Raw genomic sequence first — 288,358 nt, forward strand, 5'->3', positions numbered from 1 at the left:
GAATTTAAAGGAATATTTCGGATTCAATACAAAGTTGATGACCACAATAATTAACATGTGTCAAGGAAGTGAATAGTGCCAATCCATAAAAGTTAAAATACTCACTATTTCAGAAGTAAAGTCAAAGACATAAACATTTTGCATGTTAACATTATTTTAGTGTGATACAATTGCTCACACTTACCACTTCTGTGTAGTTATATCTCATTTTATAACTTTGTTGTCATGACAACTTAGTCCCATCAACTTCTAAACTCTAAAAGGACTATTTAAACAACATTTCTTAATGTAGTTCTAGAAAATGTTTTTTTTTTGGACATTTTCACTTGGGGTGTACTCAATTTTGTTGCCAGCAGTTTAGACATTCATGGCTGTGTGTTGAGTTATTTTGAGGGGACAGCAAATTTACACTGTTATACAAGCAGCACACACTACTTTACATTGTAGCAAAGTATCATTTCTTCAGTGTTGTCACATGAAAAGATATAATAAAATATTTACAAAAATGTGAAGGGTGTACTCACTTTTGTAAGATACTATATATATACACAGAGAGAGAGAGAGAGAGAGAGAGAGAGAGAGAGAGAGAGAGAGAGAGAGAGAGAGAGAGAGAGAGAGAGAGAGAGAGCATGCGGTTGAGGGATTTTATGGATTTGTTTGCTGTAAAATCCTGGATGGTGAAGCAAATCACACAGCGAAATCGCCATCTGTTTCGTACTATGCATCAAATGTGCTCAAGATAGAGGCAGCAGAATCATTATTTATCCTGCTCTGGTGACACCAGCCGGATCTGATCCCCTCAGTGCGTAAATGTAAAAAGAGAAAGCCAAAGCCCGGAAATGAGAAAGGAAAGGACTGGTATGGCATATGGGAACTGCAATGAAAGACGATGCATCCAGACCTGCTTTAATTGATCGGATCGCTTCTTTTGGACGATGGTGAATGTAAAGCCTTCAGGCTGACAGTATTCTTCAGGACTGAAATCATCCTGCTTCAGTTCAAGCTCTGCGTCTCTCGATTATGCTGCACTGAATGGGGAATGTAAGTGATCGTTTGTCATTAAACGCGTCCACTACATATGAATGGGATGATCTTGTATTCAAAACAGTAATGTCCATGGATTTATTGCTTTACCAGTAAAATAGTCTTAGGACGACGCATTGTGCTCATGTTTTGGACATGCAGCGCAACTTTACGAAAGAGTGATTTCAATGAACAGCAGATTTGATGATTTCAATGTTTATGGGTCAATAACAAATAAGGATTTTCGAGATTGTAAAATCTGAAATCTTTTAAACACCTAGTTTAAAACACACGTGACTTGTTCGAAGAAATTTAGCCTATATAATTTAGATATTTTAATTTTATATATATATATATATATATATATATATATATATATATATATATATATATATATATATATATATATATATATATGTATATATATATTATTAATATATTTAAAATTTTTACTACTCATAATTATTTTTATTGAATTAAAAAAAAAGTAATAATAATAATAATACTAATTTAATGACTTAAAAATTATTTCAAAAAGTGGTGTAACCTTCAAGATATTGAAATAGCCCACCCTCCTTCACGTGATACACCTGAGAGTAGCCTACACAACTTAATCATTCATTTAAATTAACCATTAAAAAAATAATAATAATTATCATGAATTTTTGAGTCACAAATATCAAGTAGTGTTCTGAGGGTTATCTTTCCTTTTCATAAAAATGTATTTATTTATTTTTTGTTCACATGACAACAGAATGGCTATTGGTCACTCCATCTGACTTTGATTTGATGGACAAAAGTGTTTATAAATGGTTTCACTGAGGGGGCCTGGGTAGCTCAGCCAGCATTGACACTGACTACCACCCTTGGAGTCACGAGTTAAAATCCAAATTGACTTGGTTGCTGGGGAGGGTAACCTCCTCATGGTCATGATTAGTGGTTCTTTTTCTCAATGGGCACGTGGTAAGTTGTGCGTGGATTGCGGAGAGTAGCATGAGTCTCCACATGCTGTGAGTCTCCGCGGTGTCATGCAGAACAAGCCACGTGATGACTGTCTCAGAAGCGGAGGCAACTGAAACTTGTCCTCCACCACCAGGATTGAGGTGAGTAATCGCGAGGACCCACTACATAGTGGGAATTGGGCATTCCAAACTGGGGAGAAAAGGGGATTAAAAAAATCTGTTTCACTGATTATTTTTTAAACAAATAATAATAAAATATTATACCAAAAACTTACACCAATAATATTTTTCAGGACTTTTATTTGTTTATCTTTTACTGTCTCTGGACTGTTACACAACTTTTTTTACTTGTTCTATAAAATAATAATAAAAATGACAATAAATAAATTACCATGATCTCAAAAAATGAAAATATTTTCAGCATAATAGGTGTATTCGAGTAATTATTTTTCGTGAATTGCATTTTTAATGTATTTTTTTTTTTTTGTTTGTTTAATTCAAAAGGTACACCACCCTTCGTACTCTGGAAGTGACTGCTAACCACTAACAGTGCGGACTGTTCCAGCTGCATCACGCGACCAGCAGCATCAGGACCTGATTAGAGAAAACAAAAACAAAACGCGTTTTCCCCGTACGCCAGCCGTAGTAAATTTGTCCCTGGCGGGCCGCCGTTGACATGGGAGAAAACATGTCGAAGAGACTGAAGTTGGCCACAGGCGGAGAGTCAGAGATGGAGGAGCGCAGTTTTATCAACCCTTTCTCAGATTGGGATCAGGGATTACTTGTGTCGTCAAATTCAGAAGCTGACAGTAACAGCAACGACACCTTTGATGCGAATGGAAAGGTCTGTGATCGATTTATTTGCATGTTTGGTGCATATGGGTCTGTGTTTACAAACTGTGCTGTCTACTTGGGGTTTGACACACAGCATTCGTCACTAATAGATGATCACGTAATGATGTGCAAAAATAATTAATTTGTGTTATTCTGATATTTAAGGTCTTTAATATTCTGGTTGTGCAAGTCCAAATATAGTAGGCTGATTCAAATAACAGAGATGTGCTGTATTTTTGAAGCTTATAATATCCTTTATATTGTTTTTGCAGGGTCCTGTTTGTGTACGTATTGGCTGGATTGTTAGATATCTGTTAGACTTCTACTGTCTACTATTCTGTTATGTAAATGAAGTGCAGCATATTCTGTGTCTATATGAGAAACCAGATAGGAAAAGTTCCTGGCCCGGATCTGTCTGCATTCTGACTGCAAGTTTGGCCCACATACCGCATTGAATTACAGTCCAAAATTGACCCAAAAGCCATTTACTGAATTTAAGCCATATCCTCCCCAGAAAGAGGCCAAACTCAGCCACACTTACCCTGCTCCCCCAGCATGCTGCCATAATTGTAACATCAGCCAGAAAACAGCCAAACAATTTACCGCTCCCGCACCAGAACTCGGCCACAACTTATCCTGTACGTCCCCTGAAATCAGCTGTAATTAAACCACAGTTATGCCAAAATTTTAACATTACCATTTACTATGTAATGTAATATTTTCATATTTTGCCAACATAATTACCACCCTCATGGACAAAAAAATATAAAAAAAATACACATACTCAAATCTTTACATAAGTGTGAAACTATGTAAAGGATAATAAAGCTGCAGAAAGACAAAAGCAAGAAATAAATGTAAAAATTGTTCAACAACAAAAAAAAATTATATCTAAAGAAAATAGTAAAATATAAAAATGTAAACTATGTAATGGATACATTAATGTTACAAAAGCTAGCAATAAACATACAAATGATGAACAATCAAATAAGCTGCAAAAGACATAGAACTGAGACAATACAATAATTATAAGAATTATAAATAAAACAAGTTTGTAAAAAAGAAATGTTAAACTGAACTGTTTAAAATAAAATTAACCATAAAAATATGAAACGAGTTCGTAAGCTATCAATCAAAATTACTGTTTTGATATTAGAGTTTTCCCATATATGCTCACATGCTGTTTATTGTAGAGTACTTGTCTTCGGTCTCCTTGTTTACATTTACATTTTGTTTAGCAGACACTTTAATCCAAAGTGACATACAAATGAAGAATACAGCAAAAGCAATTCATCATAATGAGGCAATAACATGAGAAGTGCTGCAATGCAAAGTTTCAAATTGCACAGAGAAGTACAAGTAGGGAGGAAGGAGAAAGACTGTTTTTTTTAGGGAGAAGCAAGACAGTTAATGCATTAGTAGGATTGGGTCAATTGCTCACAAAAGAGATGCATGTTCAGATTAGTGCTGGACGATTAATCATATCGCAATCGCAATGTCAGCCTGTGCGATTATATGACGGCAAATTCTGCGATTGTATTAAATAAACAAGTGCATGTGTGGACGTGACAGCCCATTGTCTCTGAGAGCTGCTTGCCCATTTTCTACACCGCTAATAAAAACATGACCAGTCAGTCTCAGTTTAGGGAGTGGCATGTGGGGTCATGTCAGTTTCTGGTGTGCAGTGTGGAAATCAGGTGAAGATGGATGCCGAGCAGACCAACACTGAACTAGTGGTCAGAAAAAATAACACAGAGACACAGATCACAGCTTGGCGATATATCTTTATTTCATCAATAATTAAAGTTAATTTAATACGGGAGCATGACATGTAAATACTTTCAAACTCCAAAACTGTCATTCTCTGTGCGGTCAGAGCTGCGTCAACCAGTCGCCAAAGAGACCCAATCTGAGTGGGAGTCGAGACGGGAGAGATTTAAAGTTCTGCCACTGATGCGCACTCTAACACGGAGACGCTCGTCTCACACCCCCGCTGTCTGCAGCTCGCAACATGTTGCATCATTGATGAGATCATCATAATATCAATCTTATGTGAAAAATAACATTAAAATTACAACAACAATAAAATGTGTGTGTATGTATATATATATATATATATATATATATATATATATATACACACAACAACAACAACAGTTTAGTGGTTTGATTGAGTGAACCACACTTTTATATCCAGTTTCCTTTTTAAAAGAGTTTGTACAAAGTACGTTACATCCTGCTTAAATGTCTCTGTTTGTTTGCACAATCTTAGTTTCATGAAAATTTGTATGTTCTTATTTATTGTTCTATTTTATTTAGGTGTTAGGGTTAGGGTTAATTTGAAAACACTGCATTTATAGTTGTTGTTGTTGCTAGTTTGTATGTCTGAGTTGAAAAATACACATTTCAGCATGTATTCTATTTGTAGTCGTTATCGCATATCGCAATATTAGCCTCAATAATCGCAATATGACATTTTCCACAAATCGTGCAGTCCTAGTTCAGATGTTCCTTTAAAGTAGCTTGAGAATCAGCTACCTCGAGTGGAGTTCAGAACGTCTTTCCACCAGCGTGGAACAGTGGAAGACAAAGTCCGAAACGTGATTAGCCTAGGAGAAGAGCTTACAAAATCAGTGAAAATACAGAAACATTTAATTGTACAGCAGATGAAATCTAACTCTGAATAAAGAAGGTCTTTAGCACATTCCAAGGACTGGTCATCCATCATAACAAAATACTAGAACTTTCTATTTGAACAAGCTCATATCAAGAAGGTTCTTGATTTAAGTTTAAGAGCTCAACGGTAAGGACTGGAGCTCAACATTTTCTTTGGTGCCACAAAAAATAAATAAAATAAAAATAAAATAACCCACAAAAATTTTCTATATGTAAAAAGGCCAATAGTTTGGAATAATGTACAGATTTTGCTCTTATGGAAAGAAATTGGTACTTTTATTCACCAAAGTGGCATTAAACTGATCACAATGTATAATCAGAACATTAATAATGTGAAAAATTCCAATTCCAATTTGAGAAAAAAAATTCTGAACTTCTTAAAATACTATAAATAGTTCTCATCAAAAAAATCCTCCACATGCAGCAATGACAACTTTGCAGATTCTTGATATTCTAGCTGTCAGTTTGTCCAGATACTCCAGTGACATTTCACCCCACACCTCCTGTAGCACTTGCCATAGATGTGGCTGTCTTGTTGGGCACTTCTCACACACCTTACAGTCTAGCTGATCCCACAAAAATTCAATGGGGTTAAGATCCATAACACCCTTTTCCAATTATCTGTTGTCCAATGTCTGTTTCTTTCCCCACTCTAATCTTTTCTTTTTGTTTTTCTGTTTCAAAAGTGTCTTTTCTTTACAATTCTTCCTGTAAGACAAGCACACATGAGTCTTCTCTTTGCTGTTGTACATGAAACTGGTGTTGAGCGGGTAGAATTCAATGAAGCTGTCAGCTGAGGACATGTGATTTTTCTCAAACTAGAGACTCTGATGTACTTATCTTCTTGTTTATTTGTACATTTGGCCTTCCACATCTCTTCCTGCAAACTAGCAACAACAACAACTATAAATGCAGTGTTGTCCTTGTTAGAGCCAGTTGTCCTTTGTCTTTGAAGACTGTAGTTTACACCTTTGTATGAAATACTTCAGTTTTTTGGCAATTTCAAACATTGTACAGCCTCGATGCCTCAAAACAATGATTGACTGATGAGTTTCTAGAAAAAGCTGTTTCTTTTTTACTATTTCTGACCTAATATTGACCTTAAGACATGCCAGTCTATTGCATACTGTGACAACTGAAAAACAAACACAAAGACAATGTTAAGCTTCATTTAATGAACCAAATAGCTTTCAACTGTGATATATAGCTGATATAATAGCAAGTGATTGTCTAGTACCAAATTAGCAATTTAGCATGATTACTCAAGGATAAGGTGTTGAAGTGATGGCTGATGGAAATGGGGTCTGTCTAGATTTGATCAAAAATGAATTTTTTCAAATAGTGATGATGCTGTTTTTTACATCAGTAAATGACCTGACTATACTTTGTGATCAGTTGAATGCCACTTTGCTAATTAAAGTACCAATTTCCTTCTGAAACAGCAAAACCTGTACATTATTCCAAACTTTTGGTTGCCAGTGTATGTGTGTGTCCCAGGAATAATATTAATATTCTACATTAAATATTACGTTTTGTTTACAAAATACTAGCTTTGCTGGAAAGTGATGGCATACAGTGCAAAATATTACGCCTGATTTGTAATTTTTAACCCATTCTTACTGATTCCATTTTCTTATACTGCCACCTATTTGGACAAAAACTGATAGGCCTATGTGTTTTTCAGTTTAAATCAGCAGAATTCACCTCACACTACTGTATAAAAACATTTTTGTTACATTTAGCAACTATGCATTGCTGCCCTGACAGGGCAAGTGGCATTTCCATCAACTGTCCCGAAACACACTTATAGCCATCTTTTTTAAGCTCTTAACTGTGCACAATTAGAAACAAGACCCATGCTACAATGCTTTCAATGGCTGTTTTGTTAACCTTTATATCCTTTGTCATGATCAGGGATAAGTTGCTGTCTAAAGGTCATTGTACACCAGAGGTGATGCCATAATTTGAAACGAATCACCAACGAATGGCCCTTTCTGATTAAAAGCTAATTATCACATTCACGACTTTACAATAGGTGTTACTAATTGACAAGCAATTTTACCCCTGTATGGTAGGTGGCGCAAAGAAACTTTTATTTGGACTGCCCTTAGCCCATCATGGATGAGAATAAGAACTAGGCCTACTTGACATGTTCAGTAGTTAACAACTATGGAATCACCACAGTACGAAAGATATTGGAGTTCTCAAGCGAGCCTCTAGATAAAATAAAATGCATCTCTCTACAAGCTGCAGCATTGATGACAAGTGTGTTATTGATTTGCTCAAGGAGGAAAAAACATTCGAGACACTTTCGCAAACTATTGCAACTTACAGTAGAGACAGTCTGAGGTGTGATTAGAAATAATACATTTTAACGTTAACAGTTAAAACATGTTATCAATTGGAACAATATCTAGTTGTATTTTACATTTGCTCAAAACCCTGCCAGTTTACGAATTTAACGTTATAACATCTATACTAAAAGTCTAAATAATCCACATAATAAAACACAAATCGCAACCAACATCACAAACTTTTTGGTATACAAAGGCAATTTGATACAAATACTGTAGACTGATGAGCCAAACATTATGACCACCAGCCTAATATGCTGTTGGTCCTCCGTTTGCCGCCAAAACAGCACCGACCCGCCAAGGCATGGACTCTACAAGACCCCTGAAGGTGTTCTGTGGTATCTGACAAAAAGACGTTAGCAGCAGATCCTTCAAGTCCTGTAAGATGCGAGGTGGAGCCACCGTGGATTGGACTTGTTGGTCGCAAGCTTGTTTGTGCTTATTTCTTTTCTGTAAACGCAGTGCTTAATCTGCTTAAAACACTCATTCCTGGAGCAGGCTGCTGGGTGTTGTTTCAGGCTAATGAACAAACAGGAAGGAGGTTGTTTTACTGATTTTAGAGCACAGCAGGGACTAGAACTTGTTTATCTGCATTGTTTAAGTCCAAATGTGTCTGGCAGTGCTTAGCACAGGGGAGAGTATACAAGAGATAAAATTGTGTATTTGGATTGCCAAAAAAAGCTTGCTTTCTTTACATTTTGTTTCACTAAACGTCTAATTACTATTGCTTATTCTTAGGGTTAGGGATTTAAGTATACTCCTTTAACTATTAAACTTAGGTACTCATCATCACACATGGTTTATGCTACAGAATGATAAATCTTGCTGCTTGTAGAGGAGATTACTTGCAATTACTTATCTAAGGGATCAGACTTAACATTTTTGCCTGGGCGATTAAAAAATCCCTTGCATTGAAGGAGGGACGGGAGCCAAATTTAGGAACGTATCTACATCTACAATACTTTTAAATTCACTTTTAAATAAAAAATTCCATTAGTACTACCATGTTTTTTTGTGAGTTTTTGTTTTGTTTTTGTTTATTTGGACATGCCATTGTAATACCATGTAATTTTTTATGTGTACCATTGCAATTCCATGTTTTTTTTGGTACCTTGGTATTCTTTGAAGTATATTGGTACCATAAGTACCATGTACATACCATGGAGCAGGAATATGTCAATCAGTCCTATGTAAAAAAAAAAAAAAAAGTACTTTACATGCAGTTCCCTATCTGTCAATCACTTGACGTTGTATCGATGAAGTGACACTAGGGGTTACCCTTGGTAGCCGAGACAGTTTCTGATCTTTGATAAAAGGCCAATGGAAAATGGCGAGTTGTATTTGCATCACTCCTCCGCACATACGGGTATGAAGGAGCTAGCGTGTGAACTGCTCATTCAGATTTTCTCTTCGGAGCCGAGCGGTCGCTATTTCATTGAGAAATAAGTGAGCTGAATTCCCACGGCTTCCATTCAACTCTGCTGGATTCTGATGGTGCATTACAGTGGCTTCTCCCCCTCTCTGCACTGGTTAACTGCAGAGATCACCCCCTGGGCACGGACCTGCTTTCCTGGGCAGCTGCGAGAGTCGGGCTAGAGCCCGAGTCGGGGTCCCGGACTAGAGAAGCCTCCACTATCCCCTGAACACTCGCAGCTTGATGATTAGTTCCTGGGTCCGTGGCACCGCTCTCAGCAGCTCCCCGCCCCAGTTCCTTTCTTCCCAGAAGTGCATGAGGAGCTGACAAGACCGCAGACGGCACCTTTTACTGCCCGGTACCACTTTCGCCACCTCTTCAGCCCAGGGATGCTCAGTTGGATCAATACTTCCTGCAGGAGAGGTTGGAGGGATGACTGTCCTCCTCCACCTTGAAGGTGTATGTAGCCGCTATAGCAGCACACCATGACACAGTGGACGGTAAGTCCTTAGGGAAGCATGACCTGATCATCAGGTTCCTGAGAGGCGCCAGGAGGTTGAATCCCTCCAGACCATGCCTTGTTCCCTCGTGGGACCTCTCTGTAGTTCTTCGGGGTCTACGGGGAGCCCCCTTTGAGCCCTTAGAGTCAGCTGAGTTTAAGGCACTCTCTTTAAAGATGTGCCTGGTACCGTTCCCTGTTAGTAAACTGCATCTTCCTTGGGCAGAGGGCCTTCTGCCCCAGTCACCATGTTTGTAGAAACTCCTCCCCCGTTGGGTAGTACCTACCATTGGACTTCTCCACATGACTCACTTCCGACGAAAAAGAGTCGGCAAGACCATGTGACATACTTCCACTCAAAATACACACAAAATACAAAACAAAAAAAGCACGACTGGGCTAGCCTGCCCCTATTCTTTCAATTGGGCAGTCGACTTGTCCCCGGAGGGTCGTTCAATGCTCATAACAGCATCGGGGGAGGTTACATGTCGGCCTGGTGTGCTGGCTATGAGGCACACAGTAGTCTGCCCGTCTCGCACTGCCAGTTCACGTAACACAGTCCAGCTAATGGTGCTAATGGTGGTGTTTTTGTAGGGGACCCCTGTTGTCACTTCATCGACACAATGTTGAGTGATAGGGAACGTCCTTACTTCTGTAACCTCCGTTCCCTGATGGAGAAAACAAAATGTTGTGTGCCTCCTGCCACGATGGACTACCCGTTGAAATGGCCGGGACCTTCTCTCTCGGCTCGTCAGCACAAAATCTGAATGAGTGGTTTGCATGCCAGCTCCTTTATACTCATATGTGCAGGGGAGTGGCATGCAAATACCACTCGCCAATTCCCATTGGCCTTTTATCAAAGATCAGAAGGTGTCTCGGGCTCCTGATCATCAGGTTGATCTCCCAAGAGTGACCCCTAGTGTCACTTCTTTGACCGAACGTCTCGTTCCCTCCATCAGGGAACGGAAGTTACGGAAGTAACCAGGATGTTTCTAGGTCCTACCAATTTTATATTGGCCTACGTATATTAAGATAGGCTATGTCAGTGTTCTACTGAGATGCTGGTTATAAGTAAGTGTCCTGCATGAGTGGTGAGGTTTGGTCCTCATTAAGATTTGTCTCACAGTCACATTGCTGCAGTTGAAAGAAAAGGCTCTGGATTCGATCCACCAACCACCAACCTCTTCTGTGCTCAAGGTTACTAAACTATTGAACCCAGACCTTCAGAGGTGATATCAGTTGTGGGGGAAAATCAAATGACAATACACATTATGAACAGAAAACAAAAGGATTTGGGTGACCACCAAGATCCTGAGGTTAAATATATTCCTTTGTACCATTGTCAACAAATCACAGATGACAGTTATAATGGAGTACAATTAGCAATTCCTTTTAAGTCTCTATTTGGTACTGTTTGTGACTTTATTGTTAATCGTTTGCATGCTTTTGGGAAATTACTTTGTGTCCTATCAACTTTTACTGTGAGTAGTGCTCTAAGGCAGAGCTACATGTGCTTTGAAGGGTCAAGAGGCCTCTGAAGTACATTTTAAAAATGTTAAAAATGTGTCTTTGACATATAGATCACACCATATTAAGACTTTGATTAGTGGATTCTCATTTGAATTATGGTGGGGCTTCTACAAGGCAATAACTTTTAAAAAAAAAAACTGTTGGTTAATGTATTGCATACTTCATTGTCAGTATTTCTTTGTGTGAACTCATAATTGTTATTAAACAACTGTTTTCCGAACTAAGCTGTCAGCATTGCTAACTCTGCAATGCAAATGAAAAAAATATATGAACACAAACACTTCTAGCGGACAGGTTTTCAAGCGTTGTTGAATTCCGAAATGTGACACAATTCACAATACAATGTAATGATGTGTTGCATTCTCAATGGGCGCTCTTGCAGGCATTAGCCTATACGTCTGTGATAATTTTTCTATTTCTAAAACTTGCTGAACATGTTGGTTAAACTGTTGAGATATTTTAGCTCACTAACTGAATTATAACACATTTGGTTTAATGCCACAGACATTTGAAAGGAGCTACATTTGAAGGTTTGTTAAAACCACAGGAATGCAGGTTAATTGTGTACATTATGGGATCACACACTTGAAATGCGGTGGCTAAGCCTTCAATTATGTTTGCATACTAGCGTAGAGAACGTCTCTGGATTAAGACCACAATCATTTATTTCTAATGGTTGGAAAACATATTTTTCTTCTCTGAAAATAGATCAGTGATGCCTTTCAGAAGAAAGTGCAGAATAAGATTAAAGATCTTCTACAGCAAATGGAGGAGGGTTTGAAGACTGCAGATCCACATGATTTTTCCACCTATACAGGCTGGACAGGTGAATTCCAAACATAATCAGCATGCTTAAACAATGAATATGAAAGGATTATCTGAAATATATTTGTAAATTAGTTTTGATGTAATGAGGTCTTTTATATGTTATTCATTTATATAATTATGGTAGTGGAACACTTTGTAAATGCTGGAGTCCCAATGTTTTGAAAGGTGATTGTCGTCTCCAGGCATAGCCCTTCTCTACCTGCAGCTTTATCGGGTCACCCAGGAGGCCTCACATCTGCAGCGCGCTCTGGATTATGTCAAACGTACACTGCGGAACCTGAACGGCCGGCGTGTTACCTTCTTGTGCGGAGATGCGGGGCCTCTTGCTGTAGGTGCCGTTGTCCACCACCACTTAAAAAACCAGACTGAGTCCCAGGAGTGCCTCACTAAGTAAGCACCATTTTAGACTTTACCTTTTGCCTTTTGCCTCTTCCTTTGCTTTGTCTGGTTTTTCCACCTGTTGTCATGGACACCTAAGCAGAGCTGAGGCGCAGCACTTGGCTCATGCGCTCTTGACATTTTTGCACTTTGGTGCACATGTGGGGGATGCAGGTTGGAATCCAGTCTGTGACATATCTCAATAAAATCCCCCCTCTCTGTTGTCAGTAATATCCTTTCTCTCGCTGAAAATGTTAAAGAAACGTTAAAAAGAAATATAGGCTGATTATATTTACGATTCTTCAAAGTAGTGAACCTTTAACTTGATTACAGCTCTGCTAGGTGCAATACACAATAACTAGAGAGAACATTGGATTGGACATTATTTAACAAAAATACAGGCATTGTAGAGCTGGAGGAAGAGATTACTTTTTCTTCTATGAGGCATTTTAGAAGCACAATCTTTTGCTGTATTGAAACACTCTCTGTCTCGCTCATGCATTAAGTGTGGAGCGTGTTTCTACATTGGCATGGTTTTCAGCAGGACTGCATGCACTGTACTCGTTCCTCTGATGGATGGTCTGCTAGACTGCAGCTCTCAGCATGAGTCTGATTATATATCCTGTAAACCCTGATCTAACGCTGCCCTTATTGTGCTCTCAATTAATTGTGCTTTTGGCACACGGTTTCAGTTAAAAGTGGAAAAACAGATGGTTGTAGAATAAAAAGTATAATAAATACTATACAAAGATACGAGAGATTTAAACTTTTAACTTTTCCCATACCTCTTCCTTTCCTTAATACTTTTCCCTTTTTACAATTATAAAGTTTAAGAGCCATTTTACAAAAACAGATTTTGCATATTCAACTTTATCTTTTACTTCTCTTTCTCCTCTCATTTCAGATTGCTTCAGCTCCAGCGTTCAGTCCTCAGTCTTGACTCTGACATTCCTGACGAGCTTCTGTATGGGCGGGCCGGTTACCTCTTTGCCCTACTGTACGTGAATAAAGAAATCGGGCCTGATACTGTGGACGAGACTACCATTGCCGAGGTGATCGTTTTATTTGTTATTGCACTGTAAATCAGGACTGTGTGACTAATATTTTTTTTGATCCCCTTTTCTCCCAATTTGGCGTGCCCAATACCCACTACTTACTAGGTCCTTGTGGATGCGTGGTTACTCTTCTCAATCCGTGTGGCAGAGGACAAGTCTCAGTCCCTCCGCTTCTGAGACTGTCAATCCGCACATCTTATCACATGGCTCGTTGTGCATGACACTGCGGAAACTTACAGCATGTGGAGGCTCATGCTACTCTCTGCGCACAACTTAACATGCACCCCATTGAGAATGAGAACCACTCATCGCTATTTGGTCCCCTAGCATTGTCTGACTGGCAGACGGCTACTTACAAATGCTCACACACTCTTTTGAATGTGTGTCCTAATAACTCCTTTTACACAAAAATGGACAATTAATCAAATTAAAATTGTTATACAGTGGGTACGGAAAGTATTCAGACCCCCTTAAATTTTTCACTCTTTGTTATATTGCAGCCATTTGCTAAAATCATTTAAGTTCATTTTTTTCCTCATTATTGTACACACAGCACCCCATATTGACAGAAAAACACAGAATTGTTGACATTTTTGCACATTTATTAAAAAAGAAAAACTGAAATATCACATGGTCCTAAGTATTCAGACCCTTTGCTGTGACACTCATATATTTAACTCAGGTGCTGTCCATTTCTTCTGATCATCCTTGAGATGGTTCTACACCTTCAATTGAGTCCAGCTGTGTTTGATTATACTGATTGGACTTGATTAGGAAAGCCACACACTTGTCTATATAAGACCTTACAGCTCACAGTGCATGTCAGAGCAAATGAGAATCATGAGGTCAAAGGAACTGCCTGAAGAGCTCAGAGACAGAATTGTGGCAAGGCACAGATCTGGCCAAGGTTACAAAAAAATTTCTGCTGCCCTTAAGGTTCATAAGAGCACAGTGGCCTCCATAATCCTTAAATGGAAGACATTTGGGATGACCAGAACCCTTCCTTGAGCTGGCCGTCCGGCCAAACTGAGCTATCGGGGGAGAAGAGCCTTGGTGAGAGAGGTAAAGAAGAACCCAAAGATCACTGTGGCTGAGCTCCAGAGATGCAGTCGGGAGATGGGAGAAAGTTGTAGTAAGTCAACCATCACTGCAGCCATCCACCAGTCGGGGCTTTATGGCAGAGTGGCCCGACGGAAGCCACTCCTCAGTGCAAGACACATGAAAGCCTGCATGGAGTTTGCTTAAAAAACACCTGAAGGACTCCAAGATGGTGATAAATAAGATTCTCTGGTCTGATGAGACCAAGATAGAACTTTTTGGCCTTAATTCTAAGCGGTATGTGTGGAGAAAACCAGGCACTGCTCATCACCTGTCCAATACAGTCTCAACAGTGACGCATGGTGGTGGCAGCATCATGCTGTGGGGGTGTTTTTTCAGCTGCAGGGACAGGATGACTGGTTGCAATCGAGGAAAAGATGAATGCGGCCAAGTACAGGGATATCCTGGACGAAAACCTTCTCCAGAGTGCTCTGGACCTCAGACTGGGCCGAAGGTTCACCTTCCAACAAGACAATGACCCTAAAATAACGAAGGAGTGGCTTCACAACAACTCCGTGACTGTTCTTGAATGGCCCAGCCAGAGCCCTGACTTAAACCCAATTGAGCATCTCTGGAGAGACCTGAAAATGGCTGTCCACCAACGTTTACCATCCAACCTGACAGAACTGGAGAGGATCTGCAAGGAGGAATGGCAGAGGATACCCAAATCCAGATGTGAAAAACTTGTTGCATCTTTCCCAAAAAGACTCATGGCTGTATTAGATCAAAAGGGTGCTTCTACTAAATACTGAACAAAGGGTCTGAATACTTAGGACCATGTGATATTTCAGTTTTTCTTTTTTAATAAATGTGCAAAAATGTCAACAATTCTGTGTTTTTCTGTCAATATGGGGTGCTGTGTGTACAATAATGAGGAAAAAAAATGAACTTAAATGATTTTAGCAAATGGCTGCAATATAACAAAGAGTGAAAAATGTAAGGGGGTCTGAATACTTTCCGTACCCACTGTATGTCCTAGTGTGCCTAATAAACTGCAAATGGATGTGATTTAATTAAATAAATATACAGTCTGTATGTGCTTGGTGTTGCAAAGTGAATGTGTGAAGCTGCTCATGCTAAAAACACAGACTGATCAAAACACCACATTTTATGTCATTGTGCACTGTGCTTATTGTAGTAGATGACAGAAGAGAGCGCTCATTTAATGTGAAGCGCGCAGCACCTGGAGACTATATATAATTATAATTAAATAGCAGCATTTTGCACTTCAATAATCACACTTATGAGTTTTATAACTAACGTCTAATCCAGAAGTGTGACACAAAACACAGAATCAGAATTGCCTTCACATCAAAATAAATGTCTGATTCAAAATAAAAGCTTGACGAGTGAAATTTAAGATATCGCGACAGATATATATTACTATTGTTTAGTAAAATGCCATTTATTATTAACATTATTATTTGTATTATGTTGAAACTATAGCTCACAAGCCAGAGTGTTGTTGTATTGAATAGACATTTTCATCAGTGTTTTCATTTTAAAGTGATGCTCTGTTGTGCAGCATTTTATTTGACAAATTTAGACCAATGTTGTGTTTTATATTATGACGTGATAATCTTTATTAAAGCACTTTTTTTTTAAATTGTTTTGTTGAAAAGTAACAATTTTGGATTCATTTTATTAGACAAAATTTTGAAGATGAAATTGAATTAACATGGACTTAAACATGGAATTCTGAATAAAAAGAAATGGGAAAACATGGAGTTTGGGAAGTAAATTAATAGAAATAGTAAAGAAATGCTTACACAAGGTCCTACTTAAAGTGCATTTAGTAATTTTTTCCCTCATTCAAAAGTTGAACTCTTAAAGACATGAATTTAAATTTTGCTATATATGTAGGAAATCATGAGCACTCACATTAAAATAAAGACACCAGTCAGATCAGTAACCTTATGAAAGCTGTTTTATTCTACATGGAGATGATCCACACATGGTGGCTGCCATGTTAGAATCACATGACCAGACGAATACTACTCATTTAATCTCAGTTACCATCCTGTTGTTTGACAATTTCACTCATCGAGACTTTCACTCATTGAGTGTGTTCAATAGCATATTACCAATTTTTTCTGTGGTATCAAAATTGGTATTGAGAATCATGAAATGTTACTGGTATTTTACAACACTAATTCTTACAAGTCGACTAATCGGCAGGCCAATGTTTACTTTTTGCGATGACTCACAAAACACTGTGAAGTATCAGCAGTATTGACTTCTATGTGGTCACTTTAAATTAATTCGAACCATTTCAGATGTCCACAGTGCCAGTGTGGTTTGCTTACAGTGTTTTTTTGTTGACAGAAAGCAATCTGCGGCCAATGTATTTTCACTTTCACGTAAATTAAATAAAAAGTGATTTATCGCAATCGGTTTTGTTATTAAGTGCCATCTGGGGCAGTTTTATCTGAGGTATACCAAAATTGATATATTAACAGATCTAATCGACTACTGTTAATATATTACCATTCTAAGCACAAAATGTGGTCATATATGTACATAGTATTTGCAGGCAGGTATCCTCATTGATAAATATACTGTGCATTGCATTGCAAAACATGCTTTCATAAAAATCTTCTGCATATTCTTTTTTTCCTCGATCTCCAGAGGGTATTTGTGAGTGTTTGTGTGTCTATTCCTCCCAGACACTGCATCAGATGCATTAAACCCACTGACCTGCACTGTAAATGTTTAGCCTCTCGTGGGCCACTTAACTGTGTGTGTCATACATTATAGTCTTTGTGCGTTGGCCACCATCCAGTTTTACAGAGTATGTGGGCGGGACAAATGGGGACACAGCCAGAAAAGAGAAGAGAATAAGAAGATATTTTATTTTTGCCATGTTTGGGACAAAAGAGCAGTAATTATCCAACATTAGTGCTGCTGTTGACTTTAATCAAGCATACAATGAATTGAAGGCTATTAAAACTGTGGGGGAAAAAAGAATCTGTGAAAAAAGAATGTGTGGTTCAGTAGTTCAGACTGAAGGCAGCAAGACAAGTAAACAGCTTTTTTTCCACTCTGCTGCACTGCACCCCTCACAGGCGGAAATAATCAGGCAGTGGACACCTTGTGAGTGCGTCTGTGTGTTGTTTTTTAAAAGGGGAGGAGGTAGAGAATTTGGAAGTGTTGGTAAAGTGTAAAATCTGTGCTCTGCAGTCACTTGAAATGTATACAGTAACACACACACACACACACACACACACACACACACACACACACACACACACACACACACACACACACACACACACACACACACTTACTTCTGCCTTACCTTCATCTCTGGCTATTCTTAGTGCAGGTCTCAGGGCTAACCAGGCAAACAGAATGCTAGCAGCCAAGCAGAACCCATTATAGCATAAAGAAATGACTGAAAACAGGGTTCTCTGTCTTGAAACCTTTTGGGGGGCATCATATCAATAGATATCTTAAGTACTTTTGTTGCAATGTGTATTTTGTAGGGTTTGTGGACTTTTAAATAAGGACAAGCACCTTACTAAAACAGTGAAAAGGCTGTTGTATGTTCTGTGAAATGAATAACCTCTCTCCTCATTTGTTCTACTACATTCTTTCTTGAAAATGTTTGAATGATGTCAGTTGTATTTATATCTTTATAGATTTATTATATTTTTTCTATATCTATTATTTATAGAATGTATTGTATTATACAGTAGTAATGTACTATAGTAGTATATTATATAGTAACATCTAGTTGAAAAGTCTGTACCCATATCTATAGAGCAGGGTGGCCATGGCCATTATAAATCCAAAATGTATGTAATACAATTAAATCAAATGAGATATGCAAAATTGCTGAAATAAAATTAACCTTCAACCAACAATAAATTAAAATGTGCATTTTCCATTGACAGGGTTGTAAGGAGATTTTGAGACTGACCCAATTGGTATCAGTCAGTCACCAATTGGAATAGCAAAAAATAATAATCACTGTTTTCAAACAGGTTCTACGAAACTCCCCTCATTTTCCATTGGTTGTGCAAATAATTAGTCCTGCCACAAACTCTTACCATTGGTTGAGCCAATGTTGCTGTGTCGGTCTGGATGGGCCACTCAAATAAACAGAGGAATGTTTGGATAGCGCCAAAGACAGTGTTCTCACACTTTTAGGTGAAATCGACTTACTTATAGTTGGCTCTGCATATTAAGGCCGATTTACAATTCTTTGTCGAAATTACGCTTTAGGCAATGTGCAGCTATGGCGGTTATGGCCAAAGACTATTTAGCAGAGACGGGCAACTGTAATAAAATAAAGGGGAGAAATTGAAATGCCCAACGGTCAACAGATGTAGAAAATAAGTCCCACCTTACAGGTAAAAGAGCCAATCACCGTTTAGACAGACGTCGCCTGTCAATCAACTCAAGAAAACTCATTAGCTATACAAGCACATGGTGGATTCGTTTTTTAGTGTAATCGGAGATAAAGAAACACAATTTATGATACCAGTCTTATCAGATTTTACTGCTGATTTGAATTTTTTTCTTTGATCAAGATCTTGTCCAACCATTTTGGAGATTTCGGTCTTTCCCTATTTAAGAAGATAGGAGCTGCACTTGTATGCCGCTTGTTTACATAGAAAATAGCTGCTCGGGAGCATTTCAAAAATGGTGCAGAGTGGACTGACTCGTTAAAAAGACTTTGTTATGGCATAGCCTATGCTGTAGCCTGATGTTCACCTAATAAAAAATGTAACAATGCATTGCGTCAATGCAGACCACAATAGCTGTGATTGGTCTGCTTTGTAACCAGAGACCGTCCCTCAGGATGACAAAAAATATACTGTCGGTTAGTTAGTTAGTTAGTAGGGGTAAATTATATTTTGGTTGCATTAGAGGGCAAAAAAAAAAAAAAGGTAATTGATTGAGTGAAACAGGCACATAAAATAGTAATATCTTTAGCAGGCCCCTGAATCGAGTCATATTGGCAAATATCGGATCGCTGGCCAAGAGAATCGATTCAAGATCGTATCGTGATGAAACATTCATTTACACCCCTATTAGTTAGTTAGTTAGTTATTGATTTGAAGTCATGCAAGCTTCCGTGGCTATTTTCATGCTGAAAAACAAGTAAGAATATGTTAAAAGGTAAAGTAATTAAAAACCTATATAAAATAAAACCAGCACAATCCAATAAAATACGCTTCAAAGATAGTGGATTCTGACATGCTGTGCATAATGGTGGATCTTCATCTGATATTAAAAACTTGTGTGAGTCTAGAATGTCCTATTCGTCAACTGGTGTAAATGATCTGATCCCAGCGACTACTGAAATAAAGATACGTCTTTTGCCCACTACAGGGTACATGCGATTTGTTGTTAATGCATTGATCCCATTATGTTTGCAGATGATGTAATAGATTATGGTTGGTTTCAGATAAGAAGGTGGTATGGAGCATTTTTTTAAGATCTGTAGAAAGTGCTTCTTTAGCAGCAGAGTCTGCTTATTAATTTCCTCAGGTTCCACAATGGCCAGGTACCATCAAAAGTAAATATTGAAATTCTGTGCCTCCAGAGCTGACAATTTGGTTAAAATCGTTACAAGGGCTGGGTGGTCATTTCTGAGTGATGCAAGTGCTTGAAGACATGATTTTGAATTTGCTATTATTAAGAAATGTATCTGTTGTGTGGTCTTTATGTTATCCAGTGCTGGAATAATAGCATTGACCTCTGCTGTAAAAATGTAACTCTGATTGGGGATCATTATTCAGCTTTTTTGATCACATGCTGACACATGATCTCCAGACTTTGATCCATGTGATGGAAACATCTCTTTGATATCCAGGAGTTTTTGAAGGTATTCATTCAGATGGGTTTCATATTTTTTGTTTCTTGTTAAGTCCATGAGTATTTTAGATTTTTGAGATTCCAGAGTGGGATATTGCAGAAGTATGTCTGTTCCTATATGCTCATAAGTCAACATTAATGATTTCTAGATGGATTTAATCTGTAGGTTGGATAAGCCTTATTTTTCCCTCATACAGATATGAATATTGGGGTGAGAAGATTGCATCATATGCTGGATTTTCTTTGATGGTCTTCATTTTCCTCTTCATATAGACTTTGATTTGGTGATGAAGGCCCCCAGTGCCAGATATATGCCTTGATGGTGAACTGTGTCCAAAAGTAGGATATATGATTTCCTGTTTGAGCCATACACTATGCTTCCATAGTCTAAACTTGATCTGATCAGTGTTCTGTAAAGGTTTAGAAGAACTGAACTTTCTGCTCCCCACTTAGTCTTTGCTTAAACCTTTAAAATGTCCATTGCTTTAAAGCATTTATCTTTTAAATCTTTATGTGAGGGATAAAAGACAATTTAGTGTCTAAGGTTATTCCAAGGAATTTTGTCTCCTTAACAACTTTAATGGGATCGCCATTTATAAATAGCTCTGGGTCATGATGGAGAGAGGGTAATTGGCAAAAATTCATACAGACTGTTTTACTCTTTGAGAACTTAAACCTGTTGGACACAGACCAGGCCTGGACCCTATTAATTGTTAGCAGGATTTTCCTTTCAGTACTGTGCATGAATTTGCCTCTGTAGCAAATAATAATGTTGTCTACATAAAGACTGCAATGAGTGTTTGATCCGATGACTTTTGCAACAATGTTTTGCGAAACAGGGTCACTAATAAGATACTTCCTTGAGGTACTCCAAACTCTTGTCTATGTGGGTCCGATAGAGTATTACCTACCCTGACTTTAAAATGTCTATTTGATAAAAAGTTGGCAATAAAATGGGTAGATGTTCTCTAAAACCCAGCTGATGTAAATCCTTTAAAACACCGTAAGCTTTCTCCAAGTCAAAGAAGACAGCTACATCATGTTCTTTTCTGATAAAAAGCATCACATACATAACTTTCAAGGCTGATGAGGTGATCTATAGTGCTTCTTCCTTTTCTAAATCCACCATGTGCATTTCTTATAAGATGTTGAGACTCTAACATCCATAGTCATTCATTAATCATTCTCTCCATGGTTTTACATAAACAATTCTTCAGGGCTATAGGTCGTAATCGGAAGGTTTGTTATGATCCTTTCCAGCCTTTGGAATAGGAATAATTTCCTCTTCTTTCCAAGAATATGGAACATCCCCTGACATCCATATAGAGTTAAACATTTTTAAATGTAAGGAAAGGATAGTGTGAGGCAAATTTAAAAAAATATTATAGCGAATATTGTCAGGTCCAGTTGCAGTGTCCTGTGATCTGCTTATGGCCCACAATAGATCTTCCATAGTGAAAGGTTGGTTGTAAAGGTCCATATAATTGGATGAACAGTTTACATCTTTCTTTTCTTCCTGTGCCTGAAATGGCTGAAAGGCAGGGAGGCAGTTCTCAATATAGCACTTTTCAAAGATTTCTGCTAGGACATTTGCAATTTATTGATGTCTTGATGTTTAATACGTTGAATTTGAGGTCCACTGTTCTTGCTCTTCATTCTTTGAATCAGATTCCACACCTTTTTTGTTGGAGTTTTTGATGTAGATTTAGATGCAAAATATCTCCAACTTTCTTTTTCACCTCATTTATTATTCTACACACTTCTGCTCTATTTATTTTTACTTTGAGGTTTTCTGTTGTTGGACTTCTTAAGAATCTTCTTTCAGCTTTCTTCCGCTCTTTTATAGCCTTTTTGCAAGTTTTTGAAATGGTATCATTTGCTATGAATATTAAAATTGTGGTAACATTTTAACAGGCTCTGGATCATCCTCAGAAACTGCATTGAATCTTTCATAACATAAGGTTTGAAAATTGTACCAGTTGGCTTTTTTAAGTTGCCATCTCTGTACATCTTTTGAAGGTCAAGATTACTGGAAAATGGTCACTCCTACAGAGGCCACACTTTCATGATGATCTAGTAGTAGCTCAGGCTGGCAGATGGTTAGGCCAATTGCTGAATAAGTACCATGTCCAGGGTGTAAATAGGTTTGAGACCCATCATTTAAAAGTCACAAGGCATGGTTGATTGTGAAGTCCTCAGTGTTCTTGCCTTTTGAATTACACCGATTGCTACCCCACAAGGTATTATGGCTGTTAAAATCCCCCATAAGTATGAAGGGGATTTTTTTAGAATTCTTGTTAATTATTATTATTATTTTTTTGTAAGTTCTGTTTGGTCTGGCTATGGGTTGACGTAGTTTTGTTCTGATTTCCAGCATTCTTTGATCTAGGATGAGGTATGTCTTTACTGTTGTTGATAGTTTGTGGTTTATCCTTTTGTAGCCAGGTTAGATCTGTCTGGCAATCCACTGAACAAAAGTTTTTTTGAACTTAGAGGTGAAAGTTTTATTTACAATGAAAGAGGGAACCACATAGACCAATTTGCATGCTTCATTGTCTTTGTACACCTTATTTTTCTGGATTTCATTCTCTTTCATCCACATCAAGCATTGTTTTGATGTAGCCATATATTCTACTGCACAATTGCATCATTTGTGTGTCTTCTGGCAGTTTTCTTTGTCATGATCCTCCTCTCCATAATTACTGCAGATATGCTTATTATTACAGCTGTTTGAACCATGTCCATACTTCTGACAGTTAAAGTATCTCAGTCGATTTGGTCTAAATAAGTCCACTGGATCATTCATATACCTGATTGTGATTCTTTCTGGAGGATGAGGTTTATTGAAGATCTGAACTCAAGTGGATGTTTGTTATTAGACTTCTGTGCTAGTCATGGATTATCTATAACAAACACCATGTTCGAACATAAGGATGCTCATAAGTGTACGTGTTACCAGAGCACCCTAGGCCGAAGGACGATGATCGATTTTGTAAACTTGTCGTCTGATCTGAGGCCATATGTTTTGGACACCCGGGTGAAGAGAGGGGCAGAGCTGTCAACCGATCACCATCTGGTGGTGAGTTGGGTCAGGGGGTGGGGAAAGACTCTGGACAGACCTGGGAAGCCCAAGCGAGTAGTGCGGGTGAACTGGGAACGTTTGGAGGAGGTCCCTGTCCGCGAGACCTTCAACTCACACCTCCAGCTGAGCTTTTCAGGCATCCCTGCGGAGGTTGGGGACATTGAACCGGAGTGGGCAATGTTCAAAGCTTCCATTGCCGAAACCGCGGTGGAGAGCTGCGGCCTCAAGGTTTTAGGTGCCGCAAGGGGTGGTAACCCTCGAATACCGTGGTGGACACTGGTGGTCAGGGAAGCCATCCGACTGAAGAAGGAGGCCTTCCGGGATTACACATGTGGATCTGGAGAAAGCGTATGACCGGGTCCCCCGGGAGAAACTGTGTGAGGTGCTGCGGGAGTACGGGGTGGGGGGGTCCCTTCTTAGGGCGATCCAATCCCTGTACGTCCAAAGCGAGAGCTGTGTCCGGGTCCTCGGCACGAAGTCGAGTTTATTCCATGTGGGGGTTGGTCTCCGCCAAGGCTGCTCTTTGTCACCAATCCTGTTTGTGATATTCATGGAGAGGATATCGAGGCGTAGTCGGGGTGGGGAAGGTGTGCTGTTCGATGGGCTGGGGATCTCATCGCTGCCTTTTGCAGATGATGTTGTCTTCATGTCATCATCGATCCTTGACCTTCAGCTCTCACTGGATCGCTTGGCAGTCGAGTGTGAAGCAGCTGGGATGAGGATTAGCACCTCTAAATCTGAGGCCATGGTTCTCAGCAGGAAACCGATGGAGTGCGTACTCCAAGTAGGGAAGGAGGTATTGCCCCAAGTGAAGGAGTTCAGGTATCTCTGGGTCTTGTTCACGAGTGAGGGGACAATGGAGCGGGAGGTTGGCCGGAGAATCGGGGCAGCGGGGGCGGTATTGCACTCGCTGTATCACACCGTTGTCACGAAAAGAGAGCTGAGCCGAAAGGCAAAGCTCTCGATCTACCGGTCAATTTTTGTTCCTACCCTCACCTATGGTCATGAAGGCTGGGTCATGACTGAAAGAACTAGGTCACGAGTACAAGCGGCCGAAATGGGCTTCCTCAGAAGGGTGGCGGGCTTCTCCCTTAGAGATAGGGTGAGGAGCTCAGTCATCCATGAAGAGCTCGGAGTAGAGCCACTGCTCCTTTGCGTCGAAAAGAGTCAGTTGAGGTGGTTTGGGCATCTGGTAAGGATGATCACCTGGCCGCCTCCCTAGGGAGGTGTTTCAGGCGCGTCCAGCTGGGAGGAGGCCTCGGGGAAGACCCAGGATTAGGTGGAGAGATTACATCTCCACACTGGCCTGGGAATGCCTCAGGGTCCCCCAGTCAGAGCTGGTTAATGTGGCTCGGGATAGGGAAGTTTGGGGCCCCTGCTGGAGCAGCTGCCCCCATGACCCGACTTCGGATAAGCGGTTGAAGATAGATGGATTTTAAGTTAAATTTGTTACGTTTTAGACACTTTTTTGGTCAGCATCATCTCATTATTGTCTGTACAGTGAGGTAAAAGCAGACTCTACAACACAGTAATAGTCTGTTTATCCTCTGTAGTGCATTTTGCAGTTTATAGTGACTTAAAATAGACATTTTCTACACTTTAAACAATGTGTTTTGATGGAAGATTCAAAATTTCTCTAGTGACAACTTTGGCATCCAAAAACTCTCTGTAGGCTAAATCCTGAATTTCATAGCTTTCTTTTGCTTGTTATGTGTCTTCAGTTTGATGTTTTTGACAGCCTTGATCTCAGTGATCTGAGGGAAACATTCCTCATCGAAAATATTGAAATTGGTGTATTTAGCATTTTCTTTCCAAATTATGCAATGACTATTTTTGTTTTTATTTTTGCCATACAGTACTTAAGGCCAAATGTTTACTATATGATTTTTAAAGGGCAGTTTTAAAGCTGAAGGAAGGATTACTCACATACAATATATTTCTCCTGAAATCGTATTGGGGGCTTGGCAACATAGCTACAGTATAACGGTGCTATAAAATGAAAATAATATTAGCTATACAGTGGCTCCAAAAAGTATTTGGACAATTAAGCCACACTTAAAAATGTGAATGAAAAATTGTCAGGTTTCAAATGAAAAATAAGACAAAGTATTTGGAAATTTTCCAAATACTATATAAGCCTTTTGATGATATTCAGTACAGATTTAGTTTTGAATGTATTTGCTCTGTGTTGAATTATATTCATTGCTCAAACAAGCTCTATTTGAGTTCTGTAGAATGCCAGAGCTTTATGGGCACAGATGGTGACGGTGTGGTTTTGTGATGCCACCCTTCATGGTTGTACATCAAGCCTGTTGGTCGGTGTGTGTGGGTATGTTGTATTATTTATGATGACTCTGTCTTGATTCTGTTGTTTAGGAAGTGGGAGTACAGTAGTGAGATGACAAATGCAGAGAGGTTTACAGTAATTAAACCAGTTTACAGTTTACAGTAATTATCAGTTTACAGCTGATAATGCAACTGGTGGTGAATTGGGTCAGAATACAGCTCTAATGATGGCAAAGTTCTGAATCAGTGACTTTGACTTGCTGTTATGTATACCCTGTCTTGTTCCACTGTTGCCCTTTTGTTTACCATTTTTGTCACTTTTGTACTCCCTTTTGTAGCTCCACAGTCTTGTTTTCCCTCGTGTTCACTGTTCATTGTTTTCACCTGCCCTTGTTAATTTGCCTTTGGTTTCTGTTAATCACCTTGTCATCTAGTTTGTGTTCTGTTTGTTCATTGGCCCCTTTGTCCCAGATTCTTGTATTTAAACCCTGTCTGTTTGTTCAGTCTCTGTCAGTCGTTGTTTTATTGTTTGAATGTTTGTATGTGGTTGGATGTTCCTCCCAAGCCTGTGTTCCCGTGTTTCTAGTTCCTGTTTTTTCTAGTTTTATGTTTGTTTCCCCATCGTGGGTGTTCCTTTGTGTTTGTTTAATAAATAAAGATAACTGCATTTGGATCCTCAACCTTCGTCTGCCTTCTCCTACTTCCACAACCGTTACACTTGCTATATTGAAAGCACACTGTCTGTTCTCTTGGGATTTTCTCAAGCTCTATGCTGCAGTTGTCATTTTGTGATTGACAACTTCAGAGAAAGAGAAAGCGAGATCACTTCTGTGCTGACCAGAGGTCATCTTTATTGCCCAAGGCAAATATATGGCGCATACTGTATGCGCATTATATTGATTCTTGAGAAATTAGACTAAACATTTGGAAAATAGTAACACCTCCACTTCTAATTAAATCAGATATAATAACTACGATTTCCTTAACACAAAAATGTACAATTTCATTGAAAAAATGTTTTTTCTAAAATTATAACATTAACCCCAAAACTACCGGTCCTCAGACCATAAATCATACTTCATTTAGATTAAATTATATATTTAACTTAAGAAAAACAATACTGTATATACATACAGAGTTAATTAAAATGATTTCTAGATTTGTCAATATTTAGGATAAACAATCGACCAGTCATATTTGTATTTAAAAGTGTTGTCCTTTATTGAGTGACTCAAGTACTTAAAAATCAACGATTGCCCATCACTCCAGTCCATTGTCTGAAGTAGCCTCAGCGAGATACTTTGAGACATTAACATTTAAATACAATTGCTCAAAATTAGCCTCTTAGTGCTTTTTAATCAGTCACTCTTAACATTAACTGGTCCCATTACTTCTCATTAAAATCTGTCGTCTATCTATCATTTTCTAGTTTATCTCTGCTTTATGTCATTTATTTTTCATCTGTCCATTTTCTTGCCTCTGCAGTACTCCCCAGATGACAAAGCTCTTTTACTGGTAAATCTTTGAGTGCTGCCCTGCGTCTCATTGACACCATCTAGACTCTCAGGAGACACGTCTATTTTGGCAACGTGTCATGTCTAATCCCATCAGTCATGCAAACAGTACTGGGCAATGCATGGGCTCTATCTTTTTGAAATCGACTTAGAGAATAAGACTCTCATAAATCTGTGTGTTGTTTCATTTCACTCTTAATTCTAAGAAAGGTGTGCCAGACACAATCAAAAAGCTAAATCAATATTTGGTGGGACCATCTTTGCCTTTAAAACAGCCCCAATTCCTAGGTACACCTGGACATAGTTTTTCTTGGTTGTTGGCAGATAGGATGTTCCAAGCTTTTTGGAGAATTTGCCACAGTTCTTTTATCTATATAGTCTCAATTGCTTCTTTCTCTTTATGTAATCTCAGACTGACAAGATGTTCAGTGGGGGCTTTGTGGGTGCCATGACATCTGTTGTTCTTCTATTCTAATCTTTTCTATTTGCAAACTTAATGTTTGGAATTTTAACATTTAAATTTCCTATCGACACATAGGATATGTGATATAAATACATAAGATATAAATAACCATCTTAAGACAAATGCTTTTGTGAAACATCTTATGTACCTAAGACTTTTGCACATTATTGGATATTAGATATTTAAGGTTTAGAGACCCATGGGCAACGGTCCAATTGGCCCTGTGGTTAATCCATGCCTTGCTGCTTGAGACATATAAAGAACAAATCACTGTTTGTTTGGTTGTTAATTGCCATCGTGTTACTACAGTAATAGTTACTACAATACATTCTATTATATACCATCTGAAAATATGCAAATATCTCCTTTACACAAATGTTTTTCACAAACCTCATAAAACAGCACAAATTCAGCATTTTATTCCTTTGAAACACTCTTATATTTTCCTCTGAAGCATGTATTATATCAGCCTGGATCAAAACTGTTGCTCTGACCCATGAGTGTTGCATGATGGTCACTTTATGTCACTGCAAGCAGATGATCCGGGCCGAGTAAACTGAGAGCTGTCAGGAGATTGCTGTTTTCGCTGGATCCGTACTATATCAATAGAGCAACTTTATAGTAAAAGCGCTTCACGTACGCTGTAAGTTAATGTCATAGTCACTGTGCACTGCATGCACAATTAGTCTTTAGTGAGAAAATGTGATTGCTAATGGGCACATGGCATCTGTGGTTCCTAGACTACCATGCTCTCTGTTCTTCCTTCTTTCTAATGCATTAACTATTTTTCTATGCATATAAATGACAAAAATTAGATGACAAAACAGAAACCAGAATTTTGATTTATATATATATATATATATATATATATATATATATATATATATATATATATATATATATAATAGTGGTAAATAAAAGCTAATAAATTATTATTATTATTTTCCAGAAATATAATTTCATCATCAAAATGGTGTCTAATCAATTCATTCTTAAAAATTTTTTTTTTACTTTTTAACATGTCATTGCATTTTTTGGCCAAATTTGTACTCAACGGCAGTCTTGCTTATACGTTGCATAATAATAATAATAATTATTATTATTATTATTGTTATTATTTTTATTTTTATTATTATTATTATTACAGAGAATATTACATTTAACTATACAGTTGTAATTTTCGATATTTCAGTCAAAATATTTTACATTTCAGTGCTCTAGCTTTTTTTGTATAAAATTGTATATATTTTTGAAATGTGCTTTTAAATCAATTTCAATTCAGTGAGCTTTATTGACATAACTGTAGTATATACAATATTGGCAAAGCTGTTTATTTTTACAACAGTGAATCAAACTTTCCAATGTGAAATAAAAGTCAGTATCAATAGAACAATATTAATTAAGACAATATTAATTGAACTGGTAATAATAAAAATAATAAAGATATTGTTAAGTAGGAAATATATATTTTTTATTGAAGTAACAAAATGGTCATGTGGAACAGGGGGTTTATTGGTTGTTCCTCATGTTGTGGAAAGTCTGACATATTTGGCTATCACCCTGCAGCATTCCTCATTCCCTCCCAGAAGTGGGGGCAGTTTATCTATATTGCTGTAATTCTGGAAATCATTGAAGGTTTTAGTAATTTTTGAAAGGTAGTGTTGCTGAATGATTTGATAGTTTGTGCACTGGGTTTGTAAATGCTGCTCTGTTTCAACTGCTTCTTTACCACAGTCTTTCAGCTCTAGGGAGCCACATTTGCCTGTGTCGACCCTCATCTGTGGCCAGCTTGTGCTCACTCAGTCTGTACTTTGTCAGAGTTTTCCTTTTGGTTGGTCACTATGATTAGGTAATTTGCCACCGAATATGTTCTTTTTAGGGCCAGATAAATTTCAAGTTTGCTTTGGGATTAATAAATAATCCTTAATATAATATAATACAATATAAAATATTTTTAATTATCTTTGTTTTTATTATGATGTGTTTTTATTTATTTTTTTTGCCTGAAGCTTCACTTTCCGGATAAACAGTTTGCGACACGGAGACTTTTAAGTCACATCTGAAATCTCATCTCTATACACTGGCCTTTGATTCTGACAAATGAAATGTAGGACACAGTTTTGGAGTGTTTGGATTTTAGATTTGTTTGTGTATGTGATAATTTAAATGTTATGTTTTAAATTGAATTACTGTGAAGTACTTTGGTCAACTCTGTTGTTTTAAATGCTCTATAAATAAAGCTGAGTTGAGATTAAAGCACAGATTCTGTGATTTAATTATATATTATATAGTTTACATGTGCTGAGTGGTTCACAGTAGATTAGTGCTCTGCTCTGTCATATCATACAACATGTCGTGAATGACTCTCAGTATGCATGAGCGATTGGATTTATACATTTAAAGTACGCAGCTCTTACACAATAAGATTGCAGCCTTTAGTGGTTTAATGAATCACACTAGGACCTGCCACTATTTTAATTTGATTAATTGTCCATTTCAGTGTAAGGAGTAACAGAGCTTATGCTCAAAATGAGCCGTGTGTCAGTCATGCTGCACGCTGGTACCAGATTGGTGCTCGTTAATACTGGTACCGCAGAAACACTGGTATCTTTACATCTTTTTTAATTTTGTATTATCTTGGTATCGAATACTGGTACTTTTGACAACACTGTTAGTGGCCTGCCGGCCACCCTGCTCTTTGGATTTTGGCGTTATTGATCTACCCATTATACATTTATTCTGCAACTGAAAGTGTCCAGTAATTGGCAGTTTACCAAGAGTAGTATTTTGAGTGGTCATTTTATTTATTTTTTTGGTCTGAATTTGCTGTTAGTTCCTCATTCCTTTGAAGCAATGTCTTTAATTAATATCTCTGTTGAACATTTTACAGTGGCATTACTGCAGTGCATTCATTTGGTTCCTCAGCATTTGCTGACAAAGTGTTTTCATCTGCTCTTTAACTTTTGCTGAACCACTGTGAATAAACCTGCTGATCACTGTAAAATTACCAATAAATTGATTTATCAAAGACTATTAGCTAATCCCAGTGGACTCTCTGTTGTTTCTAGGTGGTGAATGTTATTTTGGAGTCGGGGAAAAACTTGTCTAAAGAGGAAAAGAAAACGGAGCGATGCCCACTGCTCTACGAGTGGCATAAGAAACAGTATGTAGGTGCAGCCCATGGTCTGGCAGGCATCTACTACATACTCATGCAGGTAAGAAAGACATTGTATGCATAAAGGATGTCTTTAAATTGTGTTTATAGGCCTACTGTATCTTGCAGTGCCATAATATAAGAGTTTTATATTTTGCCAGTTGGTTATTGGTGGCCTGAATTTCCAGATAGTATCAAGTCTTTATGTCTGGGTATGTTGGTTTTTAAATTATAATTTTTTTAAATATAAGTTCTTGAAATAATTTGCTTTAATTCTATTCACCTTATGCGCCAGCGAATCTAGCATGCAGCCATCTTGAAAATTTTGTCTTTGAACATCCGGTCTAACATTATCTATATAGATAACTATGGCATTGATGTAAAAGTGTAATTAGCTAGCAGAGTGGATTTACGGGTTATGGAGATGTCAAAAGTCATCATGGGTATTTTAATGTGTTCAGGGGATGTCATAACAACTGGAAACAGAGCGGGAGATTTTAAAGCATTCATAAATCCATAAGATCCTACCTTCACACTGTGGACAGACTGATATGCCTCATTGCTCATGAAACTCCACGAGACAACACACAGTCATTAAAAATATCTCTGTTTGACACCTCTGACAGAAGTGGAAGTTTTATTTTATATTGTGTTTACAACTATTTTAATCCCATTTATTTTATATTTTAATTTTTTTAATTAAGAATCCCACGTATAACAATTAAACGCTTGTATCATGAAAAAGTGCAGTGTGGGATAGATGTCTGGTAGCTGAATGTGAACTGCCAAAGTTACTGTGAACACCTCACTAGCGTTTTCATGTAGTAAAGGGGTGGTGCAGACTCTTGGTGAAAAATACTTTCTGTGCTCCCACACGTAATCCATTTTGATCAACTCTTCACAGTAACTTCAATACAAACAGGAAGTTAGATGACAAAATTCGGAAGAGCGGAACACTAAAAAGGGGCGGGGAATTTCAGAAGCTAGGCAATTCAACTTTATTAACCAGAACTTATTTACAAAATGACAAGAACATTAAAAGGATGTCTAACACGATTGAAATAAAGAGGTGAATGTAGCCATTGCTCAGTGAGGGATTCAAAGTAAGCTTACATAAGTTACATACGTTTTATTTATTTTTATTTTTATTAACATTTTTTATATCATACTTATTTCCGTAATTTGATCAAACAGGATATTTAAGGTGAGACAAACCAACTTAAAATTATGTCACTTTCTGGATGATGGTGTCATAAAGACTTGGCTTTTTTTAGTGAATGGGATATTACTAAAGACTACTGGATGGAAAGTGATATTAAGGTCACCAAAAAAACAGATTCAAAATGTGGTACTCTAAGGATTCAAACCATGCAAGATTCTGTTGATGGTGCAGAACTTTCTAGATGACTTCGGACCATCCCAGAAAGACATGCTGATACTATTCTTTTCTCTGAACACTGCTCTATTAAATTTTTCTTCCATAAAGTACAGCTGATTGTGCAGCAGTAGGAGATTAGTATGAGCATGCAATTTCTTCCAAGCCACCTCACTTTTCCATCAGGGAGTGTTTTCTGGCATCTACTACAAAATTTAAATGAAATATTATGGACAAAATGTTGAGCCAACTATCCTAGTGCAACCGAATGCATGAAGCACTGGAAAACAGTGAAATAAACTGTAGTGTTGTGATATTTTTCTTCTTACTTTATTCCTTTAAAAATAGCTGCCTAGTCTGGCACTCTTTCCTCAATATTAGTGAATCAGAACAGAAGTCAACTGGAAGATTGATTGGAGTTCCTTAGAGGTGATGAATAATTTATCTTGAACTTTAAAATGTTGAGCTGTAAACACAATTTGTGATGACGAGGGCCTACTTTGACTTACTGCCTTGGACGATGGCCCAGACAGACTTATGGTCCACATTAAGATCAGATTTGAGGGCCACACAAATGCACCAGTTAACTAATTTTGGGTAGCTGACTTTAGTGCAGAGTACACACTTCTACCCTCTGTTTAGTTTTGTTGTTGAACTCCTTCAGCAAAGTCTTAATAACAGCATTTAAAGATGTAATCCATAATGAAATAGTGACCCTTAGCGAAGTTGGAAAACCTTTCAGCAGTTATGGGTATAGTTTCAAAGATATTATGATCTTTTCTTTCTTGATGGCCTGTCCGTAGTAATTCAATGATATTGATATGCTCCAGTTAGTCAATACCAACGACACTGACGAAAAATTGTTATTGATCATTTGTATTCAATTTTGCACATTGAATATTTACAATAAATATGTGATGTTGGTGATCATGAATTTTCTTGTGATCCCTAATGCACCTTTTGATGATTTTAATTTTCTAAAGTAGTGTCTGTAGACTATTTTATTTTTGTTTAGTTAAGTTGATCTGAATCTTATTTAGAGTTTGATTAATTTCCGCAAATCCATGTATCAGTGTGTTATTTCAAAACACCAACTGAGCAATTTGTTTAACTAAATTTCTTATACTATATTTTAGGTCTTGCATTTAATATTTACATATACTTTGCAGCTCTGGCTTTTTGGCCCCGAATATGGTTCCTATGGGGAAAATAACACTTAGAACAATTTCAGAGAAAGTACATTAATGTATTCAGATATGTATGTATATTGACTGTCCTCAAATGACCGAAAAATATTGAAATATCACCCAGGCAGAATACAGACTATGGAGGTGTAGCGGTTATGGCTCAGAGCTGATAATTGAAAGTTTGCTGGTTCAATCTCAGCATTGTTGTAAGTAACAGAAACAAATTTAAAGACCCTGGTTGTGTGGTGATACATATTATAAATGGAAAGTTATGACTATACATTCTGCTTGAATGAGCCCAGTTTGAATATATATATATGGCACATCTGTGATCGTGCATCTTTGTGTACAATGTATGTGTATCACATGGTGTATGAGCCTCATTGGAAGCTATTGTAAAATGGCTATAAATGCACATCTTTGACTTTACATTCTATATTAAAGGTGGAGTATGTAACTTTATCTTTGTTAAACTGCTTTCATCTTAAAGGAATATTCCGGGTTCAATACAAGTTCAGCTCAATCGACAGCATTTTTGGCATAGTGTTGACTGCCAAAAAATATTTTGACTCATTCCTCCTTTTCTTTAAAAAGGCAAAAATCAGTTACAGTGAGGCACTTACAATGGAAATGAATGGGGACAATTTTTGGAGGGTTCAAAGGCAGAAAGTGAAGTGTGTAATTTTATAAAAGCACTTACATTAATTCTTCTGTTAAAACTTATGTATTATTTGAGCTGTAAATTTGTTTAAGTCATCGTTACAGTAATTTTAGGATTTTAGGTTTTGTTGGCATTACATCATATATAGTATAATTGGCTATAACTTTGCACAGAAAAGCTAAGCAATTTTATCACTGTAAAATCATGTTAATACATGTATTGTTTATGTCTTGTGGCTATACGTTTGAAAAAGTGAGTATTTTAACGTTTACATATTGGGCCCATTCACATCCATGTGCCTCACTGTAACTCAGAAAAGGAGGGGTAAGTGAAAATTCATTTTTGTGGTAATCAACATTATGCCACAAATGCGGATTGATCTTAACTTGTATTGAACCCAGAATATTCCTTTAATATGCAGACACAGCTGTAAGTAAGCCATTTGTTGGTTTTCTTAGCCTGTAAACACTGTGTCTCTGTGGCACTATAAAAATTCCTCTTTGTTCTAAGTGACCCATCCATACCGAAACAATAACATTGACTCAACCAATAACATGAGTTGGAGGAGGGACTATCTGTTTGTTCGATCAACAGATGGGGGGCATATTTAGAAAGCTGTTTGAAAATAAGCAATTTGCAATTCCGTTCAGTGGCACTAGTGGCTGAGAAATTACACACTTCAGCAAATAGGGACCAAGTTGTCAAGCGTAATATATTATTGAACTTGGTGAAGAATTGTTTAGTCAATTATTAAAATTAAAATCACATTATACAGAAGGCATTTTATAATAACTTCATAATAAATGTTTAATAATAATTTTGGAAAAAATATATTATTGTATTATTAATTCATTTTTAATTATTATATAATTTATAATTATATATACTTCAGCATAAATACAGGGATTTTACCATGGTTAAGGGTGGGGGTTTTAGTAAAGGCCAGAGTACTGTTTTTCCATGTTCCGATGGATTTCGTCATCAGCACAGTACACGTGGACTGTGTGCGTGCAGTATTTCTAGAAACTTGCCTGTGAGCACCATGTGCACATGTGCCTTGAATTGACTGTATTAAAGATTACTACAAAGCAGTGTCCATATGGGCTCATAGTCAAAAAGTATATGTTAAAAGGCAGTAGCAATCGACTAGGCAAGATATGTAATGGCACATAGAAACAAACTAAGTACAGTATATCCTAGCCTTAACACCCCTTACCCATGGTAAACTCCTTGTAGCGCACAGTCTCTTGTTGCTTGTATTATTCTGTTCTGTTCTGTTCTATTCTGTGGAATGGAACTTATATAACTTGTATTGTGTCTCTCAGCATAAATCCTTGTATTGGCCGATAATCCCTACGCTATTGCCGCCCACTCTAATGGGTTTTCTTGGAGCCTTCTAAGAACACATATGCAGTCTGCTCCTATTTGAGCTGCATCTTTATGTTTTACTCAGAGAAGTAGAGGTGAAAAGAACTAAAATGGCTCATCTTTTATCCCATGCAATAAAGGCAGCATTTTCAGCCTCTGCATAAGTGCTTGTAGTAAATTATCTACTCCACTCTATGACAGCAGCTCTAACAGAGACATAACACGGTGGGTTCTGGATTGCGGCTGGCTGTTCAGAATCTAACCCTGGGGGCCTGTGATGTAATTTGAGGTACAGTAATAGAGCTTCACGGAGCTGCCAGGGTGAAATGAGCGGCCGATTTGGCTCAGTGCTTCATTAAACATAACTATATACAGTAAATATGAATAATGACACACTTTGTGGAAAGAGAGTTTGTATAATTTTATGTTAATGCTACATTGTAGATTTCTTTTACGGGACAGATGGATATGACTTCCGAAATATATCCATTTGACCTTATCTTATAATGCATCTTATTATATAATATTTCAATTGATGTATGTTTAAACAATTTTTTTAAATTATACCTACAAACTGACAATATATATTTGTTTATTGTCCTTTCCATCCCTGTATAATACTTACACATCGATACAAGTTGAACAAAGCTGTAAGTTAAAGGCAGCTGGCATATACTGGCGATGTCCGAAACCAAAGGTAGTTGTCTTGTTGCTTCACTGACTTATCAGTCAGTGACACAACAGACAGCATTTGCATATGAAGGCAACTCCTGAAACTGGTTTTGGACCAGCAACTCATTAACACCATCTGGTACCCACTAAAGGTAATGCATCTGCTTCATTCAGTTCAACCGATCCAAAATGATCTAATAATCTAGAACAAAATCAAAAGAGTTTTGGCGATAACCAAGTGTATATTTCATAACTACAATACTAATTTCTCACTAGAAATTAAATCAAAATTTGGAAAAAACTTGCATTATACACAAATTGGCTATCAACTGCCTCTTCAGCCGCAATTTCTTTCTTCAGCTCAACTGCTGTGGATCCGCATGCACAGGATTGTGGGATTTCATAGGCAGAAAAGGATACATCTATGCCTTCAAAAATCAATCAGATGAATGTATCTCATTAGACAAGATGTGATGGAAACATTGGATTCAGATGTGACTTGATCCCTTCCTATCTCCGTATACAGCCGGCAGAGGCAGCATTTTCCTGGTTTCAGACACCGCCACTGTAGGTAGATCAGGCCAGCAGAGACATTCAGGCTGCAAGACGATTTGGTGTGGTTTGCCTGCGGTTGTCAAGGCAACAGGAATGTTCGTCATTGTGAAGCAAGAGGACAAGGTCTTGTGGCCGGTGTTATATTGAACCAGTGCTGTTGCTCACAAACAACAGTTTATGTTAATATTTGTGTAGGCATGTGTTGCTTTGATGATGTTTTATTCATTTGGTTTATTTATCTTGATAAAACTAAAAAGGCAACCTGCGGATTGCAAGCAATCCATTCACATTTGTAGTTCAGGTGCAAAGGGGAAAAAGAGCCGGCGTTCTCATCAGAGTAAGACGTCACGCAAATCGACCCCCGCTACCCAGTATACTACTGGCAAATATTCAGTCTCTGGACAAAAAGCTCTGAGAGCGTGGATCTCTTTCGAACGAGAAACGAGGGATTGCAGCGTTATCTGCCTTACAGAAACCTGGTTGTCTGCGGAGATTCCTGACTCGGTCATCGAACCCGCGGGGTTCTCCGAGTGGACAGAGCAAAAGTCCTCTCAGGTAAAAGCAGAGGTGGTGGTGTATGTTTTATGATCAACAAATCGTGGTGTGATCAGAGGAACAGGGGAAGTCTTTCTGCTCTCCTGATCTGGAATATCTCATGCTTCTGTGTCGACCATTCTGGCTATCTAGGGAATTCACAGCGGTCATTATCACAGCTGTGTACACCCCCCCCCCATAAGCTGACACAGACCGGGTACTCAAGGAACTGTATGAGAACATAAGTGAGCAGGAAACCGCGCACCCTGAGGCCACGTTCATTGTTACCGGGGACTTTAACAAAGCCAATTTTAAAACAATCGCACCAAAATACCACCAACACATCAGCTTCAACACACGAGGGGACCGGGTTTTGGACTTTCCGGGATGGCTACAAATACCTCCCCTGCCCACCATTTGGCAACTCAGACCACTCTTCCGTTCTGCTTCTGCCCACTTACAGGCAGAAACTGAAACGGGAAGCACCCACCCTCAGAACGATCCAGTGATGGTCGGACCAATCAGACTCTATGCTACAAGACTGTTTTGATCACGCAGACTGGGAGATCACGCATGACTGACGTCCTGTTGCTCTGACCCCCATCATCAGCAAATGCTTTGATAGGTTAATCAGAGATCACATTTGCATTTGGACCCATTGCAGTTTGCCTACCGCAAAAACCGTTCCACTGATGATGCCATTGCATCTACAATACACACTGCTCTCTCCCACCTGGAATGTGAGAATGCTGTTTGTAGACTACAGCTCTGCATTCAACACCATAGTGCCCTCCAAGCTAGATGAGATACTCCGGGCTCTGGGCTTAAACAGCTCGCTGTGCAGCTGGATTTTGGACTTCCTGTCAGGCAGACGTCAGGTGGTTAGAATGGGGAGCAACATCTCCTCATCACTGACCCTCAACACTGGAGCCCCGCAGGGCTGTGTTCTCAGCCCACTGCTGCATTCCCTGTACACACATGACTGTGTGGCAACACATAGCTCCAATGCCATCATTAAGTTTGCTGATGATACGACGGTGGTAGTTCTGATCACTGACAATGGTGAAACAGCCTACAGAGAGGAGGTGCACACTCTGACACGCTGGTGTCAGGAGCACAACCTCTCCCTCAATGGCAGTAATACCAAGGAGCTTGTAGTGGACTTCAGGAGGAAAGACCGAGAACACAGCCCCATCACCATTAATGGAGCACTGGTGGAGAGAGTCAGCAGTTTCAAGTTCCTCTGTGTCCACATTACTGAGGAACTCACATGGTCCGTCCACACTGAGACCGTTGTGAAGAAGGCTCACCAGCGCCTCTTCTTCCTGAGACGGCTGAGGAAGTTTGGAATGAACCACCACATCCTCACACGGTTCTACACCAGCACTGTAGAGAGCATCCTGACTGGCTGCATCACCGCCTGGTACGGCAATACCACAACTGCAAAGCCCTGCAAAGGGTGGTGCGAACTGCCAGACACATCATCAGAGGTGAGCTTCCCTCCCACCAGGACATATATAACAGGCGGTGTGTGGAAAAAAATCTTGGAGGATCATCAGAGACTCCAGACACCCAAGCCATGGGCTGCTCTCACTGCTACCATCAGGCAGGCGGTATCGCAGCATCAGGACCCGCACCAGCCGATTACATGACAGCTTCTTCCCCCAATCAATATCAATTGATCAATATATCAGCACTGCACTTTATTAATCTATTATCTCACTCTGGACTGTCATAATTATATTGTTATATACTGTATATGTATTTTTTATATACTCTTTCTTTTTTTTAATTTATTGTATGTGTATTCTATATTGTGTGTATTGTTTAATGTACATTATTATTATTTTGTTGTGTATGTGTACATTTGATATGTAAATTGTGTTGCGTTAATATGTTGTTTATTGTAAATGGTAAACGGTCTACACTTATATAGCGCCCTTTTAACCTTAACGGTATTCAAAGCGCTTTACACTGTGACTCATTCACCCATTCACACATTCATTCATACACCAATGACGGCAGAGCTGCTATGCAAGGTACTAGCCTGCCATTGGGAGCAACTTGGGGTTCAATGTCTTGCCCAAGGACACTTCGGCATGTGGAGTCATGGTAGTGTGACAATAAAGTGATTTTATTTTATTTTATTTGACATTTGCAGATTTTATTTATTGTTTTGCTGTTCAGTCGCAAAAGTAAAAAAAAACCTCTGGACAAATGTATCACTTGCAGTGTACATCAAGTGTTACACTGTCTACACTGCAAGCAACGTCGAGCGAATAGCTGTGACGGGTTACAATTATCAGCAATTGCAAATACATATATATGTACTGTAAATAGAAATGTTAATGCAATAGGAGTAGAGCTAGTGGAATTCTATAATTGGCACTTTTCTAATTATAGTTAATTGCAGCAGATATAATCGTAATCTCCATTATTTTTACGTAATTGTGGTGCCCTAAAAGTCAATTTAAAATTGTACCATATAACAAGCACATAACTAGCAGAAAAGCTTCATATTTCTTCGTATTAACATAAATTTGTAACACCAGTATTGGTAGTGGAAGTAGCACATTTGTGAAGTGTGAAGAGTCCACTGGTTTTCCAGCTGATCTGGTACATCACAGCTACTCTGCCTGCTAAGATGTCGTCCTCTCTTTAATTTGCTCTAACAGCAGTAGCTCTTGTAGCTCTGTGGGAGCCTTCAGTGGTTTATCAAGCCTAACATCTTTAAATTCATTTTGACACATCGCTCCACTCTTTAAATGCTGTAAGTGGTCACTATGAATGAGAATTTGCATGGTAGGTATTATAAATATTTATGTGTCTGGGTCTTAACAGAAATGGACTGCATTTAAATGTATCTATAGCTGCAGGTTTGATGATGTTCCTCTAAAAGTTATTAAATAAATCCGTGCTTTTTGTCGTAAATTTGATTACTAGAACGTTACATTGCTTACCTGTAAGGAAACTTAGAGCTGAAGTGTGTAATTTCTGCACCACTAGCACCACCAAACAGTAGGCAAAAATGAACATTGTTTTGTTATTGCTTTCTGAACACACCCTTAGTCTGACATTGTCCCGCCCACACACTCTCGCCATTGGTTGAGCCAATGTTGTGTCTGGCTGGCTGGGCCACTCAAACAATAAGAGAATTATTAAAAAAAAGCCTTTTAAAAAGTTTTACTGATTCATCATCCATTAGTTGCTTTTTGGAAATATCGGTAATCTGCTTAAACCTATGCTGATAGCTGCTGATAGTTTTTTGGTTTTACTTAGGTTTCCCTGTTCCTCTGTAGCCAGCACTAGAGGAGTCAGTGGTTAGAATGGCTTGGTTCTATAGTATAACAGCTGCTTCTAGAAGTGAAATAAGTGAAAAACAGTCACTGACACTGGGGATTTGTCACTGGGGATTTGGTGTGTCTACATAGATCTGTCATCATTGACAATTTTCATCCATATTTTGATCCTCACTTCAATGCATATTTTGTTATTTTGATTAGATAAATCAAGTGCTCTAAATTGAAGTAAGGGACAAAGAAAATTGCGACAATAATGAAAAGTAAACCATCGGCACATTGTATCTCAAACTCATATCTCGTAATAATAATAAACCTTTATCCTTATTAAACCTCATCTGAAAACAAAAATGTATTTGGTTATACATGTGTATTTGGTTATAAATACCTAATATAGAGCATTGTAAAGAGGCCAAGTCTCCATAATTTCAAATAAGATTCCCCGGTGTGTTTTGGGCTTTGAATCTTTATTACATCTAGTTGTAATAAAGATTCAACTTTATTGTCATTGTGCAGTGTACATGTACAGAGCCAATGAAATGCAGATGTTTTTCGCATATCACAACTAGCTGGGGTCAGAGCGCAGGGTCAGCCATGAAACAGCGCCCCTGGAGCAGATAGGGTCAAGGGCCTTGCTCTTATTTTAAGATAATAAAAATAAAATCCCACACAACTTTAATTTCACTTTCTCTCTATTTCTTTACTTTGCAGCCAAGTGCTAAAGTAAATCAAGATGTTTTGAATGAGCTGGTTCGGCCCAGTGTAGATTACGTGCGACACAAGAAGTTCCGCTCTGGCAATTACCCATCATCCCTGAGCAACGAGACCGACAGACTGGTACACTGGTGTCATGGAGCACCTGGGGTGGTGCATATGCTCATCATGGCTCATACAGTGAGTGACAAACACACAAGCTGCAATGTCACCACAAACCATCTGGAGAAATAAACACACACACACCACTGCTTAGACACACACATGGAAAAATATAAAAATATTCACATTTTACATTTACACAATGCATCTTGATAATATACAGTATATGTATTATGTACAGTATATTGTATAGATATGCATAGAATATATTGTGAGAGATAAATGTATGTATGCACTGTATTTCAGATTCTGTTCTCATTCATGTTTGTAAATGTTCCATACATGTCCATTGTTGGGATGTAACAAACTACATACTGAACACTGGTCAGTAGCTCTGCTTTTTTCATAAAAGTGGAGCTTTTCTAGTAATTAGCTACATTTTCCAATGAGTAGTGGTCACAGAATGCTACATTTGTCATTAACATTTAGTCATTTTACAGATGCTTTTATCCAAAGCGACAAATGTGGAACATAGCAAGCAATTTGTCATACAAAGTGAATCAACATCTACAGTGTTGTACTGCTAAGCTCTTAAGGTGGCTGGAGAAGTATAGGTACTAACGCAGAAGAAAGAGACAGAAGTTTGTGTGTGTGTGTGTGTGTGTGTGTACAGTAAGTGCAAGTCAAGTTCAATAGTAAGTACAGTTAGTGTGGATAGGTTAAGTGCTCATGGAGCAATTTGTTTTACGCTGGTTCTTGAATGTTGAGAATGGTATCAGCAAATCGTGTGAATGTTGGAAGCTCATTCCACCACAGTGAAAGATCTTGAAATAAACTTTGAGCCTCTTTGTGATGGGACCACCAGACGCTGCTCGTTCATAGACAGCAGAGAGCAAGTTGGAGCATAGACCTGGAGAAGTGAATTTAAGTAAGAGGGTGCTGTTCCATTGGTCAGAGTCAAAGCCTTGAATCTGATGTGGGCAGCTACAGGTAGCCAGTGAAGTGATTATATATATATATATATATATATACACCGTTGAAGTCAGACTTTTACATATATAATTCCTGACATTTAATCATAGATAACATTTCCTGTCTTAGGTCAGTAAGGATCTCTATTTTAAGAATGTGAATTGTCAGAATAATAGTAGAGAGCATTATTTATTTCAGCTTTTATTTCTTTCATCACATTCCCAGTGGGTCAGAAGTTAACATACACTTTGTTAGTATTTGTTAGCATTGCCTTTAAATTGTTTAACTTGGGTCAAACATTTGGGTAGCCTTTCACAAGCTTCTCACAATAAATTGCTGGACTTTTGGCCCATTTCTCCAGACAAAACTGATGTAACTGAGTCCGGTTTGAAGGACACACTTTTTCAGTTCTGCCCACAAATTGGATTGAGGTCAGGGCTTTGTGTTAGCCACTCCAATACCTTGACTTTGTTGTCCTTAAGCCGTTTTGCCACAACTTTGGAGGTATGCATGGGGTCATTGTCCATTTGGAAGACCCATTTGAGACCAAGCTTTAACTTCCTGGCTGATGTCTTGAGATGTTGCTTCAATATATCCACATAATTTATCTTCCTCATGATGCCATCTATTTTGTGATGTGCACCAGTCCAGCCTGCAGCAAAGCACCTCCACAACATGATGCTGCCACCCCCATGCTTCATTGTTGGGATGGTTTTCTTTGGCTTGCAAGCCTCACCCTTTTTCTTCTAAACATAGTGATAGTCATTATGGCCAAACTGTTACATTTTTGTTTCATCAGACCAGAGGACATTTCTCCATAAAGTAAGATCTTTGATCCCCATGGGCACTTGCAAACTGTATATGCGGGTTTGGATCACTGGCTTTTTCCTCGCTGAGCAGCCTTTCAGGTTATGTCGATATAGGACTCGTTTTTCTGTGACACATTCATTATCCAGAAGCGTGTTATTATCACAAGAACAAAAATATGTGCAAGGCAGTTCATTAATCACTAATTGCAAATTACAGACTTAGTGTACAAACACGTCTCTTTAGGGGTTACATTAAGATTTCTTTAGAAATATAAAATTTATTTGGGACACTTCCTTTTTGTTTTTAAGGCACATTTCCTTCTAAAGCTGCTTTGTAAATATGCCCCTTTTTTTGAAAAAATACATTTGACACAAATATAATTTAATAATGCTTGAATTGGTGTGATGGTATGAGCTAATTGTGATGGATAAGCAGATGAAATCAGCTCTTTATTTCTTAGAAGCAATAAATCTGCCATTTTGATATGGCATTCAGTGAAAGCTCACTTTTACAAGATCACTATTTCACTTAGAGCAACCACTAAATAGCAAAGGATCATTCTTTCCTCTTTTTCTCAATATCATTCTGTCTGTCTTCTGTGCAGTCATTCTTACGGTCACATTCCTGTTAGCTCTTTTTCTGTCTCTCCTTCAGCAAAAATCCCGCAGTGACATCTAGCGGAGAGTTCCGATACTTCCTTTGAAACATAATGCACTCATTTTATCAGTCAGATCATAGTGATGTTTAAAAAGGATAAACAAATACCATATTTATTAAAAGTAAGTGTTACTTGTTTATTGTGGCATAATTCAGTGAGTAAAATAGTAAAAAAAATAAAAATAAAGATGTTTATTATGTAAAAGAGTCATTAACAGTTCTGATGGGTTTATTTTTCTCTGCCCCCATCTCTGTAGCATGGTCTGGTGGGCCATTTCTTTCTCTCTCTCTCTACCTCTCTTTCTCTCTCTTTATCTCTGTCTGAATGGGTAGCCTCTGGGCTGGAAGGGAAAATTGAGCATACGTTATATTTGGAAAATTAATTTTTCTTCCAGCGCGTTTAGCACTGCAGCTTTGACAAATGACACCAGCTGTCAGGACCGGCGTGTTGAGTGGAACTCTGCATAAAACACTGAAATGTGTGAAACAACGTGAGGTTATTTTAGTTGTATGTATGTGTAAACAGAACAGTTATACAGTATGCCTACATCTAGTTGTAATGTAATGATGGTTAGACCGAGGGCTGCTGAGTATATCATGTTATAACACACTGTACAGATACATACATTCTAATTATTTAATTTGACTGTAAATATAAACTATGGTTTGTCATTTACAATCATTGAGTCTGTAGCAACACCAACAGGAAGTAGTAAATCTACTTGACTTGACTTGGAAGACTTGAATTGTTTGTATAATTAGTGTGTTTGTGTTTTTGCTTTTTAGGTCTTCAAGGATGACAAGTACCTGAAAGACGCTGTTGAATGTGGAGAGGTGATCTGGCAGAGAGGTTTACTAAGGAAAGGGTACGGCATCTGCCACGGCACTGCTGGGAACGGATATGCCTTTCTCTCCCTCTACCACATCACACGCGATAAGAAATATCTCTATCGTGCCTGCAAGGTAGTGTGTGTAACAATGATTTGTGATTGCTGCTATAAGACTTTTAACCTGTTTCCAAATGTTTTAGCTTGTTAAAGAAATAGATCACCCCAAAATTCTTTCTTCTGTTGATCGCAATAGAAATACATTTTAAAAAGTCTTCAAAGGATTTATTTGGGGTTTATCCAGTCTGATAACTCCAAAACGCCAAAAGGCCCAACATAAAACCACAGTGAAAGAAATCAGTGACTTATGTACTATATATTTCAAGTTTTCTGAAGTCAATTGATAGCTTTTAAAGGGGTCATGGCATGCCTTTTTTTATCATTTCAATATGCTCCTTGAAGTTCACTTATAATATTAGTAAAGTTTTTTGGTACAAAAAAAAGTCTCTTTTTGCAATGAGAACTTTTGAGTTCTGAAACTTACAGTATGTTTGTATTGTACAATTTCCTCATATGTATCAAAATATTAAGGAAAATTTGATTTCTCTTGTCATGACCCCTTTAAGTATACATTTAAGTAAATATTCACTCTGAAATTGCAGCGTTGTTGTTGGGTTTTTTTGTGTACTTTTTGTGGCAAACTATACATTTTTGGCTGAACAATTCCTTTAAGAATAACAAAAATGCTAAATTTAATATACATTGGGATCCCACTAGTAGGTGCTTTTGCATGTGTACACATTAAGTTCATTTACAACGTGCTCTGTCTTTGTACACCACAGCCACCACCTGGTGTTTAGACCCAATGAGCCATATTAGTAAATATGACATCATGGAAACAGCACTTCAGTAGATAAAGTCACATGACTGCTTGTCTGTATGAGCCTTTCTAGGTATACCACACACTTGACCTCAGATTGAGGGCTTATCTTGTATTTTGGCTGTATTTGAATGGTGTTTTGTCCTTAGGTTGCTAATATCATATAGCTGTTATTATTTGTATTTTATTTAATTTTTTTACAGTGTGGTCCAAAAGTCTGAGGCCACATTAAAAAGCTAGGATTCAAAATCCAATTTTAACCTGGAAAAATCAGTTTATGGATTTTGAACAATTAAAACAGAAATGTTGTGACTTAACATTAATACGAACAAGAAGATTCTCCACTATTCCTAAATGGGGTTGCATACCAGACACGTCAAGCGGACAACATGGCGCATTCTAAAATTCGAAACCGTTGTTTTCTATGAATGTACGCAGACTGCCGCCACCTCTGTGTCCGTCGGTGGCGCCCACCTACAACTCCAGAGGCTGCTTAATTTTCTGCCACGCCATGGAGCGCAACTTGAATATTTTCCATAAAATTGTACCCAAATCTTTATCAATGGACATATATTATTTACTGTAACCTTGTTCATTCTTTAAGAAGGGACCTTGCTAACTGTTGTGTGTACTGTCTACAACATATACCTCATCTACGTGCCCTATTTTTGATTCCTGTCAAAAAATGACACGTCGTGGCGCTTCTTGTCCGGTGTGCGACCGTCCTACGTACCTAATCAAGTGTGGCCAGGGTAGCTCAATGAGTACTGATGCTGACTACCACCCCTGGAGTCGCAAGTCCGAATCCAGGGTGTGCTGAGTGACTCCAGTCAGGTCTCCTAAACAACCAAATTGGCCCGGTTGCTAGGGAGGGTAGAGTCACATGGGGTAACGTCCTCGTGGTTGCGATTAGTGGTTCTCGCTCTCAATGGGGTGTTTGGTAAGTTGTGCGTGGATCGCAGAGAGTAGCATGAGCCTTCAAATGCGGAGTCTCCGCGGTGTCATAGTAAGTAGTGGGAATTGGGCATTCCAAATTGGGAGAAAAGGCGATTAAAAAATAGTCCCTAATCAAATAAAGGAATGTGTGATGTTGACCACATTAACTACTTTGTACAAAAGGTCAGATTTCCTTAAAATTTCTCAAATCATCCTGGGATAACATGGATAATCAGGTTTTGCATGTTACTTTTACAAATTTAACCCTGCACTCTAATTGTTATGCTAATACTGTAATTTGAAATACAAATTTTAAAAAGCATTTTTAAAGAATTTTTATTTGTGACCTCAGACTGTATTTTTATGTAGTTTTTCAATTTTACATTATTTTAATAACCATTTGTACATTTTCTGATTTATAGCCATTGAAATATGACCAAACAATGTTTGACTCGTTTTCTAGAACTGAACTACAGTACCAACTTCAAACTGGTACTCTTGGGTCATCTATCCCATCTCACTTCTAATTTTAGCCATTATTAACTTATTTCCAATCAAAATCTTATTTCCAATCACCGATCAGCATACAGCATCCTTAGCCGATTTGTCTAAAAGACTGATGGTCTGTATCACCCCGTTTCCCGGCAACTTGCCGATAATTGCCAGCGCCTGGAAAACCAGCAAAAGTAATGAAAACATAATTGGCTTTGCTGTCCACAGCAGTAGTCATTTTCCAGCCTAAATTAACCAATGCCACCAGACACAATCTCTCATTTTATCCTGTTTGACTAAAGTGGCCTCTCTATCGCCAGCGTGGAACAGTGAATAACTCTGGCTTGTGAAAGGTTTCTGTTGCTGTTATGAAAAGGTGTAGCAGAAATTGATTCACTGCCATCGCACATGTTTTTATTTTCCCATGAGATGATGAGAAACTGTGGAGTTTAGGGATTTGCATAGACATCAGGACACAAATGTGTTTCACAGTTCAGGGGAAATAAAATGTCTTTCTCATAAATAAACAGCTTCATCTAAATTAGCATGTTAAAGACTAATATAAAAATTTTTCCTCTTTATGATGTTATTGTCATGACAATTAAAGGAATATTCCAGGTTCAGTACAAGCTAAGCTCAATCGGGAGCATTTGTGGCATAATGTTGATTACCACAAAAAAACTATTCAGACTCGTCCCTCCTTTTCATAAAAAGGCAAAAATCAGTTACAGTGAGTATTTTAACGATTTCAGATTAGCCCCCATTCACTTCCTTTATAAGTGCTCCACTGGAACCAAGATTTGACTAATGGTATCATCTATGCATACTGTATGTATCTTTTTTAGTTTGCTGAATGGTGTTTGGACTATGGAACCCATGGCTGCCGTATTCCTGATCGGCCCTACTCTCTTTTTGAAGGTAAAACCAGTTGTCATGTCTCGCTGATAAAATACCCTCAAATAGCTTGTGAATTATCTTCACATTTCCACTTCAGACACAATATTTAAATCAATGAAATAAACATCTCTGCTGTAACTGAGGTCTAATAAAGCTAGATGTTTGTCCTCCGTTCTGATAAGGTTTTTCTACTCGATCAAAGGGCAGTTACATGAAGGTTCCTGGTCTGTTTTCAACTTTGAAGTACCGTCTCTTATTTCTTCATTAGACATAATCAATGTCTGCCATCATCTGTGGTGAAATAAAAGACACAGAGATTGCTCGAATCCCTCTGTTGTGTAGTTGCCGTTTAATGTGTACACTACCCAGTATCCAGCAACAACCTTGCTAATGTAATGAATGCCTGAGGCACAGAGAGATATATGAAGAGCCACAATAAATTACGATATGATTTACATCAATTTCTCCTGAATAATGTAGAAATGTATATGCATCATATATTTAGTCTTCCAAATTTTTTATTTAAAATATATTTTAAAGCATTTTTACAGCATTGATAATTCAGTTAAAGCCAGAATATGTTGAAATATTAATATGAGATGCTCATGTGGGTAATGAGAGGTCGAATTCTGCTTGCAACATTTCTCAGTCCTGGTTTAGCATTCTCTCTCCCAATAATTTCCTATCCTCTCTCTACTGTAATAAAAAGTGAATGGCAAAATTATCCAAAAAGTGACCAGACATAAAATAAAAAATCCATTTATCCACATGATTCAATGTATTTTAGCAAGTAAGGCTTTAGCTTCATTGTTTGCCCTATAATGAACTGAATCTCTGACGCTTTCCAAAAAAATTCAACTATCCACAGACACTGTGGTCACTGGGCCAGCCTGAGCCCATATTCACTGCCAACTCCCAAGCTGGCATCTATAGTGATTTATCTGCTGCTTTACCTTATTGTTGTCATGGTAACCCACTTCCTGCACTCCAAGTCTTATTAAAAGCCACATTCTGATTGGTCGGTTGATGTGTCCCGCCGCTTTCTTTGTACAGTAGCTGGCATTTGGATATGAACCTACTACTAACTCCCATGCGTAACATCCCCACAACACTGTAGTCAACATTATATCACTGTATCAGTAACAGAAATTCAGATTGCTGGGTAGTTTATAAATCACAAGTAATCTGCAATGCATATGTGGGCTTCCAATTTTTTGCTGTATTTTTCACACAAAGTGGCCTTTTCATCTGAAATTGTGCAATGTACCTATGATCATGTCAACCAAGTGTTTTTGCATTTATTTTGCTTTTTATATATATATATATATATAATTAATAGTGATTTTCTGTTAATAACCCTAGTTTACAAATGTGGCTCAAAATGTATTTTTAAAATCTTATTATTTATCATAAGTTCCTTCTGTTATTTATATCTGTAAGTACATATAGGACATGTTAAATATATTGTCCATGTTCATATTTATGATTAGCAAAAACAAGCTGTCATTTAGCATATGCTTGCTTTCATAGCAATGTACAGTATACTGGTTACAGTGTAGTCACCCTGGAGCAACCTGATTTTAACGGGATATTTCACCCAAAAATTAACATTCTCTCATGATTTATTCACCCTCATGCCATCCCAGATGTGTGTGACTTTCTTTCTTCTGCAGAACACAAATTAAGATTTTTATAAGAATATCTCAGCTCTGTAGGTCCAAACAATGCAAGTAAATGGTGGCCAGAACTTTGAAGGTCCAAAAGGACATTAAGGCAGCATAAACGTAATCCATACGACTCCAGTTGTTACATCCATGTCTTCAGAAGCGATATGATAGGTGTGGGTGAGAAACAGAGCAATATTTAAGTCCTATTTTAATGTAAATTCCCTGCCCAGTAGGTGGCGATATGCACAAAGAATGTGAATCCCCAAAAACAAAAGAAGATGAAAGTGAAAGTGGAGATTTAAAGTTAAGCAGTTAAAGCCATCAGTCTGCTTTATTTTAAAAATCTTATTTTATAGCGTAATATAGGGTAATTACACTAACAATGATCCTGCTGAGAAAGAACAACACTGCAAAAAAAGCTTTGTGTATATCTCAATATTTTGCAATACACTTTAGATATATTGTTTCTATAGTTAAAATCAACCACTTTAAATCAATAGTTTTATATTTTTGCCAATGTTTTTGCAATGCTTCAAGGATAGTAGTTGTCAATGTCTTGGACCTTTTGCCTTTTTGTCCAATTTCCGAATACATTTTGCTTCAAATCAAAGTTTGTAATGTTGTGATTTACCTCTGAGCTGGATGTTTTGGTTCATGGCTTACAATCCAGGCTCCTTTATGGAGGATTTTATAAAAGCCTATGCGGAAAATGAATAGGAAAAATACTTCCGGAACAAGATGGCTGAAAAGTGGACAACTACTTTTGTACTCTATAGCTTAGTACTTAGCTTAAGTTGTAACACTAATTACGGTCTTCTTCATGAAGTAATAATCTCTCTGGCAGCAAAACCAAATCTAACATAATGATTTTTAACTCTTGGTTGTAGGTATGGCCGGAGCCATCCATTATCTCTCAGATCTCGCTCAACCTGAGGCTTCCTGCTTCCCTGCATTTGAACTTTGACCTGTGCATTTGGAAGCATAGACTCTTACTCCTTTTTCTGGAGTTTTACATGCTTTCAGTGCACATTTGATGAGATGATTACGTCACCCTGGAAGGACCCTTTAAAATTAAGAAGACAAAATAATTTCTTCCTCATCACAACAGACGCAAAAAAATCCAACCTTCAGCCTATAAATTCAAACGCCGCAACCTTGTTCTGTCTTTGTAGCTTATTGTCTTGATCCATATGGTGGTGTTGTATTTTTATTTTGACAGTATTTTATGCAAAGATTTCATTTTTTTATTTTCTCATCTTTTCAACATGTCCTAACAAGGAGCAACGTGACAAATCCAGTGACAAGCAATTTGTCTGTCCACACTGAACGCGTGAAACCACCATGATGCCGCAGAAAAAGAAACCAAGTTATCAACAAAATGTCTTGGCGCTTGTATAGTTAGGACACAATTTTAGGGTTTAACGTTTTGCTAAAAACCTTGCATCTGCATGCTTGTGTTCCTTCCTGGATAATAGCAGTGCCTCAATTTGATTGATTCTGTCACACACTGGGATCTTTGTTCCCGTGTAAAAGCTGTTCACTTGTCCAGGAACTGTCTATGTTGTCTTTGTCTTTGCATGAGGATGGTAACAGATGTACTCATGTCGGAATGTGAATGTGCCGTTGTATGTGTGCCTTTTAGGTAAAATATCTACAGTATCCAACATGGTGTGGTTCTTTAGAATGTTCTTTGTGTACTATGTTCAAGTGTTTCGTTCCAGTTGCCATTTGTAAATGTCTCAATGAAAGAAAAAACCCATTGTACCTGAAAGAATGAGCTGTTCTGGTAAATTTTGTTTCCTCAGGCAAACTCTGTTATGAATGTTGCAATAAATTGGGCTTTTTTCGAACCGGTAAAAAATTACCATGTCTGAATCTATCTATATACACAACAAAATATTTGTATGTACTGTAAGTTATCACAATAATTTTCCTTTTAGAGGTTTAAGGGACGAAATCATTAAATGGTTTGCAATCCAGTTTAACCAGGAGCTTCTTGCACTGGTGTAGTGTGGTCATTATTGATTTTTCAGTGTTCTCTTCTTTTCAGGATAGCAGGCATAATTCATCAAATGATAAGAAAAAAGTATTTTAACCAGACCTATATATAGACGCATGGTGCAGTCAAGTGCACTTTCGGCATTTCAAAGAATCGAGTCAGGTGCCGTTACCCGGTTTCCATAATTATTTTACTAAATTTACAAAATAAAACAATGCAAATAGCATGTGAAACTAATCAATGCTACCAGAAGGTGCAATTCATTCTTAGTCAATTGAAATCAATCACAACAATAGAAGTTAGTTAGCTTCAGTATTTCAAAATCATATGCTAGTGTGTTGGTGCCCTGAATATTACATCCAACACTTTGGGCAGCTAAGTAGACTGTTATTATCTGCTTGAAGAAACAACTCACCCTTATTCTCACTGATATATGTCTCCATTAATGTAATACTGGGGCACAGGTTATGTGTTTTACATAAAATCCAGTTGTTCCCACCTTCCACTGCAGTGTTAAAACTGCCAGTACCTTGAGTGGGCGTTGAGATTGACTGCCCTGAGCTGAGTTCAAGCTTTATTGCGTCAACGATGACTAGTTATTCCGAGAAATTGTTTGAAGTAGTTGGGAAGGTTTAGTGACTATTCAGACCCAATGTTCAGGTGAGCACAGAGACATTCATGAGGTACTAGTTGTCCCTATAATAAGTGTACTTTTCTGTGTAACTAAAAAACTGTATGGACTAGAATCATGGTTATTTTTCCTGTGAGTACTTAAAGATGAAGTATGTAATTTCTGTGGCACTAGCGCCACCAAAAATAACTGGAAAATTATTATTATTATATTTTTAAACAGCTTTCTGAATATGCCCCTTTCTGCTGTTGATTGACAATCAGACAGTCCCACCACCAACACACAACATTGGGCAAGTCAATATTATTGTCTCTCTTAAGATGGGTCGCTGAAAACAAACAGATGAATTTTCATAGCGCCACAGAGACACCATTAAATAATTAAATCGCAAATATGAGCCAATTAAAGTTTTCAATCTGGCCCATACTGGCTAATTGGCCTGTATCTTCTGAAAGCAATGTCTAAACTTAATCAAATTTGGAAAGCATATACACCAGGACAATCTGAGGATATGCACCAAATATTTTAAAATTCTGTTGAAAGGGGGTGCTATTGCTATAACTAAACTGTGCAATTTATGTGATCATGTGAATTAAGGTGTGCCACCTTTGGATAACAAATGTATCTCAACAATTCTGACCATTTTTTCAATTGTAGCCATTTTCTATATGCCTGGACCCAGATAATTGCCATTGTAGCTATACAAGTATATTGTGATTACATTTCTATACAAGATCATTGTAAAGCTTATTTTTTAAAATGCCACAAGATGAATCCACTATGGCAAAACTCATCAAACAATTATTTCAGCTTTGACTGAAGTTATTAACCTTTGTAATCTGAAAAATGGGCCAAGCAGATGGCTCTAATTAGCCTAATGGGTATGTAGTTGAATTCATTTGCCATCATTGGCTGTTGAGTTAATTTAGATAGTTGGCTATAAAATTCTACAGCACAACCAGACAAGTAAGCTTATTTTGCTGTGGAAATACTATGCCCCATAATACAACTAACCTACAATTAGCAATAACTGTCCAATATGCAAATCTGTAATACAATAATATACAGTAATGCAGTTAACAATATCTGTTATAGGTAAACCAATACATCTCAAACAGAGGTGTGCTTTATTACTGTAGTTCATGAACAACTGACTATCTTTTGACATTAAAAGATTTTCACTATGACATGGTTGTTGATGTGTCAATGACAGTGTAGGTAACAGTGCAATTACTTAACAAAATTGTCAGATCTTCCCACATTTTTACATGCCCAACATCACAGCTCACACATCTTTCTAGTGCTGCATAATTGTTGATTTGTCACTCAAGGCTTGAGATGCAGAACATTTCACAGCTGTCTTTGACACCGTATAATGTGTCGTGTTAAAATCTACCTTGTCATTTAAACATCTTCCCAACCATGCCTCAAAAAAGGATTTCATGAGATTAAAAGAAACACTAACCTATCTTAACAATTAAATTCTAACATTTAGCAAACAGACACCATTTCTCCTTTGCATAGTTAAACGTCAAGCTAATGAAATAAATGAAACCATTAACAATGTAACCACAACTATGAAAAGCAACACATTTAACATGTTTTTATACAAAGTACTTTAAATATACCAGGACCTATTTATGGACAACTAACCTTTTCAGTAGATATTAGGTGTTCAATGGGGCGTTCTTTGTAAAACTGGTAAATTATGCTTTTTATGCTTTACTTATAAACCTTGCCCGATTGGGCTAAAAGACCAGTCTGCTAATTCTCAACAACAGTGTAGTGGTGCAATGTGATCTAATGAGAATTTGTATGTATTCTTATGTAAAGTTTGGTTTTAGCAAACGTACATTCTCTTACGTTTGCACAGACACCGAAACGTACAATATTGACGTATTGATAGCATCTAAACATATTCATTTTACGTACTAGAAACGTACAAATGTTTATGTGTACTGTTCGAATTGATTAATATGGAATAATTCATAGATTTAATCAATTACATTTAATTTATAATCAATGAGATTAGTTAAATGCCATCACATTTATTTAATGCAGTTGACATCATTTGAATGGTTTCTTTCAGTTCTGTGTGATTTCTGCTGTCCTATACAACATTTTAAAGGATTATATCACTTTAACCTAGACTAAACTTTAAAATGTTAAAATGAATAAAAACTGTGTAATCGTTTAATCATTTAATTTTATTTTTGTTTGCCATGGGACACAAAAGAGTTTTCAGAATATGTCAAGAAACAAAATAAACCACAAAAAGCACCATAAACAACAATAAAATTAATCCATACATTTGATAGCTGTAATCCCAATCTTCACACTGCTTTCTGTGAAGAACAGGCCCAAATTCAAGCTTTTTATTCAACGATATCAGCCTCCATCTGCCGTCGCACCTGCTGTAACCATCAACATGCATTGGTTTCACTTTCAAAATTAAAAAATTGCCGCCTCAAGCATTACGACAAGCGTTTTATGGCAGAGATGTTGAATGCTCATTGGCTCTCAAGTGTCTCGTGACCGTTTGTGACATGCCGTATTCTGCGATGTGTATATTTGAATGAGATATGACAGCACTTATGCAGTGCATTAAAATTATGAACAGTGATTCATAATTTTAATTCTACTCTCTCCCACACACAATGCTATTGTATGACATCAGGGAGCACATCGGATGCAGTGCATCGCCCTTTGGACTACTTTTGTACTGAATTTTGCCATTTGTCTGAATAAATTATTGTGATTAAATTGATCTGCCTTTTACGTGTTTTATATGCTTAATAAATGGCTATGGTTAGGTTTAGGAGTAGGTGTGGGATTAGCGGCTGTGAAATATATATATATATAAATTAATATATTGTAACAACATTTTTTGCTACTGTACATTAATCTACTTGTTACATATTTTTTTATTGTTGAAATGTGGTTATGTTTAGAGGTTGGGATAGGGTTAAGGGATCTAAAATATCTATAAAACAGTAAAAATGTACAACCATATTTATGATCGATTTGTATATTCAAACATAGTTTTTTGAATATTTAGGATTTGTCAATATTTTACGTTTCTAAAGCTGTAAATATGTAAAAATATTTACATTTTAGATGCTTTCAAACGCTCTTATTGTAAGTTTTAGTGTCTATCCAATCATACCAACATGTATGCTTAAATGTTACAAATAGTAACGTACAAATAGCTATGTATATGAACGAAATCAGGCTGTGTGGTGATATTTGTGGGAAAAAAAATCCTGATGCCTTTCTGCTCCCAAAGGTATATTCTGCTCAAGGTCACCACAACAAGTTACAGTCAGAATAATGAACCAGATATATTAATAGTAAGAATCCAGTATGCAAAATAACATGCAACTTTGCAGTCAGTCTTGTCTCACTTTGTCTTACTTTTGTTCAATATGACAATGGCAGTAATTTTGAGGCAAAATGACACTTTATTACACGTTTGGCAACAGTTTCCCATGGAAATGTCCAGCGGGGGGGCGCCAAAAGCAAATTCAATTATGTTGTAATCAGATGAGGTTTTAAGATGAATATTTTATGTATGTTTTAATGTTTTATAATGTATGTTAAATATAACTCTGCAACCTAAAACTTGAACCTAAACCTAACCAAAAGTGTTAAAAAAAATGATATGAGAGGTAAACAAAACAGACATCCTTACCCTAAACCAACACCTAAACCAAACCGATAATGTTTTCAAAGCAAATCTGACATTAAAAGAACATTTATTGAAGCAACCATGCAATTTCCTGTCACTTCTATGGCACTTTTTCTTACTTTTCACTTTCGTTTCGCTAGGCTCGAGCCTCTGTCTTTGAGTCCAAAGTCCAACACTCCAACAATCAGAAGAGCTACAGCGCAAGCTAATCACATTGGAATAAACATGTAAATGTAGGTGGGTCTGTAATACAAGCATTAAATGTATAATTTTTCAAATGATGCATTAGAGTAAAAGTGTTTTGATATAATAACATGGCAGGTTGAGAATAATAGAGCAAAAAATAAGAGTTTATGAAGTTATTAACAGCCATAGTACCCGTAATTTGTGTGAAAGTGAAAGAAACGCACGGTTGTTGTAGCGCTTCTAGTGTTAATTTCACCAGGAAACTGTAGCAAAACATAGAAATCATGTAGAATGCTAATGCTAGAGTGCAAATCCAAAACAAAATCTCTTATTATTCCTAATTAAAGATGGCTAAAACTAATTAGAGTGAGCCTGGCCAAAGTTGCTTTCAAGCATTTGTTGCACTAAATGCATCACTCCCTCCATTTAACAACATAAAACGCAGTTAGAATTCTTACTGGGATAAATCCTTGTCGTTCAACTGCACACAATTCAATGATAATTGTATCCCCGATAATCAATTTGTACAAATAAATTCCACCAAATCACAAGATACTCACAAAGGGCCATGAACGGGTTTGAGCTCAAAACAAGCCCTGAAAAAAAAAATGCTTTTTTTTTTGTAATTTTCTAGCCCATCCACAACAGCAGGGCTCTATGAGTGTAATGAACTGGAAAGATGTGAATACATTTTCTTTCTCTTGCTGTGACAGAAATGGTTATCATGGCTTCAATAGACTCCCTCCTTGTGAGTTCATCATCTATTTCAAATTTTTCTGGGTAAAAGAGAACACATATAAGAAACCAATTAGTTCCAAACCATTTACCCATAGCAGAGTGTCTTGACCCATTAAACCATTTACATTTGAACAAAGCAACAGCCAATGTCCTGTTTTGAAGGCTAGGTGGCATGAATGTACTGTTCCATGACCTGACATTATCATGATTGCATGATATTCACTGGCTTAGATAAATGCAAGACTGAGTTGGGATCAGTATCCGGGTCAATGTCTACAGTATGTCAACTCCCTGCTTCATGGGTCCATGACTTTACAAGGTGAACGAATTGATGTCATGCATTAATCTGCTCAATGATTTCCATGGCATCTCATCTGCCACCGAGTGAGCACCTGTTTTCTGAAGGACAACGGATTGCTTTCACCTGGGTTCTCAGCGTGAGTGTTTTTGTAACTATCTTCCAAGGTTCGCTTTAGAGCGTCTCACACACTGTAGATGAGAATATACATTTTTCAAAGAAAGAGAGTTGAAACGCTCCCATTTCTTTGAGGTTCTTCAAACCTCTGTCAGGTAGAGAAGTCCATTTCTTCTTTTGGCTTTTGAAATCCAACTTTCAAGGATGCATTTCCTTTATTACCCCACCATAGTGCACCTATCAAGGGATAAATGACAAAATGGGAGCGTGCAAAAAATAGATGTCCTTACAACAAGCAAATAAAAAAGAAAACAGTCATGTGGACTGTTCTCGTGGCTTCTTTCATTGCGATGATTCATTGTGGTTTTTCTTCTCGGCTGTCTTGAAGACCTGGTCGTATGAGGGTGGTGGTTGATTGCAGTAGGAGGGGGGGGGCGGGTACATGCTCAACATATGGGCTGGGGTGGGCTGACCAGGGTAGGCAGGGGCTAAGGCCGTTGTCATGGTGTCGCAGGGGTCAACGTATCCTTGCAAGCCTGGTTGCTGGGAGACTGTTGGAGAAAGATGGAATGAGTTTATATCTAGTTTTACTATCAGTATAAAATATCATAACACGCTTGTTATTGGAATACTAGGCTATTATATTGTTACTTTTGAATATGGGTACTTGGCGTACATGTTCATAATTTTTTTCCCCCTATCTGTCACTCACTCGATGCTGTATCGATGTAGTGACAATAGGGTCACTCTTGAGAGCCTGGAAACACCTCTGATCTTTGATAAAAGGCCAATGGGAATTGGTGAGTGGTATTTGCCTGCCCCTCCCCCAGACATACAGGTATAAAAGGAGGGGACGTGCATACCGCTCATAAGATTTTCTCTTCAAAGCCGAATGGTCGATGGTTCAAGCTGAGCAAGCGATTTTCATCCCTCACCTCTGCTGGATCCTTATGGCGCATTACAGCAGCTTTCTCCCCTCTCTGCATGGGTGCACTGCAGATCTAAGAGTATATACTGAAAGTATGAGGCCAGCACAGCGAGCACTGCCATCCAGCCTAGAGGCTACTCGGCGATGCCCCCATTGGATAAGGCGCTCGCGGTGCACCTGTGCCTGTGTAGCGCCGCCACCTGGTGCGGGCACCCGAAGCTCCCATCCAAGGCCTGTAGGCTCACGTCATCCCTGATGGCTAGAGCCTATGCTGCCGCCCTGAACGCCATGGCTCTCCTGCAGGTCCACCAAGCCAAGGCGCTGAAAGAACTGCACAAGGGTAGTTCCGCCATGAGATTGATGCAGGACCTGTGCTCGGCGACCGACCTTGCCATCCGGGCAATGAAGGTTACGTCGTGGCCTATAGGGCGGACAATGTCCACGCTATTTGTCCAGGAGTGCCACCTGTGGCTGAACCTGGTCGAGATGCGTGAGGCCGACAAGACACGTTTCCTGAACGCCCGCATCTCCCAGGCCGGCCTATTCGGTGACACCATCGAGAAATTCACCCAGCAGTTCTCAGCAGTGAAGCAGCAGACGGAGGCCATCCAACATATCCTGCTCCGGCGAGCTGGTAAGCAGACCACTCCGTCCCCTGGTGGAGGGCCGAGAGGAAAATCTTTTGTTCCCTTTTCCTTTTATTTTGCCGCATGCTCCAGTAGCTGAGGTACTTTTCAACAAAAGAGTAGCTTCCTCAGTCCCTGTGTCACATAACCGGTGTGTTCGGCCTTCACCCTGACCACCAGCCTTTTTCCCTCTCTGGCAGATTCTTTCCAGGGCCGCTGCGAGCATTGGGCTAGAGCGAAACCCTCCGCTCTCCCCTGAACCCTCATGACTGGCTGATTGGTATCTGGGCTCAAGGAGCCACTCACAGCCACACCCTGCCCCGCCCCAGTGCCCTTTTCAGGCTGTGGCACGGTACTCAAACCTGGACAGCTTTAAAGGACCACGGGGACGAAGCAACTCCTTATCTGCCCGATCCGCCGGTGAGCACCAGGAGTCAGGTAAGTGCTTTGATGTCTCTCGACTCAGCACCGCCACAGGGCTCAAACTCCATCAGTGTGTCCGATGATATCATTCCCCTGGTCCCCCTCGCCCGGAGTCTGGACGCATGGCTCAGGCTTTCCAACCCATCACGATGGCTGACCTGTTCCGTCCGACTCGGCTACGCGATTCAATTTGCCAGGCGTCCATTTCACCATGGTGAACGCAGAGAACACCGCCACCTTGTGCGTGGAAATTGCCACCCTTCTACGAAAGCACGATATAGAGCATGTCCCTCCAGCCGAAATGAAGAGCGGGTTCTACAGCTCCTACTTCATTGTACCGAAAAAAGGTGGTGGGTTGTGGACAATCTTGGACTTGCGAGTTCTGAATGGGGCCTAACACAGACTCCTCGTCTTGATTCTACCTTTCTGTGGTTTGCATTCAAGGGTCAGGCGTACCATTACAAAGTCCTCCCTTTCGGCCTGTCCTTGTCCCATCAGCGTCTTCACGAAGGTCGCATAGGCTGCCCTTGCCCCGTTAAGGGAAGTGGGCTTCCGCAATCTCAACTACCTCGACAACTGTCTAATCCTAGCTCACTCTCGGGACATGTTGTGTGCACACAGGGACCTGGTGCTGATGCACCTCAGCCAGCTAGAGCTTCAGGTCAACTGGGAAAAGAGCAAGCTCCTCCCGGTTCAGAGCATCTCTTTTCTCGGTTTGGAGTTGGACTTAGTCTCTATGAAGGCTCACGAACAAGCGTGCCCAGTCGGTGCTGGCCTGTCTGAAGGCATTCAGACAGAAGACAGCGGTTCCACTGAAACTATTTCAGAGGCTCCTGGGGCATATGGCATCTTCGGCGGTGGCCACACCGCTCGGGTTGATGCATATGAGACCGCTTCAGCACTGGCTCCGCACTCTGGAGATAAGCATGGCGCCACGGCACACATTGTGTGACCATCACACCGATCTGTCACCGTCTCATCAGCCCTTGGAACGACCTTGCATTTCTATGGGCAGGGATTCCCCAAGAGCAGGTCTCCAGGCGCATCATGGTTACAACCGACACCTCCAAGACAGGCTGGGGCGCCACATGCAATGGACACGCGGCTGCCGGCCCCTGTACAGACCCATGGCTATGTTGGCACATCAACTGCCTCGAGTTGCTGGCAATACTGCTCATCCAGAGGTGGTTTCGGCCATTGATCCAGGGCAAGCATGTGTTGGTTCGAAAAGACAACAGCCCATCGTCTGCGCTGCGAGCCACTCACATCCCAGGCAACCTCAACACCATGGCGGACACGCGGTTGTGTCATTTCACCCGCAAGGGAGAGTGGAGACTCCACCCTCAGTTGTGGCGTTTTTGTAGGGGTCACTACATCAACTTAACGTAGAGTGAGTGACAGATAGGGAACATCCTGGTTTCTTTCATAACCTCCGTTCCCTTATTCTCGGCTCCTCAGCACAAAACCTAATGAGCTGTATGCATGTCCCCTCCTTTTATACCCATACGTCTGGGGGAGGGGCATGCAAATACCACTCGCCAATTCCCACTGGCCTTTTATCAAAGATCAGAGGTGTTTCCGGGCTCTCAAGAGTGACTCCTAGTGTCACTAAATCTACACAATGGCTCATTCCCTCCATCAGGGAACGGAGGTTACGAATTACAAAGTAACCAGGATGATAATAGGTTAATGTTTAATTACTGTATATGTTTAAGGGAAAGTGCATTTCCTATGTTAAATATTTTTTATGTAACTTTTTTATCCCATTTAGCCTATTTTGTAGGGATGTCCCAAAACCAATACTGGTATCGGAATCGGGTTTGATACCACACTCGTGTCCTCATATTCATGCTCGTAAAAATGCTATGATACCAAAAACCGATACCATCTGACGAACTAATGTCGAACTAAAAGCAATCAGTGCACAAATTCTAATCACATTATGTCCTAGTGAGATTATTTAACTGCAAAAACAGAAATTTGATGAGATAAATATAAAGTTTATTCTGCATGAGCACTTGTGAATGTGCGGAGACAGTGTTGTGCAAACTTCGACTGCACCGCACATACCTTTTAAGGGTCATGAAACACTACAACACATTTTGTTTGATGTTAACAGGTATATATGTCTTGCCCAAAAGGGAAGAGGATTTCAACATTTGTTATTTTTTATTTCAAGAGGAAAAGGGTTCATTTAGGTTTTTTTGTGTGATATTTTCATCTTCCAGGTTTTAAAAGAACATCGAGTCAACTTCACAGGACGTGATAACAAGGTTTAGATTTCTATTGAATTTCAGAGCCTCTATGTCACGGGTGTTCTCTATATTGTTCATGAGAATTGGCCTTTACCCTTTGACAAGTGAACACTGCAGGTTTGTCAGTGTATGTTTGCCATGCACATGACCAGCGCTTCAAACTCTCAAGCACCTCAGTTAAGAGAGTTTATTGTACTGTGATGCGATTCACCTCCGCACTGCTGACAGAGGGAAGGACTTTCATTCAAAGGCAACACCATTTAAATGTTCATGCAGCAAGCATTTTCTAACATGAGTGTTTTGAGATATGCAGTGAGGTTGTCTATCTCTGACTGGGATTCGTTTGAGACGCAGTTCACATTGATTGTCCCAGACACAAACACTATTGACTGATCCATCCATCCTTAAAGTGTGTTAACTTATATTTGTAAGTCTCAAAACGTATTAAAGTGTAAATTACAGATATAAATGGCCAGTGTCATAGTGTGTACTGTATTGTGAGCTTACAAAACAGTGTATGACTTATTTGTGCATTTTGTTTTGAGTAATTGTGAATATTTGATGCGGTTATTATCAGTGAATTAGTGAAATAATAATGAGTGACTAATTCAGACAATTAGTTCTCTCAACAGCAGCGTACAACATATTTAGTTGGACTTTTTACTTTGCCAGCTATACATATCTTACAATCATACTTTATCCTGATATTTAGTGAGTGCTGCATGGGCAACTGATTGCTTGCTCCCCTCTTTCTCCCCATCCCTGCCTGACCCCACCCACTAAGTGCCCTTGTTATCACAGCTGTCCACGCCCAGTTGAGTTGCATTTTTCAAAATGGTTGTGAGGCAGTCTTGAGCTGAAAGAGGAGTGTTTCAGGACCCTTTAAGCTCCTTCAAGGCACAAAGAGGAAAAAGAACAATAGTATCGAGCGCTCTCTTTGTTGCAGATGACAGCGAACAGAGCGCAGATTCACTTTGTAGCGCGAGGCACATACAGAGTACATACTTATTTAATTAAATAGCAGGCTTTTGCAGTTTAATAATAACTTTGAGTCATGTAACACCTGGCTGTTTCAGACTGAAACACTGTCATCACAAAGAAACACTTCAAAATAAAAGCTCAATTTAATTAAAAAAAGTATGACAGAAATATATCACTATTGTAAAGTTATGTAATATTCACTGTTACTACTACTACTACTACTAATAATAGATGGTAATTGTATTGTATTTAAGCAATATCTCACATTTTGGATTGTGCTGTGATGTTCTGTATAAACAGTTAAGACATTTATTTGATAAAAAATAATCCAATATTATCTTGAAATTTAATTGTATTTTTCATTTAATTAAAGTCTTAATTAATTCATTTATTTAAACACCATTTTGATGATAAAACTGAAACAATCTGTTGATATGGAGTTCATATCAGACTTGCTAGTTTCAGAGAGAAAGTATTGGTACTCGTACTCGTTCTCAAAAACATTGTATTGGGACATCCCTACTATTTTGTTAATAAGAGGTTGTGATGTAAAAAACATTTTTTTTTTATAGAATATATTGCTTAATTATTATATTTATTTTATAGATCATAAATTATAGATCAATTATGGCAAGTCACAACACCGGACATTGTTAAAACTGCTTGACATTTTATGAACTAAGTCCTGTATTACAGTATCTTTTGCATTTTTACAGCCCAATTGTTTCTTCGTAAAGTCTACAGTTTATACTCGTAAGTTTGAAAGACATTAGTAAAGAGCTTGAGGCAAATCTGTGCCACATCTGATATTAATGAGTTAAGGAAATGTGATCAGCCACAGGGTGCCGCATTGGAGGAGAAACAGTAGATACTGTACAATGTAATATACATGCAATTTGCAATATATTTGCAAATGCAGTACATTATTTAGATTTAAACTTCAGTTTACTAGACTGAAGTTCTGTGGATTTTGACTCAGTCTCCTACTGATGCTAGTTTTTGTATAAAATTGGAACACAACTGAACCAATTTATTTTGTTTTTCAATTCAACTATGTACTGTAAGATAAATGAGCAAGAGTTTTTCCTTTTTCATGTTAATTTATCCTCTGAACAAAACCTCTTTGGAAATAAAACCCAAGGAATTGCCATCTTATTAAAATTTCCAGTTCAATTTTCCACTCGAGTAGCACATATAATGACTCCGCTCTGTTCATTTCCACTTGGTACCGATATAAAGTTTCAGAAGTCATAGAAAAGTGACCTATATGTTCCCCCAAAACATAAGTAGAACACACCAAAAATATTGTGAGGGAAATCTTATTGCAAATTACACAGCAATGTTTTTAATTTAAAAAACATGCTGTATAATAAGTATTCTGTGGAGGGCAGGTTAAGATTTCAATAATGCACCAAACAAGTGAAAAAATAGCTAATAGCTAACAATAATGCAGCAACTTACAAAATTGGTTATCCAGAAATATTTTTAATTAATCTATTCAGAACAGCAGGACACTGTTGACCATATGTTGGCAACATATCTGCTCACACACAAGAATGGCTCATTTGAAAATTTGTACTTGTTTGGCACAGAGAGATAGGGAAATAAATAAAGTCTGTGGTGAGCTGCCAGCGTTGGCTTTTAGTAAGAGCACACTAACAATAACTGCCTGTTAAAGACCACGATAGTTAAGAAGATTCAGGAAGTGCATTTCAACCTCATCTGGCTGCGTAAAAAAAGACCAAATTGTGAAATGTTTGGCATCTTTTGTAGCCGCAGCATGGATATAATAAATGTATCTGCTGGCTAGACAGAATAGTGAACATGTTCAACACTATGTTCCAAACCTTAGAGAGCTTCCTCAATTTCTAATTCCTACATAGACAGCTGCTTTGTAAGGCAGAAAAATAGAGCCTGTACTGGTTTGAAACTGTATCCATATGTGCAGCAATTCCAGAAATGGTCAGTCAGAAGTGCCACACAAACATTTTGGGTTGTTTCTCACCACAACTTACCATATGCCTTCAGAATACTTATGTCATATTAAAATATGACTCAGGAGTCACATGGACTACTTTTATGACATGATTGAGTCCTTTTGAATCTTTAAAGCCATTTTACAGAAGTCTATTCTGATTGCAGAATTCAATAATATCTCCTGATAGTTATATATTTAATTAGGGTGACATTCCTTTATGAATATCAACCAAGGCTTTACTATAGTAACCATAGTTTAACCATGGCTTTTATAGTAAAACTGTAGGAACCACAAAATTAACCGTGGATACAACAATCATGGTTACTTCAAACTATATTACTATAGTAAAATCATTGGTTACTATATGGATACTACAGTATTACTTGAGTAAAACCATGGTAAACTATATAAAAACCAGCCAAATAAATAAACAACATGGTTACTACAGTCACGGTTATTACAACATTACCACAGTAAAACTATGGTTAAATTTAGTAAGGGTTAAACAAAAAGATGACAACTTTAAATTGAACATAAATACTAATAAACTAGAAAAAAGACTGTGACTTTTTTCCTTTAAGACTGAGTAAATCAGTGAATAATTTATGTGAACTAGTTAATTTACATGAACCATCCAAAAGAACCGAGTCACTAAAATGAATCATAGTTCCCAATGCTAAATATAATGGAAGCGTTTATTTTAACCGGTTCATTTACATGAACTGTCAGTCTGAAAGAACTTATTCACTTAAATGATTTGGTTTTCACAGCGCTACATGAGAGGGAGCGGACGGTTTAGGTGAGTGTGTTTCATTACTCCCTCGGTTCAATTGCAATGTTCACAATACAATGTGACAAATGTAGCTTTTTGTGACACTACAGCGCTTCTCGTTGGAAAAATGTAGATTGTTACTGGAAAAGCTACACTATTATAAAAATAGTTGAAATACTGTCACACTACTGAATAATTTAGTTAAGTAAGTAGCGTCACTACTTTTAGTTAAAGTTCACCCCAAAATTGTAATTCTCTAATAATTTACTCACCCTCATCTCATCCCTGATGTGGATGATTTTATTTTTTCTGCAGAACACAAATTAAGATTTTAGAAGAATGTCTCAGCTCTGTTGGTCCATACAATGCAAGTGAATGGTGGCCAAAATTTTTAAGCTCACATAAAAGTGAAAGACACATAATGTCTCAGTGCTGGTCACATGCATGACAACGACTCGCTTGTCAAAGGGTAAATGCCACACTTTTCATGAATAATATCAAGAAAACCCATGACGTAGTTTTGCTGAAATTCAATGGAAAGCCTAAACCATGTATGAAATGACCTGTGACGTTGACTTGATGTTCATTTCAAACCTGTAAGATGAAAATAGCCCTAAATAAAAAATTTAAAACAACAGATTTGTACATTGTCTTCCCTCGTGTGCAAGACTTATGCACCTGTTTAAATCTCTAAAAATTGTTGAAGTGTTTCATGACCCTTTAACCAGTCTTATGGATCACTTTTATGCCTACTTTATGAGCTTTTTGGAGCTTAAAAATGTTGGTATCCATTTACAAAAACAGTCATACACATCTGGGATGGCTTGAGGGTGAGTAAACAATGAGATAATTAAAAATTTTGGTTGAACTATCCCTTTAACTAATCCCCAACACTGATAGTTTAATTCGTTCAAGAGAGTATGAAGACGTGAGAATTAAATGGCAGTGATAAACTTACCAGGCGTGCTGACAGGCTGTCTGGTGAAGGACACGTTAAAAGAGGGCTCCTCGCTGAGCGGAGAGGGATACATCCGTCTGCGAAGGAAAAAGCCTGCACCACAGCAAAAGAGCACACCCATCATCAGCAACAGCCTATGGGAAAGAAGGAAGATCTATCAAAACAGGGAATCTTTTAGAATTAGTTATTCAAATGTGATAGCATTGTTTATTTGCACACTATGTTGTTTTGGCACACAATTCACTAAAGAAATTGTCCAAAGTAGGTCATTTACAAAGGTGCAAACTACAACAAGTATAATTTACATAGACAGGAATCATGTTAGTACTGAAAATAATGAGAATGAATTCATTTCAATACACATGCCACACCATCAAAATCATTTCCTCACGTTTATGTCATCCCACATGTGTATGAACACAAACAAAGATTTTTAGAAGAATGCTTTACAATGCATGTGAATGGTGACCAAAACTTTGAAGCTCCAAAAAGCACATAAAGGCAGCAGAAGAAAGAATGTCATACACATCTGTTATGAGGGTGAGTAAATGATGAGAGAATTGTAATTTGTGTGTGAACTAACACTTTAAACTGGTTTGCAGGTGGTTTGTGAATAAGAAGATTTTTGCAGTGTAATTCAGAGTGCAAAAGTGGCACAACTGTTTTTTTTCTTCTTTGAGCGCAAATCAGGATCATGCATGAGCACTAATACCGATTGCAGTATATACCACATATTTCCTCTTTTATGTGTCTTAGCCTTCATTAACTAAACTCACTGCCTTAAATCAGACACTTTAAAGACATGAAAGGTGTGACCGTAGGAAAGCAATTCGTTTAAAGTGGCATCACTTGAATGGACACAGGGCATTGATTCAGAAGGGCAAACCGATGACCCTTGCTCTAAAGCGAGAGTTTGGTCTGAATAGTAATGCTGGAAGAGTGCTGATGTGAATATAAGCTTACGGGGAAAGATGAAATGACACAATTAAGTTGATGCTATTTGAAATCTGTGTTGACACCCGAAGCCCATAAAAAGACCCAATATTCCTTTTGTTAGTGTCATTGGCAAAGTCATTGTGCCATAAAGCAGCAGATTCTTGTTGAATGTGAAAAGTGAAAAAGTGAAAGCAGCTCTGTTTTCTTTCTGAAAGAAATAGATCCTACATGGTCTCTAACATCACTACACCTACATTTTTGCAAAAGTGCAACATTTTACGCCACTCGTTTTATGTATTTTGTGCCTTTCATACAAATCACAAAATCAGCTAATTATTAGCAGAGATGGGCTACTTCTACTTAAATGAATGAAAGAAATTGGAATGGTGCCAACAGTCAACGGATATAGAAAGAAAGTCCCACCTTACGGGTAAAAGATCCAATCACCTGTCAATCAACTTGACAATGCGCAGTAGCTATACAAGATGCAAATTATTATTTTTTTCGTTATCTGAGTTAAAGAAGCACAATTAATGATTCCAGTGTTGTCAGATTTTACTGCTGATTTTAAATAAGTCATAATCTTGACCAACCATTTACGAGATTTCTGTCTTTTCCATTTCAAGTAGATAGGAGCTGCACTGGCATGACTGGAATCCTCCCAAGAGCGTTCCAACAATGGCCGACAGTGGACTCACTTGCTAGAAAGACTCTGGGTCTCATTCATAAAAATTACATAAATACATGAAAGAATTGAGATTCATTTCTACTTAAAATGGAGCTTCCTAAAAAAATATCCTCCGGATTCACAAACACTTCGTATTCCCATGATTTGTTAGTACATCTTGTGCATGTTAGTGAATTCCAAACACTCGTAAATAGAGCGCGAGTGCACGTTAATTATCAATGACCATAATCCACACCCATGAAACAGCATATAAGGAAGGCTTGTATAGTAAATGAGAATAGGGTGTATACGCGAACAGTAATACATTTTTTGTTTCTTTAATGGAGTGCATTCACATCATAAAATATTGATTTAGTAAACATTTGCACCTAAATAGAAAGTGAGGAACTTACAGTCCTCTTTGCTGTCATCAGAGGTTCTTTTATGAATTCCAAGAGGTCAATAAAAATGGTTTGACATAAAAAATGTTCAGTTCATGTTGACAAGAGGATGTCCACCACCTTCTCTGGTTCAGTTGAGTGCATCGACTGCATCATTGGAGAAACTTCTTGAGTAAATCCGAGACTGTACAGTGATATACTTCAAATCTTTCAAGAAATTGACAAAATGGTGTAAGAAGATCTTTGACCTAAACGCTGTAAGATTTTACAGATATTAAAAGCTATGCGACAGTGTGTGGGCTTTTTCTTTTACTTCTATCAAAATGTAGTCATGTCAGTTTGTCTGAAAGAACACAACACGTTCGGATGTCTTACGCACGATTTACACGTGGTCGGGAGAAGGTGTAAATTTTGTTTGTACCAACTAACGTTTTGAAAATACAAAAACTTTCATGAATCTGAAAATTTAAGTCAGACCGTCTTCACAAACGATTTACGTACACAAAAATGAATTCTACTTGTGTTTCATGAATGAGGCCCATTGTTATTAGTTCATAAACACTTACTTTTTGCTCTGTTTATTACACAATGTTATCTTAACATCAAAACACTTTTTCTATAGCACATGACTCATAAATTATTTGCATTTCATAACCAACTACATTAACAAAATTGTTCAAGCCCAACCAAATTGCACGGTAGCTCGACTGATAGAACGCTGCACTTGTGATGCAAAGGACGGGGTAGGAATCCTGAAGAACACAGTTCTGGGAGGATATGAACTGAGTGGTGAATAAAAGATGACAGAACTACTAGGGTATTTTTGAATGAACTATTTTGGGTGATTTAATGAACTCATTAGCTCTGCAAACAGTATGTGTGTCTTGTCAATGCACAACATACAGTATTTGTGACCTATTGTCTTGGAAAATAATGGGAGCTGGGATAAGCTACAGTATTTAGGAAGGAAAGTGCTGTTGATTGAACTACATCCTAACAAGCATCACCCTCTGGAAACTGTGCCAATTGTTCCCCATTTGTGTCCCATACTCATAAAATAAAAGGGAATTGAAATGAGTCAAATCTTTTTTCTTTGTAATGCAAGAGTTTTATGTTCAAATGTTTCATCTGAATATCAGACAATTTGCATGCCCCTATTCATAATCATTACATTTCAATGGGATGTGTGGAATTGTAAAAAAAAAACTAAATTTAGCTTTCCTATTTTTATGTTTTTTTGCATTTTCTGTGAAAACACAGAATTTGTCTGTCACCCCATTATGCTAGGACATTTTCCCTTTTCTTTTTTAACCATGTTTAATTTTTCTGGCATCTTATTTTATGAAGTGGCCAAATAATGTTTTCTCTCTTTTTTGACCACATGGTTCAAACAGAGTCTTTTTATGAGCCAGTTGTACAGTCTTTATCAATAGTTTATGATGTTTACACACGTATCAGCCCTGCCAAGGTCAACAGTTATCTGTTATTGGAAGAAAAACATAGAAATCAATTATTTATAGAATTTGTTTTGGAAGAATATTGGTTGAAAATACAGTTATGCACAGTAGTGTGGTGTGATCATATTTGCTAGCTAAGGCTGTCCTTAGGCATTTTTGCATTGATCTTAAACCCCAAACTGTCAATGTCACAGGTTTGACACAAAACATGTTTTGAAAAGGAAATGTTATTTTAGTTTTGATTATAATGTTTGAATTTTCCAGGTTCAGAACAAGTTAAGCTCAATCGACAGCATTTGTGGCATAATGTTGATAACCACAAAACAAAAATAAAAAAATATTTAGACCCTCTTTTTCTTTAATCCTTTAAGCTCTGAAGGTTTTTTTTTTTTTTTTTTGAAAGATTTCCTGTTTCAGTGCATACCCAAAAATAAAGGCTTAAAAAAAAAATCAAGTTTCAAGTGTTTGGTATTATTGTAAAGAAATATTTTCATTTTTTTTAATGATATAGATTATGATACATTCTGAACTCTCAGCCAAAGGAACTGCTGAAAATTCCATATATTATATATGGCTGTGTGTTAATATGGTGGCTCCAAAAACTGCTTTGGTTTTGTTACCAATCATGTCACCTGTATCTGAGAAAAATGTTGTGTTGCTACGACAAAGCAATTTGCATTTGTCATGGTGTCCAAAAACATCTCCATGTATCCAAAGCAAATAAAAAATAATAATAGTATATAATAACTAATTACACATGCAAATGCAACAATGACTAAAGGTATGCATAGCATGCAGACATGTTTTTAGCAATGAGAGTCAATGAATTTGCATCACTGTGTCTGTGTTATATATATGGCCATCTTCATGGTGGCCATATGTAAAACTGTGCTTTGTGTGGATTATCTATGCATCCAATTACCTTGTGTGTGAGCTCATTTGAAAGATAATATTTTAAGTATTTTGCCATTGAAAAACCCTATTTGTTGACCACAAATCTGAATATTGTGGGAAATGCATTAAATAAACAATAATAAAATATTCATTTACCTGACATTTTCAGACACAAATGGCACCATTTCCTGTGAATGATCCACAAGTGTACTGCTTTGCAAAAGAGGAAAAAAGTAAAAGAAAACCATAGTTCTTACCAGAAATACCACAGCCTCTGGATGGATAGGGCTCGGACACAGCAACGTGTCCCACAACAGTCCTCGTACGAGCGACATCTGTGGAAAATTAAAATGACAGGTCAAAGCTAAGAGATTGAAAGATGTTTGTATCTATTTTGAACAAAACTTTTGCAAGGATCCTGGGCCCTTCACAGAGAGCCAATATGATCTTGCATATGGAAAATAGGAGCAATGATTTGACAGATGAGGCAGCATGGATTTAATATGAAAATAAATCCACTGAACTGCTGATCCACTGAATACTAATACAATACGAAATGGAAGATAAACGAAAAACATATCTCTTTTGCTGAAATGTCCTTGTAGGACTTAAACTTATGATGAAGTCATTAGAAGAACAATTCTCTTTCCGCTAAGGCTCATCTTATTTCACAACGATTACAGCATGTGCATGGGACATATTTTGTGCAATCTACTATTAAGCACTAAAATGTAGCTAAACAGACTATGCAAACTGACTCCTAAAAGCATGTAGTGTCTTGTGTGGGTGTACAGCATATTCCGTTTCTATCCCTAGCCATTTTCCAGAGCTATTCTTACTGAGTGCCAGAAAATTTCACGAGACATTCGAAAGTATGCCATTATTAACCATTATTCTATTTCTGCAGTCAGGTCAATAAAGTGAAATGGATTTTTCTATTTACGATTGTTCCAACTAGAGTAGACGTATTCTCTGTCTGTCTTCACTTTGACTAGTATTGGCCTCTTAAAAAAATGTGTTGAGGGTCCAAAGGCAAATCCCATTGCTCAAGCCATCTGATATCTCACTGGGCCCTAGGAATCGTTTTATTTACTCACTATCAAATAATACATGTTTTAAAGAAACCATCTGTGCAGAGCTTATGATGTTCCTTGTGTACCAGTGCAATTTTTCTACAAGGATATACTGCTGTTGCATGCTGATATTACCTGGTTTAAAAGAACGGATTAAATATGCCAAGAAGCATTAATTATTCAGCTTTTCTCAATTAAGCTATCCACAAATTGCCTTGTGCATCTGATCAGGAGAAATAACAAGCCTAGCATTGGTGCTGCTTGTAGCAATAAAAATACTGCATCACACATTGAGGTCGCAGTGGCTTATCTAGATCTCTAATAAGAATTTTCTATGTCTCTGAGGTCTTGCAAATGGGATCAGAGAGCATGCTAATGTCCCTCATGGAGTAAAATGGACACAATGCTTTCATGCCATTAAAGGACAGGGCATCCAATTTACAGTTTCCAGGACAACAGAGTTAACCTATTATATTTACATAGTGAGGGCTAGAGGTCGACCGATATATTGGTTTTAGCTGATTTCTGGATCGTTATCGTCAATAATCCACACCGATAGTTTTCCCCATTGCATCCGGTGCTGGAGCAGCTGGGAAGGGTCCGCTGTCATTATAGAACATGAGAGCATTCTCTAGAGGCGAAATAAAATCACTTCTCTGATGCCTTGTGGTGTTTGTTTTGATACGTGAGACTACATTCTGCATGGAGTTAAAACATCAACAACGAAAATGTATGTATACAGTACACTACAATACATGTTGTCATATCATTATAAAGTAATTAATTTGTGGACAAGATGCTGCATTAGTAGAGAACAGCAGTATGTTTGCAGACAAGGCTGAGAGGATGCTAACATTAAAGCTAACCTCAAGCGGCTAAAACAATGTGACAAAAAAATACACACAAGTCCTACCCAAATGTTTAAATGTCACCATTGTTACCATCTATTACCATCTATTTGCATTAGTTTATATCCAGCTGGTCACATTTATGTATTTGTTAGCCAGCTAAGTTGCATATTTAAAACTACTGACATGAGAAAGCAAATTAATATCTTCACTCAGCCGAGAAAAATATATAAACAAATCAGAAACGCATATGATTTCAATAAAACTTTTTTATCATCACTGTAAATCAATGACATCAGATTGATCATATTCGTTAAAAATGTTAAAGCATAATGAGACACCTGCTTTCTGTTAAACTGTATTTGTTGCACTGTGTCTCAGTATGCTTTTAAAGTTCTTTATAATTAGACACAGCATCTAAAAAACAGCACTCCTGCAAGAGACACTGAATAAACAAAAACAAAGGGAAACAAAGATGTTCGTCTAGCATGCGTTTACATAGAAAAACAAATGGATGGTTGCAAAAGTGTTTGGTGTGACTGTGAACAGCCCCTTACAGTTGGTAGGGTATAAGCGTTTTTCTCAGATTAAGCTATGCTTTGTTTAAATGCTTTGTCAGGAAAGATGTTCATCTTGTAATTGTGTGTCTGTCTCGAGATTCTCGTGTTCGGTTCCAGTCTGTTTTGTTCCGTCTGTTTGAACAGCCCCTGGTCTGGGCTCATATTTTGAGCCACTTTACCACCGAGTTCAGCTGAATAAACTGCTATCTGTGAATATTGCTACTCTACATAATGTACTGAATAAAAATCAATGTGGTGTTTCGCTGTTATTATGAGGCTTGAGTCTGGAGTAGTAGGAATCAGTTCAAGTGTAACACCATGTGATCTGTCTATTGAAGCTGAAAATTATATGCTTTTTTGTAACAGCCAGACGTGTTATTTGCAGTAATTTAATGGTGCTGAATATTTTATGTATTTATTGTGCTGTCTTGTGGACTAAGGAAACAACGTCAATTTAAAAATCAACTGACTTTAAAACTATATATTATATACTATATATGACTTTTAAAACTTACATATTTATTTCATTTAAAAAAGTACAATACATTTTCATGGTTCAATCAGTACTGTTTATTTTTGTAAAAAAGTTCAGCACTATTTTACTTTAAATGCTATTTTTTCATTCAGTATCAATTTTAAAAACTATCGGTTGATTCATCGTTTGTCGGCAGGTACTACCCAACTTAGTTATCATATCGGTAAAATCCACTATCGGTCGCCCTCTATTGAGGGCTACTGGCTCTTAGACAAACAGCAAAAATTATAATGGTTTCCAAATCCTTCCCCCCATACTGTCCATATAGGCATCTGCTTAGTTCGGCTAGCTTCCAAGTGACTTTGCGAAGTGAGTTCGAATGGACTGATAACCTTTGATTTCGACCTAAAAAGATTAGGAAGCATAATCCTCTCTTTTAAAAGATAACAAGCCTATTTACTTTGCTATCCTAACTAATTATATGGTTAGTTGCATTTTATTATTTTTGCATTATGCATTGTTTTTTTGCCCTGCTGTCCATGACCCTACAAGAACAGACAATTGACCCATTTTTGAGTCCCAAACAACCAGCTGAGAACCACAAATTTACTGTTTATTATATACTTTTTATACTACTTTTTCCAGTAGACTCTTGAGACTTGAAGTCTTGAAACTGATTACAGAGAGATGGCGCACTAAAGAACACTTTAAAGTGTGCCTTATAATGATTATTCCAAGCTCTGGTTTATTTGTGGAACCTGCATAGTGCTCCCATTTAATAGATTCCTGCTGGGAACCGTATGTTTGATTTGACGTTTTGCTGCAATCATAGAGTTGTAACTGATTTATCAGTTCCTCATTCTGAGATGATGTCACACTCCCACCCCCATTCAATCTAAATGAGATCAGTTATAGATAACAATGATATCATAAAGAACAAAGCATTCCGTCTCATTGCACACACTTCCATAATATTTCTGCAAATCTAAGGCCAGAGACATACTCTAAACAAGAACACAAACACCATTGATTGTACTAATCGTTTTGAATATGAACATTTATTAGTGTTAACTACAAAAACAAACAAACAAAAAATATAATTTGCAACATATACACGTTTCAAAATGTAGAGCAATAAATATTTGCACTAATATCTTTTTGAAGGATTCTATGTAACAAAAGCTATGTCCCAAATGACGCTTTGCGCTTAAACTATGCACTATACAGATTTACTGTATGAATTTTCATTGTCTCAAATGGTTCACTAACGTTATTTCTTTATTTTTCCTACACAGAAGCATTCACCATTTCTCAGCTGACTTAAGTGACGTTTCAAACACATTCGATTTGTTGCTGCACGCATTAGCACGTTAGCCAATCTCAGTCCAAGATTTACATCTCAAATATCGTACATATTCACACAGTATGGGGTGATGGTAAAGAGTTCAACTTACATTTTCAAGGTGCTGTTTTGACAGAAATTTCACTAGTTGCCACATTCACCATTAATTACAATTGTTTTGTCAGTATCGCGGCCAGATAACCCCAATCCTTCCACTACATAGGGCAAGGCTGAGTGCATGAAGTGTCCAACATTCCACACTCTGTTATTTTGGTTGAAGAAGTAAATCATCCGGGTACTTGTAGTACTCTTCTTTTTGCAATTTGCAGTGTGAAACTACTTACACTACAAAGTGGCGTAGTATTGTGTAGAAGTACTCGATTTGGGACATAACTAAATATTTTTGCTGCTAGTCTTGGTTAGTCGTATTTTAATTCCTATTTCTGCAGTCTTTAGAAATCACATTGAACAGAATGAAACAGTTATAATGTCAAATTAGGTAAATGTCCTGATTGTGTAAAATAAATGTTATGCCATTAAATATATTTCATTAATCAGTTTAATTAACTTTGTCTACTCTATAAATGTATCAAGAGTGCAAGGGGAGCACTATACTCTGATTAGCATTAGAGCTTGCTTGCTGAGGTATGGTTGCTGACTTGCACAACCAATTGGGATTTAAGTGTGGCTAAGAGGTTGTCCTTAAAAGTCCCGGGGCCTGACCCAGTCAGATCTTACTGTCATGAATGCAAGTGAAAGATCAGCTGGCCAGTGGTCCAAAACTGCTGCAGGCAGTCACACAGAGGACAGTTTTCACAGTTTTGACAAGTTATGGGGCACATGCCAGCTATTCATGAGTCTACATTCTGCTTTTTAACCATAATTCATGACGTACCACACAATATCTGTTAAAATTGTGACTTTACTACTATTTTATTATGTATTACTTAGCAAATATAGAATTAACTATGTATTTATCGTTTTACTCCAATAGATAAGTAAAAAGTGGTTTTAAGAAATGTGCACTCAGATGAGACACACTAATACCAGTGGTTGATTGGAAAAAGCCATGTTCTTCAACTACAATAATGTGGGTTGCCCTCTCGTGGTGGCTGACATGTTGGGATCACATGACATGCCAAATGCTACTCACTTATGCTGCTTTCATGTGATGTCGGAATTATCCTACTTCCCACTTCTAAAATGGTAATTACAAGTATGTCACATTTAAGTGCTTTGTTGTTTGAAAAAAACCTACATTCATATATATTTCTTGAGGGTCTTTTATTTTGACACCATAAAAAATATTTCTCAGCTTGCTGACGTGAATGGAATTTTATTCAAATACAAAACGGTGTAAATATGTACAACATGCATCAAATGGTTCCTGATATACATAAATGAATATGACCAAAACGGCAAGCGCTAACAATTAGCTGTATTTAAAAAAAATTATAAAACCAATCATTCACTACAGAAACCACACTCTCCTCAGCCATGTTGAAAGTTAAGACTACCATCTCGGAAACTCTGTATCAAAATTATTTCACAGTTTCACAGCCGTAATTACGACTTGAGGGGTTTATTCATGTACTTCCGAGTAGGCAACTCATATTTACGATAGCATGTGAAGGCAGCATAAATTCTGATAACATTCTATCATCAGACACTTTCAGTTAGGTTATAAATTAAAGGAATAATGTGGCATAATGTGGATTTCCACAAAAAAAAAAAAAAGGATCTTTCTTTTGACAATTTCTTTTAAAAAGCAAAAACTGTGTTTACAGTGGAAGTGAATGGGTCCTATTTTGGGAGGGTTTAAAGGCAGAAATGTTAAGCTTATAATTTTATAAAAGCACTTACATTATTTAGTTTATACTTGTGTATTATTTAAGGGTTTTAGGGTTTAAAGCATTACATCATCATGGCAACGAAGTTGTCAAATTAAATATAACCTTACAAAGAAAAGATTAGTAAGCACTTTTATCACACTAAAATCATGTTAACATGCATATTATGTTTTGTGGCTATACTGATACTAAACAGCAAGTATTTTTAGGTTTATGGATTGGCCCCATTTACTTCCACTGTAAGTGCCTCGCTGTAACCCAGATCTTTATTTTTTTTAAGAAAAGGAGAGACGTCAATTATTATTATTTTTTTTGTGTAGTAAATATTATGCCAAAAATGCTGTCAATTTAGCTAATATTGTATTGAACCCGGTATATTTCTTCAATATTGGGTTGCAGATGTGGCTGCATAAAGGGAATTTCTACAATGGTAGAGGTTTATAGTAACAAAGACTACTTAATAGAAACTAAAAAATAGACTACTTCGTTATGAACTTAAGTACAGTTTTTAAATATTTGTACTTTACTCGAGTTTAAATATTTCTGTTGACTTTCACTTTTACTTCACTATATTTAATGCCAGAAAAAAAAGAACAAATTTTACTCTGACACATTCCTCCAAACAGTTTCATTACTAAAATGCTAAAAATAACACAGCTGCAAATGTAAATTCCATGTGGATTAGTGATAACAAGTCGCAAAATAATCATTTGAGTCGATTCTCTTGATCTATTTGCTTCATGCTGTTGCATGCCGATACTTGTCAGCACTCCAAGACCACTGTTGTTCTAGCAAGAGAAACATAAGCAAACACACTTTAATCTTGAACTTTAATTTTAAGTCTTTTGGACCTAACATTTTCTTTTGAGAAGAATAAAAGCAACTGGCTTTTCTAAATAATATTAGATCCACATTCTTTCATAATAGGGAATAATTTCAAAGCATTCTAAAACCCAATGAAAGACATATATCACATCAACAACCTCCACAGCCTCAGAAGTATACTGATTTCATATTTAATGAATGTTTCTTCATTGGGTATTCTACCCTGTGAAATGCAGGTAAGTAGAGAGCATGCTCAAGGATAAAACGGGGATTAGCAGCAGAAGTCATCTCCCTCCTGGGTGAGCTCTTCAGCATAACAAAATGACAATGTGGCTGCATCAAAGGACATATTTCCTGGGAGCATTACTTCAACAGCAGCTTGCTAATGACTAAGACTCAGTAATCAAAGAGGTACATATAATGGGAAAGAAATAAAGCTCACTTTTTGAGGAAGGAACATCACAATGCCTAAACACTCAGTATTTTTAAGGTTCTGAGATGTAGAAGAGCAATTCAACATCAAAATAAATACTTTATATTTACATAATTGTAAATTTTTTTTACATGAAAAAGCTTCTTCTTTTAGGGGGACTTTAGTGTCTCATAACCAGACCTTTAATATAATGGTCTGGTTCACAATGCAGCTTATTCTGGCAAAGAACTGCAAACTTAGAAAGGAACAGACCATCTGATGTAAAAGAAAAGAGCCAGTTCTTTTGAATCTACAGCAAGAAACGTACAGCGTGACCGGTGTAGTTCAACTCCAAAACAACTCTCTTATGAGCTGGTTCTTTTTAATCTACAGCACGAAACATTCAGTGTCATCAGTGTAGTCCAACTCCTGAATGACTCACTCTTATGAGCTGGTTCTATTGAATCTACAGCGTGATACAGCGTGAACAGTATAGTCCAACTCCCAAATGACTCACTCTTATGAATTGGTTCTTTTGAATCTAGAGCACGAAACTTACAGCGTGACCAGTATAGTCCAATTCCCAAACGACTCACTCTTAAAAGCCGGTTCTTTTGAATCTACAGCACGAAGCATACAGCGTGACCAGTGTAGTCCAACTCCCTAATGACTCACTCTTATGAGCTGGTTATTTTGAATCTACAGCACAAAATATACAGCGTGACCGTTGTAGTCCAAAACGACTCACTCTTATGAGCTGGTTCTTTTAAGTGAATCAAAAACACTTACTGAATTATTCTCACTGAGAAAAATGGGCTTGTGTTGGCAGAAATGACATTATGTTTAATGTTATACTGTGAATATTTTGAAATATACAGAAAGGTCGAAGGAAAATAAATGATCTCCATTAGAATTACTTTGATATATTATCACACTTAATGGGCCATTTATGAGAGAAGCAGAGGGTTGGGTGCAAATGATTATTTCCATTAGAGGAACAAATAGCATCTATTTTAACACTGTCAAAGCAACACAACCCAAAATAGACTGACTATGAAAAATCAAAATGACACATCAATGCACTTTTCAACTTAAAGACAGCAACCTGTAAACAAGACACAAATGTAAGTCAACCTGGAGTTAGCAAGCTCAAGATGGCGCCGAGTATGGCTGCTGGGTTGCGAGCTTCGACACAACACTGCAGTTTATTGTTTGTTTTGTTTTTTTGTCTTGGATGTTGTCTGCCTTATTGTATACGACAGACAAAAAATTGGTATATGTCTCGTCACTGTCATGACTGCTATGTTGCTCGGAACTGCACACAAGACTTTCACCTACTGTTGCACTTGTGTACTTGGTAGTGTGACAATAAAGTGATTTGATTTGATTTGATTTGGAGTTGTAATCTGTTCATTGATTTAAGGATGATTTTTTTAAATTGTTTATGTTAAAACACTTTGGAATTATGAATCTTGCTTTTTGTTGTTGTTGCTTAAATCAAGCTAAAAACCTAAATTTTCAAGTTGGTCCAGCTAATGTGCATGCCCGTTCAAGAATAAAGACTGTTGTAAAGACTAGGCAATGCCTTTGCCAAAAAGCGATTGGGTCTTTTTACTGAAAAGTGGAGACCTCCTTTTCTAGAGCTGTCATGTTGATCATTCCTCTGTATTCCTCTTCCTTATCCTGTCTTTGCATTGACACTTCATATAATATGAAAATCAAGGTAGACTCTATATGCCTAAAATGGAGTGCAATAACGTTTCTCAGCTGTGCCAAATCAGTAATTGCCTTATTCATAACTAATTCATATGAAGATAAACAAAGAATCTGCACCCGCAGAACTAGAATGCCCATCATAGACAAAGTTCTACAATTCCTCACTTCTTATATCCCCATTAATGACAATTTTGGCTATTCTGATAATGCTTTCAGCAACCAATAGGAGTTGTAAACAATCTATGTTTAAATCCATCCCTCCGAAATCACCACAAAAAATGCAACCACAAGTCAACTTATTTGTCTAGGTCTATTAATATGTTATGATATTATCAGCATCAGGAACCAATTCAGAATTCAAAGCATGCCGTATTTGGGCCAGTCTCCTCTCTCAAGTGGAATGGACAGACGGACAACTGCTTGAGTCCAGAAGCACTCAAACCAGTTTTGATTTCCACACAGCAGGACAGATAACGCAAATAGAATCCACTCAAGCAGAATTAAGCTGTTTAAGAGCATGTAGACGTGCCAAACACTCATTTCACTGTCCAAGTTTTCTGTGTCTACAATTGTCAGCTGCCAATTCTAAGACATGCTAAAATTGGAGTGGAGACTTAATTAAAATTGTAAACATTAAAACTTGCAAACCACCCCACATTTACTATATAAACAGTCTGTTTTGCAATACTTAAAAGGTAGGGTCTGAGTTTTTCTTTTTAATGAATTGTAGCTATTAAATCAAAGTACTTTGACACTCCACCCTAAATTACAGTCTTGTTTGTTTAATTTCAGATATTGGTACTCTTTAAATTAAATGATCTTAGTTCATGTTTTTGCATCTGTTCTTTTTGTATTTATTGTTAATGAAATGTAGATGCAGAAATAAGGATTTTTGTTTTGTAGTGCAAGCTGTGTAACAACAGATTAAATGAAAACGCAGATAAAGTCATAGCCTCTGCAAGTTTCCCAGTAAAAGCATTAATTTAATATAAATCAAACTATTGACAATGAATTTTATCAGTGCCTAATAATTATAGCACCATAATGGAGACACTTTTCCACACATTTCCACAACGACAATATTGGAAAACATGCCAAAAAGTGAAAATGGGAAAACTCTGTTCTTCTGTTGTGACAATAATCTTTACCTGGATGTAATGGTAGTAGACAAGCAAGTCAGATTATTGTTGGTTTTTAATAGCTTGAAGCAAAAGTACAAATGATTTTGACACAAGGTGATTTTAGCAGTGGGATGGGAGTGAGTTTACTCCTAAGGCGTTTCATATCTGAGAGAAAAAGTGTCAAGATGTCAGTATATGAAATGCTGTGAGGGCTAACCGTTGGAAGAATACACTCACTGGCCTCTAAAAATAAACCAATGTAATCATATTAGTCCCACAAATTTATAGAGATATTTCCCACGAGAATGAAAATTCTCTCATTTACTCACACTCATGCCATCCAAGATGTGTATTTTTTTCTTTGCTAAACACAAAAGATTTTAAGAAGAATATTTAATTTCTGTAGCTCCATTCAATGTAAGTGAAAGGTGGCCAGAACTTTGAAGTTCCAAAAGGACATAAAGGCAGCATAAAAATAATCCACATGAATCCAGAAGACTCTAGTGGTTTAACCCATGTCTTCAGAAGTGATATAAGAAGTTTGGGTGAGAAACAGCTACATTTTTAAGTCCTTTTTCACTATCAATCTCAACTTTCACTTTCATGTGTTTCTTACCCACACCCATCATATCGCTTCTGAAGATATAGATTAAACTGCTTGAGTTTTATGGATTACTTTTATGCTGCCTTTATATGCATTTTGGAGCTTCAAAATTTTGCTCACCTTTCACTTGCATTTTATGGACCAACAGAGCTGAAACATTCTTATAAATATCTTTGTGTTCAGCAGAAGAAAGAAAGTCATACACACCCATTATTACAGGTTTATACTGGGGTTCATTCATTCACCAGTATGTAATTTACAAATGCATTATAAATCATTTATATCCTGTTAAAACAACATGAATAAAAATAAGTATTTTCATGTAATATTTGCCAAATAGTGAGCCTTTTAACTGACATTTTATAAATGATTTTCATACTTGTATTAATAAAAACATAAAATGCCCTAATTCATGATTTATGTCAATGCAGCAAAAATACATGAATATAGTGAGATTAAAAGGAGGCATTTTGTCACATTGCTACAGTCCGCTTTGTATTTATATTAGTTACTGGAATGTCTTGACTCACTTGTGTACCGGTACTCTGAGTGATGTCCCAACTTACTGAATCCTAGTTACCTAGGATACTTTGTAGTTTTTATGCTCATTCCCAGCATATATCATATAATAATGTCTACTGGCCTTACCAAACCTGATGTATATCAAATTCTAATGTAGGCAACGCCTTTATAAATTCTTCATATGTGTTCACATGTGATACATTATCATAGGTTATTAATGTTGAATGTGTTCTTAAGCATTTATCCATGCTTAATATGCTAAAATAAGAAGTATTTTTAAAATCTAGTTAAGAACACTTGTGTCAAGTTCTAAGATATGTAATTATTGTGTCCAATTTTGTTTCATAGATTTCTAAAATATCATTATAGCATTTTTTACAAAAATATTGAAAACGTTCAAATTGTCACGTGGTGTAACCATCAAGTAAAAAGTATTATAATATGTTCTTTGCACCTTGAATACATGAGATTATAAACAACTTAATCATTAATTTCCAAAAAGTTTTAAAATACATTTTTCAAGGTATATAAATATAATGAAATGTTGTGTCAAAAATATAAAATTTTCTCAGCATTTCACCACATGACTTAAACAAAATGTGCCTTTTCATACAAATGTCAAAATAAATATCAGTTTTTTTAAACTTCACGCTCAATCTTAAAGGTCTAAATGTGTCCGCTCTGTTTTATAGTTTTTATGGTCAACATAAACAACAAAATGGCTACCTATAAGTTGGTTACACCAAATGACAATGATTTTTAAATATGAATCATATTTTAGAACACAATTGTTTCACTGCTTATTTTTTAAAGAAATAATAATAAAAGATTATTCTGCACTAGTCATGCCAACATTTATTTATTTATTTATTTTTCAGGAATTTCAGCTTTTAATGAGACTGTGTCTCTGGACACCACATGATATTTTTCACTTTTAAGCCCCAGCAAATACACTCACCTAAAGGATTATTAGGAACACCTGTTCAATTTCTCATTAATGCAATTAATCTAATTGTTATGACCCTCCTATGACTTGTACCCGTCTAGGGCTTTTAGGAGGGGAACACATATAACCATCTCAGACACGTCACACTATAACACTGAATGAGGTGAGAAAACACGAGAGAACACTGAGTAAAGTGGATAAGTTTTAATAAATATATAATGAATGAAAATATACCCTAACAGAACCAACCACAAAGGAAAAAGGGGAAAATGAATTGTGCCAAAGAAATGAAAGTAACATAAACATAAAGGTTATCTAACACATTAAACAGCTAATTCTATAATATAAAGAAAACCCAAAAGAAAAGTCTTCAACGTCCAAGACGTCATAACTAAAACTACACTAACTAAAAACCATAAATACAGCGGGTGGCACAATTCCCTAACTAGTGTTTTTATACAGACGGGTTTCATTATGTGTGTACAATGTATGTCACGTGACAAACTTACTTATCCCCTTCTTCTTTGTAGACCGCCACATTCACAAAGGAGAGGGTTTTGGACGCAGCCAAAACAAGGAACAATGAACATACATGTGAACCACGATAAAACACATAACAGTTTCTCCATAAGAAATGTCTCAAGCAAAACCTCTCAATCTCCAGCCTCTCTTAAGATAAAGGTTCTCTAAAACTCTAAACGGCTTTCAATCACAAAACAAATCTATGGCATAGTTCGTATTGCCAATGTTCTCTCAATAAAAGGTTCTCTCCCAGCTTGCAGCAGCATGGTCTTTAAGTACCCATTTCGACAGGTGTCACTCATCACGCTAATGCAGATCCCGCCTTCCAAGGCGTGGCCACTCATCGTCTTAACTGACAAGCAGGATAGCCAATCCGCAACAACCTAAGAAACTGAGAGTGAGAGAAACAGATAGAGCAGAAAAACATAATCCCCCACACACACACACAACTATAAACGTTCTTACGGACGTAACACTAATCAACCTGTCACGATCCCCTGTTGTCTGCCCTGTGTTTCACCCGTCACCTGTCATAAACTACATTTCCCAGAGTTCCCTACCCTCATCACTGCCAGCAGTCATTCATTGTTCTCACCTGTTTGTCGTTTGATCATCACTCTCCCTGTGTATTTAAACCCTGTTTGTTCTCCAGTCCTTGTCGATCGTTACTTGTTTGTAGATGCCTGGATGCCCATGTCTTGCCCTGCTCACTCATTTCGTGTACCCTTGTATGTTATCATGTTTTGGTTTCATTTTCCCATTGTGGACGTTTCCTTTGTTCCTGTCTTGTTTGTTTTCACTGTTGTTTAATAAATCCCGCGTTTAGATCCTCCCTCCTCGTCTGCCTCCTCCTGCAACCATTACACAACCAATCACATGGCAGTTGCTTCAATGCATTTAGGGGTGTGGTCCTGGTCAAGACAATCTCCTGAACTCCAAACTGAATGTCAGAATGGGAAAGAAAGGTGATTTAAGCAATTTTGAGCGTGGCATGGTTGTTGGTGCCAGACGGGCCGGTCTGAGTATTTCACAATCTGCTCAGTTACTGGGATTTTCACGCACAACCATTTCTAGGGTTTACAAAGAATGGTGTGAAAAGGGAAAAACATCCAGTATGCGGCAGTCCTGTGGGCGAAAATGCCTTGTTGATGCTAGAGGTCAGAGGAGAATAGGCCGACTGATTCAAGCTGATAGAAGAGCAACTTTGCCTGAAATAACCACTCGTTACAACCGAGGTATGCAGCAAAGCATTTGTGAAGCCACAACATGCACAACCTTGAGGCGGATGGGCTACAACAGCAGAAGACCCCACCGGGTACCACTCATCTCCACTACAAATAGGAAAAAGAGGCTACAATTTGCAAGCGCTCACCAAAATTGGACAGTTGAAGACTGGAAAAATGTTGCCTAGTCTGATGAGTCTTGATTTCTGTTGAGACATTCAGATGGTAGAGTCAGAATTTGGCATAAACAGAATGAGAACATGGATCCATCATGCCTTGTTACCACTGTGCAGGCTGGTGGTGGTGGTGTAATGGTGTGGGGGATGTTTTCTTGGCACACTTTAGGCCCCTTAGTGCCAATTGGGCATCGTTTAAATGCCACGGCCTACCTGAGCATTGTTTCTGACCATGTCTATCCCTTTATGGCCACCATGTACCCATCCTCTGATGGCTACTTCCAGCAGGATAATGCACCATGTCACAAAGCTCAAATCATTTCAAATTTGGTTTCTTGAACATGACAATGAGTTCACTGTACTAAAATGGCCCCCACAGTCACCAGAACTCAACCCAATAGAGCATCTTTGGGATGTGGTGGAACGGGAGCTTCGTGCCCTGGATGTGCATCCCACAAATCTCCATCAACTGCAAGATGCTATCCTATCAATATGGGCCAACATTTCTAAAGAATGCTTTCAGCACCTTGTTGAATCAATGCCACGTAGAATTAAGGCAGTTCTGAAGGCGAAAGGGGGTCAAACACAGTATTAGTATGGTGTTCCTAATAATCCTTTAGGTGAGTGTATATCAGTATGATGTTAAACTCAAAAATTGAAAATATGTTAATCATAGAAGAGGTATACAGTATTCAAGTAAATGGTTTCAGTGAACTGAGCGTGTTTTTGCGTCCGCTCATGCTGTTTTTCAATAATTTTCCATGTAAACATTCGCGAGATGGATGTCTTTTGACAACTGCGTCATGTTTCACTGTGTTTTTAAGATCTCTCACTAGAGCGCTGCATTTTTAGAAGCCGCTTTAAGTTAAAAAACCCATAACAAAGGGAACATTAATATTGAAACAATGATTGGTTTGGCAAGGAGTAGATTTAGATCCCTAGCATAGAACTTTTATTATAACAAAGAAAACCATCAAGAGCAAAAAAACAAAACTCACCAAGCTTCAGAAACATCAAAGAAAGCTATACAAAGACAGGGAGAACACAAGAGCTTAAAATAAACAAGAATGAACTAGATAACAAGACAAACCTGAAAACAATTCAGGGAGACCCCAAAGAAAAATACACAACTTCAAAATAAAAGACACACCTCTAGCGCCCCCTACTGGTCACCTTTTCAAGGTGAATAGTGTAATTTTGGCGCCATCTGTGTCACCAACCGGAATCGTAAAAATAAATATAGCTGCGAGCAGCGATGGCGGGCCCAAGCCGGTGGCACCGCCACCCCCTGTGCCTTTAGGGTTGCTGTGCATGATGGGCAATAACATAACCTCGCTTTGACTGTCGAGAAGATGTGTGCTGTAGAGCTTGCACTGCAAAAGTGCGCATTGAGGGCACATATCGACCACAAAGTATGCGTGAGCACCCTTCCGATACCTAAAATGAAAAATGAGACACCCTACGGTCTCATGGAGTTAATAGACACATGAAATAAGTACACAAGACTGAAAATTCATATGAAGTGTGCCATTTGGGACAGGGCCTAGGACCGTGAACCACAATAGTCACATCTATGAGATTTCAAATGAAGAATAATTTTTTATGTCATAGGATGTCATAGGTCAATATCTTTTGCAGCCAGTATTTATCTGGAGGTCTTTGTACAGGTTTATCAATGTAATTATAATTTACGCTTATGTGTTCCTATGATATGCAATGGAGGTACATTTTTATGTTTAACATGGGTGCATTCACAATACATAGCATACGATATAATATCTTACGATTATTTATCATTATGTTAAGTACATCACACAAATTTGACTGTATTCACCTGTAATGTCTCCAATAAGTACAGTATATATTGGCCTGTATGGCCATGATATATTGCCTTAGCTAGACTTTAGCTAACCTATTACATTAGCTAGTAGCTCATGAGTCATGAATGTTAGCAAGACACAAGTTAACTATATTTGCTTTTGGCTAATTAGCTGTATAGTCGAGGCACTGTACACGACGCGGAGGGAGGGAGGGAGGGCGGGCATAGACAAAATCTCATCTACCGACCTGATGTTTTGATTTTTTATTTAATAAATATATTTGTTTGACAGGGAAGCTGTGTGCAAACAGGAATATATATATTAATTTATTTATAAAAATAAATAAAAAACACCCCAAAAAAAAGGGCACTTTCTCTCGAGGAAGAAAAAGGGCAGGTGCTCAAGCCCCCTTTGATGTCTATGTGTGCACGTGCCTGAGGGTGAGTAAATGATGAGAGAAATATCTTTTTGGGGTAAACTCGTTTTATTTGAAAGACTATCTAGGCACATACTAACACTGCATTGCTGTGACTGTTTATAACTATTTCAAAATGTATAAGCTCACACTTTAAATGGTCAGTGCTTTGATTTTTAAATCATTAAAATAGCAACAGATCAGAGAAAAAAATGGAGATTGAGTGATTATTTTTACATTTTACATGCCATTCAAAAACGTGGCATTTTACAACATAAGAGAGAAATAAAAAAAACTTTAAATAATACCATTTGTACTTTTCAATGATTTGGGATGTCAATGTTCAGGGCGATTTGGAGCTTCAAAGTTCCAACAGAGAAATTCCCTCCCCTCCCCTCCACACACACACACACACACACAGACAGAATGGCAGGGCCACTATGTCTGTCAGAGAGAGACAGAGAGAAAAAACACAGAACGGGAGGGGCACTCTGTCTGTCAGAGAGAGAAAAATTCCAAGAAATCCACATTCAAACCACAATATCTGACTTTCTGTTGGTCGGAGCTAATGACTGTAAATTAGAAAGTTGTTCGGCTTGACGAGAACAATATACACGCCGAGTTTTGTAACTGTAGATAGAACTAACTAAGTTATAACACACTTTATGTGTCCTTTTTTAGTCCTAAATCAATTTCCTCGCCACGGCCAAACTGTTCGAGATATCAATAATCCGTCCGGAATATAGCATCCTCAATGTCTTGACTTTATGCCGACCGAGTTTGGTGGCGATTGGATTCATTCTCTAGGAGGAATATATATAAATCCAGAGCATGTGTTTCCAAACAACCCATAATAGCCGACTTCCTGTTGGGCTGGCGTAAAACTTAGAGCACGAAAGTTGTTCGGCCCGATGAGATCTACAAGTGTACCGAGTTTCATATTATTACATGCAAGCATGTTTGATATATGGACAAGTGTTCGAATCCCATTCCAGGGGGCGCTGTCGAGCCCCCCTGCCACGCCGGGTACCATCTTCGGCCCGTGTGCAAAGTTTCAAGAGTTTTCGAGCACATTAAAGGCCCCAAAACCTTGAAAAACAAAAATAAAAGCATTCTCACTCAACAGCCAAATCATCCCCCTCCCCCCAGACACGTAGGGTCAGTGGGAGAGGCAGAGAAAATTCTCCAAAACATCCACATTCAAACCAAAATATCTGACTTTCTGTTGGTCTGAGCTAATGACTGTAAATTAGAAAGTTGTCCGGCTCGATGAGAACAATATAATTACTGAGTTTTGTGACTGTCGGTCAAAGTGTAAAACCAACCCCTCACTTTTGTCAAAGGTGGCGCTACTGAGCCCCTGCACCACGCCCGTTTCTGAAACTTTGCACATGTCTACTGGCTAATAAATGTGATGTGTCTGTCGAGTTTCATGCAATTTCAAGTATGCTAAGAGTCTCAAAAGCATCAAAAAAGAATATTCGAGTTTGAAGCGTTGCCGCGGCAACAGTATCAAAGATATCAATAATCCTTTCACATGTCTACATCTGCCGTGTGTTTACATTACACACCAAAAGTTTTAAGTAAATCGGGTAAAAATACGAGGGTGATTTTAAAGCATTTTGAAAGTGACACACTTCCTTCTGCCAGTTGGTGGCGCTATAACTTTGACTCACAATAGTCACATCCATGCGATCGGCCTGTTACAGCGAACACACTGCTGAAGTTTCATCGAGATCAATTAATGTATGCAGAAGTTATAACACACTTCCTGTTTCTCTTTTCGCGCCATCATTTCGTTTCCTCGCCACGGCCAAACCGTTCGAGATATCAAAAATCCGCCGGCAATTTTTCATCCTCAATGTCTTGACTTCATGCTGACTGAGTTTCGTGGCGATTGGTGGAATTCTCTAGGAGGAGTATTTCAAATTCGATTGCATGCATTTTCCAAACAACCCTAAATAGATAATTTCCTGTTGGGCTGGGGTAAAAAGTAAAAGTATGAAGGATATATGAAACGATGAGATCTATATGTGTACCAAGTTTCATATTATTACATGCAAGCGTGTTTGATTTATGGACCAAGATTTCGGACACCGTTCAGGGAGCCGTCGAGCCCCCTGCCACGCCCGGTACCAGCTTCAGCCCGGCCCTAATGGCGCGGGTTCTGACCCTTGTGCAAAGTTTCAAGAGTTTTAGAGCACGTTAAGAGCCCCAAAAGTGCCCGAATAGTCGTAAGAAAAATAATATTCTAACGAAAACAATAGGGCCTTGCCTTTTCAAGGCTTGGGCCGAAAAGGCAAGGCCCTATTGTTTTCGTTAGGATGACTATGATTATTATTTTTTTACGACTATTGGGGCACTTTGGGGCTCTTAACGCTCGAAACTCTTGAAACTTTGCACACGGTCAGAACCCGCGCCATTAGGGCCGGGCTGAAGCTGGTACCGGGCGGCAGGGGTTCGACGGCGCCTGAACGGGTCCAAAACTTGGTCCATAAATCAAACACGCTTGCATGTAATAATATGAAACTCGGTACACATATAGATCTCATCGTTTCATATATCCTTCATACTTTACTTTTACCTCAGCCCAACAGGAAATCGTCTATTTAGGGTTGTTTGGAAAAGGCATGCAATGGAATTTGAAATACTCCTCCTAGAGAATTCCACCAATCGCCACGAAACTCGGTCAGCATGAAGTCAAGACATTGAGGATGAAAATTGCCGGCGATTTTGATATCTCGAACGGTTTGGCCGTGGCGAAACTAAATGATGGCTAAAAGAGAAACAGGAAGTGTGTTATAACTTCTGCATACATTAATTGATCTCGATGAAACTTCAGCAGTTTGTTCGCTGTAAGAGCCCGATCGCATGGATGTGACTATTGTGAGTCAAAGTTATAGCGCCACCAACTGGCAGAAGGAAGTGTGTCACTTTCAAAATGCTTTGAAATCACCCTCTTATTTTTACCCGATTTACTTAAAACTTTGGTGTGTAATGTAAACACACGGCAGATGTAGACATGTGAAAGGATTATTGATATCTTGGATACTGTTGCAGCGGCAATGCTTCAAACTCGAATATTCTTTTGATGCTTTTAGACTCTTAGCATACTTGAAATTGCATGAAACTCGACAGACACATCACATTTATTAGCCAGTAGACATGTGCAAAGTTTCAGAACGGCGTGGTGCAGGGGCTCAGTAGCCTACCTTTGACAAAAGTGAGGGGTTGGTTTTATACTTTAACCCACAGTCACAAAACTCAGTAATTATATTGTTCTCATCGAGCCGACAACTTTCTAATTTACAGTCATTAGCTCAGACCAACATAAAGTCAGATATTTTGGTTTGAATGTGGATTTTTGGAGAATTTTTCTGCCTCTCCCACTGACCCTACGTCTCTGTGTCTGGGGGAGGGGCTGATTTGCTGATGAGTGAAATGCTTTATTTTTGTTTTTCAAGGTTTTGGGGCCCTTAACGTGCTCAAAACTCTTGAAACTTTGCACACGGGTCGAACCCAGCGGCCATCAGGGCCGGGCCGAAGATGGTACCGGGCGTGGCAGGGGGCTCGACAGCTCTGAATGGGATTCAAACACTTGTCCGTGATATCAAACATGCTTGCATGTAATAATATGAAACTCGGTACACTTGTAGATCACATCGGGCCGAACAACTTTCGTGCTCTAAGTTTTACGCCAGCCCAACAGGAAGTCGGCTATTATGGGTTGTTTGGAAACACATGCTCTGGAATTATATATATTTCTCCTAGAGAATGAATCCAATCGTCACCAATCTCGGTCGGCATGAAGTCAAGACATTGAGGATGCTACATTTCGGACGGATTTTTGATATCTCGAAAGGTTTGGCCGTGGCGAGGAAATTGATTTAGGACTAAAAAAGGACACATGAAGTGTGTTATAACTTAGTTAGTTCTATCTACAGTTACAAAACTCGGCGTGTATATTGTTCTCGTCGAGCTGAACAACTTTCTAATTTACAGTCATTAGCTCCGACCAACAGAAAGTCAGATATTGTGGTTTGAATGTGGATTTCTCTGAATTTTTCTCTCTCTGACAGACAGACCTGCGATTCTGTGTGTGTGTGTGTGTGTGTGTGTGTGTGGGGAGGGAGGGAGGGAGGGGAGGGAGAGGGGTTTTCTGTTGGGTGAGATTTGCATTAAGATATTGTTTTTCAAGGTTTCGGGACTTTTGGGGCCCTTAACGTGCTCAAAAACTCTTGAAACTTTGCACACGGGTCAGAACCCGTGGCCATCGGGCCGGGCTGAAGCTGGTACCCGGCGTGGCAGGGGGCTCGACAGCGCCCCTTGAACGGGTTCTGAAAACTTGGTCCATATATCAAACATGCTTGCATGTAATAATATGAAACTTGGAACACTTCTAGATCTCATCGGGCCGAACAACTTTCGTGCTCTAAGTTTTACGCCAGCCCAACAGGAAGTCGGCTATTATAGGTTGTTTGGAAACACATGCTCTGGAATTATATATATTCCTCCTAGAGAATTAATCCAATCGCCACCAAACTCGGTCAGCATGAAGTCAAGACATTGAGGATGCTACATTGCGGATGGATTTTTGATATCTCCAACGTTTTGGCCGTGGCGAGGAAATTAATTTATGAATAAAAAGGACAGCATAATAATGGGAGCATAAAAGCAATCCATACGACTCCATTGGTATAATTCATAATTCCCACAGTGTACTTGCTTGTTATATTAGCTACTACAAAATATATAAATACATTTACTATCTTAACTTTAATGATCTACTTAACATAATGATAAATAATCGTAAAATATGATATCGTATGCTATGTATTGTGAATACACCCATGTTAAACATAAAAATGTACTTCCATTGCATATCATAGGAACACATAAGCGTAAATTATAATTACATTAATAAACCTGTACAAAGACCTCCAGATAAATACTGGCCTTCTGGATTAACACATTTAAGTGCTGCAAAAGATATTGGCCTATGACATCCTATGACATTAAAAATTATTCTACATTTGAATTACCTCATAGATGTGACTATTGTGGTTCACAGTCATAGGCCCTGTCCCAAATGGCACACTTCATATGAATTTTCAGTCTTGTGTACTTATTTCATGTGTCCATTAACTCCATGAGACCGTAGGGTGTCTCATTTTTCATTTTAGGTATCAGAAGGGTGCTCACGCATACTTTGTGGTTGATATGTGCCCTCGATGCGCACTTTTGCAGAGCCCACACTGATGCAAGGTCTACAGCACACATCTTCTCGACAGTCAAAGCGAGGTTACGTTATTGCCCATCGTGCACAGCAACCCTAAAGGCACGGGGGTGGCGGTGCCACCGGCTTGGGCCCGCCATCGCTGCTTGCAGCTATATTTACTATTATTTTCCTTATATTGTTGAATCAAACTTCTCAAAAATATAATTGTATAGGTCACAAGGTGTACTAACCATCAGATTTAGATAAACAGACAACAGATAAGCATGGCTATAAAATATATCACAATCTGAGTATGGCAAGTCATATTCCAACAGTTCTTAGTATCATGATAAGAGTGAAAGCATCTGTCTGATGCAGCAAGAGTCAGTGCTCTTGGTGGAAGCTGTGGCAGTTAATCTCACAGTCCAATGCATAATCTTTGCCAACAGCAACCACTGCAAATCTGTCTCTATCCTTCACAAAGGCAAAAAAAACAAAAAAACTAAACAAAACTGAGTCACAGACAAAAGAAACAATGAACTCAAATGTATGTGTCCTTCTTAGCTATCATTTCTCATACTATAAAAGCAAATATCAAAATGTCATGCACAAAGGTTAACATTTTGTAACCTAAACCAAATAGAGGCCAAATGCCATAGCACTATCAATGGTTTAACTGCATTTCAAAAGTTTCTGAAGAAAATGTGAGTGGTGGGTGCTTAACCAAAACTTGCAGACACGATGCTAGGGTGTGTTGCTATGCAGTGATTTTTTCCATGTTGCTAGATTGTTCTGAATGGTTGCTAGGTGTTTACTGGCCCCTTAATATAACCAGATTTTTTTGCCAATTACACTGTCTGCCAAGCAGTAAGCTAATAATTATAAAATTAATAATGATAAAAAATGTCACTACATTTTCAGACACGTTTAGTCAAAAATATTTTGCATTGTATTTTTTTGCATTGTCTAATTTCAAGGATCATTTTTGAACGTATTAATTGAATTCGTCTAATGAACATATGTCCAATGTTCCAATGCTTGAATTAGAGTTAAAATGGAACCAACCCCATTCACTGGATACATTATTTCTACTGTACTGAGTGCACAGTTCTGTGCATCTGGATCCAACAGCTCCAACAGCTTGAATGCTGACTAGTCAATAAGATGTTCTCTTTGACAGTGCATTTACACTTTAGTGTCTTAAGTGGGATTGTGTCTGTGAGGTTGACAGATGATTTTTTACTCAATTGGTTAAATGTTTTCGTTAAAAAAAATCTAATTCATACAACAACAACAAAAAAAAATTGTTTGAAAAAGAACAATAGATACAATCTCAAATTGCATGGTATATACCATGTCAGAAAATTGTATATATGAAAATGTTTCTACACCCTTATACTAAATTAAATGTAATGTATATACTAAACTTAAATTAGATATAGATATAAATATGTGTATTAGATGTGCTGATTAATAGTACTGCTATTAATTTTGTTTATTTATAGTTGTATTTAGCCTTTGTGGGTTAGCACCGAGAAGAGCGTTAGAAAAGTAAAAAAAAAAAACGATATCAAATATAAATACATACTGTATACAGCATATACATAGAGAAACAGATGCACTAAGTATGCTGCCATTGAAAACTTAGCTAAATTACTTACTTATTCATTTGTAGCAAGTTTTTGCTCACGATGACATCACAGTGATATCATTTTGTTGTTTGCATTTTGTCAAGACAGTAAATTGTCTGAATTTTAGACGTTTTCAATAATTTCTGAGTGAAAGTATTGTATCTATTATACAGCCATTGTGTATTGCCAGATGGCGCCACTTTATTTTGTGCAACTGATGCAAATAAAGTTCACAAATGTGTTCGGGATAAAGAGTAGAAGTGCATCAAAAGATTTGTATTTTATTTTGTAATTCTTTTTGGCATTTTTAAAATAAGAGAAATCAAACATATGTGGCCCCGTTTTTTGAGGGGCCACCCTGTTTCTTTTTTCTTTCTATCTATCTATCTATATGCAATATATATACAATATATACTGTATATATATATTATTCTTGTTGCACTCTAATCTCTGTTTGTCTGATAGTATTTTTCTGATGCCATTGTAACTTTGTATTGCAGCACTCTTCGTACTGCTGTCTCCTTAAGATGAATTGCTTATGTTGTATTCTTCCTCTTTTGTAAGTCGCTTTGGATAAAAGCATCTGCCAAATTATTAAATGTAAATGTAAGTACTGGGAGGCAGAGAGAGGAATAAGATCGGGCCAGATTCTAATGTGAGAGCATCATAGCTCAACATATCGTGAGCATTTGCGTTAACTGCAACACCATGTCTCTAACAACTGCTGTTCACTTTTAAAGTGGCAGAATTTACGTATATTAACAGTCTAAAGTGATGTTAATGTAATGTTGAAAAACAAAAGTTTTTCTTTATACATTGTGGCGGGAGCAGACTGTAGCTCCACGGTACAAAAGCGGTCTAATTGAATGGATGATTGGTGTTGCTCTTGACCCATTCACACTGACAGCGACTTTATACAGGTCCTTCTCAAAAAATTAGCATATTGTGATAATGTTCATTATTTTCCATAATGTAATGATAAAAATTAAACTTTCCTATATTTTAGATTCATTGCACACCAACTGAAATATTTCAGGTCTTTTATTGTTTTAATATTGATGATTTTGGCATACAGCTCATGAAAACCCAAAATTCCTATCTCAAAAAATTAGCATATCATGAAAAGGGTCTCTAAACGAGCTATTAACCTAATCATCTGAATCAACTAATTAACTCTAAACACCTGCAAAAGATTCCTGAGGCTTTTAAAAACTCCCAGCCTGTTTCATTACTCAAAACCGCAATCATGGGTAAGACTGCCGACCTGACTGCTGTCCAGAAGGCCATCATTGACACCCTCAAGCAAGAGGGTAAGACACAGAAAGAAATTTCTGAACAAATAGGCTGTTCCCAGAGTGCTGTATCAAGGCACCTCAGTGGGAAGTCTGTGGGAAGGAAAAAGTGTGGCAAAAAACGCTGCACAACAAGAAGAGGTGACCGGACCCCGAGGAAGATTGTGGAGAAGGACCGATTCCAGACCTTGGGGGACCTGCGGAAGCAGTGGACTGAGTTTGGAGTAGAAACATCCAGAGCCGCCGTGCACAGGCGTGTGCAGGAAATGGGCTACAAGTGCCGCATTCACCAGGTCAAGCCACTTTTGAACCAGTGGCTACAGAGAAGCAGCACTGGACTGTTGCTCAGTGGTCCAAAGTACTTTTTTCGGATGAAAGCAAATTTTGCATGTCATTCGGAAATCAAGGTGCCAGAGTCTGGAGGAAGACTGGGGAGAAGGAAATGCCAAAATGCCTGAAGTCCAGTGTCAAGTACCCACAGTCAGTGATGGTCTGGGGTGCCATGTCAGCTGCTGGTGTTGGTCCACTGTGTTTTATCAAGGGCAGGGTCAATGCAGTTAGTTATCAGGAGATTTTGGAGCACTTCATGCTTCCATCTGCTGAAAAGCTTTATGGAGATGAAGATTTCATTTTTCAGCACGACCTGGCACCTGCTCACAGTGCCAAAACCACTGGTAAATGGTTTACTGACCATGGTATTACTGTGCTCAATTGGCCTGCCAACTCTCCTGACCTGAACCCCATAGAGAATCTGTGGGATATTGTGAAGAGAAAGTTGAGAGACGCAAGACCCAACACTCTGGATGAGCTTAAGGCCGCTATCGAAGCATCCTGGGCCTCCATAACACCTCAGCAGTGCCACAGGCTGATTGCCTCCATGCCACGCCGCATTGAAGCAGTCATTTCTGCAAAAGGATTCCCGACCAAGTATTGAGTGCATAACTGAACATAATTATTTGAAGGTTGATTTTTTTTTTTTTTGTATTAAAAACACTTCTTTTATTGGTCGGATGAAATATGCTAATTTTTTGAGATAGGAATTTTGGGTTTTCATGAGCTGTATGCCAAAATCATCAGTATTAAAACAATAAAAGACCTGAAATATTTCAGTTGGTGTGCAATGAATCTAAAATATATGAAAGTTTAATTTTTATCATTACATTATGGAAAATAATGACCTTTATCACAATATGCTAATTTTTTGAGAAGGACCTGTAGCTGGAGGTCGCTGAAGGCACTTGTCCACCATCTGGCTGAACAGTTACTGTTCCCAAACCAAGCTGTTCTGTGCCAATATGGGCTTGTTGACACGGTCATGCTTTCTTTTTCCACTGTGGTGTGGTGAATTAGAATGAGAATGGACTGGTTAAGGAAGTGACCAATCATGAGTGCCACATCACTAAAGGCATTCCACCAGAATGGTTCTCTGTCCTGAGTATGGTTAACTTACTATCCTGAGAAATGCGTGCAGGGAACAGTTTGTAATCATACTGTACTGAAATGTGGTCAAGTGAAAATACTAATGAACCTTACTCACTGTGCTCAGAAAGGGCCCGGTGCTGGAAAAGCAGCTTAAGTAGATGTATTGTTGGTTGTAATGGGCGTTCCTACTACTGCTTGCCTTAACAGTATTGGTAGGCAGCACAATTGGTCATAGCTTTTGAAAATCTTATCACAAATCAGATGAATTGCAAGGGAAAAATATATATACTATTCTATAAGTGCTCAATGCAACATATCATGAACAAGATAAACAATTATTTATGCATGAATCAAACTCAATTGGAAATCCATTTAATTTCTGACAGTTTCACGACACATAATTTTTTGTGTAAAAACATATGTCCACTCATACCACTCAATCATATAGAATAGGGAAATTACTCACAGTAACAACTTGCCTAATAAGGTGGACAACTTATGCTCCACTGTGTTCACGCCAGTTGGCAGTCACAGCATTACGTCATTGCTCATTTGCATAAAGTTAAACTTTTCTTGATGAAATTTTAGCTCTTGAAATCTTTGTTAAATTAGCCTACTTTATATTAACTTTGCCTATGTTTTGCCAAATCAGGGCGGCTCACCATAAATGTTAGCTTGGTTACTTCTTAAGGTAACCAAAAGCTACAAGGTAAAACTATTAACAAATAATATGTTTGGCTATATTAAGATGATATCAAATCTACATACCCAAATGGACTGGTATACATGTATATCATTATTGGGGAAATGAAAACAAATAAGACGGGAAAAAATAGACCATAGACCTTATTTACAATAGAGCCATGTTTAATTAGAACATGAATGAAGGATAGAACTACAGTCTCTTTAATGGCATCTACTGTATAAAGCTGTATAAAGGCCCTAAAAAATATATCAAAACTCATGTTTCAGGGAGTTTTTGTCTACTGAAATTTCTGAAACAATATATATTTTTTGTTTTCAATATTTTGTCAATGGAATGATCCAAAACACTTTTAACAACAGTACAACTCATCGAAGAGACTGTAAGTCTATCCCGGACAGCCTTGTTGCCATTCCAATAAAAAATTAAATAAGGTAAATAAGGTCCGAAATTTTACAACTCAGTTTGCCAGAGGGATTGATAATGATTATTTGTAGCTCACACTCTGCTCTAGGACTAAGCCAGTCTCATGTAAATCAATCTTTCACCAATGACCTTATCATTCAATGATCAGCTTATTCAGTCATCTGCATCCTCATCTTTGATGTTGCTGCCTCAGCATCCAATAGCAAAAACGATGGCTGCCAGCACCCCTAACACACAGCCAGTACATAGCAGCATTAAATATATGCAAACGAATCTGAGACTCCTCAGAATGTAGACAGCACTGACTCTACAAATACAAGCTGTTCTTGTATTGTAGCCCAGCACAGTAAATTGTCAGTTTATTGACCAACTTGATGCTCTTACCCAGAATGGAGCAAGGTAATAGTGCTTTGATTGTTTCCAGAGGATCTGCTGATGTAGCTTACCTGCACACAAGTGTTTCCTACACTGCTTTTTAAGGTGCGTACACACTGCCAGCGACATCGCGCGCAACAGCGACTAAATACCATTCATTTTCAATGCGAGCACAGCGACTTCCGGCGACACGAGCTGTCGCGACCGTTGGCGCTAGATGTGGGCGTGTCCAGCGACGCGACAAAGTTGAGAAAAGTTCAACTTTGGAGCGACTAACGGAAGCGACAGCCAATATGAGAGACGACGGGAGAGCTCACGTGTCCCTTCTCTCTCTCTCTCTATCAAGACGGATGAAAGGCTAATTCTTGCTGTTAGAAATTTCCCAGTGCTCTATGATATGTCTCTTCCCACGTACAAGGACATTTTTAAGAAAAATACTGCGTGGAAAGGTGTATCTGAGATCGCGGGGATTTTATGGATCCAGAAAGACCGGCATTTGCATTTTCGCCGGAGATAAACAGCCGCTATGGCAAACAGCACGCCTTGTTTCTCATTCATCTTTGATATAAAGCATTTTATGTACTGATTCCGTTTATATTTAGTCTTTTCCCTCCAAAATGTTTGTTTTTAGTGGCAAGAAAAGAGATTCGCTGTCAACAGCAATGGAATGACATCCGTGAATGTCATTTATAAACGTTACTAGGCAACCAGTAGTGGGAACACCCACTAGCGACTTCACCGCCAGCCACTGGCGACTTGCAGCGACAAAGTCGCTGGCAGTGTGTACGCAGCTTTACAGTGCCATGGCAAGAAATTAAATTTTTGCTTAGTTGTGAATTTGCTGTATTGTCTGAATTTAATGTGATGAGAAAGAAAGAAAGAAAGAAAGACAAGGTTCCACAAAACAATTAGAACAATTAGAATATATATATATATATATATATATATATATATATATATATTAATAAATCAGAAAAAGAGCTTAAAAAAACAGCATTAATCTCTCGAATTATTGCTTTGGAATGACAACTTCCACCATCGTTCTGTGAAACTATCGTTATATTTACCCTATGGGTCCATTCACATCAAACACATTTTTTGCATCCTTCTGTACTGCTTTTCAAGTTATTCTATGTATACATGGCATAGAAAGATGTCTTTGACCTTTGCGCCACATGTAACTGTTCCCTTTTCAAAAAGCTACACTTCTGATGCTGCGCTGAAAAGCACTTTGGGAACAACTTTAGGTGTGACCAGCTGTGAATATGTATGCAACACGTCAATGAGCATTGACCGGAATTTATAGCCTCTGCCGGTGTAATCACTGGATGCACCTGCGGCAGGGCTATAAATAGATGCATCTCAGGCATTTCGTCAGATCTTTTGTCTTCAGATCACTCTGTGTGTGTGCTATCACGAGCCTGTCAGAACTTTCTTTCCTCTGTTAGGAGTTTAAATTTTTTAGGCAGTGCGCAGAAGACCTTTCTCTTTTTCTCTTCTTTTAAAAAAAAAGAAAAATTGAAAAAAAATGTTTCGCTCGCTCTCTCTCCAGACCCAGCTGGTCCTTCCCGTGATCTTGAAGCACGCTCCGGCACCTCTTCGGTTCATGAGGGGGACATTGAATCTCTTAAGTCTGCAGTCTTTGATTTACCCACCTCTGAGCATTCCGGGCATGATAGTAAATCAGCGGAGGAATTGCTTGATGTGTTTACTCATGCGGTGGCCAGGCTTCAATTAGACTGGACACGCCAACAAGAGACTCCCAAACACTCCAAGATAGAGGACAGATTTCTGTCTGGTGGCCGGGGGAAGGGAATGCCTCATCAGTCCCTTCCCTTTTTAAATGACCTCCATGACGAGCTCTCTCGTTCATGGAGGAAACCTTTTACTTCCCGTGTTTACGTGCCCTCAACGTCAATATACTCAACTATCGTGTGTGCTGAGACACGGGGGTATTTGATGATGCTGCCGGTTGAAAAGACACTATCTCTCACCGGGTTCAGCATCATTGTTAAAAAGACCCTCTCTCCCCACAAAGCCATGCAGGACTACCTCCATGCTAGTGGGGAGGGCTTATCAAGCAGCGGGTCAGGCTGGTGCTGCTCTGCACACTATGGCAGTTTTGCAGGCATACCAGGCTGACCTGCTAAAGGACCTGTGTGCGGGTACCACGCTCGACGAGAAAGCTTTCTCTGAGCTTCGTCGAGCCACGGATCTATCTCTCCATGCGACCAAGCAGACAGCCCGTGCCATTGGCCGGTCTATGTCTGCTTTGGTTAGCACAGAGAGACACCTATGGCTCAACCTATCGGGCATCAAAGATAAGGACAAAGTTTTCCTTATTGATGCCCCGGTTTCGCCTTCTGGCCTATTCGGGGGACGCTATGAATACAGTTATCTCCAAGTTCCAGGAGGCAAAAAGCCATGAGGAAGCATTCGGGCAGTTTTTTCCTTGCCACACTCAGGGGGCGGGGCCGTCGCCCACCCAGACCCGCCCCGGTCCTGCTAGAAGGGAGGCTCAGAAACAAAGCTCCCCCTTGTAAAGACTGGGAACAGGCTCGTCGCCCTCAAAAGCCCCCAAAGCAAGACCTCAGAGAAGTAATTTCTAAGAGGAAGAAACCCTGACGGTCTTGCGCCCAGCCTTGTGGGGTAGCTCCCCTCGGGACGGGGCACGTGTATCATCCACTTTGCCCCTCCCGGTACCTCTATGAAACCTTTCTATTCCCGCCGCCACTGGTGTTTCGGGAGTTAGAGGCTTCCAATGAAAAGTTGGGTGTTCCGCTGTTTCCTGCCTTAGCCCAGGACGCGGAACACCCGACATACCCTCAACAGGAAGTGTCAAAATTAATACCCATCTCAGAGAACCTGGCAGCGTGGAAACTTCTGCCAGGTATTTCCCTGTGGGTCCTAAGAACAGTAGAAAAAGGCTATAGAATTAAATTTGCTCGCCGCCCTCCGTGATTCAGTGGCGTGTAAAACCGGGGCAGGCATGTCTACTGTGGGAAGAACTGCAAAATCTCTTGGTCAAAGGGGCCATAGAACGTGTTCCCCTTCCAGAGAAAGAGTCAGGTTATTACAGCAGATAATAAATAAATAATAATAATTTAATTTTTAATGCACTTTATATTTAAGCAAATCCCAAAGTGCTACATGATAAAAACAGGTAAGTGCTAAACATATAAACACATGGAGAGCATGAAGATAAAGTTCAATCATAAGCTCTCCTAAAAAGGTGGGTTTTAAGGCCACGTTTAAAAGCATCCACAGTCTGAGGTGTTCTCAGGTGGTCAGGGAGAGCATTCCACAATCTGGGAGAAGCAGAGCAAAAAGCCCGATCTCAGTAGATATGCTGAGGCAGATCGGAGGGCTCGTGTTGAGGTCTGTGGGGTTAGGAGTTCCTTGAGGTAGGAGGGGGCTTCACCATGAATACATTGGTGGGTAAGGAGGGAGACCTTGTACTCAATCCTGAATGAGACAGGAAGCCAGTGGAGTGATTTAAGGATGGGGGTGATGTGGTCATGTTTGCGAACCCTCAACAGGATCCTAGCAGCGCTGTTCTGGATGTACTGCAGGTTCTGAAGGCTTTTCTCAGGGATCCCAGTGAGGAGCGCATTGCAGTAGTCCAGCCTGGAGGAGACAAAAGCGTGGACAAGCTTTTCCGCATCTGCCGGAGTGAGTGTGGGACGTAGTTTGGCGATGTTCCTGAGGTGGAAGAAGGAGGTCTTGCAGAGATGTTTGATATGAGCCTCAAAGGTCAGATGGGAGTCCATTTTAACACCCAGGTTGGTGACTGATGTTAAAAATGGAATATTTTGACCAGAGAAGGTGATGCTGGTAATGTCAGATGACCGAATCTGATGTGGAATGCCGACTAAGATGGCTTCAGTCTTGGAGCTGTTTAGCTGCAGAAAGTTTTGCTTCATCCACGCCCTTACCTCCTCCAGGCAAGTAGTCAGAGTGGATGATGGCAGGGCAGCAGAGGAGATTGGGTTTGTCCTGAGGTAGAGCTGAGTGTCATCAGCATAGCAGTGGAATGAAATACCATGCCAACTGATGACTTGGCCAAGGGGGACCATGTAGAGAATAAACAGGGTGGGGCCGAGCACTGAGCCTTGAGGGACACCACAGGTTACGTTGTGTGTCAGGGATTTAGCCTCTCCCAAGGCAACATGCTCAGTTCTCCCGGTGAGGTAGGATGAGAACCACTCATGGACAGAGTCAGAAACTCCAATAGTGGAATTTAGACGGTGGAGGAGGATGTTGTGGTCCACAGTGTCGAATGCTGCAGTCAAGTCAAGGAGGATGAGAAGAGTTGGGGAGCCAGCATCCGCAGTCATCAGCAGGTCATTTCTGACCCTGACCAGGGCTGTTTCTGTGCTGTGGCCAGGGTGGAAACCAGACTGAAATTTTTCGAACAGATTGTTTTGTTTTAGATGGTCCTGGAGCTGTGCGGCAACTACTTTTTCCAGAACCTTGGAAAGGAAAGGAAGGTTGGAGATGGGCCTGTAGTTGGCAAAGACTTCTGGGTCTAGGGTGGGTTTTTTGAGAAATGGCCTGATGACAGCGGTTTTCAGTGTTGATGGAACATGGCCAGCCTGGAAGGAGTGGTTAATGAACTTTGTGATGAGGGGACTTATGGCATGAAGGTTGGATTTTACCAGGGCTGTGGGGAAGGGGTCCAGGGCACAGGTGGATGGTTTCATCTTTTTGATGATGTCCTCAACCTCTCGCTGTGAGATTCTGTGGCTTCTGAATGAGAGTGAGTTTGCGGTTTGAGGATGTTATGTATGGTAGAGAAAAGTTGCTTGGAATTGCCAGGGCTGGTGTTGATAATGTTGGAATAGAACTGTGAACGTGCATCTTTTAAGGACCTTGCATAGTACTTCTGATGTTCTCGGTAGGCCTGCCTATGAACAGTGAGCCGTTCAAGGACACGCCCAGCTGTTTTCATTTGCCGGAGTTCGTAGGTGTACCAGGGGGATGTGCGTAAGAAGCTGATAATTTTGACAGGGGCGTGGAGATCTAGGAGACTGCTCAGAGATTGATTGTAGAAGTCAACCGACTCAGTGACTGAGGAGAAATCAGCAGAGGAAAGATGTTGGAGGTCTATGGTCAAGATGTCCGGGTTTATCTTTTTCAGGTCCCTATAGCAAATTTGACGCTTTTCTTTGTTGTGTGGGGAAAGGAGTGTCAGCTCCATTGAGATGGACTTGTGGACAGACACACCCAGATCGTGAGCCAGAAGGTTGCTTATGGGGGCGGAGTTGGAAATCACCAGGTCCAGTGTGTGCCCCTGGAGTGTGTGGGGACATCAACATGTTGTTGGAGGTTGAGACAGTCCAATAGTTGCAGAAACTCAGCTGCAAAGTGGTAGGAAGGGTTGTCTACATGAATATTAATATCTCCAAGTATAATAATGTTGGCAGAGGTGGTGCAGAGTGTAGTGAAAAGGTCGTGTATCTCTGAGATGAAAGCTGAGTTGGATTTGGGGGGCCGGTAGATGAGGAGGGACGGGGAGTTTACATTTAAATGCAAGGCATTCAAATGAGGACAGTGTAGGCAGGGGGAGGGGGGACAGCTCCAAGTTCTGTCGGTGTACGACCAGTGCTGTGGGCTCTCTCCAGAAAGCTGGGGGGACAGACTTCATTAAGCGCTGAGAAAACCCCTGGCTGGTGCCATGTTTCTGTCAGGCACATAAAATCTAATCCTTTGTCCATGATGTGGTCTTGTATGAAGGATGCTTTATTTGTGAGGGATTGTGTATTGAAAAGTTAAATTTTAAGTGTTGTTGCTGTGGTGAATCTCTGTAGAGGCCGCAGTACACTGGAATCCACTCCGCGCTTTCTGGCCTGCTTGCTGTGGAGAGATCTTGCGGTGTTTCCCGTGCTGCTCAGCTGAGCCAGCAGAGATCTCGCAATGTTTCCTGTGTGGCTAGCACATAGAGCGACACTGCTCTGATGACGCGGCAGACGTGCGACAGTGCTCCAGATGGATGGAACATGTAAAGCAGGCTGGCCAGGCTGATGGTAAACAAACTTTCGACGTGAACTTCTGTGGATGTAACGCGGACGGCACTGAAGTCCAAATTCTTTGATGGCTGCGATGCACGTTGGAATGGAACGGTTGTTGAGAGTTAGCAGCTGTGGGATAGAGTATTTGAGCTTCATGCCGGTCGCCGAAAGTGTTAGCCAAACACAGAGATGGAAGACTTTCAAGCACAGGGAGAAGATGGTCCATATCATAGCAGCGGGGTGCACAAGTCAAAACCGGACTGGGACAGCTAGATGGCTGCCCCAAGAGCAAAGTTAAAACTTTGTAGCAGCAGCGCTGGAACGACGGAGAAATCCGGGTGTTCACCACTGACAGCGGGAGGTGACTAACAATCCGCTGATGTTTAAGGAGATGTCAGTAGGTGAGTAAAGCCTTCAATTGTGTATCAATCCGTACAAAAACTCAAGAGAAATACTGTTCAAAACAAGAAAAACAGCGGAGAAGCGGCGAGCAACACACGCCAGCGTCCTCTCCCCTCACACACATAGAATCAACTCACACCACAGATACTTCCTGGTTCCCAAGAAGGATGGGTGGTTGCGTCCGATCTTAAATCTTCGAGGCTTGAACCACTCAGTCAGGGTGTTCAAGTTCAAGATGCTAACTATCAAGACGATTGTGTCACAAGCCCAACATCACGATTGGCTGGTCAAGATAGGTCTCATAGACGCATATTTTCACATAGAAATTCTGCCACAACACAGGAAGTTCCTAAGGTTCACTTTCGGGGGCGAAGCTTTCCAATATCGGGTTCTTCCGTTCGGTCTAGCCTTATCACCCCGCACATTCACGTAATGCATGGATGCAACACTGGCTCCTTTGCCACTCCGGGGCATCCGCATTCTGAATTATATTGACGACTGGCTGATACTAGCACAGTCACAAGAACTGACTTTACAGCACAGGGATATCATCTTAGCTCATCTGGTTTCTCTGGGGTCGAGGCTCAGCACCAAGAAAAGCGTCCTCTCTCCCACTCAGAAAATTACCTATCTGTGGATCATATGGAATTCGATCATAATGCGGGCACAATTGTCTCCCGCTCGAATCAAATCCATTCAGAACACCCGGAGCAAAGTCAGGCTAGGCCAACGTTGCACTGTTCGTCAGTATCAACGACTACTAGGTCTCATGGCAACTGCGTCCTCGGTGATCGCTTTGGACCTTTTCCACATGAGACCGTTTCAGTTGTGGTTCAAAGCCAGGGGATTTCATCCAAGGGCCAATCCCCTAGGCTGATAAGGGTTACGCGCCGCGTGCTATGTACCCTTTCTATGTGGTTCAGACCCCGTTTCCTCACTTTGGTCCCACTCTAGGTGCGTCTTGTCATTGCAGTTTGCTAATGACAGCTGCCTCCCTGACGGGCTGGGTAGCGGTCTTAAGTGGTCGTCCAGCTCAAGGATGGACAGCTTGATTGTCACATTAACTGTCTCGAATTGATGGCTGTATTTCTGGCCCTGAAATACTTCCTCCAGAGGCTGCCTCGTCTTGGTGCGGGTGGACAATACAGCGGTAGACTCTTAGATAAACCATCAAGGACGTTCACGTCAGCTGAATTTTCTTGCACGTCGGGTTCTCCTTTGGGCCCAGGGCAAGCTCCTGTCACATCTGCTCCCTGCCTGAATGTGGGAGCAGATTTACTGTCCAGACAGAAGATACCGACGGGGGAGTGGAAACTCCACCCCGAGGTGGTGTTAATTAGAATACCATTTAATACAACAACATGTCTCCACTGATGAGGCTCGCCTGACACACAAGGGTTGTCATAGCTGGTGATTGGCATGAATCTACCGGCCGGGCCCCTGAACAATGCGGCATATGCCTTAAAATGAAATTTCACTGATTGGTGTTCCTCCCATTGTAAGCACCCAGCACTTTTCCCTGTGTAGACGATACTCTGCTTCTTACAAATGCAAATGAAGGACTTACTCCATCAACGCTTAAGGTGTGCTTCGCTGCCATAGGGACTGGCCATAACCCCCTGGGTGTTTTGTCTGTGGGCAAACATCCTCTGGTCAGGAAATGTATATGTGGTGCTAGACTTTCACATTGGGTGATGGATGTCATTGCACTCGCTTACGATTTGCAAGGGAAGGCACAGGCTTATTCCACCAGGAGCATGGCCTACTTCTGGGAATGGGCAAAGGGCAAATTAGAGAAAATCTGGGCTTTTCATCACAACTTTGCCAGGTTTTATAACTTGGATGTTTCCTCCTTCTGTTCCCAGGTTTTGGTTTCGAAGGAGGGTAGATATAAGTCAACTTTTCTCTACATCGTTGGCTAGGATCTTGTATTCATGGTTATGACTGTTTTTATCTCTTCCCTTTCCACTGCTTAGGAAGTAGAGCTTTGTACAATGTTTCATAACCCAGAATGTCTAGTGTCATTATTATGCTATTAACATATATGGTTATTTGTTCCCTCTTCCTCCCTATTTTTCAATACAAAGAGGAGGTAATTCCAATGCTTTTGACAAGCCTATTGACTAGTACAGTAGGTATTACATTGTATGTGTAAATCAGTAGCATAGCATTAACGTATTGGTCTCCTATAGAATCAGCTACTGACACAGAGTTGATTTATGGATGCGAAAGTTTACCTGAAAGAATGGAACAACACACTGCATACACTTGACGCATTACTGATTTCTCACTGTTAAGGGGCAGAGAGATTCGTCTCCTCCCTTCAATCAAAAAATCCTAATGAAATGGAACTGTGCTCCAGTTTATATGCATACTATGATGTGCACAAAAGGGGCTTGGAACCAACTGCCAATTTTAAAGGGTTCAGTGATCTTCACTCCTGCAAGGAGCTCCCATAGAACCAGCCAATAATGCAGTGTCTCGTACCTTCCTTTCAGAGAACCAAGGTTACATTCGTAACTGAGACATGTTGTTTTATTAAATGGTATTCTAATTAACAACAGGAAAGTGTGTTACAAAAAAAAGGTAGATGATTCTATTAAGACAAGAATCCTATAGAATTAGACTAGATTGTTTAGAACTCACTCCACTCAACAACATAGCAACATATCAAACACCCTCATTACTTTTTTTTCTACAATTCTACAGATGGAGAACCGACAGCCAAGTGAGAATGAGAGGAACATCCAAGAGGAATCAACTTAACTGAGCAGGGAGGGTCAATGTACCGGATCAAGTGTTCGGACTAGGCTTCATTTGCCATTTTTCAACTTCAAATAACTGATAAAGCAGATGAGCAAAATCTGGCCTCCTGCCTCCATAGTTCAGAGCTGGCAAAGGTCAATGTGTCCACTGAAATGAAGACAATGAAGAAAGTGCTTTTGACTGCCATCAAGTGTAGATGTGTATTATTATTATTTTTTTCAAATTGCAGAGCCTGTATGGATTGTGCCTCCACTCAGCATTAGTTGTAGTATGGAGAGATCTGACTTCTGAATATGAATGGCACATAAATTAAGTACACAATGTCATCAATAGTAGGTCTAAATAAGTATGCCCATCCCATATTTACAAGGAACATCTTTTATCTACTGAAAGATGCAGTGCAATGGCCAAGCACAGAGAACGCTTTCATGAATTAAAGAGAAAGGCCATATCTATACCTACAGGTGTTCAAAGTGAAGTTATGATCTATATTTAAAAAGTTACATGCACCATATAAACCCCATGTGATCAATATTGGATGACAGTTCACATTACGGCTCTCCGAAAGAGAAAAAGGTTTTCCCATTCAGAGATGTTAGATGAATGGCTTAATCTAATCGTGCAAAAATTTCATAAAATATAATGTAATAATAAATATATCAAGTAAATATGTGCCCTCTTTTGCAGCAAACCAACTAAATACAAATTATTTTGTACAATGGTTGTCCTATTGTGCAATCTTAATTATAGTACCTTGCTTTGTTTGTGTTGTGATCTATGAGAATGATTTATTAAATATAGATTAGGAAAAGCTGTGGTCATGGTCAAATATTCTTTGCTTGAGCAGACAGTTGGCAGGAACATATTCTCAGCCTCAGACTGCCCACAGATAGCCCACAGTCCGTTTAATGACTGTCTGATGCATATTGCATACAAAATGGCATGCACTGTCTGAAATAGCCAGTTCTAATCTGATTGGAAGGATTTACCCATCTTCTGAGAGTAATTCATTTATTTGACTTGACAAGGTTTTTGAGGAAGAAATAATCACTGGATTTGCAAGAGTTGACCAGGTAAGTGGACACAAATCTTTGAATCTTTGAAGTAACTAGATATCCACAAGCAGAGCTGTGCGCTCAACTTTGAGTTATGTCAGTGAAATAATCAGCAGGTAGGTAAATTCCTTCTGAAATCCAATCCAATACTGATTACAAATGATAAAACTTAAATTGCAATCAGTAACTTAATATTTTAGGTTACACTTTTAGGTAATCTAACCTGTTTACTTTTAATGCATGTTTTCATGAGATGAAAATAAAAATTTTACACTCTGGCTACACACGCACTGTAACAACTTCAGGCTGTCTACACTAGAAGCAACAAAGTGAACATTCGAAAGGACAGGCAAAAAGCACGAAACAATCAGTTGTGAGCTTGAATAGACTTCAGCAATGGTTAAATGGGTGAATAACCAGTATCTTACTTTATTTTCAATGGAAATCCACTGGTATTAAAATGTACTTATTATATAATAATTATTGTAATGCTATTGTTGCTAAACCTGCATCTAAATGAGGCTAGAAACAAACAATGATTTAAATTAGTTGACCAGACCTCCTGAGACCCCACGTCCACATGCGTGGACATTAAGTTTTGTCTTTGCTATAGGCTATGAATAATTTAATTTCATTTAAACTGACTGATCTCAGTTCTGGAGAATCTAGGCTGTCAGTTTTAAGGTTTAAACTTTCAATGTACCAAGTCATGTGACAAAACAACATGGCACCAATCTCAGCTGAGTCTGTCTTTGGGTGAAACAGCAACAAAACTACATCTGGTAAGAAACCTCATTTAGTTTTTTACATTAAAACCTGTTTGAGTCAAAAGAATATAGTTTCTAGTTTCATCTGATATGCCAAAAATGTAAACATTTCATAGATTTTTCACAAAACGGCACACTGTTAAACACAATGACCACGTATGTGGACTTCTATTAGAGGCTACATGTTACAAATCAAAAAGGGGAATGGAAAATGCACATAGCAGTCACGCACGCTCAGGTCTCAGGAGTTTAAGCATGTAACAAAAAATAATGGCAGAAAAATTCAAACGTATGCCATTTGGTAAGTAAAATCCTTTTATTTCAGGTGAACCAGAACAGGGTATCCGTTTACTGTTGGCTATAATGGGATTTATCTGCTTTTGACACAACGTGATGCTCACGTCAGGTGTAGACAGGGAGAAGGTACCCTTACACTTAGTTTAATGTAATCTATAAGTAACCATTACCATGTAATCCAAGACTTTTATGTAATCCGTCTATTATTTTCATATAATATATTTCAGGTATACCAGTCCCAAAAGAGCACGTAAAAACAAAACAAACTGTGGTTGGGTTCTTTATATGTTGGCCAGATGTTGAAAAGTGGAGGGTTCTTGGATAGAATAAGCTGCGTCAGTCAAAAATCTGGCAACACAAGACTAGCAGGAACATATGAATGAAAATATGAGTCTATAAAAGTCTATATATATATATATATATATATATATATATATATATATATATATATATATATATATATATATAAATAAAAAAAAACATAAATAAATATCTCAAGTGGAAGTCAACTTTCTCTATTTACACTGTTTCTCCTTTGCCCTCCAAGATTATGTGATTCACAAGTCATTTGTGCTCAATATCTTATACTAGTAAAGAAAGCGCAAAAAGAAGTAATGAGTAAGTTTCTGAAAAGACATCTTGACGTGATGATAAATAAATCTGTAAAATACTGTGACTCAAACGTTAAGGATGTTGCTCTGAACCTGAGCCAGTAATCTCTCATATCTCAACACAGCGGCCACATGACAGCATCTTATTTCAATACTGGCATATATGGCACTGTACTACAGTGGTTTATGTTCTGACGCACAGCATGGCTGAGCTCGTCTTTAACTGTCCAAGAACAGATCTGAGAAAGGTTTCTCAGCCTTTAATATAAGCACTTAATCTTTTGAAAGAGATGGTTGTAAAAGTATCGGGAGAAAGAGAGCTGAATCATCAAAAATACGGCGATTTGCCTGCAAACATAAACAAAAATGCACTGACTTGAAAACTTCTGTGAGAAAAAACAAAACAAAACTTATATTTAACCCTCTGTGGTCTGAGGGTATTTTGGGCCCTGGAGAAGTTTTGACATGCCTTGACATTTGTGCTTTTTTCAGTTGCTTAAAAACATATTAATGGCTAAAGTCTGATAACACTGTATTCAGCACAAACTGGGCTAAAATAATATGTGAGCAACATGTATGTACAGGTTTGTATTTTTGAGAAAATATAGTTTATGCTTGGTTTTTGAAAAAACTAAAATTTTAAATCACTGAAATAAGGTCATAGAACACATACTAAACATTTGTCCACAAGACTTTTGAGAACTGGATATTGTAGACTAGATTTTCTGCTACAAAATGAAGTGAAAACTATCCTGATCACTCATTCATACAAAACAATATAGTAATTTAACTTTTGTAAGACAATTTTAGTGTTGAAAGGTAATTTGCGAGGAGGCGTGAATGATCATGAATATTTATTGTAATTCACACATGAGAGACAAAGACCCCTCCCCTGGGCCTATCCAAATCAAGTTTTAAGTTAAAAGAAGTAATCTGACTATACATTTTCTTTACATAAAGACTTACTTAATTTTAGACTTACACTACCGTTTAAAAGAAGTCTCTTCTGCACACCAAGACTGAATTTATTTGATCCAAAATACAGAAACAACAATCTTTTTACAATTTAAAAGAACTATTATATTTTTCTATTATATTGTAAAATGCAATTTGTGATCAAAGCTGAATTTCCTGCATCATTACTGCAGTCTTCAGTGTCAAATGATCCTTCATAAATCATTATAATATGCAGATTGTCTAATGTGGGCATATTTAAAGTGCATTTTACTAATTTAACCCTAACACATATTTGCAAGCACAAGCTTTGTTGATGATAATGAGGCATTACAAACACTAGATAAAATATAATCTAAACATTCATATAAATTTTATATCATATTACATATCATATTTATATTATACAGCATACAATTTAAATACCTGCTTTTGCTGAAACAGCATTTAAATGTAACTAAAACTTGCTTATTTGGAGTCATATTTCAAATCTCAATAATCTGAATCCTGACTGGCAAGTCTGGAAACAGTCCCAGTAGTAAAATATGTACATGTTTATATAAAATAGCATGTCAGCTAATGAAAACTAAATGAATTATACATCCGAAATTGTATCCTCAGCTGGATCAAGTCTCTCTTCAAAATACAAATGTTCATCGGAGTCCCGCTCATCTTCTGAGGAAAATGTTAACTCTTCCATACTATCCTGGAGCTTTCTCGCCTGTGTATCGTTGCAAACGAGCAGAAAAATGAATGAAATGTGTTTACAACTTCACTGTCAGGGGTGTTTACCATTTGCATTGATCGTCTCAGCACATTAGCGTATGAATGGCACGCTCTGCTGGTGGGTGGGATCACATTAGAGATAATTCGCTGAGCCAGTAAAAACTTTACATTGCTTTGTTTCAAACAGATTGCATTGCAGGATAATATCTGTTTTAAATTTGAATTGTTTTATTAAAAAGTAGACATTTTATGCTTTTTTAGACATATGTTTCATGTTTGTGTGATAAGTATTCGCGGAGTTTCAGTTCATTTTTGTGACGCGTTTCTTAAATATGCTTGTGAACACAGAGACGTCTGATAGCTCACCCTTTTTATTTTCTTTATTTTACAAAAGCAAAAGATTTTGTTGTTATTGTGAGTGTACACAAATAAAAGTAGACACTTTATAGTCTCTAATGATGTCTTACACTTATCTGTATACCCAAAAATGACGGATTATTTTAAGTTGATTCTGCTGTAATGACAAAAATATCATGCAGGACGCGCCGGCGCGTCCGTCGACCACAGAGGGTTAAAGAAACCATGCAAAATGTCTGATAAATGGTAAATAATTTAAGGAAAACCCCATTGGAGAGAAAAAACACAAATGAGATCTCTTTAACATCTAATTTTGTAGCTCTATACACTTACATTATGTTATCAATTGTCAGATATACATATATTTGTATTCATCCTTTAAATTTTTAGAAGAAATATCATAGTTAAATTGAATGAATATAACTTATATAGACCCCATTAGACAATTTATTTTATGTCAGTCTGTTATGTTGTATTTAATGTTACAATGATTATTATTATTTGCAATCATTTATTCCACCAAAACGTCCACCAAAAGTCAGACCTAGCTAGCTTCAATTTCCAGTGTTGCAGTAATTGCTTCTCCTACATCAAATTGAAGTACATACCTTTTTTAACTCTGTGATGTTTTAAAGGCATTTTTGAGTGCTCTCAGCATTTCTATGAGGTTAAGATCTCAGCTGTGATGTAGCCATTCACAACACTCTATGTCATATTTTGAGCTATTATATGGATTTGATGAGTGTTTCAAGTCATTGTCTTGTTGCAAGGTCCACTTATGATTTGGCTTTTTATCTTTTTGACAGATGGCTTTGAATTTTCCTCAAGTGCTCTCTAATATACAGTATCTTGAACTGCTGGTTGACTTTTTGGCACTCAGATAGCACACACCTCTACTATTGCCTCAGCTGTACAGAGAAGATTGTTCCAAAATCCTAGTGCCTTATTCATAAAATGTTGTGCAGTTTTCCTACAAAAGAACTAACCCCACCTAAAATGTAAACATTTTTACATATTTACAGCTTTAGAAACATCCAAATATTTGCGAATCCTAATATTTCAAAAAAATCTATTTTATATTTGTATTTGTGATATTTTACTATTTTTAGATATTTGAAATCAAGTTGAAATTGCATACAGAACAAATGTAACATGTCATATTAGGTAAATGTGTCAACTGCATTAAATAAATGTTACATTAGTATTTAACATTTAATTAGTCTTATTGATTATAAATGCAATAAAGGGCCTATTTAGACTTTTTCACTTCATGCATTTTTACTGACCGGATTGCTATCCGATTGAAAAAGCTCATTCCATTTACACTTGTCTAATCAAAGTGTCTCCACCAAATGGATATAAATCTGATTTTCACTTCCCGTACTATATGCAAATAAAACAGATTTAACTTCTGTGATTACGCTAATTCTGGGCAGTGAATTTAAAAGATGTGCTTTATTATTTGATTCCAAGTGAATTTGCCTAGTGCGTGTGTGTCTCTGTATGGGCATTCTGTGTGTTTTTGTCATTGGGGCTTTTTGTAGGCGAGATGCGTCATGCGTGTCAGCTGCCCTCATGTCAGTGTTTAGTTTCAGTTTCATCAGCTATCTACATCAAATAAATGAGGAAATACTTTCTGTCTGTCCTACAACATGCATTCGTCTTTTCTTTGTTATTATTTACTGCATGACGCAAGCTGTAATGATTCGGAATTTTCCTATTCCTATTGGGCAGGGTATAGATTGCATATGTGACTTGAACAGCCAGAAGCATTTAGACTTGTCCAGTTTCATCTGGAATGCATCTCAAATCACCTCCTGAAGTGGTCTGAGTGATCTGATTGAAATTCATCTCAAATGTGTTTTGGAGGGCATTTACACCTGGCCTTTTCATGATCAGATAGCTATCCGTATGATGTATGTATGATGTTTTTGGTGGTGAGAGTAAATTACACCTTAAAAGTAATTTGAGGCTGATATTATGTCCGTGACAAGTTTAGATGTATCAGTCACAAAGAGAGTTTATTGGAGTTCAGAGTAAACATAATACAATTTTCCAAACAGAAGGAATCAGAATGGTTAAGGCCATCATCCAGCTAAATGACCTGAGACAGCTATTTTTGATCAAGTTTAAAGAACAAGACACAAGTTTTGCCTCTTCATTCAGTGTCAGCCGGTGTCAATCATTCATAAGAAAATGGGCAACTAGGGTAGAAGAACCATAGAGGGGAAAACATAAAAATGGCTTTAGGTGGTAGGTTTGCTAGGTTTGTTCATTCCATTTCCATTCCTCAATTTTCCTCCACACTGAACTCCAACATTATCTCCAGAACACAATGAAAAAGCCATGCAGTCACTTACCCAAATTAATACTACCACAAGCATTACATGAGGACACATTGAGAGATAAAAGCCAGCAAGCAGGAAGTTCAATTTGGCGCAAATCCTTTAGCTTGTTACGAACAGAAAGATACATGCAGCATTATAACTGGAAACCTCCCAATGAACTCTGTACTGACTCCCAATGGGACACTACATCCCAGCTCAAACCTCTTAAGTTTCACAGTGCACAGTTTGAGGACCTCTAAATTAATCAGAAGCTGTTGGTCTGAGAAAGATTTAAAGAGCAGATGTTGATAAGAGTTCAACATTTGCACTAATGTGAGATAAGGCCTGGAAATTTTATTCAACATTAATCAAAGACAATAGTCGCCTAAGAGTGATTTCTCAAAATGCTACTGAAAGGGTTGGCAACATTTTGCCATGTGAATACAGGATGCTTGAGCAATTTGAGCACTTGAATACAGGATGGGAGTCACCCTCAAGTGTTGGACCTGGTCTGATCAGGGGGTGGGTCCCCCTTGAGCATTTTGTCGCTTCAATACGGTACACAATGCCTAGAATTAGTGGTCGACTGATATGGGTTTTTTAATAGCCGATGCTGATATCCAGAAAGCAGGGTTGCCGATAGGCCAATACAATGCCGAAATATCACACAATTTTATATAGTATAACGAACATAAATATGCTAAAAAATAAATAAACATGGATATAACAGGATATAACAATACACACAGTAGTCCAGCAACCATGGATTGCATGTGCGCACTAGCAATCGCATTTTCTCACAAAAGACTGAATAAAACCCATTGTATACATTGCATAATGGCATTTACTCAGCGCAGGATAAGCTATTTTAAGTTGCATTCGCACACTCGTGCGGATCCAGTGCGAACAGCAATCTCCTGACATTTTAAATGGGCTGAATCATCTGCTTGGATTGTCACAGACTGACCATCATGGTTTGTGAAATAAAGAAACTTTTTATACTGATCCTGAAGTTTTGATTCTGGCCGATTGGATATGCACTTCAGAGGAAGATATTAGAAGAGTGCTTGATGGGAAGAAACAGTTGACTTCCGTGAGGTTCGAGAATTACATCGAGGTATATGGCATATGACAGAAGTATGATATTTGCTTTTTTTATCATTAAACAAGAAACAAGTTAAAAGTTACAGGGAAATGTTAAGGAGAGGCTGACAGAAAACGTGCTTTAGAGGAAGAAATATTATATGTGTGTGTCACAGAATACTGCATTTCCTAAAGTTTTGTGAGTTTTTTTTTTTTTTTTTTACATCTCTTTAAAGATATATCGGCATATTTGCAGACAGTATATGATATTAGTTTTGTTGGTATTTACCTTTTTATCATTAGACAAGAAAGTTAAAAGTTACAGGTAACTTTATGAGCGCAGGCGTGTCAGCCACTAGAATAGGGAGTTGGGGATTGGGGCTATACCCCTCGAGCAGTTTGTCATCTGTCTGGTTACTATCCTGCTACCATCTTTGGTAGATTTTTGTAACTATTTAAAAACATATTCATGGGCGGTAATTATATAGTGCAGGTACTTTATTTTATTATTGAGAATTAGGGGTGAGCATAAAAACCTCTTACATACAGCAGCACCAAAAGTATTTAGTCACTATAGACACTTAAGCCACAATAAAAATCTATTAATTGTATTGCATTTTGATAAACATATATTAAACCAAGGGGCATCTGCAAACAAACGATGCCTTTTCTAAGAACTAACTAACTTTTCTCAGACTATTTTAATTTAGCAAATGTATTAATTTAATTTAATTATTAATATAAGCAACTGGACAGGTTCCACTATGTTTGATAGCCACAAGTTCAAATACTTTTTGTCTTCATTTTAAACAGTACATATTTTGTTTGATAATTAAAAAAAAAATACAAAATGTCCCTTTGTTCAAATATTTGGCTTTAAAAGAGTGGGTGTGTGCTATATTTCTATCCAATAAATGCCACTTGGTTTCATGTTTTGTATGTAGTGTAATGACACACTTTGTGTAATTAAAGTGTCCAAATACTTTTTGGAGCCACTGTAACTTTTAATTTAGTGTATACATTTTCAAATACAGTGAAAGCAGTGTTTGACTTCAGGGTCCTTAAATCATGCTTTAACCTAAGCTACATATGCATATCTGAAATTATGCTAGCTCTACTTCATTTGGCTAGGGAAGCCTGGGCAGTATTATGTCACTACCTAGGTGTTATCTTTTCATCCACAAGCAAGTACAATGTTAATGAACAAAGCTTGTTGGATGACAGGCTTAGTGAAAGTAATGTCAGGTTTCCTTGGGTCAAGCCAATGAGGCTAGTCATAACGGTACAATGCATAGCACATAATGAGATCTGTGAAGTTAATGCATGGTAATTGTGGAAGTGGGCATTGTTGAGTGAATATTAGAAGTAATAAAATATTTGAAGTAAACATAATCACTGTTTTTAAATTATGAATTAGGCCAGCTGAGAAAGACAGTTTGCAACAAACAAAAAATGTGATTGCACTTACATGAAATAGATTGGGTATCCTCCTTCGAAATACCAGCAATACTTCTTTGCTTCTGTACACTACAATAAAAGAAAAGATGAAACTGATGAGAATTGTGATACATAGAAAGTAGGGCTGGGAAATGTAATAATATAAATTCAGTGATTAATAGTTGACTGTTTAATACATAAAAAAATATGATATTAATGCAATGTCTGTTTTTTTGTTTTTGTTTGCTTGTTTGTTGTAGTTTTTTAATGCCTGAAACTTCACTTATGTGTTTCCCCACTTCCTGTGGCCAAAATGGGCAAATATCAATTTCCAGGAGGTACATGCTTGACTCAATTACACATCCTAGCACAGAACCTAATTGTGTGGAGCAGTGCACGCATGTTCATTAGGCGCAACATGCATCCCAGGCATAATAAACAGAGGAGCGAATTTACTGTAAGTAGATGGAGACTTCATCCGTAAGCGGTGAGTCGGTGTGGGAGAGAAACAAGCAAGTTGTCATATCTCTTCACATCGCCAGAAAATGCTTACTCGCTTACATTTATATTTTAACGTTTGTTTTAATTTACTACGTACCATGATTCACAGCGATTCTAATATAAAGTATTTTTATTAGATATATAAACTCTTAGATTTCTACGTCACCAAACAGAATTGCTAACATATAAAACTGTGGTAAACCCAAGTCTACTATTGGTCAGAATACAGATCCAAAAACAGTCCCAATGAAGACCATTATTAACTGACCATAGCATACAATAATTAAAATAAGGTAAGACAAAGAAATTAAGAAAAGCAAAAACAAAATAAACTTTGTGGCAAAGCTTGCTGACCACAATGTCCTAACAATGGCCTCAGTACACTTCCCCATGTCAAAAGAGGCCACGCCTATTCTGTCTATAATTTTCTGGTGTTGAGATATGCCTGGGGCTCCTGGGGGCCCCCTAGGGGACCTACAAAGAACCTCAATACACCGCCCGAGTCAAAAGAGCCCACCCTCATGTCTCTATGATGTTCTGTAGCAGAGATATGGTGTTCTGTGTGCATTACAGCCCCAAGTAAAAAGAGGCCACACCCCCATCTCTACGATTTTCTGTTCTGGAGATATGAGCCTTCTGCTTCCGTTTCAATGTTACATCTATAGGATTTGTACCTTTTTTTTCACCTGCGGGGCGAACACCGTACCCCCGATCGCTTAAAAAAGTCATAGCACGCCACTCCTTATTAGGCTTGTCGATTTGACATCGAAGAAATGACGTGGGATGAATTGCACAGCAAAGTTTTTGTGGAAGAAGAATTGGGTTGGAATTTGGGAGGTAAGCACTTTCAGTATCCAGAGATAATTCAGATTCTTTTGGCTAATGGGGTCACTCATCCAAGAGGAATTACCTCATAGGGCAAAACTATTTCACAAACAGGATGTATGAAATACACTGCAGATAAATCAGCTCAGGTCATGAGGACAACACCAGCTAAATTTGTTTTGAACTTTGGCTCCAGTTTCTATCCAGTTTCCAGATTACTATACAGTATTTGAGACACATATCTGTGAGACTTGATAGACTTTTTAAAAAGAAATTGTGATACACTATGAGAAGTTCCAGGCTAGAAAGTGTCACCTTATGATAATGAAATCTGTATGAAATGCATAATCAGAATGTCTAGATTTAATAGGCCTAGTTAAAATGTTGTTATTGATTCACAACTAAAAGCTCAATATTTGAGAGGCCAAAATAATCCAGCCATAAAATCTTATTTGATTTAAAAGTGCTTGCTAAAGCACTATTTTAACAAACCACTTACCCGAAATATCAAACTTTATACAATATTTGTACAACAGACACAAACAATCCCTCAAAACATGCCGGTTGAGGATAGGTGTGCTACTTTTCTAAGCAACAGTCTAAAAATATTTGATAGTCTTGACTCGTGAGCCATATTTAGAGACCAGAATATCACTGAGACTTAGAAGTGGGCTCTTTTGACTTGGGCCAGTAAGCAGCCCACTAGCAACCACCCAAAACATTCAAGCAACTGCATAGCAATGCCCTGGCAAACAACCACAACATGCACTGTGGCAGTGACTTTTGCACAGGCTAGTACCGCTTACGTTTTCTTCATAAAATTTTTATATTTGCTTTCTACATATTGTGTGAAGCTACGTTGTGTAACAATAAAAACAATAAAGAACTTTCTTACAGAGGGGTAAATAAATTCCTCAAGAACTGAAGTTTTCAAGAACTGGTTGTTTACACAGTCTCCAGTATAAGAGACGCGTCATAATTCGCATGAACATATCACTTCGCAAATATATCTCTGGCTGGCTTTTACCAACAACACTGTCAGTGCTTTCCTGTTAAGCTGAGTTTTGGCAGGATTTGGTCGCTTAGAGCTTTAGATGTAGTTTTCTCCATCTAACTGGATAGAAAGTCACTTTTAAACAGCTCCCTGCCTCTCCTTCCAGGAGGGCTAGAAATCTCTGGTATCCCATTACACTGTTGCTCATTCATCCATTAAGACAGAGTACAGCTCAGCCTGCCAGTTTAATAATCAATATACCTCACCCGACATCCCTCAGCTGATGTCAAACGCCTGCCATTAGGCAGCTGACAAAGGGGCATCTTCATTACACTGAGGGATGGATGCCTTTGACATCAGCTATACCATTAAAAAGGTGAATGTATGCTAGAGAGAAAGTTGCTGTTTTTTTCCCACAGCATCTAGTCTGGAGAATGACAGTGATATAAATGTTATAGTGAGGGTTGAATGATGGAAGCTTCTAGAAAGAGCAGAGGCAGCAACTAGAGAGGGAATTTTGAATCATTGCTAGTGACGGTTGCTTTTAGACTGCATGGGAAGCGTTGTTTCTCTAAAATTTCATCAGAACCATGGCATTGACACAATATGTAACAATTTACAATATGGTTTTATACATGAACATTAGTTAACTCAATAGCTAACATGAACTAACAATAAACAATACTTTTACAGCATTTATTCATTTTTGCTCATTTTAATTTCTCCACAGAACAAAAAGGTGTAAACGTTAACATAAGTTAACACATTATGAACTGAACAATATTATATGTATAAATTAAATTAATATTAACCAAGATTAAAGAATGTAAAAATTATTGTTCATTGTTGGTTCATGTTACCTAATGCATTAACTAACGTAAACAAAAACATCCTTATTTTGCAATGCTACCAGTAAACACTGGTATATATGACTGTGGAGGTGGGGGTGTGGTTGAGCGCCGAGACTGGGAGATGAGAGCGGTAAGGAGTTACACCTGTGGGTAATTTACTAACAGCTATTCCGTGCTGCAGTGAGAGGTGAAAGAGAGATAAAAGGGAAGATAAGCGCCACAAAGGAGGAGACTAACAGGCAATGACACTGTGTTTAAAAACCTGCGCCCCATTCTTGGAGTTTCCCTAACCTGCAGGTTTCCACTCTCTCTCTCTCTTGCCTCCCCCACAGCTTGGTGACTCCACTGCCAGGAGTGCGGGGGGGAAAGCCTGGCCCAGTCTGCTGGTTTGTTGAACCCGTTGGTTTGGGTCCCTGATACACCGCAGGCTGTCCCAGATTGATCATACAGGACAGAAGGGGGTACATACAAAGCTTTGGTAGATTCAGGATGTAATAAAACCTCTATACACCAATGCTTGGTTCAAGACGAGGTTTTGGATGCAGCAGAGAGGGTGAAGGTGAGATGTGAGCATGGTGATATACACAAATACAATTTAGTGGTCGATACGACGGTGGTAGGTCTGATCACTGACAATGATGAAACAGCCTACAGAGAAGAGGTGCACAATCTGACACGCTGGTGTCAGGAGCACAATCTCTCCCTCAATGTCAGTAATACCAAGGAGCTTTTGGTGGACTTCAGGAGGAAAGACAGAGAACACAGCCCCATCACCATTAATGGAGCACTGGTGGAGAGAGTCAACAGATTCATGTTCCTTGGTATCTACATCACTGAGCAACTCACATGGTCCGTCCACACTGAGGATGTTGTGAAGAAGGCTCACCAGCACCTCTTCTTCCTGAGATGGCTGAGGAAGTTTGGAATGAACCACCACATCCTCATATGGTTCTACACCAGCACTGTAGAGAGCATCCTGACTGGCTGCATCACTGCCTGGTACGGCAATAGCACCACCCACAACCGCAAAGCCCTGCAAAGGGTGGTGCGAACAGCCAGACACATCATCGGAGGTGAGCTTCCCTCCCTCCAAGACATATATACCAGGCGGTGTGTGAAAAAAGCTTGGAGAATCATCAGAGACTCCAGCCACCCAAGCCATGGGCTGCTCTCACTGCTACCATCAGGCAGGCGGTATCGCAGCATCAGGACCCGCACCGACTACATGACAGCTTCTTCCCCCAAGCAATCAGAATTTAAAACACTTCATCTCTCACGATCAATAATCAGCACTGCACTTTATTAATCTTAAATCTCACACTGGACTGTCATAAATTATATTATCTAATTATATTCTTTTATTATTGTATGTGTATTCTATATTATGTGTATTCTACATTGTGTGTATTGTTTACTGTACATTGTATATTATTATTATTGTGTTGTGTAATTATGTGTACATTAGATATGTAAATTGTGTAAATATGTTGTTTATTGTAAATTGGTATATGTCTCGTCACTGTCATGAATGCTGTGTTGCTCGGAACTGCACAAAAGACTTTCACCCACTGTTGCACTTGTGCATATGGTCATGTGACAATAAAGTGATTTGATTTTGATTTGATTGATAGTGCCTGTTATTGTTCAATTACAGGGACAAAAACATAGAATAGAGGTGGCGGTTAGTCCCGCTTCACCCATCCTCTGATTTTGGGTATGAACTGGCCAGCCTATCAGCCATTATTAAGGGAAATGTGTGCAGATGGGTCCTGCAAAAGGTTAATCTGGTGTGGGATTTGAACAGCACTGGCTGACGAGTCTCTCAGGCACGCCTTTGACCAAGTGAGAGTAATTGATGTTCAAAAGCTTCAGCCCAGTGTTGCATTTTCCTATACCTACTTTTCAATTATTAAAGATAGGTTTTGTTGAGTGATGCAGGACACTCAATCAAAAACAGATACAATCCAGTTGTTCATTCCGAAAAGCCAAGTCTTCCAGGTGGCTCATTATAATCTGATGGTGGGGTATTTAGGGCAAGATTATACACTGAACTGTCTTAAGGCTCGTTTTTACTGGCAGGGCATTCGTGGGGATGTACGCAGGTGGTGTGATCAGTTGGTGAATCCAACTTGCACTCCAAAAGCGTCATTGCACTCTCTTCAGTTGATCAAGATCCCCTTCAAAAGAACTGGCATGGACCTTGTCGGGCCATTAGAATGGATGGCACAGGGGTATTGCTTTGTACTAATCTTGGTGAATTATGCAACGCAACAACCTGAAGCAGTGTCCCTGTCCATAATTTCAGCATGCAGTGTCCCGGAGGTACTCTTTAAAATGATCTCCTGAGTTGGGACCCCGAAAGCGATCCTAACTGACTAAGGCACTACGTTTATGTCACGTACACTTTGCACACTGTACAAATTATTGGGAATTAAATCTATTTCCACCAGAATTTACCATCCCCAAACTGGTTGAGCGATTTAATCAGACTCTTAAAAAGTTAAGTTAATTTACAAGGATGCGAGAAATTGGGATAAATGGCTCGAACCCCTATTGTTTGCAGTACGAGAGGTCCTGCAAGCCTCCACACGGTTTTCCCCTTTTGAATTAATGTATGTCCACAGGCCTTATGGTGTCTTAGATGTCTTGAGGGAAAATTGGGAAGAGGGACATTCAGAGAGCAAAAACAAAATCCAGCACGTTCTTGACCTGAGTGCAAAACTCAACGCACTGGGACTAGCAACACAGGAGAATTTGCTCCAGGCTCAAGAACGTACAATAAAATACTGTACAAAAGTGGTGTTACTGGTCCAGCGCAGTGATTCATGGAATGGAACATTCTCTCTTCCTTCTTTGTGAAGCAGAGAGCCACCACGGCTGCTTCCCGACCCGGTTCTTCTAGGGTTGAAACTCAGGCAGCAGGGTTGGTAAGCACCGCGGCGATCTAGATGTGGATATGGGAGCGCTTCCACCGGCACAATCCCTGCAGTCCTCCCACCCTTCAGCACACTAATTCTGCCCAGTAGAGTTTATAAGCGACGCAGGCGGTCTGCCTCTGGGTGGATTTAATGTCTCGTTCTGGGCTCGCAATGAGGTTGAGTTATTGATCGCAGCACTGGAGGACAGGCTTCTGCTTTCGGAAGCGGACAAATCTTCTGAACTCCCGCCCTCGGGCAGTAGAGCTCAGAATGAGGCAGAAGTTGAGAAGGCAGCTGTGCTTGCACAAACATCGGGCTTGAGTGTAACCCTCCACACTGCCCTGAGCATTGGCGGAGGAGCTTGCCAAGTTATGGAAGGCACATTTCTCTGCCCATACATGCTTCGCCAGCTCATCTACCCTAACCACACTCGATGGCTGTGCGGTCAAGGGATATGTCGATCTTCCCAAGGTAGAATGCGCTGTGGCCATATGAGGAACTGGCCATGGCTCCCTTCCAAGGCGTGTACGTTTTCTTCATCACTAGTGACAAAGGCTTACAATGTCGCAGGTCAGGCCGCCTCCACCCTGCACGTCATGGCTATCCTGCAGGTCCACCAAAGTCACAGAGGCTGCCCTGGCCCCGCTAAGGGAGAAGACGGACAACACAGCGGCCATGGCGTACATAAATCACCAGGGTGGTGTACGCTCACGTTGCATGTCACAACTTGCACACCGCCTCCTTCTTTGGAGTCAGCAGACGTTGAAGTCTCTGCGAGCCACTCACCTCCCGGACATCCTCAAACGGGCAGCGGATGTGCTTTCATGACAGGTAACGCTCTGCGGAGAGTGGACACTCCACCCCTCAAGATGGACCTGTTCTTTCTCCCGAGAGTGCTCTTGTTACCCCCTCTGGTACTCACTGTCCGAGGCTCCCCTCAACGTGGATGCCCTGGGGGCTGCGCAAGTACCCGGCCTGGTTACGTGCCCAAAGTTCCCACCACTCACTTTCGGGATCAGGTGGTGAACCTGCAACTGCTCCCTTCAGAGGAGAAAGACCCAGCCTTGTCGTTGCTGTGCCCAGTTCTATCTCCAGTGGGGAAATCGGTGGAGGAGTGATGCTGCCAGGCCCAGAACTGCCCCTTTTCAGGTGAGCCCATGTACTCTGGCTCAGTGCTCCATTTGTGGTGATTTCCCCATGGTAATTCCGTATGATGCGTTTCCACTGTTCGGTCTCCCCTCAAGTGAAGCCGGTGTTTCCCCTTGACAGAGCTTCGCTCTGCCTCGGCCACTATTGCTGTGTACCCTCTCTGTAGATAGGGTCCTTTCAGTGTCTTCATTCCATATGTGAACTTCCCCGTCCATAAGTCCATGTGAGGTATACTCCACATGTTAACCTCCCCTCAGTAGGATGTGGTCTCCTTAGGACTCTCCCTCCTGGAGAGGGAAGAGCGCTTCCCCAGCACTATTCTAGCAGGTGCTCAGCGGGAAATTGCTTAATACAAAAATCAGGAAAGACAATCGCCTGTAGCGATTAACGGGATCAGGGAGACGCCTTACCTAACTCTCTGCAAGGTCACGACGTGGTCGAGTGCTCGCTGCACTTACACACGCCATATTCTTTTATACCAGTAGGTCCGGAGCGGAGAGCGGCAAGCAAATTCCACTCGCCAATTTTCATTGGTCTTTTCTGAATAAAGCAAAGGTGATTGGGGCTCTCAAGAGTGAACCCCTTGTGTCACTATATCGACAAAACGTCTCGTTCCCTCCATCAGAGGTTAAATCTGTAACTAATATGTTTTCCACCAGCATGGGATGCTAGTGTAATGGAGTCCCCAACAGGCTTATTAACTAGCTTAACAAGCTTCACCAGAAAGACCATGCTGGTCAACCACCTTCACCAGCAAGGTTTTGCTTGAGAAAAGAATGGCTATGTTTTTCCACCAGCTAGACCAGCACATAACGAGCATAAATCAGCTTAGACCAGCATGGGAATGGCATGCTTATTATCCAGTCTTTTTAGCAGGGTTGTAATCAAATGTATTTCTATGCATACTGATAAATACTGGAATTTGCATTAAGCCAGCCAATTAGAGCTTGCCAAATCAAGGAAGTGCTTGCCATTTCTCTGTGCAATATTCATTAGACCAGGGGTCAGCAACCTATGGAACAATGCTGGCACATGGAGGGGTAATCACTGGCATGCCAGCAATGGTGAAAGAGGAGTAGAAAATTGTATTTATATATATATATATATTCCGCACCTGTCCCATTCTAATCTACATACTTATGTAATCCTTCCTCATGACCATGAGGAGGATGTGCTACCAGCATAACTATCAGATTGTTGTGAGGCTGTACTAAGCCCTAACCCTACCCCAAACCCTAACCCCAACCCAAAAACTATGCCAATATAGCATTGGTAGCACATCCTGATAGGTAGCATATATTTTCAGGACACCTGAACACACAGCGTGTTGGTGGAGGCACAGCTATTGACCACGGAAATAATAAAAAAAATGGAACTCCATTTCAATATGTTTGCCAACCCCTGCATTAGAAGCTCAGTGAATGGACAGTGGACAGTGGGCATTCCATCTGAGACTGAGACTACTTAAAGATTATATTGGATGTACTGCGTGAACAGTTATCCCTAATCAAATACATGTGTCCAAATAAGTTTATTTGCATGTATCAAGGCAGACTCTCAGTTTCAGGGCAGACAAAATATCTAACAATCAGAGGAATGGCTTCATTTGTTGGAGGGATCATTGTGTGTGGGTGGAATTATCCAGAAACCAAACATTTCCCCTGTCACTCTATCTAGGAACAGAAGAAATGAGAGAGATCTGACAGTGAGAGAAAGGTCGCAGATGGGCAATTAACCCACACTGTCAGTCGAGACCTTTCATTTGTGCTGTGTAATATGCTCTTAGGCTATTCTGGGGTGCTGCAACATTAGATGTTCATTAAAAAACAACATTTGTTCACAGTAAACTTATAGTCTCAGAATAAAGTATGTTAACTGACAGGCTGATGAAAATTGTACACAAAACTGGGAAATGATTTCTCAGTCTAGTATACTCTAATCTGATTGGCTGGTTTGGAAGAAAGGGCGTGGTTGAGCGCCCATCTGGGGAGAGAGGAAGCGGGAAGGAGGTTCATCTGAGATGCATTTGCTGGTAATTACTGTTTCTGTGTTTGCAGTGAGAGACAGGGGAGATAAAAATGGCCCGGTGCACAGAGTGAGAGAGTGTGTGTTTTGTGGAAGCTTCACTGTCTGGCTGAAAAGCAGCAGTTTTACATTGGCTGCTGAAATTGCATCCAGAGTGTTTAATAAACTTATGTGGTTCACTGAAGCCGACTCCTGCTTCCTCTTTGTTTGCCCAACTACGATCATTTGTTATACTGGTGCCGAAACCCAGGAAGGAGGAAGGATACATTGCTATCGAGTTGTCATCACCACTGGAGGAAGTCTTCCATTCTCTCACCAGCATCCACCAGACCTAACACCAGGCAGAGTGGATCTATGAGTGGAACAACAACAGCATTTTGAGATGCTCCTTCGAGGCCAAGAGGAGGACCGATAGGTGTGGCAGAGCTTGCTAACCCAAGAGGGGGCAACCCTAATGCTTGCTAAGATGGGGTGCAAGATGATCCAGAAGCATTTCTGGAGCTCTTTGAACATACAGCCAAGGCTATGAAATGGCAGTGTGTGCAATGGGTAGTCCATCTCCAACTGCTGCTGACCGAGGAGGCCCAGATCATGGCCCAACAACTTCCATTCGCCAACCTCCTGGAATACCCCATATTAAAGAAAGCTACCCTGCAGCGGGTCGGCTGCGGTCCAGAAGAGCACCGCCAGTGGTTCCGATCCCTGACGCTGAGCAAAGTCAGCTGCCCGTTTGCTTTTGCTCAACAGCTCTGTGACACCTGCCGGCGGTGGGTGCTGGCTGAGAAAGACAGCAACGTCGGGGATATCATCAATCTCATGGTGCTGGAGCAGTTAATCTCCTTTCTGCTAAAGGGGACAGTGGATTGGGTCCAGTGCCATCAACCGGCAACGTAATATGAAGTAGTGCAACTGGCAGAAGACCATTATTCCGGGGGCCAGTGCACCCCACTCTCTCTCTCTCTCTCTCTCTCTCTCTCTCTGTGGTCCCTCCATCTCCCCCTCTCTCTCCCCTCCTTCCTTCTGTCCTGTCCCATTCCCCTGGAAATGGAGGAACATTCCTCCGAGACTGGTTTCCCGGGGGTTTCCTAACACGCCAATATCCCCTGTCTCTCTTTCTCTCCCACCTCTTTCCACTCTTTCTCTCAGGTAGGGGAAGCTGCTAGCACTGGTGTGGGAGGGAGGTTTGAGCCAGTCTGCAGGAGTTGTGGGGAACCGGGACATGTCTGAGACCAGTGCCCGGTGATGGAAGTGTAGGCATTGATCCGAAACTCCACAGGCTGCCCCGATTGAGCAGGGACATACTAAGTACCTGTGTATGTACTTTGGGGGGTATACCAAGCCTTGGTGGATCCAGGTTGTAACAAATCCTATATTAGTCAATGCTTGGTTCAAAATGCGGCATGGTATGCAATAATCAGGTGAGGGTGAGGTGTGTGCACGGGGATATTTACGATTATCCTGTGGAGTCACCATTTTATTTCAGGGTCAAAAGCATAATATTGAGGCTGTGGTTAGTCCCCGCCTCAACCATCCACTAATTTTGGGTACTAATTGGCCGGCTTTTTCGTTGTTAAAGGGTTTGTGGCCCTGTAATACAGTGGGACAGTGTGGGGTGGGAAGGTGGAGATGGGACCATCTACGTCAGCCCCGCATCAGGATGACGTAAGGGAGGGGGAAGCCTCTGCATTTTTAGAAGAATATCTCAGCTCTGTAGGTTCATATAATACAACTGAATGGTGACAAAAACTTTTAAGCTCCAAACCGCAGATAAATTAAGCATAAAAGTAATTCACATGACTTTGTTGGTTAAATGACTGTGAAAGTGAGAAAAAGTCCTCTTATTTGTATTTGTTTTACTATAAATCTTCACATTCACATCTAAAAGACACACGTGGCACCTGTTTAGTTTTTCCTTCAGATGTGAAGGGATAAGTCAATTACAGATTTTTAATTTTGGGTTAACTATCCTTTTAATAATAGAATGGGTATTTTTTTTTTTTTTAAATGCCTAGTGTATTTAACATAAATTATAACATTATAAATGTTACTTTATTGTTCTACATGCTGGTTATTCAAATATTTGTAAAATAGTTTAAATGTACTTATTGCATGTATTTATATTTATACAATTATAAAGGCACTACCATGTTTGCACATTTGTTTATGGTGGGGTTTATTTTTTAAGGATAAAACAATCTGAAAATAATAACCCACATGTGAGATCAAATTAACTCAGCATTCCAGTAAAAATGAACCAGCATTTGTGTTTAATAAATAACCCATTTGCTGGGTTGAAATGAACAACCCAACTTGCTGGGTTAGTTTAGCCCAACGTGTGTTCTGTCCCATATCTAAACAGCGGCTGGACTAAAAACAATCCAGTTTGGGTTATTTTTAATCCAGTATTTTTTAAAGTGTATGGTGCATAATTCAGAGGCTGCATTTTTGGCTCAAATTTACTCCACTGATGCTTAGGTTTAGGATGGGGTTTGCACAGTGGTCTAGTAGTGTCTGAAGAGGTGGGCATACTGGGAAATCACACACACACACAAATGCACCCAGTCTCTAATATTCATATATTTGCATTTATTCACGTTACATGTTAACACTTTATCTTGTATTACCATATGTAGCCTACATAAAAACGAATGGTTATGTTTTATTTGTGTACTATTATGTGCATTTCTGTGTATAGTGAAATTGTTTTCCTACTTAGAAATATGAATTGAAATTATTTGATATCACAAGAAAAAGGCACCACTGACAAAAGTAAAAGGCAAAAATAAAAGAAAATAAAAAAAGGGAAACAGTTGTCCAGTATTTGCGGAGAGCATCAAAAACTAGCAGTGGTGCAATAACATGCAGTATTTTCACAAATTTGTATTTTATAAATTACATTTAAATGTATCAACATATATTTACTTTTAGTACGGAAATACATTAACAGTGACAATTGTGGTTCCTCCAGAAATTATTGTGCATCAGCATTAGACGCTGGAAATGTCCCACCACTTACTGAAATGAAAAATATGATTGGTTAGCACATATCCAACCACATCTGAAATGATCGTTCTGATTGGTGAATCAGCTTAGTCTGACTGTCTGTCTTACCCATGCCATCAGTTGCGCTCCCACCTCCTGCAGCTCCGTGCATGTTTAGAGAGAGTATCTAAATCCTTTTTAAAATAATAATAATAATAATAAACACAATTCACTCAATGGTGCTCCAGCATTGCTGATAATTGTAGACTGAAAAAGATCCGGGCCAAAACCTATTCATTGTTCTGGCGGCCATGCGTATCACCACTTATTTCAGGTGGGCATACGCAAAATCCTAAGAAAGATAGGTGGGCATACGGCATATAGGTGGGCATACGGCATACGGGAAGAGTCAAAAACACTTCCAGCTTTGGCCACTGGGAGCAGGTTTTTTTTAATTTCGGTAAGCACAGAGCTGAACTTTCGACCTACTTTTGCCAAATTCACAGTCTGTTCTTAGTTATGTCTGTGAAATAATCCATACTTATGTTTTATAGTGATACTGTAAACATTTTCCACTATTTTTCTACGTGTTTTCTATATAATCGTTTAGAGACTGCCACATCATTATTTTAATTATTTTTCATGCCAATCTATTATTGTGGTATAGTATATCTCAGAAAACCCTTCCCTAAACAACACGGAAATCAATACAATCTGTGATTGATTGCTTTACATGTCATCCATACAGTATATTCCTGTCTAAAAGCACAGTTCTTGGCCAGAATAAACTGTGGTTTGAACGAAATTGTAACCACCTAAAAAAATAATTCTGAAAAGTCTGCAATCTTCACTTTCACATTTGACACCTCATGCATGCTCATACAGTAAGAGAGATTTTTCTACACTTACACAGTAGAACTTAGTTTGCACTGTAACTAATTCACCAGCAATCACCCAACCAAAATGCAAATATCTAAATAAATGTGTAAACAAAACTGCCTGATACTGTGATAAATACAAAACAATATTCAACTGTATGTATAAAAAGGGTAAAAAGGCTGTTGTAAACAGTGCATAATTAGCATACCGTTTTGTCCAAGATCTGAAAGGTCGCAATTTAGGGTATCAACAAGCTATGACTAAGATGGCTGCTTGCCAAAAGATTTCTTTTTCCCACAAGTCTTGTTGCATGGACACATTACAATAATACTTCCAAGCCTACATCCAATCAAATATCAAGCCTTTCTCACCAAGGAAATCTGGTGGGAAGAAGCAGAATAATTTTTACAATCTGACGTTTGCTGAGTTAATACAAACTCTCAGGGCTAGAGACATGCATTTTGTGTAAAGAAACATTGTCACTACCAGTAAAGGGACTTATGCCAGGCTTTTCATTCACAGTGCTACAGATCTCTAGGCTGGCATAAAGGCATAATACATGCAAGGAATTGCAAATGCACTAATTGTCCCAGACTCTTTTTGTGGGGACATAATCTTTGCTGGCAACTTTACGTCTAAGGAAACAACAGTAACCATTTTAAAGAGGCCAATAGGGAGGTTTATCCATTGGGAGCACGCTGGATCTTGGTTACCGGTTTAGGAGATAAAGGCCTAGCAGTTAGGTTTGATTCCGGCCTGTGTTGTGTCCCAATTCCATCTCCCCAATAATTTCTTAAATCTCTATGCTGTCTTAAAGCATAAAGAGGAAATGGTTCCAGTTAATGTTGAGGTTGGAAGCTCCTCACAGAACAAAGGGACTTTGCTATTGGCTTTGTGTCTATTACAGCATAGTCTCTGCCTTAGATACCATGCCTACAATTGGCCCTCAGTTGGTTCACTAATGGTCTGTTGCATATTGTACTGAGAAATGACAAGCACTTTCTTAATAAATTTGGTGAAAGTGCAAATTTTATAAGCAGTTTTATTTACATTTTAAGTATGATTAGGAACCGAGAACGGGTTCTTGATTAGAACCGGTTCCAAAAAAACAAACAAAAAAAAACAGAACCAATGATTTTCATGATCATAATCAAAAATGATATTATAAATCAAACATATCCTAAATACATTTATAAGGAAATCAAGGCTGGAATTATTAATCAAATTAAAATAAAATATTTGATTATAGCACAAACACACTTGGCACTCAACAAACAAACACTCCAGCAGTCATACTAGATCCTTATGTTAGTCATTGACTAAACGCAGAGATGATTGTCAACAAAACAGTACATTTGAAAGCACTGGAAAGTCGAACCAAAGCACAGACTATACATTATATGTCTCTACAAAGTTTTGCACGCTATTAACGTCATCCTTCAATAACATCATCCCTTATGCAAACATAAAACCAGACACTGGACATAAACAATGATTTTAAACATAACCCATATCTAATCCTTTCCTGATTGAAGGTTAATGGTTGTTTACTGAGTATGATTTCTGATGGCTCCCTGCAGCCCTTTTTTGTTATGGTCAGTTCTTCCACAATACACATCTATCCACGTGCAAACATTGATGGTGGACCATTCAGGGCCTACACCATACTTTACTACTTTAGCATAAGCCCTTGTTTAACATTGGCTGCTGTTCAATACACGACATTTTGAGAGTGAGAGAGGGGTAATCTGCGAGGACAGAGCTGGTGTTAACGAAGCATTAGCCAGGGGCATAAGGCCAATACCGTTGTCTCTGTTAAATATAGATTCACAGGACCTAGTGAGCAAATCCTTGAATCAATGCTACAAGACATGCACATCGCTGAATCAAAGTTCCTGCTGCTTTCTGTCAACTTCTGACTGATCCAGCAGTCAGTAGCAAATGCCTTTTCTCAATGTCACAGAAAGAGATGGCATGAATCAATATGGTTCAAGGGTTCCTCTACAGAGCCAAAACCACAACACAGGAAGATCGACACTGGGGTGTAATTGTCAAAAACAAATTTGACAATATGATATCATTAGATAGACCAACATTTTCCACTGTGCACACAGGGAAGAGTTTAATTACACAATCATGTCTCATGGTTATGGAATACAAATATCCTATTTAACGCAAGACCCTTTTCGACCCAACAGTTATGCAGCTACATATTAGATTCCCAGGTTTTAAGACACTAAAGTTTTCCTTGAAGGCTGGCCATAGATATTTTTTTTCTTAGAAATGGCAACAAAGAAAAAACTTTCAAATTGTCAAATTGCCTAGAAGTAGATATACATTTATTCATTTGGCAGATACGTTCATCCAAAACAATTTACAGTGAATTCAAAGCATACATTTAATCAGTATGACCTTGGCATTGATAGTTCCATGCTCTATAACAGTTGAGTTACACAAACTGATGCATTCATCATGGCTTAAGTGAAGCACATGTACTGTAGGATACTTAAATGAGAACAAAGATATAGGTAAGTCAAGCAGGTAAATATGCCATATATTTCAATTTCAATGTCAATAGATACAAAAATCATGATGTGCTGATTAATTAATAAAATTAATTGCAATTAATCAAATTTTACAATATTTACAGAGAAAGGACCCCAAATAAAGACAATTTAGTATATAATAAAGAGGGATGTTATAAAATATTGATACATCAATTATTGATCAACACATTCTTTTAGCATCGATATATTAACATCAGCCGACATTTAAATTAGAAACCTAATTTGTGTGCTTTCAATTTACAATTTAGTTGTATTCCATTCAATGTAGCCTGACATAATAGCTTTGTGAGACCACAAGGGGGTGACATAACATTTACTGAAGCCGGTACTGAAGCATGGGAAAGACACAGATATCTCACATGCACTATGAGCTGATGGCTGTCCAAAGATACAAAGGTTTTTGTGCTGCTTCAAGAATGAACAAAATTATGTTGATGAGTTTGCATGCTAGTGTATAAAACTGGAGTAATTGTGCAATCTGAACTATTAGAAATGGTGACATTCATTATGCAATTTCTCTGTATGTAGCAAAGAATAGGGGTTTCATTCAAGCTGTCAAACTACAAAAAGACATATTGTAACTGAAAATAAATTGTGTAGGCTCTTAAAGATATTATACACAATATATCATCCAGTATTGACAAGAGTAAATATTCTATGTCCTTTGATAATTATTTAGATCAAATTTAACGGAAAACTGTGCAAGTTGAGTATTGTGGCTGGCGCTGCCGAATTTTTAACAGCCTCTGGAGACGGCAAGCCTGTGGTGTGTGTACATACCTTCATAGAAAATAACTGTTTCAAATGTTATAACATGCCATGTCGTCCACCAGATGCATCCAATGCGCGACCCTCTTTAATTAAACCTGTCCCTCCTACTTTACCAAAGTTGTGTTAAGAAATATGTTTGAAAGACTATTATTGTACAATGAGCAGCTCAATTTATATCGGAAATAAATTCTGTTAATATATATCATTAATCATCTCAAAACAGCATCAATCACAAGCCTAATAATAATTAAATAATCATAAATATTTTTATAAAATAAATATAATAATTCAGATAATTAAAATGCATTGCATCAAATGGTATACACATATCCTGGCAGCAGACAAGTAAAGCATTTAGAAGATACAAAAAATTGTAAAAAAAAACATTGTCCACTTATGTAGCACCTTTTTTAACCTTAGAGGTTACCAAAGCGCTTTAAACTGTGTCCCAATCACCCATTACCACGCACACACTCACACTCATACACCAATGGTGGCAGAGCTGCCATGCAAGGTGCTAGCCTGCCATTGGGAGCAACTTGGGGTTCAGTGTCTTGCCCAAGGACACTTCGGCAAATGGAATCGTGTGGGCCAGGAATCGAACCACCAACCCAGCGATTGGCAGCCGACCCGCTCTACCACCTGAGCCACAGCTGCCCCAAAAAGTGGCTGTAAAAGTGGCTGTAAAAGTCAAAATATTGTATGTTTTATTTTCATATAATTGAACGCCATTGGTCTACTTCCATGCGCTATTTTTAATTGTTGGTCTAGGTATTTGTGCACTAGACGGATGCATTTGGAGTGTCTCGCATCCTTTGAAAATTTAAAAAATGTGTCTCGGGAATCCTGCATTCTGTTGTGCCAGTCTGTGAAAGAATCTTGTTGGTTTGACAAGGCATGTTTCCTGTACAGCTGGACCTGCATTGACTGCACTACTGCCACATAGTCACAAAAATGTTAAGGTAGTACATAAAGCTTGAATTACTCCGATGATAGGAACACTCGTAATTTACGTATGGATCAGGAGTATAATTCTTCACATAATTAATCCTACAAAAATAATACATTTTATCGACAGCCCTAATTTCAACTACGAAACAAGAATTCCAGTAGTGAATGTGGCAATTCAGGCTTCCTACAGGTTTGGATGTGTCCTACTTTATTTAGTCATTCACGCATACACTAAAGAGCACATAATTATGCTAAAAAACCAAGACGCGTACATAAGTGTGTTAGCGTGTGTGTCTTTAGGCTTTATGATCACAGTCTGATTTTAATTGATTAATGCACAAAGATTTGTGAGACAATAAGCTGACATATTGATTTATCCCCATCTAAGTGCTTATGAAAAAGAATCTATCTCTCTCTCTCATCTGACAGGGCAGTATAATGTTATCTTGATGAGGCGCTGATCAGGTGCAATATCATTAGTATCTGCAGAGACAGTATATCACATTAGAAAGGTCTGCTGATGCTTAATGCTTTACTTTAGCAAATGCCTTTGAAATGTAAGTATTTTACATATCAAAGTCTGGAAAGTCAATTCGAAATATTACATTAATTAAGCGGATTAAATAGCCAGTCAATAACAAAATAGTTAATAGATAAACTACATTAGAGCAGATCATACTTGCAAAAATTGTACAAAAAAAAGTAAAGGATTATCATAATTTGGAACCAATCTTAATGAATTGGGACTGAATTCGGACTGAACAGAATCATCTTAGAATAAAATTATATTTGATATACACACTGAAATTCTGAAATAAACAGACTAAAGTAGGCAATTCAGATGCTCCAGATCTTATTGAATCTTTTGAGGATTCTTAGTGGATTCTTTTTTGATCTCATGGATTGGTAGTAAATGATGATACATAATGCATTTGCATTATTCTGTTAGACATATAGGATGTATCTGAGAGCACAAAACATAAAAAAAAAAAAAAAAAAATGAATAAACAGCATTGTTTCACTGCAACAACTCATACTGTAACTTCACTAGAATTTCCAGTAACAAGCATTGTCTAAAAGGCCTGTGATCATCCAGTGAACAATCATATGATAAACACAAAAATGAATCATAAACAGTTAAATAAATATACTTTCAACACACATTTGATGTCATATTTCATAAGCTTTCTGTCTATATTGGTTATGTTTAAGTAACCCTATAAAGAAAAGCTTTAGCTGAGAGTAAAACAATCAAAATACTAAAGTTAGCAAAGCTCCACACACAATGGATTGGACTTCTGCATTGCCTTTACAGCTGACCCGACTCGAACTGACACAACACAACACAACATGATATTTACACTAGGCTATTTCCTCCATCTGCTGGAGCGGACAGAGAGACAAAGACTCACCTAATGGTACGACATAATATATGTATAAAATACAGTATCGTCGTAATGCGGCTCTTGATAAAGGATGGACTAACTTTTCACCGATTAAAACAGAAATAATGAAGTTCATCCTTAGCGTACAGCATCAAATATCAAAGAAAAAGCGCTTACTGTGCTGTTTGACAGTATCCGCGCGACTCACCTCTAAAATCATCCACAGTGTCAACAGCACACTTGCTCCGTGTCGCTTCATTTTCTCCTTCATTCTACCGAGGCACAGAGTGATGGTAAAAGCTGTCAGGACGGAGGATACATAACATTAAACTTTTAAAATGAAACCGTTTTCATAGGAGAAACTGTGTGCATGTCGAGCGCTGTCTGTGTGTCAGTCCGGGAGAACAGCGCCAGCATTTCAGCTGTGGGCATCTCCTCTCTTCTCGGCTCTCTTTCTCGTGAATTCGTTACGAAATCCTCTCGCAACAATTAAACATATTTCCACGAGGAAAAAATAGCACACGATATTTCCACGCACAAACAGATGAAGGCTTCTGACTTATCCACCCATATATTTAAAAATACGTTTTATTGGAATAATCCAGAATTACATTGCAATAGCCAATTATTTAAAATGAAACAAAATCCAATATGATTAACGGTTATTTAAATTGGATGGGAAGATATAGCACCTGTAGACCTATACGATACCGATAGGCCACACAAACATAAGAATGCCATTATAATTCATATCAAAATGTCAAACCAAGAGGCATTTATTTGAAAGAAATATCAAATAAAATATTAAAAATTACTGTTCAAGTAAAACATCACAAGAAATTTGTTAGATTTTAAATAAAAAAACAATAATTATTAATTATTGTATTATATCATTAATAATTATAATGCATATAGTATAATATAATTAATATACTGTTGTCTTATATATATATATATACAGGTGAAACTCGAAAAATTAGAATATCGTGCAAAAGTTCATTAATTTCAGTAATTCAACTTAAAAGGTGAAACTAATATATTATATAGACTCATTACAAGCAAAGTAAGATATTTCAAGCCTTTATTTGATATAATTTTGATGATTATGGCTTACAGCTTATGAAAACCACAAATTCAGGATCTCAGAAAATTAGAATATTACATGAAATCAATAAAAAAAAGATTTTAAATACAGAAATGTTGGCCCTCTGAAAAGTATAATCATGCATATGTACTCAGTACTTGGTTTGGGCCCCTTTTGCATTAATTACTGCCTCAATGCGGCGTGGCATGGATGCTATCAGCCTGTGGCACTGCTGAGGTGTTATGGAAGACCAAGATGCTTCAATAGCGGCCTTCAGCTCTTCTGCATTGTTTGGTCTCATGTCTCTCATCTTTCTCTTGGCAATGCCCCATAGATTCTCTATGGGGTTCAGGTCAGGCGAGTTTGCTGGCCAATCAAGCACAGTAATACCATGGTCATTGAACCAGGTTTTGGTACTTTTGGCAGTGTGGGCAGGTGTCAAGTCCTGCTGGAAAATGAAGTCAGCATCTCCATAAAGCTTGTCTGCTGAAGGAAGCATGAAGTGCTCTAAAATGTCCCGGTAGATGGCTGCGTTGACTCTGGACTTAATAAAGCACAGTGGACCAACACCAGCCGATGACATGGCTCCCCAAACCAACACAGACTGTGGAAACTTCACACTGGACTTCAAGCATCTTGGATTGTGTGCCTCTCCATTCTTCCTCCAGACTCTGGGACCTTGGTTTCCAAATGAGATGCAAAATTTGCTCTCATCAGAAAAGAGGACTTTGGACCACTGAGCAACAGACCAGTTCTTTTTTCTTTAGCCCAGGTAAGACGTTTGACATTTGAAGCCCATGTCCAGGACCCGTCTGTGTGTGGTGGCTCTTGATGCAGTAACTCCAGCCTCAGTCCACTCCTTGTGAAGCTCCCCACACATTTGAATGGCCTTTTCCTGCCAATCCTCTCCAGGCTACGGTCATCCCTGCTGCTTGTGCACCTTTTTCTTCCACACTTTTCCCTTCCACTTAACTTTCTATTAATGTGCTTTGATACAGCACTTTGAGAACATCCAACTTCTTTTGCAATTACCTTTTGAGGCTTTCCCTCCTTGTGGAGGGTGTCAATGATGGTTTTCTGCACAACTGTCAGGTCAGCAGTCTTCCCCATGATTGTGAATTCAACTGAACCAGACTGAGAGACCATTTAAAGGCTCAGGAACCCTTTGCAGGTGTTTAGCTGATTAGAGTGTGACACTTTGAGACTGCAATACTGAACCTTTTCACAATATTCTAATTTTCTGAGATTCTGAATTTGGGGTTTTCATAAGCTGTAAGCCATAATCATCAAAATTATATCAAATAAAGGCTTGAAATATCTTACTTTGCTTGTAATGAGTCTATATAATATATTAGTTTCACCTTTTAAGTTGAATTACTGAAATTAATGAACTTTTGCACGATATTCTAATTTTTCGAGTTTCACCTATATATATATATATATATATATATATATATATATATATATATATATATATATATATATATATATATATATTTAGTCTTATAAATAAAGATGTTTTTAAAGAAAAGGCTGAAAAAAATCTTCTTTGGAACATGCATTGTGTAAAACGCTCTACAAATACAATTTAATTAATGTGACAATTTAAAAAAAGAAAAATATCTCAGCTCTGTAGGTCCATACAATGCAAGTGAATGATGGCCAGCACTTTGAAGGTCCAAAAAGCCCATAATGGCAGCCTAAAAGTAATCCAAATGACTCCAGTGGTTAAATCCATATAGTTAGAAGCCACTTGATAGGTGTGGGTGAGAAACAGATCAATATTTTATTTATTTTTTACTATAAATTCTCCTCCCTGCCCAGTAGGTGTATGCGGTATGCAAATTGCCAAAGAAGATGGTGTAAGAAAAAGTGGAGATTTATAGAAAAAACCCCACACCTATCATATCGCTTCTGGAAACATGGATTTAACCAATGCAGTCTTTTGGATTACTTCTACTATGCTGCCTTAATTTGCTTTTTGGACATTCAAAGTGCTGGTCACCGTGCACTTGCATTGTATGGACCTACAGATCTAAAATATTATTTTAAAAATCCTTGTCTGTGTTCAGCAGAAGAAAGAAAGTCATACACATCTGGGATGGAATGAGGATGAGTAAATGATGAGATAATTTAAATTTTTGTGTGAAATATTTCTTTAACTTTTAGGGGGAGATTACTATTTACAGCTATAAAACCTATAGATATTTCTATAAGACCTGTCTTGAATTAAATAGAAAAGAGTGCATATGAGGTGAAACGAAACAAAGATGAGAACCGCGTTCTTGCCCTCCCCTGTGTATTTACCTATGTCCGTTGTCATGGCAGCAGTTTTTATCAAAACAAAGAACAGGACAGTGGGTGAGAGAGAGATAGTCTGCTAGTGTTTGTTTCCTAGTGTTGTTTTTTCACTTAATTGGGCAGCTTCTCTAATTACTAAGGGCTCTAATGAGTTGAGATAATTTGTCATGATGAATTGAAGTCCTGCTCCGCTATCTTGTTATGTTGCCATGAGTTTTTGAAGAGAGGCCGGGGGAATCCAATTATTCTGTGGGCTGTGACTCATGCTGAATGTTCTCTCTGTCTGTCATAGTCTGTATATGAAACCCAATCTAACATTCCCTGGTTTTGTTAGCTGAAGTGATGTAATGTTAAGGATGGGTTTGTGTAATGCTGCCTTTTAATATAGTGTTGACAGTGACCCAGTGAGAGCCCTGAATGTTTGATAAATGTTACAAAAATTATTACATGGATAATTTACATATTACATATAGGATTGATATACTCACCTGATGACAATTCATATATTTAGTTATTGAATAATTACCATGGGGTGTAAAACTGCATCAGAGCATTCAGGAACTGTGATCTGACTATTAGTAATTAATGCATTGATTACAGAATTTAATAATTGATTATAAAAACCATAATAATACTCAATGGCAAAGGAAGGAGATGACTACAGCGTAACTCTCAAGTTACATTTGTGTCTCCAGCCTACATTTGGAAAAAATATTGTGAATTGTGCCACAAATAGCTAAATAAACTGAGTCATGAACTAATTTAGTAAAGAAGCATAACTGAATTGTTGCCAAAGCAAACATTTACATTCAGAGTCAGCTTATATAGTAATCATGTTCAAGTGAAAAAATAACCATAATGGATGTACCATTGCCTGAGAGTAGAGGTGGCTTAAATTGGGAAATCAGTGGTTAGAAATGGCAAGATTGATAGCACATTTATACACTTTAACATGATCACACAGGAAGTCAACATGTAGCTACCGAATGTTCCAATACCCTGACATCGACCCAATTCTGCCAAGTTACTGACTATGTACTCACCACTGCTGACCGGGAGCACTCCACAAGCCTTGCCATTTCAGAGACCCAGTCATCTGGCCATAACAATCTGGCCCTTGTCAAAGTCACTCAGGTCTTTACTCCTGCTCATTTCTCCTACATTTAACACGCTGACTACAAGAACTGATAGTTTGCTTACCATCTAATCTACCCAGACATTAACATGTGGCCTTGTTAAGAGATGATCAACGTTATTTGCTTCACATGTGGCACTGGTCAAAATGTGGTTAAAATGGAACTAACACAACAATTGAATGTTTGATCATGATGAAAAAATAAATAAAGACATGACAAGACAATACTATGGTCTTCTGCTATAGATCAGGGGCGGTCCTCCCCCAGTCGGACGATATAACACTCGCATCTTCCCCTTAGACAACACCCCACTTGCGCAACACTCCACTATGTTAAATAATCTAATTTTGAAAGTGATTAGTGAAGGCGTGGATGTTTTCAAATGGCAAAAAACATCAAAAAAGCATATTATGCATCTAATGAAGTCCAATTAAATAATCTTTCCATGAAGCTTTGAATCATGTTTCAGACTGTTAACAGGTCTGGTTATTGGCCAGGAAATGCTTTATGGGAGAGAAAAACATTGAAGAATAATGAAGTTATCTCTGCAAATACAGATAATGGTTATGAGAATGTCTGTACTGTTTTATGGCCAAGTCTTTCTCAATTTCTCAATGACGCAATTCATGTTTTTTTATATCAAAAGATGGAAAGTATATTTCTTGTAGTCTCTAAGTTATATATGTCCAGTACTGTGCAAAGGTTTTAGGCACTTGTGAAAAATGTTGCATAGTGAAGATGTCTTCAAAAATAATTACATAAATAGTTTTCATTTATCACTTAATGTCATACAAAGTCCAGTAAACATAAAAAAGCTAAATCAATATTCGGTGTGACCATCTTTGCAATTAACACAGCACCAATTCTCCTAGGTACACCTGGACTTCTGTCTCATTATGTAATCTCAGACTGACACTATGTTCAGTGGGGGGTGGCATGACATCTGTTGCAGGGCTCCCTGCTCTTCTATTCTAATCTTTTCTATTTACAAAATAATGTTTGGGAGTCCAACATTTATATTTCCTATTGACAAACTAAAGCTGAAGATATAAATAACCATTTTAAGACAAATGCTTTTGTGAAACATCTTATGTGCCTAAGACTTTTGCACAGTACTGTATATATATATATATATATATATATATATATATATATATATATATATATATATATATATATATCTAAATATTGCCCCTTGTTTTGGACACTAAAATAATTTTCAAGAGAAAGAGTTCTAATAGCCAACCAATATAATCACACACATGCTTCTATTCTTGAACGATAATGAGAAGAACATTCTAGAATGCCTTCTTGTCGTGTGCTGACTCAGTCTCCTCAGGGGTGCGGAATATTGCGATGGCATGCAGAGAAGCTGACGCAGCGAGCTGGTGCCGCAAGTTACAACTTAAAAGCCATTAGTGGAAATAGAAATCTATTTCCAATCTCCCTCCACCGGGAAAGGAACAACCTGTCCTGCAAACTGTGGGTGGCAATTTATCTCCAATATGTAAGACATTCAACATACTGAAAGCCTAATAGATATGAAGTGCATTTGTTCTATAGTGACTCATTCAAAAGTCCTCATAATGCAATACAAAAGTGTATATGGTTGAATACCATGACGTATTATCAGACTTTTAACCAGGGCCACATTTAGGTGGGCTGGGCCCGTGCCATTCATCAGAGTGGAACGTTTGTCACTTGATGACCATGCGCTACATGGATGGTTTTATTGTTGTGCACACTCTCTGTGTTTACAGCAGCGTCTCCCGCTGAACGCTTTTACATACGCACCCTCCCGAGAACTCTGACGGGGGACAATACCCCTGGGAGTCAAGACTTAAGCCCTGGTAAGCATGCGCTTTAATGCGGCCCTACTTTCAACATATCTTTGATGAGTTTTCCTTCATATTGTTTCCTTTAAGTTTTACAGCAAACTTTTACTCAAATAGTTTCAGCTACTCACCAACTAGTAAAGTCACCATTTACGTTTTCATTCCTCCATGCAAGACATTTCTATATGTGGACTTTGCATGAAGTTTAAAGTGGAAAAACAAGTTACAAGTAGGGATGGGCGGATCGATCCTAAAGCATTGATACTTCCAATATTGATGTTGTATTAAAAATATCGATCCTCACACAAAAATAACGATTCTAACATTTTGTTTTAAAACTAGGGATATTATTTTTTGGTTACCATGAACATGAACAATCATCATAAATTTCAAAGTTAAATAAAAAGGATTAGGCCATATTAGCAAATACTTGTGCAGGATGGGAACTATTTCTTCTTCTGCTCATCTTAACATGCATAAATGCTTCAAACAAGAGTCCAGTAGTACAAGTGTCTTGTATAGGTAATCAGAGAAACAGCTTTTGGAGTAAATTCACACTAAATAACAACATATCTAAAGGTGACAGTTTGTGTACAATTTTTGTTAATAAGTAATTTAAAAAATAGTTAACCATGATTTTACTACAGTAATATTGTAGTAGTAACCATGGTTAATTGTGTGGTAACTATGGTTTAATTAAATACTATGCATTTTTGTATGGGTAAACAAAACTCTAATAATTTTCTGTTTAGGCTCACAAATATATATATAAAAAATATATAATAATTACTTGAATTATAACAAAAAATAATATTAGAAATTACACATTTTATCCAATGAAATCACAAAACAATCAGTTGAATAGAAGTATAGGTATTGATATCAGTATCAACGATACTGAACATTAAATTATTGGTATCGGATTGAAAATAAATAAGTGGTCTCACCCGTCACTGGTTACAAGACAAGTAACTTAGTACATCTTTAAAAATAATCTAAAAGATTTATTTATTGATTAAAACAAAACTGCACAAGGATCTACCAATCAATTCTGTATAAAACTATACAGCTTAGGCATACTGCTTGTCAAATAGAGCAGAGAGGCCTATTTCCATACATACAGAAATGGCTGACTCATACACTTTTGAAACCACTCTAAATCTCTATTTAAAACTACTGTATTTCCTTTGCTTCCACTTTAATCACAGTAATCTATCATTTTCTTTCATTCCCAAACAATGTGAACACCAGGCATTTTAGCTTCACTTATCAGCTGCTATAATTCATGTCCCATGGTGATGGTAATGATGTTTTCAGTGTAGTCAAAAGAAGTGAAATGATATAGTATATGTATAGTATAGTATATGTTTTTACTACCAGCAGAAAGTTACAATCACTCAACTGAGCTAAGCGTTAAGGCTGGCAAAACCATTAAGCCTAAAACTTGTAATATTAGGCATGTATTTTTTTCACTTCATAGCATGTAATATACATTTCTTAAACAAGCACTCTTAATTCATTTCTGCCATTTTTGCAATGCAATCACAATCTTTCTTGAATCTTTCTTCCTTATGTCTTACTACGCTGTATCTGTATTCATAATAGACATTTATCAAAAAAAGATTTTTGCAACTCAGAGTGGTGCAATATTTTCAAAAACTACTTTAGATGGATGTCCAAAAGCTTAGAACACACACACACACACACACACACACACACACACACACACACACACACACACACACACACACACACACACAGTTGTGTTTCCATGTTTTATGGGGACTTTCCATAGACATAATGGTTTTTATACTGTACAAACTTTATATTCTATCCTCTAACCCTAACCCTACCCCTAAACCTAACCCTCACAGAAAACTTTCTGCATTTTTACATTTTCAAAAAACATAATTTAGTATGATTTATAAGCTGTTTTCCTCATGGGGACCGACAAAATGTCCCCACAAGGTCAAAAATTTCGGGTTTTACTATCCTTATGGGGACATTTGGTCCCCACAAAGTGATAAATACACGCTCACACACACACACACACACACACACACACACACGCACGCGTTGGGTTTACATATTTATGTAGACTTTCCATAGACATAATGGTTTTTATACTGTACAAATTATATATTCTATCTAACCCTACCCCTAAACCTAACCCCCACAGAAAACTTTCTGCATTTTTACATTTTCAAATAACATAAATTAGTATGATTTATAAGCTGTTTTCCTCAGGGGGACCGACAAAATGTCCCCACAACGGCAACATTTCGGGTTTTACTATCATTATGGGGATATTTGGTCCCCACAAAGTGATAAATACACACTCACGCGCACGCGCACACACACACACACACACACTTTTATTGATGTTTACGGGAGGAATGTGTCATAACGCACAGTGCATCGCACCCTGCCGTGTAGCCACAGACCGGTCAGAGTGTCCATGATGTCCACCATCGAAACACCTACAATGGGCATTCGAGTGTCGAAACTGGACCTTCAAGCAGTGGAAGAAGGTCGTCTGGTCCGATGAGTCACTTTTTCTTTTACATCACGTGGACAGCCATGTATGTGTGTGCAGTTTACATTGGGAAGTGATGGCACCAGGATGCACTGTGGGAAGATGACAAGCAAGTGAAGGGAGTGTGATGCTCTGGGCAATGTTCTGCTGTGAAAACCCTGAGTCTGGTCATTCATGTAGCAACTTGACACATACAAACTACCTAAACATTGTTGCAGACCAGGTACACCCCTTCATGGCAAAGGTATTCCCTGATGGAAGTGGCCTCTTTCAGCAGGATAATGCGCCCTGCCACACTGCACGCATTGTTCAGGAATTGTTTGAGGAACATGAAAATGTTGCCCTGGTCACAAATTTCCACAGAATTCAATCTGATTGAGCACCTATGGGATGTGCTAGACCATCAAGTTTGATCCACGGTGGCGCCACCTCACAACTTATAGGAATTGAAGGATCTGCTGCTAATGTCTTGATACCAGATATCACAGGACACCTTCAGGGATATTGGAGTCCATGCCTCTGCATTTTGTTGGTGTAATGTTTAGGCTCATTACATACTGTATATATACATTTATTTTCACACACTTTTTCAGGACATGTTATGTTCTGTTTTATTGCTTGTCATTTTTGAAGATTTATTTGTTTGTGATCTTGTCACAGTTTGTAAGGAAGGACCCAGAGACACAGATATACTGTACACAAAAACACAGTTTAATAGAGATATAAAGAATGGCAGATAGATGGCAAAACTCAGTAGAGATAACAGTAGCAACACAGAGCAGCAATAGAGTCAGTGATGGCTACAGTAATGACAACAACAGGGATAGCAGCGATGACTGCGTGGCTTTGAAGCAGCGTAGAGTGGGACATTCGGGTGAGGAGGAATGGAATTACAGCATGGTGAGTAATATTGGTAAGTATAGATGAAACACAACAATAAATCCACAGACGGGAAAACAGGAACTGACAGGGCAAGAGGACAATACTAGACAGGAAAACTGACGTGACTGGACTGGACTGGCAAGACAGCACATAAACATGCAGAACAATTTGGCAATGAAAAAGAAAAACACAAGAGTATAAGTAGGCAGAGGGAAAAGAGCTGCAGGTGCAGACAATAAACTGATGAACGGCACGAATGAGCGTTCCTATGGGAACAGAGGAAAACACACAAGGAAAACAATCAGCCACATAGACACCCAGGAAGAACACAATAGACCCACCATAAACATGACAGATCTTTTTTTATATAGAGAAAGGTATATGAGAGACTCTTTATTATTTGAATTTGAGCATTTATATTTTGTATTAAATAACTTTATTTTGATGAGAAATTACAATGTGCAGTTTTTCCTCAAACATTTAAAAAAATAAAAAATAAAAAAAATTTCAGTCATACTTTGTCATTTAAGTGTTATTACATCGAATCAAGATTATATAGAATCGTGAACCTCATTTTGAATGTCGAAACAAATTGTGAGATAACCGCATCGTCCTATCGCTAGTAGAGACATGTCCTATCCACAGCCAAATCAGCCATACACAAACTGATAAAATGTATATCTTGATTGACTAAGTCGTTTTAGATAAAAGAGTCTTCCAAGTGAATAAATGTAACTATAGGAATATGAAGAGCTGGATCGATTAGCTGTTATTGAGGCATAATTTACAAGACAAAAGGAAAAGTAGCAAAGACACATTGGCTGTAGCTCAGGTGGTAGAGCAGGTTCTCCACTAATCGCAGGGTTGGTGATTCGATTCCTGGCCCACACAACTCCACATGCCGAAGTGTCCTTGGGCAAGACACTGAACCCCAAGTTGCAGAGCGTCTCGCATATCAGCTCTGCCGTCATTGTTGTGAGTGAATGGGTGAATGAGATGCAGTGTAAAGCACTTTGAATATGGCTAAGGTTAAAAAAGGTGAGAGAGGAGAGAGAAGAGTGGAACTACTCATACTGAGTGAGACACCCAGTGCAACCCATCAAGAGCTGAGTTGGAGCCATGCCAGATGGACGGTTCAGCTGAAACTATCCCAGATGTGAATCTTTGAAACATATAGAATGAAGTTCAGCAAATTCCATTCTGTTACATCCAATCCATCCGACTTAGCCTAAAAATACAATTACTAAAAACTCAAGTCTCCAATGTAAGTGGTAATGCGGCGTATTTGAGCAATGAACGGTATCCATGAACTTCTCTAAGGGCAGAGCAGGCTGGTAAAAGAGCAGGGGCAGGTAATAAAAAGCTGTTGTCCTTGTTGCCAGTTTTGAACTTTTCCTCATGCGATTTACACAATAGGGAGAACACATACAGTATGTGCAATTTGACTTTTGACAAAAACCTTATGGTTACTGAAATATAACTCTAGTGACAACTTCCCTATGTCACAACTAGTCCTGGTCTCCCCTATACACAAGGTTATGTATTGAAAAGGTATGTTTTGCACAAATTTTAAAATGCAAAACACAATGAGCATAAGGAATGCATATAACTCAGAGATGTTTTGCAACACATGTGTGTGTGTGTGTGTGTGTGTGTGTGTAAGTGTATTTGTTAATGAATGAATGAATAAACATTACATTTATATATCGCTTTTCTGACACTACAATCAAATCACATTAGGGGGACACTCCTCAACCACCTGCAGTTTGCAGCATCCACCAGGATGATAGGACAGCAGCCATAGTGCGTTAGTACGCTCACCACGATTGATAAGGGCCAATGGGGGATTGTGCTACAGGGTGATATGGCTGCTGATATATATATATATATATATATATATATATATATATATATATACACATACACACAGGGTTGGGGAGTTACGGAATACATTTAACAGGATTACATATTTAAAATCCAAAATAAAAGTAACTATATTCCACTAATAATTACCAAAATATTACCAAAAATAATTGGTAATTAAAATACAGTGACATTCAAAAAGTATTTTGCGTCTGTCCCGAGGGGGGCTCCCGTCAGGGAATATCAGAGCTGGCAGTGGGAGGATTCCCGGGAAGCGAATAAGTCTACCTGTGCTTTGCCGAATCGACTCCAAATCAGCTGGCCCACCTGGTGGTGGAGTTTCCACTCTCTGGTGAACGTTGCCTGCCACGACAGCACATCCACTGTAGTGTTGAGGCTGCCTGGGATATGAGTGGCCCGCAGCAACCTCAACCGCTGCTGACTCCAGAGGAGGACATGGCAGGCTAGTTGCGACATGAACGTACACCACCATGGCGATTTATATATGCTACTGTCGCTGTGTTGTCGGACCGGACCAACACATGCTTGCCCCGTATCAACAGCAATAGACTCAACAAGGTGAGTAGTAGAGCCAGCGACTCTAGGCAGTTGATGTGCTAACCCAGTTGTGGTCCTGACCAGGAACCGGAGGCTGCGTGCCCATTGCACATGGAGAGGAATCTTTGGTGACCACGACACATCTGGACACTTGCTATAAGGGAACTCATGTGTGCCTCAGTGACATGCCCATCTCAGGACTCGAGATTGAAGCCAGTGCTGAAGGGGTCTCATATGTATCAACCCGAACGGCGTGACTGCCGCTGAGGAAGCAATATGCCCCAGGAGCCTCTGAAAGTGTTTCAGTGGAACCGCTGTCCTCCACCTGAATGACTTCAGGAAGTTCAGCACCGATTGTGTTCGCTCACTTGTGAGGCACGCTATCATTGAGACTAACGCCATGTGGAGAAAAGAGATGCTCTGAATCGGAGACAGCTTGCTCTTTTCCCAATTGACCCGAAGCCCTAGGTGGCTGAGGTGCCTGAGCACCAAATACCTGTGCGTGCACAGCAACTCTCGAGTGTGTGTTAGAATCAGCCAGTTGTCGAGGTAGTTGAGTATGTGCATGCCCACTTCCCTTAACAGGGCAAGAGCGGCCTCTGCAACATTTGTGAAGACGCAAGGGGAGGGACAGGCAACTGAATAAAGAAATTGAGGATGCAAGCCAGGATACAATTTTCTTTTTAAAACAACTGAATGAAATAGATCAGATTAATTCAGTGTAAGTTCAAAACATTATGGAGCTCATATGTAGGGTGAAATCTCAGAAAGCTACACAAAATACTGCTATTGGAATTTAACAACTGCAACAGGTAAAGGGAGTGCAAGGAGGAGGTGGGAACCGGCTGAAATGTCTTCATCAATTTTAATTAGAAACTCAACATTAACAAACACACACACACATGCAGCAGGGCCACGTGTAATGCTCTCTCTCTCTATCTCTCTCTCTCTCTCAAACTGGCGCCTCCGGCTCCCCTTTATCTCACTCTCCCTCTGATCAGCTGATTCAGCTCCGGTCGTGCATTATCACGGCCCAGCCACGCCCTCCTCCTCATCACACTCCTCCCCCATCCGATTCAGACTGGGGCAATCAACTTGCTCCTCCCCCGGTGGATGGCAGCGAGTCCTCTAGCCCCTGGTGGACAAAACCGGTCCTCCCCTTCTTCGGTGGACGACAGCAGTTCCTCCAGCTCTCGGCATCCAGCAGTAACCCCAGGCATAAAGCCGCGACTGCTCCCCTAGTGGATGGTTGCGGTGAGGACTCCGTGACAGTGCATCCCTACGGGGTTTTGGCACCACTGTTACAGGTAAAGGACAGGCAAGGAGGAGGCGGGAACCGGCTGAACAGTAAACAATAAGTTTAATGAGAAACTCAACATAAATCAAACACAAACAAACACACACATGCAGCGTGGCTCTCCCACTGATCAGCTGATTCAGAGCCGGCCGTACATCATCACGGCACGGCTACACTCTCCTCCTCATCACAAGAACCTTTGACTCAAAAATCAGACCTGTCTTCCCTTTTACCTGCTTTATATGCTGAGGATATTCTCATGGTCCCAGAGACCATTGTTGTTATGCAAATACTGATCATGCAGGAAAATATGAGTCTTTGCCCAGTGTGTTAAGGGGAGACACTCACCTCATTCTACAACATTTTAAAGTAAAAATATTTTAACACATTTTCTTTTAATTTCATGATTTCTAGCAATTTACAATTATGTGAAATATTGGTAAAGATTGATTATAGTTTGAGTCTTAATTCAGGCAACACATTTTTTATTTTGGTTTTAGTTTCTGACAAAATGCATTTTAGTTTTAGTGGCATTTTAGTCTTTAATACTGTAATTTGAAGCCCACTTCATCATTGCATGCATGTTATGATTAGATAACTGGTTATATATGGTAGAAAAGTATTTTGTGTCATACAGTATGTTTTAACTATGGTTGAATTGCATATAGTCAGACACATGAACAATAGGATGCAAGCACAGAACTGGTATCTGTAGTATCACTAAATGCTAAAAAAGTACATTTAAATCGCTTGCATTGTTCCCTTGCTACGAAAGTCACAACACATTTCCTACCCCAAGTCTTTAGTTGAAATCTTAAAATAGAGGTGTACTAATGACCTCTGTTGGTAAAAAGTGGAGGTACAACAAAGTGCTTTTCCAAGATTTGTTTTTCCTCAGCCAATTTCATTGGCAATAATCTCTAGAACAATTAATTAGAGTAATAATGACTACACTTCAAAGATGGGAGTGCTATTCTACAACTGCATCATTACAACTGATCATTACAAACTGATTACCGCAGACCTAAAGCAGTAGTAATAGTTAAAGGGATAGTTCTCCCCAAATTGGATATTCTCTCATGATTTACTCACATTCATGCCATCCTAAGCATTTTACTGTCATTTTTCTCCTGAACACAAACAAAGATTTTTATAAGAATATTTCAGCTTCTTTAGGTCCATACAAGACCAATGAATGGTGGACAGAACTTTGAAGGTCCAAAAAGCACATAAACTCCAGTGGTTAAATCCATATCACCAGAAGCGATAGGTGTGGATGGAAAACAGATTAATATTATAATTGTATAAATTCTATTCAATAGCTATAAATTCTCCTCCCTGCCCAGTGGGTAGCGTTTTGCACGAAGAATGTGAATCGCCAAAAACAAAAGAAAAAGTATGTGAAAGTGGAGACTGAAAGTAAAAAAGGACTTAAATATTGATCTGTTTCTCACCCACACTTATCATATCACTTCAGAAGACATGGATTTAACCACAGGAGTTATATGGATTACTTGTATACTGCCTTCATGTGCTTTGTGGACTTTCAAAGGTCTGACCACATTGTAAAACAGTAAATGTTACAATTATATTAAAAAAGGAGGTTTAATTATGATTAATGTATTTACACTTAAATGTAAACCCAGTGAGCATAAAGTGCCAGGAATTGAGATATTTTGCACCAATTAGCAAAGCAGATGAAAGAAAATATGTAATATTTTCCTTCTCAAGTTTATTGCCACCCATGCCTAACGGTTGCATTCCTTATACAGTAATAATGTCCAGTTGTAAAATGGTGAACATAATGCATGACCAAAATGAATAGCCATTATGATGAACACTTCTCTTCCCCCTTAAAACCTTTGTGGGGATCTGAATCAAGGCTACTTGGAGTCTTCCAAAAAAAAAAAAAAGAACAGCTCAAGAATCCTGCCCAAAGAAGTAAGATTAATGAAATTAGTCATTTGAGTGTTTGGCCAGTATTATTCCTCTTTTCCTTAAAGCTACTCAACCAGGGAATTCACAATCATTTCACTGACGTACTCTATTCAAATTATTAGCTGGATCAAGTGTGCCACCTAGTGGATCAGTTCTAAAGTACACATGTACATTTTCCACCTCTATGTAATTTTAGATAACAGTAGTTTACTAGATAAATAAAGTTAGTAAAGACAAACTTTGATTTTGGCTCGACAAACATTATTTAGCCTTAATATCTGCTGATGGCAAAGGACATTTCGCCCCCCTGTAAATTATGTCAGCAATTGTATGGAAATATTCCTGCTCAAAATCTCATTACAAGTAAACATGCCCCAAACTCATGCCATAGGTTTTTCTAGTAAGTCACGTGTTTTGCTGAACAGGTCCCTAAAAATATACAAATCAATGTTTTGATAGTGTCACAGATCCACAGTGTTTACACTTTTATGCTTACTTATAATTGTCATCATCCCATCAGGCTGTAGACATCACATTATTTTTCAAAGAAAGCATTATACTGCTGACACAATTCTGTGTGCATGATTTGAGCACACAAATACAGTTTTTGCAAGTGCGTTATCAAAACTTTCTTAGATGCAAATAAAATCAATAGACCCCATCTACACTTGCTTTCAGCTTTGTACATTACTGCCCTTGATCTCGCAAACAAAAAATTCTATGGGAATTTTCCCATCCTTGACCTTCAGTGCAGGAACAAATTCTCAATCACAATTAGATCAGATGTTAAAAATTCTTAGGCACATTAGATGTTTCACATAAAAAACTGACTTAAGATGGTTATTTTATATCTTCTGCTTTAGTGTATCAATAGGAAATATCCATCTCAAATTTCCAAACATTCCTTTTGCAATAGAATCTAATAGATGTAGAACAAGGATTCCAGCAACAGATGGTATGACGGATCTCAGCATCAATTTGAGAATACATGAAGAGACAGAAGCAGCTGAGACAGCCTAAACACAACTCTGGCAAGTTCTCCAAGATGTTTGGAACAACCTACTTGCCAACAACATAGAAAACCTGAGCACAAGTGTAACTAGGAGAATTGGTGCTTATGGTCAAAGGTGGTTACAACAAATATTGAATATTTATTTATTTTATTATGTTTACTGCACTTTGTACAAGTTTATTGATGAATAAAACATTCTTTAAATTATTTTAGAAAATAAATATTCACAACTGTCTAAAATGTTACAGTCCTGCACATTCTTTATCACTTTATTTAACACTTACTGCATAATGAACATCCATCTTCCATAAGTAAGACAGCAACAATGGTAATGATGTCATATACAAATACAGCTTATCTAACAATATTGTGTCCAACATTATATTCGCACCATAGAAATATACATCAATCAGGCACAACATTAAAACCACATGCCTAATATTGTGTAGGTCCCACTTGTGGTGAGAAGAATATCATCTCAGAATGCTATTCTGAGATGCGGGTTGGCGCTGTTTTGGCATCAAAATAAATAAATTGGGATAAAAAATTGTAATGATGGTTATGGGAGGAAGGATTACCTGGAGAAGTGATGGCACCAGGAATCACTGAGAGAAGACGACAAGCCGGTGGAGGGAGTGTGATGCTCTGGGCAATGTTCTGCTGGGAAACCCTGGGTCCTGAAATTCATGTGGACGTTAATTTGACATGTGTCATCTACCTAAACATTGTTGTAGACCAGATACACCCATTCATGGCAATGGTATTCCCTGATGGCAGTGGCCTCTTTCAGCAGGATAATGCGCCCTGCCACACTGCACACATTGTTCGGTATTGGTTTGAGGAACATGATGAAGAGTTTAAGTTGTTGATTTGGCCTCCAAATTCCCCAGATCTAAATCCGATTGAGCATCTATGGGATGTGCTGGACTAACAAGTCTGACCCATGGTGACTCCACCTCGTAACTCACAGGACTTGAAGGATCTGCTGCTGACGTTGTGGTGCCAGATACCACAGGACGCCTTCAGGGGTCTTGTAAAGTCCATGCCTCGGTGGGTCAGTGCTGTTTTGGTGGCACACATAGGACCAACAGCGTATTAGGCAGGTGGTCATAATTTTTTGGCTCATCAGTATGTATATACAGGTGAAACTCGAAAAATTAGAATATCGTGCAAAAGTTCATTAATTTCAGTAATTCAACTTAAAAGGTGAAACTAATATATTATATAGACTCATTACAAGCAAAGTAAGATATTTCAAGCCTTTATTTGATATAATTTTGATGATTATGGCTTACAGCTTATGAAAACCCCAAATTCAGAATCTCAGAAAATTAGAATATTGTGAAAAGGTTCAGTATTGTAGGCTCAAAGTGTCACACTCTAATCAGCTAAACACCTGCAAAGGGTTCCTGAGCCTTTAAATGGTCTCTCAGTCTGGTTCAGTTGAATTCACAATCATGGGGAAGACTGCTGACCTGACAGTTGTGCAGAAAACCATCATTGACACCCTCCACAAGGAGGGAAAGCCTCAAAAGGTAATTGCAAAAGAAGTTGGATGTTCTCAAAGTGCTGTATCAAAGCACATTAATAGAAAGTTAAATGGAAGGGAAAAGTGTGGAAGAAAAAGGTGCACAAGCAGCAGGGATGACCGTAGCCTGGAGAGGATTGTCAGGAAAAGGCCATTCAAATGTGTGGGGGAGCTTCACAAGGAGTGGACTGAGGCTGGAGTTACTGCATCAAGAGCCACCACACACAGACGGGTCCTGGACATGGGCTTCAAATGTCAAACGTCTTACCTGGGCTAAAGAAAAAAAGAACTGGTCTGTTGCTCAGTGGTCCAAAGTCCTCTTTTCTGATGAGAGCAAATTTTGCATCTCATTTGGAAACCAAGGTCCCAGAGTCTGGAGGAAGAATGGAGAGGCACACAATCCAAGATGCTTGAAGTCCAGTGTGAAGTTTCCACAGTCTGTGTTGGTTTGGGGAGCCATGTCATCAGCTGGTGTTGGTCCACTGTGCTTTATTAAGTCCAGAGTCAACGCAGCCGTCTACCGGGACATTTTAGAGCACTTCATGCTTCCTTCAGCAGACAAGCTTTATGGAGATGCTGACTTCATTTTCCAGCAGGACTTGACACCTGCCCACACTGCCAAAAGTACCAAAACCTGGTTGAATGACCATGGTATTACTGTGCTTGATTGGCCAGCAAACTCGCCTGACCTGAACCCCATATAGAATCTATGGGGCATTGCCAAGAGAAAGATGAGAGACATGAGACCAAACAATGCAGAAGAGCTGAAGGCCGCTATTGAAGCATCTTGGTCTTCCATAACACCTCAGCAGTGCCACAGGCTGATAGCATCCATGCCACGCCGCATTGAGGCAGTAATTAATGCAAAAGAGGCCCAAACCAAGTACTGAGTACATATGCATGATTATACGTTTCAGAGGGCCGACATTTCTGTATTTAAAATCCTTTTTTTTATTGATTTCATGTAATATTCTAATTTTCTGAGATTCTGAATTTGGGGTTTTCATAAGCTGTAAGCCATAATCATAAAAATTACATCAAATAAAGGCTTGAAATATCTTACTTTGCTTGTAATGAGTCTATATAATATATTAGTTTCACCTTTTAAGTTGAATTACTGAAATTAATGAACTTTTGCACGATATTCTAATTTTTCGAGTTTCACCTGTATATATATATATATATATATATATATATATATATATATATATATATATATACATAGAATGTACAAAAAATACATAGAATATTTGTCTCCAATGTGGTTTCATACATTTTAGAAAAACCTTTAAAAATATAAAACTTTTAAATTGACATGTGGTGCAATCATCACATAAAAAGTATAATAATACTTTCTTTGCACCTTGTATACATGATAGTATAATTAACTTAATCATTAATTTCCACGTTTTCAAACACAGTTTTCAAGGTTTTAAAAAATATATAAACATGATTTTTTGAGTCAAACGTATCAAATTATCTCTGGGTTACACTACATGACTTGAAAAAAATGTGTATATAATAATAATATAATAAAAATATATTTTTTTAAACTATACACTCAATCTTGAGGGTCTAAAGACTGAGCTCTGTTTTATGGTTTTTATGCTCAACATAAACAACAAAATGTTTACCTACATACATGCTGGTTTCATCCAATGATTTTGATTTGGTGGACAAAAGCATTTTTAAATCTTTTTTTAATCACATTTTAAAACACTGTTAATTGTTTCACTGCATATGTAATAAATAACAATAAAAGATTATTCTGCACTAGTCATGCCAACATTTATTTTTTCAGGAATTTCATCTTTTAATAAGATTTTTTTAATGCCATATTTTACTTTAAACCCCAGATCGCAATATCAACATTTTTTTGTTGTTGAATAGATCTGGACAAAAATGAGCATCACTTCATTGACCCTTAGAACACATGGCCATAATATGAACCTGTTACCCTCTATTATTGTATTTTATGATGAATTTCTTTAGAATAATCCCAATTATGATCATGAAAAAAGTCATATACAAAAAGTCACAGGCATATATTTTCTACTCCAATAATGGAACTAGTAAAGGAACTTTGGGCTGATTCATGTGAGCACTAGGAAGGACAAATCATCCCATCGCTAAAGTGTTTTCAGAAAACCGGTTTCTTTTCGCAGTGGAGAGAGAGCTTGCGTGCTCATGGTTGCCATATTGCATGACTAAAGTGTCATCCTGGCAGAATATATCCAAACTGTACAAGTTTCAGGATCTTATTGGGGGATTTCACCTATAGAAATCTAGCAACCTTATACATGTCGAAATCTAATTATGACCGGTAAATCGTTATTTATAAAACATAGAAAATGTTATATTTTACTTGCATGATTAGTTCTAAGTAATACATGACACAATTCATATAAAGGGGATGTAAGGGATGTTGGTGGTTTTACAAGGGAGATGCTTTTTGGTATTTCTTGCAACAAGAGGGGATGTACGTATATACTGTGTGTGTGTTTGTGCGCGCCCATGTATGTGTGTGTGTGTGTGTGTGTATTTCAGTTCAATGCCCAGCACTTAGAATGCAAGGTTTTTAATTCCACAGAATCACAGTTGAATAAAAGCCTTTCTTCAAATTTTAATAATGATGATAATAACTTTCACTTTCGTCAGATTTGTTATAATAATTATTAGTTTTACAAAATTTTGGACCTGTTTCAAAATGTGCTTATGAGCTTAGGTTGCATAATAGTAATAATAACAGTAAGATGATGATGATGACTATTATTATATGAGCACACCCTGCCAAACAAGTGTTTTTCCATTGGAAAGTAAAATCACAAATCTGATTGTTTGTTTTATATCTCAATTATTTCTTCTAGACAGCAATGCATTCAAATAAAGAGCAAATGGAGGAGATGGCTGAGAAATGGCCCTTGGCTGAGAAAATCACCCGAAAAGATGTTCCACCTAGATGTCTGCATTGGAAAGACATGCTTTAAATCTATTTGTGGTTAAAATATCTTTGCTACGGACCTTATAGTATCCCCTTAATGATACATATTGGGACAATACTACATATGTACTCTCTGCCCAAAGCCATTTGAAAGTAATATAAACATAATCTGCACTGCAAATGTTCATTAACTTTAGAATAATGTAATGTTAATTGTATGGTAATTAACTTTTGCTTTGTTATTAAACGTTTGTGACGAATGTTCACAACTCTACATTCATTTACATTCAAACATAAACATTCTGAGTTCAGAATTGTCTACACTTTCACCTCTCTCCTCCCAGTTCTTAGATAATGTATATTTTTGTACTCTCAGTGAGACAGCAAATATTAATTAAATATAAATGACTTTCTGAGTGATGGCTAAATGCCCATTAAATGATCATTAAGATATTTTCACTGTATTAATATTCATTTGGAGACTTGTCTGAAAAATGCATCATCATGAATTTGCAATTTGGCTATTCAAATATATGTCCACTTATTATCCATGTCAGTAGGTGGCAGTAAGCACCATCAAACTGCCTTAATTCTTCACATTATAAGGCACTCCACAATGTTGTTCTGTCTAAATGTGTGGTCCATGACAAAGACTGGTTTAAAACTTCACTGAATGTCTATAGGTCTGGATGTTGCAGAGCCACTATTGGTCATTTTGAGATAAAGAGAACTGAGTTAGTCAGTAAATAATTTTGATTGATCTACTCATGAACAATGCATACATAACCATGTAACTCCTCAGTAAAGAAAGCCCACTCACCATGTTAATGAATCTAGGGTGGGTTATATACAGGAAGACAGCATTAATATCATCAATCAAATGGCAGAGATGGATATTTGTACTGGCAAATTTGATTAAAACTGGGATAATTTGGGATTAAGGTGGTCTTTTCTACTTCTACTTAAAGCCTTCAATTACCTTTGTTACTGTGGGGTTTTAATTCACCATCAAAATGAAAATTCTGTCATTATTTACTCATCCTCCAAGTTATTCCAAGCCAAAATGACTTGGTTTCTTCCTTGGAATACAAAAGGAGAGGTTGGGACGAATGTTAGCCTCAGTCACCATTCACTTTTATTGAATGCATCTTTTGCCCAAACAATGCAAGTGAATGGTGACTGGGGTTAACATTTTACCAACCATTTCATTTTGTGTTCCACACAAAAATAAATTCATACAGTGAGTGAATGATGACAGAAATGTAAGTTCTGTGTGAAATATCCTTTTAATTTTCTAACATTCTAATTATGCCTGTATTACAACTAGTAAACATTGATAACCGAGAAGATAAATTTGTCCACACAGATTTTTTGAGCTTGTTTAATATTAATGATTATTTGCACATTTTATTTTCAGTTATATCCAAAAGGAAAAGGAAAGAGAAGGAAAAGGCTGTATTATTAATTATTAGATGCACTATAACGGCATGGAATAATGTGTTCAGAATGACAGAAATTAAAGCATAAACTCATTAATAGTGCAATGGAATAAAACACACACCTTTAATATTTGTCAACACTATGCATTATAGATTTGGTGATAAGTGTAGAATAGATCTTTAAATGTACTGTTATTTGTAATATAACTGCATGATTATAATAATAAAAAAAAAGATTATACTGGGTTTAACAAAAAAAAAAAAACATCAACAAAGGAGACACTTCTGCAAGAATATGCAGCAAATAAATCTATCTAGTTTCTAGTTGTTGGTCATTATTATGAGCAGTTACAGTCCTTGTGATGGGTGTGTCTATCTGACGTCACAAGCTCTGACTGTATAAGGACTCGTAAGTGACAAGTGGTATGGCTCCTCCAGTGGAGACAGCAAGTATTTATATGGGTCATGTAATGATTTATGAAGTTAAATTAACAATTGAAGTCATCACTTTCCTGGAGGCTATTTTTAAAAGAGCAGGTAATTTTAAAAGAGCAGGTAAGAACCAATCTTTTCATTTTCCATTAGTACAGCGCACATCTATTTTACATTTTTACCTGCAAGTTGCTTAATTAAATGAATGATTAGTTGACCATCTATCTATCTATCTATCTATCTATCTATCTATCTATCTATCTATCTATCTATCTATCTATCTATCTATCTATCTATCTATCTATCTATCTATCTATCTATCTATCTATCTATCTATCTATCTATCTATCTATCTATCTCTGGGACAGGTAAGATGCTTTTAAGTAGAGTTCCTTACCATACTTGCATAATGTTTTGCACTCTACTTTTTCCTGTATTTTGCATTATTATTTTCTTTCAATCAATTTCATATGCTATTACTTGAAAGGAATCTTTTTTTTTTTTTTTTACTGCTATTCAGTGTACCTTCTTCATGATCAAGTTGTGGAAAACATTTCACTTAGACAAGGAGAGCATTGCAATGTATTCTGCGAGCACTGAGCACTCTTATGGAGGGACAAAACATGTACTTACGAAGGGTGCAGAGCATGTAATTTAACATAGCATGACCCATTTTAGTTCCTGTATATTGTTTAGGAAAAAAATAAACATTCTGGCTAAAGCCTACATCATTCACCAGTTTATTTTTGAATACTGTAATGTAGCAAAAATTGTATTCTAATATAATCAGATTTATATTATTGTAGTCAAATGCATAGATACTTAAAGGGATAGTTCAACCAAAAAAAAGAAAGAAAAGAAAACAAGGAAATTCATGCATTCACCCTTATGTTGTTCCAAATCTTTATGACTGACTTGCAAAGGATAGTTTTAGCACATCATTCAGCTTCACTGAATGGAGAAAATAAATGTAGTGAAAGTGAATGGTGACTGTCAGTGCTGTATTTTGCATATGGGGTTGGAAAAAACATGAAAGTAAATGATAACACAATTTCCATTTTTGGTGAACTATCCCTTTAACATATAACATTCAGAATACCTTTATTCTATATAAAAAAACAACTTAATGAAAGAAGCTTCTACTTCTTAGAATGGCGATGCGATGTTATTTTAACCTAAATGGAGAACATACTGTATTTAATGAAAGCCCAAGTATTAGCGACATACTTGTGTGGCCTCCCTTCTATGTTTTTACACAGTTCAGGTTGAATTCCCAACTTTAAGAAGCTTCTAAGTGGCTGTGTAATTGGAAGGGCTCTCTTTTGAAAGGACCCTGTGAGAATCATCTATCCAGATGTTGTCTTTAGATGCCAGCCAAGAATACCCGTAAAGCTTTGCATCCGAGTACATACATCTGTGGTAATCCCTTGGGTGAGTGAGTTTGTAGTCAACCGGTTTGTTTATTGCTTACTAGAAAGTTCCACTGGCCATGCTCAGTAGAGGAGATCATACACTCTTAGCTTGGTCAATAATGGCTCAGTCACATAGAACATAAATATGCAAAGATTATATGAATAGATAGAAAGGTAGATCTAAACTGTGACAAAAAATTCTTAATTTAATCTTCTAATGGGTACCTCAGACTGTAGAAAAACACTCTACTAATTATAAATACTATGTTTAAGTACTACCATCACAGTAAATACAGGACAAAAAGACAAGTACAGTGAATCTGGAACCTAGTCTATAGAGCTGCTAACATAGGCCCCTTGTCAATGAGATGATGCATCTCTCTTATTAAATAAATCTTGTTCAAATTGCCTTATACACACCAAACAACACGAAAGGATCTGTTAAACCACAGCATATCTGGTAGAGGAAAACACTAGGATTTCCCAATCTGTGGCACAATCACAAGCACTTTACTGACGAAGGGATTCATCAGTGGGCACAAGAGAGGCTAGAACCACAGAATGTTATACATTAAAACAAGTCCTTCTTATGTAATCAGGAAACCATTGCTGATGTAGTTGAGCCCACTGATGTCAGTTGGTGGGAATTAGATTTCTTCCTTATTTAAATGCACATCCGGCAGTTTTTGAAAATGTTTTTGCCAAAAATATGGTAATTAAATTGATGGACTGCACTTCATCAGAGATAACTGATTGTTTTTTGTTGTATTTGAGAGGGGTTTGTCTTTAAAACAACACTTTCCCCCCAAACCTTTATGCCAGTTTAATAGTAGGAACTCATGAACATGGGAACTTGGTGTAAGCAATGGGCAATTTGAAAGAGATGGTTGGCTTACCAGCTTTGAAACAGCACTGTAAATATTTCTGAGATGCTTGACTTGAACCATTGAGGACCTTGGCATTGAGTAATCTTGTTCTACTGATCTCAAGAAGATCTCAACTTTGGAATCTGGATTTCTGCTGGTTTCCTTTCAATTCAATCTTCCTATAAAACCTTGCCACCAAAACATCTTTTCTAGAGTTAGCATTAGCATTCCTCACCTACTTGTTACGTTTCTTTAATTGTCTCATGTTCTGTTTGTCAAGTACCATATTGTGTCATAATGGTTATTGCTATTGAGCCACCATCAAACAAAGAGTTCCCAAGCTTCACAAATGTCCTCAATGCCCCTTGCAAGAAATGTCATCAATGCCTCTACCATTTCATTATGGTTTTATGGGACAGCGCTTCTCCACAGGTTATAGATGTGTGAACAAGATCGATTCCTTATGTTCTGTTTGCCATGGACAATGCCACGGCCTTAGTCAAGCTTGCTTTACCTCAGAATAACCGGTATAAAGTGGACATTTAGTGCAATAGTACAACATTTGTTTTCTGAAAGGATTTAAGAAAGGCTGTTTGACATTAACATTCCTACTTCTTTTCTATCTGTCTATGCAATTAAAGGGACAGTTCACCCAAAAATTTTAATTCTCTCATAATTTACTTACCCTCCTGCCATCCCAGATGTGAATGAATTTATTTCTTCTGCAGAACACAGACAAATATTATTAGAACAATATTTCAGCTCTGTTGACCCTCAACAATACAAGTGAATGGGTACCACAATTGTGAAGCTCCAAAAAGCACATAAAGGCAGCATAAAAGCAATCCATAATCCATTTAATCCATGGTAAACCCAAATCTTCAGAAGCGATGTGATGTGTGGGTAATATTGAAGTCTTTTTACCATACATTTCCCTCCCTGCCTTATAGGTGGTGATATGCACAATTGCCAAAAACAAAAGAATGTTAAAGTGGAAATTGATAGTAAAAAACAAATACATTAATATTGCTCTGTTTCTACACTACACTGCCAAAAGTATATAGACACCGGACACTAAACCCATATGTGCTTGTTGAACATTTAACAAAACTATGGGCAATAATATGGTCCTCCCTTTGTGCAGCTTCTACTCATCTGGGAAGGTTCTCTGCTAGATGTTGGAACAGACTAAAGAGTATTGGTGGGGTCAAGCACTGATGTGAGGAATGGAGCATGGGTTATAGTCAGTGTTCCAATTCATCCCAAAGGTGTTCAAGTGGGCTCAGTTTTGGGCGTTGAGAAGGCCAATTGAGTTCTCCCACACCAGACTGTGACTGGGATCCTATGAGAGTATTGGTAGTCACTGAGCTCTTTGTACAACCTGTTTAAGGAGATTGTATGGCTGTATATTTAATGTAATGCACTTTGTTGGTAAAAGGTGTAGCTGAAATATCCAAATCTGTTAATTAGAAGGGGGTGTACACATACTTTTACCTATGTACAGTAAGTGTGACATGTTTATGTGATGCTAGAACCTCTGTGCATTATAACTCAAAGCTAAAACACACACACACACACACACACACACACACACACACACACACACACACACCATAGTAGAACATGTGCATCGCTGTATCGTATAACAGAATAAGCCTACTAGTAAATGGCAACATGGCTTGTTTATAGCTATGTTGTGAGCACCAGCTTTTTTTTTGCTTACATTGTTATTTGCCTTGACTGCAGCCTGTGGTCTGTTGGGCAGCATTTTTATGCTACATAAAAGCGCATAGACATCACTAAAGCGAAGCTAGAAAATAAGACCACATTTCGTATGGTACCAAGCAAAGTGGCTCTCTTACCAAGAAGACTTTTATAAGGTTGAATTAAAGGGACAATTGTCGTAGTCGGCAAAGTTAAAGAGGGTCTGTTGTTCTGCCAATGAAACTTTTGAAAAATATCTGACACATGTTGTTTATTTATATCATTTTTATGCATATTATTTAGGGTGCATTTGGTTGACATATAAACTTAAGCATGCAGGAATGTAAAAGTATGGGTTGGGTTGAGTTAAAATAAGCAAAAGACGTCAGCAATGTAAATGAGCAAGTGCAAAGAGAACAAGATTTTTTATTATTAAAACTATTATTACATTTTTTCCTTTGGAAAAAAGCTGCATGATTTGTCATATAATTTATTTCTATAACAAAAAAAGGTGGTGGACGATGCACCAAAGTACTTAGGGTTGGCCTGTTCAAACTGTTAACAGAACAGTAGCTAGGTTCGTTTAAGAAAAATGGGTAAAAGTCTCACTTGTGTTCTGTTATCTCTATACAGTAATGATACCATGCAATAGGCCTTTTCATTATCATACTCTTTCCACAGTAGATGTTTAATCTCTGAAGTAATTGCTTGATTGTTTCTGTGGAGCTATCTTAACACCCCTGTGGACAACTGTGCAAATGCGTGCTCTTGATCTGATTAGCTTAAGTGATTTGCCACATCAGAAGTATAATCAAATGAATCAGCCATATTATTGTAATTATATAAGCATACATTTACAATAATTATAGACTGCAATGTTACTTTGCATCCACAACACATATTTTAATCTTCTTAATTTAACAGGGCTCTGAAGATTGGTACTTTACGCAAAGCACTTGAACATAATTCAGAATGTTGTGGATTTCGAGGTCCATGTCAGCGTTGTTCTTCCTGGTATATTCACAAGCGGGAGAAGAAGATGATATTCGAGCTGGTATTGGCAGTTTCTTATATTTGACTAGGACTTTGCTGTTCTGTTTCTGTTTTGTTGTCATAAACCAGCAACAAATATAGCATAAAGTCTCACTTAGCTCCAAACCTTGTGAGTTGCCTACGTAGGCAGCATTTTAAAGAATCTTAGGCAGTCTCCCAATGTGAAAGCAGTTCCAAAAGGTAGGAAGCTGCTTTCGAAAATACCTTTTTTTGGCCAAATTCTGAGGTAGCATCCCATGTACTCTTCATGAAGAATGCAATCCAATAATGCAGTGCGATATCAACCCAAGAAGCTGGACGAGTTGAGAGAATTGGATTCGATACCAAAAAGTATTTATAAGTAATATTTGTGTGTGCTTTATATTATTATGCAGATTTGAGTATCACGTTGTTAGCTTAGCAACATGCTAACACAAAACTCTATTGAAATCAGTTGTGAGTCGAGTGTCCTGCACACTTAGCGTTCCATAAGGAGCGCTTGTATGATGCATGGAGTTGCTACCTATATAGAGCATTCCAAATCAGTCACTTATGTGGTTTCATTTTCAGCTAGGATGCTGCCTAATGCATTAAACCTATGGCATTGTTTGCATTTATAGCTCTGCTATATCGTTGTGCAACCACACATCCAAAATACCAGTGTAGAGGCGGTAGAGAGCAAGGCAGCTCACCAGGTTTTGGAACAGAGCATTAATGTAAAAAAAATTGTTCAGGGATCTTAAGGCAATTGATATATATCACTCTCTATACGGTATTTGGTCCAAGTTTTGACTTCTCTACCTCACTGTGCAGGCTGCAGTACAGCAGTTAATGACCTGGTCTACATCATGGATGGCTCTTGGAGTGTTGGAGATGAGGACTTTGAAACAGCCAAGCGCTGGCTTGTCAATGTCACCAGTGGCTTCGACGTGAGCTCACACTACTCGCAAGTGGGCGTAGTACAGTACAGTGATACCCCCAGGTTGGAGATCCCACTTGGTCTCCACAAGACTACTCAAGATCTCATTGAAGCCATCGAAGGTATCAACTATCTAGGTGGCAACACGCAGACTGGCCGTGCCATCAAGTTTGCTGTGGACCATGTCTTTGCATCTTCGCCACGTAGTGAGGTAAAGAACCGAATTGCTGTGGTGGTGACAGATGGAAAGTCACAGGACGATGTGGTGGATGCTAGCGTGGAGGCCCGGGCACAAGGGATTAAAGTCTTTGCAGTGGGAGTAGGTACAGAGATCACCACATCAGAGCTGGTGACCATCGCCAACAAGCCTGCAGGTGATTACCTGCTTTACGCAGAGGACTACACCAACATTGACCGCATCCGTGACTCCATGGAGCAGAAGCTGTGTGAGGGTAAGATGTGCATTCGTGTGAGCTACCCCATAAACATTAACCACATTAAACCATTTTTTTGGCATCGCCATCCCTCTCCTGGGCTCCCTGTTAAAGAAGAGGGAACCCATCAAATTACCACACTCCATTCATAGCCAGTAAGAAGGAAACCCACAGAGCTCATGCGCCAAACCAGCGACATGAAACCATTGTAGGGAGGAGCACTAGGGTGGTGGTAACAGAACCAGATGTTATATGCCTTGTACCAGCTATTTTATGTTAATATGTCAGCAATGCAGGTGTACAGTTTCTATTACAAAAAGTAGATTCAAATGTAGTAAATTATTTGTCAGAGATGCAAAATTCAGAAAACAAGTTATGTTATTCTTTTTTGAGGATTTTAGACCACTGAGAGTTCACAGTGTGCAGGATTTCCTGGGGTTATGCTGCATAAATAGAAACTAAGTGATCGACAACATTTCCAGTAGCTCATTCTGCAAAATGATGTATGGTTGAAAATGACCATTCTGATAAAGTTAAAGTGTATTTTTGTCAATGTTAAATTAATTTCTCCCATTCCAGTTTAATATGCAGAGAGAACTATAAGAGAGCTATTGTAGGTTGATTTCCCAATACATTTAAAGGTGCCAATATACTTCAAAATCAAGGAAAGAATGGGTGTGACGTCATTTCGACCAAAATCTGGCCAAAAAGAGAAAGCGTTTTTGAGTCGTTGCATTGGTTCGAAACAGCTTCCCAGTGCTAACTTTTGGTAAAACTTTGTGCTGGCAGTTAAACACCTTCTTACTGTCATTGGTTCATGTGATAGGTAGGTGTGACCTGGTGCTCCACCTTCTTTGATGCCAACATCTTTTTCTGGTTAAAACTTCAAACAAGTATATATATATATATATATATAAAAAAAACCTTTTTCATGGATTCTTTTCACAAAATTCTTCATAAGATACAATCTAATATAATTATTCCGTGGTGGCTTGACAAGACCAGTTTTCATAGAGGGAGACACAAGTCCATTCTATGAGTTTTATGCACTGAGAAACAGCCATTATCTACTGCAGACTGTACATTACTTTCTTTAATCAGTGAGTGGTTAAACAGCTTCTTTTACTGATCTCATGTGGATTTTGTTCATTGAAAGAGGCATGTACTAACTGATAACACATTTTAATGTCACATTGGTTAATATTTTACATGTAGTCTGTTGTGAGTATAGGGAGCCTCTTATATTTAAATGGTCTTTTAAACAATAGCTCCAGCAGCATGGGTGGTGGACAGTTGTTTGCAAACAGAAAACCACTGCAAGCTGTTTCAAACTCCTATCTAGCTCTGAGTGAAGAACTTCACCGTGAGTGCATTAGGGCCTTTAACCCTGTGATTCTGTTTGTTTATGCATCCTGACCAGCCTTAAATAGCAACATTGGCTCAACCAATGGCCGGGAAACCTGTTTGAAAGCAATCATTATTTCATTATTCCATTTGGTGATGCTAGTAGCACAGAGATTACACAATTCGGCTTTAAATTACATTTTTTCCCACAGAATCAGTATGTCCCACACGTATTCCTGTGGCCTCGCGTGATGAGAAAGGCTTTGAGCTGATGTTGGGGATGAAAATTCATCTGAAGGCTAAGAAGATACAAGGCTCATTAGTGTCAGAGACAGCCTATCTGCTTGACAAGAGCATTGACATTACTGAAAACACAAGGTTGGTTTTAATTGAAACAATTATTTGTTAATTATAAAGGCTTTAAAGGCATAGTGATTTAATATGTAATTATTGGACATTTGGCAGTCAGTAGAAAATCGTCATTTAAATTTTTTAGCTTTTTCATTGTCAGGTTGGTTGTATTTTAAGTTAATGGTTTTTAGTGTGTTTTTATTCAATATATATTCATCTGATTAATGACTGTATATATATATATATATATATATATATATATATATATATATATATATATATATATATATATATACAGTCATTATTAATAATAATATATATATATATATATATTTTTTTTTAAGGGACATTTTTCCAGAAGGCCTTCCTCCCTCTTATGTGTTTGTGTCGACTCTGAGGTTGAAAGGTCCTACAAGCAGGGAAAGGTTTGACTTGTGGAGAGTGCTGTCTAAAGATGGACAGATTCAGGCAGCTGTCACATTAAGTGGACAGTACAAGTCTGTTAGCTTCACAACCACCAACACGGTTAATGAGGAACAGATCATTACTTTTGATGCACAAGGCATTGAGGTTAGTGTCCAAAAAACTACCAGCAATATATTTGAATCAAAATAAGTTTTTATATTATTGGGGAGACTGGGGCTAGTTGTCAAATGTTTTACTCCAGTGCATATTTCTCTGGGTAAGTTTATATTTAAATTGTATTTATTTAATTTTTAAATTTGATTTTTATGTTAATTTCTGTATAAATAGTTTCAAGTATATATTAATAAAAGCTATTGAACATTTCCACTGTTATTGTATAGGAAAAAAATACTTTTTGTGTCCTTTTGCAACAACATAAACATGCCCTTATAGCGGAGCATCTCGTCACACTATATAGGTCACAATGGAACCTGCCATTAAACAGCCTATTATAGGCTTTTCAGCAATATGTAAACACCACAACAATTATAAAAACAGAACAATTACTGAAACAGTGAACATGGTAATTATAAAACAAATTATATAGATATGCGTCTGAAACCATTGTTTTGAGCAACACATATGATAATTATTAATATTATTAGCATTTAAAAAAAGCATATATGACAACTTGCACCAAAGTGACATGAAAATACCCTTGTTCTGATGGCACAGTTTAACCTTTTGGTTAAAATCTATCTTCATTATGTAGTTGACACTTTGATGTAGTTTTATTGACTTGGAAAAAAAAAATAAAAACGCTTGTGATGTGAAGATTTTCACATAACACCAAATGTAACATATCTCCTTAATGAGACGTTTCCTTTTTAAACTACACACCAGTTTTGGAGTACAGAATGTAGAAATGAGCTGCTTAATGAGACATTTCCTTTAAAAACTTGGACTAGCTGCAATTTCTTGTCCAAACCCTTGATACCTTTTCCACTAAAGCTCTTCACTTCTATTTTTAAGTTACCAAAAATGAAGAAAACACCACCGTGCACAAGATAAATTATCATCAGGTGCATAGAAAAAGATAAGTAAACAAGAAACAAAATACCTTACATTGCTGTTGCTTGTGAATAAACAATTTAATTAATTAATATGAATTCATTAAATTGTGGGATTTTGTTTCTTGTTAATTTTAAAATACCAAAATTCGTAGAGATATTTGTATCATCTCAGAGTTCCAGCAATTATCATTGTGTACCTGCTCCTTGTCTTCTTTTATTCTTCATGCCAAAATCAAGTGGTTCTGTAGCATGCCTCTTGAATTATGCGGTCTTGTCTGGAGTTTTAGAAAGTAATTTCTTCCATCATAGCCCTTCAATCAAGTTGAAAATCTTGTTTTGGAAAATTGTCTCGCTCCATTTATATCCCAAATTAAAATATTTCCATAAACAATTCAGAACTTGATTCTCTTACAGTGCATATCTGTAGTCTAGTCTTGTTTAGTCTAGTCTATGAGCCATGAGAGGCCATGATATGTTGTGAATACTTTTACCTTCAAGTGTACCTGGGAACCTGCTATGTCAAACTTGGGCGATCATTATTAGGACTTGTCACGCATTTAAGTCTGAAATGAATACGGTAGAAACAAAACCAAAAGCAATAAACAAAGAACAATGGCAAATGAATTTATTTATGCACTGTATCGAACAAATAATGAAAGGAATATTCTGGGTTCAATAGAAGTTAAACTCAATCAACAGCATTTGCGATTAAAAATATTTTCAACTCGTAACCTCATTTATTTACAAAGGTCCTTACAATGGAAGTACTGTATATGGGGCCAGTCCATAAACATTAAAAGACACACTGTTTCAAAAGTATAGCCAGAAGACGTACACATTATGTGTTTACATGACTCCTTTAATTAATTTGCCTCAAGCAAAGAGCAAAAAGGTGGGTCATTAGTTTACAGTTGAATTTAAGGTCTGAGGTATGAAACACATTAATATTGAAATATAGCACTGAAATTGAAATAAATTTGCAATAGAGGACCAAAAGTGGATTAAACATCACAGAATGACCTCCTGGCTTAATACAAATAATATACAGTAAACAGACATTCTGTATAAGTGAAAATGTACACCTTATATTGTGGATTATAGTGTGGCTGGTGTTCTGTATTGACCAATCAGCATCCAGGACAGGGACTCTTCGTTTTATAGTTATCTTTATAATTGCTCAAATTTGAACAAACATCAATTCATTCTTCACTGTACTATGGACCACTTTTTTATTTCTGGGATTTCCTTCCAATTTCTTTTACAGGGTCTCTTTGATGGAAGTTGGCACCAATTGAAGGTTCTGGTTAAGCCCAAACATGTCACCTTTTTCCTGGATGACCAGCAGATCCAAGATGAGGCTCTGGATACTGTTGTGCCCATCTACATCAACGGCAAGACTCAGATTTCCAAAAGTTTTGGCTCTGAAGCTACACATTTTGTAAGTTACTGCAAGTAAACTACAGTATGGATGACCATGATCATTTTTGTGACTATTTTTATGATACAACCCAGATGGTTTCTAGATGCGTGCTATTATCTAAAGAAACTAACATAACAAAATGGTGATTGACATAATAGTTCTGTATCTCCTGTACTGTATATTTGCTATGTTTTAGAACTGGGGTACTCGTGTTCGACTTGGACTCACAAGTCCAATTTTACTAGACTTGGACTTATCATGGACTCAGATGCATTTTTACTTGGACTTGACTCGGACTCGAGCCTTTCGGACCATGGCATTTGTGATGCAATGACAAACATACAAGCAAACAAATGATGTAAATAGGGTGACCATACGTATTCTTTTTCCCAGACATGTCATCTTTTTCAGACCTGAAAAAGGCATCCGACTGGGATTTAAAAATTACCTCTGAGATTTGGCTTTGTCTTCATATTGATGTGCTCGCTACAGTTAGTACTATAATACATTTTTTGTATTTGATACTGCGCATCAGTTTTCACATGTAAATGTCCTTATGTGTGATTATTCTGGCTGAGAGCGGCAGCGTGCAATCTTTCAAAGTACTCTCTCGCTCTCGCCTGTGCATGTGCTGTATGTGTTTGTGTGAAAGGGATCGCCACACATGCTCTGCCACTCTCATCCAGAAACATCAATAACGTAAGTACACTTTTGAAAGTACTTTCCCCAACTCTGATAAAGCATTTGTTCTATTTAATAATTTGCAGACTCACATTACTACGCAAAGCCATTCCTAACTGAAAATGAAACAGACCATGATGGAAATTGTACAACTCAGTCCATCACATATTTTTAGCGCAATCTCTGTGTGTAACTGTAAAGCTAGCAAATGCATTTCAATGGCAAAAAAGTCTGAAAATACAATGAAGGTCACAAGTGAGGGGAGAAGTCTCTATTCACTTATTATCCATACTAAATGTGAAAAGAACAAAACATCAACTCAAGAAGAGTTTTCATAAAATGTTTTATCTTAACTTTAGGGAAGTAGACTATACCAAGACACAGCAGGAGGACTGAAAAGCGTGAAGTGCAGTAGAATAAAAATACATTTCAAATGGTATCTGATCTTTTCTGTTTTTATTTTCAGTTTTATTTTATGGGCATAATTAAATGTTTTAATATTACAGTGTATTAAATGTATTAAACACATTAAATGTATTTAATTCATTACATCAAATGTATTTCACCAATAATTTTAGATATAACTAAACTAAATTGAATGGACAAATTGAAAATGAAGTAGAAAAAAAAACACTAAATTAAAATTCAAAATAATAATAACATAATGACTAACACAGCTTTCACTTCCTTTAGTCTATGTTTGAGTGGAGGGGGAAAATCAACAAATAATTGAAAAAGTAAACAGAAAACAATAAGAAGTGTGTTGAAGGATAGTTTTGTCTAAAGCATATGCTTTCACACTTTATTTCAGCAGGATGCTAATCATAACATGTGAATATGAAATGCAGCAGAGGTGTTTTTGCTGCATTTATATTGACAAATACTTTTTCTTAGTTGTGAAGGTTAAAATAAGCATAACATAATGATGTTGAGTTTATGGTTAAAATTTTAATTCAGATTCATGAACAGATTAATTCAGACTCGGCCTGTTATGACTAAGTCTTGCAGTTGCAAGAGTCTTATGACTAGCTTTTGGACTTGGACTTGACTCTGACTTGACTAAGGTGGACTCGAACCTAACACTACTATTTTTTCAGAAGCCTAAATGTATTTTTTTCATGCAGGCAGAAATCCAGAAATTGCGACTTTATTGTGACCCTCATCAAAATGAGAGAGAGACAGCATGTGAAATCTACTCTGTGGTAAGTAACAGTATTGCAGCGTTGCAGTGATTTGATTGGCTGTGCGTTGAGACATCTCAAATTGCCCAGATATACTGCTCATTTTGTACATCTATATAGATGAAGATGTCAACTGATAATAGAGCACAACAGTCAGGTTCCGGAAGTAAAAATCACATACATTTTCTCAATAAGGATATTGATTTTTAGCTATAATGTATAAATCTTTCAAGACAGAACTACAATAAGCTCAGAGGTTGTTACCCAGTGGTATATGATTCACAATGCTTCATGGCATTAGTAGTTCATTCCCTCGTCAAGTAGTAGTATACCACTGAAGCTCCACTTTAGCAATGGCAAGAAAAAAGTATGCACACTGTTTACTTTTTTCTGTATAATAGACACATGAACAGAGACGCTAACCAGTTAAAATGATTCTTTCAAGTCTTTAGCCGTCAGTCTAGGGTTCTTTTTTTTTTTTACCTCATTGAGCATTCTTTGGTATGCCCTTCAAGTCATCTTGGCTGGACAGCCACTTCTAGGTAGAGTATCCACAGTACTAAATCATCTCAATTAATAGACAATTTGTCTAAATGTTGTCAGATGAAAATCTGATCTCTTTGAGACCCTATCCAAAGCAACAATTCTTGATCATAAGTCTTCTGAGATCACTTTTTTGAGGCATGAATGAATTAATGAATGAATGAATGTTACATTTATATAGTACTTTTCTGACACTACACTCAAATCGCTTTACACAGTGAAGTACTCTTTGTAAGTCAAATAGGTCAAACCAACACCTACAAACTTGTTTCATTAACTGGATGCCAGGTTTGACAACATCCTGGTTACTTCCGGAACCTCCGTTCTCTGATGGAGGGAACGAGATGTTGTGTTGATTAGGGGTCACTCTTGGGAGCTCGAGACACCTCTGATCTTTGATAAAAAATCTTTGATTCATGTTTAGAGCCGAGAGAGAAGGTCCCGGCCATTTCAGCAGGTAGTCCAGCTTTGTGGCAGAAGGGACACAACGTCTTGTTCCCTCCATCAGGGAACGGAGGTTACGGAAGTAAAAAGGAGGTTCCTTATCTGTCACTCACTCGACGTTGTGTCGATGAAGTGACACTAGGGGTCCCTTACAAAAACGCCACAACTAGCTGAACTGTGTTACGTGAAATGGCGGTGAAAGACAGGCAGACTACTGTGTCTCGCACCACCATTTCGCCATTTTGTGTGCTCTGTTCATAAGGCATGCCGTCATTGAGACTGATTCCAACTCGAGGAAAGAGATGCTCTGAAACGGGAGGAGCTTGCTCTTTTCCTTGTTGACCCGAAGCCCTAGGTCCCTGTGTGCACACAACACATTCCGAGAGTGAGCTAGGATTAGCCAGTCGTCGAGATAGTTGAGGATGCAAAAGCCCACTTCCCTTAACGGGAAAAGGCCAAAAGGTAGGACCTTGTACTGCTACGCCCGACCCTCGAGTGCAAATGGCAGGAAGGGTCAGCGTCGAGGTGGAATCGAGATGTAGAAGTATGCGTCCTTCAGGTCTACCGCTGCGAACTAATCTTATTGTCAGACACTCGATAGTGTAAATTTTTGGATCAGCATCTAGAACGGGAGTCTGTAGAGCCCGGTTCAGTACTCTCAGGGTCAAGATTGGCTGCAACCCACCGCCTTTCTTCGGTACAAAGCAGTAGGGTCTGTAAACCCTTTCTTTTTCTCGGACGGAGGGGCAGGCTCTATCGCACCCTTCCATGGGAGATTTCCACGCACAAGGTAGCGGCGTTCTCGGACTTCATCAAGTTGAAGTGGATGCCACTGAACCTGGGAGGATGCCTGGCAAACTGAATCGCATAGCCGAGTTGGACGGTCCGGCTCCGCCATCGTGAAGGGTTGGAGAGCGCAAGCCATGCGTCCAAGCTCCGGGCGAGATGGACCAAGGAGACAATCTCCTCGGATGTACTGGCGGGTGGGGCCTCGGAACATGAGGCTCCACGTTGAAGGGGATTGAGCCCTGTGGCCATGCTGAGTCGAGGGACATCGAAGCACTTCGACACCTGGCTCCTGATACCCACCAGAGGATCGGTCGGGGAGGGGGGACGAGATACTTCGTTCCCACAGTCCATCGAAACCGTCCAGGTGTGGGAGTGTTTGTGTCACAGCTGGGCGTGCAGGGGTGGGGGGAAAAATAGAATGGTGGACGGTGGTTGTGGTGATGGCTGTGCACACCGCATAGGTGACCCAGGGAATATGGAAACCGCTCTTTTGTTAAACTTTTGGGTACCGCAGCTACTTGAGCATGCAGAAAAATTATGTGAAAAGGGAACAAAAGATTCTCCTACCAGCCCTCCACCAGGAGATGGATTGGTCTGTTCACCAGCTCCAGAGCAGCAGGTCTCCTGGTCCCTGGGTTGCCCGTCTCAGGGGCGCTTTGAAGCCTTCTTGGTGGCCAGCTTTTAGACGGGTGGCGTCTGCTTCCTGCAGAGGACTCAACGCCAGGGCGGTGCCATGGGGGCGGGCTGCAGCGGAGCCGCAGGAGGACACCCTTAGCAACGAGAAGACAGTGTTTTATTTGTATAGCGCCTGTCACAACACACATTGTTTCAAAGCAGCTTTACAGAAGATCAGGCATTAACAGAAGATAAAACTAATGCCTATAATGTATGTCTGCTGCTTCAGTGTCGAGAACTGCTGGCCAAAGTCCTCGGCAGTGTCACCGAACAGGCCAGCCTGGGAAATGGGGGCATCAAGGAACTGTGCCTTGTCGGCCTGTTTCATCTCAACTAGGTTGAGCCAAAGTTTGCGCTCCTGGACCAACAAGGTGGACATCGAGCGCAATTCCTGCATCAATCCCGGTGTTGAACTACCCTCATGCAATTCTTTTAATACCTTGGCTTGGAGGACTTACAGGAGAGCCATGGCATGCAGGATGGAGGCGACTTGTTCAGCGGCACCATAGGCTTTGGGACGGGAGCTTCAGGCGTCCGCGCCAAGTGGCGCCGCTCTGCGGGCATAGGTGCACTGCAAGTGCCTTATCCACTATGGGCATCACCGAGTACCCCTTGGCTGCCCCACCATCGAGGGTAGTGAGGGTGAGGGAGCCGAAAGATCGGGACCGGGCGGTAAAAGGTGTACACTTCAAATACCACTTGTCAATTCCCTTTGGCCTTTTATCAAAGATCAGATGTGTCCAAGATCCAAGAGTGACCCCTAATGTCACTTCATCAACACAATGTTGAGTGAGTGACAGATAGGGAACCCCTGACTCTAATTAGCTTTGTTGACGTCATTATCCTAGGGGTTCACACATGTTTTCCAACCTACACTGTCAATGTTTTAATGTTGTATTAAATATGTACAAGAACAATACAATAATTTGTGTGTTATTAACTCAAACAGATTGTGTTTGTTCATTATTGTAACTTAGATGAAGTGCAAATCAGATTTTAAGACAAATGTATACATATATGCAGGTCATTCCAAAGGGTTTAAAACATTTTCTTTCCACTGTATTTGTTGAAAAACATCTAGAACCAAAAGCCATTAAAACATGAGCAGTGACTGTGGCACTCTATTGCCTTTTGATTTTCATCCCAGTGCAAGCTGAAAAATGACTGGACCTGTATCTACTACTCTGCATATAGAGTTCTGTTTTTATTTTTGGGCAAACTAACTGTTCTATTTGTTGTTTTACAGGATGATGAAAGGGTAAGTTTGGTTGAGATTATTATTCTCATAAATCAGCTGGCACATCAGAAAGATTGATAGGGTTACATGACAATCATTTTTGCTTGCCTCTCCAGTGCCCTCTGGACCGTGAGCCCTCTAAAGACACTGAGGAGGAGTGTGACTGCAATGAAGTTGCTCCAGGACCACCTGGTCCACCAGGACCCCCAGGACCAAGGGTCAGTTAAGTTCTCCATTGCTATTGTCTTGATAATAGCAAACAGAGCCATTTAAAGAAAGCAATTTACAACCAAATTCTGATAGCTGATGGTTTCTCAACAGGGTTTCCGTGGTGACAAAGGAAGTGAAGGACCGCCGGGCCCAGATGGTAAGCCTGTGAGTAAACCCCTTTATTTGAAGAGATGTCTGTTGTCAATAAGACAAATGTGATACTAGGCAGGTCAGCAACTGTCAAAATGAATGGTTGTCTTTGGAATTTTAACCAGAGAATACATTTGATTAGAAACAAGCACAAATATGCATTAGGCTAGAAACCGAAATGTATGCAAATGCAAATGAGAATCTTGGCCAATGCATTGAAAGTTTGCAATGCCGTTTAACATACCTAACGTGTATTCTTGGGCCAAGAACAAACCTAAGTACTCATGTGCCAGTATGTGTATAACCTGATGTGTTATTACTCAGGCAGCTAGAAATATACATTTTGCAGTTAAACTAACTTGCTCAGCAATATTCTCCTCTCTGTTCCGCCATGATCGTATTGGAGACTTGTCTCTTTCAATGGATAGTTGAGAAATGCCCATCCTAGTTTGGGAACACCCACAGATTGGGAAACTCACATTATTGTTTTGCAGCGACATACCCTGTGTTCCACACGGGATAAAACATCCTCCGGAAGGCACTTTGAAGTGAGAACAATCATGATAGTCATGCTGTAAGTTCGCGTCAAACTGAATTTCCAATAAAAAATACTTAAAAGTAAGTTCTGAATGACCCTTATTTTTGAGCCCCACACATTTTAGTCCCCCATAGCTCTCACAGTGGATGGTTAAGTCCTCAAATGGAACAGGGCACAGGGATGATCACTTCTGAGTGTAACACACCCTTATACTTCCCGTATTTGGCCTAAAAGAGAAAGGTAACCATAGAAGAAGAAAGTTTACACTAACACCCTTACAGTGCCCCTGGTGGCTATGCCTGCTAATGCAGTGCATACTTACTTCAGATTGCATAGCTAAAGAAACATTTGCATTTACATACTTGCTTAGAGTATGTTTCAGGCCTTGGCCAATTTGTGTAAACAAGGCTTCTGATATGTCTATATTTTCTCAATAAAGGGACCCCAAGGTATTAGAGGAGAGCCTGGTGATCCAGGCATTCCTGGAGACAAGGTGAGATACTCTTATGGTGTGACAGACTATCCCAAAGCATGTAGTGTTTATTTCAATAAGCAGAGAACTCTGCTTTCTTTAAATTTGACTTTTTGTCTCTTAGGGTGATGCAGGTCTACCAGGGCCGAAAGGGGATCCAGGACTAAATGGTTGGAAAGTGAGTCAATTAAGTGAATCAAGATAAGTGTGGTTCTTCAGTTAGGATACTTTGTCACCTTGGATGATTTTAGGCTTGTCTCCCACCCAGACTTTTTAACTTTCGCTCTACTGAAGGCTATATTATATATATATTTTTTTTTAATACTTTGCAATTTTGTAAAGAACTTATCACTTTGTTCTTATCACCTTAATGTGGTCCTGACTTTAGCAATTTAGTTTATTTTTTTAAAGTTTATATTTGGTTTTCAGGGAAATGAAAAATATCAAGAGCATATATATCCCAGAGTGGCAGAATGGGAGTTTGAATATCAAAAATGTAATTACTTTTAGTGTTTCAAAATCAGTAATTCATCAGAGACATAAATAAGGTAATAGACTTCTCTAAAAACTGAAAAAATGTCCATACCACCACACATCATTACCATCGCAAATAATATAAAAACTTTAACCAATCACATTATAGCAACATCAACTTGGAGGTTGATCAATGCCTTGATCAGACCTTTATTCCCAGATATGTGAGATATTATTTAACATAGATGAAACATTTTTTGAAGATTGAAAATATTTAGTCTAAACTGCCCCTAATTTAAGAATTATCCATACAGTAACTGAAATGACAACTTCAATTCACTCCCTTCCTCACAAAGTGATCATTTTTGGAAACAGAGCAGATGTTTTTTGAAGCTAATTTTCAAATATAGATGAAACAAAACATTTGGCAAGAAAAAAGTGTCTCCTTACATTGGCAGAGTTTGATGTTCTGGGTCTTGCATTCTAATTACCAGTTTTTGGGTGTAATTCAGTTAGCAGACTACAAGCCTTTCTTTTTCACTAATGTAAGGCATATTCAGTCTATTTTATCTTTCCAGGGTGACCAGGGAGAACAAGGGTTGCCAGGGAAACCAGGCCCACCAGGACCCATGGTAAGACTTAAAATAACTGGAGCCTTTTTCCAACCCATGTGCCAGGCATGCCATGCATAACCTGCCACTTCGTTTTCTAGATGGCTCAATGTTGCACTTTATAAGAATGGTCAGTGTATGACACAAGCATGTAGCAGGCCTGATTTAAAGAGAGCACACAGAAGAATAGAGAATAGGCTGGCAATTGTCTTTGTGCACATAGGCATTGCATGGAATTGTATAATTCATTTTGTATTCAAACTAGACAGATCAAGTTCCCTTTACAAAAAGCTTCACTATGATGCTGCGCTGCTAAGCGCTACGGGGAACAACCCTAGTTGTGACCGAGCTGAATAATGTGTGCAACACGTCAATGAACATTGACTGGAATTTATAGCCTCGGCTGATGTAATCATTAGATGCACCTGCGGCCAGGCTATAAATGGATACGTCACCAGGTGTCATCAGAAACTCTTTTTTCAGAGCGATTCTGTTTCTGTGTGTTTTACAAACCCTGTCAAAACTTTCTTTCCTCTGTTAGGAGTTAGAATTGGTTAGACAGTGCGCAGTGAATTTTTCCCTCTTTTCTCTTCTGTTTAGAAAATATTATATATATACATGTATTTCAAAAAAAAGAAAAGAAAAAAAGAGGGAATGACTGAAAGCCGCAAACACTGCATACGTTTTTGCTGTTATTTGAGGGTAAGAGCACGCTGCTCTCGCGTTGCAGCAGGGCGGGTGCGAGCACTGCGATTTGCTTTAACAGGCAAAGTGCTTCGTGCTCGCCTCGCTTGCTTCCGGGAGTCAGCACTCACGAAAAAAAAAAAAAGATTGTTGCATGGATTTGGCTGAGGAGCAAGAGACGTGTTGATCCCTTTCTCTCACTCTCTCCCCAAACCCAGCTGGTCCTTCACAAGATCTCGAAGCGCGTTCCGACACTTCTTCGGATCATGAGGAGGATCGCGATTCTCTTCTCGCCTCCGAGCTTTCCGTCCGCGATAAAAAAATCTACGGAGGAATTGCTCGATGTTGTTACTCATGCGGTTGCCAGATTGGACTGGCCACGTGAAAAAGAGACCCCCAAACGCTCCAAATTAGGGGATAGATTTTATCTTCCAGTCTAAGAAAGGGAACGCCTCATGGGTCCCTTCCCTTCTTTGATAACCTCCATGAAGAGCTTTTTCGCTTATGGAGAACCCCTAAAAAAAAATATATATATATATATATATATATATATATATATATTTTTTTTTTTTTCTTCCCGTGTTCACATACCCTCGATGTCATTATATTCGACTATTGTGGGTGCTAAGGCACGGGGGTATTCAGTGATGCCGCTGGTCGAAGAGACGCTTGCGGGCTATCTCTCGCCGGTCTCGGCATCGTCACTTAAGAAGCCCTCTCTCCCCTCAAAGCCTTGTAGGACAACCTCCACTTTAGTGGGAAGGGCTTATCAAGCAGCAGGTCAGGCTGGTGCTGCTCTGCACACTATGCTGTTTTACAGGCGTACCAGGCTGACCTCCTGGACGACCTGAGTGTGGGTTCTGCGCTTGACGAGCAAGCCTCAGACCCGCCTCGGTCCTGACTGAAGGGAGGCTCAAAAGCAAAGCGTGGCGAGTCGTGCTCCTCCTCCCAGGGATTGGGGACAGTCTCGCCGCCCTCGCCAGCCCCTGAAGAAACTATAAATTCTAGTAAGAGAAAACCCTGACGGTCTTGCGCCTAAATTAGGGGGTAGCTCCCCTCGGGACGGGGCGTGTGCTTCACTTCACCCCTCCCGGTACCCCCTCGAAGCCCCTCCATTCCCGCCACCTCTTGGTGTTTCGGGTTGCAGAGGCTTCCGTCAAAATTGGGTGTTTTCGCTGTTCCTGCATTTTATTCAGGACGCGAAACACTCGACAACCCCTCAACAGGAAGTGTTAAAATATAATACCCATCTCAGAGATCCTGGCAGCGTGGAAACTTCTGCCAGATATATTATTTTCTGTGGGTCTTATAAGGGTGTCAGGATTTACTTCACTCGCCGCTTTTCCGTGTTTCAACGACGTGTTCTCACTACCGTAAACCGGATTTATTTTTATGTAAAAACAAAAAACTCAATCTCCTGGTTAAAGGGGCAATGGTATGTGTTCCCCTTCCAGAGAGAGAGTTAGGTTATTACACTAAATACTTCCCGTTTCCCATGGAGGGTGAGGGGTGGCGTCTGGCTTAGATCTTAAAGCTTGAACTACCCATGGGTGTTCAAGTCCAAGATGATACCTGTCAAGACGGTTGTGTCTCAAGCCCTACGACTCGTTTGGCTGGTCACCATCGATCTTATGACGCACTTCTATATTTCATTTAGAAGTTCTGCCACAACATGGAAAGTTCCTGAGGTTCGCTTCCGGGGGCGAAGTCTTCCAGGGTCAGGTTCTTTCACTCAGCCTAGCCCTTTTTACCCGCACATTCACAATGCATGATGTAGCGCTGGCTCCTTGCGACTCTGGGGCATCTGCATTCTGAATTATGTAGATGACTGGCTGATCCTAGCGCAGTTCCAGGAACTGGCAGTTCAGCACAGGGACATCGTCTTAGCTCACCTGTTTCTCTGGGGTTGAGGCTCAACGCCAAGAAAAGGGTCCTCTCTCCCACTCAGAACACTGTTTATCGGGGCATCGTATGGAGTTCAATCACAATGCGGGCACAACTGTCTCCCGCTAGGATTGAGTCCATTCAGATCACCCTGAGCAAAGTCAGGCTAGGTCAAGGTTGCACTGTTATCAGTATCAACGATTTCCAGGTCTCAGGCGACCGCATCCACGGTGATCCCTCTGGACCTTCTGCTCATGAGACCGTTTTTGTTGTGGCCAAAAGCCAGGGGATTTCTTCCAAGGGCCAAAACCCCTAGGCTAAAAAGGGTTACGCGCCTCAGGCTTCGTTCCCTTGCTATGTGGTTCAGACCCCGGTTTTCTGCCTTGGGTCCCACTCTAGGTGAGTCTTGTTGTCGCAGGCTGCTAACGACAGACGCCTCCCTGACGGGCAGGGTAGCGGCCTTAAGTGGTCGTCCAGCTTAAGGGGATAGGAGGGTCGTCAGCTCGGTTGTCACAGTCACTGTCTCGGGCTTGATGGCTGTATTTCTGGCCCTGAAATACCTCCTCCTGAGGCTGCCATGTCTTGGTGCGGGTGGACAATACAGCGGTAGCCTCTTACATAAATCATCAAGGGGACCCACGTTCTTGTCAGCTGTATTTCTGACACGTCGGGTTCTCCTTAGGGCCCAGGGCAAGCTCCTGTCACTCAGGTCAGTTATATCCCTGGATGCCCGTATATGGGAGCAGATTCACGGTCCAGACAGAAAATACCAACGGGGGAGTTAAAAACGCCACCCTAAGGTAGTAGTTGCCCAGAGTTCGCCAGCAAGGGTTTTTGCCTCTTACTGATAGCACCGCGCTGGCCGAACAGGGCTTGGTTCTCGGAGCTAATCTCTTCCCTCGACGGCTCACCTTGGGCGATTCCGAACAGGAAGGATCTTCTATCTCTGGCACAGGGCAATATTTCATCCCTGCCCCAAATTGTGGATTCTTTCATGTTTGGCCCCTAAGGGTACCAACTGAGGGACACAGGGCTCTCTCCTGAGGTTATCGAGACCTTTTTAAATGCTGGGCTTTTTCCACTTGGAACAAGTTTGGGTGAGATCTTAGGGCAGAAGAGGACCTCTTTGCCTCTATGAATAGCACAATGTCTCCTCTACTTCTCCCTGAAATCACCCAGCCCCCTTGGGTCTGGACGTTAAGACACATACATGACCCAGAATGCGTCTGTATGCATTTCTTTCCCTGGTTTCTCTGCTCCCTGGAGTCTTGGCAATGTTCACCAGCAAGGGTCTTGCCTCCTATTAATGGCGCTGTGCTGGCCAAACAGGATATGTTTCTCGGAGTTAATTCCTCTCCTCGACGGCTCGCCTTGGGCGATTCCGAACAGGGAGGACCTTCTCATCCTTGGCCCGAATTGTGAAACCTTTCATGTCTGGCCCCTAAGGGTACCAAATGAGGTTCACAGGGTTTTCTCTTGAGGTTATCGAGACCATTTCAAGTGCTAGGGCTCCCTCCACTTGGAACTGATCTGGGTAGATTTTACAGGGCAGAAGAGGACCTCACAAATGCACCTGCATGCGTTTCCTTCTACTAAAGTTCTTATTACAGAACCAGCTAACTGCCAGTTTGCTTCAGTTCTGGATTTTCTGTAGAAAGAACTTTCAGCAGGCACTTGCCTCGCCACTGCCATGTTCTATGTGGCCATTGCAGTTTGCCACGGCTTGGTGGGCGGGGTGCCCTCAAAGAGGCAGCCTCATTATTGCCCGGGCCTACGAGGCGCGCGGGTCAAGCTTCACCAGTAGGTTTTAGGGCACACTCTACCAGAGGGCTCGCCTCCTCTAAAACCTTGGCTAGAGGTCTCCCTCTGCAGCAAGTTTGTGATGCGGCAGGTTGACCTCTCCGCACACATTCATTAGATTTTTATAGTTTGGATGTTCTGCCACTCCGGGCTGTTATGCCCTTGAGTCGACATCTCAAACTCATGTCTGGACAAGTTTGTGATGCGACAGGCTGGTCCTCTCCACTCACATTCATCAGTTTTTATGACAAGTTTGTGTTGCGATAGGGTTCTCTTCGCACACATTCATCGAACTTATCGGTTAGATGCTTTGCTACTCCGGACTTATGTCCTTGAGTCGACATCTCAGCCCATGCCTAAACAAGTTTGTGATGCGGCAGGCTGGTCCTCTCCGCTCACATTCATCAGTTTTTATGACAAGTTTGTGTTGCGATAGGGTTCTCTTCGCACACATTCATCGAACTTTATGGGTTAGATGCTTTGCTACTCCGGGCTCTTATGCCCTTGAGTCGACATCTCAGCCCATGCCTAAACAAGTTTGTGATGCGGCAGGCTGGTCCTCTCCGCACACATTCATCAAAATGTAACAGTTTAGATGTTTATGCTACTCCGGGCTCTTATGCCCTTGAGTCGACATCTCAAGCTCATGTCTGAGACCTCTCGCATTTTTGTGAGTACACTGCACAACTGTAGGGGTCCGGACAGCCCCAAGTGCAGCGGCGTGGGTATTGTATTCCCGTAGCGCTTAGCAGCGCAGCATCATAGTGAAGCTTTTTGTAAAGGGAACGTCTCGGTTTACATGTGTAACCCTTGTTCCCTGAAAAAAGCGGAACGAGATGCTGCGCTGCTTTGCCGCACTGGGACCTCCCAGGACTGCTCTTCAAAAAGAAGTATCTGACGACACCTGGTGACGTATCCATTTACAGCCTGGCCGCAGGTGCATCTAATGATTACATCAGCCGAGGCTATAAATTCCAGTCAGTCAATGTTCATTGACGTGTTGCACACATTATTCAGCTTGGTCACAACTAGGGTTGTTCCCCGTAGCGCTTAGCAGCGCTTAGCAGCGCAGCATCTTGTTCCACTTTTTTCAGGGAACAAGGGTTACACATGTAACCCGAGACGCTTTATTTAGTGAAAAGTTAAATAAATTAGTGCCAAACAAAATATATAAATAAAATAAAAAAAAATCAAAGCTTCCTTTTGTTTAAAAATGTGTCTTTATATTATTATTTATATTATTATTATTATTTTATTTTTAAGGGTGTAGCACGACCAAACATCGGTAACGTTGGATTGCCAGGAAAAAAGGTACAAATAAAAATATTCAAAAAAGATTACTTGGTGGGAGACTCTAATGGAACCTTTAAAGAACGAGTATGTTAAGAACCCTAAAATAATAATAAAAAACATATACAAATTTATATTTTGCTTTATATTATTATATTACTATTATTATTGGCTTCATTTATGTATATAATGTTCATATTTTATTATATATGTAGTCTGTTAATATTTATTGTATAAATACAATTTGTTATATATTTATTTATTTTGTGTCTTTTGATTTTGGTGTAATATGCTACTTGGACATGTTGTTGTGAAATTTGTCCTGGTATTATTCAAATACATTTAAAGAAAGACATTTTTACAGTTAATCAAAACTTAAAAAAATCAGAACTAAAAAAGGCTGTTATAAGAACCATTAATGACATTCAACTTTGTATATATTTCTTAAAAGGGAGAGCAGGGGGAGAATGGAGAACAAGGACCTCCTGGACTGCCTGGTCCAATGGTAAGAGTAAATTTTATGTGACAACATAAAATTGTGAGTTCTTGTTACACCTACATTGTCTTAGATATGCTCTGTTACCTAAAAGTAAAAAGCGCCAAGAGCTACAGTACAATTTTCCAACATTATACAAAAAGTCAGAAAGAAATAGTTTTTTCATTCAAAACTAATATACACCTCTCCACTCACAGCAGTCTGGTATGAAGCTACAACCATCAATCTGTTGAAAGAACTGCAGATAAAGATATATTCCATGAGAAAAACACATTTCAGATTTCACTATGGTCCTTTTTGGCCTATTTTGAAATGTCTCCACTGATGTCTTCTGATTTAAAAGGAAATTTTTAGGGTACTGCATATAAGTAGAACTTGCTAGAAGCAATTCTTGTTTCGTAATCCACTGGTATTCTGCTGGTTTCTTAAGACTTCCTCAAGGTAGGGAAGATCTAAAATGTAAAACAATGAAAAACTTACAGCCTTTGCTCATGAATATTAATTATGTGGCATAATGTTTGCCCAGTAGTCCTCTCTGATTAGGACTTAGCCATTGTAGTATTAGGCTTCCACTTACTCTGCAGTCCATTACTAATGGTACTAGTTTACTAAGACTTCTTAAAGTTGTTGTTTTATGTGACCGGCGTTGTTGTGTAGTAATGCACGCACTACATATGGATAAAGTAATCAGATTACACAAATAAAATACTTGTAATGACATTTGTAAGTGTCTAATACTTTTCAATGGATTGCATTTTTACAAATGAATTTGTGAAAATGTGAAAACTGGCAGTTAAAATTAGACCATCAAAACATGCGGTAAACAATCCAAAAGTAATCAGAATAGATTACTTAAAAGGTATAATCTAAATGTTTATGTTATTCATTACATTTGTATTAATTTATAATCACCACATTACAGAAGAAAATACAGATGCCGCATAAAATTGTCTTTGTATTGTTGCAAAACCAAACAAAATGATAAAAATGTAGTTATTATTTCCCAAAAAGTGGAAAATTACACTTACACAAGATGATCAGTGTATTGAGTATGCATTTCAAGTTTCAAAATATTTTGTAGCTTACTGCACTTCTACATGTTGAGACATCTTTTTAAGCTGTACTCAATTTTGTCCTGAGAAACTTTTGTGTACCTTCAGGGAGAACCTGGGCTTCCTGGCAGTAAAGGATCTGCTGGCTCTGCTGGACCAAAGGTCAGTCTATATTTAAATATTTAATTTTGACTTAATAGTTTAAAAGTATGCAGTTTTATTTAGAGTGTTGCATAACAGTAATTTTAAATCAATCCATGACTTGTTCTGCTCAAGAGACACTGAGGCCATTGTGACACTTGAAGGCATGACTTTCCTGTGTTGGAAAGTGAACATCATTACTGTCAAATGCTTTCCAAGTTGATTTAATACATTTCCTGACACACACACACACACACACACACACACACACACACACACACACACACACACACACACACACGTTGGGTTTCCATGTTTTATGGGGACTTACCATAGACATAATGTTTTTATACTGTACAAACTTTATATTCTATCTCCTAACCCTAACCGAAAACGTTCTGCATTTTTACATTTTCAAAAAACATAATTTAGTATGATTTAAGCGGTTTTCCTCATGGCAACCGACACACACACACACACACACACACACAGATGTTGTGTTTCCATGTTTTATGGGGACTTTCCATAGACATAATGGTTTTTATACTGTACAAACTTTATATTCTATCCCCTAAACCTAACCCTACCCCTAAACCTAACCCTCACAGAAAACTTTCTGCATTTTTACATTTTCAAAAAACATAATTTAGTATGATTTATAAGCTGTTTTCCTCATGGGGACCGACAAAATGTCCCCACAAGGTCAAACATTTCAGGTTTTACTATCCTTATGGGGACATTTGGTCCCCACAAAGTGATAAATACACGCTCACAGATACACACACACACACACACACACACACACACACACACACACCATCTAAAACTATTTTTAGTTACATTTCAAGAAATTATGTTCAAAACAAGGAAATAAACAGCACAATAATAAAACAATATTTTGATTCTGTGAACTAACATGAACTAACAATAAACAAAACTGTTTTATCATTTATTAATCTTGGTGTGTTAATGTTATGTAAATGTTAATTTCAACACATTTAGATGTTTGCATATTCATTAAGGCTGTGAATTGATAAGAAATAAATAAATAACACAATTTACAGTAAAAAAATGGATCATGGTACATTAAAACAAACATTAAAATACAATCATAAATATATTTACTTTATTCTTTGTCTCAAAGAACTTGCAAGAAATTGGTTAGTCATCACATATTTTAATTATTAAAATATGTAATAAGTTAAATATGATGTTATTTAATATGTTAATTAGACACATGTTAAATTTATAAATCTTTGTTAAAAGTATATTTTAACATGCCATAAAATCAGTGGACATGCTGTAATTAAAAGTTGGGCAAAATCTTCTGGCGTTTCCAGTGGACCTCATTAATAATTTACAATTTGATGTTAAATAAATAACATGGAATTAAATCAAAAGTAGGACATACAGTATACATTTCAGTATAAAAATTAGAAATTTGTAACACTTTACAATTAGGTTGTATTAACATGTTAACATTAGTTAACTATATTACTTAAAATTAACTAACAGTGAACAATAGTTTTTCATCACTTATTAATCATGGTTAATGTTAACCATATAATGAAAATTTGTATCGAATACATTAACCTTAGTTAATGCATTAGAAAAAAACATGAACTTAAAATTATCAATTGTATTTGTGCAAATTAACATTAACCAAGAAAAAAATATATTGTAAAAATGTAAAATTAAATTCTTTATTGTTAGTTCACGATAGGTAATAAATGTACTAATTTAATAAAAATAACCTCATTGTTGATATATATATATATATATATATATATATATATATACGTCAACTACCCACATACAATAGATAAGTCATTGTACACCATTTTAATGCTATAGTTTTTTTTTTTAACCAAGCGGCTGAAGCCTATAAAATGAGCCACACCTAAGAAGCTCTCTGCCAATTTCTGGCTAAAACTCCTTGACTTTCTCATAATCACTCTCTGCGATTATACTTATAAAATATAGAAACAAGGGTTTGGTTTCTGCGGTTTCTGAAAAAAATAAAATAAAATAAAATAAAAAAATAAATCCCAGCTATGTCATATACAGCATAACTCGTCTGTGCAATTTTCACATCCTTCCTGTTATTACAATGAAACAGTGAGGTTGAATTGTAATTCAGAGAATTATCAATCTCTCACTCTGTGTTGGTTAAAAGCTATTGCAGTCATGGCTTTTGTTGAGTTCACAATTGCCCATGATAATGTGTAACATGTGCAAGTCTCTACTGTCTGCAGTCATTGAAAATACAGATCTGCTTTTTGTACTGATATTTTGTATGACTTTTTTATTTTATTCGCAGTGCATCAACCAGAGGACTATAACTACAAAAAGTTGTCTAAATCAGTATTTGTGTTTTGTTTTCCTGTAAGGCATCCTTAAAAGCAAAAATACATTTACTTAAGAATTATAATTGCATGAGACATTCTGTTTCACAGAAAATATCCTGAATTAAGTTCATTTTTCTTACTACATTGGCAAATTGATTTCTTCTAGTTTTATGCAGTATTCCAACCACATTTAGTAAGTTATATTATTAAAACAAGAAAATACAATTTGCAAATTTGCAGGGTTAAGAAAGATAAACGTAATGAAAGTTATATTCTTTAAAAACAAATCATATAAATCTATCTTTATTGAAGGATGTTTAGACACTTTTATTAGTATACAAGACAAAAAATACTAATTAGGGAAATTATCTTTTGTAGTGTACAGCAAAAGTGCTTGCACAAATAGCCTTCATTTATTAACAATTCTTATTCAACTTTTCAGTTGTGTTCAGTTCAGTTTTACATGAACTAAACAGACAGCCATTCTTATGATCACGTGTCAAAAAAATGGAAAAGTCAAAATCATTCATCTCCTAAAAGTCAGATCAATGCTTTGTCTGTAACGTTATGCAATCTTGATTTAGCAAGACACATAACCTTCTGCAGATTAGTAAAAGTTGACTGAAATCAGCATATTGTATAGGAAATGTATATATGACTTTAAAGGTTCCACTTTACTGGAGGAAAAAAATATGTTCTTCACATGGTACCAGTCAGACATGTATGAGAAATAACAAAAATGTGTCTACAAAGCTGTGGAATCTTGATGATTTCATTAATCATTTATTAGCAAATTTTTAGCCTAGTTAACATCATCACCATTGCACCAATTCATAGTTCCCCTTGTGTTAAGTTCCACATCTCATAGCTAAATTGTGATAGATTGATATGTTGGCCAGGCTGATAAATCAGCTGATAATTGGACATTTTAAGATTATGAGCGCTGGCCGATTAACAGAATTGATAGTTCCCCTTCTTTCAAGATCCACCTCTCAAAACGGAGTAGTGATAGACTGATATATCTGCCGATGTTTTTACTTTTTAAGATTATCAGAATTGGTCGATTAACAGAACTGAGTTCCCCTACTTTCAAGTTCCACCTCTTATAGCGGAGCGGTGATAGACCGATATATCTGCCGGTATTTGAACATTTTAAGATTATCAGAATTGGTTGAATAACTGAATTGATAGTTGCCCTTTTTTCAAGTTCCATCTCTCATAGCTGATTCTCATAGCTCTCATATCATGTTGTGATAGACCGATATGCTGGCTAGGCCAATAAATAGTCAATATTTTGATATTTTAAGATTATCAGCATTAGCCGATTATAAGAATTGATAGTTCCCATTTCTCATAGCTAAGTTGTGATAGACCGATACAATGGGTTGGGAGTAATGTAATACATGTAATGGGATTGTGTATTTAAAATACAAAATATAAGTAAATGTATTCCACTACAGTTACAATTTAAATAATTGGTAATTACAATACAGTTACATTCAAAAAATATTTTGATTCCTGAAGAGATTACTTTGCATTTTATTGCCATTTGTTTCATTTAATATTTAGTCCTTTCAGATGGAAAACATTTATATAAATGATGCGATCCAAAGTGCATTTGAACAGCGGTGAAACACTTTCTTATGTTGTGTTACATTCATATGAGCAGACAGAGAAGTAAGTTTGAAGTAAGTTTGGAGCAGAAGAAATAGAAATAAACCTTGTGGAAATTGTCAGCTTTATGCTATTTCTAGCCATTTTACATGCACATGTTAGCAGACACGAACATATTTTTTACCAAGAAAATTCATGTTGGATCATAATTAATTTTTTTCTAGTCAGACCTTTGATATTAGGGTATTATACTTGATAATAACTTTTGAAATGTTTTCCTGTAAAAATATAAAAAAATCCTTAAAACAAGATCAATTTGATTTGTCTCATTTTAGAAACAACACTGCATAAGATATTTAGATAAATAAGAATATATTTTTAACATGTATTTTACATGAATGCATTTTGTCTTACTGTACTGGTAGAGTTATTATAGTCAAAACAAGTGAAAAAAATCTACCAGTGCTGAAGAAGTAATCCAATGTATTTAGAATGTTACTGAACTTGATTAATCTAACAAAATATGTTATAAAATATATTTTACAGCATGTATTCTATAATCTGTAGTGGAATACATTTCAAAAGTAACCCTCCCAACCCTGTTATGAGCAGTGGCCAATTAAAATAATTTGTAGTTCCCATTTTTTCAAGTTTCACTTCTCATAGCTATGTTGTGATAGATTGATATGTTGGCCAGGCCAATAAATCGGTCGATATTTGGACATTTCAAGATAGTTAAAATTGGCAGACTAAAATAAATGACAGTTCCCCTTGTGTCAAGTTCCACTTCTCATAGCTAAATTGGGATAGACTGATATGTTGGCAAGGACGATAAATCGGCTGATAATTGGACATTTATAAGATTATGAGCAGTGGCCAATTAAAATTATTTGAAGTTCTAATTTTTTCAAGTTCCACTTCTTAAATTTTGATAGACCGATATGTTAGCCAGGCTGATAAATTGGCTGGTATTTGGACATTTTAATATTATCAGCTTTGATAGTTCCCCTTCTTTCAAGATCCACTTCTCATATTAAGTTGTTATAGACTGATATGTTGGCCAGACAGATAAATCACCCAATATTTTAACATTTTATGATTTCAGCATTTATTGTTCCCCTTGTGCCAAGTTCCACCTCTAATAGCGGAGTAGAGATAGACAGATATATCGGCAGCTATTTGAATATTCTAAAATTATCAGAATTGTCAGAATAACAGAATTGATAGTTCCCCTTCTTTCAAGTTCCACTTCTCATAGCTAAGTTGTAATAGATTGATATGTTTGCCAGGCCTATAAATCAGACAATATTAGGACATTTTAAGATCTTTAAAATTGGCGGATAAACAGAATTGATGGTTTCCATTGTGTCAAATTCCACTTCTCATAGCTAAGATTTGATAGACTGTTATGCTGGCCATGTCGCTAAATCGGCTGATAATTGGACATTTTAAGATTATCAGCATTGGCCGATTAACAGAAATGATAGTTCCACATCCCATAGCTGAGAATTCATAGACAGATATTTATCAAAGTAATAAGAAAACAGGTCTGAATATTATGATATAATGCTAAATATTGTTTAATTGCTGCTGGGAAAATGTTATGATCAGTAAATTTTCAATTTTTCTGTTTGGACCATGGTTGAGTTTATTCTGGTATGAAGCTCTGCTAGCAGAGCACAGTTGGAGCACAGCAATCCTCAGTCAGTAAACCCATAAATCAGTCGGATTGAATAAGTAAATATTCTGTTTTGGCACAAATGGCAGGTGATTTAGCACTGCACAGTCCACGCCTAATAGTTCTTGGAATTAATTTACATATCTACGAATGGATATGTGTTACATATGCAAACCAAATTAATAAACAAGCTCTGAAACTTTCAGAACTATAATTTTATAATGTCTCACAATGGTAAAATGCATGACAACAGCCCAGTCAAGAAAAGGCAAAATCATGGAGACCAAATATTTAATCATAACATCTGATTGTATTCAGCGCTTCTGGCGCAAACACTGGAAAGCAAAGTATTTTTGTGACAATTTTGTTGTAGTCTAAATGCATTAATTGCTCATGTTCGTCTTATACTGTCAAATGTGCCCTATAATCTTTGTTCATTGCAACACCCTTGACCTGCACCAAAATGTGTCACTTCAGTAAAACATTCTTTGCAAATACCACTGAATGCTGTCTATTTTCCCCAACATGCTGTACAAGCATGTTCTTGGCCATGCGGTGAGGTTTCAAATTAAGTATAAATTTAGTAGTGATGACGTAATGTGTGTAAAGTCCACTGCATTTCAAAGTAACTTAAAAAAGTAGCATTTTCAACTGCTGAGCATACAGTGCATTGTTAGCAAACATTTCAGAGCTCTTATACACAATAGCCATGTATAATTTAGTATCCAGTCTTGGCATTGTACATGTGGAAATGGTACCATCTTAGAGATTGTGCTAAACACAGCAAGATCCTTAATAAATGTATATTTTCAAGTTATTAGTCTGTGTCCTCAGAGAGACAATTACGTTTTCCCTCTTACAGTTTTTGGGGAAGGCATAAATAACATACATAGACTAAGGATATATTTGCAAAACCTATTTGAATCTGTCAACACATTTTCCATTTGGTTGAGAGATAATTAAACTAAATAATAGTTCAGGTGCACATGCTGAGAATGGGCTATCTATTTGATGGTAAGTTGCATAGTTTTCATCGGGAATGGTTCTAGCCACATTGGCTGTTAAATTTTCAGTACTACATAATGATGAAAACCAATATTCTAGAGGCAATTTGGAAATTGTTACAACTGTTTGCATTTAGATGTTTGCATGATAATATAAATTAAAGAGAGCTGCGAATCAATTAAATAATGAATACATTGCGATGAGCCATGGAACATGGTATATTAAAACAAACATTAAAATACAATAAATATATTTACTCTATACTTTGTCTCAAAGAGCTTGCAAGAAATTGGTTAGTCATTACTTATTTTAGTTATTTAAATATTTAATAAGTTAAAGATGTTAAAAGGTAAACTTTTGGTCAAATAGACTTAATTAGACACATATTTACAGGTATAAATCTTTGGTAATATATATTTGACATACTATAAAATCAGTGGACATGCTTGTAACAAAATCCAACTAAAAATGTTTTTATTTCGATCACTCAAACTTGCTCTTATGCAAACTCAAAACACACAGTCTATCAGGATGCGTGTGTGCTGCTCTATCTCCCACACTGAGGTCTGGCTCGCTCTTAAATCCATCTCCACTCTCACTTCAATGACAAACAGCTGTTAGAGACAATTAATGACAGGTGATAATCCTTACCATTCTCATCTCCTGATCTCGCTCTCCATTCACAAGCTGGCTCTCAACCACGCCCTTCCACCACAATGCTAGAATTAAAAGTTGGGCAAAATCTTCTGCCATTTTCCAGTGAACTTTTTTTAATAATAGAATCAAATGGGCAGATTAGATCTATATCAAGCTTTATTGGCAATATAACATTAATTGTACATTGTCAATGCATTATAAGACATTATACATACAGATATAAAACAAATTGAAGTTTACAATTTCAAAACTATTATTTTCTCTGGCTGCCGTTCAATCTCGGTCGAGCACACATTGAGTCTCTCTCGAACGGTTTCATTTTTGACTCTGGTTCAGATGATGGTGACTGAGTGTTTTCGGGAGATGCAAAGAGAAACGGCAACTTGCCCGTATCTCACCCACACCTGGCTCATCTTTGCAGGTGACTTCTCCTCCATACAATAAATGTGCCCCTGTGTTTATTAAGCGTGGGTCATGCGTCTAGCTTAATAAATAAGCGTGCACTGCTCTATACAATCAGTTTCTGTGCTAGACCTGGAAATGTATATTTGCCAATTTTAGCCATAGGAAGAATGGAAAAACACTTTTTTAATAATTATTAATCACATAAATTAACAGCCCTAATATATTAATACATTTTTAGCAAAATTATCAAATTACAAATGTAATTTATGTGATGCTAAAAGTGAGTAAAATATTCTTCCGGGTGAAAAAATCAAGAAAACCGATCTCCCTACCTGAAATCTTAAACTTAAAACTGATGGTATTATTAAAGCAAATGTGAGTTGAAAAACGCAATTGTTGAAGCAACCACATTATTTTCTGGAGCTTCTATGACACTTTTGTTACATGCATTGACTCTTTAGCCCTTTAGGATTTTTACCCTCGTGGGTACAGGGCTATAAATAGATGTGCCACAGGAGCACCGTCAGGTCTTTTGTTCTCAGACCACTCTGTGATGTGTTGTGCTTCTCAAGCCTCTCAAACTCTGTATTTTCCTCTGATAGGAGTTAGATTTGGAAGGCAGTGTGGTGAAATCTTTTTCTTCTTGTCTTCTTTCTTCTATCACTTAAGTGTGAAAGACAAAGAGAAAATGAGCGATAAACAAAGCCAACGGTGTGTGTTTCCCTGTTTACGCCATATGGCTGAATCAGTTTTGTTTTGTTTGTTTGGGGGAAGAGCACGCTGCTCTTGTGTTGGAGCGAGGCGGGTGTGAGCATTGTGAGCTGCTCACAGTGAAGATACTGCGCACTCGTCTCGCTTAATTCCAAGAGCCATCCCCCACCATTTCATCGTGGGGCTCACGTATGGATCTGGCTGACGAGCGAGAGATGAGTTCGTCCCTATCACTCGCGCTCTCCCCAGTTCCAACGGTTGGAACTGGTGAGAGCGCGAGTGATAGGGACGAACCCGTCTCTCGGTCCCTTCCATAATCTCGAAGCGCGCCTTGGCACCTCTTCAGTTCATGAGAGGGACGATGAATCTCTTGGGACTGTGGAATCTGAGTTGGCTACCTCTGAGCATTCCTCGCATGATGACAAAACAGTTGAGGTGGTTACTTGTGCGGTGGCCAGATTACAATTAGACTGGCCACATGAACAAGAGAGCCCCAAACATTCAAAATTAGAAGACAGATTTCTGTCAGGTGGCTGGGAAAAGGGAACTCAAAATCAGTCTCTCCCCTTCTCTGATGACCTCCATGACGAGTTGACTCATTCTTGAGGAAACTTTATACTTCCCATATCTTTGTGCCCTCGACGTCAACATATTCGACAATCGTGGGTGCTAAGGCTCGGGGGTATACGGGGATGCCACGGGTAGAAGAGACGCTTGCGAGCTATCTCTTGCCTGGGTCAGCATCATCATTTTAAGGACCAACTCTCCACACAAAGCTGTGTAGGACTACCTCAACACTTGTGGGGAATGCATATCAGGCAGCAGGTCAGGCTGGTGCTGCCCTACACACCATGGCAGTATTACATGCATACAAGGCTGAATTAATAAAGGATCTGAGTGCAGGGAGTACTATCGATGAGGAAACATTCTCAGAGCTTTGTCGAGCCACAGATGTATCTCTCCGTGCGACCAATCGGACAGCTTGCGCTATCGGCCGTTCAATGGCTGCTTTGGTAAGCACGGAAAGGCATCTGTGGCTAAATCTTTCAGTCATTAAGGATAAGGACAAAATGTTCCTTTTGATGTCCCGATCTCACCTTCTGGCCTATTCGGTGACTCAATGAATACGGTCATTACTAGGTTTCAGGAGGTAAAAATAAACGAGGAAGCCTTTGTACAATTCCTTCCTCACTGCACTCAGAGGGAGGGGCTATCAGCCACCCAGTCTCCTCCCGGTCCTTCTAGAAGGGAGATCCAAAAACAGAGTGTGGCAAGTTACGCTCCCCCTCGCAAAGAGTGGGGATCGGCTCGTCACCCTCAGCAGCCTCCAAAGCAAGACCTCAGGATCATTATTTCTAGAAAGAGAAAGTCCTGACGGTCTTCCGCCCAGACTTGTGAGGGTTGATAAAAGAACAGCCACTGTCACTCCTTAAAGACGTTCCCAAAGCGCTGAATCAAGCGCAGCATCTCGTTCCACTTTTTCAGGGAACAAGGGTTACAGCAAAGTAATCTGAGACATTATTGTTGTTATAGTGCCTCTAGTGTTTATTTTAAAATAAAAATTATTTTCCAAAAATGTAGGTATAGTATAGTAACATAATTCTATGATACCAGTTTGGGAAATATACTGTATATACTGTTATCTCATATTATTCATTCAGTATATAACCTTAAAATTATTCACACACATACTTAGAAGTTAAATGACCTTTTTACATACTGTATATACCAGGCACATAAACAGCTGGTAATGTTTATGTGCACATTCTAACACCCAACAAACTATAATTTAATAGAAAATTGTCAAAGGATAAAATCCTTGCTTATCACTTTAAAGACAAATAGGCAACCTTACTGTTGGTTCAGGCTGGTGTATGGTTATTAGTACTGGTCTGCTGCTGGTCTAGCTGGTGGAACAGCATGGTGAGGTATTCAAGAGCAAAACCATCCATCTTTCCTATACCTTCATCCTCTCATATACAATTATACTTTTGTGCTTTCTTCCTATATCTCCCTCCTTCCATCTCTTTGTCTACACCGTCCTCTGTTCCTCGAACTCCTGTCTTGTCTATACTTAGTATTCTGCAAATTGCTGTTTACTAGACCATTAAAAGAAAACAGCAGTTTACTTGCAAATGTCTTTAATGTACAGTCAGCATTGAAATGTGTCATTCTGGTTCAGTTTTGTGCAACCTGCTATAAAGTCTGTCTTAACTCTCCGGGCAAACAAAACCTAAGACTTATTTTATTTTAAACTATTATGCTGTGGCATAATTCTTTAAAACATACTCAAAAAGTTTAGTCTAAGAAAGAAAGGGTCCCCAGATAACCCCAAACTGGGTAAAAATTCTTTTTTCAGATTACAGAACTGTTAAAAGACCACAAAAGCCACCCCATGCACCATGTAAAACTTGATGCTCAAGTCCATGCACCAGGGACCTCTTGTACAGAGTTGCTTGATAACCAGTCCTCTCTGGTTACTTTCATGTGGCCTTTGGGATTTATTGCTGAGGTTTTACAACATAGAAGCGTCTCGGACTCAATTCAGGCTCAAATTAGATACGACGCATACGCACAGTCATGTAAACAAACATATATGTATGTTTCTTAAATTATTGGTACTTTTGGCAGTACTTTGTACTTTTTTTTTAGTAAATATACATTCTTAAAACATACTTTTCATACTTTTAATAGTTTGTTTAATTTATCACAGGAGTATCACAGGAGAATTCTGTCTTTTTTTTCTTTTCTTTTTTCTTTCTTTCTGAATTACCATTTTAAAAACAATAAATGTAATTTCCAACACATCTCAAATTATGTATTTTGTGTATCAAAATTTTGGGGAAAATTCACTATGAATGAAAAGAGCAGTTTTTTTGCATGTGGTAACTGCTAGTTTAGCACCCGATTCACTAAAGGAATAATGCAGATCAGGCAACGGAGCTAATGTGCCCACAAAACACTGGACACAATTTGAATGCACAATTCTCATCTTGCGGTAGATTCTGAGTGCAATATAGCCGAGGATGCCGCAGACCACCATATTTGACCCCTGCAGGGACTGAACAGCATCACTTTGTTCTATACACCTGGATCATCTCTTAAACATGCAGAATGTGTGCTTGACAACACTGCACATATAGATATATGCCAGGTTATAACGCTCTTAAACATCATTTGATGAATGAGAAATTACATCCGAGAGCACATCTGGTATTCAAAAAAATGCCGCAGGTGCTCCGGAAAGGCTGCAAAATAGATGAAAAATAGTAGCCTAGTGGATGTTTCCTAATAATGAAAACATGAATCTACATCCAGGCACTTGTGTGGAATTTCAATATTAAAAAGCCTTTATTAAAGGAGCTACATCTTAAGAAAGCACCAATGCATATCGGCCCAAACAGACCTTCATAAGTCTGCGCTTGATGGAAAAACTTGAAGTGGCTTAATAGCCTCACCTGTGTACAGATGCTCTGCTGCAGGTCAGCACTGCTGATCACTAGAGGCCTTCAGTAATATAACACCAATAATTAAAAAAACAAATAAAACATTTAAGCATACTTACATTGCAATACAGTATAAAGAGAGCAATGTAGTATTTGTACAAAGAGAGTGAAAAAGAAAAACCGGGTGGTAGTCAGCGTTTTTACTCGCTGAGCTACCCATGCCCCATTTGTCTCCTTTTTCATATCAAGTATCCTCTTTACTGACACTGTTGTGTCCTTGGCAAACACATACACTAATATTTTAGTTGCAGAGTGGTTGGTTGTGTTGTAAATTATTGCACTAAATTTTTAATTTGTAAGGATGTCCCAATACCAATACTGGTATCAGAAAGGGGTCTGATACAGCGCTCATGTACTTGCACTCGTGCACGTAAAAATGCTTAGATTCAAAAAACCAATACCTTTTGATGTACGAATGCCATTCTGTAACCATTAAGCACACACATTACAATTAAGTTATGTCCCGTGAGATTATTTAACCCTTGGGCGTCAATTTAAAAAAGTTACTCAGAGGTCCTTAGAGGACAAAAATGTCAGCGTATAAAAACTGCCATAATATTATATATTAATATTATTTTCCACTTTAAATTAGTTCATTTTTTTAAACAACATCAGCAGTGATCATAACTACCAAATATTAATCATTGTCAGGATTTTAACCCTTTAAAATCCATTTGTTTATATAATGCCACTGTTGTTTTGTATTGTAAATGTACAATGTGCATTTTTTTGATTATCACAGTCTGGGATATGTCAATGATTAGCAACAACCTTGATGCAATATAATTTTTTGTGCAGTGTCAGCTTTAAAAAAATTGCTCAGTACCCTAGAGGATGAGAACTCAATCTTAGCATTGAGAAACACTGATTTTCCAGATTGAGAAGCTACCATCATAATAACACAGAAAACCTCAAAATAAAAGCTCTGCCAAAATAAAAGCTCAATTTAATTGGAAAAAAAGAGATAAGTACTGATAGTTATGTAATATTCACTGTAATACTACTACTATTACTACTACTAATAATAATATTAAATCAATAGTAATTGTGTTATTTTTAAGCAATATCTCACATCTGTGATGCTCTTATATGAACTTAGTTCATCAAAATTAATACAATAATACAATATTATATTGAAAATTAACTGTTCAATTTTAATTGGAATAATTTGAATGAATTAATTTTTTGATAAATGTATTTATTCTGAGTATATTGCACCTCCGCACAGTCACTGATTCTTTCAGAGTTTCTCTTCTTTTCCTGTCTCTCAAATATATGCACATTTTAAAATTCAGACAAATTAAGGTCACATAAATTTCATGTGCGCAGAGCTGTCTGCCAAACAGTATAAACTCCCACAATTGATCAAGTCTTTGAAGTGTACGACTTTCACAGTTAACACCCACACAGACAATTTCAGAGATGTACTAGGCTGTACAGTTGTCTAAGCAGTAATGCCAAATAGTTCTCTGTAATTATGTTATACAATTTATGTATTTTAAGTCATTTGTTTGTGTCATGTCTAACCATCGGCTAGTCCACCATAAACATATCTCTTGTATTTAATGCTGAAATGTTTATTTGTACACTCTACAACATTATTCAGGACTGCTTGGGTCCTTAAATGCATAAACCATGTGTGTACTCAGTGGGGTGGGATTGTTTTACAAAAAGAGCACAGTGTGTAGTACTGTCTGAGAGTATACTGTGTATATGACTACATTTATGTGTGGTCTACAACATAAAACATACAAACTGATGTCACTGAGTTTGTATGTGTCATGTAGCTAATTTCACAAATTTCCTGGGCTCAAGCTCTTCAGCTGTTTATGATATTGTTTTCATATACTGTACATGTGCCACAAAGTTTAACTAGGATTAGATGTGGACTATTATCTTTAAACACAAGACAAGTGGTTATAGTTATCTTTTATTATGTTGGCCTGTATGGTTTAGTTTCTCAAAAGATGTTTCTTAGGAATATAATGACACAAACGCCACTACAATTCTAGGGTTGTTCCAGTGCATTGCTATGTGGTTGCTAGGGTGTATTCAGTCCCTCATTCAATGTATATCTAAAAAACTTTTTTAGTTTATTAGTGTGTGCTTAAACTTTAGTGAATTAGTATTTTTGCGATTCAAATTTAGATTCAGTTTTGTGGTCTCCACAGGCTATCAATGTGCAATTCAGAAAGTAAAATAATAATAACAATAATAATAATAAAAAACAGCAAATTAAATGTTAACTCAATTTTACTTGTACATGAATATTATGGTCTACCTTAATCCTCTCGAATATTACTACAAGTTAACTATCAGCAAATCATGTTTTCTTCAAATTTGGCTTCACAATAAGAGACGTCACGTAATGCTATACCTTCATGAATAAAATTTTGTATTTAACAGGAGTCATTTAAACCATAGTGTCCCACAGAGAAGCATCAGTTTTGTTTTCCATGAAAAAAAAAAATATTCTTGACACTTTTGCTGAAAAACAAATCTGGATGGGCACATATATTGTTTTAGATGTGTATACACCTTACACGGTCAGGCTGGTGGTGAGAAAACATAAACAGGTGTATTTTATAGGGATATAAGTACTGTTTTGAAAACATGTTTTTGAAGTATGAGTTATTTTATGTATCTGGCACATCATAAACCTGAAATTATATGTCTGATTCAATTTAGTCCGTACACATTCTGTGTGAGAATGTGGACAATTATGTCAAAACCAATACTGCAGTCGCGACATCACATGGGCCAAACACTTGTACCACTGTGAGTCTGGGATGAGGTTTCTGTGTATCTGATCAATGAGAAACCCATTATAGGGAATTGGATAGAGTTCTGCAGTGGTACTTTTGACAACTGTTGTTTCATAATGTATTTTAGGGTGAGTGTAAAGATCCATTCACCTGCCAAAATAAAAGTTAAAATAAATTAAGTCACAGACAAGTGGAAGTCTAATAGACAGGAAAGGATTCCAACGTCCAAACCACTGATTGCAGGGCTGGCCAAAGAGTTTAGCCAAAGGAACAAATAAACAAATAAGATGCTTCAGAAGAGAGAAAGGTCCTTTGTGGAAGTTAAAAAGAAGGGTTGATGAAGGACAAATTTCTGCTAAAGGGAAGATTATTTTGGGCCTTTTTTTGCCTTAAAAAGATATTCCGGGTTATTTACTACTTAATATTTATGCACAGGCATCATTTACGGGTGGGACAGTGGGAGAGATGCCCCTACAAATTGCAAACATGCCAATTTTGTCCCCAACACTTTTTGAAAGAGCTTTCGTCAGGTAAGTGTCTAATGCAGAAGAAACAACAAGAGTCTTGAACAAGAGTTTCCATTTCATTCATGTGTGTTATAATAAATGGCGATCCAGCGTTGGAGTTTGATATTTTGAATGTTTTGAAGAGTGCTCTTTTCGGCTGTTAACAGTTGCGTTGAGTGACAGTGTGCGCCGATGTTCTCCCATGCATCCAGACATGCTCTGTTCTCGTTCCACTGTTTCACAGTTAACACTCTTTTTCCAGTTAAATCACAAAGCAACATTGGTATACATCCAATAACGTACAGATGCAATTTTTGTTCATTAAATTAAAAGGTTATTCTATGGCGGATTAGAACGCGGGACTCCTTATACTAGAGACAAAAACTTTACCATAAACCAATCAGTCATTCTGGGTAAATCTAACTGATTCAAGCATTTATCCACTGACTAACAAAATCCCAGTACTAAAAGTGTAATGTATGGATCAAGTTATCAAATTATTTATGCTAAATATTTATTGGAGCACTTGAATTGGTCATTAGAAATGACTATCAAAACAGTAAAAGATTATTTGTCTCTATCTGTACATAACCTAAATAATATTCATGAGTTTCACCACTTTGTGACAAACTGTCCCCACCCCTTTTTAAAACAAAGTAATGTTGTGCCTGAAAATCCCAGTAGATTAAGTGCTCAGTAAGACTATGGCAGATTATTGTATTGAGTTAATTGGTAAATCAAGCATCTCTATTGGTTTTTCTCATTTAAGGGTTAATGATTTGAAAGCTTACCCTTGGTATTAAACTTTGGTTTGTGAAGCATCCCTCATGTGTGTGCTGTGGGCATGAATGATACCTCAAATTATGCAGCATGTTGACGAAAAGAGACTTGGGAGTGGGTCTCTACTACACCCACAACACCCTTGAATTTTGCATGGATATGAAGTACTACATTTTCTTATTACATTTTCCCATTAGATTCTGTTACATACATAGACTTTAAAACCAGCCCATAACATGATGAAAGCATTTTTAGTAAATACATACTGTATTTTTAACTTTTCTGTACATGGCTGACATAATTTTGTTGTCAAGACATTCTGTTTATTTGACAACTGGACATACATTACTGGGACAGCCTGTCTAGTTTTATATTTGAGACTATATTGCACGTCTTCTCAGCTAACTTTAAGCTTTAAATGTTAGCACACCATAGAACATGTTTTATGTAGCCAAACACACCTACAGATGTCAGGCCAAAGTCAAAGCACCGTAGTTATTGGTTCCAGTCCCAAAGTCCACCACAGTCTGGATTTATGATTCTCTTACAAACTCAAAACTCTCTATAATGAACGGTTTGCTTGCTTACATGTTTTTTATGTGTCTTGGAAGGTCATGCTCTTCAAAAAAAGAAGAAGAAAAAAAGAACCTACTCACCCCTCCACCTTTCACTCAGTCAAATTGTTAGCAAGTGTACTTGAAGCTTTCATTGAGTGCAAACATTTGCTCTGTGCTTAAGAGCTGTGATTTGCTGTGCTGTGTACCAGCACATCTGTGATCAAAGTCATCTATGGTGTGACATGAAATTCTTGATCACACACACATTTTACACTCAGCTGGTTATTGTCTCTCTGATGGCTGGATAATTTTATTTTGCAACAGAGATACAGATCTACATATGACAAAAGATCTCTGTATTTACAAGTGTAAATCCTAGTAGTAAAAAAGGAAACAGGAAAGACAGAAAAAGTATTGTTTTGAAGTATAAAAATTGTTTACTGCTTTGCCGGCATGTTTTATAATGAAAGCTTTGGCTTTGTTTTATGTGTCCAGTGAGACCTGTACCCTGCAAGCAAACAAACACAAAGTCACTTAATTGTCATATATTTTGCTTGACTGTGCTGTGAAAATAAGTTTCTTGTTTGACTTAAAATTTCCTCACAGTGCTTTGCATTTTTTTAATTTTTTTGTAATTTTTTTTTAGGGAGACAAAGGAGACATTGGGTTGCCAGGTGCAGATGGACCACAAGGGGTGCCAGTAAGTCAGTTCTGCTATTCTTCTTTCATGCTATTTGACAGTTATTACATTTGATATTAGTGAACTTACACAGTAAGCAGTGAGTGGGGAGCAATAATTGTCTTACAGTACCACTCAAAAGTTTGGAAACACCTACTCATTATTTATTATTACAAAAGTTCCCATATATGCAGGGCACTTGTTGGCTGCTTTTCCTTTACTCTATGGTCTTTATAACACATATATTAAATCATATTAATAATAATAATATAATAAAAATACATTCATGAAATTTTGGTTTGTAATGATTTTTTAGATAGAAACATTGTGTATTTGTCTACCAAAACTAATTTCAAGCATTTCACTTTTAGATCAAAAGGATTTAAAACTTATTAGTAACATTAATTTCATCCAAAGTGTGACCAAACTTTTGAATGATCATGTAACAATATACTTAAAATGTATTTAGATATAATTTTCTTTTCCAACAGTTTAGTATCCCACTTTTATGCTCAACAAACATTACATGTTGCCAGTAAAACGTATGACTTCATAATTATGATTGTCAAAACTCTGCCAATTTCAGTGGTTCTATAAAGGAGAGAATACAAAAAAAAAAAAAGAAGTACATTCTTTAAATATGAGGGTGCATTGGGGCTCATCCAAGCAAGCTCCTGCACCAACCACAATGTTTACAAATCTAAGGGCAAGATGGAACGGCACCTTCCACATTTCTCAGAGACCATTCAAAGTAGAGCCAGCATATCAACATAAGAAACATCTTACATTCCGATTACCCATACCTTGAATTTGTCATGAAAGAAGTGGTGTGCTATCTCTAAGAAAGCTGCCTTGTCAAAACATCCTGCACATTTGAAGAAAAAAAAGTTTGTATTTTCTTCAGTAAGTGTTTTTACTGGAGCCTCTTGGCATTACGGTTAAGCATTATTGACACTTAGTAGACATACTTCAAAGAACTATTTGGCTAAAAATACAGCAAAACACTTATACCAGTTTGCAACAGTGGTACCTTTAGTTATTAGTGGTGTTTGCCAAGGGCGTAGCCAGGAAATTACTTTTGGGTGGGCCTCAACAAAAATGGATGAGCCCATGACATCCCTGTCACACAACAGAGTAGCAATGCGGTAGAAACTTTTGCACAGGCAAGCACCACTTCCACAAGCAACAATCTTTATAAGAATTAAAAATTTGTGCTAAAAAAACAGAACGGAAGTGCTAGATACTGTATGCACATACACTCAACGTTTCACGCAAGTCAAAGTGTGCATTAAGTTGATGAAAATGAGCTAAACTGACCATTTGTGCACATGAACGAATGGCTCGACCCTGGCACACAGTTCTTTGAACATAGATCTTGACTATAGGCCTAGTCCAACGTCGTTAAAGTGGGTCCTCACAATCCACAAGAACAGTTTTCAATGCAGGCGCTCCCAGGTATTTGGAGGCTGGCAGCATATGGGCATAGCAGCCAATTCAGCCCTTATTATATGAGATATTACTCTCATTCTGCGGCATCTACTGGCAGCATTTAATAAAACAATGTACAGTTGCTCCAATACCACAAATACAACTCTACCCGAAACAAGGAGGTCATTCAGCTGCTCATCATTACAATTATAAGATAATGTGCATGATACGCTCAATGATTCACATTTTCTTTAGTTGAATTTTTATAAATGCTCTTAAAAATATGAAACGTTTGGCTTGAAACCCAACCGCATACATTTTCTTCAAAAAATGTACAAATCTATTTACACATCTACTGCCCCAAATGTAGGCTGCCTTACATTTGCTATCAATTATCATGAGCTTTGTTTGCCATCTTGATTGAGAGCAGGATACAGTAATTAGAGAAAAAATTTATTTAGTTTTTAATCTACATCTGAGTTAAATTCACACATGCAGACAAGATGTAATAATACACTTGTCAAATGCACATCCAGAAAAACGTGTGAAAGCTTCAGTGCTGTTATAGAAACTGGCAGTCAAACACAACAATATACTCTGTCTGGTTTTCGTGTTAATGTCGCCCACACACTTAATAAACCACTGCATGCCTTGCCAGTCTGAATTAACCACCATTACCACTCAATGCCTGCAGCATATATACTGTCAACATTTCTATGCTAAAGATTCTGGTTTGACAAGTACTAAATGTGGCATTTGGCCTCTTCACATCATGTCATCTTGTGCCATGTCATTCTACATCACAAACTGTGTATACACATTTAGGAAAAGAGAAAAAACTTGCAAAAGCACATTTTTTGATTACCTGAAAACACAGTGTGCAAAAACTGACAGGATATGGTTGCTTAACTAACTCTGTTTTATAAATTATGATACATATTTGTTGCTGTTATAAGCAGGTATGAATAAATCAATGTGTCAGCAATTATAATCTGCATTTGACATTTTTTACTCTACACTGAAATCTGTGATTCGCTAATAAGTCATTTCCTACATATTCTATCTCAAAGTATCAAATTAACACTTCACTAATTTTTCTAGCCAGGTATGACACCTTTCATCTTTCATGTAATTACATAAGCGATCTTGCTCTCCTTCCTACACTTACATATCTGCGGTATGTTACCTCTTAAATTAAATCTCTTGGAAGTCCTCAGAAGTTTTTCCTTTTTGATGTAATTCAGTCTTTCTAAAAGAAAAGAAATTCTTTCTTGACTGAAATGGAATCGATAGAGGCCCCTCACTGCGAAATGACTCATTAACGCTAGGTAATATGCAGGCATCTCCACTTCAAAGTTGTGAGACTATTCCCTTGTTTTTATTTTTACCTTTGGTTCAACCCATCTCTAAGGGTTCTGGAATCAAACAGGGCTCTTGAAGTTTCCTCAACACATTTGTAGGCCTGACAACATTAGCGTTGTCTTCAAGGGCAGTATGCCCCTACTTTTAAGGGGTCATTAGTGGCAGTAGTGGCTCACTTGGTGCCTTTAACGAGATAACCAAGTGACTTTAAAATGAAGTAGTTGCTATTTTAAGGGTGAATAGTCATAGTTCAGTGGTAGAACTTCTGTTTAGGAGTAGTAAATACCTACCTTATATATTTACCTTATATTTCACCATGTTCCAAGCTTTGTGCTGTTCGCATTTTGATAATAACTCTTTATGCAAAAAAAATCATACAAATTTAGATTGACATAAGGTGGAAAAATTATTTTCAGTTTAGAATTTTTTGTTTTTGTTTTGCAAGATGTGACAGAACAAGGGATATCAAAATATTGCTTCCGAAAGTTCATGTTTTCCGAAATCGACCCCCTTTTTGCCGAATTACTCACAAGTGCCATCCCCCATTAGACATTTTTGCATCAATTCAAACATGCTTAACATTCCCTCTGGTGCCATTGATATCGTGTTATACGAGCAGCCTTTTGGTCCCATGGGAATTAATCATGTTCACATAACACTGCTTGATTGAGAGGTTGCATTTTCGCTTTAAAATAACATTTTTACTCCACTGACAGTTAGGTTTCAAGTTGGAGTTTGGGTTAGGGCATATGGTTGCATACATTTCAGTGAGATCAGTCTGATTGACTGTGTTACGACAGAAGAAGGGAAGACAAGAAGGCTGGATCCAGATGCGGTTAAAGGTTTTAATGAAATTATAAATAAATACAAAAACAGGTAGACACGGGAACAAATCAAACATCCACGATGGGAAACTGAAATTAACAGGAGCAAACATTAACACGGGTGAGGCACAGGATCAAAACACATACCAGGACAGACGTGCCAACTACATTTAACAATCGACAAGGAGTGGACAAAAGGCAGGGCTTAAATACACACAGGAACAAACAAGGGAATGAGGGACACCTGGTGAAGCAATCAGGGAAGGAGAAACATTCAGAGGGAAACCAATCATAAAAAGAAACTACAAAAGGACTACAAAAACCAAACAGGAACTAAACTAAACTTCAACATAAAAGCACAAAAACAAAAGACAATAGAGAACATGACAGAACCCCCCCAAAGGATCGGATTCCAGACGATCCCAAAGCACAAAAACAAAAGACAAAAAAGCCCACAAACAACAAAATGAGGGCACCAGGGGCAGACAGACAGTCCAAGGGGGCACAGGGGGCAGGCAGGAAGTCCAAGGGGGCAGGCGGGCAGTCCAAGGGGGAACAGGGGGCAGGCGGGCAGTCCAAGGAGGTACAGGGGGCAATTAGGCAGTCCCCGGGGGAAAAAAGGGAAATGAGACAGTCCACGGGGCCAATTAGGTAGTCCCCAGGGACACAAAGGGAAAGGTTTATTAGGCCAGGGAGGTATCGACCGGGCAGGGACAGGTTTAGGTGGCCCGGGGGCTGGCCACATGGCAAAGGCCGGTTCAGGGGGCCTGGGAGGTGGCCACAGGACAGAGGCCGGTTTTGGGGGCCTGGGAGGTGGCCACGGGGCAAGGGTCGGTTCAGGGGGCCTGGGAGGTGGCCAAAGGACAGAGGCCGGTTTTGGGGGCCTAGGAGCTGGCCGTGGGGCAAGCGCCGGTTCAGGGGGCCTGGGAGGAGGAGTGGCCACTGGGGAGGCTGGCGGAGCCGCGTGAGGTGGAGCCGTAGGAGGCTCGGGAGGTGGAGCTGTAGGAGGCTCGGGAGGCTCAGGAGGCGAGCCGAGGGAGGCTCTGGAGGCGGGGCTGAGGGAGGAGGAACCATGGAAAGCTCGGAAGGCTCAGGGGGCGGAGCCGTGGGAGACTCAGGAGGCAGAGCAGAGGGAGGAGGAACCATGGAAAGCTCGGGAGGCTCAGAGGGCGGAGCCGTGGGAGTCTCAGGAGGCAGAGCAGAGGGAGGCTCAGGAGGCAGAGCCCTGGAAATCTCGGGAGGAGGAGCCCTGGCAGACTCGAGACTTGAGAGATGGAGCCCTGGGAGGCGGAGCCCTAGGAGGCTTGGGAGGAGGAGCCCTGGGTGGCGCGGGAGACTTGAGGCAGAGCCCTGGGAGGCTCGAGGGGTGGAGCCCTGGGAGGCTCGAGAGGAGCCCTGGGAGGCTCGGGAGACTTGAGAGGCAGAGCCCTGGGAGGCTCGGGAGGAGCAGCCCTGGGAGGTCGAGGCTACAGGCGCTGGCTCAGGGACGGTCGAGGCTACAGGCGCTGGCTCAGGGACGGTCGAGGCTACAGGCGCTGGCTCAGGGACGGTCGAGGCTACAGGCGCTGGCTCAGGGACGGTCGAGGCTACAGGCGCTGGCTCAGGGACGGTCGAGGCTACAGGCGCTGGCTCAGGGACATCGGGGGCTAAGGGCTCAGGCTCGTTGACCGTGGCTGAAGAGGGCTCAGGCTCGTTGACCGTGGCTGAAGAGGGCTCAGGCTCGTTGACCGTGGCTGAAGAGGGCTCAGGCTCGTTGACCGTGGCTGAAGAGGGCTCAGGCTCGTTGACCGTGGCTGAAGAGGGCTCAGGCTCGTTGACCGTGGCTGAAGAGGGCTCAGGCTCGTTGACCGTGGCTGAAGAGGGCTCAGGCTCCGTGGGCCGGAAGCCCGTCTTCTCTCCCTCCTCCGGGCAGACGAAGTGGACCGTGTGGGTTCTGGGAGCGCGACTGGCGTGGGGGTCAGTTCGCTGACAGGTGGGGCTGGTGTTATAGGGGGCGCCGGGGGTGGCTGAAGAGACTCCACTGTGGATGGTGTGGTAGGGTCCTTCACAGCAACGCCCACAGAGAGCGGTGAGTCGCACACCAGTAGGGTCGCCACCAGGAAGTCGCGGAGAGTCCAGCCACGCGTCGCTTGTGGCAGCCGCTCCTTCAGCGAACCGTCCAGATTACTCCTGAAGAAGGCCATAAGGGAGGATTCAGGGAAGTCCGTGACACTCGCCAGTTCAATGAAGTCGCGGACGTGGTCCTCTATAGGTCGGCCTTCTTGCCTCAGGCTGAGCAGCCGGTAGTTAGCCTGCTGGACCGCTGGATCCATTGGTGGTCGATTGTTACGACAGAAGAAGGGAAGACAAGAAGGCTGGATCCAGATGAAGTTAAAGGTTTTAATGAAATTATAAATAAATACAAAAACAGGTAGACACGGGAACAAATCAAACATCCACGATGGGAAACTGAAATTAACAGGCGCAAACATTAACACTGGTGAGGCACAGGATCAAAACACATACCAGGACAGACGTGCCAACTACATTTAACAATCGACAAGGAGTGAACAAAAGGCAGGGCTTAAATACACACAGGAACAAACAAGGGAATGAGGGACACCTGGTGAAGCAATCAGGGAAGGAGAAACATTCAGAGGGAAACCAATCATAAAAAGAAACTACAAAGGACTACAAAAACCAAACAGGAAACAGGAACTAAACTAAACTTCAACATAAAAGCACAAAAACAAAAGACAACAGAGAACATGACAGACTGCATTTAGACTTGGTGGTTTCTTCCAAAACATTTTAGATAAGAATTTTACTTACAATAATCATGTAATATAGTTATAAAAAATACATTTATTTTAAAATTTGTATTCAAATTCCATTTGTCAAAAAAACCTGAGGGGTTTTGAAAGGGCATGAAGCTTCTGATTGTTGGTGCTTTAGCCTGGGTATGGAGGGTTGTGAGACATGGCAACACTTGCATGTTTGCAGCCCGGCTGTTTTTAGGAGTGGAAACCACAAGTACAGATAAATGTTTTATTTTACTGTAAACATTTGGGCAAACGATTGCAGGTGCTAAAATAGATATGAGCATTGTTTAGCTGTTCCAATGCAGGACCCACCTCTTTAAATGGGCTCTGAAGTTATCAGGACCCATACTGTGGCACGCATGTTTTCCCAGTAAAAGATACATAGCAGTTTGTTTGTAGGTCCTAATCAGGGTATCAGATAGGATGTGGTAAGTTATTATTCAATTCATGGCAGGAAGGAAGACGGCATTGGGATCTCATGTTTCATTTTGGAAAGAAAATAGAGGTATTTTTTAGGTATGCACTTTTGTTTAGTTTTTTCATACATTTCTGTTCAAATTGACTGTCTTTATGTGTACGGTCCCACAGAAAATAACTGTCTGAATTATATAAATTATTGAAGCTTTTACCCTTTACTTTGTATGCAAACTTTATATGAACTTTGTATGATAAAATAGACATGCTCTTTTCAGAAATGAAACCAATATATTAGCATCGCCTATGTTTAGGAATATTCAACCATGTCGAAAACAGGATCTTATGCAATCAGACTTTTGAGGAAGACATTCAAGCCAACTGTGCACTTTCTGTCCTATTAGTAGTTTACCACTTACATTAGTAGTCAGGTGTCCTCCAGCTTTACATTATGCGCATCACTGCTACTTATTTGACTCTTCAAAGGAAGCAGATGGATGGAGGAAGTCCTTAATAGATCTCAATTAAAGTCATTTAATAGGCTAGAAAAACAGACACTGAAAATGTGTGAATGTCAGAGAGTCAATTGTGTCCTTTTTCTTGGCAGGCAACTGCTTTGCCAGAGCATACGATTAATTGAGTGGCATCCTGGTAATGGCGTAATAACAGTAACTAGAGAAGACGAACATAATAAATGACTATGTATCAGAATACAAGGTCATTAGCCCCACTTGTCCTGTCAGTCAGAGCATTAGAAAGTACATTAATCATGCAGTTGACATATTGTGTCTTCTCCAGGGAATTCGTGGGCTTCCTGGTGAGGCAGGGCCAGATGGACCACAGGTATGGATCACCACCAATTATAGTTTTCACTAAATGGAACATATACTGTATGCTATTCACTGTGTGCTAAAGTAGACTACCAAACACACTTATAAGGCAGCCTAATGGTATTTACAATGAGTGAATCCAAAATGAACCATATACTGTAATACTGTAATAAAATGATGTCTGGGTATTGACACAATTTCACTATTCGAATCGATTCCGCTTCACTATGCTGTCGATTCGATACCGATTCATATGGGTATGAAATAAATTCTCTCCCAGCTAAAGCTGTTAATTATACAGGGGTCCTTCTAACTAGGTACATTACAAAAATATTAATTTGACTACTTATATTTTATTAATTTTGAATCATTTTGGTCACATTTTAGCTTTTTAAAAATGAACAAATCTGTATATTTCATCAATAAAAAATATATAATATTGCATATATAATTATTTTTGTTACATGTTTATTGTCTATTGTATAATTTGTAGTTTTTACAGGTATTTACATAGATTTGTAGAACATGTGCTAAAAAAAACGGTACTGTCTCTTTAAGAAAACCGGCATTCCTGCAAACAACTTTTACTCTTAACACTTTCTCTCAATGTAAAATCTGAACATTTACCAGCCAATTGCTAAATATAGGCAAATAGTGCGTAATTTGGTTCCAAATGCGAGCATTTTACCTCGTACCGGACTTTCCACATTGGAGAGGACAAAATGGAGGATGAGATCGCGGTTTCAATAGTAAAAGTCTTGCGCACCAGCTACCATGAAATAGGGAGGAATACCTCCACTTGGATGGCTTTTTTTCCACTGAGAAAATAGGATGAATCCATCCATCCTTGTTTATGTAATAACTTGTTAGAAAAAGCCCAAGCTGTGATGCTATTTCTGAAGTATTTTTGAATTACTAACGAAGGCTTGGACGCATCATTTGGTTTGAACCAGCAACGGCAGTTTCTAATCCATCGCGTAATATTATTTCCATGCACAAATGCGTTTTTATGACCGTAGGCTACTAAGTTTTTAAAAAAAATTTTAAATGTACTTACAACAGTTCAATGAACTGTTGTATATAAACAATATCACACGAGCAAGAGTGCGATATGGCTCTCCATCAGCACTGCTGTGATTCAGCCAGGACGAGTGCCGTAGGTAATCACAACAGTGCTGATGGTGGGCCATATTGCACTCTTGCTCGTGTGATATTGCTTAAATATATACTATGGCTGTTAATTCAGTGTGATTAATTTGACAAAAAATAATGCGTTAAAATAATTTACGCAATTAATCGCAATGCCCGCACTGAGATGGAAGTTTCCTGGAAAAATGCAAGCTTGTAGTACCACCTGTTTACTCCAGAGGGCAGTAAGTGAAATTTCAGCTGTATGAGCAATGTGCAGTTTATACAGTGAAGAAAACACTTCAGTAGGAAGAACAAGAAAAAAATACTTTACGTTCTTGCATTCAAAACACTTGAAGGAGCGCAAATGCGAAGTAAGGGATCTCAAGTGTTTAAAGATTTAGTATTAAACTATATTTACCTTGAAACAGAGACCCATTCTGATGGTTGATGTGAACATATACTGAAGCTCCTGACCCATGACCTGCATGATTTTATGCACTACACTGTACCTTTAATTGTAACAGGATGTATTCCACACCTGTGGTATTGATCTTGTCTTTTTTGGGATTAAGGGGTTAAGAGGAGCACCTGGCCAGAAAGGACCACCTGGGCCAAAAGGACCTTCAGTAAGTAAACGTCGCTCTGGGGAAACTTCAAACTTACCTTTTTACCTTCTCATTGTGTCAAGTGACCCGTTAAAATTGGATAGTCAGAGAAATTGGATTGGATCGTGTCCCAGGCAGCTGTAGACCTGCTAATCAGCACTGCAGCCACAAAGTGAGCGAGGAAAAAGAGCAATTAGGAAATGGTCAAAAGCTAACCAGCGATAACAGAGTATTTGGGTAAACAATGTTAGAGTGACCTCTGCTAGTGAGAGGCAAACATTTGACCAGTGTTTGTCTGTTATTTGTAATTCAAAAGATGTGTTGCTGCCACCTTGTGGTGAATACGATTCTGAGAGTCACTGAAAGATGCAATTCACTTTAATACAAAATTAAATAAAATATAAAGGTGTTTTAAACCACTCATGACAAATTTTAAAATGCTGTTTGTAAGGATAGGAAAAGTCATGGAAATGTTCAAATAAATCTTTAGATCCATGGAAATGTGAATTTGGGAAGTTTTTATGGTGAATACATGTATATATGTGTCAGCTATATACTGTATATGAAAAAAAATCTACATATTTATAATATTTTATATATATATATGTGTGTGTGTGTGTGTGTGTGTGTGTGTGCTCTTGTGTAGAGTAAAAATTGCTGCATAAAAATGATCATCAATTTCAGTCTGTTCTTTGCAGTTAATCAATCAAACGGTTCACCGTTATTCATTAGTAAATCTAATGTAAGTCTGAGTGAAAATTATTTAAAAATCCTTATTCAGTAATCACGTAAGACTAAAATGTTTATGTAAGTTTGCTGACTAAAAGTGTAGGAACTCTGCAAGGCTAATTAGAATATGTTGTCCACTCTTTTGTACAACTTCATGTTTACATAACTTAATTTAAGTAACTTCTTTTAACATTTAGTCAGATTTAAATACATTTAGTCTTATGGACCATGTCATTAAACTTTATTTAAAAATTTCAGAGCAGGACAGTAAATGTTATCAGCTTTGGCTACTTTAGTCAGAAAGTATTTAACTCTGCATCCTTTCTGTTTAAATCCTTTAGGGCACACCAGGGCCTGTGGGGTCCCCTGGAGCAGACGGACTTGTCGGCCTTAAGGTTGGTCTGGTTCAAACATCACCTTTTGCAATTATGCAAATACCTTGACTTAATGCTGGTGGGACTTACCGTGCAGAGATAACATTTATGCTGTTCCAGGAATTGTGCCCTCATCAAAAGGATTATGAAAGTGTGCTTAATAAAACATTTTGTCTGAGGTTGCTGGTCTTGTATCAGCTTTTCTTTCTCCTTTTAAGTTATTATAATGTTAAAAGTGATTAACAATCTTTTAACTGTCTATGAAAAAAAATAAGCTTTCTTTAAGCTCCACCACATTGAAGAAATAAGATGTGGTCTAGGGCAGTGGTTCTCAACTGGTTTTGCTAAAGAACATTTATAAAAGTAAACAAAAAATGCCTTTAAATAAAATGTTTTATTATTATTTATTTAAGAACCCAATAATTAACTGCGCAAAACACTTTGTGGTCGGCACAAAGGATTCTTATCATTGCTGCAAGTGAACCTGTATTTAGTGAATTTTACATTGCATAGTTCTGTTCATAGTAGCTGCCTAATTTGCTTTGACCAAGTGACAGATGAATTTGATTGGAAGCAGACCTTTCATCAACAAGAACAGTTCAACATATCCTAACTATATTTAGTTCCAATGTATTGTTTGCATTAAGAGTAGTTTTCGGCTTGTGACCCACCAGTTCAGAACCACTGGTCTAAGATTTATGTCAGCTCTATCTAAGTTCACTTGGTTTACACCTGTCTGTCTGTGTTCAGGGTAAACTAGGAGAAAAAGGAGCTCAAGGGACTCCTGGGACACCAGGTCAAGATGTAAGAGTTTAATTTCTTGGGCCTTTTCGATTGGTTCATTTAATTTTTTAATTTTTTTGCAGTCAGCCACACAATTGTCATGTTTCAATTCATTGCTCTCTTAGAAAGTATTTTTGTATTTATATATATTGCATATTTATATATTGTATTTGTATAGATGTATTCTTTCTCACATAGGGTGCACAGGGTGAGCCGGGGTTTCCAGGGGTTCAAGGTGCTATGGGCCTTCCTGGATTTAAAGGACACAAGGTAATTGTGCCGCAAAAACATTCTTAACAGCTGCTCTGTTCAGGTCAAAAAAGACACAGAAGATGATATTTGATTTACTGCACTTTTGTTTTTACAATTATAAACATGAACATTGAAAGAGTGCCCCATATGTGGTAGTGCTATACTTTTACAGCAGGTGTACAGTACAGTAAACCTTAATTTTGAGTAAAAAAACAATTATAATACAATACATATGAATTAAAAAAAAAAAAAAAAACAATCGTGGTTTTATTCCAAAACTATTATATGTCAGAATATAAATGTCCACCTGCAAGATGAAACATTTGGAAAAAAAGGTTTTTGCTGCTTGTTCAATTTACTTAATATGAACCAAAGCAAGAGCAGGGGATTTCAATTTCCCAGCTTGCTTTGCATGGGACTTGATAGAGAGTAAAGCTTTTTGTGCAAGATGAAAATAAAAATGAATTTAAAGGGGAATAATTTTTAAGTATTTAATATTTTGTTATTTTGAGATTTAGAAGAGTTTCTGTTCTTTTTGAGTTCTGGGGGTTACCATTATGGTGAAGAGTGGAGCTTGAGCTAACAATAAGCTACATGTTGCACATGAAATGTATTGCTCAGTTCATTGAGCAAATGCTGTGCTAACAATAACATTATTACTAAGGTATCAAAGATTATTTTTGGAATCGATTCCCAGCCCCATTTCCAACCAGCCTGTATTTAGCATGCTAATATTCACTTTCACTAGTTAGTACATAAATAAATCAAATTGATTTATTTGAGTGACATTGACATCTACAATTTTGTTGTGTTTACCCGATTCAAATAGGTACTTTCTACACAAAGTGTTTGTGTTGAGATAACATAGGGATTTTATGTTAAGAAAACTAATTTCAAACACATGGAACCACTGCCCATGATTAAATCAAGTGCAGACACAGAGCTATTTTTTAAGTGCACTTGTAAGGGGATGGTCTCTTTAGACTTGGGCCAGGAAAGCCCAAAGGTTACTTCGGTCAGTACTGGACACGTAACGCAAATCTCATCATCAGCAAAGTGCTCGAGCACTGAACGTGAGCAGCCCGATTTTTCGAATTGCACGCATTTGGACGTGCAGAATGCATACTGTATGTGTCTGGAGTTATTTGCACTAATTAGTGGGCCCATAAAGTGGCATCACTTACATTTGAGCTGTTTCTGTCATGAAGAAGCACTAGAAGAAGATTAAATCACCACTAAACATCAGGAGATGAAGGTAAAATCAACAACAGTGGATGTGCAAGTCAGCGGATGTGTAAGGAGTATAGATATACCTGCATTTGTATAACTCGACTCTGAAGGAATATAAAGACATCTTTGTCTAAACTCCTGAAGACAAACAGTCAGGTCTCTCATAGCATTCGAGTTGGAAGTAGACCTAGGGCTTAAGCAAACATCTTACAACCATTTAGTAATGCCCAAGAAACCACCTAGCAACACTTTAGCAATGCCCATTTAACCACCCAAAACACTCTGACATTGCTGTATAAATATGTTAACTTTTAGAGCATGGTGCCGAAAACAGCAAGGTCATGGGTTCAATTCCTGTGGAACACTATAAATGACTTTGTATACAAGTGTCTACCAAATGAATACCATAAATTAAGTTTTTTTTTTTTTAACCATCTGAGATTTCTAATCTGGAGAAATTGTCTTAATATGGAGAAAATCTTTGCCCTTGACCAAGATGCTCTCATTTATTGCAGGGGCTGTCCTTCTATATGTCACATTAGATGAAAGTGTTTGCTAAATTACTACGTAATTGCATGGTTCGATATTCTTAATACAGTTGTGGCTTTGTGGTTTATTGCTGGAATTATTTATTGACTGAAATGCTACATAACACTATACTGTATTCTCCTGTTGCTGAGAGTTAATTATGGTAAGTTTATGTACAAAACTTGCAGAATGTGCCATTTTTATACTTATTTATTTTTTCAGGGGGGGAGAGGAGAATCTGGTTCCAAAGGCATTCAGGTAGAACCCATATCCGTTCCTTTAGATATAGAGAGTGCTCTTTCTAATACAGTATGTATTTCATATTTAATACAGTTCAGTGTCACTATATAAAGAATTATTTATCAAAGGTTTGGATTTGTTTTTAACACAAATTCAAATCTTTCTCAGATCTCAGATATACATTTTTTTTCAAGCCACACATAAAGCTTTAACATTCTTATTGCTTAGGAAAACATTTGTATACATACAGTATGTGCTTACTACATATCCAAATTATACAATAACTGATTCTATGTGATTGTAGACAGGGGTTTTGCTATATTTAAAAACAAGACCAACTGCATCAATATGGTTTGTGCACTTGACCATATAGCTATCTCTGTGGGTTGCACCACCCCAAGTGTAGTCAGCACAAATTCTCTCAGATAAACGGAAGAGAGACAGATTTCTAAAGGTGAATGGGAACCTCCTGTTGATTATGAATGCTAATGATAACCTTTTAGAGTATGAGACCCCTGCTAACACAGACACATTTCCATCCCTTTACAGGGTGAGAAAGGCAGCAAGGGGGTCCCTGGGATACCTGGCCTTACAGTAGGTGCACATACACCTTACAGCCACCAGGGGGAACATCTTGTTATAGTACTGCACATTAAAATGTAATTGGTACTTTTGTTGTAAAGCATTAAAAGCCAACATGTTACATTTAGAACTGGACAAAATTCAGAATTTAAAAAATGTGGTTTTCAATCCATGAGTTGAAATTTGTATTGAATTTGACCAAAGAAATTCAACATATTCACACTAAGGTTTTGAGCAAAACATTGACAAATTACATAATCAGAGTAAAAATAATGTTTATTTATTCCCAGATAATGTGTGTAGAATATATTTTCTTAAATATTTAGACAAACTTCTCTAAACTATATACTTTCAAAATAATTAACAGCCATCAAAATAATGCTTTAAGAAAATAAATAATGACATAAAAATGGTGTTCTTTCTCCATGGTCCATAAAATTAAAGTTAATATATTTAATAAAAATGTCAAAAGATCAATTTTCTGAAAATACTCATTATGGTATTTGTGATGATGATGATGATGATGATGATGGTTTTGTGTAATTCATTATTATACTGAATACATTTTTTTAAACTAAAATGTATTTCAGAGAAATTTAGTGAGAATTTAATCTGAATTGCCACATTCAGAAATGTTGAATTCAAATAATTCACTCAGGAGTATTCTATATTTCTCCTTTATTCTGGGAAACAGAGTTCAGCATATCTTGCCAGAAATCTTAATCACAGACATTAAGTCACCATTAATTTTAGACTGCAGTGTACCTCTTTTGTCAGTCACAACAACTTAATGAGATCTGTAAATGGGATAAAATCCCATTTCCCAAATGAAATAAAATAAATAAATAAACATGTATAGTCTTCATGTGCAGAGGCCCATAATGCATGATACACTTGCATGCAATATTGGTGAATCTACTGTAGTTGAAATTGCTACACTAATTTAAAATAATAATTTAAACTACAGTTCCCCTTCTGTCGATCTCTCCACATTGTGTCAGAGGAGCGACACTAGGGGTCTCTCTTGAGCGCCGATATTCACCTCTGAACTATGAAAAAAGGCCAATGAGAGTTGGCAACCAGTATTTGCATGTCCCGCCCCCGGACATACGGTATTTAAGCGGCGCAAATACGGGAGTTCATTCAGAAAATTTCTTCGGAGCCGATGGTCGTGTTTGCAGACTGCTGCGTTTTACACACCGAGTTCCTGCTATCCTCTGCTGCATGCTGTTGGATTCTACGGCACACAACAGCTGCTCTCTCCTGTTTGCACGGCTGTGCACTTCCTGCCCCTGAGCGCATCGACAGTTGCAGACAAGAAAGATCTCTCACGAGTTCTTTCATTCATAAAAGAGTGATTTTATTTAAAAGAGTAATTTCCTCTAAAAGAGCAAAAACACAGCGGCGTTGAACGTCCTTTTAAGGACGCGTCTTTATAAAGATGACTCTCCGCCCCTGTGTTGTTCCTGGATGCGGTAGAGTACTCTCCGCTTCCGACGGCCACAGGCGTTGTCTCGTGTGTCTGGGCAGCGATCACACTGAGGTTGCGTTTGTGGATGGTTCATGTTCTCATTGCGAGAACATGACCATGACAACGTTGCGGTCACGGCTTGCTTACAACCGTAAGCAGGCCACTCCAGCCGCCCCCCGCGTCGCTCCTTCTTCCCACGGGATTGAGGACGATGCGGCTGGCGATGGAGGCGATTCGGGGATGGCAGCGGGTGCAGCTCCGCCGGGTACGCCCCTCGGACCACCCGCGCCCCGGCACGCTCGTTGACTCCCGTCCCCGCTCGAGGTGGCGGCGACTCGCCTCACAGCCAGTCTGCCTACCCTCTTGTGATGGAAGCAGATGAGTTCAGCGCTACATCGGAGGGCGTGGGCTCTGATGCTGAGGGCTCCTCTGGGCTGCCGCCTTCGGGCTTGCACGCCCAGGAGGAGGCCGACGCACAGATGTCCGATATGCTTTCCCGGGCAGCCAACAGCGTGGGTCTGGATTGGAACCCTCCATCCTCCCCACAGCCATCACGGCTGGACGATTGGTTCTTGGGCGTTGGGCGCCGCTCACAGCCTCGCCCCCCCCGGTTCCTTTCTTCCCGGAGGTGCATGATGAGCTGACGTCTTCGTGGAGAGCACCCCTCTCCACTCGTCGCATCATGCCGCGGCGCAAGCTTGCCGCCACGGCCCAGACCCCACCTGCTCGCCGAGGGCGTCCTCCCACGGCCAGAAGACCTTCTGCTCCGCCCCAACCTGGGCCCAGCTCTCAGCCCCGGCGTTGAGCAAACCGCAGGAAGCGTACGCCCCCTGCCTCACGGACCCCTTCGAGGACCCGGAAGGCTCCAAAGCGTCCCTGAGACAGCGGACCCAGAGGACAAGACGTTAGCTCCGGAGGTGGTAAGACCACTCCGTCCCCCGGTGGAGGGCCGGGAGGAGAATCTTTTGTTTTTTCATTTGCCGCACCCCCTGACGGGGGCTGCGGTACCCAAATTCTCAATAAAAGAGCTATTTCCTTTACCTCTGTGTCACATGGCCCGCAAATGCCATTCTCACAGCACTGTGCTTTCAGGCCTCAACAGTCTCTGTGCCCAGGATGCGGTGCTCCCGCCCTCAGCCCCACGACTGTTCCCCGGCCGGCCAGTTCAGACGAGTCCAGAGGACGCCAGCATCAGACCTCCTCCTCAGTCACGAACCTGCCCCCTGCCGGGTGCGCGGAACAAGGTAAGTGCTTTGAGTTTATTCTCAGCACCAGAGCCTCGGGACGCCACAGCGCCTCCTGATGCCGCGTTACCTGTTCCGCACCGCTGCGAAGCCCCGCCGGGTACGTCCAAAATACTCGTCCCCTTGGTGCCCCTAGCACGGAGCTTAGAGGCATGGCTTTCACTGCCCAGCTTGTCACGGTGGCTGCACCGGACCATCCGACTCGGTTACTCAATTCAATTTGCCAGGTCTCCGCCCCCCTTCGTGGGCGTTCGTTCCTCCGCAGTGCACGGCGAACATCCCCACTCCCTGCGCGAGGAAATCGCCTCCCTTCTAATCAAGGACGCGATAGAGCCTGTCCCTCCGACCAAAACGAAGAAGGGTTTCTACAGCCCTTACTTCGTTGTACCCAAGAAAGGCGGCGGCATACGACCGATCTTGGACCTGCGAGTTTTCAATCGGACCTTGTCCAAACTCCCGTTCAAAATGCTTACCCAGAAACAAATTTTATCTGGCGTCCGGCATCTAGATTGGTTAGCAGCGGTAGACCTGAAGGACGCGTACTTCCACGTCTCAATTCGCCCTCGACATCGACCCTTTCTACGGTTCGCATTCGACGGCCAGGCGTATCAGTACAAGGTCCTCCCCTTCGGCCTGTCTCTGTCCCCTCGCGTCTTCACGAAGGTCGCAGAGGCGGCTCTTGCCCCGCTACGAGGAGCGGGCATCCGCATACTCAATTACCTCGACGATTGGCTCATTTTGGCCTCCTCGCAGGAATTACTATGCGCACACAGAGACCAGGTGCTCGAGCACCTCGGCCGTTTAGGGTTTCAGGTCAACTGGGAAAAGAGCAAGCTCGCCCCGGTCCAGAGCATCTCTTTTCTCGGTTTGGAGTTAGACTCAGTCTCAATGACAGCACGTCTCTCCAATGAGCGTGCTCAGTCAGTGCTGGAATGCCTCACTTCTTTCGAACCAGGCACCGTGGTCCCTTTGAAACATGTCCAACGGCTCCTGGGGCATATGGCATCCTCCGCGGCGGCCGCGCCACTGGGGTTGATGCATATGAGACCACTTCAGCATTGGCTCCAGACTCGAGTCCCGAGACGAGCATGGCGCCACGGCACGCACGGCGTGGAAGTTACCCCTGCCTGCCGCCAAACCTTCAAACCCTGGACAGACCTCTGCTTTCTATGGGCAGGAGTACCCTTGCAGCAGGTGTCCCGTCCTGTTCTGTTACAACCTCCAAATTGGGTTGGGGCGCCGTGTGCAACGGGCGCGCAGCCGCAGGCCGGTGGAACCGAGGCCCGCTGCACTGGCACATCAACTGCCTAGAGCTGCTGGCCGTTTTTCTTGCCCTGAAGAAATTTCTTCTGTTGATTCGTGGCAAGCGCGTCCTAGTCAGGACAGACAGCACCACGGTGGTGGCCTACATAAACCGCCAAGGCGGAGTACGCTCCCTCCACATGTCACAGCTTGCCCGTCGTCTCCTCCTTTGGAGTCAGCAGCGACTGGAGTCAATGCGCGCCACTCACATCCCCGGCAACCTCAATGTGTTAGCGGACGCGCTGTCAAGACAAAACTTGCCCGGCGGAGAGTGGAGGCTCCACCCCCAATCGGTCCAGCTGATTTGGGACAGGTTCGGCAAGGCCCAGGTAGACCTGTTTGCCTCCCAGGAAACCTCCCACTGTCCGCTCTGGTATGCCCTCACAGAGGCTCCCCTTGGGACAGATGCTCTGGCGCACAGCTGGCCCGCGGGGCTTCGCAAGTACGCTTTTCTCCCAGTGAGCCTTCTTGCACAGGTGCAATGCAAGGTCAGGGAGGACAAGGAGCAAGTCACTCTGGTGGCCCCCTACTGGCCCAACCGGACGTGGTTTTCGGATCTCACGCTCCTCATGACAGCCCCTCCCTGGCGAATTCCCCTGAGGAAGGACCTTCTTTCTCAGGGACGGGGCACGCTCTGGCATCCGCATCCAGACCTCTGGAATCTCCACGTCTGGTCCCTGGACAGGACGCGGAGGATCTAGCCGGCCTACCTTCAGCCGTCATAGACACTATTAACCAAGCCAGAGCCCCTTCAACCAGGCATCTTTACGCCCTGAAGTGGCGTCTGTTCGTGGACTGGTGTTCTTCCCGAGCCGAAGACCCGCAGAAGTGCACAGTTAGGTCAGTGCTTGTGTTTCTTTAGGAGAGGCTGGAGAGGAGGCTGTCCCCCTCCACCCTCAAGGTGTATGTTGCCGCTATCGCGGCCCACCACGACACGGTAGATGGCAAGTCTCTTGGTAAGCACGACTTAATCGTCAGGTTCCTAAAAGGTGCCCGGAGGATGACTCCCTCCCGGCCTAACCTGTTTCCCTCCTGGGATCTCTCGGTCGTCCTTATGGGACTCCGGAGACCCCCCTTCGAGCCGCTTGACTCAGTTGGACTCAGGGCCCTCTCTCTCAAGACCGCCCTGCTGATCGCGCTCGCTTCCATCAAGAGGGTCGGGGACCTGCATGCGTTCTCTGTTAGCGACGCTTGCCTGGAGTTCGGTCCGGCGGACACTTTCGTGATCCTAAGACCGCGACCGGGCTAAGTGCCCAAGGTTCCTACAACACCGACCCAAACCACTGCGGGTACCGCAAGCTACCCTGTACTGGTATAGGTGCCCCACAGGTAAGGCCTCCTGTTCGGACTCCCCCTGTGTGTAAAACCATGGTTCTGTCCCCTCACAAGTTGACTCCGTGTTTACCTTAGGCAGTTACAGCTGCCTCGGTTGCCGTGCTGTATGCTTCCCCCCTCTGCGAGGCTGGATCTACCACCGCACTACTTTTCCGCATAAGACCTAAGTATAGGCCATGCGATGTATTTGCCACTCAAAATTTGCCTCCCCTCCCGGGTAGGTGTGGCCTCCGCAGGGTCTTCTCCGCCCTAATAATGGCTAAGACCCCCTTCCCTCAATGCGTGTAAGGACCCCGGCCGTAGTTGCTCTATGCGAGAAACATAGAGAGAAAAGAGGCCCAGCCAGGCTGGCCCGTTCCCATGTTGGCGGCCATCACCTTGTTCCCCCCTCCAGGGTAACGATAAGGAATCCTGATGGCTTAAATGGGGCATTGGGGAAGGGTACGTGCAGCCTGATACACTTGGTCGTTCTGCACGTAGGAATACCTGCTCGCTCCTGTATCAGCAGATCACGTACACGGCTCAGCGCATGGCTCTTTTTAAGTGGACCCCTAGTGTCGCTTCTCTGACACAACGTGGAGAGAGCGACAGAAGGGGAACGTCTAGGTTACGTATGTAACCTCCGTTCCCCGGTGGAGGGAACGAGACGTTGTGTCTCCCCTGCCACGTCGCTGAGCCGAGCCCCTGTTGTGACCGGACCATTTCCGGCTCCTCAGAAAAATCCTGAATGAACTCCCGTATTTGCGGCGCTTAAATACCCGTATGTCCGGGGGCGGGACATGCAAATACTGGTTGCCAACTCTCATTGGCCTTTTTTCATAGTTCAGAGGTGAATATCGGCGCTCAAGAGAGACCCCTAGTGTCGCTTCTCTGACACAACGTCTCGTTCCCTCCATCGGAGAACGGAGGTTACATACGTAACCTAGACGTTATGCCACCCTTCTTAAAGCTACAGTACAAGTAAGTTACTTTCAAAAAGTAGCAAATTGCATTGAAGCTATTTGAGGGCCCAAAATCAGATTGTATACTGTAATTTTTTTACAGTCAGAGAAGATGAAAACAATGAGAATCTCAATTAGGGTGACAGTATTAAACTTGATTATGCAATATTAAATAAAACTATTAAGACTAAAACACCCTAGTTTATATATAGTAACTGAATCATGAACAGCAGCATTTAACTAAGTATTTTGCCACAAAATGTCAAACTCAAATAATTTTATGAATTGTTTTTAGAACAGGTTGAAATGTCTGAATGAACCAAATCATTTAAAAAGAATCAGATTTCTGAGCGCATTTGATTAATGGCTCAGCTTGCCCGTCTGTAAAGCTGCATACACAGTACAATATGATTACAAACCACAAACTATATAGCATTTTGTCACACTACACCACTACTTGTTGGAAAAAGTAACCTGTTACTGGAAAAGCTACACTATTTTGAAAACAATCGAGCTACTGTCACTCCGCTGAAATATTCAGTACATTACAGTACTAGTTTTGCTACTTTTAGTTTGTTATTTCCTAACACTGTTTACATGTTTGAACTTGTACATAGTCTGAAACATTGGGCCCTATTTTAAGAGTTCTAGCACTAAGCGCAGCACTATGACATAAGTCATACATCCCATTTACACTACCAACTTCTTATGAAAGTGCTGTAGGAAACAAACGGGGCCGGAGAAGAATCAAAGAATGAAATTGCACTTGACCTAGCCTGTTAGCACTTTGCGCACGCAATTTCGCCAAACCTATGCAATGAATTAGAAGGATAGAAAAATGGACTTACATTCTTTAGTGCATTAACTGTCTGCTTGACGAATGTCAGGCATATTTCTATGACAGTGACACACAGTTTTTGCGCATACACCCACAGATAGCACGAACACTCCCACCCGTGCCCACTTGCACTTTACAAGGAACCCAAAACTCCATAAGTTGTTAGTTGTAGAAACCAGGCTCAGCTGGGGCAGCCAGTTCTCCTCTGGCTATACAGCATGTATATAATGTCAAAATTAGTTATCTATGTGTAACACAAGTCATTTATTATTTAAGTAAACTGAGTAGATGTTGGTGGGAAATGTTTGAAACTAATAGATATCGATTGAACTGTAAAATAAATTAAGTGTCCTTGAAGTCCATCGCGAATTGACTGCCGAAGTGCATATAGAAACAGTGTCATTTGTTATTTGGCTGATGAAGGCTCAGCATGTGATTATACATCATGATCCCATCTCTTTCAGTCTAGTGGCAAAAACAGTCATGGTTTAAACATGATTTCCAGGGGCTTTCCCTGCCAGTGGGAAGGGAACATCTGTTCAAAATGGAAGCATTGTTTTCTTTCTTTCTGTCACCAACTGTGCATATTGAGCCACTGTTTAATAAAGTAGGCTTTTCTCTGATATTATCATAAAAAGATTTAAAAGCAGTTTCCTCTTTCCCTCTCTTTTCCTGAACCAGGGTGAAGTCGGACCCAGGGGTAGCAAAGGAGAGGTTTGTAGAATTACACAGCCAAATCACGTTTAATCCATTCCACCATATTTTACAAAAGAAACAAGATCGTTTCTGCCTGCTGAGGAAGTAACATGGGACGGCAAAGCGCTTCAAAGCCCTTTGAAGCATGTCTACAAAGCATTTACATTTGACAACTTGACAGTTATACTAAGATGGTTTCAGTATGCTGTTAGAGCGTACAGGCAAAGTGGATGCTATGTCAACTTTCCCTCAAATTTTCGGTTTATATTTATTTTATTATTATGTGTTTGTGGGCGAAGGACCACAAAGTGAGTCTTGTGCTTTTTTTAAACTATTTTTCTTCCAAAGCAAAAGTTTAAACTAAAACTTTTATTAAGTAGCTTATTTCCATACATTATCTTTAATGTTCCCAGTATAATGCAATTATTTAACTTTCAAGAATTGCTGTGAAATAGCACAGGTACACTTGTCAAGTAAAATATGTCACAAAACAACAATTTGTTTTATGTTTTAAACTATATAAATTATTAAAAAATATACAGTATGTTCAAAATAATACTCTTAATAAATACAAAAAAATAATAATAAAAAAATTATATTTACACTTTTTGGTTGTCAAACACTTGCAACAGGCAAAAATGCAGTAACACAGTTACTACACATTATGTAGAAACTGGGATATAACCAGAATCTTCTGATCTTTGTACTGTGAAAGATGGGTATGGCTCAACTATTTTAAGAGACAATTGCAGAAACTTCTTTGGTTTTAGTGTTGGCAACATTTTAGTGTTTGTGCAAAGCATTTGCAAAAATGGCTAAGAAGGAGGAAGTTAGTTCTGAGAAATTTTGTATCCACATTGGTTTGCTGATATCAGTTGGTTTAATAATAATGCTATTACGTTCATGCATTTTTATAAATGCAAATATACATTACAATTTGATAATGGCTACAATTTTGCTAATACAGAATCTGAACTATGACCCTTTCATCTAACAGGTTGGTCTCATGGTATTGTTTATACCTGATTTTTTTTTATCTAATAGAAAGGTATTCCGGGCGAGACTGGGGTCAAAGGTCCTGATGGAAAGAAGGGAGAAATAGGATATATTGGCACAGTCGGACCTCGTGGATTTCCAGGTCAGGATGGGTCACCAGGGCAACCTGGCATTCCGGGCTTTCCAGGGAAACCTGTGAGTTTTCTTTTGTATCCCATAGCTATATCTATGAATTCAGATTTTGTTATAACCATCAGGTATTGCCTCTCACAAAAAATGTTTTACAAATCATGCATACATAAACTAAGGGCAGGGTTGGACTGGACATAGGGAGCAGCGTGATTTTTCCTGGTGGGCTGGTCACTACATCGACACAACGTCTCGTTCCCTCCATCGGGGACGGGGGTTACAAAAGCAACCTAGATGTTAAGAATATATGCTGTTGGTTATGATGGTGCCAGCATAGGTCCAGGGCTGTTTTTTAGTACCTGCCTAGGCCTATGATGAGGCAATACCAGCATGTTTATGAAAGACATTTTGAAAGAAACCTCAATGCCTGAGGTATGTGTAATTGCAGTTTAAATTTGCTTCTTCCTCTATTATCTGTTAAATCTTATAATTTCTTTTAAAACTGTAGGTGTTTGTCATGTACAGAATGAGTGACTCAATGTGTGTTTCAGGGAAAGCCTCCCTCTGAGGAGTACCTAATAAAACTCTGTGGAGACATTCTGAGAAGTGAGTATTCATCCTTGTTCAAGGTCATTATTCTCCAGAGAACAGAGAGCTTGAGCAGATTTCCCTTGTTTTAATATGAACAAGCTTGATGTGTAAAAAGCTTATAATAAGATGAGATGCCCAAATAAATCAGTTTGATTAAATCCATGTTCACTATAGTGGAGTTATCGCATCTTTTGCATTTTGTTTTGTATTAACGGGGTCGTATTATACATTCTCATTATTTTTTTCCCTGTCGTCCACTTATAATGTGATTCTATTTTTATTATTATTATTTTGCACCAAAAAACACAATTGAATTGGTCATAATTTGGTCTTTCATGGCTATATCTTTACAGAGTAGTTTCAACAGATAGTCTTTTTGAACTAGGGAGGAAGTTTTAAGTTGTGCAATCATTAGTACAATTAAAACTTTTGTTATGAAAGAGCAAGCCAATTTTGATTTCTCTCAATATGACCCCTTTTAACAGCAATGGACTCAATGGCATATATGGGGTGTTCTGTAATCTCTATTGTAATACATCTCTTTCAGATCAGCTACCTCAGCTCTTGCAAATGATGAGTCCTCCGCACTGTAAAAATTGTGAGACTGTTAAAGGACCACCGGGACAGCCTGGAGCTCCAGGGCCTAAAGGTTCCAATGGGCCCCCTGGTTATCCTGGTACTCCTGGTACTCAGGGCTACCCAGGGCCCCTGGGCATCCAAGGACCCCCAGGCGTCAAAGGTAAGAGAGATATAAGACTATACAAATTCTAAATTGTGTTAATACATTTGGCTTTGTTGTTGGTTTTATTTTAATTGCATAATAGTATTTGTACTCTTTTAGGGGATATGGGCCCACATGGATTGAAGGGCAATAAAGGAGAGAGCAGGCCAGGACATCCAGGGCCTCCAGGAGACACAGGTATAGTGGAATTATTAAATAACAAGCTTGAGGCTTCTGTTTTTCTTGTAGATGGATGGATGGGTTGTTAAAAAAAATAAGGTCGTCTGAGATGATAAAAATTAGAATCTAGTTTAAAACATGTGTCAAGTTTGTAGCAATGTAATATTTGTGCTATGTTGGTTTTAATCATTTTTGTACAAAAAATTTAAGAAAATCTGAATTTCTGAAAAATCTGAAGTATTATCATATGGGCAGTGCCAGCGCTAAAAGCAGAACAAGATTTTGAACAAGACTCTTGCTATTTCTGTTATACATAGATATGACAGAAGCAGTAAGAGTAGTATGGTTAGTATGCCATTCCTAATATGGCCATTGTATGCAACGCTTTTCATGCACTGTTCAAAGCACTGTTTGACACCCTGATGCGAATCGTGTAAATGATATATATATATATATATATATATATATATATATATATATATATATATATATATATATATATATATATATATCTGTTATGTTCCCTGTTGTCTTTTGTTCTGTGTTTCTATATTCACGTTCATGTCATGTTTCCCTGTCTACTCCGTGTTTTCCTTTTCACCCGTCACTGTTCATGCTCCATGTCACGTTTTCCTTGTTGTCCGCCCCGTGTTTCACTGTTCTTGTCTTAAACTACATTTCCCACCATCCACCTGCCATCAGCACAACCATTTTGGTTCATTGTTCTCACCTGTGTCCAATCCAGTCATCACTCCCTGTGTATTTAAGCCCTGCGTTTTGTTCACTCCCGGTCGATTGTTGAATGTTTGATATTGTCACCTTGATATTCCTGGTCTGTGTTCCCTGCCCGAGTTCGTTGTTCTTGTTATTTTGAGTTCTTTGTTCATGTTATTTTCCCCATTGCGGGTTTTCCTTTGTTTGTTTATTTGTTTAAATAAAAGTTAACTGCGATTGGATCCGCACCTTCTCGTCTGCCTTCACTTCTGCCTCACATCATAACAGAACAATCGACCCAAACAATGGATCCAGCAGTCTTGCGGGCAAACTACCGGCTGCTCTGTTTGCGTCAGGAGGACCGTCCCTTAGAAGACCACATTCGAGACTTCCTTATGTTGGCAAGCTTCACCGACTTCCCGGACTCTGCCTTGGTGGTCTTCTTCCGAGACAACTTAAACTCTTCGGTGAAGGAGCGGTTGCCTCTGACTACGAGCGGCTGGACCCTCCGCGACCTCCTGGAGGCGACCCTACTGTTGTGCGGCTCTCCGTTCACTGTGGGCGTTTCCAGGAAGGACCCTACCCCACCACCTACAGCGGAGACTCTCCAGTCGTCCCTGGCGCTCCCGTCACGCCGACCAGGGACAGCGTTCCAGCGTCGCCAGTCGCCTTCCACGAGCCAGCGCGGCCCGCCGTCTGCCGGAGGAGGAGAGAAGACGGGCTTCCGCCTCCCGGTCGCGCCTGCCCGATTTGCGAGCCAGAGCCCACGCATGTCACCGTGAGCGAGCCCGAATCCTCGTCAACCACGGTAACCCAGCCAGAGCCTGTAGCCTCAGACGTCAGTGAGCCAGTGCCGCTAGCCTCAGACGTCAATGAGCCAGTGCCGCTAGCCTCAACCGTCAATGAGCCAGTGCCGCAAGCCTCAAACGTCAATGAGCCAGCGCCTGTGGCCTCGACCGTCCCTGAGCCAGCGCCTGTGGCCTCGACCGTCCCTGAGCCAGCGCCTGTGGCCTCGACCGTCCCTGAGCCAGCGCCTGTGGCCTCGACCGTCCCAGAGCCAGTGCCAGTAGCCGTGACCGTCCAAGAGCCAGTGCCAGAAGCCTTGACCGTCCAAGAGCCAGTGCCAGAAGCCTTGACCGTCCAAGAGCCAGTGCCAGTAGCCATGACCGTCCAAGAGCCAGTGCCAATGGTCGTGACCGTCCAAGAGCCAGCGCCTCTCGAGCCCCCTAGGGTTCCGCCTCCCAAGTCTCTCAAGTCTCTCGAGTCTTCCAGGGCTCCTCCTCCCGAGCTTTCCAGAGCTCCGCCTTCCGAGTTTCCCGAGCTTTCCAGAGCTCCGCCTTCCGAGTTTCCCGAGCTTTCCAGAGCTCCACCTTCCGAGCTTTCCAGAGCTCCGCCTTCCGAGCTTTCCAGAGCTCCGCCTTCCGAGCTTTCCAGAGCTCCGCCTTCCGAGTTTCCCGAGCTTTCCAGAGCTCCGCCTTCCGAGCTTTCCAGAGCTCCGCCTCCCGAGCTTTCCAGAGCTCCGCCTCCAGAGCTTTCCAGAGCTCCGCCTTCCGAGCTTTCCAGAGCTCCGCCTTCCGAGCTTTCCAGAGCTCCGCCTTCCGAGTTTCCCGAGCTTTCCAGAGCTCCGCCTCCCGAGCTTTCCAGGGCTCCACCTCTTAAGTCTCTCGAGTCTTCCAGGGCTCCGTCTCTCGAGCCTCCCGAGCCTCCCAGGGCTCCGCCTCTCGAGCCTCCCAGGGCTACGCCCCTCAATCCTCTCGAGCCTCCCAGGGCTCCGCCCCTCAAGCCTCTCGAGCCTCCCAGGGCTCCGCCCCTCAAGCCTCTCGAGCCTTCCAGGGCTTCGCCTCTCGAGCCTCCCAGGGCTCCGCCTCTCAAGCCTCTCGAGCCTCCCAGGGCTCCGCCCCTCAAGCCTCTCGAGCCTTCCAGGGCTCCGCCCCTCAAGCCTCTCGAGCCTCCCAGGGCTCCGCCCCTCAAGCCTCTCGAGCCTTCCAGGGCTCCGCCCCTCAAGCCTCTCGAGCCTTCCAGGGCTCCACCCCTCAAGCCTCTCGAGACTTCCAGGGCTCCGCCTCTCGAGCCTTCCAGGGCTCCGCCCCTCAAGCCTCTCGAGCCTTCCAGGGCTCCGCCCCTCAAGCCTCTCGAGCCTTCCAGGGCACCGCCCCTCAAGCCTCTCGAGCCTTCCAGGGCTCCGCCCCTCAAGCCTCTCTAACCTTCCAGGGCTCCGCCCCTCAAGCCTCTCGAGCCTTCCAGGGCTCCGCCTCTCAAGCCTCTCGAGCCTTCCAGGGCTCCGCCTCTCAAGCCCCTCGAGCTTCCCAGGGCTCTACCCTTCAAGCCTCTCGAGCCATCCACGGCTCTGCCTTCCGCGCCTCCTCCAGAGCCTCCTACGGCTCTGCCTTCGGAGCCTCCTGCGGCTCCGCCTCCAGAGCCTTCTGCGACTCCGCCTCCAGAGCCTTCTGCGGCTCCGCCTCCAGAGCCTCCAGCGGCTCCATCTCCTGAGCCTTCCTTGGCTCCGTCTCCTGTGCCTTCCTCAGCTCTGTCCCCGGAGCCTTCCAGGCCTCCGCCTCAAGAACTGTCTACGGCGCCACCGCCCTCAGCTCCGCCTCCTGAGCCTCCAGAGCCTCCCTCTGCTCCGCCTCCTGAGCTTTCCAGGGCTTCGCCCCCCGAGCCTCCTACGGCTCCGCCTCCAGAGCCTCCAGAGCCTTCTAGGGCTCCGCCTCTAGAACCTCCTTCGGCTCCGCCTCCTGAGCCTCCCTCAGCTCCGCCTTCTGAGCCTTCTACGCCATCGCCTCCCCCGGCTCCACCTCCCGAGCCTCCTTCGGCTCCGTCTCCTGAGCCTTCCGCGGCGCCGCCTCCCAAGCCTTCTACGGCTCCGCCCACAGGGTACACCATGGCTCTGCCTGCCTCTGCTCCGCCCCCAGGGTCTCCTGCGGCCCTGCCTATGCCTCCTGCGGCGCCGCCACCCAAGTCTTCGACTGCCCGCCTCAGAGGTCCTCCTTGGCTCCGCCTCACGCGGCTCCGCCAGCTCCCCCAGTGGCCACACCTCCCAGGTCCCCTGAACCGACCATTGGCCCACGACCACCTCCCAGGCCACCGAAGCTGGCCTCTATCCTGTGGCCTCCTCCCAGGGCTTCTGACCCTGTTCCCGTCCTGTGGCCTCCACCCAGGCCTCCTGCCCCTGTTCCTGTCCTGAGTCCTCTTCCCTGGCCTCCTGACCCAGTCCCTGCCCAGTGGCCTCCTCCCAGGCCCCCGACCTGGTCCCTGTCCTTGCCAAGTGGCCAGCTCCGGGCCATCTAAACCGGCCTCTGTTCTGCGGCCACCTGACCCTGGTCCCTTGACACACCCCCATAGACTGCTTGCCTGCCCTCTCGGCCTCCATGGTCTATCTGTCTACCCTCTCCACCTCCCTGGACTGCCTTTGTGCCCCCGTGGACTGCCTAATTGCCCCTTGTGCCCCCGTGGACTGCCTAATTGCCCCTTGTGCCCCTGTGGACTGCCTAATTGCCCCTTATGCCCCCATGGACTACCTAATTGCCCCTTGTGCCCCCGTGGACTGCCTGATTTCCCCTTGTGCCTCCTTGGACTGTCCCTGTACCCATTGTGCCCCCTTTGGTCTGTCTGTTTTTCCCCTGTCCTAATCCCTCACCCCTTGGACATTTATTTTTTTTTGTTGTTCTTGTTGTTTTCTTTAGGACCGTCTGGATTCCGGTCCTTTTGAGGGGGGGTTATGTTATGTTCCCTGTTGTCTTTTGTTTTTTGTACTGTTATTGTGAAGTTTAGTTTAGTTCCTGTTTTGGTTTGTTGTAGTTTCTTTTATTCTGTCATGTTCACTGTTGTCTTTTGTTCTGTGTTTCTATATTCACGTTCATGTCATGTTTCCCTGTCTACTCCGTGTTTTCCTTTTCACCCGTCACTGTTCATGCTCCATGTCACGTTTTCCTTGTTGTCCGCCCGTGTTTCACTGTTCTTGTCTTAAACTACATTTCCCACCATCCACCTGCCATCAGCACGGCCATTTTGGTTCATTGTTCTCACCTGTGTCCAATCCAGTCATCACTCCCTGTGTATTTAAGCCCTGCGTTTTGTTCACTCCCGGTCGATTGTTGAATGTTTGATATTGTCACCTTGATATTCCTGGTCTGTGTTCCCTGCCCGAGTTCGTTGTTCTTGTTATTTTGAGTTCTTTGTTCATGTTATTTTCCCCATTGCGGGTTTTCCTTTGTTTGTTTATTTGTTTAAATAAAAGTTAACTGCGATTGGATCCGCACCTTCTCGTCTGCCTTCACTTCTGCCTCACATCATAACAATATCAGAATGAGATTTATTGCCAAGTGTTCTCACGTACACAAGGTGATAGGAGAAACAATTGCACACAGAACATTACTGTGAGACACAAAATATAAAATACGGTAAGAGTATAAATAAACATACAAATAATAGGACATATAACAGAATGGTGTATGTACAGGTGCAAGTGGAAATGTATGTGCAATGAAGGGGTATGTACTGTTATTGAATTAAATATGTGAATATACATATGTACATGAGATATGTATTTGCATTATTGCACTATGGGGAGTCCTGAGGCAGTTTCATTGTTAATGTGGAAAATGGCCTGTGGGTAAAAACTGTTCTTGTGCCTGGATGTCCTGGTGCTCAGTGCTCTGTAGTGCCGGCCGGAGAGCAATAGTTCAAAGAGGGAGTGGGCAGGGTGCGTGGGGTCCGGAGTGATTTTACCTGCTTGTTTCCTCATTCTGGAGACGTACAGGTCTTGGAGGGTGGGCAAGGAGGCACCAATAATCTTCTCTGCAGTCCTGACTGTCTGTTTTTGTTTCCTTCTGTCTGATTTGGTGGCTGAACCAAACCAGACAATTATAGATGTACACCAGACAGACTCAATGACTGCATAGTAGAACTGTGTCAGCAGCTCCTGTGGTAGGTTGAACTTCCTCAGCTGGTGAAAGATGTACAACCTCTGCTGAGCCTTCTTCACAATGGAGTCTATGTGGGTGTCCCACTTCAGGTCCTGAGCGATGGTGTAGCCCAAGAACCTGAATGACTGCTGCCACAGTGCTGTTCTCACTTTTTTGAGTGTGTTCAGTTCAAGGTTGTTGTAACTGCAGCAGACAGCCAGCTGATCAACCTCCTGTCTGTATGCAGACTTGTCACCATCACGGATGAGGCCAATGACCGAGGAGTCATCTGCAGACTTCAGGAGCTTGACAGTGGGGTCCTCTGCAGTACAGTTATTTGTGTAAAGGGAGAAAAGCAGTGGAGAGAAAAAGCATTCCTGAGGAGCACCAGTGCTATTTATGAGGGTCCCGGAGGTTTCACCAGTCTCACTAGCTGCTGCTTATCTGTCAGAAAGCTGGTGATCCATCGACTGATTGGGGTGGGCATGGAGAGCTGGGTCAGTTTGGTTGAGAAAAGATCAGCCATGATGGTTTTGAAGGGTAAACTAAAGTCCACAAATAGGATCCTTGCATTAGTCTCAGGTCTGTTGTGGTGTTACAGTATATAATGCAGTCCCATATTGACAGCATCATCCACAGACAGTTTGCTCGGTTAGCAAACTAAAGGGGGTCCAGCAGGGGTCCAGTGATGTCCTTCAGGTAGGCCAAAACCAGTCTCTCAAATGACTTTATGACCACAGACATGAGAGCGACAGGTCTGTATTCATTAAGTCCTGTGATTTTTTTTTTTTGGGGGGGGGGACTGTAATGATGGTGGAGCATTTAAAGCAGCAGGGAACTTCACACTGCTCCAGTGATCTATTGAAGATATGTGTGAAGATGGGTGCCAGTTGGTCAGAGCATGCTTATATATAGGCAGATGAAAAACTATCTACAGGCTTAGCTGATTTTAGTGTCTGCTTTTAGGTCTGGAGAAGATGAACCAGACAGTGATCAGAGAGTCCTAAAACTGCACGTGGGACAGAGAGATATGCATCCTTTAATTTAATTTTAGGGCCAGTGGTGTAACAGTGGTCCAGAATATTTATTTCTCTGGTCGGGCATGTGATGTGTTATTTGTATATTGGCAGTTCATGGGTGAGGTTAGCTTTATTAAAATATCCCAGAAAAATAATAAGTGAGCTCGGGTGTTGTTGCTGCATGTTTGTGATGTGATCAGCAAGCTGTTGCAACACAGCATTCACGCATGCTTGTAGCGGGATATAAACACTCTCCAGAATGAACAAGTAGAAAGGCTTACAGATAAAGAGCGCTTCCAAATTAGGACAACACATCTTCTTCAAAGATGTTACATCTGTACACTAACTTTCGTTGATGTAAAAGCATGTTCTATCGGGAAGACACGCAGGCTTGAGTGAAGTTTAAGATACCATTTATTTGATAAATGTAAAACAGAAAGTAATGTCTCTCTCTTTGGCGTAGGCCCCGTCCGGCGGTCCGAGGGAGTTGTACCCGGAACCGTCATGTCCTGCCGGAGATAGGAGGCAGGGGCGAGGAGCCTACCCCCGTGCGGGACATGGCTTAACCTGTGGTGGTGGGGTGGTGGAGGTTGCCGTGTTAGCACACTGAAACAGCAATGTGATAGATTGTGAGGAGACTTATAAAGCAATGGCTTACATGTGTGGCTAGGAATTACCCAGCAAATGATGTGATGATGTACAGCTGCTAGTCTTCCATTTCCACCGCCTCTCGTTTTCCCTGATGATTCTGCAAACACGATCCGCTCTGAACATCTGGAAGCCCGGCAGATAAAACGCACAGTCCAGGATGGCTTCATTCAGCCAGGTTTCCATGAAACACAGAGCAGCATGTTTCTTACTTACAAAAGTACTTATTTGTTTGAGTGAGCTGAAGCAGTTCGTCCGTTTTGTTGGCAAGGGAGCGGACATTCGCCAGATGAATATTCGGCAGCCTACAGCCACATTGACGAAGCTTCACAAGCATGCGGCTCACTTCCCCCACGTGCGTCTTTTAGATTACATGTAGAGCACCGCTGTGCCTCCAACTAAGATGTCTAATAAAACGTCTGAATAATCAAACACCAGAAAAACTTTTTCAGGTATGCTCTGCCAAATATTCAGCAGTTCATCCCTGGTGACAAACTAACAAAAGTAACAAAAAAGCTAGAGTGCTCCACACTGAAGCCGCCATCTGTGGCACCATCGTTATCTTATATATATATATATATATATATATATATATCCATCCACCCATACATTCATCCATCCATCCAGCCATCCATCAATCCATACGTTAAAATAAATACAGAAAGTTATAAAATGTATTCTTATTATTACATTATAAACAAGATACACAATCAATGAAATACAACACAACAACAAGTATTGTGTAATTGTAAGACTTTTATTCCCTTTCTGCATATGTTGAATTCCCTTTTGGCATCAACAGGGATCCAGGGCCCCCACGGCAGTGATGGCATTGGTAGTCCGGGTTCTCCAGGAATACCAGGTAAATCTGGGACTCCAGGCATTCCGGGGAAGCAAGGTGTTCCTGGGCCAGCCGGTGTGTGTGACATGTCCATCTGTTACCAAGCCTATAACCTCAGGGATGAACGCTACAGTAAAGGGCCTGATTTCTAACATACACATACTAGGATGAACACATGGGCTCAGCTCTCATACTGCCAGAAGTGCCTCAACCAATCCAGAGGAATTTACTAACATGGCTTAGGACAGGAAATTGTCTGTCCAATGCATATCAATGGCGTTTAGATACATTTTAAGAATTTAAAGAAGTGCCAACACCATTAATGGAAATATCATCTGGGAACAACTAGGGTACAAAGGCAGTATGTGAAATAATATAGCAAGAACAGTACTGTGGATGGATGTGAATATTTACTTTTTCACGCAATTACTTTTTAATACTAATTAATTATAGGATGACTGATGTGGAACAATATCAGAAGTAGTACAACAAAATAAAAATAATGTGCTTAATTATGAAAACTTTGTAATAAAATAAATATATTGTTGTCAAAAAGGTACTTTTGCAGCATGACAATGCAATGTACGTCTGCAATAATAAAAGTGTTAGGTTGTTGAAGATGTAAAAGAATAAGTGCATTCAGGGAAAGGAATTAAGAAATACTGGGTACAGGCTTTAAATGTTTTTGTTTGTTTTGGGCATGAAATTGCCCTTAAATTAGATTTTTTTGTCAGTACATGCTGGCAAGATTTTGATTGGCCATTTTTTGAAGAACAGACTCAACAATCATCTCAATTAACTTGGGTCGATTAAATAATATATATTTTTAAGTATATACATATTTTTTATTATTATTTGCACAGCCTGAAGTGGAAAAAAATCCATGCTTTCTTCACTGAGTCTTTAAGCCAAAAATACAGTATTTATTCAATTTTCTGTATTCAGTGACTCGTGAATTTATTCTTATCTCTTGGCAGTGAAAAAAATAAAGCTGTGTGTGAAAAAAAAAAGAAAAAGTTTGATAGATGTAATTATTCTAAATAGCCTTTTTTTGTGTTGTGAATGCATACTATCTTCTAACTTGTTAAATAAAGTTTTTTTTTTCCCAATACATTTTTTCATCCTTTAATGGTTATAATATCATCATTTTATCTCAACTTCTCTTATGTTATCTTTTGTTAGACCATTCTTATGTATTGATCTACATCTTTGCTTTGTTGTTTTATTCATATATTGTATTTCCATACATTTTAACACATTAGTTTAAAACACTTTGTTTTAAAGGCCTTTGCTGTCAGAAGCTAAGAACAAAAGCAGAAATCCCAAATGACAGTAAAAAAAAAAAAGATTCTGCATCCGTGTTGCTGTTACTGAAAGCTGCGTTGATTCTGACTAGTTTTGTAAATCAGGAAAATGATGCAAGTTATTACTAATTTATCTCTGAGTTTCCTAAGAGCTCTATTATTTGCTATAAGGATGGCTTTGTTCAAAATACAATAAAAACGAACAGGTCTTGCTGTTGTGGTTTCATAAAAATGAACATTGTGTTAATTAGTGAATAAACTCAAGTTGGTTGTTGAAAAAATTCCTGGGTCATCAAATTATAGGAATTGGGTGATGATTTCAAACTATAATTCAGACATTCTCTACACAAACATACAGTACACACTACTTTGTTGTGGTTCTACCTTAGAGGACAGTTTCTACTGATGCATTTGGCAGACAAACAGTGAAAAGTGCTTTGTGGATGTGGAAAATTAAATCTTTACTGATTTTCTTTGTGATTAACTTTATTGTTTTTATGTTTGGGGTCCCACAGACCCTAATGGCAAAAGTGTAAAAATGGTAATAGTAATTTCAAAATAAATATTGAAGCTTTAAGCATCACAGCAAAGGAGGCTTCACAGAAATGTGATCCATTCTAGTAACAATGGTTAAATTCAAATAGAGAAACAATATATATATATATATATATATATATATATATATATATATATATATATATATATATATATATATATATATATATATAAAATTACAAAATAATTATTTGTTTGAGAAAGCAGAAGCAGTTCGTCCATTTTGTTGGCGAGGAGCGAACCTTACAGGTACATATACATATATATACATACATATATATATATATATATATATATATATATATATAGTCTGTTGTCGGATTCAACTAAAAACAATTTAGATGTTTGTTGTCAGGAAAAAAGCTATATATATATATATATATATATATATATATATATATATATTTAAGCAATTTCACACAAGCAAGAGTGCAATATGGCCCTACATCAGCACTGCTGTGATTTGTTTAAAGGCCGAGTGCCATAGGTAATCACAGCAGTGCTGATTTAGGGCCATATAGCACAATTGTGAGTGTGATATTGCTTATATACAACAGTTCAATGAAAAAGAACATTTTTAAAAATGAGGAAAAACTGAGTACGGTCATAAAAACGACTACTTTCTTACGCGGTGGATCAGAATCTGCCGATGCAGGTTCAAAACAAATGTTGCGTCCAAGCCTCTGTTAGTAATTCAAAAATGTCACTTCAGAAATAGTATCATGGCTTGTGCTGTTTCTGACAAGTTATTGTTAAATAAGAATGTATGTGTGTGTGTGTGTGTGTGTATGTGAGTGAGAGTGTGTGTGTGTGTGAGAGAGAGTGAGATGGAGTGTGTGTGATCACCTGTTGCCACACCCAAGAAGAGATACTGTCAGCTTTCTGGAGATCAGCTATCTCAGTGGAAAAATAGCATACAATCAGGGGTATTTCTCCCTATTTCGCGGTAGCTGGTGAGCAAGGATCGATCACTATAGAAACCGCAATGTCCTCCGCCATTTTTAAACAGCACTAATTGTGTAATTAATCATTCTGATGTGTCTCTCAGCTGTGATGAGCCACAATGCTGAAGTTGTTTGTTTAAAGCAGTTTAAATCTCCTAGCTTTAGTAGTGTAGTTTAGACAAGTGATCACAAAGAGCTGTTTTATAGACACTAGCTGAAACGGATTCTCTTCACACCACCTAACTGGCTGACATATGTAATGTCAAAAACAAAAGTCTAACAGTAGCTCTTAACACAAATGCGAAGCATGGTGTCAGACCATCAGTGCTCATGGAATGTATCTTGTCCAATCAGATTCGAGGACCGTAACTAAATTATATATATATATATATATATATTTTTTTTTAAGAATATGAACTTTTAGATCATATTATACATTTTTTGTTTGTTTATGAGGATGTAACATGTATGTAACATCATACAAAGGTCACTATACTGTCCATGCACATAATGTGTCCTAATACTCTGTTTTCTCAGTTGTTTTATGAGAACGTCACTTGGCATTGTGATGAAGATAACATCATTACTATTGGAACAATGTAGATTTCATCACTTACAAAATGACTGTGCAAACAATCATAGTGGATTTCAAAAACAATCCAGATTCATATGCGATATGAAAAAAGCCATTGTTTCTGTTTCAATCAATTTGAACCTAGTAAAAACACATTGCAGAACCAACCATTACTGTGAGTTATTGGTGGGACCTTTTATTTTATTTTATTTATTGGTTTATTTGTATAGGGACTGAACAAAAACAAGATTTCAGCACAAAAACATAAAGATGCATTGTTCATGAGATGCAGGAGATTAGCACATGCTAATTTGCATCTCAGTTCTTAGATAGGCTTTTTTAAATTAAAAACTACGTAAATCAAAAAATATAAAAAATCATATAACAAAATTAATAAATACATAAATTCCAAGTTTGCTCTCAACCCTGGTAACATATAGCATAAAAGATTAGACCAAAAATTCATTGAGAATTATAAATTAGTACAGCTCTGATTTCTATTAAACCAGCGCTTAACTAATATTATGAAAGATTCTTAGTATTTTTTTATTTGATTTTAGATGGTAGCAGGTTCTAGAGTTGGGAACCCTACACAGAAAAAGCCCTTTGCCATCAAGTTGTTTTGCAATAGACAGGAGGGCAGTAGAATAACAATGAGCACAGGAAATGGTAACTGTAGGGCTGACTAATTAGAAACCAAACACATTTTGTCCAAACAATGGTAGATGGGAGAATCTGAAACCTTTTAAAAACCATTAACACTACACCTTTAACATGTTTGTATAAATCCATACAACCTGCTAATTTGCTAAATAAATATATATTTATTTTAAAAGACAGCTGTCATCATTTGATATTAATGCATCAATATTCACAACCTTCACAAATTATCTCATAATATATTTTATTTTAAAACAGTCCAATGGATTTACATCTTTGCTAGGTTGTTTTATTCATATATTGTACTTCATTTTCAAATATATTTCTATACATTTTACAGTAACACACTTGAATGAAACTCTCTGTTTTTATGATTGATACTGTCACAAGCTAAGGACAAAGGTAGCAATTTCAATTGACTGTAAAACCCATTAAAATACCTGTTTTATATTAATATTCTTGATGCTGTTAATTAAAGCTGCATAAAGTGAATTTTTTAAAGTGATTCACACGATCATAAATCGTGTAAACAATGCAAGTTCTGACTAATTGCTTAAAATCTTTATTACTTGAGGTAGAGATGGCTTTGTAGAAAAGATAATAAAAGGTAATAATAAATAATACGTCTTGCTGGTTTTAGGTTTATGGATTCATCACTGAAAACCCTAATAAGTTCATTGTACTCATTTGATTGAGTAAACTTGTCCCCTCAATTCCACTGAGTAATGTGGTCTCCCAAAACTTGAGTTTCCCCACCTGTCGCTCACTTTGACATTGCGTCGAAGAAGTGACCCTAGGGGTCTCTCTTGAGCGCCGAATATGCCTCTGATCTAAGAAAAAAAGCAGACAGTATTTGCATACCCCGCCCCCGGACATACGGGTATAAAAGCAGAGAAATACGTCGAGTTCATTCAGAAATTTTCTTCGGAGCCAATGGTCGTGTATGCAGTCAGCTGCTAGTTACACACACTTTCCTGTTCCTCTGACGCCTGCCTGCTGTTGGATTTACGGCGCACTTCAGTGGCTTTCTCCTTCCCTGCACAGCAGTGCAGTTTGCCTGTGGGCACTTCAACAGCGCAAAACTAAAAGAGTTTATTTAAAAGAGTGATTTTCTTTGAAAGAGTATTTTACTCTAAAAGAGCAAATACACAGCAGGTGTTGAAAGTCCTTTTCAGGACGCGTCTTTATAAAGATGCCCTTCTGCCCCTGTGTAGTTCCTGGATGCGGTCGAGTGCTCTCCGCTTCAGACGGCCACAGACGTTGTCTCGTGTGTCTGGGTTGCGATCACACCGAGGCAGCGTTTGTGGACGGTTCGTGTTCTCACTGCGAGAACATGACCATGGCAACGTTGCGGTCGCAGCTCGCTTTCAATAGAAAGCATGCCACTCCAACCGCCCCCCGCATTGCTCCTTCTTCCCACGGGATTGAGGACGATGCGGCTGGTGATGGAGGCTATCTAGGGATGGCAGCAGGTGCAGCTCCACGGGTACGCCCCCTCGGACCACCCGCCCCCCCGGCACACCCGTTGACTACCGTTCATGCTCGAGAAAACAGCGGCTTCCCTTACAGCCAGCCTGCCTATCCTCTAGAGCTCAAGGTGGATGAGCTCGCCGCCGCATCAGAGAGCACGGACAGTCTGACGCTGATGACTCCCCTGGGCTTCCGCCTTCGGGCCAGCACGCCCAGGCTGAGGCTGACGCGCAGATGTCCGGTATGCTTGCCCGGGCTGTCGCCAGCGTGGGGCTGGACTGGAACCCTCCGTCCTCCCCACAGCCATTGCGGTTGGATGACTGGTTCCTTGGGGCTCCATGCTGCTTCCGCTTCCTGGAAGTGCATGATGAGCTGACGTCTGCATGGAGGGCACCCCTCTCCACACCTCACAAAGCCACTCGCTCATCCGCTCTCGCTACACTTGACGGCGGAGCGGCCCACGGGTACACGGCGATTCCCTAGGTGGACAGGGCTGTTGTGCTCCACCTGTTTCCCGAGAACCCTACAACCTGGCGGGGTCACCCAGTACTCCCCTCAAAGTCCTGTAGGACAACGTCTTCATTGACTGCCAAAGCCTACAGCGCCACTGGATACGCTGATGGACATGGCCCTCCTGCAAGTCCACCAGGCCAAGGCACTGAAAGATCTGCACGGGGGTAGCCCTGATCCCAACATGCTGCAGGAACTGCACTCAGCGACTGACCTTGCTCACAGAGCCACGAAGTTCACAGCGCAGTCACTCGGGCAGGCGATGCCCACACTCGTGGTCCAGGGACATCATCTGTGGCTGAACTTGGTCGAGATGCATGAGACCAACAAACTGTTTCCCAGTTCGGCCTCTCGGCGACACCGTCAAGGACTTTACCCAGCAGTTCTCCGCGGTGAAGAAACAGATGGAGGCCATCTCGCATATCCTGTCCTACCGCAAACCTGCCGCCATGGGCCATGCTCCATCTGCTCACCGAGGGCGACCTCCTGTGGCGAAGAAATGCCCTGCTCCGCCTCAACCCAGGCCCAGCTCTCAGCCCACGCGTCGAGCACCCCGCAGAAAGTCGACGCCCCCCGTCTCACGGACCACCTCGAGGACCTGCAAGGCTCCCAGGCGCTCCTGAGTCGATCAACCCAGGGACCAAGATGTTAGCACCGGAGCAGGTAAGCAGACTGCTCCGTCCCCCGGTGGAGGGCTGGAAGGAGAATCTTTTGTTGAATTTATTTAATTCTCAGTAAAACAGATATTTCCTTTGTCTCTGGGTGACCTGGCCTGCAAATGCCGTTCTCATGGCTGAAGACCCACAGAGGTGTGCAGTTAGGTCAGTGGTCTTATTCCTGCAGGAGAGGTTGGAGGGGAGGCTGTCCCCTTCCACCTTGAAGGTGTATGTTGCTGCTATCGCGGCCCACCATGACGCAGTATATGGCAAGTCTTTGGGCAAGCACGACTTAATCATCAGGTTCCTAAGAGGCGCTCGGCTGTTAAATCCTTCCCGGCCAAGCCTGTTCCCCTCCTGGGAACTCTCAGTGTTCCTCACGGGCCTTCAGAGACCCCCCTTTGAGCCGCTAGGTTCAGTTGGACTCAGGGCCCTGCAAGCGTGGATCTGGGTAAGACCCCCTTCCCACGATGTGTGTAAGGGCCCCAGCCGCTTGGCTCTATGCAAGAAACTTAGAGAGAAAAGAGGCCCGGCTTGACTCGGCCCATTGTCGCCTTGTTCCCCTATTTATTATAACCAGAAGGATTCCGATGACTTTTACGTATGTGGCATTGGGGAAGGGTACGTGCAGTCTGACACAACTGGTCACCTTTGCACGTGAAATACTTGCCCGCTCTCTTGTCAGCAGTACACGTACACGGCTCAGCGCATGGTGTGATTTAAATTGGACCCCTTGTGTTGCTTCTTCGACACAACGTCGAAGTGAGTGACAGACAGGGAATGTCTAGGTTACATATGTAACCTCCGTTCCCTGATGCAGTCCTCCCGATCACGTCGCTGAGCCGAGCCACTGTGGTGGCCGGACCATTTCTGGCTCCTCAGAAACTCCTGAATGAACTCGACGTATTTCTCCACTTTTATACTCGTATGCCTGGGGGCAGGGTATGCAAATACTGTATGCCTAATTCTCATTGGCCCTTTTTCATAGATCAGAGGCATATTCGGCATACAAGAGAGACCCCTAGTGTCGCTTCTTCGACACAACGTCTCATTCCCTCCATCAGGGAACGGAGGTTACAAACATAACCTAGACAATTTATGTTCAATTAACTTGGTTTTCAAGTAGAGTGAACTTAACTATCTAAGTTGAATTAACTACATGCAAGTAGACTTAACTCAGATTTGAATTTAAATATTGTTGTTTCTACTGTTGTACATTTTAATTGAATTGATTACATTTTAGACCAAACAACAGCACAGCTCAAATAAAGATGATAACTGATTCTAGGTCAGCTATTAAATAATTCTTTACAGAAATGCATATATGTGCTTCAGCTTTACATGCACAAAGAGAACTGAGATAGTGTGACCAGGGTCCAACATAACCAAAGAGACACACAGATCACCCTAATGGTGACATTACACCAAACAACTATTTGCAACAAAGGATAAATACTACAAAAAAGAGCTGAAACATCTATGAATTCTTAATAACAATTATTTAAATTCCCCAATCTGTTCCCTCTGACCAAGGAAACATAATTCAAGCAGCAAGGGACTGTGTTTATTCCCCATAGCCTCAATTTTGTACTAAATGTTCTAGTTTTAAACACTTTAAATCTTAAATCTATGGATTTTTAAGAAAAATAAGTTCAGTGAACTTAAATATTTTGAACTTAAATAGAGTTATGAGTCCAAAACTTGACATTTCAAGTAATAATTAAGACAACTTGATTTTTACAGTAATGACAGCTTTAGGGTTTACTGTGATGAAAATTAGTATGTATTTTGTTTTAATGAGTAAACATACTCAAACGCAATTTGGGTGTTGAGATTACTCCCATGTCATCAAATTAAAGGAAGTGGGGATGACTTCAAGAAATGATTCAGATTTTTCACAGACACATACAGTTCACACTACTTTGCTGCTGCTCCACCTTAGAGGACAGTTTCTATTGATGCACTTGGCAGACAATCTGTGAGAAGTGCTTTGGGGTAAGTGGAAAATGAAGTCTCTTGCATTTGTTCATATTATATTGCTGGGGTCTTTGAGACCCCAAGCATAAATAATAGCACGTTTTTCATGGTTAACGTCTGAACCGTCATATCAAGCTCATAAAACATGCTTAACAATTATAAGGTTGATACTTTATGACTTTTCCTAATCTTCCGAGAACAATGAAAATTGACTTGTGGACCACAAACAGCCACACTTTCATTACATTAAAACAGTTAAATTCTTCAAATTGTAGGTAAACACCAAGATGGAATTGTCTGCAACAACAGAGTACTACGAATACGACTCAACCAATGGAAGCCTGTGCAACACCATTGATATAAATGAGTTCTCCAGAAGTTTTCTACCACCCTTCTACTACATCATCTTTGTTGTTAGCGTACTTGGCAATGGAGCAGTGCTGCTCGTCATGTACAAGTTTGAAAAGCTCAACACGGTCACAAATATATTTCTCATCAACCTGGTTGCATCCAACATTATTTTTACCATCACGCTCCCATTTCAAGCTGTCTACCATTCCCACGAGTGGATCTTTGGTGAGGCTCTTTGCAAGTTGGTGAATAGTGCTTATTTTATCGGCTTCTATAGCTCCATCCTCTTCCTCACCCTCATGACGTTTGATCGCTACCTGGCTGTGGTCCATTGTGTGGTGGCTAACAAACAGCGCAGTAGCTGCTATGCTGTAGCACTGTCTATAATCGTCTGGAGCGTTAGTCTCATCGCTAGCCTTGATCCCTTCTTCCATTTCTCTGTACAAGAGGACCAACTAAATGGACTTTTGTGTGAAGATTTCAGTGAGTCTCAATGGAAGGTCTTTAGTCTCTACAAGCAATTTATTTTCTTTTTTATCTTCCCATTTGCTGTATTTGTTTACTGCTACTTCAGGATAATACTAACAGTCATGTACACTCGAATGGTAAAGAAATACAGGACAGTGAGACTAATTTTCATAACTGTCCTTATGTTTTTTGCATGCTGGAGCCCTTATAATATTATACTCATGATATACGAGAACAAAGACCCATACCCATGTGATGACAGCCTTGATGATTATGCAATACGCATAACTAATAACATTGCCCGATTATACTTCTGTATTAACACCGTTTTTTACACCTTCATGGGAAGAAAGTTCCAGAATCATGTACGAAGACTGTTAGTGGATCAAGTTCCATGTTTAATGAACTATATCACTGTCAGCTCAAGCAGCAGGTCGTTAGCTTAAAGAAGCTTGGCAATTATAAATGAGAGGGTGAGAATGACTGTACAGAGTGTTGTGGTTTCATAGTGCTTTTAAAGTAAAAGTACATGCAGTAGTACTGTACACGAAAAGGCAAAATATTTATTCTGTATGACAAACTAGATATACAGTAGTGTTCTTAATTATAAAGAAATTTGTGAATGTTGTTGCCTGGTGTTTATTTGATAATGTTAATAAATGCTCATATTAAAACCAGGGTGATCTCATTTGTATTTATAAGTATCCATACATAATGTGAATTTAAATGTATTTACAAATTTAGAGACACAAATGTTTACATATTCTCTGAAGACTTTTCAATGGCACCACCACAGGTGACAAAGGGTTGCCAACTGTCCAGTATTATCCGGGATGTCCCATATTTTGGCTGCAATTTAGATGTCCCCTATTTTAATGCCGAAACGCTCAAGAGGGAACCAGTTTGGATGGTGAAATTTTGCGTATTGACGGAATTGTTTCCCATAATGAAGAGACAAAATATTCAAGGGGGGACAGCCGAAAGGCTGACGCTTCCCATATTTGCGTGACAAAAGTTAGCGACCCTAGTTGACCAAGGAACCTCATATATCAGTAAATGGTGGAGAAACTTTGTTTGAGAAAGAACCTTTTAATGCCAAATTAGTTTATAAATTACATTTAGATGCAGCTTAGAAAAGTAAAGTAATTTGCACTCAATGTGTTAAACAAATATCTCACATATTAAAAAGACAATAAAATATACATATGAATTCCATTAATTCAGTATTCTACTAACCTCAAAGGATTCGTAAACATTAGTGCTTCTCTAAAGTTGTATATAAGTGAAATAATAATGTTTAAGAAGCTTTCCATACATTGATATCACTGTCTAACCAATTGTAAAAAAAAAGTATGCCAAAGTATACAAATACCTATAAATACAAATGATCATGTTGTATGCAAAATATATAGTATGCAAGCAAATGTAGTGCAAATGTAATGAGTTTTATTGATGCTATGTGATTACTTTCTTTGAATCGGACTGTCAATGGACAAAAAGGAACAAAAATGTAAGAAAACAAACTAAAACAGGAAATATTCCAGTCTACATGTGTATTTCATGAGTAAAGGGGTGGAAGGAAGTGGGCTGAATTAATATTACATAATGCAAGCACATTATTCCTATTATTATTGAGAAATTTCTTTAAATTCCTGTATTATGCATTGCTACACAGATTGCTCTTGCGCAAATTAATGCCTCCTCCTTCCTTTCTGTTTTTGCTTTTTAATTTAACATGTGTGATCGTGACTACAAACTGATTAAAGTAAATCATCCTCTTCAAGGTTTGAATGCATACACGTGTTTCATTTTCACATCTGCGATCCTTGGTCTAGGTGAGATGTACATTTTGTCATTGCATGTTCATGTAAGGTCAGATGCTTTTAGAGATAATTTGTTCCATTCGGAAGCATTATAATAAATTAATTTTTACAATTCATCCATAATGAATATGTATTTGTTCTTTTTCTTTAATTGTTTGCAATTTCAATTTTCACAAAACACTATATGGTCAAAAGTACTGTATGGTAACATACAGTACTAACATCAGTCATATGTGCTTGTTGAACATTAACATTTTAAAACAATTGGCATTAATAGTGAGTGTGTCTTCCATTTACTGCTATAAAATCTTCCACTCTTCTTGGAAGGCTTTCCACTAGATGTTGGAACATGACTGCAGAGATTTGCTCCTATCTTGACACAAGGACATAAGTGAGTTTATGTGCAGTTGGGTCAGTCTGACTCACAGTCTGCGTTGTGAATCATCACAAAAGTGTTCAGGTTGGGCTTTGTGGAGGCCAGTCAAGTTCTTCCACACCAGACTTAGTAAATCATTTCTTTATGGGCCTCGCTTTGTGCACAGGAGAATCGTCATGCTGGAACAGAAAAGGGCCCTCCCTTACTCACAAAACTGGCTACATAAATTAAGGGGCCCAACTAAACCCATTAAATGGTATCCACATGCTGTACTTTTGGCCATATAGAGTACCACTTTTCCTAGCACACTACACCCCAATGTAATTTACTTGTTGTATGTCAGGTGTTAAATAAAACTTCTAACTTCTATTCAACCACTAAAACAAGTGCTAACATTTGCCTCAAACTAGCTGCCTTATAATGCCTTTTCTGTGAAAACCTGATAATGCGATTAGAACTGGGCTCCTGAGGGCCTTCCATCACGCTGCAGTGTGTGATTGCATACGGGGCCCGAGGAGCTTTTGGCCTGTTTGTTGAGAACCTCCCTCCTCAGCGGGGGAGCATAGAGTCTGGAGCAGAGAGCATGATGTGAATGCTGTGCAGAGGAAAGCAGAATACCAGGTTGAGTCACTGGTCAAACCAAAGCAGGGTTAATGACACATAGTCATGTTCAGTATGAGGTGTCTTCAGCTGGTAATTACGGTGGAGGAGTGTGTGGAAACATAGGACAGATAGATTTTTTGCTATGTTGTAAGTTGTTCTCCAGACAAAGAGAAATAGGACAGAAATAAAACTAATATACCTACACTTAATTAGATTTCAGAATGTCTCCAATTAAGTGAAATTATAAGCATAGGAACTCATAAAAGCTTCTTACCATGATAAGGGTAATTTTCAAAATGTGTAAACCTTTTTAATACTTTTCACAAAAAAAGATTGAATATTTTTACAAAATCTTACAAATATATTTTAAATGTTTGTAAGTGGTGAAAAAAATATGTATTTTTAAGGTAATATAAGTAAAATTATTAGAATTGTTGTTATATTTCAGTTATTACTTAGGGCTAAATAAATGTGGGGGATGTAGGTGATTCCAGTGGCCCAATTTGCCCCATTTTAGGGATACATTTAACAATTAACTTTTTTCTAAATTAAAATATGCATACAATTACAAACAAATAAACAGGTAAATAATGTATTATCTAGGGTGACCATACGTCCTTTTTTCCCCGAAACATGTCCTCTTTTTCCTTAAAAAAGCATCAAGCCGGGATTTCTAAACGTCTAAAAGCAAACATGTCCAGGATTTGGCTTTAGTTGCATTATGATGAGCATCTGGTCTAATACTTCATTTTGTGCTTGCACATATTTTCATTGCTTTAACCCAGGTTTGGGGAACCTTTTTTCCATTAAGAGCCATTTGAGTATTTACAAAAGTATTTGCGGGCCATACAATTGCTTGCAATTTCTGATTGTAGGTTGAAATTAATGTATGCATTCCATTACGTGCTCACACACCAAAAACATTCAAATAGCATAACTTATTTTATTTTAGTACATTGACATTCAAAAGAATGCTGGAAAATATTATTTATTTAAATATATTTATGTTATGCTAATAGCTTGCTAATAATAAATAATATAGTTTTTTTAATTTTTTTTCACCTGGTGTTTCATCAAATGCTGCATTGTGGTGACACAATGCAGCATTGATAATAATGTGTCCCGGTTAACATAAATAATAAAAATGAGATTTTTTACTGCTGTTTTCTGAAGGAATGGACCCTTTTCACGCTTCTGCCTATGCAAAAGAGAAGTCGTCATAGTTGGTTAAACTATGGCAGCAATCAGGAAAAACAGTAACTACCAGTGCCACTACAGTGTTCTTGTTTGCACAAATAATGGTATGATATAATTCTTCTTTGATTTTTGTTTGTTGGTGCACCTAAATTACTAATATTAAATCATCTTTTATCTAATAACTAAACCATCAGAAGAGGTTAATTAATATGCATGTGGTTAATATGCACACAGTTTTGCTAGTATTTATCTAACACTACATGTTAGCTCACTATCAAACAGTTGTTAAGTTAATACATGAATGCTATATGGAGAAATATCTTTGTCCATTTATTATGTTGTGCCCATGATGAGAGGCCTCCCTCGGTATCTTTAAATACACAAGCCATGTTGATAAATGGTAGCTTCTTCTTCTTGTCGATCACTCAAATTTACACGCTGGTTCTCTGCGCAAAGGTTGCCGTGCACTGCAGGTCCTCCAGACTGCCAAAGAGCTTACTTTGCACCGTGGTCTTCTTCTCTGGCGTCTGAGGCCATCATTTAGTGGGCAGGACTGCAGTGTATGTTATGTTGTCATACAGGGACACTGGTCTGACTGGCCAATTCTGAACTTGGTGAATAGGTGGTGGTTCATTTGGTTGTGGCCTGTCCTCAGCCTGAATATGAGGACATGCTCTGATCTTGAGAGCAGGTGGTAGGGGTAATTTCGGTTTTATAGTGTTGCTGCAGCCACTTGTTGTGTTGCTTTGCCTTGATGATGGTCTTGGCTTCTTTGTAGGTTGTTGACCTGTCACTCTGTTCCTTTGTAGTGCCTTCCTTTGCCAGAGAGTCTGTGGCTTCGTTGCCTAGTATGTTGCAGTGAGAAGGAAACCCATTGCAGCATGACTGTATGGGCTCTGCACAGGGTGGTCAAGGCAGACAACAGGTCGTTCAGTTATTTGTCTCTTGCAGTATCTAAGGCCTGTAGGACTGACTTTGCATTGCTGAAGAACACAACGTTGTTGAAGGAGAATGGACAGTGTTTGATGTGGGCTGCACCTGTCTTGAGTCTGCTTCAGCCTTGAAGTTGGTGGAGAAGAGGCCAGTGACGAGGGAGATGTGCTCTTCTCTACCTCCTGGGTTCCTGATGTAGATTCTGGCACCACCACTTTTGACAGCCTGAACAGCAGACATGTTGGTGAAAACATGGGTCCAGTTATGTTGGGGGTAGGAGTTGTGGATATGTTCCATGGTGAGGGACCTCTTTTCAGCATCGCTCAGAGAGTTTTTCTTGCCAACGCCAGGAACACTGCAGTGTATCTGGGGTCTTCCATCATCACTCTAGCCTGGGTTCTCAAGGTACTGGGCATATCTTTATGTTCATGGATATCTTGGTGTCTCCTTTCCATGTCTCTTGTCTGGTGGATGGAACTTCCTCTCTTCAGTCCTCCTTTTGTTGCTTGGAACAGTCGGTCTTTAATGGGGTGATTTGATAGTCTTTTGAATTTGGCTGCCTGAGTGAGGAGTTTGGTGTCCTTTCTGTCTTCCATGGGCTCAAGGCCGGTGATAGTTTCCAGCTCTTGGATAGGGGTTGACCGCATGACACCAGTGATGATTCTTGCTGCCTAGTTCTGCACCTTGCTGACACTGTCAAAGGTTGATAAATGGTAGCGATAACAGTGAAAACATTTAATTAAGTTAAAGTATGGTTGAAGTATAAATAAGATGCATGGTATTTCATATATGCAAATTGTCATATATGAAATACCATGCATCTTATTTATAGTTCAACCATACACTATACATATCTCAGCCATGGTGTAAGTGGAATAGTGGAGCTCTAACTCAATTGCTAGTAATAATAATACATTATTATTATTATTATTATTATTAATTAAATTAGATTATTGAATTCAGTTTGATCATCACACAAAGCTGTTGTGGTTTTAAAATATAGTGCACAAGTTGAGTACTTTTTTTTTATAATTTTTTTATTTATTTATTACATTTTTTTCCAATTTATAGCTGTGGTCGCTATTAACTTCTGTTTTATTGAATAGAGCTGTGTGAATGTTCTACAAAAAATATTCCTTTGTGATGCACAGGGAAAAAAAAAAAAGAAAAAAAGATATCATATGGGTTTTTTCCCCAACATGAGTGTGTCAAATTTACATTAAGATTCATTTGGAGGGGGGCTTCCAGCTGTGCCAAATATCAGGTCACAAAATAAATTGATGTTTAAAAATATTATGGTGTAAAGCAGTTCAATGGAAAGGAGGCGAGAACCGGCTCGGCAATATAAATAATATTTTAATGATAAACTTAAACAAAAGACCAACACACACGACGGACATGTCCGTAAACGATCTCTCTCTCCCGCACCATCCTCCGCAGTCGGCCTTTATCCCTCTCTGATGCTTGATTAGCCTGATAAGGGACCGAGTGTGTAGAATCACGACCCGGCTCCACCCTGCCACATATGGGTTAAAAAAAATATTAAAAAAATACTTAGTTACCAACTACGTGCTTTTGTGATTAAGAGGCCCAACAAACTCACCTGCATATACAAAGAGCTTCATCATTGGGTCACTGTATCAAAATTCAGGGACAACATCCATTAAACACAATACTGTACTAATACACACAGTCATACATAAATTCACATATTTTATTTACCACATGCTAATTACAGTTATTGACAATCAAAATAAAAGTTTTGTCTTGTATAGACATCTATATAAAATAAAAATCCACCCCAAAATTCCTGTGGATAAAGAATATATAATGAGAATATAAATGTAGTCTAATGTTACACTAAAGTGTAACTTTGTTTAGAGTCTTTTTCTCTAAATGTGTATTGGATTTCACATAATTATGGGATTATAGTACCACATATCTTAACATATACAGTGGCCCCTGGCACACCAATTGCCAGTGTGTTTTTTTAACTCTCTCTTCCACTTGGCTCTTGATTTGAATGTTTTTACCCCAAAGCTATTTTTGAGTCGGTAGGATTTTTTAAAGATTGGGTTCTTGACTTTTAAATATGACTGAAAAATAGCATGCACCTTGGGATTTAAAATCAATTTCCAGACAGTTGCCTATGACAGTGGTGTACACTCAAATTCATACACTTGTGTATTTGCTTCATCATCAGACCAAGCCTTCCTTAACCCTCTATTACCTTTACAGGTGGTTTCTGTCCCAAATTTCTCATCCACTGAGAAAATGTATTCTTTGTCAAAAGCTTGTAATTTATCCCATGGTCATTTTTCCTCAAACCAAATTTAGCATTTCCACCACAGACTGTCGCGTGGTATCGCTGCTCCTTGCCACATCATCTTTTGACTTCTTCCTTCGAATTTCTGTTTATCATGTGATATGGCAAAGATGAGTTGCAACAACACTGCAAGCATGGGAGAGAAAACAAATGCATGGATGTAAAACAAGAAGGTGTACAAGAATTGCCTCACTGTAATAATGAAAAACTGATTAGCAACAACTGCAAAGCTTTAAGGCTATATGAAATAGTCAATTTCGTCCATTTCTAGCTAAAACAAAATGTACTTTTAGTAGATATATACATTTAAAATTATTTCTCTGCTGGGAAAACACACCAAACATATTGAGGACACATCTTGCACTCAAAGGCAAATCCACATTTTTGACCAATAATGTTCTTAAGAATGAAAATGCCAACCTCATAAAAAAAGGAGCAGGCCCACCAATATGTCCCTCTGAAACTTTCTATACAGAAAATAAAGCTCATCATACCATTTTATGGGGACTTTGAAATTAATTTCCCATGTAGGACATTCTTGTAAATCCTGAAAACATTATTCCCATCAATCAGATTTTAAGGCTAGGTTTAGGGGAAGGGTTAAGATTAGGTTTAGTGCTTGGTTAGGTATAAGGTATGATGTATGATTCAACTTTTAAAAGAGAACCACATCTTATAATGCATTGGGGAGCTCATGTTAGTAGTTATACTGAAGCAATTTAGCACAATCACAAAAAAAAAAAAACCTTCACTATTCCCTCCCCTGGCTTGTTGATTGTGCAGTAGGCACCCCCATGGCGCTTTTGTCAGCCATCTTCTTGCCCTCTAGACACAAGTGTCTGGCTTTTTCCCAAGGCTGTATGTTGTCAGTGCTAGCATCCTAGTGGGGGAGAAAGACATGCAAGCTCCTCAGGCAAAGCAATTATTGGCTGGTTTCATTGTTGAGTGCACCGATGTCGGGGCCCCGTGAGGCCGCGAGACAACTCCTTACAAAAAAGTTTTCAAATTGGCCACCAGCTGCCTCCGAGTCTGATGTAGATTTCCTCTGCAGGGCAAACAGAGACTTCCAAAGTAGAAGCAGGCTTCTGATCTACAATCTTCAAGAGAGAATAAAAGCAAACAGAGGCAGAGACAAAGCCCCACTCATCCATTCATTTGTTTGTTCATTCATTTCTTTTTTCACCTCAAACAGCACTATATAATTTATTTTAGGCAGAGGCTATATGCACTAAGTGCAAATAGCGATATATGCTAATTACATACTTACAGTATTGGAGTATCACTGCAGCATATTTATTGTGTTTATTTAGTGTCCCAATGACACCTACACCAATCCCTACTCCTAAACCTAACCTTCCCTTACAAAAATTAACCATAGTTTTACTACAGAAACCATAGATATTTTGAATTAAAATCATAATGTGGTGGTGGGGCCGTGGTTAAGCGCTGGTTTGTGAATGGAGAGCAAGATCAGAAGATGAGAATGGTAAGGATCCACCTGGCAGTGATTGTCTCTAACAGCTCTTTGTCATTGCAGTGAAAGTGTAGATGGGCTTTTCAGAGAGAACCAACCACCAGTAAGGGAGAGAGCTGCATGGAGCAGAGTGCAGTTTGTGTTGTGCTGAAAAGCATTATTTGAGTGTGACCACATTATTTGTGTATAACCATGTTCAATTTTGTGGTTATGTGTAAGTTCTTAGTTTTCGCGACAAGGGAGGAAGAGGGAGATGGCGAGACCAAACTCAAAAGGACTTTATTTCCCACAGCATTACAGTATATATTTCTGACCTTTTAGTGGTCACACTCAAAGAATGCTTTTCAGCACAGCACAAATCCCATTCTGCTCCGTGCAGCTCTCTACCTCACTGGCGTCTGGCTTGCTCTTAAAAGCCCATCTCCACTCTCACTGAACAGCTGTTAGAGACAATTATTGCCAGGTGATGATCCTTACTGTTCTCATCTCCTGATCTCGTTCTCTTAACCACCCCGCCACATAACGCCATCGCCCGACTCAGGCCGAGGAGCCATCTGGTCTGCCCAGTACCAATACAAACAGGCTATTAGACAGTTCAATGTCTTTTCCTGCCCCAAGTGACCCTCCATTGGATTATAATGAGCCTTCTGGAATAACATTTACAGACGGTATCAATAACTGCCTTGTATCTTCCTTTGTAGGAGCGTTCTGTTTCACTCGATACAACTGTTGATTTATCGTAGAAAAGTACAGATAGGCGAGTGCTATATCTGGCTGAAGGTGGTGACCATCAATCACTCTCACTTGGTCGAAGGCGTGCCTAATGTGGTGTTCACATACAATGCGAATCGGTTTTGCGCAGCGCATTTACATACAAAGTCAATGTAAAGACGTGAATAGACATAAATTTGTGACGGGCGGCATGAATGAAGCGAATGGCACAAAGTGAAAAGGCGAAATCGCTTCATTCACGTATTTGCACGAGTTCAAAATGTTCAACTCGAGTGAAATATATGCATGACACGTTGTCACGAAAGTATATCAACATTGAGATTGTCAGGATGTCACTGATATACTGATGTAGTAGCAGAAGAAATCAGGAAAAATCAGAGAAAATGGTTGTAGTGGTGTGTGGGCACTCGGTTGACACAACGTCAACGAATCTGAGACTTCCACAACAGATACAGAGCAGCAATTGTTGTGATACTGGCCATGGTTGATGGTGGAAAGATAAGTTGTCGTAGAAGCCCCTCCTCCTGTCCTTTTCCGGAAGAGAAGGGGGAAAAGCTGAAGTAGATGGCCTCGACTCCAGCGCATCACAAACCCCACACCGAGACACTCTGTTGCATGACCCATCTTCACAAATTTCCCTTGATAAAGTGGAAAACGATGGCCAATTCATGCACAAAATTAGTGGATGGGTGAGGCACGAACTAACCGCAGCCTTGACACTATGCTGTTGTCCCCGAAATTGAATTGATTGGGATTGATGTTCACCACCTTCAGCCTGACATAGTTCTCGCCTTTCCGTACTTTTGTATTATAAATGACCGGTTGTATCCAGTGACACAGGACACTCAGACAAGATAGATGCAACCCAGTTATTGATAGCGTCGGGACATGTTATTCCAGATGGCTCTTTATAATCCAATGGCATGTCACTTGGTGCAGGAAAAGACACTGAACTGTCTAATGGCCCATTTCTATTTGTACTGGGCAGGCCAGATGGCTCCCCGGCCTGAGTTGAGCGATGGGGGTTTGTGGTGGTGGGGGCGTGGGCGTGGTTAAGCAACAGTTTGTGAATGGAGAGCAAGATCAGGAGATGAGAACACTGAAAGGTGGGAAATATAGACTGTGAAACTGTGGGAAATAAAGCCCTTTTGAGTTGGATCTCGATATCTCTCACTTCCTCCCTTGTCATGAAAACTAAGAACTTATACATAGCCAAAAAATGAAACGTGGTTAATATATTAACAACATATTGCTGTAATACACCCCGACCCTCACGTTACCAAATCACTGCACGAAAATCAATCTTTATTTTCATTTTTATTTATTATTATAAGTATTTATGGAAATATTAAGAATGGATCCAGGAATCTAGATGGGAAAAAGTGGAGAAAAAAGGCAGAATCAAACCTAGATCGGCCACAAGAAAAAATACATCCACACAGTCGTTACACCCCACACCACTGCAGTGACACTGGTAGTGCAGTTTGTCTTCAATTTCTGTGTTTCCAACAAACTATTGGAGTGCAAATATCCATGTTGTGTGGCTATTTATATTATAGCAATTTAAAGAACCATGAATTTCATGAGTTCAAGGCTTTTTTCATGAGTATCTATATTATTGAGTACTGCTAAAAGTTTTCTTAATTAATGAATACACATTTAAAATGTACAGGCAAAGTACACACAACTAAAGCCTATTTTATAATATAATATAAGTGTTTTTTTGTTGTTGTTGTTTTTTTTATTGGTCACATTGCAGTCTTTTATTATTGTGCGCATCTCTGAAATCTGAGCTTGTCACGAGTAACAATACCTACTATATCACATACATTTTCCACTTTTTGAAATGTCTGTGTTAATGTTTAAAACCTTCCGAGTGAGATATACGAGAACATGTCTCTGTATCGCACTCGCTTCTCAAGCAGGCAGCACGCAGTATGTGAAGTGAAGGAGGGGTGAAGTTTTTGATCAATAAGTGCGATTTCCTTCTAAAACAAAACAAATGGTCACCTGCAAAGAACAAGCACAGACTGTTGTATAGGGCTGTATAACACCTTTTTCTAACCAGATGTGATGCTGTAAGTTTCCATCGACAAGCAATCTGTCTGTCCACACTAGAAAACTCTAAAATTAGGATAGTTGACAATAAAATTTACAAAAACGGAACAAACACAGGCAGAACAGTCTGTTTATTTAACAAGTCAGTTTCTCACTGAAGTTGCGTATGGGCATATACTTTCTATGCCAAACCCCAAGGAGCTATAAAACACCTGGAGAGAGCCATCAGTTAGAATTCCTATTCATCTCTATTGTGGTGCTCAATTGGCGCAGGGTCCAAGCAACTACAAGTTGTGATGTGGTTTGCTCTACCAGCCACAGAAATATGACATCCTCCTAACAACACAAAGTTTGCGTGTTAATAATTAATGAAATATATCACTGATAGAACTAAACACCAGACCCCGTCGTGTGCGATTAGCCCAATTAAAAGCTGCACACGTTGGAGAGTCGGCTTAAAATGCAAAAATAAAATTCATAAATCATCCAATCCTGATAGCCAATATAATTAACTTTTTCCCTTATTGCTGACCCAAAGTAATGATCTTTCTAATCTAATTCTATTTTAGAATATTTAATTTTAATAGTATATAAGAATTCCTTGATTTCTACAAATAAAGAAGGGTTAATTAATTTATTGGCCTACTAACAATAGTTCCAGTTTGATGTATCATGGATTCTTGTATGCATTACAAATAAATTCACTATACGCTGCTATAATAAATATGGTCCCTTTTAACATATCCGGGTTGGAGAGCGGAAGTATTTATAAGCTGATAATGTGCAATTTTACTTTTTTGTGAGAGTTAATAAAAAAAAATCATAGTTGTTGTAGTGCCTCTTGTGTTTATTCCACCAATAAACTACTGCAATACGTACAACAAGCCATGTTAAAGTGATTCTGCAGTCATGTAATTCTATGAGACCACGTTGGAAATATGTCAATCCATCAAGCAATTTAAGAGCTCTCACACTTAAAGATGTATCTTTTAAAGTCATCAAAACCAAGCTGACTACAATAATTAAGAAATACACAACACTATATGGAGAAAACATATTCATTTTCATTTTTTCATCACTCCCTCAATTGATATTGGTTTGTACGTTTATAAGCATTTGCGGTGCATTAGTGTATCAGTTTGGTTTCCACAGGGCCACACACTTTATCAATTATTTAAACATCAGACAATGTTCAGTAGTATTTTGCATGTTCACTTCTGATTGGCTGGGAACATTTTTGGAAAAGATAAGTCACGCAAAAGACAAAATATATGACGTCTATATCTATCCATTCAATTTACCATGGTGATCCAATCTGTTGTTATTTGTCTTGGATTTCATGCCTGGATGCGGTCGATTTCTCTGATTAGCTCAGGAATGTAGACTAAGGTCTGGGTTAAGGTTCCAGCATAAACAGAAGTGCTGTTAGTTCATCTGAAAAATATTACTTAATGTTTATGCTTGCCTACTGCCTAAGAAATGTATTAATTCAACAAATCAATATTGGCCCTGTGCTTACCCAAACAATATAGCATTTGTGGCAGAGCTTAAAGGTGACCTTACCAAACGAAATTTTCTTGAAACCTTAAGAAAACACTCCATTGGTGCATTTGGGAATAAAAGGCTTTTACTGCCCTGCAAAGGCAAAACATGATAATTTTGTCAATATTGAGTTATGACTGAAATTGGGTCTCCCAGTCTATGATCTTAAAATTTTCACCCAACATGATTGCCTTGCTTCAGAAGACAAGGATTAAACCACTCAAATCGTATGGATTACTTTTTTTTTTGCCTTTATGTCCTTTATGGAGCTTAACATTATGTACCATATTGACTAAAAATGTATGGACAAAACCCCTTCATACATCCTTCAAAAAATCTTTGTGTTACAGAAGAAAGTCATACAAATTTGAGATGGCATTTGTGAGTAAATGATGAAACAATTATAATTTTTCTGTGAACCTTTATGTCTTGCAAAGGGTTGACAGATGTTTGAGGCCAAAAGCAAAACATGATTTTCTGTCAGGAATAAGTTTATTTATGAAAACCCAGATGATGCTAAAAAATAGAATATAAACTAACAGCAATTAGCTATTGTCATTTCAGATGTAATTGTTCAATATTGTCTGTTTCTGACAATACAATAATTTACATGACAGAACAGTTAGCATTTTAAGAGATTGTGCAGTTGTTACTTTCTGGATTAAAGTTACTGCAGTACAGGCTGCTCAACCATTTTGCTTTCTCCTTTGCTCTCTATGAATATCAAGCTGATTTATTGACACATTCGAGCCCCAAAGTCATATTTCTCATTGTCCGTGCTTGCTTGTTTTTATGGCCGTGAGTATATTTTGTACTTTTGCTCATTTGTTAATTGAGGCCTCACACACATTTTTGCTTGCTTTATCCATGAAGGGTCAAAGTTAATCTATAGAGCACTTTTTTAAATTAGCTTTTCTTTCTTTTTTAATTTACAGTGTTGTTTCTCCTTCAGTATAGCCTGAACATTTCCGTAATGAACTGAAAGTTAAAAAGCACTAACAAATGCACATGTCTTGATAGGTTTTACTAACGCTTTTGCTTGGGGGGCGGGTGTTCGCTGTTCTTTTCAGCAAATCACAGCGCCATTTTGTGGTCTGTTCTGCATAACGCGGCGGCTCATTTTAGCTTATCGCGTATCATTCGGCATGTTTCTCGGCTGACCCACCGGCCCACTCGGTTCTCCCGATGGCCAGTCCACCCCTGATTGGCCCCAAAGTGCATCGGCCCACCGGGAAAATGCCCGGTATGACAGATTACCAGTCCAGCCCTGTCTAGGGTTGACAGTGAAGAAATGATGTGGGCACTTTTCTGAAATATCAGCAAAACATGTTTAAACTTGGTCCAATTAGCCTGTATGATTATGTCAGACATGTAACAAGTTGATGAATACACATCCTCACATGTTTAACACATTTCTAAAGCTTAAGAAATGTGATATATTGCATGTCTAGTGGTAGTTTTTATTTTTTATATATGTTTTTACTGCTTAAATTATTAAACCACAATAATAAATAATAATAATCTTACTTAAATATGATCATATTCCATATAAAAACTTAACAGCCATTTTCGATTGAATAATAGAATGTACTGCTTTCAAAATCAATGTAAAGACTTTTAATTTTAGCAGAATGACATGTGCTGCGGAGGTTCTCCTGTTATATCATGGAGCTCATGATCAGATAAGATCATTGTTAGATCATATTTAACCTCGTATCTGTCACAGATTTAGTTTTTTTTTTTTATTTCTTCGTAAAAATGTTAATGTTGAATAACAGCTGCTGAGGGTCAATTGGGTCTAGAGCGGGCGCGATAACAATGAGGGTGACCCGTGAATTATCATCATCATTAATGTAAAGAACGAGAGATCGACACGACAAGTTTAGCGTTGACGTGTTCACACAGAAGTTGTTATTGTTTATGTTAGTGAGAATTTATGTTACTAAGAGTTGAAGTTATTGTGAGTTTGTTTTGATTTGATGCTACTGAGTAAAAGCACCAAGAACAGTGTGCAGAAGGCAGAAAATAAAGCCTGACCTGAACTGTGTCATTGCTTGCCTAAACTTGTGTAAAAAAACGTATTCCTGTGCGTGGTCATTTTTGAAAATTAAGAATTATTGCTTTCATTGCTTTTAGTGTAAATGTAATTACTGAAATAAAAGAAATTCAATTTTACTAGTAATTCCATGCCCGGATATCAAGAATTTGCATTTTAACAAGCAAAAATTACCTTTTTGGTATATAATTTATATCCTGCACAGGATCAAAAGTAAGTTTCACTTGCCATACTCAATGTTACATACAGGAAGTGTTTCTAAGAGAGCGCATTTGATTACTGCATCAATTCGCTTGTCTAAATTTGCTAGATGTGACCAAAACCGCAATGCAGCATTTTTTAATATTACACTACTGATTGTTGGACAAAAGTATCTATAATTACTGGAAAAGCTACACTTTTTGGAGAACAGTTAAGCTTATGTCACACTAATTAAAAATTGTGTTAGGCAAGTAGTATCTTTAGAAGCATAATTAGCATACATGCAACAGTTAGCAGCATATCTTTAGTTTGTTTCTCTCAAACACACACACACACACACACACACACACACACACACACACACACACACACAAATGCAGCCGAGCATGGCCCATCACTTAAGGGATACACTGCTCGGTGGTGAAAACCAAATCTAACATATTTTTAAAGCACTGACTTCCCAAGGTCAGCTAACAGTTATACTTCCTTTGTACATGGGTTTTCCTGCTCTCAGAGGACAGCTGTCTTGAACTGCTTTTTGGCTGCGTGGGCATGGCACACAACACCCTGGCATGCAGCTGTTACCACATTTGGCTTTAGCTCTACAGAAAGAGCGTGTACGCACTTTCAACTCCCTGGTTTACACTCCAAGTACAATTACGATGCACCGGTGCATCTGTCTCATAGCTTTTATGGCACTTTACCTCTTTTTCAAGCTTTTATGATTTCTGTGAAGTTGAAATTCATAAATAGAATTGATTTTAAGGCCTTGATGGGTGCAGATACACCACATATTGATTGTTAAAGTACATCTTTGCAGCTATGTTAGTGTCATGGGTTGATAATAAGCAATGTTTTGAGGAGTGGCACAACATTTGTAGTGCAAGATATTTTCACATTTTGTTTATCGTTTGTGAAGTAAATGGATTTTGTATTTTGCAGTGAGATGTGTTTATCACAGTCTGTGTGTCTGTGATCACTTTCTTGCTTTTGATTTTTTATTTGTTAACTGCCCCATGCTTGATTATTGCTGTAATCTTATTCATCCCCAAAATTAGTCCTGCTTTATAAAAGATCTGCTTACCTGTCGGGTTGGTGTGTTCCCCTGGAAGGAAGAGCCAACATGTGGAGATGAGATGCCGCCCTGCTGAAATGCCAGGAAATTCAATAGAACATTGAGCTGGGAATAAGATTAAGCTGTGGCTTATCTAATGCTGGACAACAACTCCAAATATGCTATTACATCCAAAAGGAAGAATTTTTGTGTATTTTATGAACGTGAATAGTGTTTTAGTATTTTGTGCTGACCAGTTTTAAAACAGAAATAATTCAGAATTTTACTAATAAAATTCTGGTTCTACTTGCCTCTCTGCCTTCTTGAGATTGCGTGGCGTGGCCAGGCATCTAGAACCTGTAAAGGAAACAAATATTTAACAAGACCTTGACAATTTTGGAGCAGTCGGCAGGAAATCCCTTACCACACCACACAGTTTTAAGGTGGCTGATGAAATTGAGAGTAATAGTTCAGAGGTTATTGCTCACCCTTCTATAATGCCAATGCCACGGTTAATGGCACTCCCATTCATGCCCAAGTTTTCTGGGAAGGATGGCAATGTTAAATTTAAGAGTCCATACGTAGATGAGAGACAAAAAGTAGATTTTCTGCTATGGGTATTAGAAGGGACAGCCAAATTGCAGGATTTGCTATTAGATTCAGGAAGGACTACTTCATCTCTAAATTAATAATAAAAAAAATATATATAAATAAAAACTCACAATTGCTCAATTTAGATTGCTGTTTAGAAAAAAGATAGAAAGCAGAAGAAAAGGAAGACAGCTGAAAACCCATTAATCGGAGGTTTAATGAACAGTATACATTATATAGTGGAGAAGATAAGTTTGCATTCCCTTTTGTCACATAAATGTTCACACCCCTTTCAGAATTTATACAAATATAAGAGTACAATATTTGATATTGCTCTTCACAATCTACATTACAGATAATTACATACAATATAGTATGCATATAATAGTTTGTTGTCTTCTTGAGCATAAATGAATGTTTGCACCTTGTGTGATAGTAGTGAACAGGTCCCTCAAAGTGCTACTCCAATCCCAATCAATATTCTCAGAATAAAAATAAAATTGTACACAATACAGGACTTTTAATTATCAAGAAGCCTGGAAAACACAAGTCTCTTATTTTGAAATGTCTGCATTCCCATTTGTGAGCTCACTTACAGCAGATTCAAACTGCTAACCTGAGCTCCTGAGTTCAAAGCATTAGTTCTTTTCGGGTAAATTATGAAAAAGGACAGTCAGAAACAGAACGGGTGAAAAGAAGCGCAAAACACACTGGTGCATCCTCTAAAGATGTATTCATCTGACGAAACCACATATGAACGTGCACAAACTGACTGTCGCCAATGGCGATTATATTTTTAATTAAAGTCGCAATAAAAAAATGTTTTGTCTCATTTGTGACCAATTTAGTTGCAGTCTGGAGCCCTGTACAGCATATGGAGGGAAACGGAACTAGACAGGAAGAGGATGTAGTCCGAGATCAATTAATAATGGGACTCAAAACTGTCGCAGTACAGCTAAAATTACAATGGCTTGTTAGACAGCAGCATAGACTCACCTTTACTGAGGCTTGTTTAGAAGCCCAGACCTTAGAATAGGAACAGCGATGTAAAGAGACAACACAGGTGGATAAGGTGATGGTACCTTCGAAACATAATTATGGGGCTTCAGATCTAGAAAAATGGAAAGATGATGATACCCTGTATCTTAGATAGTGTCTCCCAAGTGACGCTGTTTAGTGAAAAAAATTTCCACAGATGGTTTGGCCATATCCAGCAACGTGATGAGGTTCTTAACTGGTTAACTCTGAAAAAGTTGTGTTCTAGTTGAAGGAATTGGCGAGGAGGAACAATGACTGGTGACAAAGTCCCTTGCTGTGTTTAGCAATGGGAATGTTCCAGTGAGAGTAAAAAAATGTGAATCCTTAAACTGCAGTGGTACTGCCAAAATGCCCTCTTGCTTCCGTTTTCCAGATAGATCCAGCTGATGTGCATGAGAAAGAGAGAAAGTGTTGAGAGCAGACAACCCGAGCACTGTGGAGGTGGATGTGCAAACAGTACACCGGCCACCTGAGGGGGATCACCCTGTCCATGTTCTTAGAGGTGAGGGGTTGACTTTAGAAGAACAGAGAAATATGGATCTACCACTTCACCACTGGAGTAACTCTTCTCAGCCCATGAAGAAGATTATGGGCATAAGACACCACATTCCAACAGGGAGTGCGGCACAGATTCGAGAGCATTTCCGGCCATTACCGCCATGCCTTTTTGCTTTTGAAGGGAATGTTGGATGTGGGGTCTGAAAGTTCCAGTCCATAGCCAGCCCCCATTGTGTTGGTAAGGAAAAAAGATAATTCATGGAGGTTATGTGTAGACTATCGTAAGCTGAATGCTCTTACTGATGCTTTTCCATGGAGGAGACTCTAATTTGCCTAAAGCAGTCAAGGTGGTTCTTCACGTTGGACTTGGCCAGTGGCTACTGGCAAGTATACGTTGATCCTAGGGATTGAGAGAAGACTGTCTTCACTACACTTCATGACTTTGCAATGCCCCAGCAAACTTCCAGAGATTGATTCAAAGGTGCTTGGGGGGCCTGGTCAAAGCCAGAATTTGTATTTACCTCGATGATGTGATCATCTATTCTCCTGATTTTTACAGCCATTTGCAGCACCTTGAACAGATATTTGAACTGCTGTACAGACATAGATTGAAACTGCAGCCTCTCAAATGCAAACCTCCTACAACCGTGAAAGGTGCGGTCATTCCTTCGGTTTGCTTGCTTCTACTGGCAGTTTATTCCAAGATATGCATTTTCTAAGATTTATGTCCACCTAAATGCCTTGTTAACTGGAAGTGCCACATTAGGGAAGAACAGATCATCCACTGGACTGTAGAATGCCATGTATCCTTCAATAAATTGAAGGGAGCTTTTGTAAGTACAACTGTGTTGGCACATGCAGATTTCTCCAAGCCTTTTCATCTCTACAATGATGCAAAGCTAGAAAGCCTAGGGGCTGTTTTGTCTCAAGTACAAGGTGGTAGAGAAAAAGTGATAGCTTATGCCATAAGAAGCTTATTGCAAAATGAGGAGAATGATTAGAACTACAACTCATTTAAGCTTGAACTCTTGTCCCTAAAATGGACAGTTGTCTGAGAACTTTAAAGACTATTTGTGGGGGGCATAATTTACCATTTTAACAGACAATAGCCCATTGGCCATTTGCATTCTGCCATCATTGGAGCTATGGAACATAGGTGGGTGGCACAACTGTCAAATCAGTTTGACTTAAAATATCGACCCGGTAGAACTAAAAAGAATGCTGATGCATTGTCCAGATTGCCACAGACATAGGTGTAAACCATGCATGCCATAGCCGGCACGCAGCAGTTGCCACAGGGACCTCAAGAGATGGAACTGATTGGGAAGTACAGCAACAAGAAGACCCTAATCTGCAAAGAGTTATCGAATGTGTTGAGGCCAACAAACTCCCAGATATAGAGGTGAGAGTTAAGGAGTCTCCACTTGTGAAATGCCTTTTGCGAGATTGAAGGTGCTTTTAGGTAGTAGATGGAGTTCTACGGCATGAAGTAAAGGAACAATGGTCAGGTGGGATTAAAATGCAGATTGTGGTCCCTCCAGCCTGGAGTCTTGATGTGTGGAAAATTTACCATGATGCTGTGGGACACATGAGTGTATAGAAAACAGGAGCAGCCCTTAGGAAGAGTTTCTTTAAATTGAGAAACGATGTTCAGGGATGGATTGCTACATGTCCCCAGTGCATCCAGAGTTCAGTTAGAACAACTCGGAGTAGAATAACATATCTTTTTTTATTCTCTCCCTCTCCCTCTCTCTCTCTCTCTATATATATATATATAGAGAGAGAGAGAGAGAGAGAGAAGAGAGAGAGAGAGAGAGAGAGAGAGAATCAAAATTGAGATATATGTTTGGTATTGGGGGCTGATCACATGGATATGACTATTGTGGGGCACGATCATAGCGCCACCTACTGGCAGCAGGAAGTGTGGAACTTTTTACAGACTTTGAAATAGCACTCTTATTTTTATCTGAACTGCTTCAAATTTTTTCAGAATAATTTCAAGACAGTACACATTTAAAATTATGTTTTCGATATCTCTACTACTGGTGCCATGGCAATGCATTAAACACTATTATTCATTTTTATGTTTATACATATGTTTTTGAGGTACTTGGCATAGCAAAATGTTATGATCTTTTGCACACACATCAGAATAGCCGGCCATTAGGGATGGGCAAAGGTTCATTCATTGGCATGTTGAGGGGGCTCAAAAGAGCCAAATAGAAAATGGCCATGTTCCGGGGACTCTGTAGCACATCCCTTTTCAGCTACAGTCACCAAACTTTGTCCATACTGTATGGAGATCAAGCCGGACAACTTTCACACCACAGACATTAGCTCCACCCAACTTTCACACCCAGCCATTTTGGATTGTTTAAAAATGGCATGCTCTGGAATTTGAAATATTCCTCATAGGGAATTCATCTAACTGGTACCAAACTTAGGCAATGTCATGCCAAAAAAGTAATATGCTGAATTGTGAACAGATTTTTGACATCTCAAACATTGTCTCCATGGCGATGCGATAAAGTAATAAAAAAATAGGAAGAAAGAATTGTCTCTGCGTGCATTGTGTGATGTACATCAAAATTGCCCCTTATGTTTGGCTCTAGGTCTGATCACATTGATGTATCTACTGTGGGTCATGATCGTAGAGCCTCCAACTGGCAGCAGGAAGTGTGGCCCTTACAACAGTCTTTGTTTTACTAAAGCCACCAGGAGGAAATGGGCCCACAATGCTTGGGCCCGTTGATTGCTGCTTGCAGCTATATTTATTATTATAATTAGTTTGACAGCACATTTGCACTGTTGCAGTGTCGACATGTAGATGCTGCAATTGTAGCACCTGGAAAGCACATTTTTGCTTATCTTGAATCAAGTTAGACAAGACAAGCATGGCGCAAGCTGACAGCACACCCTAGCCAGTTTAGGCTCAACTGAATCAGAATACATCGCTTGAGTATTCAGAATAAATGTAACTGGTCTAAGGTACATGCTGATAAAAAACAACATTCCATTCTATTAGATAAGGTAACTTTGGGTGCTGAAGTGACCTTGCTCCGGCTTTGAAGAGTGCTGGTGTATGCATCTGCATACAGAGTCCCTTGAGTAGTCATATTTGATTCACTGCAGGCAAACCTTGACTCGACATAGGTTATCCACCGACCATTAGGAAGAGAGGGATAAAAGAATGCAGAGTTCTGGCCATGTGGAGAGAGGGCAGAACTGTGTTAGTTTGGGTAAGGCAATAGAGGATCCTTATTAAAGTACAGATGAGGAAATATGTGAATCTTTACACAGAGGCTTGAAGAGTAGGGAGATTTATGCAGAGTTCAGAAAGGCACACCACCCCCACTACCTCGGCCGCATGTGTCAATGGCAGAAATAGCATGAGAAGTATGGTAGTATGGGATTTCGAAACCAGCCCTTGTCTGGTTTCAATGCAGCACTGCGTTTGAGCTAGACAGATAACTTTCTGCTGAAATACTATTCCAAAGCATTTTAAACAAATGATTAAAAGCAATTCTGATCAATTAAAACTGATTGTGCAGGTACAGAGCAGGCTTAACACTGCTATGTAAAGATACTTTTAAAAACTTGAATTCTCTTCTAGAAAAATAAATATGAAATTGATCTCGATACCTGCTAAAATCTCCTACGAAGGATGGTGGTATGCTGCAGCAGAAGGAATCATAAAACTGTAGATAAAGGATTTGTTGCTGCCAAAAGAACGGTGTGATGTCACGATCAGCTGAAGGACACCCGCAGTCCCTGTAGTTGATGTTGGAGATATTTTATATACTCTTCGATGACATATCCAAAGAAAGATCTTTATCTCTTCTCCAGCCTAGCAGCCATAGTTGACAGTAAACTGCTGTGTTAACTGAATTTGTAAGCTCCCTTTATAATGGCTCTTGTGATAGCATTATCTTAGAACATTATTACAGGCAGCTGTCTTGCTTGACTATGAGGTCTTTCAATAACATAATCTCTTCATCAGCTGCAGTTTATATGTAGCGTGGGTAGATCGGTGTCACCATTGATATATTAACACTCTGTCTAGTAGGCTCGGGCATGCCTGAAAAATGACGTTTCCTTCTGTGTGTTTGCGGATAGGGATCCAGGATCTCGTACGATTCTTGATCAGCTCCACGATCTTCTAGGGAAAAGGTACTCTCTGGGTCTGAAGCTCGAGAGAGGCATGGAGGTGGAAAAACAAGTATAAAATAGGCCAATTGTGACTTCATATCCCATGGAGACTGTTGCTATTAACTTCTTAGGGAGACCAGATGATTCATATCCCTATCTTCTTAAGACTGATTTGTTTCTCGATATGGTTGGGCTGTCCACACTCAAGATCAGACAGCAGTGAAGGTAGCATTCAATAGATTTAAGAACATGCGTACCACACTGTGGAGCTGAGGGCGTGGTCGAGCGCCCATCTGGGGAGAAAGCGTTAAGGACATCCACCTGAGTGTTGTGCAGAAAAGCAGACCTGTCTTATCTTTTAAGCTTCAAAACTATTTTCTATTATTGTGTTAATAAAACTCTGACTCACAAGGACTGTGGACTTTCCTCCTTTGGACCAAATACGAACATTTGCTACACTGGTGCTGAAACCCAGGACAAGGAGGAAGAGTATGCCTGGTGGATCCCTCACCAGCATCCACCAGGCTCAACACTCGGCCCTCGTGAATCTGCGGGCAGAGCAGCAACAGCGCATTGAGGCACTCCTTTGAGGCCAAGAGGAGGAGCGGAGGGTGTTGCGGAGCTTGGTGCCTTGGGAGAGGATACATGCCGTGACCTCGGCAGTAGTGAACCCCCATGTGTTGCTTGTGAAGATGGGTGTGCAAGACAATCCAGAGGTCTTTCTGGAGTTCTTTGAGTGCACAGCCCAAGCTCTGGAATGTTTGCAGGTGCAATGGGCATTCCACCTCTTACCGCTGCTGAACGGGTAGGCCCAACTCTCGGCACAACAGCTCCTGGTCGACAACCTCCTGAGGTACCCCGAGTTGAAGAAAACCATCCTGCAGTCCACTGGATAACCGCCAGTGGTTCCGATGATGACACTGAGTGAAGTTGTCTGCCTGTTTTGGCTGAACAGCTCTGTGACGCCTACCAGCAGTGGGTGCTGGCTGAGGAGCCCAGTGATATCAGGCATGTTATTGATATCGTAGTGCTGGAGCAATTCATTTCTTAACTACCAAAATAATTTGGTCAAGTGCCACCGCCCAACGTCACATGATGAAGTAGTACAGTTGGAGGAGAACCATTTAGCGACATACCCTGGGGACGGCTCACCCCCCTCTCTCTCTCTGTGATCCCTCCCCTCTCCTCCTACCTTCCGACCTATCCCGTTCCCCTGGTGGCCCAGGAGTGACCCTGTTTCTCTATCCCCCAACTCTACCCATTCTTCTTCTCCGGTGAGGGAAGCTGCTGCCACTACTATGGGTGTGAGGTTCAGGCCAGTCTGTTGAAGTTGCGGGGAGCCAGGTCACACCCACGAACCGTGCCCAGTGATGGAGGTGGGGACATCGATCCAGGTCCCCGACACTCCACAGGCCATCCCCGATCGAGCCGAGATGTACCAAATACCCATGAGTATTGGGGGATACATACCAAGCCTTGGTGGATTCAGGTTGTAACCGCACCTCCATTCATCAATGCTTGGTTCAATATGGGGCATTGAATACAAATAATCAGGTGAAGGTGAGGTGTGTGCATGGGGATATTTACAATTATACTGCAGTGACCAACACTATTCTATTTCGGGGTCAAAACAGAACAGTGATGCTGTGGTTAGTTTCTGCCTCACCCATGTGTGTTGTAATATTGTGGGATGGTGTGGGGTGTGCAATGTGTTGAAGGGAGAAGGTGGAGCCGGGGCATCTACGTCAGCTCCACATCAGGATGAGGTAAGGGTGGGGAAAGCCTCAAGGTGGGGGGTGTCCATGTTGAATGCAGCTCAAGGCCTAAATTTCAAACAATTTAAACTTTGACTCCATTTTCCACTTATCTTTCGAAGCGCAGCCAACGGTTTCCGGACAGTTTACATGACCATTTACATGGGTGTTGATGGTGTAAAAAAATCAAAACAAAATTAAACTGATCTTCTGTTCATCTAGATACATCAAGTTGTATGACACAAGATCGAAGGCATATGATATTAAATAATTAATTCAGTGTCACTATCTGTTACAGTTTTCACGCGAAGTGGCACTTGACGCACTGAGGCCCTGATGCAAACCATGTGAAAGCGACTCTAGCAGCATGTTATCATTATATCATCTTTGCTTATACTTTGTCACAGTAGTAGAGCCAATTTTGTTTTCCTGTCATTGTTTATCATTTTTTTTAAACAAATAATACAAAAATAGTTCCTCCTTTATTTCTCTAGTTAGCTACTGTACAGAGGAGGATGTTTATAAAGAGAATGAAACTCCTGTTATGTATATGCCACTATAAACGGGCGTCAATAAGTCTCATGTCACCCTGCAGTCATGAAAAGATTTCGTTATGCTCTTGATCTTAACGGAATTCTGTTTAGCGGATTGCTCCACTGCTAATTGAAGAATAATATAAATCTAAATCAGGCATATGTACAACAAGGCAGTTTCTCTCTATGTGTGGATGTGGATGCAACAAAACCAATCATTATTTAAAGGGCAGATAGAGTTCTCTTCAGAAATCTTGGTCATTAAAATTATTTTGTTATTATTCAGGCATTGCTTTAAATATACATTGACTTTACCTTACTTGCTGAACAATATTCTCTTCAAACTCTTCCTCCACTTTGAAAGTAATTGACTTGAAAAGTAACTGAAAGAGACGAAGAGGAGATAAACGGTAAGAGGGATTGGTGATATCAGCCGACAAGAATATATAATCTTTGAGGCGGAGCAATTTATCATGTATTTATCAATGTATTATGTTGATTAACGATAACCTAGACAAACATTTTTATTTTCTTTAGAATAGTGTGCACTGATAAATCATGCACAAGGAAATCAGGGACATCGAGTAAGAAAGTAAATGGGGTAAATTTGGAGGTTTTGACATGATGAGACATTTTTGCAACACTAATGTCCCCAACTGAAATTGTGAAAAAGACTGTTTTCAAACAAGTTTCCTAAACACTACCTCCATTTGCCATTGGACAGTGAACATTCCTGCCCCAATCTCATGACATTGGTTGAGCCAATGTTATTGTGTTAGGTTGGTTGAGAAGTATATAGCTGCCGGCAGAGCTCCAAAAAGGGGCAGGAGCTCCAAACCTTCAGCAAAGATATATGGAGCAACTAACCTAACCCTTTCCCTAACCCAAATTGTGAGTGGAAGTGACATCCCCTTTCTGAGATGGTGTGACCCTCTTTTGGAGTAACCCCGCCCAATTCTGAAGTAACCTAGAACCCAGAAATTAAACTACGAATGGCTTATAGTTGTTCAGACATATTAAGATGGGATAGGAGAAAGTCTTTTAACACTGAAAAAAATTTAAGCATTATATAAATAAACATTTTTGTTAACACATTTGTTAATATTAGTTAATGCATTAGATATCATGAACTAACAATGAACAATGGTAATGTTAGTTACTAAAAAATTGTTTATTGTTAGTTCATGTTGGTCAACTAATATTAAGATATTCAACTTTTATTTTTAAAAATGTTTTATTATATGATGAAATTAACATTAACCAAGATTAATAAATGCTGTAAATATATGTTTTATTGCTAGTTCATGTTATCAAATGTTCTTAACTTATGTTAAAAAATGGAACCTTATTGTAAAGTGTTAACACATTTTCTCCTTTTCTGCACATGAAACCTACAGTAAGCGCATCTCTGCCTACAGGATGTACAATGTTACCTTCACCTCAGTAAGAAGGCAAATATTTGAATAGACATTTCGTCTGGATTTTTTTGTGGTAGTGGGAGGCCATCAAGTATGAAGTATGTTTTGAGAGACCTTCATGGCCTAATAAGTTTGGCTCAGTGTATTTTCTCATACCTTAGAGAACTGAGAAGCAAATCAAACGGAGCCCTCTTTGCACCTCCCCTCCTCACTCAACACTCAACCAGACTGTGAGAAATGGAAATGTCACATTGGAGTGAACTCCATCTTTCTGCTAAAGGTTACCCGTTGAATATCAATGAAAATCCAGGACGAGTCAAAACAACCAGCAAAACTTTCTCAGTATGTCATTTGTGCGACGTCAACTGCAATAAATCAAGGTTGTCATTAGCATCCTAACAAATGAGAAGATTCCAATGGCGGCATTTGTGCCATTAGCTAAATCGGTTATATTTTTTTCCCCTATACTGGCTTGCTGTAGCGATCAGCATGCTTTGGCTCAAAACTACGTGGCTGCGCTCTTTGACAAAATGATGAAGTGAGCAGCTTTGAATTAAAGTGAAGATTGATTGCCTTCAGGTTTTGTTGCTTTCCACCAGTAATGCATCATAGCTGTCACACATCCCTTCTTTAGAGTTAACCGGGATATGCCGCGTTCCCCTGTTGCTTCTCAGATGCTAATCTACAGTAGCATCCCTCAACTCTCGTTTATTTACTTCTCTCTCTAGGGTCAGTGTTTACTCTAGCTCTGGATTTGGACTGCAGTTGATGGTTGTGCAGCTGCAGGAACATCGTGTCCAGTGATTCCTTGCAGCCATATTTAGTGCTCAAGATTACAGACACTGTAATTTCAGATAACCATGATTATTGTGCCCTTATGATCGCTTTGGGTGAGAAACTGATACATTTAAATAAAATGTTTTTTTTTAATTTATTTTTATTCACTATTAATCTTGACATGTGGAGCCTCCTTAGCATTCACGGGATAAGCTTGTTCACACACTTCCTCATGTTTAATGCATGCACAGAACACTGTAAATGAACCAGAGACAGTGTTGCCAAGTTTTCATGGTTTCAGGCCCAGTTGGGCTTTTTTAGAAAAGGCAGACAGGAGTTAAAACGATAGATTAGAGTGCTGATTTTTTTGGGTGTACTATTACAATGTAGCGCAGTTGCAAATAGTTTGATGATAAACACTGGAAAATGAAAATGCAATGTCTAACTGATTTATAATGATACCGTCAGCATCATAGAACATCTTCACTGTGTTCCTATTGGGCCAGTGAATATACTGTACCCCTACTGTAATGCTTTTACTGTAGTAATAATGTAGGAACCATACATTTTGGACAGAGTTTTAATGGGTAACACTTTACAATAAGGTTTCATTTGTTAACATTATTTAACAACATTAGTTAAGATGAACTAACAATGAACAATACTTAAGAAACTTTTATTAATCTTAGTTAAATGTTAAACATATACGAATACATTTTAAAATCAAAAGATAAAGAAGTGTGTTATCTTAATGCACTATGAATACATTTTTGTAAGGGTTGGTATAGGTTGTCTGTTGGACTCTAAATACATAAACACACTGCAATGATACTGTATGTTAATATTTAATTAAGAGTGCAAACACCATCAAACACTATTTGAACTCATTGCAAAGAACATGCTTTTTGTTGCCATTTACACAGTGTAAATAGCATCTATCACTAGTGCAAATAGATGGTGCCAAAAAATAATCATTCATTCTTCAAAATATATTTGTTTGTGTTCCACGGTAGAAAGAATATCATACGAGTTTGTTGCAGTGAATACATTTGAGAATTATTATTTTGGGGTGAACCATCATTTAATCACAGTCATTTGAATGTCAATTACTCTTCAAGCTAAATTTCATGTCAGACAGACAGACATACTAAGTAGACGTAGGTCTAACACAGTATACAGTATTTAGCATCTTTAACATGATTCAATTCTGCGAGCAAAGAAATCTGGAGCACAAAATGAGAAATAGATTTGAGGAATAAAGAGGAACTAAAATAAACAATTCTCCCTAGTCCAGAACCAGAGATCTTTGCCTGAAGGCTGCAGGTATATTTCAGTCTGTTGAAAAATATTATGCAGCTACAATGAGAGTGCTTTTGAAATGACGTGAGAAAATGCATTCATTGCTCCAGGGCCCCGTGGTGCTGACAAAAAGAGCCCTCGCTTATTCTGGGTAGGTTGCGCTTGGGCTTAATCAGCATTGAATTCAACCTCTGTCATTTCAATATAATTGAGTCACTGCAGAAAATAGAGAATAATAAAATAAAATTTCGCCTGGCACGCATTCTCAAAGATTCCTGGAAATCCCGAATTATACACCTGCAATGAATAAACACAGGCATGTCTGCCCAGGGCTTTTTATAATGTGAGCACCATGTCTCTCTTTACTGCCATTTTTCGACAGTGTAATTAAACACAAACAATTAGTGAAGTCTGGGGTAATAGCCTGAATCTTATTGTCACGATTCCCCGTTGTCCTCACTGTGTTCTCTGTTTCTCTTGTCACGTTTCCATGTGGTCCGTCCCGTGTTTTCTGTTTCACCCTCGCCAGTCACGTTCCATGTCGCTCGTCCTTGTTATCCGTCCCGTGTTTTCTGTTTCACCTAACACGCTCCCTGTCATTTCTTCCTTGTTGTCCGCCTGTTTCACTGTCTCTGTTAAAACTACACTTCCCTTCTTCCTCACTCCTCATCACCGCTGTCACAGCGTTATTGTCTGCACCTGTCGCTTGTTTTGTTATCACTGTGTCTGTCTACTTAACCCCGTCGTTTCCTCTCTCCGTGGTCGATCGTTACCGTTTCATTTTTATGCCTATGTGTAACCTCTCGTGCTTTCTCCAGGTTTTCCCAGCCCGTCGTGGATGCCCTGTCGTCTCGTGTTCCGCTCTGTGTTAGTTTGTGTTGGTTTAATTTTCCCCTCGTGGACTTCTTATTTGCTCCAGTGTTTATTCCCTCGTGTTTGATCAGTTTCATTGTGTTTTCAGTTGCCTGTTTTTCCCATCGTGGACTTTGCTTTGTGTTTACCCTTTTATTTATTATATGTTAAATAAAAACCGCATTTGGATCCGCACCTCTTGTCTTCCCATTCCTCAAGTGTGACACTTATAAGTAGCACAGGATATGCCAATTCACTAAGATGTTGAGCAATTTTTAATTAAGAGCAAACTATATGTTGAAAACATTCACAATGTTGCATTTATAGGCAGGAAATCAAGGAATCTGAACATCTACTTAACAAATCAAGTCTGTTTTGAATGCAATTAACAATTTCAGCTGAGAAAACTGTTAAGTGCAGGCAAGACAGTTTGGATGCTTTCTCTCCTGTATTTCATAATGCAATAACAATATTACTTCCTCTTTTAGAACTTGTTCTCTAGTTCGTTTCACAGCCAGAGCTGCAAGCTTAATGTTGTACCCAAAGGCAAAAATAGCATCCATTTGTCGCCTGATGGAAGTTACAAAGTGGATGTTTCTACATTATTTTGGAATAAGTGCTATGTGTGATGGTTTTGTACCAAAATGAGACATGGTTACAAATTTAAAGAGGCCAACATTTCTGTATCTATTTTTAATTTCTAATATAAGCATATTTCAAATATTCCTATTTGTATTTCTGCCAAATATACTGTGTTTGCACTGTTAAAATCACAAAACCGTTTCCAAACAACATCTTGCTGCATCCAATTGTTGAGATTTAATGCTTACATCCAGAAGTCTCAGTGATACAGTAGTTCAAAGAGAATGAATATCTTTATTCACCCTCTTTTTACTCACCTTGTTGTTCCCAACTCGTAATACTTTCTTTCATGGAACAAGAGAGTAGATGTTTATGTCCAAGCTGCTTTTTATCACTCAATAAAAGTGAATGGATGTCAAGCGAGATTTCAAGACAAGTGCTTCATTGAATAATAACTACAATGTTAGAATTTTTTTTTATATGTTGTATTATCATATACTTGTATTATAGGAAAAATCATATATTGTAAACTACCTGTCAAAAGTTTTAGAACACCAAAAAATTATTATACACACACACACACACACACATATATATATATAGACAGTTATTTATATCTTCAGCTTTAGTGTGTCATTAGGAAATATTAATGATTGACTCCCAAACATTAATTTTTAAAATATAAAAAAATTGAATAGAAGAACAGATGTCAACAGATGTCATGGCCATTCTCCCTATTTCACGGTTGCCGGTGAAAGAATCTTTCACTATAGAAACGGCAATGTCCTCTGCCATTTTGAACAGTTCGTTTTCTCCGATGTTGAAACTCCAGTAAGTGGCAAGTAATGAGTTGTGTAATTAATCAGTCTGTTGTGTCTCTCAGCTGTGATGAGCCATAATGCTGAAGTTGTTCGTTTAAAGCTATTTTCTATCTGTAGTTGTGTAGTAGTAATAAGAGCGATCACGGAGCGCTGTTGTATGTGAAGAATGACTGACAGGTTCACTTCACGTCACCAACTATATTACATATTACTCATATAACTCATATTACACACAAAAATTATCTTTTGCCACCACCTGCTGGCTAACATATGTAATGTGAAAAAATAAAATAAAAAAATACATGTAAGAGACACTCATACAGTAACTCTTTAACACATATGCACTACTCTTACAAAAGCGGAGTAATACACACACAGTGAAGCATCCGAGTGCTGATGGTGTCACACCATCAGTGCTCTTGCAACGTCTCGCTTCCAATCAGATTTGAGGACCGGAACTAACTGTTGTGTGTGTGTGTGTGTGTGTGTGTGTGTGTATATATATATATATATATATATATATATATATATATATATATATATATATTGATTGTGAATTTAGCAATTTTCTTGTTGAGCAGTGATTAACACAATTAGTGTGTTAAAGGTAGAGGTCCAAGTTACTCTTATTCTTATTTAACAGTTCAGTAGGTAATTGCAGCACATTTCAAACCTTTAACATTAAAATAAATGAGAAAAAAACACTCAGATTCTACCTACTTCTGTGGTTACTAGTATGATGGGGATCAAATGGCACCCTTTTAGCACTGAGACCTTAAGATCCCATTGTGTCTCTCTTCTCTCACTAAACAGCACTCTTTGGTCACATTTACACCTTTGACCAATATTTTCACTGACAGCTGGCACAGATCAGATCTTGCTGCATGCATGCCTGTAAACAATAACAAAATAAATTTGGGCCACTTTCCAATATGATTCACAAATGACATTTGGTCATCAAACATACATCTAAATAGTTGTATCCATACCCTTGATCAAATTCATGCAGACTTATCCAAATAGTGATGAGCTATATGGGAACCCAAATGCTCCAAAAGAGGGACAACCTTAAATGAACCTCGCAACATGCAGCGATATCAACTAGGTTAGGTCTAGGTGACCCATACATTAACCTACTGATGGGATGAATTGTGATTTTTTAATTTTTTTTAAGTGCACAAATATTCTCTTTAAACGTGACCCAAGCAGTGGGAGCACTGAACTGAATTCACGGGCTTGATTGAGAGTCCAAATGCCTCAGCCGAGCAACCAATCAGGACATTTGCTTCAGCCAAGATTAAATATTTGCTTACCGATCATACTAATTGTTTCAGTAAGGGACGGGACTTTTGCACCCTATACAAGGCCAGGCAAGGCAAGTTTATTTATATAGCACATTTCATACACAATAATAATTCAAAGTGCTTTACATAGAAGAGATTAAAATAAGAATAAAAAAATAAGAATAATTGAAACCGTTTAGAATATAAAATAAAATAAAATACAGTACAAACAGTCGGACACATACAGTGAAATGCTGATGAACCAGCATCACAAGAGTCATCCTAATTTGCACTGTAAATTTACTTTGCATTGATAAATTCACAGTTTGCCCACCTCTTCATTCACCACCGCTTTTTTAAACTTTATTATTTTCCTCGACATTCACTTATAATGTTAGTAAAGGTTTTAGCAAAAAATGCCATAATGTAGTATTAATGACCTTTTCCCACACTTTTCCACTCTCTGGCCGCTTTCTCTGAAACGCTCGGTTTTCCGAGCTGTCCCCTTCACGACATTTTTTTTTCTTCTTATCAGAAAAACCCCCCACTGGAATTACAAATTTACACATTTTCTGAGATTGATGCAATCCCAGATTCAGGTCATCTTCTCTGGTGCAAAAATAGTCAAATAATAAGTGACAGTGGACTCCAAACAGGTGAAGTGAACAAGGGTTTATACCATTCAATTTCAAGGTTTCCGCCAGTTGTGGGCACTTGCGCAACGTAAGCAATGGCATACATCCACAAGATGGAAGTTAGCAAGGGAAGGGCATGGAAATTTGAAAAGGAACGCAGCCTCTGACTGTACACAAGTGGGTGGACTAAAGAGGCGATGATTTAAAAGGAAATGTTGATCTCTTGCTGTGGAGGTGGTCATGCATTAACTTCGCATGTTCGATGAAACGGTGTGATTACACTCGGCTATGCTCAGACGCATACGATCAAATTGGTGTGATCTGCATTCGTGCTGCTATTTACCAGCAAAAGAGGGAATTAACCAGCTGCTCAAATAGTCTTTTCAACATCAAAATATCTTTCTTTTTATGTTATATAAAAAAAATGTAAGCCGTTATCATCAGAGCACACTGTTTTGATAGAGCGATGCGGCCATGTTTTCTGACGTCAAAGAACGAATATACAATAAACAATTATAAACATCTAAAAACCACATTATAATGTTTGATAATATATAATCTGACCTTCAGTGCACCTGATGTGATATAATCTGTCCTCCAGTGCATCTGCTGTGATGTGAAAGGTAAGTTTTGTTAAACATTAAAGAACTCACGTTGCGGGATCCGTCAGTACAGGAGAAACTCATGTAAGAAAAGGTAAATGAGGCCCCAAATGACGTAAAGAAGATACGGAAGTAGAGAACACATTGTTTTTGCAGCTTGGTGTCAATAAATGCTCTTTTTGGACTAAGTAGGACGTTTTGAGTTCTGAAAACGTACTGTATGTTTTTATAGTATGTCAAAATATCAAGGAAAATGTGATTCCTCATGACATGACCCCTATCAGGAATGCACATCGTTCAGCCTAAAAATAAATCAATGTTAACCCACTAGACAGTGCTGAGCGAATCCATTAACTTGCTCCATCCACTGATAGCATGACACTTTCAGGTGGAGTATTATTGTAAACACATCCGGTTATGACTTAAGAGAAAGTTAACCGATGGAACAAAATATTGTATATTAGTCAAACTATTGAATCCGTGTATTAGGATTTGCAGTGTAAATTAATCCTTTAACACCAGATTATAGGATAATATGAAATGCACACAGATAAGCTACATTTGATCTGTCTTGGATTGACTGGACTGAATTCAAAAGCCAAATATCCATGTTTTACATTTTCTTTTAAGCCATTTAATTGTCATAATATTGCAAACCTAACATTTTATATTGCACAAATGCCTCCAAATTTGGCATGCGCTATGATTTAAAAGGTCTGAGGGTAGAGGAGGAGGAGGTGAGAGAGAGGGTCTCTGGCAGGCCACTGCGGTGATGTTAATGTGTTTGTTCAGCCCTGACATTCCTCTAATGTGCGAGGTGGAATCCCAAATTTAAAAGTAAACCTTGGGGCTTAAGCGTGCGTTGGTGCCAGAGTAGGCCATTCAGTAGGGAATGCTGTTTAAGGCATCCATGCAGAAGAGGCAGCGGTGAGGGTGCTGGATTTTGGACCTTTCCAAGATGTGTAAAAAGAAAAGAAAAGCAGGTCAAAATGTTGCTAGAATTTAAAAGGAATGACAAAGGGGTGCTAAAAACTTTAGTACCTCATTTTTTGATGAGTGCAGTTTTCTCTCCTATTTTGACATATGTCCTATTGAAACAGTAATTGGGTCTTTAAGAACTAAATTGCGCAAATGAATGAAGTATGAATGTTTTATTCTGACATTATATGGAATTGTTGCATAAACTGTTGGTTTGGTTTTCCCTGGAATTGTGGAACGATTATTGTAGATTAAAATATCTATGTTATTACTCTACCAAAGAGTGTGAAAAATAATAGTATTCAGGCATTATAAATTCATAAGAACATAACATCTAAAGATTATTAACATTTTTTGGCATAATACTCATGATGAAGGCTATTATGTAACTCTTTGAAATGAACCAAAATAGCCGTGACTATATTCACCAGCTCATTTATCACTTAATTGCAATTTAACTTAGCTCTTTGTTTTCAGCTAATGAACTTCAGCATGGTGCGCAAGGCACAATTAATACAAATCAATACTCAGTTTATGCTGAAACATTTCTGTGAGGGGATACAAAGCAAACCCATTGAGACAGCATTTAAAATCCATTAATATGCATTGTCTGCAATTCTTCTGCTGACACCTCATCATTAATCATTACACTAGTCCATAGGTATTTTTTTCCATACACCAAGGGCCTGACTAAAAGTTAGTTATACTTCTAATCTATTTACAGTATTATTATAATTTTCTAATGGAGGCAACATATTGTCCATTAAATTAATCTTTGAATAAGCCATGTTTAAACAAAACAAACCCACAAACAAAAACTAAAAGGTATACGGTGGTGTCCAAAATTCTGAGAAAATGGGTCTATTTTGCACTGGCCCTGAAGCATTTCCGGTAGTTGTGTAACCAGTCCTGCTCGACCCGCTCAAGAGTCAGATTCAAACGGTCATCAGCCGGCATGGGAGGCGAGCGCTCTAACGAGGAGGCTAAAGGCTACAGCCTCTAGCGTCAGTCATTAGTGCGCCTCTTGAGGCCAGGGGAGTGAGGTTTACACATACTGAACAGCTATCACGTACAAGCTTGCTCCCATTACACTCACAACCCTAAACCTCACTCCCATCCTGTTCATGGCACCACTGTAACCGTTCCTACTTGAAATGCTCCAAGCTGGATTAGAACTGGCATCTAAGGCATGGGTAGCAGGCGTGCTATTGAGAAGGCTAAAGGCTACAGCCACTAACATCAGTCACTAGTGCACCTCTTGAGGCCAGGGGGTGAGGCAAATCGGAACGAATTAATTCATTATAACAGGAGTATCAGTCACTTTTAAAGCTCTACCTCTCAAACTGTCAATTAGTTAGCATAAATTTAATTCACCTACCAGAGATAAGATGTGTGCTACAGTTGTTATTACTGCACGTATCATTCCAGCCATTCACTGAAGTGATTCGTGCATCCGTTTGTCTTTGCTTTTTCTGAGATCTTAACACTTTAATTTCTGTTAGTTCGAGGCATCCAGGGAGCGTCCAGCCACCGAACAACATGGTCCCCATTTTAATAATGGCATTTTATGACAATTTTGTTAACATTAAGCGTGTTGAAGCATCTCCCGGTGTTGTCCTGAATGAGGGTGCATTCCATTCAGAAGAGATGATCCATATTCCCTTTGAAGACTTTAGGTCTAAAGGTGTGGGGCTCAAATTCAGAACTCACTTAAGTCATTTTCATTGAAAATTCAGTTTGAAGTGATCTTACAGCATGACTTTCATGATTGTTCTCTTTTCAAAGTGCCCTTTGGGGGATGATTTTGCATCTAGAAAGAAATGTTCGAGGAACAAAAAGGCGTCACTTTCTTGAAATGGTCTATATACAAAGAAGGGAATTGGAGAACAGATGAACAAACCAGGAATAACAAGGGGGAGTGGTCAGGACATAAGAGTGGGAAGAGCACATGGAAAACACAAAGCCATGTGCTTGACAAAGACACAATAGGCTACGTGCACAATAGAACTTCCGGTTAACTTCCGTGTGTTGAGTGTGCGGTCGACTACATCCGGTAGGTTGTGTTGTTGTAGTGGAGATTTTCCGGAGTCGCTAGTTTTGAGTAGACAGACATAGAAAAAGTTTAAATATGAGCAGATTTCGGGTAAAAGAGAGGCGGTTGGCGTATCAACACGTGAAAAAGACCGCACTCCATTGTTGTGTACCCCTGTGTGCGAATTCGTCCAGGTACAACAGTACTATAAGCTTTCATAGCTTTCCGGTGGATGTGTCGGTGAGACCCGAATGGATGGTAAGAGTACGGCGGGACGACTTCACCCCAAGCAAGACGAGTCATGTTTGCATCAGGCATTCCCAAAAGCACAATTTTGTTAACAACCCAGGGAAATTGAGAAAGTTGAAGAAAGGGGCCATTCCTGCTCTTTTTTCCTGGAATAATTTTCAAATACCGGCACCGAGGGCGAGCGTGTGGGAGCAGAGACCCAGATCGGATAGCCCTCCTCCTGTCCATGACATCGACTCAGAAGAAGAGATGGAGGTGGCTACCCTGGCACCAGATCATGATTACTGTATTACTCCTACAACAGCAATGGTCGCAGATAAGTTCGCTGAGGAAAACGATACACTTCGCCAGAAAGTAAAGGAGCTCGAACTACAAATTCAGGCTCTCCAGCTGCAGAGTTGTTTTGGACTGAAGCGCTTTGCAGGATCGGACGAGGACATCCGATTTTATACCAGGTATAATTAAGGTGTTTTGAATTGCAGGAAGCTGATGTCTTGTACCATATTAACAGTGATGGACAAAAAATCACGCATGTACTTTAGTGAATGTAAAGATGGCCTACTACACATGTAAAATGTTGCTCCACATAAAAGTCCACCTTACACGAGGAGAAGTATTTTCCTTCGTGTACATCAAATATCAAAAGTAAAAGTAATGTAATTTATGACTAACATAATGATATGATCAGGCCCAAACTTGTGCTACCTACAGCACTCAGTCAGATGCGTAGACACAACCTTTCATTGTCTTTTTTTCATGTAAAAGAAATTAAGTAGAGTAATCATGAATATAATTGATCATGTGTAACTAAACTAGTCTACCATGACTAACAACAATGTTATTTTTGTGTATTTTGTTTAAAAGATTCCATTCTTATGACCACCTGATGGCATTCTGGAGGCTCATCGAACCAGCAACATCAAGGATGATCCGTGTGACAAGTGTGGCAAGAGAAGCATCAGCCTCTGTGGCAGAGAAGACAACATCGAACAGATCAACTAAATCGCTGCCCATAGATGAGTTATTTCTTTTTCTAAATTATCTATCAACCGGATGCACACAGAGAGAGCTTGGCCACCGATTTAACATCCATTGGAAAACAGCCAGCAGGACCATCACAACCTGGGACAACTTTCTTTACTGTGTACTGGGAGCTGTGTGTATCTGGATGACACCTGAAGAAATCACAGCCAACCTACCCTCATAGAGTGTCACAGGTGTAATAGTCCGCAGACACTCAGGTCATTGTTGACTGCACAAAACTGCGATGCCAAACTCCATCCTCACTTGTGCTACAGAGTGAGGTGTACTCGCACTACAAATCACACTGTACCTTCAAGGCCATGATTGGCATGGCACCACATGGTCCTCTGACATTTGTTTCTGCACTCTATGGGGGCTCTATCAGTGACTGTGAACTCTTCAGATTGTCGGGCATCATACCTCTCCTGTCCCCTGACATGGCTGTGATGGTGGACAAGGGCTTTAGGGTGGACAACCTTGTGCCAGGAAAACTTCACAGGCCTGCCTTTTGCTCCAACAAGGAACAAATGGTAGCACAGGACGTCCTGGAGACCCAGTCAATCGCGCAGCTGCGAGTTCAGGTTGAAAGGATAAACAGGCGGATTAAGGAGAACAAACTTTTTGACACTGTAATCCCTTTGTCTATTTCAGGGAGCATTAGCCAACTTTTCACTGTAGCTTGTAGCTTGTGCAACTACCAGAATGGACCTCTGGTCAAAGACTGGAGAGAACATAAGAGCCAGGTAGAAATCTGAATGTTTGCCTCATGGCTGGCTGCTCCTCTTCCTCATTTTCCTTTTTTATTTTTTTACAAACAATATACTGATTCACACCACAATTTAGTTTTGGCTTACATTTACTGACTTTTTTAATTAATAAATTATTTATTTGAAATCTATATTAACCTGGTCTCCCTTTGTGTTGTTTAATTTCCCCTCAAGTGGGCCTGACTCATTGAATATGGGGGGGGGGGGGGCAGTTAAAGGGTTAACATCTAGCAATACATTGGTGTGGGTTCACCTTTGCTGTGTACACTTTAAGTCAAGTGGTCAATCCTAAAAGTGTTACAACTCTGTTTAGCACATATTTTAAAACAACCCACTTGAAGGCCTCACACTATAATGAGATATCAACAAGAATAAGACAGTTCTTAGAAGTTGTTTACTGATAATTCATTTTATTACAGCAGATATTTATGTAGGTATGTGTAGAAAAAAAAAAGAAGTCTGCTCTCTCTCTTATTTTTTGCATCACACCACTGTCCCGGTATATTCTTTGAATCAGGGTGTCTTCCTCCGCAAACACCACAAAATCACACCACTCCATCCCTGTTAGGAGCAGCTGACCCTGCACCTGCCAGTAGTAGCCATGACCCTGCTTCAATTCCAGGTAGCCGTCTTTCATTTTCAGATGTGGATAATCCACATAGCTCTTAATGTTTGGACATTTTATTTCCACAAGGCTCGAGTCCTTCAGCCCCACCTGTAACAAGATGTTAAAAACGTTTAAAAAAAAATAAAGGAGTAGCATAACTGATTTGTCATTTATATGGACTACTCAAGTAAGCTACTATTTATTTTTGTACACTGTTAGTTAAAATAGCTAGTAAAAACTTAACTTTTTTTTTTCCTTGTAAACACTTTTAGTAAAGGGATTAATAATCTTTTTCTTTTAATGTGGTCAGTGGAGCAGTCTATTTGATTTGCAGGTAACTTAAAAAGTACCAAGATTGCAGTATACCTACTTAGACTTAGCAGGTTTACATAAACTTCTATACCTATCGTATGCGTTTCTTTCACCTGGAATGTTCAGCATACCTGGAAAAACAAACTATACTACACCACTGATTGCTGTTAGTGAAAACGTAGTAGTAACGTAGCACTAAGCGTACACTGGTCGTTTTTAACGTGAATGGGGACATGGTCAACCAAATGAACATGGTTAACACAGAGCAAAGAACCAAAAAGAACACGATTAACCCAGGAACATGGTTAACCATCTTAACGCTACACTCATCCTACACTTAAACTGTGAGGTGGTTTAGATCGGTCCATTGACGGATAACATAACGCCCTCACACACACTACTCCTGTCACTGGATCTTTCTTGGACACTGAGAGGAAATACAAAACCCAAATTAAAAATACACACAACCAGTTGATAATCATATCAACATAACAAGGTATTTAATAACACTAATAAAGTATGTCATAATATTGACACGATTTGATGCGAGTTAAAATACTAGCTAGTCAATGTCTAACAGCTGATCTAGCCGCTAACAGCTGAGGTAACGTATCGCTACTCACCTTCAAAGTTGTGGATGTAACTTGATATGTACAATCTAAATCCTTTTTCACGCTTGCAACCGGGTGCAGGTGAACAGTGATCGACAATCCTGTGGACGTCGTTCACGTCAATTTTCGGGAGGCCTTGTAGACAGCGGGTGAAATATGTCATCTTTCGCAATCAAAACCTGCCGTCTCGCTGCTATAGCAATGTCGCAAACCGGAAATGGTCGACCGCACACTCAAGGCGGCAGAAGTAGAACTCCTTAGTTACGTGCACGTAGCCTATAGTACACAACACAGATACAAGGAGGATGGGGCAGGATAAACACAGGAAACCAAAACAAACAAAAAAAAAAAAAAAAAAAAAAAAAAAATCACAAAGATGGCATGATACTACAAAAATAAAACCCCAAACCCAACCTAAGCAAGCAGGATCCTGACAAAGTTGTACAGTAGCTCAAACTGATATCACACAGCACTTGTAACATGAAGATCTGCGTTAGGAGCCTATTAGAGCACATAAATCACCATGTGAGTCTAAAGTTTTATAGAAGCACCTCAAAAATGACATGGTAACTGCATTTTTCAGACACTGTCCGGCTTAGGTTTAAGATTTAGGGTTATTAGAGCATGCAATTTTCATGAAATCAGAATTTTAATGTATTCTCAGACATGTGGACCTGTAGATTTCATGAACATAATACAGAATAAAGATTCTAATCTAATTAGTTCCTGACTGTGATGAGGCAACTGAAAAATAAACAAGTGCCTCAGAATAAAAAGAAACACAAAACACAGGGAACCAAGCACAGAACATAGACAATACATGCCAAAACTGACAAATAAGCCAGAGGAAAGGGCTTAAATATACAAGGGAAAACAAGGAACACCTGAGGAAACAATCAGGGAATGAGGAACACCTGGAGAAACAATCAGGGAGAACCTATCGTGAAATAAAACTTCAAAAGGACTACAAAACAAACAGGAAACAGGAAAGGGGAGCTAAACAAGAATTTCAACATAAAAGCACAAAAAACATGAATATGTGACACTGACATAAGCTCTTTCTAAAGAAGCAAGACACCACACATTCGCACTTTAAGCCATCTGCTCCATTCCTCATTTAATTTCTCCCACAGTGCTTGCGTTTGCTTCATATTCCAGACAGTAGTGGTACATGTGCACTCCAGGCATATGTTTAGAGTCCCTATTCTAAACATTATGGGCAAAGAGCTTGGCATAGATAATCTGCAACGCAGTAAATTGTTGCTGGATCATGTGAGTGCAATGAATGTATCTGATGATGGGTCCTCTGAGGTAACATGTAGCATAGTTCACACAAGCCTTCACTTTCAATAATGTATGACAACTGCTCCAATGTGAACATAGGCATGTTGATATGTTTGAATGCTTCAACGCCGCACAGAGGAAAGAATTTGAATATTATGCACTACCTGCATTAATGCATGAATCAGTAGTCAAATGGAAGGACAGTTTGAATAAACAAGGATCATTTCAGAAGGACAATACAGAATATACATGGAACATTATTTTTTGTCCCCTTTAATACAAGCTGTCTTTGAGCCATAGGAAAAGAAAGAAACATTGTTTTTTTTTAATGAGGCTTAAAAACATTTACATTGTGCAAATAAACAAATGTTATGATATTCTAATTTTCTTTACATCATGTTAAACTTGTTAAATGAGAAGTGTGTGGTTTTTGCAACACTAGCTTCACCAAATGGAACTGTAAAAATAATGGTAGTTTTCATACAGGTTTCCTGAACACTCACTCCACTGCCATTGGTTGGCAAACAGACCCACCCCAGACTCACACCATAGAATGAATGAATGAATGAATGAATGAATGAATGAATGAAAAAACTTTATTAATCCCGATAGGGAAACTAGTTTGCCACCAACCATACAGCCATCAAACAAACACAATACACAAGTAACAAATAGACAATTCTGGATTAACAGACTAATAATAATAGGCCCTGATTAGGAAACACAATGTGAATAGAATTCAATTTCACAGTTCAAATTAACGATGTTCATTAAAAAAAAAAATAGGTTGAGTCAATGTTGCTGTGTTGGGCAGTTTTGAAAGCATCAAAGTGCCACAGTAGAGGAATCAACAAACAAAAAGTTAAAATGTTAGTTGTCTATGCATATTAAGCTGGGATGAAAGTATTTTAACATCTAAAAAAAATGTTTTTACATCACCTTTAAGATGAAGTACACTCTCCTATTTCTATTTTCTGGTCTAAGGAACGTTTTCACATGTAGTCCATTCTGGAAAGTTCCACATTCTTCATAAAGATTGTGAAATAATTACTGATGTGTAATACTGCAGTGCAGCATAGCATATTTTTTTTGTAAACAGTACAATAACATCTTCAAGTAATAATATTCTCATACTTTACTTTGATCATGTCACTGATATATTTTAAACACAAAGCTTTAAGTGAAATTTCTAAGCACCTCTAGGGTATTTTTTCCTAGCTTTTGGTACATGATGAAGTCAAAGATGAGAACCTCTAGACTAGTCCAGCTCAGCTCTTTACTTAAGAAAAGTGTTAATTTAGTGACTCTCCTAAATCTTATTCCAACTCTGACAGCAAGAAGTGCCAAGATGCTGATCATTAGCCACAAAATCTATCTGAATTTCCACCATTGAGCCAATAGCCCTGCAGCATTGCCCTACAACCCAGCCTTAATATGGAGCCCTGGTGCCAACATCACACACTTACCCAATTCACAAGCAAGAGGGAAACTCAAGCTGAGTTATCAGACTCTAGAGACTAGGTAGCCCTCCAAATGAACACAGTACTGCGCCCGAATATTTTTTATTTTATTTTTCCAAACCTGTTTTGTTGTGCGCTGGATACACAACTTGGCAAGTTCATTGACAATATACTCAATCACATCTTCTTTTCAACAGATGCCATCAATCGAACATTGCATATTTTCATCAGCCCAAATATTCAGAAGAGCCCTGATTTTGTATTCTGACCAATACTGACCATTCTCCATTGAGGTAAGCTGGTAGCTAGGTATGAAAAATTGGGAAATAAGTATCTTGGTGTTGAAAACTCTGACCTGATTCAGCAAAACTCCACCATTGACCCCACTGCAATCTCCAGTTGGCCTTCTTTGGCCCAACTGTTATCGGCGGGGAAAAGAGGCTTGGCCGTTGGTCCAGATGAAGCCCAGAGGCACGATGAATCCCTGGAAGTGACAGGGGGAATGCAGTTGGCATGTACTAATATGCACTCATTTGGCCTGATAGTGGAAATGTTGCTAATATCTGGGCTTGACATTAACATTTGGCTCACCAGCCACTGTTGCTAGTGATGTTTGAGAATCACTAGCCACTCAGCATTCATAGAAGTTCAGATTTTAACTAATTAATTCTTAATTGCACTAGCCATTAAGAACGTTTACCATTTTTCTTCCAATTTTGTATTTATTTATTTTTAAAATATCACATTACTGTGGTTTGGTTAATGTAGATAGTCTTTCTATAAAATAAACTGTCATGAAAAAAAAAACACAATGGCCTAAACACATTTACAAAACTTTATTTTTATTACAACTGTGAAAGTTGAAGACTAACATTTATATGAATCTATACCAGTTAGTGTAACTGCAGTAAACAATACATTTTACTGCAGGTGTAACAAATGAGGCAGCGAAGGCAGACGAGGAGAGTGGATCCAAATGCAACTTAGCTTTATTCAAACAAACAAACAAATAAACACAAAGGAAAAACCCACAATGGGAAAACAGGAAACTTAAACACGATGAAGCAAAACTGAGAACTCGGGCAGGGAACACATACCAGGCTTAACAACATTCAACGATAGACAGCGACTAAACAAAGAACCAGGGTTTAAATACACGGACAAAATGAAGACTGAACGAGACACAGGTGAAAACAATGATGAGTGCACTATGGAGCTACAAGGGTGACAAAAGTGAAAACTAAGGAACTCAAAAAGTGACAAAAATGACAAACAAAAGGGCAACAGTGAGACAAGACAAGGTATACATAACAGCAGGCATGAGGCACATATAATAATTGATTAGACTTCTGAATTATACTTTTTGAAGCTTGAAGAGGTGGTCACCATAAACTGCCACTGAATGTCAAAGCACATTTGTTTGTTTTCCACAATTTCTCACTTTGTGTTAAGAAAAATAAAAAGTAATATGGGGTTATAACAACAGAGGGGTGAGTAAACGGTGACTGAATTTAAATTTTTGGTTGAACTATCCTTTAACCTCAAATTCGGAAAATTTAACCTAGAAAATTCATTTAAACGTAAATATACATATAAAAATATGCCATAAATATGTCATGTCAAGTATGACATATGTCATGTCCAGACCCTGTATGTTAAGATTCGTTTACATACAGTTATGATTTGAAAGGAATTATTCAATTACCAAACAAAGATACAAAGGAATTTGTTTTTCTCCCGTCCTCTCTA

The 288,358-nt window shown here is 39.2% G+C and overlaps 4 protein-coding genes across 5 annotated transcripts; 3 read left to right on the top strand and 1 right to left on the bottom strand.

Annotated features, from left to right (window-relative positions):
• The first annotated feature begins 646 nt into the window (after positions 1 to 646).
• Positions 647 to 70,041, top strand: LOC127634026 (lanC-like protein 2). 2 transcript variants are annotated; one of them, XM_052113420.1, is made up of 10 exons: positions 647 to 1,041; positions 2,490 to 2,829; positions 12,001 to 12,118; positions 12,303 to 12,510; positions 13,403 to 13,550; positions 30,891 to 31,037; positions 41,339 to 41,521; positions 44,669 to 44,845; positions 47,863 to 47,935; positions 67,722 to 70,041. In XM_052113420.1, the coding sequence occupies exons 2-10, from the start codon at positions 2,662 to 2,664 to the stop codon at positions 67,841 to 67,843; spliced, it is 1,344 nt and encodes a 447-aa protein (XP_051969380.1). In that variant the 5' UTR covers positions 647 to 1,041; positions 2,490 to 2,661; the 3' UTR covers positions 67,844 to 70,041. The 2 variants fall into 2 exon arrangements, with proteins under 2 accessions (XP_051969380.1, XP_051969381.1); XM_052113421.1 differs by lacking the exon at positions 67,722 to 70,041 and adding an exon at positions 50,469 to 51,461 and having other exon boundaries at positions 811 to 1,041.
• Positions 53,041 to 136,005, bottom strand: LOC127634029 (vesicular, overexpressed in cancer, prosurvival protein 1-like). The gene is made up of 5 exons (XM_052113429.1): positions 135,831 to 136,005; positions 116,856 to 116,914; positions 70,772 to 70,849; positions 66,160 to 66,293; positions 53,041 to 57,789 (listed from the first exon to the last, which is right to left on the bottom strand). Exons 1-5 carry the CDS (start codon positions 135,891 to 135,893, stop codon positions 57,581 to 57,583), a joined length of 543 nt encoding a protein of 180 aa, XP_051969389.1. The 5' UTR covers positions 135,894 to 136,005; the 3' UTR covers positions 53,041 to 57,580.
• A 22,404-nt stretch (positions 136,006 to 158,409) lies between these two features.
• Positions 158,410 to 236,178, top strand: si:dkey-225n22.4 (collagen alpha-1(XXI) chain). Its single transcript, XM_052113430.1, has 30 exons — positions 158,410 to 158,527; positions 163,311 to 163,440; positions 164,232 to 164,789; positions 166,328 to 166,493; positions 166,811 to 167,036; positions 169,209 to 169,382; positions 171,170 to 171,247; positions 174,924 to 174,935; positions 175,031 to 175,132; positions 175,236 to 175,289; positions 176,252 to 176,305; positions 176,409 to 176,462; positions 177,337 to 177,390; positions 183,001 to 183,048; positions 183,479 to 183,532; positions 184,684 to 184,737; positions 201,895 to 201,948; positions 209,555 to 209,599; positions 211,290 to 211,343; positions 212,393 to 212,446; positions 213,176 to 213,229; positions 213,407 to 213,478; positions 215,441 to 215,476; positions 216,008 to 216,052; positions 223,853 to 223,885; positions 224,912 to 225,058; positions 225,544 to 225,598; positions 226,131 to 226,322; positions 226,425 to 226,502; positions 234,572 to 236,178. The coding sequence occupies exons 2-30, from the start codon at positions 163,359 to 163,361 to the stop codon at positions 234,760 to 234,762; spliced, it is 2,880 nt and encodes a 959-aa protein (XP_051969390.1). The 5' UTR covers positions 158,410 to 158,527; positions 163,311 to 163,358; the 3' UTR covers positions 234,763 to 236,178.
• A 7,010-nt stretch (positions 236,179 to 243,188) lies between these two features.
• Positions 243,189 to 244,752, top strand: ccr12b.2 (chemokine (C-C motif) receptor 12b, tandem duplicate 2). The gene is made up of 2 exons (XM_052114203.1): positions 243,189 to 243,278; positions 243,536 to 244,752. Exon 2 carries the CDS (start codon positions 243,548 to 243,550, stop codon positions 244,523 to 244,525), a length of 978 nt encoding a protein of 325 aa, XP_051970163.1. The 5' UTR covers positions 243,189 to 243,278; positions 243,536 to 243,547; the 3' UTR covers positions 244,526 to 244,752.
• The last annotated feature ends 43,606 nt before the right edge of the window (positions 244,753 to 288,358 follow it).

The sequence above is a fragment of the Xyrauchen texanus genome, chromosome 41 (assembly GCF_025860055.1).
Source record: "Xyrauchen texanus isolate HMW12.3.18 chromosome 41, RBS_HiC_50CHRs, whole genome shotgun sequence".
Classification (NCBI taxonomy): Eukaryota; Metazoa; Chordata; class Actinopteri; order Cypriniformes; family Catostomidae; genus Xyrauchen; species Xyrauchen texanus.

Excerpts from the sequence above, each read along its gene's own strand:
- LOC127634026 (XM_052113420.1), top strand. The coding sequence starts at position 2,662 with ATGGGAGAAAACATGTCGAAGAGACTGAAGTTGGCCACAGGCGGAGAG. Across the intron at positions 12,511-13,402 it reads TCCCAGGAGTGCCTCACTAA|ATTGCTTCAGCTCCAGCGTT; the intron begins GTAAGCACCATT and ends CTCTCATTTCAG. Across the intron at positions 44,846-47,862 it reads ATCTCTATCGTGCCTGCAAG|TTTGCTGAATGGTGTTTGGA; the intron begins GTAGTGTGTGTA and ends TATCTTTTTTAG.
- LOC127634029 (XM_052113429.1), bottom strand. The coding sequence starts at position 135,893 with ATGAAGGAGAAAATGAAGCGACACGGAGCAAGTGTGCTGTTGACACTG. Across the intron at positions 116,915-135,830 it reads CACTGTGGATGATTTTAGAG|TGTACAGAAGCAAAGAAGTA; the intron begins GTGAGTCGCGCG and ends CTTTTATTGTAG. Across the intron at positions 57,790-66,159 it reads ACAGCCTGTCAGCACGCCTG|TCTCCCAGCAACCAGGCTTG; the intron begins GTAAGTTTATCA and ends TTTCTCCAACAG.
- si:dkey-225n22.4 (XM_052113430.1), top strand. The coding sequence starts at position 163,359 with ATGTTGTGGATTTCGAGGTCCATGTCAGCGTTGTTCTTCCTGGTATAT. Across the intron at positions 175,290-176,251 it reads CGGGCCCAGATGGTAAGCCT|GGACCCCAAGGTATTAGAGG; the intron begins GTGAGTAAACCC and ends TTCTCAATAAAG. Across the intron at positions 213,230-213,406 it reads CTGGGACACCAGGTCAAGAT|GGTGCACAGGGTGAGCCGGG; the intron begins GTAAGAGTTTAA and ends TTTCTCACATAG.
- ccr12b.2 (XM_052114203.1), top strand. The coding sequence starts at position 243,548 with ATGGAATTGTCTGCAACAACAGAGTACTACGAATACGACTCAACCAAT.